Source organism: Peromyscus eremicus, chromosome 6 (assembly GCF_949786415.1).
Source record: "Peromyscus eremicus chromosome 6, PerEre_H2_v1, whole genome shotgun sequence".
In the NCBI taxonomy this organism is placed as follows: Eukaryota; Metazoa; Chordata; class Mammalia; order Rodentia; family Cricetidae; genus Peromyscus; species Peromyscus eremicus.
Window position 1 is genome coordinate 54059909 of NC_081421.1, and position 255111 is coordinate 54315019.

At 42.0% G+C, this 255111-nt stretch overlaps 5 protein-coding genes and 1 pseudogene across 7 annotated transcripts; 3 read left to right on the top strand and 3 right to left on the bottom strand.

Moving 5' to 3' along the window:
* Window positions 1–13539: 13539 nt before the first annotated feature.
* LOC131913731 (small ribosomal subunit protein uS5-like) lies at window positions 13540–14341 on the top strand (annotated as a pseudogene).
* Window positions 14342–23007: 8666 nt separating this feature from the next.
* Ppid (peptidylprolyl isomerase D) lies at window positions 23008–37084 on the top strand. Of its 2 annotated transcripts, XM_059265514.1 has the most exons (10): window positions 23008–23202; window positions 25232–25372; window positions 27202–27308; window positions 29718–29906; window positions 30785–30907; window positions 31058–31164; window positions 33883–34024; window positions 36081–36167; window positions 36259–36301; window positions 36841–37084. In XM_059265514.1, the coding sequence occupies exons 1-10, from the start codon at window positions 23118–23120 to the stop codon at window positions 36927–36929; spliced, it is 1113 nt and encodes a 370-aa protein (XP_059121497.1). In that variant the 5' UTR covers window positions 23008–23117; the 3' UTR covers window positions 36930–37084. The 2 variants fall into 2 exon arrangements, with proteins under 2 accessions (XP_059121497.1, XP_059121498.1); XM_059265515.1 differs by lacking the exons at window positions 23008–23202; window positions 25232–25372; window positions 27202–27308 and adding an exon at window positions 27331–28212.
* A 495-nt stretch (window positions 37085–37579) lies between these two features.
* On the bottom strand, window positions 37580–62728 carry Etfdh (electron transfer flavoprotein dehydrogenase). 2 transcript variants are annotated; one of them, XM_059265513.1, is made up of 13 exons: window positions 62618–62728; window positions 57178–57318; window positions 56166–56395; window positions 53720–53801; window positions 53179–53297; window positions 51274–51351; window positions 47810–47956; window positions 46146–46286; window positions 44635–44778; window positions 42389–42557; window positions 39834–40016; window positions 38769–38990; window positions 37580–37930 (listed from the first exon to the last, which is right to left on the bottom strand). In XM_059265513.1, the coding sequence occupies exons 3-13, from the start codon at window positions 56385–56387 to the stop codon at window positions 37767–37769; spliced, it is 1671 nt and encodes a 556-aa protein (XP_059121496.1). In that variant the 5' UTR covers window positions 56388–56395; window positions 57178–57318; window positions 62618–62728; the 3' UTR covers window positions 37580–37766. The 2 variants fall into 2 exon arrangements, with proteins under 2 accessions (XP_059121496.1, XP_059121495.1); XM_059265512.1 differs by lacking the exon at window positions 62618–62728 and adding an exon at window positions 62336–62591.
* Window positions 62729–62735: 7 nt separating this feature from the next.
* On the top strand, window positions 62736–64699 carry C6H4orf46 (chromosome 6 C4orf46 homolog). The gene is made up of 2 exons (XM_059265516.1): window positions 62736–63208; window positions 63992–64699. Exons 1-2 carry the CDS (start codon window positions 63029–63031, stop codon window positions 64145–64147), a joined length of 336 nt encoding a protein of 111 aa, XP_059121499.1. The 5' UTR covers window positions 62736–63028; the 3' UTR covers window positions 64148–64699.
* A 9157-nt stretch (window positions 64700–73856) lies between these two features.
* On the bottom strand, window positions 73857–159183 carry Rxfp1 (relaxin family peptide receptor 1). The gene is made up of 18 exons (XM_059266523.1): window positions 159069–159183; window positions 158840–158977; window positions 132013–132111; window positions 127934–128039; window positions 124236–124307; window positions 116659–116730; window positions 107613–107684; window positions 107455–107526; window positions 106594–106668; window positions 102876–102947; window positions 101230–101301; window positions 96199–96270; window positions 94688–94759; window positions 93333–93404; window positions 89225–89454; window positions 85039–85449; window positions 77408–77626; window positions 73857–74253 (listed from the first exon to the last, which is right to left on the bottom strand). Exons 1-18 carry the CDS (start codon window positions 159181–159183, stop codon window positions 73952–73954), a joined length of 2343 nt encoding a protein of 780 aa, XP_059122506.1. The 3' UTR covers window positions 73857–73951.
* Window positions 159184–228514: 69331 nt separating this feature from the next.
* LOC131913108 (ataxin-7-like protein 3B) lies at window positions 228515–230394 on the bottom strand. The gene has a single exon (XM_059265518.1). The coding sequence runs from the start codon at window positions 230318–230320 to the stop codon at window positions 229934–229936; it is 387 nt and encodes a 128-aa protein (XP_059121501.1). The 5' UTR covers window positions 230321–230394; the 3' UTR covers window positions 228515–229933.
* Window positions 230395–255111: the final 24717 nt, after the last annotated feature.

Genomic DNA, 255111 nt, shown 5'->3' on the forward strand with positions numbered 1-255111 from the left:
AGGAGCGCCAGGGAGCAGCACGCGGGAGGGGGAAGAGCACGAGGAGAGGAGGGAGGGGAGCCCGAGAGAGGGGAGGAGCGTGGAGGATGCGAGCGGGAGGAGCGCCAGGGAGCAGCACGAGGGAGGGGGGGAGGAGCACGGAGGAAGGAGGAGGGAGAGCACGCGGGAGGGGGAGGAGCCCGAGGGAGGGGAGGAGCGTGGAGGACGTGAGCGGGAGGAGCGCCAGGGAGCAGCACGTGGGAGGGGGAAGGAGAGGAGAGGGACGGAGAGGAGCGCGGGGGACCGGGAAGAGTGCGGGGGATGGGGAGAGGAACTTGTTGGGAGGAGTGATGGGGAGGAGCGCGAGGGAGTGGGGAGAGGAGTGCATAGGAAGGGGCGATGTGGGAGGAGCTCCAGGGAGGGGGGGGATCGCATGGATAGAGGCTTGTAGGGAGGAGGGAGTTACGACCTCAGGGATGGGGGGGAGGAGCGCGGGAGAGAGGGAGGAGCAAGGCGGCCCAGCGTCGCCATTGGCCGGCTTCGCCCGCCCTGCGGCGACATCACTAGGGGCGAGGCCCGAGGAGTCCCTCGCGCGCGGTGCTGACCCGCGCTGGAGAGGAGGGCGGGGTGCGTGGGTCTCCGCACACTTGAGCCACTGAGTGCGAGAGCGAGACAGCGGAGGTCTTTGTCCTTTGGAGAAAGAGCCCTTGAACTTGGTCCTCGTCTTGCCGGGTACAGGACTCCCCAGCAAGAAGCTGCGGGAGAAACTTGGTGCCTGAGGTTGCTGCTGGGGATTCTGTCCCAAGTCACTCACTGCGTTCGAGGTCTTGGCAAGCTTCTGCCGCGGCCAGAGTTAAATCTGAATGAATTTACAATTTATTCAGGTCACTGTTTTGTTTGGTGTCTTGGGCCCCACTGGTACCTGGGTCACACAACAAGCTGCAGATACCTAAGCCCTTATTAAGCCCTTATTCTCTCTCTCTCTCTCTCTCTCTCTCTCTCTCTCTCTCTCTCTCTCTCTCTCTCTCTCTCTCTCTCTCTCTCTCTCTCACACACACACACACACACACACACACACACACACACACACACACACACGGAATCACTAGCTTTAGAAATTTGAGAGAAAACCATATATATGGTTACTTTCAACATATGGTTGCTTTTCTAGTTCAAATAATCAGGGCGCATAAGAAAAAAATCTTCGGCATGCACTTTGGTTCGGGGAAGAAGGGTGTGTGCTTAAATTCATTTGCCTGTGCTATCACTCTTCAGATCCCCTGAGAGTTCCGTGTGCTGTGGTGCAAGACTCTAAAGAACCTGCGGTTATGAAGCATCTGACCACATTCAAAACAGTGTATTAACCTGTTTCGCAACACTGAGCTCTGAAGTTTTTCAGACAGGAGGTAGTAGAGCTAGAGTTACTTCGAGTTCAACTTTGTCTCCCTCAAATTTGTGAACGGTGAACAAATGACCCACCAAGATTTCTTGGACTTGACCAAAAGAAGACAGGTCTGGAAACACAGCTCAGTGGTTATAAACACATGAGGCTCATGCACAGGACTGGGCGCAGCAAGCGGGTCAGAAGGCTCAACAACCAAGTGGAACTCCAGTTCAGAGGATCCTACTCCCCCTTCTGTCCTCCTAGGGCACTGCACTCACATGCACAATCCACACAAGACACTCGCGTATGTGGAGTAAAAATAAAATTTTAATAAAGGAAATTTAGACTTTAAAAAGCAAACCTATTTCACAAATATGAGTAATCAAAAATATGAGGATGGGGCAGAGCTCTGGGGGGTTCAAGGCCCCAATTCAGCGGCTGCTTCTTCATGTCTTCGACTCAGTCTCTAGCATTGCGGTATGGCTCTGCCTGTGGCTACCGAGAAGACAGGAATAGTAAAATACTCTGAACGCTTGGAGATGACAGAATAACAATGAACCTGGAACGGGCAGATTGGGAAAGGGCTTTCTTCTGTATGCTGATCTATCCATTAATCATGACTTGTTTCAATACATGTATGTTCTGTAATGTTTGGGTTTGATTTCTCTTAGGTTATCATGGACTCTAGTAGTGACCTGATGAAACCTGCTCCTCCTTCTTCCTGGCGAGGCTAGAGGGAAAATAGTTGGAAGAGGTTTCCCCCCTCCTCACTGAGATAGAGTTATTAATATTTAAGATCTGGATAGCATGCTACAACTATCTTGATAGAAGATTGCAGATGAAACCAGGCCAAGAGATGGCAAAGACAGAGGCGTGAATGACATTATTAATCCACCATCCTGCTATTCTAAATGGATGCGTTCTATTAGAAGAGAAATTTTATCTGAGTCCAAAATCTGTAAGAGAAATCCCTTTGTAAAATTTTCCCTATAGCTTGCTATATCGTGAATAAACTTGTGTTTTTAACTCCTAGCATGCCAGAGAAAATATGCAACACCAGTCGTCCCTTTCTAGTTTTTTCCTTTTGGTGGGGACTTAACCTAGAACAAACCAAACGTGGTCTCACAGAACCCATGGTAGCCTTGAACTCAGTATGTAGCTGAAATTGGCTTTGAACTTCTGATCCTCCTGCCTCCGTGTCCAAAATACTAGGATTACAGGTGTGTGCTACTCACCTGGTTTACACAGTACTGGAGATAAAAACCCAGGACTTTGTGCACGCTAGACAAGCTGAGCTGCATGCCCAGCTGGCTCTGTTTTTGTTTGTTTTGATTTGATTTGGTTTGGTTTTTGTTGTTGTTTTGTTTTTTTCTAGTATTTCAGAATATTTATTTTTATCAGATTTTTCCTTTCTTCCCCATTGTGGAAAGACAATGGAAAATTCTAAGTTCCCATCAGTGATTAATAAAAGCTCTAAAATAATGACAAAAATAACGTCTCCAGATTACTTTTACCTTAAAGAACATCGCAGTATTCGATAAGGGAAGGAAGACTTATCTAATAGTAGTGGTTTGTTCCATTGTTGAATCTACCTTGTAGGAGGTTCCAAATTCTATTTCTTAGTGGGATAGGATGACTCATACATCCCAGCATCCGAGCGGCTGAGGGAGGACGATGGCCACAAGTTCAAGGCCAGCCTGGGATACATAGTGAATTACACAGAGGAAGACCCTGTCTCTGAAACAAAACAAAAAGCACCAATCAGCACTGAATGTTTCCATCTTACCACTTGTGTCTTTGGTAGCATAGTTAGGAATAATTGTTGAGAGATTTTGTAATAATCCCAGGGAACAGTTGTGGTGGAACCTGCCTGTAATCCTAGCACTCAGGAAGAAGATAAAGAAGAGGAAACCTGGAGGACACAGTCATCGTCGGCTACATGTGGAGTTCAAGGCCAGTCTAGACTACATAAAACCTGTCTCAAAATAAAGAAAAAAGTTCATGAAATAGTTACCCTCAATTCAGGAATCAGCAATTTCGCAAAATCTCTGATGGGGTCAAATGAGCCCAGGTGACAGAAGAGATAATTGACTGCAAACTGATCCTGTGTTGTGTTAAACAGAATTCCATCTACCTGATACTCTCACAGTGGCGACCACTGACCTGCACCGTACTAAACTCAGGAAATGTTTGGAATCAACATAGTAATTGAACATTTCCTCCTTTTTGAGACCTACATACATGTTGGCATGGTGGAGGTTTGAGAAAGAGAAGACTCACGTAGTCCAGGCTGGATTCCACCTGGTTATGCAGCTGAGCACGACCTTGAACTCCCCATCCTCCTGCCTCTACTCCCAGATGCTGGGATTGCAGCGTGTACCACCATGCCTGGCTCAGAACCTACGAGCCTGGCAACCTAGGTTCGATCTCTAGACCCCACAAAGTCCTCCTCAGACCTCCACACACACACACACACACACACACACACACACACACACACACACACACACACACGGCACAAATACATTGTCTGTTTTCTTAGCTACTCCCTGCAGGGTTTCTTCGCTCAGCCCTCTCTATCCTTTAGGGGGCTGGGGGATGAATCTGCTTTGGCTTACTGAACCACTTCACTGCCCTGTTCTCATTTCTGTCCTGAAACAGGATCTGCTGTGCACCCTAGGCTGGTCCCAAGTTCAAGATCCTTCTGACTTCCCCTCCCAAGATTCCCGCGGTGCACCACCATGCCTCACCCAGTTTTTTTTAACTCTTATTTTGTGTGTGCCATGAGTGTAGTATGTGTACATGTTTGTATAACAAGCCCGTGGGGGCGGGGTGCTGTGTGTATCCATATGGAGTCCAGAAAACATCAGAGATCTTCTCTTGCTCTCCATCTTATGGTGTGTGTGTGTGTGTGTGTGTGTGTGTGTGTGTGTGTGTGTGTGTGTCTATGGTACGCACATGGACATGTATGGCATGTACACAGGAAAGGGTCACATACACTACTCTGTAACTCTCACTCCCTCAGACAAGGCCTCTCACTGAGCCTAGAGCTAGGCTGTTGACCAGCAAGCCCGTGGCCTCCTGCCTGTGTGTCCATCTGTCCCTGTCCCGCCCCCCACTGTGCTAGGATTACAAGTATCCCTCCCCAGATTTTTACACTGGTGCTGGGGATTTGAATTCCGGTCTTCACGCTTATGCAGCGCTGTTATCCAGTGAGCCTCCCCACCTTGGCTTGTGAGACAGGGTCTCTCAGGGGACCTGTGGCCCACCAACTCTGCTATCCTGGGGGGCCGGCAAGCCCCAGTGATCCTCCTGTCTCTGCCTCCTTTGCACTTGGATTATATCCACATGCACCGATCCTCCTGTCTCTGCCTCCTTTGCACTTGGATTATATCTACATGCACCCGTGCCCAGTTTTTGATTAGGTGCTAGGAACCCAACCCTGGGTCTTTATGCTTGCACGGCGGGCCCTTCACCGATGGAGCCGTCACCTGAAGCACGCATAGTTTTGTTTTTCATCAACAATAATTTTAAATGTTTCTGGGGTACAGTGTAATATTTTGATACAAGTACTGAATTTCCAATGCTTATATCCAGCGTTCATTAGCTAACATACTTTTTGTGGAGAGAACATTTAAAATCCATTGTTTTCAAAATTCGGAAATATGTACACTATTAGCTATGTCACCATGGTGACAATATGTGGCACACAGAAAACTTACTCCTCGTGAGTGAGACTTGATCTTTGGTCAGTCTTCCCCTCCCCTGACACTCCCCACCTCCTATAACCTCATTTTATTGTTTGACCTGTTTAGGTCTGTATACAAGTGGGGTCATGTGAGTACTTGCCTTTGTGTGCTAGACTTATTGGCTTGGCATAAAGTTCTCCATGTTACCCAAAGTGAATATGTTTCCTTCATTCATAAAGACCAGATAGTATTGTATTCTAGTTACCACCACATTTTCTTCTAACTCGAATTCTAATTGGTCTTAATAATAAAAACCCAGAGTCAGATATCAGGGTGAAAACTGAAAGATCGGAGAAGCAGAACAGCCAGCCACCATGAAACATCTTACCTCTAGGAATCCTCAGACTGAAAAGGGGCTGAGCTCCTGTCTCCTCTCATTAAAGGTGTGAGCTTCCACCTCCTGGCTCTGTTTCTCTTTTAGACTGGATCAATCTCATGTAGCCCAGGGTGGCCTTGAACTCCTGATCTTCCTGCTTCCTCCTCCCAAGTGCTGGGATTAAAGGTGTGTGCCACCACTGCCTGGCCTCTATGGTTAACTAGCTCTGCTCTCTGATCTCCAGGCAAACTTTATTTGTTAGAGCACAAAGAAAATATCAACATATATTTTCTTTCTTTTTTTACTTGCATATGTTCTTTTTTTTTTTTCCTCCCAAAGCTGTAAATTAAACCTATGCTTATACATGCTGGGCAAGGGCTCTACCACTGAGCTTCCTTCCCAGTTAGTCTGGCTTGGTTTGGGGTGTATTGTTGTTTGTTTTAAGGCAGAGTCATTATTTTGCAGCTCGGGATGTCTCCAATTCAATGTTCACCCAATTTAGCCCCCCCTAGTGCTGAGATCACAGGCCTGTGCCACCATCCTTGGCTTCACAGATAGCCTTTCTAATTTGGGGGTTTTCATTGTTGCTGCTGCTGCTTGCTGATCATGGTGGCATACACCTGTAATGCCAGCACTTTGGGAGACTGAAGCATGGGGATGGCTGCGAGTTGGTGACCAGCCTGGATAATTTAGTGAAACTCCTATCTTACACAAGCAAACAAAATAAAAGGTAACTTTTTGTACGTGCACTACATGCTGGGAATGGATCCAGAGCCTGGCACATGTTAGGTATGCCATCTACCACCGAGGTTACCACCAGCTTAAAATAGTATTTTGGCACATTTATTTATACATAATTTTCAAGATATGGTCTCACTAAATGGCTCAGTTTAGCTGTAGCTTAAGTAGCTTGGGCTGCTCTCAAACTGTAGATCCTCTGGTTTGGGCTACTCCAAATGAGCTTTTTCTTTTCCTTCCCATCTTTTTCTCTAGTCTTCTCAAATGGACTATAAACTCTTATGAGATTGTTAATAATTCCCTAGGTGCGTGGCATAAAGCTAGACTGGTTGCTAAGGGAAGAAAGACTTGTTGGATACATGAATGAATGAAAGACTTTATTCAGGAACTGAAAGGGCGCCCGGAAGAATCTGGAGATGTGCCAGAAAAAGTCTCAAAGAATCCTAATCCCTAGAAAATGGACGGCAGATTGTGGTGTGGTAATGCCATGCTGTAGGAATTTCCTCTGAGCCCCGTGAGGAGCCAGGCATGACCCACTCAGCCTGCAGAGTTCTGTGAAAGAAGTGATCAGAGCTGATTGTTCCATGGACTGCTGCTTTTCTTGGCCTCAAGGGAGAAATCACTGGAAGACGTGAGACACCCAGACCCAGAAACCCAAGGAGAATCTGGCCCTTTAGAGTGTTAATTAGAGATTATAAAGCTGTCTCTTTTTTCCCCTTCAAATAAGGACTACTTCTACTCTTGCATACAGAAACAAGAGCTCAGAGCATCCTTTAACTCCCAGACACGCCTCCACACACCCCCATTCAACTGCATCATCCCTTTATACTTGTTTCTTTTCAACAACCGTAAAAAAGCTCTGGACTCCCAGGGTGCCCTCCATCTCCCTTACGTCACCTCCTGGATATCTGTCCCTGTAGTCCATATTCTTCCTTGGTCATCCCTCCCCTGGTCTCACATCAGCACTTCGATCCTCTAATGCCCATTCTGTCTGCTCCCAGGAAACACAAGTTCCTATGATCTTGCTGTTTATTTGACATATCTATCTATCTGAATATCTAACAAACATCTCTCCTCTTATTGTTTATTTTTTGGAGACAGAGTCTCACTGGGTAGCCCTAACTAACAAAGACTACTTAGGTCTAGCCTCTAATAGTCTCTTCCCAAGATTCTAGAAGAGATGCGACCAGTGGCCAGAAATAATCTGAGGGAATTAATATAAGTACACTGAGCTCTTTCGTCCATTCACTTTATTCCTCTGAGACAAAATTCTATCACACAGCTTCAGCTCTGTTCTCATCCTTAGCTCCTCTCTGTCCCTTCTCCTCCTGTCCTCTCATTGTTCTAAGTTCTTTCCATCTTCGATCTCCATCCTTGTCCTTCCTCCTCTCCCTCCAGTCCAGTTGCAAATTCACAAGCAATGCGGCATTCTCTGGTCCCTCGGCTTTCTCCTCAGGCAGGGCAAGTCTGCTCGGTAACTAGGAAGCCTGCATCAGAGCTCCATGAACCTGGTATGTGAGAGCCCTTCTGTTCTGAGTGAATTAAAGGAGGGTTAGGCTTCATTTACATAAGAAGCAAAGGTTTGTACCTAACATCCATCTGGCCTGGGCTGTTGTCTCTGTATGGATATTTACCTTAATTCAGGAGACTAGCAGGTGGTCTGGAATGCTTGTCTATCTGCATTTGTCCTTGGATGTTGAGAGGTATCTCAGATAAAATACAGTTAGAAGTTCTTAGAAGAAGAAGAATTGTGAAAGCTACCTTAGCACACAAAAAAATCATTGCAGGAACTGGCTAATACGTATATTTAAAAGCTAATATCACCAAGACTCCTTGAGGCTTGGCTTTTTCCTCTGGAAGAGCCCTGCTTCTTCCAGGTATTAGCCTTTGCTATACCCAGCTGAATTCCCGCTTCATATTTCTGTGTCCCACAGCAGCTAACTGGCTTTGAACTCACAGAGATCTGCCTGCCTCTGCCTCCTGAGTGCTGGGATTAAAGCTGTGCACCAACATGTCCAGCACCGTCTCTTCTCTTCTTGAGACAGTTCCTCCACATAGCCCCCTCTGACCTTGACCTCACAACTTTTCTACGTATCTAAAATTGATTAGATTCATCATTTATATATTTGTTTATTTGTTTGTCATCTGTTTTTGAGACAGGCTCTCATGTAGTTCAGGTTGGCCTCAGACTGACTATGACTTCAACTGCTGATTCCTCTGCTTCAACTACTAAGCACTAGGATAAGTGTGAGCCACCATGCCAAGCCATGTGTCCATAATTTAAGACCTAACTTCTTTCCAGATTTATAACTTTCTTCGCCTTCTTTAGTCCATCAATAGCAACTTTATATAGACGAATTTCTAAATGGTCTCATTAAATAAAAAACACGGAGCCAAATATAGGGGTGAAAGCCTTAGAGAAAGATCAGAGAAATAGGGAAAGCCACCAGCCAGCCTTACCTCACCAACTCTGCAGCTTCCAAATGCAAGTTACTTCCTGTGTACCCACACCTTTATTGCCTTGCTGTTCTGCTCTCTCATTGGATTCCTTAGCCCAGCTACCTCACTTCCTCTTCCTACACAGCTCTGTTACTTTCTGCCTCTCTGTACAGACCTCCAGGTCTCTATGGTTGGTACTGGGATTAAAGGCGTGCGTCACCACGCTTAGCTCTGTTCCCTAGTGTGGCCTTGAACACACAGAGATCCTGCCTGCTAAGTGATAGGATGAAGGGCTTGTGCTACCACAGCCTGACTTCTTTGTTTACTTAAAATGGCTTGCTATTTCCTCTGATCTCCAGGCAAGCTTTATTAAAGCACAAATAAAATATCACCACATTTTGGCACAAATAAAATATTACCACAACTTGGTCTTTCTGGTTTTTCATGCCAAGACTCTTAGAATCATTTTAGATCCTTTCTTTGTATCCCATATTCAGCTGCCAGCAAGTCCTGGTGGCTCTGATTTCAAAAAATCCTCACTGGGCTGGAGTGTAGCTGAGTGGTACAGTGCATGCTCAGTATGTACAAGGCCTTCGGTTCAGTCTGTCACCAGCACTGCCAGAAACCGAACAGTAAACCAATGAAGCATCCAGACAGTCTCCATCACCAGGTGCCCACAACCTGGTGTATAGTCCCAAAACTGCTGCCATTGATTCAATCCCCCGGCATCCCTCGCTTCATCCCAACTGTTCTCATACCCCCCTGCTTTGTTCTTTCCACGACAGTAGACTGCTCTTGTAAAATATGGAGGTCATGTTTAATCGGTCCTCAGTTCAGAATACCTCAGTGGTTCCCCTTATCTTAGAGGGACTTACAGACCCTCCAGGTTGTGCTCCCCAACTCCACTTTCACCTGTCTCCCAGTATTCCCCCTCGCCCTTGCTTATTCTGACCAGCTCATGGGCTTCCTTGCAGTTTGCGGGACACACCTGGCACTCTGCTGTCCAGTGGGGCCTTAATGGTCTGCAGGGGCTCATTCCCTGACATGAGTGCAGCTCATTTTCTCCTCTGTGAGTCCTTGCAAACCATCCTCTTCAAAACTTCATTCCCCTAGAACTGAGGGACCAAAGGTCCAAGCCTTTATGGATTTGTTTGTTTATTTATTTGAGACTTAGTCTTATTAAATAGCCCAGGGTAGTCTCCAACTCTGGGCATGCCTCCTGTCTTAGCCACTGGAGTGCTAGTATTACAGGCATGCATTACCATGTCTGGGTAGCCTTTATGTTTTGACGGATATTGCAGATTCTTTCTGCTAACAATGTCAGTTTTCCCCACAGCATGGTCAACTGCGGCTATTAACTTTTTGGTTTAGGTAAGGGTTTTGCTGGTTTGGGTCTTTAGACACAGTCTCACCATGTAGCCCAAGCTGCCCTGGAACTTGCTAGGTAGATCATAGCAAATTGGCCTTGAACGTGTGGTCATCTTACTGACTGCCTCCTGAGCTCTGGGATTACAGACCTGTAGCCATACCTGGCTGACACTGAGGCTATTAACTGATTTCGACAGAGTGTAGTTTTAGTTTTTATTTCTTGTTTTGTTTTGTTGTTGTTGTTCTGTTTTTCGAGACAGGGTTTCTCTGTGTAGCTTTGCACCTTTCCTGGAACTCACTCTGTAGCCTAGGCTGTCCTCGAACTCACAGAGATCCACCTGGCTCTGCCTCCCGAGAGCTGGGATTAAAGGCGTGCGCCACCACCACCCTAGTTTTCATTTCTTATAAGCAAGTGTTGGCATCAGTTTAAGCACCGCTTGCAAAAGCCCCTTTGATTTCCCTGCCCGTGTCACTGGGCTCCGGGTTCCTCTTGCCTGCAGAGGCCCTTTGCACTTCAGGAAGGGAGCGTTTGGTCTGGGACAAGAGTTGAGCTGGATGTTTTCCAGTCTGGCTTTATTGATGGTGGGCATTTGTTCTTGCGTTGTATTTATTTATTGTGTATGTGTATGTTTGTAGGTGTGTCGCAACAGCAGGAAAGTGGAGGTGCTCACCCTCCAGCTGTGGGTGTCTGGGGTCGAACACAGATTGTCAGTTGGTGAAAAGTGCTTTTATCTACCGAGTGATCTCTTCAGCCCTGATGGTATGCTACTCACACAAATTTTTTTTAATGTGAAAGTCTTTTTTGTTAATACTTTATGTTGTAGGTTCTGCGTATTCAATTACACTTTTAAAAGGCCTCTCCTAGTCTCTCTCTCTCTCTCTCTCTCTCTCTCTCTCTCTCTCTCTCTCTCTCACACACACACACACACACACACACACACACATACACACACTATGTACTTTTAATTTTAATCAAACTTTTAAAACCCCTTCCTGCATGTTGTCCATCTGGAACACATTTTGGTGCAGATGTGCATATACTTTCACCTTTCATGTGACATGGCTGCTCCTTTCCTGGATGCTCTATTTTCTCCACAAATGGGAAGTCCCACCTAGGAGACTCTTAGGGAGACTTTAATGGCTGTGTTCAAGTTGAGCTAATATTTTTTCTTTGTGAACTCTGTGGCAGAAACCTCAGGTATGTTAATGAGAACTACAGATAAATCAAACCCGTAGCGTGCTAAAGGCCAACACCCCATAATGTGTGTATAATGTCTCTAAATTGCAGCTGTACACAACATGAGCACATGATTCTTATATAATTAGTTCATTCACCCCACACACATCCGCTCCAGTCATGTCAAAGGGTGCCTTGCCAGGGACTAGTAAATGGTTCTGGTTGTCTTTCAAACTGACTCCACCTAGTATAAATTTACCTATCTTTGTGCAGCTAGCTGTGAAACTGAGCTTCTGGGTGTGAATGATAGGGACTCAGCTTTGGGACTAGGAATGACATTTCAAAGTTGGTGGTGCCATGGGACTAAAGGCAGTTTACTTAACATCATCTTGTTAAAACACTTTCCCTTTAAACTAGGACACACATCTATCACTCAATGACAGTTCTCTTGATAATGATGGCAGGAAGTTACTGAAAACTTCTGAACTTTAATAATTTTCTTTCTTTCTTTCTTTCTTTCTTTCTTTCTTTCTTTCTTTCTTTTTTTTTTTTTTAGAAATTATCTCATTTTGTAGCTAAAGCTGGCCTGGCACTCACTATATAGCCCAGGCTGGCCTTGGACTTATGACAGTCCTCTTGTCTTAGCCTCTTGGGTGCTGATGTTACAGGTGTGCTCCACTACGTATGGCTCAACTTTTTGAAATAAGTCTTGAATCATCAAAAATAATTTTATAATATATGTACAATTTAGCTGTTTTATCTTAATGACTTGGAGCAAGTCACTTAACTTCTATAAGCCTTAGTTTTCTCATATCCAAAATAATAATGTATTACTGTTATGGGCATTGGGAAGAAATGCATTTAAAGCAGAGGTGTTAAGGGATTTTTTCAAATCTGATTCACAAGGACCAAAACCTGGGGGGCAAAAAGAGAAAAAAGAAAAGACGAAAAGCCAGGCATGGCAGTACACATGCAATGCTAGGCCTTGAAGGGTGAAAGCCAGAGGTTCAGGTGTTCAAGGCCAACCTTAGTTAGCTACAAAGCAAGTTCAGTTAGCCCTAGGCTACCTGAGACCCTGTTTCAAAAAGCAGGCAGAGCCGGGCGGTGGTGGCGCACGCCTTTAATCCCAGCACTCGGGAGGCAGAGCCAGGCGGATCTCTGTGAGTTCGAGGCCAGCCTGGGCTACCAAGTGAGCTCCAGGAAAGGCGCAAAGCTACACAGAGAAACCCTGTCTCGAAAAACAAAAAAAAAACAAAAAAAAAAAAAAAAAAAAAAAAAAAAACCCAGCTTGACAATAGCTACCAAAATTCAAAATGTACATATATGCTTACTGACCACCAATTCCTTCAGACAAAAAGTACTGAGAAATGGCTCAGTGGTTAAGAACGTGAACCGCCCTTTTCAGCATCCATGTCAGAGGACTCATAATCTCCTGTGACTCCAGCTCTAGGGACTCCTGTATCCTCTTCTGACTCCACTGGTACCTGCATTCACATGCGCGCGCGCGCGCACGCGCGCGCGCGCGCGCGCGCACACACACACACACACACACACACACACACTGTAAAAAGTAAGTGCTTAGAGATCTGTATGTGGACATAGCAGGAAAAGCATGGAAATGCAGATCTCCATCTATAAGGGGGCTGTTTTGAAGGACTCAACAATCAAACACATTGCTTAAGAAAGAATGAAGAACCAGGCAAGGTGGTGCACGCCTTTAATCCTGCACTTGGGAGGCAGAGGCAGGCGGATCTCCGTGAGTTTGATACCAGCCTGGTCTACAGAGTGAGTTTCAGGCCAGCCAGGGATGTGAAGTGAGAGCCTGTTTGAGTGTGTGTGTGTGTGTGTGTGTGTGTGTGTGTGTGTGTGTGTGAAGGGGGAATGAAGTATCAATTGCCAAGAATATTAAAGAAGAAAAGTGCAGCACAGAGTAAAATGTGTGAGGTGGGTGATACTTTCTATTTCTCAGTGCTGCAGATTGAGCAGCAAGCTTTTTGGTGTTAGGCAAGCATTCTATCACAGGAGCATGTACATCTTTGTACAATCCCATAAGTAAAAAAAAAAAAAAAAAAAAAAAAAAAAAAAAAAAAAAAAAAAAACCTATTTATTTTCTCCAAATCTAGAATTTGGTAACTGAGTGACTGGAAAACTTTTCACTATTTGTATATATATTTTTTCATCCTTTGATTTTACTTTGTGAATGTAACTGTGTGTGTGTGTGTGTGTGTGTGTGTGTGTAAGTAACGCGCGCATGCATGTTAGGTAGATATGTATTTGTAAACTTGGGTGTTGTTCCTCGGGCCATCCATCAGTTTTGTTTTTTTTTTTTTTTTTTTCATTTTTTTTTCTTTCTCTTTCAGGCAACTTCTCTTCTTCAGGAAAACAACAAATGGCAGCTGGTGAGTGTGCAGCAGGAGGGCTTGGAGGGTGGGGTAGGGTGGGATGGGGATGAGTGGGCTTAGGAGGCTGCTGGGCTTGTGGAGGTAAAGCCAAAGACAAGAAGTGGAGCTGGGCTTCCTGGTCAAGGACACGAAGAACAAGTCCCTGGAGGGATCTGCCTGTTCTCCCTGCCCAGCAAGGAACCTGAGATTATTGACTTCTTCCTGGGAGCATCCCGAAAAGATGAGGTTCTAAAGATCCTGCCAGTGCAGAAGCAGACTCAGGCTGGCCAGCGGACCGGGTTCAAGGCTTTTGTGGCTATTGGGGACTACAATGGTCATGTTGGTCTTGGTGTTAAGTGCTCCAAGGAGGTAGCCACTGTCATCCAAGAGGCCAGCACCTTGGCCAAGGTTTCCATTGCCCCTTTGTGGAGAAGCTACTGGGGGAACAAGTTTGGCAAACCCCACACTGTTGCGTGCAAGGTGATAGGCTGCCATGGCTCTGTGCTTGTGTGCCTCATCCCTACCCCTAGAGACCCTGGCATCATCTCTGCTCCTGGTTTCAATGAAGCTGCTGCTGACCAGTATTAATGACTGCTACACATCAGCCAGGGGCTGCACTGCTACCCTGGGCAACTTTGCCAAAGCCACCTTCGATGCCATCTCCAAGACCCACAGCTACTCAACCCCAACCTCTGGAAAGAGACTGTGTTCACCAAGTCTCCTTATCAGGAATTCACTGACCATCTTGTGAAAACCCACACCAGAGTTTCTGTTCGGGGGACTCAGGCTCCAGCTGTGACCACCACATAAGGATTTTTGTACAAGAAAAATAAAGTGAATTAAGTCTCTCTCTCTCTCTCTCTCTCTCTCTCTCTCTCTCTCTCTCTCTCCTCTCTCAACTCCCCCCCAAAAAACAAAACAAAACAAAAAAATACTACTGAGCTGTACTCTTAAAATAGTCTGGACCCACCCACCTGTTTCTGACTCTCTAGAGCTAAGAGTACCAGTGAGTGTGTCCATGGCAGGCTTCTTTTAAACAGGTTCTGGGGTTTGAACCCGGGTCCTTGTGCTTGCAAGTCAAGTGCTTTACCAACCAAACTTTTACCCCATCCTCTAAATGTGTAACTTAGAAAAGCTAAAATCAGGCCTGGGGAGATGGCCCACTGGGTAAAGTGCTTGCTCTGCAAACATGAGGCCCTGAGTTTGGATGTCTGTATCCCCACCTCCGAGAAGGTGGACAACAGGTAAATCCCCAGGCCTTGCTCATCCACCAGTCTAGCCAAAGTGGAGCAAGCTGTGGGTTCAGGGGAGACGCCTTGTCTCAGAAAACAAGGTGCAAAAAATGATTAAGGACGATATGCTCACGTCAGCCTCTCAACCGGCACCCACACAGCTGAGTGCATCTGTACTCACGTGTGCACACACTTGCATATGCCACACACACACACACACACACACACACACACACACACGTACACTTAAATAAATGGATCAAAGCTATAAATAAATGGATTGAAACTATACAGAACACTCATGCCACAGAGTAGGCATGTAATAAATGTCAGTAGTTACTTAAAAATTTAACTTAATTATAATGTTTATTTCCCATTGAAATAAAGGTAACCTGAAAAAGTTCTCCATTATCCCTGAAATAGCATTTCTTTTTTCTTTTTTCTTTTTTGGTTTTTTCGAGACAGGGTTTTTCTGTGTAACAGTCCTGGCTGTTCTGGAACTTGTCTTGCAGACCAGGCTGGCCTTGAACTCCCAGAGATCCACCAGCCACCATTGCCTGGCAAAATAAATGTTTTTAAAAATGTCTTTGTGACACTTGTTATTGGTCATTACTATATGATGCAGGTTTTTACATGATCTATTTAGTCCTCAAATAACTGTGTAATATGATCTTATTATTCCACTTCATTTGTTAGAGTACTGAGGTTTAGAGAGGTTTAAAAAGTTGTCCAATGCAGTGTTAAAGCCGATGCACCATGTACTGGGAGGACAGAATGGAACAGCCTTCACTTGGTGTGCATGGTGATGGGGATGGGGAGTCTAGGGCTTCACACATGCTGGGCAAGGGTTCGACAACTGGACTACATGACCAGGACAAATCTAACAGTCTTCAAAGAGTTAAGTGTTTGCAAACACTCACCACTGTGGTGGGTCATAGTGTGCATATCTGGAATCTTGCACTCAGAGGCAGAGGCAGGAAGGCAAAGGGTTGAAAGCCAGCCAAATGTGTGCCAAGGTCCTTCTGAGACTCATACCAAATTTGTCTTATCGTTATGTGTTTTGGCTTTTATCTGATGCAATGAATTGATTGGGCTTTTATACACTGATATTTTTATAGAAAATGAAAATGACAACAAAATTCTTTCTACTCGATTTGCAGAGTGAGAGCTAATGTCAATCTGTGTTACCAGAGGCTTTTTTTTTTTTTTTTTTTTTTGGTTTTTTGAGACAGGGTTTCTCTGTGTAGCTTTGGAGCCTGTCCAGGGAACTTGCTCTGTAGACCAGATCCCCCTGGCTCTGCCTCCCAAGTGCTAGAATTAAAGGCGTGTGCCACCACCGTCTGGCTTATCAGAGACTTCTTTAACTGTGGGCAAAAACTGAAGTCAAGAGAAAAAAAGATATGGGGGCTGTAGAGATGATGCAGTGGTTGAAAGCTCATACTGTTCTTCCAGAGGACCCTAGTTCAAGTCTCAGACCCCATATTAGTAGCTCCCAACTGCCTTAACTCCAGATCCAGGAGAGTCCAACACCTCTGGCTTCCTCAGACACCTGCACACACGTGCCCGTACCTATACGCGCGCGCACACACACACACACACACACACACACACACACACACATACACACACACACTTACTTAAAAATAATTAAAATAAATTTTTAAAAAGAAACAAGAAACACAGCTATGCAAGCCACAGGTCCTGGTGTCTCTGAGAGCAGCAGCTATACCAAGCAGAGGAGCTTAAGCAGACAGGCAGTCTATTAGGTCTTATTGATTGACAAGTGTTCCGTGGACATGCTAAGGATTTAGTATTTTCTCCCAGAAGTAACAGTAAGCCATTAAAAGATGTATTCATTTATTTATTCAGCTATATGGTTGGATGTGGTTTACATTTAGTCTTTCATATGCTAGGCAAGTGCTCTGTCATATTGCAGAGCTTCATGGACCAAAATAAAAAATCCTTTATGATTTATAGAAAGACCAATTATATTGTTTAAATTTTAGAGGGCTGGGGAGAGTTGGTAGAGTGTGTGCCTTTCATGTACAAGGGCCTAGGTTCAATTGCCAATACCAGAAAAACAGAAAGAAAGAAAAAGGAAGAAAAGATTACTTCAGGCTAATGCATTTATTTCACCTTGGAAATCCTAATGTCAATAAGTGTATCACTGAACTGGTTTTAATCAAATAAGGATAAACACACGTGAAAACAATTAAAATTAATTTTAGCTATCACTTCTGAGAAAAGAAAATAATCTCATCACTCCTCAGAAAAGTTTTGCTATTCCATATACGTAAGCCTCCAAGTGGCTAAAGGCTGCCTCTTTCTGTATTACACCTCAGCCCCCGGCTGAAGAATCTTATGGAGCTCCAGGATGCAAGTGCATCTGTCTGAGCAGAGTGGATTGCAATGGAGACTCTGCTGCCCCCTGGTGGCGCCCGCTGCCTTTCATTGATGCTCGGTTGTATCTCAGAAGATCTGCGGGATTGCTAGCCCATCCTGCCTCCTCTGGTGAAGACTGCTGGATCTCTGCAGCGCTGCACACAATGCCTCCTTGCAGCATGCAACTACATGTGCCCGTACCCACTTAACAATGAACCTCCTTTGTAGGTACAGTTTTACAACCAAAGCCTGACAGTACACGTAGGACCTGGAACTTCCTCCCTCATCTTCAGGGTCCTTTTTAACTTGTTCCCTTTGAGAAGGTGATTGGGTACTATTTCAAATTTGCCTGGTAGGGACTTCAGTGATCCGTAGCCTATGCTCATGTAAAAGCATTAACTTAGACTTGTCTGAATATACATTTATTTGTTTGTAACTCACTTTAGATTTCATTCGGGGTTGCTGTTTTCTTTTTCTGTCCTTCCTCCCTCCTTCTCTTCCCCCATCCTTCCTTTCTTCCTTCCTTCTCACTACTCTCCTCTTCCTTCCTCGTCTTCCCCATTTCTTTGTTATTTGAGACTATGTAGCCCAACTTGGCTTTGAATTCACAATTTTACTTCCTCAACCTCCCAAGAATTGAGGACTGGTAATTTGCTCATTGTCGACCTATGGAATCCCTCTTTTTTTCTACCTAAGGTCAGATCTAACTGTCAGAAGGTCTCAGATAGTGGCAAGGCTTTGGGCTTGAGACCTCTGCCTCTCAATGCCATCTAGGCACACAAGCATCCAGCTCATCAGCTGAACTCAGTCATCTGTACTCACGGTCTTCTGCTGAGTCCAGAGTCCCCTTGTGCAAACTCTCTTGAGTTGGAGGTTGTTTTCTCTTCCTTTCCCCAGATGGGAGGATCTTACTACACATTAGCGTGGTCTCAAATTTCTAATCTTTTTTTTTTACCTTAGCCTCCTGAGTGCTGGGCTTACAGGTGTGTGTTCCCACACCTGGCTTTTCTTTGTCCTTAACACTTGAGTACATAGGACATGTTGGGAGCCTGTCTACTTCCCAGCTTCTTGCTTCCTGCATGAGCCAAAGCTTGCTTTCTGTGGCCTACAGCCCAGCTTGAGCTGTTTAGGCACTGCATGCCCGAACTCTCTCCTCTTAAATCTCGTTAGCTTAGCTGGGCAGTGGTGGCGCATGCCTTTAATTCCAGCACTCGGGAGGCAGAGCCAGGTGGATCTCTGTGAGTTTGAGGCCAGCCTGGTCTACAAAGCGAGATCCAGGACAGGCACCCAAACTACACAGAGAAACCCTGCCTTGAAATCCCCCCCCCAAAAAATCTCATTAGCTTATTTATCTGTGGGTGCTCATAGGTTCCCAGAGATATGATGGCTAATATGGTAATCAATCAACCAATCAATCTCCCCCACCCCTGTGAAGAGGCAAGCTGCCTTGCCTTTCCTCATAGTTTCTTCTGTCACTCATAATCCCTCCTTTTCTAGAACAAGAATGGACATTTCTTGTTGATTTAGCTGGTCTTTCTATATAACTCTAGATGGCCTGGAGCTCATTATGTAGAGCAAGCCAGGCTCATACTCACAGGGATCCACCTGCTTCTGCCTCCTGAGTGCTGGATTATGGTTATGAACTATCATGCTCCATTTTATTTATTTATTTATTTGGAGAAAAGAAAACCCAAGTCTTACAAAACATAGGTTTGGAGCTGGGCAGTGGTAGCACATGCCTTTGATCCCAGCACTTGGAAGGCAGAGGCAGGTGGATCTCTGAGATCGAGGCCAGCCTGGTCTACAGAGTGAGTTGCAGGGAAGCCAGGGCTACACAGAGAAACCCTGTCTTACAAACAAACAAACAAGAAAACTGAAGTTCTTTTGTTGTTGTTGTTTTTCAACTCTTACTATTGCCAAAAATGTTTTTCCATTCCCGAAAAACCAAGTCTTCTGCAACACCAAGGCCTGGAAGGCATCTCTGCTCTTGAAGCGATGAACATGGAACACTGAGCTGCTTGTTTGGGGTGGAGCGATGTGCAGTGAGAACTAAAAGGAGCCTGGGGTGGGATGTGTTACTATCATCCTCTCGTGCATGTGAAAAGCAAACAGGATAAAATAATACTGGTAATGCTCTTCTCACACAATGCTCCCCTCTGTCTAGGTGAAACCAGGTCCTCAGCCTTAAGAAGCAGCTCTCTGCTCTGTTCCTTGCTGAGATGTCAAAGAAGCCCTGTCCTGAGTAAGCAGACTGTTGGAGGAGCCAACGGTCTCTAAGAGGCTTGTTTTGTCACTAGAGATCTGGTTTTGAGTGATGTTAGGGCTGAAGAGTTGACTTTGGACGTCAAGAGAGCTTGCTGCTCTTCCGGAGGGCCAGAGTTTAGCTCCCAGGACCTACATAAGGAGGATCACAACTGCCTATGACTCCAGATCCAGGGGAGCTGACATCCTCTTCTGGCCCCTGTGGGCACCCGAATTCACACGCACAAACTCACACACAGAAACAGACACATAATTTTTTTTTTTTAAAGTTTGGTTCTTTCATTTGGTTTGGTTCTAGTAATATGACAGTTTCATAAAAAGCCACTAATTTGCTGTGGAAAAGAGTCAAGAGAGCGTGAGAGTAACACATAGTTTCTTTTACACCCATAAACAGGTACAACAGAAGAATTGTTTAGCTTTCTTCTTACAAGAATGAAGCAGCATTCTCAACACACCTTTTTTGCCTTTCTTTTCTTTTTCTTTCTCCCTCCTCCTCCTTTTTGTTTTTCCTTTTGAGAGAGTCTTTCTATGCATTCTAGGCTGGCCTCAACTGATTTCAAGCTAGTAGATCAGAATGACGTGTGTGTGTGTGTGTGTGTGTGTGTGTGTGTGTGTGTGTGTGTGTGTTTAGGTGTTGTTTGTACATGTTTCTCTGGATGTGTGTATATATGTGGAGGCCAGAGTTTGATGTGTGGTCTCTTCCTCTGTAAATCTCCATCTTATTTTTGAGCTAGGATCTCTCATTTAAGCTGGAGCTCATCAATTTAGCTAGGCTGACTGGCCAATGAGCTCCAGGAATCATCCTCCTTAGCACTGAAATCACAAGTGTGTACCACCACAGACAGTTTTTGTGTGGGTGATGGGGACCCAAATTCAGGTTCTCATGCTCGAGTGTCAGTCGCTTTATTGACTGAGACATCTTCCCAGACCCCAGAGCACACATTTTAATTAGTTTGTCATTGCAGTATGTAAGACGAAATATAAATGACCAGTTTGCAGCCCCGACATGAGACCAGGTGAGAGAAAAGTTTTAACTGGACTAGTTACTTTTCTATTGCTGTGATAAAACACCAAGAACAAGGAGACTTATAGAATAAAGAGTTGGTTTGGGTTTATAGTTCCAGGAGGTTAGAATCTAGGCAGGGCAGCTAGATCAGGAAGCTGAGAGCATATATCTTGAGCCACAGGCAGTAAGTAGAGAGCAAACGAGTCTTCAAACTCTCAAAGCACATCTCCAGTGGCATACTGCCTCCAACAAGGCCATAGCTGCTAAACCTCCTAAACAGTGTCATCCATTGGGGACCCAGTGTTAAAATGCCTGATACTACTGGAGACAATTCTCATTCAAACTGTCACATTACCAAAGGACACGGAAGTTCTGTAGTGAGCCATCTCTGAGTCTTCAAGAAACTTGAAGAATATGAGCTGCGGAACTGAAGAACACAAGAAGTCAACATTTTCCAGGACTGGTTTAATCCCAGCACTTGGGAGGCACAAGCAATTGGATCTCTGTGAATTTGAGGCCAGTGTGGCTACATAATGAGACTTTGTCTCAAACAAATAAAACAACAACAATAAAGTGCTTCTTGCACAAACAAACAAAAACATCAACTTTGGGGCTAGAGCTGTAGCTTAGCTGGTAGCATGCTTAACCCTAATGCACATCAGACTCCGTGCTGCGTACGTTGAACTTAGTGGCCTGTGCATACAATCTCAGCACTTGGGAGGGAGGCAGGACTGCTGCAGGTTTGAGGCCAATTTGGTCTACCCTGTGAGTCCTCGATGGTCAGAGCTAGATAGCAAGCTCCTGTCTCAAAAAAGGAAAACAAAATAAACAACTTTAATGCTTAATTCTATCCAGCACATAATGTTACAGCCTGCTTCAAGCTCAGAACAGGAAATAGTTGGTCTTTATAACTCGAGTTTTACATATCCTAAATCTAGCAGCCAGCAGGAAGGAATCATCACATCGTATGGGTGGTTGCAGTTACACCTGCTTTCTTTTCCTTTCAAAAGACACAGCTGGCTGTTGCTAGCTGCACCCCACATTCTTATTTCTGATAAGAAAAAAGGTAAGTGTACTCACAAGGTAAGCATCATGCTCTATCTAGATGGTATGGCTCTCACGGAGTTCTGGAGGCCAACAAAATGCACTGGGAACTGCCATTTTTTAATGTAACATTAGACTATGTCATGAGATGAGGTGACATAGTCTAGTGCATTCTCATACACACAGGTAGACTATTTAAAAAAAGTTACTTGACAGCCGGGCGGTGGTGGCGCACGCCTTTAATCCCAGCACTCGGGAGGCAGAGCCAGGCGGATCTCTGTGAGTTCGAGGCCAGCCTGGGCTACCAAGTGAGTTCCAGGAAAGGCGCAAAGCTACTCAGAGAAACCCTGTCTCGAAAAACCGAAAAAAAAAAAAAAAAAAAAAAAAAGTTACTTGACACAGTTTCATGTTGCCCAGGGGTGCCCCATGAATCCTGATACTCCTACCTTTAGTTCTGAGATTACAAGTGCTGGGAACCAACCTCGGTGTGCTCGTTTTTTAAAGATAAGGTTTCGTTCTGTAGTGGACTGACCTGGAGCTGGCCATCTTTCTGTCTACCTCGTAAGTGCTGAGTATATAGAAGGTACCACCTGGCCTGTCGTAATTTTTTTTTTTTCCCTTTTTGGAGAGAGTGCCTCTTTACGTAGCCCAGGATAGCTTGAACTGAACAGGCATGCGCTAAAGCTACTCATCTTAAATATACTTTTTTTTTTTTTTTTTTTTTGCAAAGGGGTCTTTGTTTTGCATAGCTCATGATGGCCTGGAGCTTACGTGGATCCTCCTGCCTCTACCTGCTCAGTGCTGAGATTACCATGACAGCTTTAAGATGTACATTTTACACCAAGCCCATAAGGAAAAAAGTAGACTCTAGAAGCGTATGAAGTTTTAACAGAAGTCAAAAATACCCTCTTCTGGGTTCTCAACATCAGCAGTTCGAAGTCTTAGGTCTAAACGGGGTCACTTACAATGTGATGGTTAAACGACAACAATACGTTAATAGTAACATGATAGCTGTTATTGATTGGATGCAATCAGTGTATGTCAGACGACCTGACAAGTAATTTATGTATTTAATCTCCAAAACGCTTTCCCGAGGTAGGTGGGCATTTTAAACAATTTTAAGTTAATTTATGTATGCCCGTGCCTGAGTGCAGACACGACATACGTTTGGAGGTCAGATGACAACTGGGAGATAACACTCTTTCCTTCCACCCTGTGGATTCCGAGGTCCAGCTCGGGTCGTCAAGAGCAGTAAGTGCCACTGAGCCATCTTGTCCGCTCCAAGTAGGAATTTTATTCCCATTTTTTTAGACGAGTAAACTAAGTTTCGGAGTAGTTACTGGCAGTTCGTGGCAGATCCGAGGCTAGGATCATTTCTAAGTTTGCCACCCAGAGATGCCGCAAAGACCGGGAAACGGCTCACGGGCCGAAAAAGAACTCGGCCATCCCTCCAGCCACTAAAGAAAGGTAGGATACAGCGGGTAGGCGCAGAAACCGGAAGAGAGGGAGACGGAACCGGAAACCAGAGTACGGCTTCCGGCTGCGCGCAGGAAGTGGTTCTTCCAGCGTGTCGCCAGCGCAGCCCGCGGAGGCTCTGTCGAATTTGTGTCCCTCGCGCGCACGTGGTGCCCGCCTCCCGCTTCCAGCGCCTGCAGTGAAGATGTCGCACCCAACCCCGACAGCCAAGCCCTCCAACCCCAAGAACCCGCGGGTCTTCTTTGACGTGGACATCGGCGGGGAGCGAGGTGAGCGGCGCGGCCGGCCGGCTCCGCGGCTCCCGCGCCTGGGGCCTCCCGGCTGCGGTTCTGCTCGGCCCGCTGACTGTCCGGCGGCCCGGGGCCCGGGCTCGGGAGGGGATAGCAGCCTGGATCCTACCCGGACCAAGACCTGGCGTCCACGAGTCCGGGTTGAGCCTGCTCCCTTGTAGGGCGATGCCTTAGTTCCCGGGAGTTTCTGGAAATTTCTACTTCAGGAATTGTGGCGTCCCTTACGTTGTTTGTCTCTTGATTTGGTCGCACTTCCCTGCGATCTTTGCGCCACCATTTATTATAAAATAAAATGATTTGACGAGTGTGGTGGATAGTTCGGGGTGCCCTCTGGATATCTGCCTGCAAGGCTCTAGTCACTCCATAGGACTCTTGGCCCATCGGGAGCTGCGGTGTCTTTTACAAATTAAAGTGACTTGCTTAGTGCTTTTTCCTCATTCCTGATTGCAGCAGCAGTTTAGGTGGGCGATCATTTCTGCTGTTTTGGCACCATGGAATTGAGTGCCACAGGGGTCGCATATCAGATATTTACATTACGGTTCATAACATTAATAACAGTAGCAAAATTACAGTTTTGAAGTAGCAACTAAACAGTCTTAACGGTTGGGGTCACCACAACCCTAGGAACTGTATTAAAGGGTCGCAGCATTAGGAAGGTTGTGAACCGCTGTCCTGAGCCCTAGAGAACCAGGTGGGGGGGATGTGCTACTTTGTAACTGAATTGGGCTTGTTTTGAAACACGTTATAGAGTTGTTGGCCAGACATACTAGGACCAGAACACAAACAAATTTACGGGTGCATTCACTTTATTTTGGAACTAAGGTTTTTATTGTTACTGTCTTTTGGGTCACTGAAAGTCGAACCGCAGTAAGCAGTTTTCACAGAGCACAGAGAACTGCTAAGGTATAAAAAACCCCTGGCAACCCGACTATTCCTGTACTATTTGTCTTTGTTTAGTTACATGGCGATTAGAAATTTTTTTTTTTCAAGATTTATTTATTTATTATGTATACAGTGTTCTGCCTGCATGTATGCTTGCAGGCCAGAAGAGGGCACCAGATCTCATTACAGATGGTTGTGAGCCACCATGTGGTTGCTGGGAATTGAACTCAGGACCTTTGGAAGAACAAGCAGTGCTCTTAACCTCTGAGCCATCTCTCCAGCCCCGATTAGAAATTCTTAATACAGGGCTGCTGAGATAGCTCAGCAGGCGAAGGTGTCTGTCACCTTTGACTTCTGGAAGTTGTATCCTGATCTCCACACATAGAATAAATATTTTTATTTATTTTTTTAAAAGCCTGAATATTAGTTAAATTATTCAAGATTTTAAACCATTTGTACTCATGGTATCCTTTCCATGCTACTAATCAGCTGGATGCTGTAATTAGTTATAATCTGTGTGGTGTTCAAATTTAGATCTATGAAGCTTCCCTTAGACTAAACAGGAATATTAGAAAAATGTCACTAAGATCTAACAGCTCCATTTTTGGGCTTATATCCAAGGGAAATGAAGTTTGTATGCATACCTGTGTCATTGCAGCATGATTCTTAGTAGCCAAGATACAGCACCAATCTAATGTCTATCAAAGCATGAATACTTACACTGTGCTATATAGATAGTAGACTATAACACTGCCGTTTAAAAGAAGGAACTCTTATTTATGACTGCATAGATGAATCTAGAGAATATTGTACTGAGTGAAATAAGTCTGCTGCAGGATGTCACTTTCATGGAATCTTAAAAAAAAGTTGAACTCAGAAGTAGTATGAAGGTACCACTGACTGGGGAGATGTCAGTCAAAGGATGCATAATTCTTGTAAAGAGAGGTAAGCTCAAAAGATCTGTTACACAACATTGTGGCTATAGTTAACATAAGTTGTTAAAAGAGAACTAAATGACTCATTGAATGATGTGTTAACCACTGGTTAGGCATACTAGTTATCCCCTTTTTGTTTACCCATTTAGTTACTTTGCACAATGACATGATTTCCTTTTCTTTTTCTTCAGTTGGCAGAATTGTTTTAGAATTATTTGCGGATATTGTGCCCAAAACTGCAGAAAATTTTCGTGCATTGTGTACAGGAGAAAAAGGCACTGGATCCACAACTGGGAAACCTCTCCATTTTAAAGGATGCCCTTTTCACCGAAGTATGTGTCTGTTTATCTTGATACAGAAATCAGTCCTGCTCTTAGGAGCTGAAGAAGAATATAAAGTTAGGTGAAAGGTCTGACAACTCAGTGTCTTGAAGGATACTTGGACACAGGTGATAGCTCAGTATCAAAGGCTTGGCTGTGAGCAGTGGGATTGATTGTGGGAGCATACCAAAGTTTATCTGCTGGGAAATGGACAATCTGACCTCACCAGTCTACTGACTCCCTCTTCAAACCATTTCATTGGGAAAGAAAAAGCATGACAGATAAATAAGCTGACCTTAGGTCGTTTTACAGCCTGGGCAGAATTGTTTGAAAAGTCTGACTATTCAGTGTCTTGGACACTTTGGTAATATGTGATGAAAGTCTGATTTCACACAGATTATTTGACTGCTGTCCCAGTAGTTTTTAGGTTCAGTAATCATGAGTTCACATGCTGCATGCTCTCACCATTTTATTCTTGCATCTAATAAAAGTCTAAGTAAACAGTAAATACTTATGAATAAATAAATTACAGTATCAGTAATTTTCATGTATTGCAGGGGATTCAATCCAGGGTATTACTGTTTACACACCTACTCCAGTACTGGATTTTCTTTTCTTTTTTTTTTTTTTTTTAAAAGATTTATTTATTTATTATGTATACAGAACAGGGCGCCAGATCTCATTACAGATGGTTGTGAGCCACCATGTGGTTGCTGGGAATTGAACTCAGGACCTCTGGAAGAGCAGTTGGTGCTCTTAACCTCTAAGCCATCTCTCCAGCCCTGGATTTTCTTAAAAATACTGTTTATTAAGAATAATGAACATTGATTTTTAAATGTTTAAAATTGATTTACTTTCATATTTAATAAGAAAATAGTTAGCACAGTATTTTTAAAACTTCTTCCAAAGAGCAGTTGGCTGGAGTTGGTAACTGGACGTTTGAGCCATTCCTTAAATCACAAGGTTGATGATTAGGCCTGCACTGTTTTTGCAAATGTAATTGATAAGAAACATATGCTTTTTAGTCTTAAATTTTGGGACATGTTAGGCAGAGAATACTTTTATGATAATGTCCCAGGAAATATTTTGGGTGCTGGGGTTTTGCTTGCATTTCTTGGGTAGAATTATTGCAGGCTTTTTTGCATTTTTGTTGCTAGGAGAAATGTAAGTCCTATAACTATTATGAGAGGGAGAAATCCAAGGAAGCAGGGCATGGATACCTCGTAACGTGGTGTTTCTTTTTCTCTTGGCTAGTTATGTGTATTAATTACTACAGTGTAGCCAAATGCTGAGTCCCGTGAACCCCTCTGAGCATGGGGTGGTTTCAAACCATTGTCATTAAGTATACAGAAATCTCTGGCATGATTCCTAGCATATGTGAGTTTCTGGGCTCAATCCTCATTGTGTGTTCAACCCTAATAGAGATAGTGTTTATTTAGCTGGCATTATTGAGCAAGTTTGTACATAGTTTCAAGGAGTAAAATACTATTTAAGCAATTCATTGTTGGACGGGGACAGATTATTACATGTTATAAAATGGAAGTAGAGTTAGTATAATGATAGAAACTAGGTCTACCTTTGTGTTTCAGTGACAATTTATAGGGAGGTACTTTTGAATTAGTTCAAAGAACTAATTTCTTGGGAATAATTGGTAATAAAGAGATTGTTAGACTTCGGTTTGTGAGAAGTCTAATGAGTAGAGGCTGGATGGAAGCAGGGGAGAATGGCTAGGTACACCACTAAAGTTGTGCTTGGGAGATTTTCTCCTCTTACTTGTTCATTAGTAAGCATTGCTGAGATCTCCTGTTGCAGTTGCTAGTAGCCATATTCCTTTTTTGCAGTTATTAAGAAGTTTATGATTCAGGGTGGAGACTTCTCAAATCAGAATGGGACAGGTGGAGAAAGTATATATGGTGAAAAATTTGAAGATGAAAATTTTCATTATAAGGTAAAGAAAAATTCTTGTTTTTGCTAATATAAAGATTATGTATTTGAAAATACTTGAATTAAGACACCAAAACAATACCTTTTGAGTGTGACCAGATTGCTGTCTTCTCTCCCCCTGCCCCTCCTCCTCCTTCTGGTACTAGGGTCTTCTCTGCCAGACAAGTGCTCCCTTGCTCAGCTACCTTTCTTCCCATTTCCCATGTTGAAACTGGGTCTTGCCTAGTTGCTCAGGATAGCCTTAAACTGTAGCCCAGGCAGGCCTTGAACTCCCAGTCCTTTTACTTACCCTCCTTAGGAGCTGGGATTATAAACCTGTGTTAGCAGGCCTGGTGTGGATTATGCTTTTCTTAGAAAAGAAATCATATTCATAAATAAACATTTCTAAGGGTGTGTGGTGCTGGGCATGAATGAGCTCAGGGTCTTGTGCATGCTAGGCAAGTTCTCTACCACTTGAGCTACATCCCAGTTCAGTATGCATCTTTAATGTGGGAAGGATTTATCCAGTAACAGTTTTCTTTCTTAAGACAGGGTTTTACTGTGTAATCCAGGGTGGTCTTGAATTTACCATCCTCCTGCATTGCCTCCTGAGTGTTGGAATGACAGATAAACATTACCATACTTGGCCAGTATGATATTTTGGCAAAAATAAAGTACTTATTTCACTACAGTCAGTTTTTATATGCTTCAGTTAAGCCAATGAGTTTTTAAGCTGCCATATGGCAAAATTGATCCCAGGAAAAAAATGTTCTCATTATTGTAAGGATGGTAACTTGTGCATCTTTATCCTTGAATTTGAAGAACAACAAAACCATCGCTAATATCCAGGATGTCAGGGGATTTTCCACCTAGCGGATATGGTTAATGTTCGGGGTGTATTGCACCATTCCCGTTTTAAGAACAGACATGTAAGTACAAAAGTAAAGTGATGTCTTTGGAACTGAGGAATATAAGCAAGGTAATTAGGGTGACTTGGAAAGAGAATTTTTGTTGTTCAGTTCTATCACTGCACCAAAGAGCTTATGAAAAATGAGAGGCTATTTATTATCTTACCTCAGAGTCAGGATTAAAATACAAGGGACAATGGAGGATAATAATACATATTATGCATGTAAATGCTAAGTAGATTGAACATATTTGTTGTATAACTTTGATAGAAGACTTTATTCTAGAAATATTTCAGATTTCAGAGTTATTTTGATTTCAAAATATTTGCATAGGTTTTATAGGTTGAGCATCTCTAATCTGATATCTGAAAGTTGTTGCTCAAAAGTGTCAGATTTTGTAACGTCTGACTTTGGTTTTCAGATTAAGGAAGTTCAACCTTTAGGATGGAACTTGCTGTGTAGACCAGGCTGGCCTTGAACTCACAGAGATCTGTCTCTGCCTCCTGAATGCTGGGATTAAAAGCATGTGGAGCTACACTTAGCCATGTGATAGGAGAAAGATTAAGATCAAGTTAGTAGGAGAGACACTAGGAGGTTTGGTCACTTAAGCTAGGCAAAGTGGGTCTGCAGAAGGCTGAGACTGTGCTAGTCTGGGCCTAAAATACAGATTTCAGATTGACAGTGAGGACAGCAACAGGGAAGGGCAGTGGAATGCCAGAGAAAGCAAGCTTAACTGTGTGGTGAACAGTTAAAGGGAAGCACCAAACAAAGCTATCAGGAGCAACTGAGGTATTTCTGACCATTGCATTGATTAAAAGAAAGGAGGCCTAAGGAAAAGACGACTTGGCTGTGGCATTGCGAAAATGAGTGACCTTGAAAGCTGAATTGGATTTACGTTGATGAGATATCTTAGGTGTGGGAAAAGTAACCTGAGAGTTATGAGGCATGCACTGGAGGTATGCATTCAGAAAGGCTATGCTATCTATGAAAAGTAGAAAAGCAAACTGTCTTGTCCTTGAACATGCTAGTTGCAAGATGTTCCTTTGCATACTCTTCAGAGTTGTTCATTTACCTGGATGGAAGCCATAAGATTGGAATTATTTTCCAAATTAGGGAAGTACTTATCTGAATAGCTTGTCTAAATTCAATATTACATTACTGATCTCAGTTTAGTGAAAAGGAAGAATTATAGGCCAATTTCTGATTGTGGGAAGACTGTATAGGTGTTTTCAGAAAAATAGTAACTGTCACTGAAAGAGCAAAGTAAATTACTAGATGTCCTTAGTGTGGCATCATCTTCTTTAAGATTGAAGTGTAAGCATCCCTTGCAGATGGCCAGTTTAGAAATACCTGCCTCTTATAAAAGTAAAATCAGAGAAAAAGGTATTTAAACACTTATAAGTGAAATTGATGTAAAAGAGTAAATAGTCGTACACTTCATCTATTTTAGGTGAAGAGTCAATAAAAGGAAATTCAGACTAAGGCCTCTAACTTTGTTTTTCTTTTGATGATTTTTATCTCTGCAGCATGATCGAGAGGGTTTGCTGAGCATGGCAAATGCAGGCCCCAATACAAACGGTTCTCAGTTCTTTATCACAACAGTTCCAACTCCTCATTTGGATGGGAAACATGTGATATTTGGTCAAGTCATTAAAGGACTAGGTGTGGCAAGGATGCTTGAAAATGTAGAAGTGAATGGCGAAAAACCTGCCAAAGTAAGTAAAAAGTTACAGTGGAATAAACAGGCCTGCTTAGTTACTGTGTCAAGGAAATGCAAGTTACAGGGTCAGATGATTGTTAGTTAGAAAGTAGGAAAGAAATTAGGATGTTTTTGCTATAGGAGCCTGGATTGGCCACTTTTCTCTGAAACTCTTTTTAAAACAGTGGCTAAGAAGATTACTTTAAAGGAAAAACGTTTGTTTATTCAAAACAGGTAGACCTGGCTTTCCTTGAATTGTCTGGTAGTCCTTTTGTCATTGCTAATGCTACTCATGCACCAGGATTAATTAACCGCTATGGCCAAGAAAGCGCTTTGAATTCTTGTTTCAGCTTCAGTGTCATCTAACAAGTGATCTTTGTAAGATTGCCCGAGTCTTCCCCTACCAGTGAGGCTTCTGTGTCAGTCGTAATTAACTGTAGTACACACCAGAAAGAAGATAGTGAGTTCACTGCTATTTAACTGAAGTTTGGCATAGATCTTGTTACTGTCTTGACCAGTTTTTACAGCCTGTATAAATTGCTTAAGTGCTTCAGATTGTATTGTATTCTAAATGTGTGTGAAGCAGTGACTATGAGAGACATGCTAACGAGACTGCATAGGGATTAGAAATCCAGTTACTCATAGGAAGAATGCCAGCCAACAATACATGACAGGAAGACTGCACTCCCAAACTGTAAAATACCGTGACTAGTGACACTATCATATTAGTTGGAATGTACATAAAAGGAAATTGCTGTAGTTAAAGCAGATAGATGCACCCCTGTCAAGTCTGTGACAGTAGTAGTAGCAGCGTATATGACTGGGCTAAAGTGCAGCCTTTAAAGGTAGACTTAAAGATCTCTAAATACTCACTTCAGTTTAATATTTTTACAGCCGTGTGTTATTGCAGACTGTGGAGAACTCAAAGACGGGGATGACTGGGGAATATTCCCCCGAGACGGCTCTGGTGACAGTCATCCAGATTTCCCTGAGGATGCAGACATAGACCTCAAAGATGTGAGTATTAGAGATCAGTAAACTTGAATTTCTTAAGTGAAGTAAAATATCTAGTTTCAAAAGCTTGATCAGCCTGTCATAATGATAGAACCTTAGTGTTAAATAAGTCACATTATGTACTAACATCCAGCATATTTGTATTTTATACAGGTAGATAAAATTTTATTAATATCTGAAGACTTAAAAAACATTGGAAATACTTTTTTCAAGTCTCAGAACTGGGAGATGGCTATTAAAAAATATGCAAAGGTTTTAAGGTAATACAGCATTTTTAATAAATTACTTTTGAGAATGTATAAACTGAATTATTTTGAACTAAAACTCAAAATCACTCATATTTAGCAAGTTATTTGTATAATAAACAGCTATAATGAAAGAGTTACATTTCTTGCCGGTGTGGTGCATACCTTTAATCCCAGCACTAGAAAGGCACAAGCAGGTGGATCTTTGAGTTGGAGCCTACCCTAGTTTACAGAGCTAACTCCAGGACAGTCCCGGGCCTACACAGAGAAATCCTGTCTTGAAACAATAACCCCTCCCCCACAAAAGAGTTAGGTTTTTTTTTTTTTTTTTTTGTTGCCCTGACTTACTTTGAACAATTTCAAAATCCAGAAAAGTTGAAGTGGGACTCAACTACATGTTTTTACCCTTTCATGGGTTTTTAACTTTTGTGTTTGTACAAAACTTGTAGATACCATATTTACTCCTGAGTATATCAGCACACAATGTACTTGCTAAAGAGCAAACGCAGTCTAAATTACTTACCTCAATAAGACAACACCCTCTCAAGAAGATAACATTAGCAGTATCAAACATACAGCCTGTTTTAATTTTTTTCTGTTTCTTTTTTCCTAGTTCACAGTGCAAACTAAGAGAAGTATTTGGCTGTAATGCTGCTTTTTTTTGGAGATAGGGTTTGAGCTCTGTCTGGTATGGAGCTCTGTATGTAAGATCTGCCTTATTCTGTGTGTAGCCTCCTTCCTCCCCTGCCTGTTGGGATTCACAGTATGAGTCATGCCTGGCATCTCCAGTATCTTTTTATTATTATTAGATTTTTTATTTACTCATGTAAATGATTTCTAATATATTTTGTGTGTGAATGCATGTGCCACAGCATGAGAGAAGATGTCAGAGGACAAACTTATGGGGGTTGGTTCTCCTACTGTGTGGGTGCTGGGATTGAGCTCAGGTTTAGGCATCTTTTGGCTATGCTTTTAAAAAATTTTGTGTGTGTGTGTGTGTGTGTGCCTGTACATGTGTGGAGACCAGAGTTCAACTTTGGATGTCATCCTTAGGGACATTGTGTGGCTCCTTTGAGACAGTCTCTTATTGACTAGAAGCTTACCAGTTAGACTAGACTGGTTGGCAGTGAGCCTCAAGGATCTGTCCTTCAGCCCCTAGTGCTGTGCCACTGTCCAGCATTTGTGTGAGTTCGGGTGGGGGTGGTGTCACACTGAGGTCCCCATGCTTGCAAGGCAAGCATTTTCCCACCTGAGCTATCTTCCCGGGCCTCCATGTATACTTCTGTGGTATCCTAGTAAGTTCGTACATGATTGTTACTTTAGAATGAAGAGCTTAAGTATTTTGGGAAGAAGATGTAGGTAGCGTGATATTGTGTATTTCCTAAGATAAACACCTCGAAGACACATGTCAGTTTGGCCTGTTCTGTATTTGGGCACTTGGTTAAATGGTATCATTCTGATTGCCTTGTAAATGTTCCCTTTGTGCATTTTCCCCTTTGTAGATAGGAAATAGGTGCTACTGTGAGACTGTGAAGATGCAGTCTTCACACAGTGGTTGTAGTGTCGCTGAAGTGCTTTTGTGTAGTTACTACATTGACTGTTGAAGGGCTTTAGTTCCTGAATTTTAACATTCTATAGGAGGCAGCCCCTCCTCCTCTAAGTCATAGTACATCTGCGGGTCTTTAAAACTCAGTTTATTTTTTATTACATTAATTTACATATGTGTGTAGGCACACACACCACAGAGTACTAATGGAGGCCAGAAGGCAACCTGTGGGAGTCTGTTCTCTTCTTACTGTCTGGGTTCCTATTGGTCAAATTCAGGCCATCAGTTTTGGCTGCTAGTGCTTTTACACACTGAAACATTGTTTGTACACTTGTGACAAGTTCCTCCCTGTTTTTTGAGGTGCTGGGGGTTCTCAGGACCCTTGGCGTGTTAGATAAGTACCCTGAGCTACACTCTCAGCCTCATTTTTACATGTTGTATCAGTGTGTTAGCACTTGCTTTTAGGCTGCTCTTAGAATTGCTTTGCTTTTGTATCTGTAATAAGCAGTTTCTAAGGAGTCAATTCCTTCTGGAGAAAGGAAACTTTAGAAACTAAGTTATAGGGACCAGATCCTCGGCTTAGCTTCTGGGATCTTTTCAGTCAACAGTTACATCAATGCTACGTGGCTAACAAAATGGCTCAGTGAGTAAAAGCACTTGCCAAGCAAACCTGTGACCCTAGCTCCTTGAAATCTACAGTAAAAGGAAGCAACTGACTCCCCAAATTGTCCTCTGACCTCCACACACACACCATGGTATGTCTGGTACCTGTATCAAACGCACAAATAATATTTTGAAACCAACACGACATAGTGCTTTGCTTCTTTCCATTGAATTCAGTTGTCCTAATGTAGGAATACTGGTTCTAAACATAATTTGTATTAGGAGGTATGTAACATGAACCTGAGTTGTACATAATTAGATATGGGCGCCATTGTTAGATCTTAACTGTGTGGGAAAGTTGATGTAAAAAATACCGTCTGGAGAAATAGGGCTAGGAGTGTAGCTCAGTGGCAGGAAGGTGTGCTTAGCAGGATCACAGGTCCTGGGTTTAATTTCTTGGATCTGAAGAAAAAGTGTCATCAAAAACTTACCACCATCATATATCAGATGGACCTTTAATATTAGACATAATGCTGAAGAAGCAGTGTGCAGTTACATGTTGCCTTTATTAATATGTTCTCTAGATACGTGGACAGTTCAAAGGCTGTGATTGAGAAAGCAGATACAGCCAGACTGCAACCTATAGCCTTAAGCTGTGTACTAAATATTGGTGCTTGTAAATTGAAGATGTCAAATTGGCAGGGAGCAATTGACAGTTGTTTGGAGGTAAGTCTGTGTGATGTTAAACCTTTGGAAGGAGTGGCAATACTTAGAAAAAGACAATGAATGGTCCTTAATGTATTTAATTGCCTACGACCTAATGAGACTTGACAAAATGTGACTTAAGTCATCTTGTCTCTGAATAGTTTGGATTGTTAGCTCTTTCTGCTAATCCATTAATTTTGCTTTTTTTTTTTTTTTTTTTTTTAAGATTTATTTATTTATTATGTATACAGTGTTCTGCCTACATGTATGCCTGCAGGCCAGAAGAGGGCACCAGATCTCATTATAGATGGTTGTGAGCCACCATGTGGTTGCTGGGAATTGAACTCAGAACCTCTGGAAGAGCAGCCAGTGAGTGCTCTTAACCTCTGAGCCATCTCTCCAGCCCCTAATTTTGCTTTTTAATTGTCATCTAATATGTACTAAGTATTCTGCTTTCATTTCTCAAAGCATGTTTATCTGCTTATTTATTTGTATTTATGAGCTTGACATATATGAACACAGAGCCAGGAATAATTAAGAATGTAGGTATGAGGGTGGTAACCCACACCTATAATTCCAGCAAAGTAGAGGTAGGAAGGTGAGAAAATCATAGCCATCCTTTGCTACATAAGAGAAACCCTGTCTCAAAAACTAAACTAAAGCATGTGTGTAGATATGCTTTCTTTCCTGCCTGTGCTGGATTTTCTGCTTGGTTACAACTGAGATATGTCCTATGTATAGTCAGGGTGTGTACTCAGACAAGGTCTTCCTGCTGGCCTTTAAATTGCTGGGATCAGACATGTTACATTCTGGGCTTGGTGTATTTTAATTTTATACTTGTGTGTGCATGTACAAGGGTCAGAAGACAGAACTGGAGTTTTCTCCTCCCACCTTTATGTGAATTCCAGAGATTGAGCCTAGGCTCAGGTGTGCATGCAAATGCATTTACCCACTGAGGCATCTCACTGGCTGCTTTTGTTTTTTTAAAGCCCGATACTCAAAGCTTATGGATAGGACACAGTGGGCAGACAGTTCCTATTTGGTGTTGAGATTGGTTACTACTGGAAATTATAACTACTGGTTATACACTGAAAGATACTTTGTCCTAATTTGGGCCATCCAAGTATACTGAATGATAGTTTCAAAAAAAATGTTCAGACTAAATATTTTGGTTTTGCACATTAAACTAGAGCATGCACCTGTGCTCAGCAAGAACTATAGTAAGACCTGAGTGTGCAGCTTAGTGGTATAGTAGTAATTGGGTAATATTCACATGGCTGCCCTTTAGTCCCAGCCTTCTCATTACCCCTTGCTTAAGTAGATGGAATGGATGAAAACAAGAAACGTTACCATTTAGAACATGCAATAGAAGAAAGTTTGCTTGTCCATTCTGGACCTCTTTACTTTTGTAAGGCAGGCAATACTCCATCTTAAGAAAAAATTCTCAGTATTGGCTCTTTTAAGAGCTGTCATGCAGACAAAATATACTGCTTTAAAAATGTTTGTTTCAGGGGAGAGACCTGTTAAAAGTTGCTCATGTTTGTAGTATTATTGCCTTCTCATGTCCTTGGATTCTGTGTTGTCAGATTATCTAACCACAGGTTGAATATTATTCTGTGATAAACATGTAGACTTTTAATGTCATCATTTCCTATAAATGTAGCTGTACAAATAGTTACATGGTAATTGAGTGACTTATGTATCACTGGATTTTTGGTTTTCAGGAGGTGTTGGACTGCCTTCGAACCAATGATTATATTAGAAGGCGACTGTATTTAAACTTTTATTTAAAATATTTTTTTCTCAGCTCTCTCCTCTCTCCCCCTCCCTCTCCAAAGGGGGGGAAAAAGTATTTTTTTCTCTTAAATAAATAGTCTGGGTCCACTTGAGCTAGAAACCAGTGCAGAGCGCCACACTGGAGACTCATTAAGAAACCCATCCTTCTTTGCCACACCCACTCAGCACCCTCTACTGGTAAACTCCTGGCTGGCACAGGTGCTCTAGCTCCAGTGAGTTGGAGCCAGTTGATAACAGGCACTTTGAGATACAAATACTAATTTTATAACTTTTCTCATAGGCTCTTGAAATGGACCCATCAAATACCAAAGCACTATACCGCAAAGCACAAGGATGGCAAGGATTAAAAGAATATGATCAAGCATTGGTAAATTATTTTCTCATTGTTTTATAATAGATGATCACCTTAAAAGATTTAGTGTCTAATGTTTCTTAAATTTTCTCTGCCCCCATTAAAGGCTGATCTTAAGAAGGCACAGGAGATAGCCCCTGGAGATAAAGGTAAATTGGCAGGTTTTGTCCTTCAAAAATGGGTCCTCATGAGCCAGTGTACACATAACCTTGACGTATTTATTTGTTCAGATATTGCATAGTGCCAGTTACTGGGCCAGGCACTGATTATATAGTAAATAGACAAGTATTCTGCTCAAGAATGTATTACTAGCTTTTTCATATGGTACTGCTTCTGTGACCCTTTCTGTTGAGATGAGGTTCTATTACATCAGTGCTAGCCAAAGGTTCAACAGTAAGAAATAAAGCATTCATTGTAATTTTAAAGCTTGGGACATTCCCTCCCTAAGCTGAATGTGGCTGTGACCATGACCAAGCATTGTATGTATTAGGTATATTGCAGAGTAGCTATGATAGAAATGAACTTTCTCCAAGGTAAAGCAGATGAAGAGTAACACTAGGTCTAAATACTACAGCTAAAAAATATAGCTATGGCAGGGGATAGTTGTGTCACGACCACACTATGTTAGTCGTTTTTCTAGTTTTTTAGATGCTGTGAAAATTAATTCATTGCCTTTTCTCCCCCGCAGCTATCCAGGCAGAGTTGCTTAAAGTCAAACAAATGATAAAGGCACAGAAAGATAAAGAGAAGGCGGTGTATGCAAAAATGTTTGCTTAAAAATAATTAAACTTTGCTTAAATATTATACATTAATGATAATGTAAGTTACTGTCTACATATGATCCCTGAAATGTTTCTCTTGATTTTTTGTCATCATTGTTTACGTAGAAGTACTGACATAGGTTTCTTCTTAATAAAGTGTTACAAAATGCAGTTAATCTCATTTAAAAATCTGTCTCCATTTTCACCAAGAATGATATCTGTCCAATGTTTAAACTAAATTTAAAGTCTTGCTAAGTTTTAGGCTTTGTAAATGATTCGGCCCAGTGGTTCTCATTGTAAAACACAGATATATACATTACGATTCATAACAGTAGCAAAATTATAGTTATGAAGTAGCAATAAAAATAATTTCATGGTTGGGGGTCACCACAGCATGAGGAACTGTATTAAAGGGTGGCAGTATTTAGGAAGGTTGAGAACTACTACTCTAGTCTGTCACAACTATGTGTATAGCCAGTGGGCATAGTTATGTTTCAATAAAACTATTTGTGTTTAGTTCTGGATGTCCTTCCCTAGTCTAGAATACACATTTGGTTTTATACTTGAAGATTTGTGTTTAGCAAGACAAATGCACTATGAAGGCCAATAGTACAAGTTCCTGTTGGTACTGAAGCTTCTGAAGGACTTGGGAAGTGAGATGCTACATCATTTACTTGTAAAGTTTTATTTAGGAGAAATAGTTTATGATTTTATGGGACAACTTTAGATATAAAGTTTACTTCAATAATGTTTAAGGACACTTGTTCAGAAGTTATCTAAACATTTTAAAAAGTTAGCTTGGCATACATTTACAGTTTTATCAAATGTGCCAGTAATTGAAGGCGCTTGTGTTTTACATGCCATTATAAGCAGGTCCTCCTCCACCTTCTGGCACCACCCAGTTAATATTCTGACTCGGGTCTTTGATATCACATGTTTTACAGTGCACACAGTTCTGAGCATTTATCTGTAATCGAAATCCATCACCTTGTTCCAAAGGAACAAATTCATAAACCCCTGTAAAATAAAAATAAATACGTGAAGGTATATTAACAAAAGGTAACAAAAAGGTAAATAATTCAAAAGTGAGTTGAAATTAAAATCTTAGAACAACTTCAAAAGCCTTTGAGGCTTTCAGGTTTACCCCCAGAGACTATCTGGTCTTAGTGTATGTTGCTGCTATTAGTATGCTAATAAACTTAGTACTTCTACTAAATACATAGTAGAAACACAACAGTATTGTCTGGGTCAGTCTAACGAGTTAAACAAATTAGCTCCAGTCCTTTCCTCTGAGAGTTTATAGTACAGTGTAACTTTTAAAAGTCAAGACAAGGCCTTATTCTTGAATAGTTACCTTCTAATTTCACTTGAGCATACAGTAATTTTCATATATCCCAGTGCTGTTTACTATATTATTTACATCTGTTTCTCATTAATTTTAACTGAAAGCTCTTAGCACTTAAGGGATTCAGTATTTGATGAATTTAAAGTTTAGTGTCACTGAATTTAGTGTGGCCGTCATGCATATACATGTACATACAAACTGTCATTTCAGAAACAGCTTTTTAAAACTACCCAAGAACAGGTATTTGTATTTGTTTTCTATAATCCTTTTGTCTAAGGGTAGACATGAAGGCTGTTTCGAGATGATAGGTCACCCAAACTAGGCCTAATCAAAATCCCTACTATTTTGTCACTGCTAGTCAGAACATTTAGGACATGAGTTTCCCTAAGGATGCTGAACACAGAAGTATTTGCTTGTTTTTTAAATAAACAAGTCTCCTTGCAATGGAAAGGGAACATCTTCAAATGGAAATTTGTTAATGTTTAGGAACAGAAGGAAATCGTTACTGACCTGCAGGGCAGAATCGCTGTTCAGGCCCATCATATATTGACAGGTTTCTATTAACAGGTATGCTGTCATCCTTTAATGTTAAATGTGCTGGCTGATCATGTTCATGATTAGTGCCACTCAGAGCCACAGATGATAAGAGGTCAAAACTGATCTGTCCATCAGGTTTTGGATACTCAATGGGTGTGCAATCCTTAGCTGGTTTGAGCCGATCAGAGTCTGAGCCTTAAGCAGTTTTGAGGAAGATGTTTAATAAAGTAGCATAATTTTTTAAAAGATTTATTTATTTATTATATATACAGTGCTCTGCATGTACGCCCGCATGACAGAAGAGGGTGCCAGATCTCATTACAGATGGTTGTGAGCCACCATGTGGTTGCTGGGAATTGAACTTGGGACCTCTGGAGTCATCTCTCCAGCCCCAAAGTAGCATAATTTTCCAGTTTTTTTTTTTTTTTTTTTTTTTTTTTGGTGCTGGAGATTCAGCAAGATGCGTACTAATAGTCTCTTATCACTGAACTTCACACTCAGTCCATCAATGAAGCAATCTTGTTACTTAGTTCAGACTGGCTTTGAACTTACCTTCTTGCCTTTATCTCCCTTTGCCTGACCTCAAGTAATATATTAGAAAAACTTGGAGCTACCATCATACCGAAGGAAAGAGCTCAGTCTAGGGTAGTTTACCTTTTAAAGATACTGAATTTCAGATGGGTGTGGTAATGCATATTTGTAATCTCAGTGCTTAGGAGGTAGAGGCAGGAGAAATAGTTTAATGTCAACCTTTTGAGTACGAAGCAGATTTGATCCTGTCGCAAAATACGCCCCCCCCCCCCTTTATAAAATAAACACCCACACCCAGACAGAACCGTATTCACCACATATCTGACAAAGCAAGTTTAAAATAGGAGAGTAGAGATAAGAGCTTAGCAAAAGCCTCAGGTCTAACCCTAACACTACCAAAATACTAAAAAGTTACATTTCCTAGTAATGAACACACCCCATACATACATTTTTCTTCCATATAAAGGTGCTTAAGATAAACACTGGTATTAAGTATATTTGAATTACCTTTATGTTTTAGAGTCCATGGCTCCATTCCTCTCAATATCCAGTAGAATATTCCAGTGTAAATCATCCCTCCATATACTCCCAGTATCCCGTGGCAGGATGGCCTTATATTCCTAACAGCATGTAGCTCTTTCCATACCCAAGACTTCTTCAAATTATCCTCATACTCAGTTACATGAAGTCCTTTTTATGAAAAATAAGAAATATTAAGTGAAACACAGAGGGTGAGTTAATTTGTAGAAACATGGTTATGTGGATCCACGCAGAATCACAAATGTTGGCGTCTTCCAACAAGATAAATCTCTATATTTAATGGTAGGAAGCATTTGATCTGCCTTCCTTTGGATGGCACTGGGGCTTTGTGCATGGTAGGCGAGTATCCTACTGTTGGGCCATAAATATTAGACTTTAATGTTTACACTGGAAGCATAACAAATTAGCTTGAAAAGGGAAACAATACAAGTTCAGGCTATTTACAAACACAATTTTTTTGTTTGTTTTTTCAAGACAGGGTTTCTCTGTGTAGCTTTGCACCTTTCCTGGATCTCGCTCTGTAGACTAGGCTGGACTCGAACTCACAGATCTGCCTGCCTCTGCCTCCTGAGTGCTGGGATTGAAGGTGTGTGCTACCACCCAGCTACAACTAACTGACTTGCACAAACTACAAAGTGGTTATACTCTTTAGTTAATGGTTTTCTTACAATTCTCAAGGGATTTTATTCCTTGTTATAATACTAAATTCCAGTATATAATACTATACAATATAATACTAAATTACCTGGTACTGTGTATACAACAGCTAGAGTAGGGCTGCTGGTTCCACAAGGAACAGCACTTGACTAAAAATTAAGAGAAAGTTCTACCTAACTGTTGCATTCCATCTTGCCTGTCCTGCCCTGCCTAAAGTATTCTCTTGGCTTTTATTGGTTATCTTACCGCTTACCAAACCCATGTACTAGACCTTTATTCTTAGATACTTGAAAGCATAACCAAGTTGCACTTACTGTTTTTTTTTTAGGGCTAGGAACCAATCAAACCCAGGGTCTTGTTCATGCTAGGCACTCCTTCAACCACTGAGCCATGCCCTAAGTCCCTTCGTTGCTAATTCTTAGTAAAGGAACATTGGTTATCTGTGATTCTAAGGTCTAGGTTTATTTATGAAATATCTGTTGAGTTGCACCTATATGCCAAGTGTTTAGAACTGAAAATGAACAAAGTCTTTGCTGGAGTTTTTGGCAGGAGACAGGAGATAAAAATTTTCTTTTGGACAGTAGATAAGTTAAGCCAAATATATAGTGTGTCAAATAAAAATGATGGCACATGATAATAAACAGTTCAAGGGGTAGGAGGGCTATGCATATTCCAACTGATAAGATTTAGAGAGGCCACCTGGGAGTGCTATCTGAACAGAGACAAAAGCCACAAGATAGAGCATGCATGGTATGTTCAGGAGCTGGAGACCAGTGGCTGGAATGAAGGGTTGTAGAAACAGTCAACAGATGGGGAGATAGCTCAGTAGTAGAGTCCTAGATTCAGTCCTCAGTACTGGCAAGAAAAACAGAACAGACAACCAACAACAAACCCCCAAACTGGTGACCATGGAGTTGCTGTTCCGTTGGGAACACTTAGGTGACTACAGAGTTCCTTGGGGGGTTTCTTTTGAGAGCACTAAGATAGCTGAGCTAGGAAATGCACTTGCCAAGCAAGCATGAGGATCTGAGTTCAGTTCCTGGAGCTACATAAATGTGTAAGAACTGACTTCCAAAGTCTTCTGATAGTGAGCCAGACAGGTGACGTGTGCAGTTAGGACCATATAGCACTCTTTCAGAGGACCTAAGTTTTATTCCCAGCATGCACATCAGGCGGCTCACAACTGCTTGTAACCCCCAGCTCCAGGGACATCTGACTCCTCTGGCCTCTGTAGGAACTTGCACGCATGTGCATATACCTACACACACAAGTAAACAATGATAATTAAAAAAAAATTTTTAAGTTCTCTGACCTCCATATGTGCACTGTAGCAAGTACATGCCCCAGCCCTACATATTACATATATACATAAAAATAGTTATAAAAAAAAAAGAAATGAAAGGAAAAATTAGATTTCAAAATAAGAGACTTGCCAGGAGACCTTTTTATTTGAATTAACTGATTTAGAAATAGGGTCTCATAGTATAGCCTTGGTTGCCCTGGAACTCATAGAAACCTGCCTGTCTCTCCTTTGATTAATGGATGCCCAGTTAGATGGCCTCTTAATGATCTATGGTGGTGGCAGTGCCTCTTCTCTGGCACAGCAGAGGCATGTGATTATGCTTGCAGTGTTTGCTAAGGATAGGTGGATGATTTTGCCCTGTGTAGTGATGCTCTGTTTCTAGCCTATGGATACTTGGGAATTGGTGTGATGCCTTTTGAATGATTCCATATATGCAATGCAGATGTACCATCAAATCCGAAAGGAGACAATCACTGGTACTGTATTTTGGATGAGAATAAAATAACAGTTTTAAAGTTTCTGACTGTATTAGTGTTCCTTTACTGTAGGAGGAGCTTCTCACCTGTTGTCTTTGATTGGAGATTTTCACTAGTTAGTTGATTAAAAATTGATTCTGCTGCCAGACTTCCACTTTTCATTGCTGTGTGGGTACCTTTGATCTTGGGGACATTCATGAAACCAGGGCTACAACCAATTAGTAAGCCACCAGGAAAAGTGAGTTTTGGTATAGACTGAAAAGAAGATTCAGAATACATCTGTCAGCTCAAGTGAGGCAGAAACAAATACCCAAACCTAAAGCTGTAGGAAAAGAAGACGAATAAACAACATGAAAAGGAACGCAGCAGCCAGGGAAGGAAACCCAGGCAAGGCAGTTTAGGATTAGGACTATGGCCATTTCCCATTTTTTTTCTTATTCCACGCCTGATCTCTATGGGACAGAGTTATCAAACGGCCCATTTGAAATGACATGCTTTTATTAATATGTATCTGTGTCATGGTTAGAAGATTTTCTAAATTTGGATGACAAACTGTAACTTCCTCTCCATGTGTTTTGGGAAAAGATTCCATATCATCTTTTTGTTTTAGTCTGACATGTAGAGATGGATAACTATGACGTAATGGCATTACAATGACTAGCTACTACTCTAAACAAATTTTATTAGCTTAAACTGAACTTTCAATTTCTGATTAAACAACCAATGTAATAAAGGTCTCAATATTTTCAATTTAGCCAATATAGTATATTGTTTAAGGAGTAGGAGCTCAAAAAACTGCACGGGAACACGTCCTCTGGTCTGAAAAGGAAGAAAGCCAATGCAGGGTTGTTCTTTTCTGCAGTTTTTCTTCTCTGGGGCTATCTGAATTCAGCCATAGACAGGCCTTTGTTGAGCGGGTGGTGGAGTGGTAAAAGTTGGATGGTGCTGACTGAGACTCACAAAACTTGCCATCAGCTGCGGAAGACATGGGGAGGGAAGGCTTTGTGGCCACCGTTCCTCCCATGGTAGAATTCTAAAGCAAGAAGCACACCTGAGGGCAGAAGGAATCCGAGAAGGACCATGCCCAGGCTGCTGAGATGGTTCAGTGGGGAAAGCTTGCTGTCAAGCTTCATGACTTGAGTTTAATCCTCATAATCCACAGTGGAAAGAGAGAACCAAGTCTCACAAGTTGTCTTCTGATCTCATGCATGTACACATACATGTGCACACACATACACACATATTTGAGTGACTTATTTATAATACCATTATGACAATGTTAATAGTAATAATGTATTCAGAACTTTATTTTAAGGTTAAGTGCCCCCCCATGTTACTTTTCTAATTCAATCAAAGAAAATCAGACCCCAATTTCTAAAATATTCCTAGAATCTAGACTAGAAGGGATGACAGGATCCCGAAGGTCAGAGAAGCTATCTTGTTCTAAATTATTTGGTCTAACCTTTAGAGCTGGTTTTCAATTATCTTACTTGTTTGATACTGTTTTTAACAACAGTACTAATAGCTTTTATCATAGCCATTTAGGTCTTATTTCATTGTTTAATACCTACTCAATAAATTAATCATATTGCAAAATATTTATTTTGAATATGTATTAACACAGAATAATTGGTGCCAGGATCCTAACAGGCTACCTGAAAGACTTAGTTGGGATAAATCATTTTTGGAAATTTTCACTTTCCTAGTATAGTTAAAGAATAAAGGGAAACAGCATGAATTATACAATCTTTGTTTTCTAGTAAAAAAATAAAAGGCCCATGAAGATATATGTATTCACACACACACACACACACACACACACACACATGAATGAGATGGTCTCACTATGAATTCTTGTCTGGCCTCAAACTCAAGAAATCCACCTGCCTCTGCTAACCAAGTACTGAGGTTAAAGGCATGCACCACCACACCCAATGAAATCAATATATTCTTTTTTTCCTTTATGTGTATGAGTGTTCTGCTGTATGTCTGTGCACCATGTGTGTGCTTAGTATCTGAGGAGATCAGAGGAGGATGTCAAGATGCCTTGAAACTAGAGTTGGGGACATTGTGAGCTGTCATGTGGGTGCTGGAATTAAACCTGAGTCCTCTGCAAGAACAAGTGCTCTTAACCACTGGGCCATCTCTCCAGCTCTCAACATTCTTGAAACTAAATTCATAGTGTAATTAATTACTGTGTTCATGCATAATTTTATAAACAGTATTTTGTTAAATTCCTTAATTAAATTTTCTTCCTAGGAAATAATTATTTTGTTTTTGATTGGTTATTTAATTTACAAAATAAAAATGGAGAGTATGTACTGGAAGCTACCTGGAGGCCACCTTCATTGAGTGCCCGTGCTCCGTAGGCTATTCTCTTCCCCCCTTCCAGTGTGGTCTGGATGCTCGGGTGGTGCTTCCACCTTTGGAACTCTCGGAACGGACTCAGGTATGGATTCTGATAGTCGAGACCAACCTTAAACCAAAACCCAAATGAAAACAGATAAACTCTAAACTGAGGAAAAGAAAGTAAGCAAAAGGATAATATGTGTTTATAACCAGCAAAACTTTAAAAATTAAGAAGACATTAAAAAACCATTGTGCTCTGGAAATCAAAATCCAAATTAAGGGAAAAAAAATAATCAAAACCCCATTTGTACATAAGTCTCCACAAATGGAGTTTTGATTACTTATTACTTGTCTATCAATACGAACTCTACAAGTAAGATAGTTAATCTATGTTATAGTACTACTAGGGCATAAATGAAGAAAAGGGATGTAAATTGTATTCAGAAAAACGGCGGGATGAGATACAGGTTTCATGGCAGTGCTAGTGCTAAAATGAACAGCTACACCTTTTTCCTTTGATGAGACTGAGTCACTAGGGTAAGTACCATAAAGTGACACTAAAACCTGAGAGTATTAAGCACTGACAGTGCATAAATTCAACGATGCGTCATGTAAAAGTAGGATCATGACACTATACTATGATGCTGCTGTCAACTACAAGGTATAGAAACTAGCTAGTTTGCATTGTTCAGAATGTTCAAGATATAATTTATTGCTATAGTGACAGAAGAGGAAATTGCCTGTGATTGTTTTTAAGTAGTAGGTTCAAACTGAGGGCCAATTTTATTTTCAGTGGCAGCATGCTGTGGTGGAAGTGGGCTTTGAAGTCAGCATCAGGTATGAATCCTGCCTCCATCACTGTGGTGGTTTGAATGAGAAGAATGACCCTCAGAGATTCATATATTTGAATGCTTGGCTCTCCAGTTAGTTGAACTGTTTGGACGGGTTAGGATGTGTGGCTTTGCTGGAGGAAGTGTGTCCCTGGGAATGGGCTTGGTGTAGTTAAAAGCCCAGACTAGGCCCAGTCTCTCTCTTTGGCTTCAGATCAGAATGAAAAACACTCAGCTACTGCTCCAGCACCATTGATCATGGACTAGCCCTCTGAAAGTGTAAGCAAATCCCCAATTAAATGCTTTGTTTTATACAAGTTGCCTTGTGGTCATTACTGTGGCCTTTGGATAGACTTGGTTAATTTACTCAGATTTCAGTCTTCTCACTGGCACAATAAGGTTATGTTTCATAGCACAGGATGGCTATAAAATGTACTGACCAATCCCTACAAAGCTTCTAGAACAGTGCCTGGAGTGTGGTAGCCACTAGTATTTTAGCTAAGTAAGTTGATGAATGTCTATAGTAGCCATAGACATTCTACATTCAGATAAATTCAAAAGTCAGCTTTCTAATAGAAAAGTATTCTCCAGGTTTAAAACCCTGTTTTCACACAAATCACTGTATAATTCTGGCAAAATCTTTTGCAATGGGGAGATAACTTACCACAAAACCAACAGCTACTAGAGGTTCACCTTCATTTAAATGATAAAGGAAAGAGCCTCCATAAGTATGTCTGTCCAAGGGCCAACCAACAGTGTGGTCTACTCTCCCAGGTTTCCATTTCTTTTCATCAATAATCCATAACTAAAAACAAAAACAGGCCCAAGAAGTTTTACAGTATTAATTACAAATGAAAGCTGCAAAAAAATTATTTTGTACATCAAGGAAAATTATAGTCAAATGATTACATGTTAAACCAGGATAAAGAAATGAGTCACAAAAGTTATGAACCCTTCAAGACATTAGAACCTCTAAGAATTTCTTTTGTGGGATTACAGAAAAGACCACTGAAAAAGAAATTTCTGGAGTACTGGCTGCTTGAGCATGTTCATTGTTGGGGAGAAGGGGAACATAAGTAGAGCAGTACAATTCCATCTGTTCCTTTACCTTCCCACTCAGTCATCGCACAGTAAAATCACTGTTCACTGCAAACTTATTCACAAAATAATGAAGTTGTTTATTATTTTATTTATCTTTATTTATTTATTTATTTATTTATTTATTTATTTATTTATTTATTTATTTTTGGGTTTTTCGAGACAGGGTTTCTCCATGTAGTAGTTTTGGTTCTTGTCCTGGAGCTCGCTCTGTAGACCAGGCTGGCCTCGAACTCACAGAGATCCGCCTGGCTCTGCCTCCCAAGTGCTGGGATTAAAGGCATGTGCCACCACTGCCTGGCGAAGTTGTTTATTTTTGAAGTGCTGGAGATTGAATTCATGGCCTCACACATGGTTAGGTAAGCCCTCTATGATAGCCCTAGCCCCTTAAAAAAAATACACACACACACACACACACACACACACACACAAGGCCAGCCTGGTCTATTGGTCTACATAGCTAGTTCCAGGCCAGCCCAAGCTATATAGTGAGACCTTGTTTGAACACACACACACACACACATTCATATTCATTCTCTCTCTCTCTCTCTCTCTCTCTCTCTCTCTCTCTCTCTCTCTCTCTCTCTCAATTTTACTTACTTAGACTGAGCCTTGCTATATAGCTGAGACTGGCCTTGGCTTTTCAATCCTTCTGGCCCATCCTCCCAAGTACTAAGAGTACAGATCTATACCACCATGCCTGTCTTAAAATTCTTAAACTAGCTTGGGATGTAGCTCAGCAGTAGAATGTTATTAAGGGCCTTGAGTTTAATCCATAGCATTGCAAAATAAACAAATTTAGAGGGTTAATAGACTATAGAATAAATTAAGAAAATATACATTTAACCTTACTAAATTATAGATCAATATACAATGTCTGAATGCATTTAATGAAATATTTTTATATTACAATTCTGAATAAATAACTCTTTGTAGGATGTGGCCATTCTACGAAGCAGCACATGAGACAGCCCTAGCAGGGCAGGCTATGAAAAATGCTAAGATTCAAATATTTGCAAGTTTAAGTCTTATTGTATACACAGTTTAGGCAATCATTTGACCTGTCACATTTTCTTGCACCTCAGAAAATATTCCAGTTTTAGTTATAAAGAACATTTTAAGTTAATGAGAAACTTTAAGTATTAAATTCAGTCAGTATTATAAACTACATGATAATACAAATTAAATTCCATTACTTAAAATTAAAATTGTACAAACAAACCAGGATACCTCCTTCAAACCAATTCCGTAAGTCTGGGGATCACAGCTGGCCCTCAAATCAAACTTCTTATAAAGCTGCTTGGCTAGGTGTCCATGGCAACCCTCTGCAAAGACTGTGACTTTGGCATGTAGTTCTAGTCCCCTCTCAAATGTTGTCTGAAAAGCAAAACCATGTTAAAGTAACAATACTTGATACATTAAAGTAAGTTAAATAATAATGTAGGTACACAAGACATAGAAGATCTATATAATAGAAAGAAAACTAACAGAACTATTATAAGTAGAATCTAAATTCTATGTCTTCGTTCCAGAAAAGCAAAGTATGCTTATGCTCAAAGCTTCTCTACAAATGAAAAGGCCTTCTTGTCTCCATATATTCCTGAGTTTCCATTTACCATTAGAAGGAAAATAGGTTTCTTATGAATCATGAAAAAAATGAACTAAAGACTATACAGAATCTAGTTACATCCTTTGAAGCACAAGTAGAGTGTATTCAACACACCCCTCAGCTACTTGCTTTGTTTACTTTAACTTTTTCCTTATTGTTCAACATATAGTATTCTAAAACAAATGTCTTCTCCCACTAAAAAAGTAATCGTATGTATGTATGTATGCATGTATGTATGTATGTATAAATGTATATAAAAGCTAGGCATGGTGCATTCTTCCTCAAGAGACCAAGGCAGGATTGTGAATTTGAGATCAGCTTAGGCCACACTGAAGAGACTGTCTCAACACAAAACAAAAGCAGGCTATGAGAGACTTGTTTCTTTTTGCATTTACATCTAGCAAATGGCAGGTACTTAAGAACAATACTTAAGGCAGTCCCTTATAAAATGTATCTTTCTTTTTTTTTTTTTTTTTTTGGTTTTTTGAGACAGGGTTTCTCTGTGTAGCTTTGCGCCTTTTCCTGGAACTCACTTGGTAGCCCAGGCTGGCCTCGAACTCACAGAGATCCGCCTGGCTCTGCCCCCCGAGTGCTGGGATTAAAGGCGTGCGCCACCACCGCCCGGCAAATGTATCTTTCTTGATGTTTTTCTATTTAGGAATTTGCTTGCATGTGTGTATACAGATATATCCATATAATTAATAGGTTTATACCAAGGTAATGTTTCATACTTGTTTATACATTAGATATAATTTACCTAAAGTACCACAAATGAAGCATTCTTTTTTCGTGGTCAGATAGATTACATTAAGTTTTTTTTTTTTTTTTTTTTTATGTCTTGTTGTGAAGCCCACACTGGCTGTGAACTCCAGCCAATGAGTTATTCCATCTGAACTGTAAGAATGACCCCAGGACTACCTTAGTGCACTCAGAGAAATGGGACACCTGTCACGTGGGTCGGTAATTTCTTTTTTTCTGGAAGAGTGCTTGTTTGTGTCACATCTGTCATCTACACAGATATGCACAGACTAGAAGGTCAAGTAAGAGAAGGCAAATTGACACCATGACAAACTGGAGCTGTTTCCGAATGTCAGAGGTCAAAATCAAGCTACAGCAGGTTCAAACGCGAGTGGAACAGCAGCAGAAACCACCCTGCTTTTCTCCCGGCAAAGGGGGGGCAGGAGAGCCCATTGCATTCCTTGATGGTGCTGTAGGCTTTTTCCTTTCTCTGTTTTTCACTGTGTTGACCAGGCTGGTTTTGAACTTATTCATCTGACTATAGGTATGTGCTACCACGCCTGGCTTCTTTTATGCGTTATATTTATGGAGATATAAAATACATTTTTTATAAATACAAAGCATAGGACCTGAGGAATTTTGAACGAGAACAAAAATGAAATATTAGAAAACTAGGATCTGTGCTGCCTTTGTTGTGATGTTGTAATATCACTTATTACTTGTTACATGTAAATTTCTAATGAATTTATAATTGAATTGTCATAATATATAGGAAAGAATCGCACAAGAAACAGCATGGCATGGCTTGCATGCCTCTGCCACTTGCTCTCTAAGCAGGGAGACATGCTGGAGTAGACCAGATTCCTAATCTTGTTCAAGAAAGGCAGAAAGGAGCTAAATACCAACGAGCCAACAGTCACCCAGCACTAGGGTAGCCACCTACTACTTCTGTCCTCAAGAAACTGAGCATGGAGTTAGAAGACTAGGTAATAAACACAGACAATGTATCAAGACAGGAATTTGTATTTATTCTTATGATAGAAAATGAACCTTACACTCGAGAGCTCTGTAATTCTTTTCAGCTTCAATCTAGGCTTATACAAAAGATTTTCAAACTTTTTTTTCTTAAACAGGGTCTCATCTGTAGTCCAGGCTGGTCTCAAACTCACAGTCATCCTTCTGCCTCAGCTTCCCTAATGCTAGGATTACAGGTACAGTTGTCGTGCCTGGCTCTAGATATACCTGTTTAAATCTGTAGTTTAATTATTAATCTCATTAGTGACTCTACATACTAGCTGCAAATAACACGCGTCCATGTGCACTTTGTCAGGCTGATATTTTGAATGAAAGGAAGGCAACCAGTTTTACATTTCCCAAAAGATTCCTGCTGCTAATAGAGTAAATGATTCTTGTCCACAGGAGCGAAACTGTAGGTGTGCCAATGCAGATGATTGTACTGGCTCAAACAACTGCCTGAGTCTTTCACGGTTGTTTTATATGACTATGACTCATGTTTTATCTTTTATAACTTTCTTTCTTTCTTTTTTTTTTTCTTTTTTCTTTTTTTTTTTTGAGACAGGGTTTCTCTGTGTAGCTTTGCACCTTTCCTGGAACTCACTTGGTAGCCCAGGCCGGCCTCGAACTCACAGAGATCTGCCTGGCTCTGCCTCCCGAGTGCTGGGATTAAAGGCGTGCACCACCACCGCCCGGCTTCTCTTTTCTTTTAGTTTTTTGAGACAGGGTTTCTTTGTGTGGTTTTGGTGTCTGTCCTGGATTTCGCTCTGTGTGTAGATCAGGCTAACCTTGAACTCACAGAGATCCGCTTGGCTCTGCCTCCTGTGTGCTGGGATTAAAAGCGTGTGCCACTGCCACCTGGCTTGCTTCTGTTTTTTTTTTTTTAAATCAACTGTGAAAAACACCACTATTATTAATTATATTCTAAAACCCACATATTGTGTAGTTTATGGGAAAACCTAAATACTGAGTTTGAGTTGGTTGGTGTTTTGTTTGTTCGTTTTTTGAGAAAAGGTCTGGTATGTGGCTTAGACTGGTCTTGACCTTCAGCCTAAGCCCCTCAAGTCCTGGGACTGCAGATGTGCCACCATGCCTCCCACTTCTTTTGAATTTTATTTTTATTTTATGTGCATTGGTGTTCTGCCTGCATGTATGTCTGTATGAGGGTGTCAGAAGCCTTGGAACTGGAGTTACAGACAGATGTGAACTGCTATGTGGGTGCTGGGAATTGAACCTGTGTCCTCTGGAAGAGCAGCCAATGCTCCTAACTGCAGAGCAATCTCTCCATTCCCCTTGCTTTTTCTTTTTAAGCATGTAACTATAAAAGGTATACCTTTGGTGCACCATCCTTTTGTATTCCCACATCATTAGTGGCAATTCCTTTTACACTACCATCTTCATGATAAAGGACCTGAAAATGATAAAAGCAAATTTATTGTTTCCTCAGCATTCATACTAACTGTGACATATTTCAAATGATGGTGACTGCAGTTTATTTTTGAAGCAAGAAGAGGGTGAGGGAAATAAAAAGCATAACTGTGAAGATGAGAAACTGCACTATTCCGACCCCTTCATTTCTGTTTCCGGTAGAGGAAATGCTCTTTGTGTAGCCAAGTATAAAATGCACTCTGGAATCTCAGGACACCGTAGGGAAGCAATGGGTAGAGATCCAAGGGTGAACAGCAGTGGAGAAGGCCGTAGGAAGGGAACTGAGGTCTGGCTCAGAGCACTAAGGCAAACAATAAAACCCAGTAAGAGGATCAGGAACGCAGTGCAGAAGAGCAAGAGAAGCCGTGTTAAAGGCCATAAGTAGTACACAAAAAGGAGATCTCAAGTACTCCATAAATCACCCACCTGTGACTGACATGGAGCCCAGTTGAGAACATTTAACAAGAAGCAATGTGAAATCCCACACTGAGGTCTAAAAGGCCAAATGCGTATGTATGGGCTGGGGAAACAACTTTTTAGCAACAAGGACAATGCAGGAACCCATGTCTTTCTCTTGGCTTTGATTTGTAAAAAAACCTTGCATTTTCTCTGACACCAAAGACAATAGAATTGCTCCTTGCCCCTCACTCTTCTTTCACTGTTTTTTTCCAGCCAAATTCCTTATAAAAAAATTTTTTTTTTTTTTAAATGTGTCTGAGTGTTTTGGCCGAATGTATGTCTGTGCACTATGTGTATGCTGTGCCTTCAGAGGTCAGAAGAGGGTGGCAGGTCTCCTGGACTACAGTTACAGACAGTTGTGTGTGCTGGCATGTAGGTGCTGGGAACTACACCTGGATCCTATGGAGAAGCAGCCAGTGCATTTAACCACTGAGCCATCCTCTTTCCAGCCGCCTCCTTTCTGTTTTCGAGACAGGGTCTCATTATGTAGCCCTGGCTAGCCTGAAACTTGCTATACATACCAGGCTGGCTTCAAATTCGCAGAGATCCGCTTGTCTCTGTCTCCTGAGTGCTGGGATTAAAGGCGTATGCCATCATGCCCGCTGCCTGGATGTTTAAAAGCTTTCTCAGCCTGTGACAATAGCGGTGTTCTTGGTTTATTGCTCATTCAATATTAAAGTGATTTAAATCATTTTTGACAAGTTAGAGAGATTCTTCTGGGTTTTCAAATTTTATTTATAGGGGTCAATAGTTTGAAATGGTTGCCAAAAACTATTGCTTTGTGAGAATTAGCAGAAGAAGTTTCCAGAATGAAGAACAATCTACACAAGGCTTGAACTAGTTTATTCATTATAGATCTTAATATATATACATATAAATATTAACATGTCTATAGTACCGTAGGTATTAAGGAGGGATGACAAGGAATGTGTTCACTAGAGGGCAACCACACTGAGGGCAATCGAATGACACAGCGTGATGGTTGACAGAAATGAGAACACGCAGCCTGGGAAACACACAGCTCCTGGGGAGCAAAGGTGAGGAGAGCAGACAACAGCAAGAAGGACGCCCGTGGAAGAGGCACAGACTTACTCCGTAAAGCACAGAGCAGATAATTCCCACATGGAGGGAATGACCCTCTCCCTATGGTGTCAATCACATGATGGGGGCAATGTATGAAATTCAATTCCTCTTTAGATTAAAACATTTTAGTTATTTTCTCCAGTCCTGAAATTCTAAAATCCTATGATTTTTTTTTTAAAGAACAATTTACTTCCATAAAATTACTGGTTTATTTTTGAAATAAAAAGAGATTGTTTCCTATAAATGTTAAAAACAAAACTATACAGACCTCAGCAGCAGCATATCCAGGGTACACTTCAACTCCAAGAGCCTCTGCCTGTTCCCCCATCCAGCTCACTAGATGTCCTAGGCGTACAATGTAATTGCCATGATTGTTCATTGGAAGACCTGCAAATATTTATGTAATTAAAATCTGACATTTTATTGCTATGGCAGCTAAATAATAATATACTTAATTTAAAAAATCTAACCAGTGTGTACTGCTGCATAAATATACACATTATCTTTATGGCCACAATGACATGTTATTAAATAAAAAAGGTCTGATTGAAAGTTCCAGTTTATTAAAATAAAATCAATATTAAAGCCTAGAATTAAAAATTCCTGGCTGGCTTACAAGGCTCTTCTAGACTAGAAGACAGAAGGACTGCATCCTAGTCTGGCTTTCTCATTAGCTAGGTATCTCTGGGCAAGTCCTTCACATCCCGGGGCTTCAGTTTTCTTGTTTGCAAAGGAGGGCACTTCCCCACTGAAATGCAGCTTCTCTGAGCTGTGCAAGTCCATGCTCTCTTGACTATGCCATACTCTACCTGGAAGAATTGGCACAGGAATTCTATGTTTCTCTGTTAAAATTGCAAATCTGTCTTCCGTTACAGGAGTGTTAAGTGGAGCCTAGGAACAAATGAAAACAGGAAGGAAATGTTTTCAGTTATATTTGTAGGGCTGAATATACATTTTAAAAATCTTCTTAAAGAGAGAAGGGAAAAGGAACTCCTCTTTTCCTCTTCACCTTTCTTTCTGTCTTTCCTTTGGAAACCTTGTAACTAAATCTTTTTTTTATGTCTGTTTGAAACAGATAGAATTTTTTTTTGTTTGTTTTTTAAATGTGTATGGGTGTTTTGCCTGTATGTATGGCTGTGGACCATTTGTGTGCCTAGAGCCCACAGAGGCCAGAAGGTGGCATTGGATCACCTGGAACTGGATTTATGGACAGTTATAAGCTGTCACATGGGTGCTAGAAATTGAACTTTGATCCTCTGGAAAAGCAATCAGTGCTCTGAAGTGTTTTCTCTAGCCTTGAGATGGAAATCTTAAAAGCTAACCCATACGTCTTGATAGTTTTGTCCTAGAAGCTCTGGAGACATGTTTGAACTGTGCACATCGTGTTTCCCTGTCTCTGTGGGAGTACAGCCTAGGTGCCTGGCTCCAAGCTGAAATTGCCTGCCTTGCTGAAAAAAAAAATTAGAAAAGCTATCCTTTTGGGTGATAAAGACAACACGTATGTAATGACAGCCCATTGATACCGTGTGTGTGTACGTGTGTGTGTGTGTGTGTGTGTGTGTGTGTGTGTGTGTGTGTGTGTGAGAGAGAGAGAGAGAGAGAGAGAGAGAGAGAGAGAGAGAGAGAGAGAGAGAGAAAGGGTGTCAAGGCAATAAAGGGCTTTGACATTAGTACTGACGTTGTACCAATTCAATGATAGCTGTTCCTTTAAAGTGTTTTTGTGTTAAAAAAGGCATGCTATTTTGGGAAGGAGAGCACAAAGGAAAGTTTAGACTTTAGTTTATTCCATAAAGAATGATTATAAATGATATTTATATACTTATTTGACCTTTATTAAGAGTATTCACAGGGCTGGAGAGATGGCTCAGTGGTTAAGAGGCCCCAGGTTCAATTCCCAGTACCTACAGGGCAGCTCACAACTGTCTATAACTCCAGTTTCAGGGGATCTGATACCCTCACACAGACATACATGCAGGCCAAACACCAATGTGCATAAAGTAAAAAAAGTATTCACAAATATTCTAACTTTGGAGGTAGGACATATATGACGCATCCTACAGAACAAAAGTTGAATGTAAGATTTTAACAAATTTCAAACTAATTTTGAGAGCAATGAAACCTAACATTGAGTCCCCTGTATATCATACCTGTAGCTTTTTCTGTTGAGATTAGAGGAGACCACATTAATTATTTCTTTAGAAAATTAGATTGTCAGGTGCTGCAGAGTTGGCTCAGTGGTTAAGAGCACTTGTTGCTCTTACAGAAGACCTGAGTTCAATTCCTAGCACCCACAGCTATCTGTAACTCCAGTTCCAAGAGGATCCAATGCCCTCTTCTAACCTCTGCGGGCATCAGGTATATTCAAGGTGCACACACTTACATGCAGGCAAATACTCATACACATAAAATTACAAATCTAAAAAAAAAAAAAATTAAAAAAAAGAAAGAAAATTAGACTTTCCTTTTTGGCTTTAGATACTGTATTATCCCAGAAAAGTCTACATAATACTTTATTAGGAACAAATTTAAAAAACAAAGTGTGTATTTTATTAGGTAAAATGCTCAAAAGAATACTCAAGATCATGGCTTTTCATAAGTCCAGTATATAAATAGAACATGTAGACGGCATTATATAAAAATAGGAATAAAGGGCTGGAGAGTTGGCTCAGAGGTTCAGAGCACTGGCTGCTCTTCCAGAAAACCTGGATTTGATTCCCAGCATCCACACGGCAGCTCTCAACTGTCCGTAACTCCAGTTCCTGGGGATCTGAAGCCCTCTTTGACCTTCACAGGCCCCAGGCTCACAAGTGGTACACATGCATATATGAAAGCAAACCTCTCATACACACAAAATAATAAAATAAATAATACATAAAAATTGTATACAAATATGAGTTACTACCTCAAGTTACAATTTTGTTACTTCTTTTTTATTTTGGATTGGGTCTTGCTATGTAGCCAGGCTGGCCTTGAGTTCATCAACCTCCTGCTTCTCCTTCCTCCATGGTAAGAGTACAAGAGTCGTCAACACTACCTAGCTTTCCAGTTTTTGTTCATTTGTGTGTGGTGCTGGAGACTGAACCCAGGGTTTGTCCATGTTATACCACTGAACCTTTTAAAATTAAAATATCCAAGAGTATATATATTCAATGCCTAATGATTGAGGCTTACATGAAAAGACTTTCTTTATGCCACTAATGTAAAAGTAGAACAGCAAAGGTTAAACTTGTGTAAGAATCAGCTTGTCCTACCTACCCCCTTCTCCTTCCAGTCTGGGAAGAGCTCTTTAAAAGCGGCTGGATCAAGGCAAGCCCCTGAGAGCGTGTGAGCTCCTATCTGAGCAGCTTTCTCCACCAGACACACACGGATGTCCTTCCCATGTTCAGCAGCCAGCTGCTTTAGACGAACAGCTGCAGAGAGCCCGGCAGGGCCGGCGCCAACTATTACCACATCTGCTTCTTCTGCAAATCTCTCCATATTCACTCCTGGGAGGAAACACGTTAAAAATAAAGAACAATGCTTTTTAAATTCTTTAGAAAAATAAAGAACAATTAATATGACCTGATAAACACGAGTCATATGCTGGTTTAGGATACTTTAATATGTATTTTAGTGTGCTCACTATACTTCAGAGTATAATTTATAGATATTCTTTCTGGACTATGCATAATAATTATAGTAAATATATCATTTGATGAGTTTCAGGTTCTCTTAGGTTCTATTTCATTGTGTATCTTATTTTGGTTCCCATAAACCAATTTTTGGCTTTGAAATCCATTATTATAAATTTATGAGCTGGAGAGATGGCTCAGCAGTTAAGAGCACTGATTGCTCTTCTAGAGGATCTGGGTTCAATTTCCAGCACCCACATGGCAGCTCACAACTGTCTGTAACTCCAGTTCCAGGGGACTGGACACCCATGGCAAAACACCAATGCACATTAAAAAAAGCTTTATTTAAAAAAAATAAATTTATAAGGCATGGTGGTGCCCACTCATAATTTCAGTACTTAGGAGGTAAGAGCAGGAGAATCAGGAGCCCAAAGCCAGGCCTACATGAAGCCCTGTTCTAAGAAAGAAACAAATTAACAATAACAACAACAACAAATTTTTTTACTTATCTAAACAGTACTATGTGACACATTTGATAAAGCTGTGAGATATCTTGAATGCTTTTAAATTATCATGGAAAATAAAATATTCATACCAACAAGATAATACAAAGTATCTCGGAAAGCCTCAAGAATTTTATGAATGTTATTACATACCTTCCCATCTTTTGTCTTTTTCCCGGGGATGAACAGTATAGTGGGTAGTAATTTGAGGTACAACAGAAGTTGAAGACCATCTTGTAGCACACAGAGGTAGGCACTTTTTCTTAATTTTTAAGGCATGAAAGCACTGGTACACTGCATAAAAATTATGAACAATATCTTTGAAGATTAGTTTTCATCTGTCATAGAATGAAAAGTCTCTAAGCAGAACAACTGTTGTTTTTTTTTTTTGTTTTGTTTTTTTTGTTTTGTTTTGTTTTGTTTTTCGAGACAGGGTTTCTCTGTGTAGCTTTGCGCCTTTCCTGGAACTCACTTGGTAGCCCAGGCTGGCCTCGAACTCACAGAGATCCGCCTGGCTCTGCCTCCCGAGTGCTGGGAGAACAACTGTTCTTAATGAATGGCACAAACGGAAATGGAGCATGCTCTTTCTTAGATGATTATACAGCTAGCTTGTGGTCATGATGCAACATTTTCAAATCTTTTAGAACAAGTTAGAATAATAAAATGAACGGCTCAGAGACTGAATACACACAGGGGAGATGGTTCCTCATCAAATGGCACAAAAACAGAAAAACAATTGAAAAAATGCATACCATGTTCTTTATGTCAAAGTGATATCCTCTCAATCAATGTGGTATTTCGTTATGTTTGGTGTGTGTGTGTGTGTGTGTGTGTGTGTGTGTGTGTGTGTGTATGTATAGACATGGTCTCATTATATAGCCCATGCTGGCATGGAACTTGTTATGTAGACAATGCTGGGTTGGAACTACAGAGATCCACCTGCCTCTGCCTCTACTCATAATTTTTTGATTCTTCCCTTTTGAATGTGGGCTGTACTTAACTAGTTTCTAATAAGTAGAAGATTAAAAGAGAAAAAAAACCCCAAACTTTATAGTAGAAAAAGTATAGTAAATATAATTTGGATTAAGTGATCAAATATCATTTAAATATTACTAGCAACACACAGATATCACATGCCATTGTTATGATGTAATGAGAAAGATTCTTTACCTGTGTGGTACATGCCCTCAAAAATCCTTATACCTCAGTCTAATCAGGGTATCATGAGAAACCACCGAACAAATTTAGATTGCGAGGCATTCAATAAAATGCTTGACAAATACACATTAAAAGCATCAAGGTCACGAAAGACAAGCAGAGGAACTATCTGTCTTATTAATATAGATGAAGGTATGCTAACTAAGAGCAACATGAACTAGATCCTGGACCAGAAAATGGTAATCTCAATAACATTTCATCAATGTTAATTTCTTAGTCTTGATAGTCACCATGATTATGTAAGATGTTAAGCTTGAGAAAAGGCACATGGGAACTCTATGTTTGCTCTACAACTCATCTGAAATCTTAAATAAAGTTCAAAATAAAAATTTAAATAAAGAATATAGTGATAACAAAAAGTAGATTAAAGACTGAAATACAAGAGCTACAACTATTCAGATGGGCATAGTGGCACATGTCTTTAATCCCAGTATTTGGAGGCAGAGGCAGAGGCAGGCGGATCTCTGTGACTATCAGGCCAGCAGTTCTACAGAGTTCCAGTCCAGCTATGGCTACATAGAAAGACTGTCTCAAAAAACAAAATCAAACAATACCTGTTTGTTAAATGGATCGGGACCTTCCTAACAACAATTTCAATGGATATATATATATGGACTTCTGTTTAATTTCTGGAATAATAATAAATTCTGGTGCTGGGATGTCCTTCTGTATGCTGTGAATGTGTTGCTCTGATTGATTGATAAATAAAATGCTGATAGGCCGGTAGCCAGGCAGGAAGTATAGTATAGGTGGATACAAAGAGGAGAATGCTGGGAACAGGAAGGCTGAATCAGGAGTTGCCAGCCAGACACAGAGGAAGTGAGATGTAAAAGTACCAGTAAGCCATGAGCAATGTGGCAACTTATAGGTTAATAAAAATGGGTTAATTTAAGATATAAGAACTAGATAACAAGAAGCCTGCCATGGCCATACAGTTTATAAGTAATATAAGTCTCTGTGTGTTTATTTGGGTCTGAGCAGCTGCAGGCCCAGGCAGGACTGGAGATAACTCCAGCTACATTCTGGCCTTTACTTTTTTTTTTTCTTTTTGTTTTTGTTTTTCGAGACAGGGTTTCTCTGTGTAGCTTTGGAGCCTTTCCTGGAACTTACTCTGTAGCCCAGGCTGGCCTTGAACTCACAGAGATCCACCTGCCTCTGCCTCCCAAGTGCTGGGGTTAAAGGCGTGCACCACCACTGCCTGGCAAATTCTGGCCTTTTCTAACTTGAACTGTGTCTTATAAAGCATATGCAAATGAAGAAACTTTTACATATGAACTGTAAAAAGTAAATAGCAAAGACAAAGAATTTCATTTTTAGTATATAGTTTATACTTTCCAGAACACAATGGATAGTTAAGAACTTTCCATTTTAATACTATGTCTTGGTTGGGGATGTGGCTCAGCTGATAGAGTGCTTGCTTAGTTGAATCCCCAGTACCACATAAACCAGAGGTGGTGATGCACACTGGGAGGATCAGCAATTCAAAGTCATCCTTAGCTACATAATGAGATCATAACCAACCTGTGATACAGGAGAACCCATTCCAAACAAAACAAAGCTATCATATCTTATCCCTCATAACTTTCTGAGATATGTAAGTAGCTACAATCACTATTTACAGCAGACAAACAGAAATTCAGATAGTCCCTTCTAATACTTGTCAAACTCTGAGACTAGTAATTGATTTGAAATTATCTCTGAAGTCATGGAAACTGAGGTTGTGGTAAATTTTTCTGCTGTGGGATGGTCTGTATGTCAAATGTGTTGCTGATTGGTCAAAAAATAAATCACTGATTGGCCAGTGGCCAGGCAGGAAGTATAGGCGGGACTAACAGAGAGGAGAATTGAGAGAACAGGAAGCTGGGTGGGGGAGACACTGCCAGCCGCCACCATGACAAGCCGCATGCGAAGATCCCGGTAAGCCACAAGCCATGTGGCAAGGTATAGATTAATAGAAATGGATTAATTTAAGATATAAGAACAGTTAGCAAGAAGCCTGCCATGGCCATACAGTTTGTAAGCAATATAAGTCTCTGTGTTTACTTGGTCGGGTCTGAGCGGCTGTGGGACTGGCAGGTGAGAGAGATTTGTCCTGACTGTGGGCCAGGCAGGAAAACTCTAGCTACATTTTTCTTTTCTTCTAATTAAACAGAAAGAAGGCATGTTTAAACAAAGTCAACCTGACATAAACTAATTTTATTTTATAGCACCAATTGCATGGTTAATATTTTTTTTAACAAAATAGTTTTTAAAGTAATACATGGCATCAAGACAATAAATGTTATGAAGAAGTGGGAGGAAGCATTTGGAGTAGAAGTCTAGTACCTTGTAAGTACTATACATTTGCTTTTGACAATTTCAAAGTGGTAGGGAAACAAATTTTCTTTACTTGTAATGCACACTAAAAATTACAATATTGCTGGGTGGTGGTGGCACATGACTTAAATCCTAGCACTTGGGAAGCAGAGGCAGGTTGATCTCTGTTAGTTTGAGGCCAGTCCCATCTACAGAGACAGCTGCAGGCAGTCAGGGCTACACAGAGAAACGCTGTCTCGAAAAACCAAAATAAATAAATAAAAAGCATAAAAAATTATATTGGGAATACTTTATTAAGAACAAGATTAAGTCTTTACTTATTCTAAATCTTGAAAAAGACACCTATAAATATTATATACAAATTCAGTTTGAGCTCAAACATACTGTCATCATTTAAAAAGACTATTATAAACTGTAGTTTAGCACACACAAGTTATCATTTACTTCTGAAAACTAATGAGTAGAATATGACAAACTTTAATTCTATTATTTGTACAGCTACTAATTTGCTTGAGAACAGTTTGAACCGTGACCTCTGATTTCCACCAGGGAATTTAAAAAAGGCATAACCTTTACTCCTTTGCTAAAACAAGCCTGGTGTCTCTCATGAGGCATCTGAACATTTAGGCATAGAGACTGAGTTATGGTAGAGAAGCAAAGTCACAGAGTCCACTGAACAACGATCAGCCATACACATTACACACTCATGTCCACTTTGTTGTCATCACTAGTGCTAACACTGAATTAGGACAATGTAACAAATTAGCATCCAAGGAAAAGTCACCAACCGGACTCAGGACAGATTTATCTAAATCAGGCTGTAAAGAAGACAGCATCTGGTACATTGATGGTCCCCCAAACAGAACATATCCTTTGTGTAATAGATATTTGGTTTGGATTTACAAAATGTATACTTGTTTAAAAATTCCATAGCCAAATCTTTTTTTTTTTTTTTTTTTTTTTTTTTTTGGTTTTTCGAGACAGGGTTTCTCTGTGTAGCTTTGCGCCTTTCCTGGAACTCGCTTTGGAGACCAGGCTGGCCTCGAACTCACAGAGATCCTCCTGCCTCTGCCTCCCAAGTGCTGGGATTAAAGGCGTGCGCCACCACCGCCCGGCCATAGCCAAATCTTAATTCAGTAAAGATGTATATTAAGCCAGTTACAACAGAATTCAAGATCCTCTAAACTTCTGTTTGAATTGGGGGTTGTTTTCAAGTAAAAATTTAAAAATATCATCCAGCTGCTTGAAGAAGCACTCCTCACAGAAGCGCCTGGATTTCACTAAGAATAATGCAGAAAATTTTGCAGCTTCAGACATAATTGGTGACCCGGGCAGCACAAGACTTAACACGTTATGACAACTCAGACTTCATGAACTAGAATGGCTACGAAGATGAAAGCCAGGTCAGAGGCAAGGAGAAATCCCACACAAGTTTTTCTTTCTGTCCCATTCCTAATAAGGCAGCAGATAATACCTGAGCCTTGGGATAAAGATTAGGATCGGGATTTGGGAAGACTCCATCGAGGGGGCAGTGTTGACAATTTTCCTCCGCTCATAACCTTTCACCTAGATGTTAATTCTGCCAAGTGGGGCAACTTCAAGGACGGGAAGCCAGGGTCCACCAACAGGCGCTGGCAGCACTGACCCGTGCCCTAGTTTAGCCTAAGAAAACAGATAAGGAGAGAGGTGCCTGCAGTTACCCCAGGTGTGGCCCAGTCTACTGTGCCCCAGCTTAGCCACCTTGCTCCATCTGTCCCCACCGGGAGTTCTTTCTCACCAGGGCAGGACAGCTTGGCTAGCCGCACCAACATGTTCAAAGAGTAGCCGGGAGACTTGACAAAGACACAGCGGAGAAAGGCCTGTCTATGGCTTGCCGAGAGCGTTGAACTTCTAGGCCACGGGGGGCGCCATCGCCTGCCAAGAAGCCCCGATTGCCCCTCTGAAGTCAGCCTTCTAGGCTGTGTCGACCGCCCTTGCTTCGCGGCGTGCCCGCCCCTCTTCTGCTTTGCGCCGGCGCCACAGAGGAGGCGACGGCCAATAAGGTTTCTGAGTCACGTACCAGCAAGGGAAAGGCAGAAGACTCCATTTCCCAGCCATCCTCCTCACCCAGGAACTCGTGTGCGGAAGAGGCCTCCCCAAGCCCCGCCCCCGCTATGCGCACGCGCATTGAGAGCATAGCCGGGACGATTCGCTCGGCATTCTGGGAGTTGTAGTGTCCAGCTCCAGCGTGCTCTGTGCCCACCCGAGATGTGCGCAGGAACGGGGTGACGACTGGCTTGACTGACATCTGATTGGCTGTCTGGAAAAAATGAAAAGTCCTTGCGGTCCGGGGCGGAGACCTACGAGAAGATGGGGCGGGCCCCCGTGTGGGAGGAGGCGGGGCCTGTGGGCTTTGGGCGCGAGCTGTTGAAAGGCAGTTGGTGTGTGCGTTCGGTTGCTTGGTCTGTCGGGCGTCCCCCGGCCCGGCCCCATGGCTGACCCTGAGGAGTTTCGGGCTTCGCCGCCGCCGCCGCCTCCCTCGTCTCCGTCTTCGGGCGCCTCTTCATCGTCCCTCAGCATGCCAGTGAGTTTGGGCTGGCGGAGTCCGAGCCGAAGCCACGACCCAACAACGGTGGACCCCCTGGAGCAAGTGGAGCTGCAGATCGGAGACGTGAGTGTCGCCGGGTCCGGGTCGCTGCTTGCAGCTAGGGTGCTCCGGCCTGCGATCCTTGGCCAGGGAGTGGAGGGCTAGCCTCTGCTCTCTCTGCCCGCACCTTTCCCCGCTGGTCGCCCCTTGCTGCGATCATCCCGCAGCACCGCAACCGGGATCCGCTCTCCGCCTCCTCGCATCTCTCGGAGTACTTTGGGCCAGAGCCTCCTGCCCATTGGTACTTTCCGAGGGACTTTTTTTGTAGTCCAAAAAAAAAAAAAAAAAAAAAAAAGTGTTCACAGGTAAAAATTGCGAACAGTGCTTTTGTTACTCTTGTTATCAGCAAGAGTGGTTTATGAGGAAGTCCTTTAGATGGTTCTGTCGCTTTTAGTCAAGGGCTTTCCAGGTTGCCTTGGTGAAGTGCATGAGAGTTGGGTGTGTTTTCCGTTAAAAATAACGACTTGTCATGTGTCATGTGTGACGAGTATTTTTGTGGCAGATATGTTTCCTCAAGTTACATAATAAAAAAAAAGAGGCTGTGAACGTAGCTCTACTCTGTGCCTACTCTGCTCTGAGGCTTTGGGTTCAAGAAAGAAACAGTATTTGTATTTGAAAATTCGTTTTTGTTTTTTAGAAAAATAAGTGGTCATTTGATTGGAGGTTTTAAGCTATTTTTAGACTATGAAGTTAGATGAGAATTTAAAAAATAAGCCTATGTGGGGTTTGGGGTGTAGCTCAGTGGTGGAGCCCTGGATTCTTCTCTAAGTACCACAACCCTTTGACTTTTCTTTCTTGAAATTGCAGGCGGCATTTTCATTAACTAAACTTCTGGAAGCCACGTCTGCTGTATCAGCTCAGGTGGAAGAGCTTGCCCTGAAATGTACGGAAAATGCACGGTTCCTTAAAACGTGGCGGGACCTCCTGAAAGAAGGCTATGATTCCTTGAAACCCGACAACTGACTTGCAGATGTGGTCGGTTAATGACTCACACATGAGATATTTGCACGTGGGCCGCATTTATGGGGCTGCCTGTCTCCAGACATTTATACTGAGAATGAAATTTTTCTGGTATTCTTGACTTTTGAGAAAGCAGAATACTGAAGGGTTTTTGTTTGTTTAATTGCTCTGTTACCACAGTGTTTACCTTGAGTACTTTCTGCCCTCTAAACTTTTGTAGACTCCTTTATGAAAGCTAATTCCATCAGTCAGTAATTGATTATAGTAGTGCCTCAGTGCAACCAGATCATTATTTGTTTTTCAAGAAGATGCCACAAGTGCTGAGTTCGGAGTTGAGCTTGGTTCATCCCCTAGGGCCCTTGATGGAGACTTCAGGTGGTGGATCCAACTCCACAGGACACCTGCTCTGAAACCAGTGATGGCACTCTATTTACTTCTTAGCTCAGTCCCCGAAGCCATATCACACAAGGCTCAGTGCCTGTGGATAAGACTTGATGAGCGTAATGAGAAGCTACCTTTGCTTCCTGTTTTCTAGGATGAAGACTAATTGTTTCTCTAAGAAAACTGTATGAATCTAAACTTCATTGACTTGAAGGAAAAAAAAAATTCTATTTTTTATGGGAATTTGTTTTTTTTTTCTGTTTTGAGAAAGTCTCGCTGTGAATCCCAGGTTTCTGTCTTAGCCTCTTCGATGGCAGGACTGACTACTGGTGTGCAACACCATACCCAGTACAGGGTTTTGAATTTTGATGATGACTTTTAAAAAATATTTTTTCCGTTCTGTGATCCCATTTTTAAAAAGCTTTTACTTCATAGAATGAAAACTTGTATAAAATATTTACTTTTGTCTATTTATTTTTATAGTAAGCTGCTTTCATAGTTAATATCTCTTATTGTTAGTGTTCTATATGTCTGATTGCTATCTTTGAAATGCCTTACCAAATTTATGGCTGTATACTAGTATTGGAGCTTTGCAAGTTATTTACATTACTCTAAAGTTAGTTTCCAGTGTGTCACATTTAACTGTTTCAATGGGTTTCCTATCAGTTGACCTTATTGTTAGAGCTCTAGTTGACCTGTACTGTATTTTATGTAATCTGTGCCATCTATTGTCAAGCCATGTACTACCTTGATACACTTGACCTTTAAGTATCTTTGATGTGATGTCTGTGTAGATATGTTGATGTGACCAGAACTCTATGAAGTCTCACAGTGGAGCTGTGATAGGGGACAAACGGATGGGCAAAGACTAGTTTTGACACAGTCATAGTTAAAGATTTTTTTAAGATCACACAAGTATGATGTGATTTATGTACCAAAGAGATGCTTATTCCCATATGAGAGAAATAAGTATATATTCTGAAAATTGCAATTTAAAAATGTATAAAAATAAATGTATTACCAGTCAATTTCTGTTTCTTTGGTCATTATTTAAGACTGTATGAGATCAACCATACAGAAAAGGTGAATCATTTAAATAATTTCCGTGTATTCCTACTATGCAGAGTTAATGTTTACATTTTATTTACTTTTTATCTTTTTCAGTTAGCTGTTCCCCCTCAAATGTTAGACTCCCTGGAACTTTGCTTTGCTGACTCTTACCCCATCCCCTTGTTTCTCTCCACAGCCGCTGCCGTAGAAGTGGTCATTTGTTTGTTAATTTGTGATTATATGGTTTTAAATAATTGTTGATTTGTATTCCCTGCTACCCCAAATCATGCTGAGGACTGAGCCCAGGGCCTTGTGTGTGCTAAGTAAGCACTCCTTAGACCCTCAATGTTTGTTTTTATATTTTTCATATTCTGGCTAGTCTTATGTCAACCGGAAAGGAGGGAACCTCCATTGAGAAAGATCCAGTTGTAAGGCATTTTCTGAATTAGCAATTGATGAGGGGAGGACCTAGCACATTGTGGGTGGTGTTATCCCTGGGCTGGTGGTCCTGGGTTCTGTAAGAGAGCAGGCTGAGCAAGCCAGTGAGCAGCACCTCTCCATGGCGTCTGCATCAGGTTTCTGTCCTATTTGAGTTCCTGTCCTGACATCCTTCGATGATGAACAATGATATGGAAGTGTAAGCCAAATAAACACTTTCCTCCTAAGCTTGCTTTTTTAGTCATGGTGTTACATTACAGCAATGTAAACCCTAACTAAGATATCATACTTACAGGTATTTTGTTTTTTTGAGACCAGGTCTTAAAATAATAGCCAAAAGTGACCTTGAATTCCTACCTTGCCTCTACTTCCCAAGTGCTAGGGTTAAAAAATATCCCCTTTCATGTATTTTTTGGCTTTATTTTGTGAGGAAGCTTGAGGAGAATCATTTTCTTAAAGACCTAAGATACTTTTTGACTTGGCAAGTAGCTCATTACACACTTCAGAGGAAGTTTTAGTATTCTCATTGATGGGAAGAGAGCCATGTATCAGGCACTGTGTTAGAATTTTGGAACATTATTTTCTAGAAACCTATCAGCTCCGAGGAAAGTGATATCTGTTCACAGAGCAGGAAGTAGAAGCTGAGATTAAAACAATTTCCCAGGACAGGAGAGATGGCTCAGTGGTTAAGATACTTGCTGCTCTTGCAGAGGATACAGATTTAGTTCCTAGCACCCTCATGGTGGCTCTGGTTCCAGATGACCTAACACCCTCTTCTGGCTTCATTGGGCACTAACAATGAATGTGGTCAACACATACACACATGCAAGGTGAACACTCTTACTCAGAAATCTTAAACCCCTCGATATCCTATGAGATGAGATTATTAATGCTTGTTTGTACTATACCTTGTTGCCCAGAGGATTCCAGAGACGGTAGAGTTCAGGTCTGTCCTTGTCCTCTCCTCATGTGTGGTAATGCCCAGTTCAACATCCTGGGTTTTTTCAGTGAGACTATGGATAAGGTTTAAAGGTTGTCTCTCCCCTTTTTGTGAGTATTCATGTGTGTGTATACATGTGTGAAGCAGAGATCAAACTTAGGGACTTGTGTATGTTACTCACTCAAGCCCCTGAAATTGTTTTTGTTTCTTAAAATAGGGTCTCATGTATCCTAAGTGCTTATATGACAGGAGTATACCAGGCTGAGGTAAGTTTTTAAAGATTAAGCAAATCATATTCATGGTAAGGTGGTGAACCTCGTCCTAACAGGAGAAGGCCACCCTGTCAGCCTGCAGACTTGAACTGATATATCAGCTCTGTAGACTTAAGGCTGCTGACCTCCAGAATTATATGAGTCAGTTCTTTGTAATTATCTCTTACAAGTATATGTGTTTATACATGTATACACATACACATGTCTGTAGAGAATGCAATTATTATCTAAATGTAATGCTAATATCTCTATAACATCCAACACCCCTCAACCCCGATCCTTTTTTCTTTTTTTGAGAACTTTAAAAACCTATAGTAATCAGTTGATATATTAGAACTGAAGATACAGACATGTTAGAAGGTTATCGAAAATATCCAAGTGAGACATGATGACCCAAACTAAGGCACTGGGTGTTGGGACGAAGAGTGGATGGATCCCAGAAACCTTTATGAGGTAGGTAGAATCAAGAAAATTTACTGGCTTCATTCCACACCAGAACAGATGGAACCCAAAGCAATTCAGTTACAGTGATGATGGTGGTGGTGCTTGTGGTGGTGTGTGAATGTGGGCTGCCCAGACCAGGGCTTTTTTGCCACCTCCTCCAACCACCTAGGGCTCCTGCCCTCTTTTCATCACCGGGGCTGTCATCTTTCTCCAGCATTGGAGCTTTGTCTCCAAATGGGTAAGTCTGGACTCTCCAGATTTCCTGTCCACCTCCGTCCATCTGCTGTGAAAATCCTAGTACTAGATCATGAGATCCCTGGCTTCGGTCTGTTCTTTTCCCCAGACCCACCAATTCTGGGAAGCCCAGAGTTTGGTTTCAGACTCGTGGCTCTGACCACAGTTCTGAAAGGGAACCTGAAGATCACAGAGAAGCTTGTTTCTTTTTCTCCCGTTCATGTACTCTGACTCACCAGACCTCAAAATGGGCACTGATATTGCAGGCCTGTAGATCCGTGCCCTGGCTGATTTTATCAGCAGCCAGGGGCCTGAAAGAGCACCATGGCAAATGCTTGAGGCCTGCACTTCAGGCCTGCTTTCTCATCACCTTGCCACCTTCAGGCCTGCTTTGCTGGGATGCTTGATGAACTGAGGTTAACCTTGGGGACATCCATGACAACCCTCTTAATAACTGTCTTTACCCTCACATGCCTTCCCCCGCAACCTCCTCTAACCTGTTCTATACGTGATTTGGCTCTTCCAGATATCCTTGAGGAAGTTGATCCAGTCAAGGCCCTGAGTGTTAGCACTCCTTCTTCATGGTGATGGGTCTGTCTTTGAATCTACTTATTATGGTTCCCACTCTTCTCGGTAAACTTATATTATGCTCATCTCTTCCAGAATTCAACAAATCCAACTCCAAAAGGTCTTACAACGAGAAGAACCTTGTCTTTCTGATGTGTAAATTCAGACACAAGCCTCCAACCCAAAGACCACCTGCTGACTACCCACTACAAAACTGAAGACCTAACCCCCCAAAACCCCAATCAGCCACAAGTAGCTAAGCAGATTTCATTAATCCATCCATAGCTTCCACCCACCTCCTTTCTATAAAATCATCCCTCTGCTTCGTGTGTGTGTGTGTGTGTGTGTGTGTGTGTGTGTATAGCTAGCTAGCTAGATGGGGTGGCGGGGGAGGAGGAAATCCAGACTCTAGGCAGGGGAGAAACACACTCAGCCCCCTTGCTGAGGGGGCGTCAGTAGGGATGAAGGCAGCATGACTACTGTCACATTGCTTGGATAACAAGTCAACCAAGTCCCACTTCCCTATGCAGAGACCAAGTGATCCCTGTCATATACACTCGGCTCTTCTGCTTCGATGTGTAGCATGGGTCATGTATCCACTAAGCCTGCTTGCTAGTGCAAGACCTCCTTACCCTCGGAAACCTTTAAGAGTAGATGCTTTGCTTTGCCTGGTGAGACTGAAGTTTCTTGCTTCAGACTTGGACTGAATCATCTGCTGTGGCATTACATCTGCCTAAAGGAAGGTCCTACTTGGTGTCTCTTTGTCTTGAGCCCTTTCTTTCTCTCCCTTTCTCAAGCCTAATCAACTAGAGAAGAAAAACTAGTTAACAAGTTATATCTGATGAACTGGCTGAGCAAACAAGGTAAAGCCACCTCTTCATGGCAGCAATATCTCCTTGGAGTGAAAAATATATGGACGAAACCCTTTCTAAAGCAGGGTACCTAAACCCATGACTCTCTTCTTGTCTTTTGATTGCTCTGTTGAGATATAATACACCATATATAAAAAGCCAATCCTCTAAAGTGTACAACTCACTGGCTTTGAGTATAATGTCCAAGTTCTATTCTCACAGGCATTTTAGATCACTTAAGCCCCGGAATATACGTTCAACCCTACTGCCATGGGTGCTCTCTAAGTTACCGTTCATCCCTAAGAGTCTACTTTCTCTAGATAATGTCATATAAGTGGGACCACTCAGTATTTGTCACTTTATCTCTGGCTTCCATTACATCTTCGTGTTACAGCGTTTTTTATCACAATTTCATTTCTTTTAATGGCAGAATAATATTCTGTTGTATGTATACGTCCAGTACGTTGTCTTTCAATTCTTCATTTGTTGGCACCCAGCTTTCTATATTTTGGCTCTTATGAACAATTCAGCAATAAATATTTGCATGAAAGTACTTGTCTGAGTCCTATTTTCAGTTCCTATGGGATTGTATCTCACAGTGAAGTAGCTAGGTCATGTGGTAACTTTCTTTTAAATTTATGTTTTGAGGAAAGGCCAAATTTTCCCACAGTGATTGCCATTTTGTGCGTGTGTGTGTGTGTGTTTCTGAATGTAGGTTTGTTCACATGAGTGCAGTGTCCAAGGAAGCCTGAGAGGGTATCATATCCTCTGGACCTGGAGTTGCAGGTGGTTGTGAGCTGACCAATAGGAGACCCTGGAGTGAAATTTGGGTCCTCTGGAAAAGTAGCAAGGGTTCAGCCTTCTCCCCACTGGGTTCATGCCCAAAGGTGAAGCCTTTTTAGATGAAGCCATTTTCCCCCTTTGTTGTTTACATTTTTGCATCACAAAGAATCTATCACAAGCAGGGCGGTGGTGGCACATGCCTTTAATCCCAGCACTCGGGAGGCGATCTCTGTGAGTTCGAGTCCAGCCTGGTCTACAGAGTGAGATCCAGGACAGGCACCGAAACTACACAGAGAAACCCTGTCTCAAAACCCACCCCCCCCCCCAAAAAAAAAGAAAAAAAATCCATCACAAAATCCAGAATCTCAAAGAATTATCCCTGTGTTTTCTTCTAAGAATTTTGAAAGTTTTTTTTACATGTTAATATAATGAGTTTAGATGGTATTTTCATACACATGTACGCTGTTTTCATTTCTCCCCACACTGCCAACCTTTGTTGGCATACAAATCCTACCCTCTTCCTCAACTCCCTTCCCTGTCCCTTACTCAGTATTTCTTCCCTGCCATGGTTCCTTTTGTAGTTTCATTTCACATATGTGTGCATGCTTACACACACACACACACACACACACACTCATATGAGAGAAAATACACTATTTGCCTTTTGAGTCTGGCATATTTCGTTTAACATATTCCCAATGGAACTTTATTTAGTCAGCAAGAGAAAGAAAATGACATTTTCAGAAAAATGAATATAACTGGATATTTCCATGTTAACAAATAGAATGCAAACCAAACACAAAAGCAGTAGTATTTCTATATACCCACAATGAGCTTGCTTCAATTCAAATGAAGTTTCTTATAGATATATAGGAAGGCTACTGAGTTTTTTGTAAATATGTAAATTCCTTTTCTTTCAATGAACATCTAGGTTCTTTTCTTTTTTTTCCCCTTTCCCTTTTTTTCTGTGAACAGTATTAACAATAAATATGGACATATTTCTGTGGTATATTAACACAGAGTATTTTGGGTGTATACCTATGAATTAACTAGGTCACATGGTAGTTCTATTTTTAGGAACACTATACAGAAAACATGGAATCTAGGAGCTTTCTGGTAGAATCTTTAGGGGCTTTTAAATGTAGGTTTGGGTTGTCTACAATAAGAATATATTAATTTCTTCCTGTCATATTTGTGTCCATTTTGTTTCTTTTTATACTTTCTCAAGCTAAGACTTTGAACAGTACATTGAATAAGAATTGTGTAAGTGGGCACTTGTAGGAAGCACAGCTTAAAGAAAGCGTTGGAGGAACCAGAACTGTTAAACACATGGGCCTAGTTTCTTCAAAGGAAGAAAATGACTGACGCTTGGTCACCCAGAAGGCTGGAGTGGATGTTGTCCTGACAACTTGGTGGTATTTTTGCTATTCTATGAGGCCAGTCTTCCTGAATTCCCCCCAAATCCTGAGCATTGTTTAGGCTTTAATCCTGAGATTTGTCTCAGGGACTAGAACCCATCCTTATGAAAGAGGTCCATGTACTTTGCATCCTCCACCAATAGAATCTATCCTTACGCTTATCCCAGATCCTTCCCGCTTAGGCCCCTGTCAATAGTACTCATTGTGAGGGTCACAGGTGCTTTCCTACTTTGCTAGGGAGTCTCTATGCAGCTATGCCCCAGCTTTGTTGTGATAATTGTTGCATGGAAACCTCTTTCCAATGTTTCACTGTGCTTCAATGTGTAAGGAAAAATAAATCACAAGGTCAGACTCTGAAAGTTTTGGCCCAGCACCTGCAAAGTTGGTGCTGACTTGAGTTCCATTCTTCACCTCAGGCAGATGTGACACTTGTGGGGTCCCTGACAGGCACTCTTACCTCATTCCCTGCGTTAGAGGAAAGGCCTTCATCCCTGTCCCACTTAGTCGGCTCTAGCTTTGTTCTATATAACCTTTATTATGCTGGCATGTGTCCCGTCTAGTCTTGGTTTCTTTAGATCTTTTATCATGAAGGATGTTGAATTTGTCAAGGGTCTTTGTGTGTGTGTGTGTCTTGAAATAATCATATGAGACCTGTGCTTTTCTACTTTTGTATCAGATTTATTGATTTCTGTGTATTGGACCAAAAAACTTAACATCCCTGCATGAAACAAACTTGGTCATGGCGTGTGATTTTTCCCAATCTGTTCTTGACTTTGATTTGTGGGTGTTTGTTGAGAATCTTTACACCTATGTTTGCCAGGAAATTGATGAATAGTCTTTATTCTTTTGTTGTGCTCTTCTCTGGTTTTGATCAGGGCTGTGCTGGGTTTGGAGAGTGAGTTTGCCAGTGGTCCCTCACTTTCCATCTGAGGAACAATTGGAGGAGCACTGGTGTTAGCTTTTCTTTCAAGTTTTGTTTGCTGGTTGTGGATATGAGTTGTTCATAGCCTCTTGATTTAATTTGGTTAGATTACATGTGTCTTGTCACCCTTTTAAACAATCAGTTTGTTGAAACACGAAGGTTTGTTTCTGGACTCTGAATTGGATTTCACTGATTTAAACACCCTCATTCTCCCTTTTTTGGCTTACTCTTTTGCAATATTCCTACCTACTGTCCTGTTCTGTTTCCTCATGATGGCGCTCACTTAAAGCAAAGCCAAGGGAAAACTACGTAGGGAGTGACAGAAAAATGCAGCTCTGAGTGTATAACAAAGCTTGCCTACCTCCTTTATCTTTGTGTACGCATGTATGTGCATATGCGTGCGCATACGTGTGTGGAAGTCAGAGGCTGATGTTGGGTGTCTTCCCAGTATCTGGTCAAGAAGCCTTGGAGATCCTCCAGTCTCTGCCTCCACAGCAGTAGGATTACAGGCATGCCCTACTACACCTTCTTTTTAATGTGGGTTCCAGGAACTCAAACTCAGGTCCCGTGCGTGTGCAGGAAGCACTTTGACAATTGAACCATATCTCAAGCTTTACTTTTGCACATTAGAGGCAGGGTCTCTCTAGGTTGTTGAGGCTGGCCTTGAACTTGTGCTCCTTCTGCTTCTCCCTCTCTAATGTTAGGACTACAGGTTTGTCCACCACACTTGGCAGCAAAGCTTCCTTTTAATAAATACGTTGCGTTGACTCTCAAGTGTGGAGACTCAAAGAACAATACAGAGGATTCTTTAAACACAATGCTTCTGTTTTGCATACAGCCATATTTAAACACATTTTGTGTGTGTGTGTGTGTGTGTGTGTGTGTGTGTGTGTGTGATGTGCATGTGCACACACACATGCCGTGTCACACAAGTGGAGGTCAGAGGACAACTTTCCAGAGTCTATTCATTCCACTAGATATTGAGCTCAGGTCAGCACACTTGTATAGTAATGAATTTTATCCACTGAGCATCTCACTGGCTCCACACATTATATCTGACGCTGTTATCTTGGAGTATTCTAAAACTTTAGACCTTAATTTTAAAATGTCTATGGGTCTTACGTTTGCCGATATGCACAACAGAGAAATCCAGGAGCTGTGGGTAGAATTTGTGTTGTTAGTAATTAAACACAATGTATAGATTAAAACGGCTTTATATTGTGTGTGTCCAGCACTTTACCTCCATGCAGTGTGCATAAACGCATGCCAGAAAGAGATTTCCCTTCTTTCCCTATGCAAATATGTATTCATATACATGCACACGTTGTCAGGATAGTTACTTCTCTTTGTATGAACACCAGCCACCTTTGCCCACCTTGTGTCACTCGAAGTGAACTTGTCTTAACCATAAGTTATACATTTTGTGGTATTTACTTCAAATCAGCAAATCCCTCTAGAAGCACTTCACAGTATTCTCTGAGAAGAACTGGTTTCCAGACAGAGCCAGTTATGAGTAAGAGTTGAGTCTAGATGACTGAGAGAACAGCGACAGATCACAGGGGTCTGTGAAAACTGCTGGCTTCATGAACTCAGTGGGCATCTCTTGCAAGGGCCACATTTCCACCCAGATGAATGACGGAGCATATGCCTTCTGAGTCCCTTTTCTGTCAACAGACCTTCTCTGTCTGTAGTTGTACCAGAGTTGATGGATCATTTCCTTGAACGGTCTGGTGGTCAAGGTATAGATAATTGGGTTCAGAGCACTGTTGATAGGTAGAATAAAAATCACCACCCAAGAGGTAATAGTCTCTGGAAGAGAAAAAATGAAAAATCTGAGTGTTAATAGATGGTTTAAGGCATCTCTTGTATCCCCCGTCTTCAGCCGCCCTTTTCTTTGATGTGACATAATTAAACACCAAGTCTTTGGTATTTTCAGGATGTCTTTTTGTAGTGTCAGTGTTTAAAGGCATGCCAGTGCTGTGAAGGCATGGGGCTCTTTCTGAATGGCTTCTCCTGAATACTTCAGCGTGCCAACAAAAGAACACTGTTGGGAGTATTTACACAAAGTCATGACATAACATTATGAATCCATTTAAAGGAAAACCATGTTGTTTAGCATATATCCCTCTGTACAAATGTTTTAATGAATAGGAAGTACATGTAGTATTTCTCACAATATGTAGATTTATCTTGAATGAAATTCTTTTTTGCTATTTATGTGGTTTTCTTCTGCTTTCCTTTGTGGCACTGCTAGAGATTGAACCCAGTGCTTTGTACATGCTAGGCAAGTGCTCAACTGCTCCCAGGCTTACTGATTGTATTTTAAGAATAGGCACACATTTTAGGGCTTGTACACATAGGCAGTGTGTGTATGTGTGTGTGTCTGTGTGTGTGTGTGTGTGTGTGTGTGTGTGACATGCAAGTATATGTGCACATATGTGCTCATGCATGTGGAGGCCAGAGGTCAATGTCAGGTGTCTGTTTCATTGTTCTCTACATTATTTTTTCAGACAGGACCTCTCCGTGAACTCGCCTAATGGGCTAAGCCGGGTGGCCAGTGAACTCCGGGGATTCCCTTATCTTTGCCTCCTCCCGGCACTGGGATTACAGATGTACTACTGCACACTTGGCTTTTTACGTAGTTTCTGGGGAACCTAAACTCCTGCTTGTGTGGCGAGCACCTTATAAACTGAGCCATCTCCCCAGCCCGCAACGTTTTTAGGCTTTAAACCAAATATTTATTTCAGTGAAATGTCTTTGAGTAGCTAGTGGCTCAGGCCTAAAGGCCCAACTGATAAAGGGCTGAGCCAAGGGTTTTCAAGTACATGGCCATTCTGACCTAGGGCACGAATGAGGCAACTTACCAAGACTGTGCCTCGAAATAAAAAGTGGGGGAGAAGGGGTAGGGATATAAGTTGGTGGTAGAGTACTTGCCTAGTATTATGAGACCCTAGGTTCAATCCCTAGTACAAACAGACAACCCCCAAACCTAAAGTAAAGCGAAATAAAAACAAAATCCCCAAATATATTTGACTAAATTCGTCTTTTGTTGAAGATTAATTTTAACTTGTGTTGGTTCTGTCAGTGTATACACCCCATATGTGGGGGTGCCCAAGGAGTCAGAAGAAGTGTCAGATGCCTGGGAGTTGGGGTTACAGGTAAGCCTCCCTATGTGGGCACTGGGAACTGAACTCCTGTCCCCTGGAAGAACAGCAAATGCTCTTCTTGCTGAGCTGAGCATCCCTACAACTCTCTAAACCTATCTTAAAAATCAGCTTTGCGTAGAACTACCAAACACTCAGATTTTTGTTCTGATGTAATTGAGGCTATTCTCTCTCTTATTCTCCTGGCTTGTCAGATTCTGTTATCATCACCTAAGGGATCAAACAAAACTAAATTATGCATATGTAAGTGTAAAAATGTGAATTCATACTGCACTGCTTATGCAGTTAGCAGGGGATACGTGCATTTTTTTTTTTTTTTTTTTTTTTTTTTTTTTTTTTTTTTTTGGTTTTTCGAGACAGGGTTTCTCTGTGCAGCTTTGCGCCTTTTCCTGGAACTCACTTGGTAGCCCAGGCTGGCCTCGAACTGACAGAGATCCACCTGGCTCTGCCTCCCGAGTGCTGGGATTAAAGGCGTGCGCCACCACCGCCCGGTAATACGTGCATTTTTTTTGTGATAAAATATGCGTGACATAAAATTTGCACCTTAACCTTTTTTCACCTGTACAGTTCTGTGGCACTAAGTACATCTACATTGTTGAGCATCCCTCACTACTGCCAGTCCCGGAGTGTTCTCATGTTCCCATCATACCTCCCATTCTCCCCCTCTCCCCTTCCCAGCCTCTATGTTCTGTCTATGAATTTGACTCTTCCCGGAGTCCTGTGTAAGATGAATCATAAAACACACCCACCTTTTGTGTCAGGGCTATTTACTCAACACAACACCTTCTAGACTCATGTATAAAGCAGCATGTGCCAGAATTTCCTTCTAAGGGATGGTGAGAAGCCTTGGGGAGAGTAAAGGCTCTTGCCACCAAGCCTGACAACCTGAATTTGATGCCCAGGATACTCATGGTGAAAGGGGAGAGTTGACTCCAGCAGGTTGTCCCCTGACTTCCACATGTGTGTCATGATACAGGTGTGTGTGTGTGTGCATATGCATACACATACACACGAAATAAATAAATGTAAAAAAATTTTGAAAACTTCCTTTCTCTATAAACCTGACTAATGATCCATGTGTACTTTTGAGGCATCCATGTATCTGTGGACACTCTGCTGTGGCTGCCTTTTGGCTGTTGTGACGAATGTTGCTGTGAACACGGGTGTGCAGATTATCTGTTTTAGTTTTGGCTTTCGGTTCTCTTGGACATTTATCCAGAAGTGGAGTGGCTGGATTGTATGGCAAGTCTATATTTTGCACTTGCTGACACACTTTCCCACTGTAGCTACACTGTGCTCAAATCCTGCTATCAGTGCACAGTGTCAAATTTCCCCACCTTACCAACGTGTTCATATTCATATTTTCTCTCCACGTAACAGCCACTGTGGTGCATGCGGTGGACATTATTTCAAAACTCTGTGTTGTTTTCTATTATGTCACACTCTGGTGCAGTGGTCTCTATCTTATGTATTGTAGGGAGGAACATTTCTTACGTTCCCAAAACAATGAACTCATGATTTGGCAGCTACTTCGGCTTGTTTTCCTGGTCCTCTTAAGCAGGCAACCGATTTCAGCACTGCCTATCATTTATTTGGGTCATTGTACTTTGCTTTTTGTGGCGCTTAGCATTTACGGAAAGAAGCGAACATTTCCTATCAGGAAGCATTTCCTTGATGATGGAACCGGAGCCCACATTACTCTGACTAATAATTCTTGAAATGAGTTAGTGTTAAGAGTGTAAGTTGCCTTTCTTAGAATAACACCGCACAGATCTCTTCTTTCTAGGAAAAGCGTGTACCTGGTATTTCCACCTGAAGCAGTGAAAGAAATTTCAGAATAAAAATGGGAATCCAGCATAATGCATCAGTAAACACGATGAAGAAGAAGCGCTTGGCGAGGACCATCTCCCTCTTCACCTGCTTCTGTATTTCAGTTGCTGTTATGGTGCTCTGATGAACACTGTAAAACATGCTTCCGTAGGAGAACACAATGATGATGAAGGCCACCAGGTTAATGCCTGTTTAGACCGTGAAGAACATTCTTAGTATATGTTAGCATTCTTTTAGGAAAAAGAGATAATACATGCTTTAGACCTTACTATTAAAGGCCACAGAGCCCATAAAGAGGTACTTACTTATTTATTCACATTGTGACAGGGCCTTACTGGGAAGTTCAGACTAGCCTTCAACTTGACTAGGTAGCCTAGGCTAGACACTAACTTACAGTCCTCCTGCCTCAGGTTGCAAATGTGTACCAGATCTCCCTGACTTCCAGTTCCAGTTTCATGGTCTCATCCCCATCACTCTTGCAGACCACTCACAGGTCTGCCTCCATTCCCCAGGGACTCTGCTGAACCTCTGGACCCAGCCTTCCTCCCTCACCCCATCTATTTGTGTCAGCCGCCAATGCCCAGAGGCACTCTCTACCTGGGAACATGCTGGCCACTGAGAATCAGGCAGGCAATCTTCACTCTCCTTCCTGTCCTTCAATTCCCATTCCCCAGTCTCATCTTCAGCTCTGCAGCAGACCGACCCTGCAAGGGCCTGTCCTTCCTCTCTGATTCCACTCTCTGGAAACTCCATCAAACCTTGCAGCAGACCCAGCTTTTCTCCCTCCTGTAGACCTTTTCAGGCCCACCTTCCTGACAGCCTGTCCCCATTCTTTAACATCAGCTCCCAATACTTAGAAATACATTCAACCTGGGACTCCCTGTGACCACACCTGGCAGGGACTCAAAAGCACTCCCTACCAGGTAACCCACAGCCACCATACTCTCCTAAGACCCAGAAAGGACAACAGAAACTGAGGACTGGAACACTCACCCATTAAAGACAAGACCTATTAACATTTAGAATCACAATCATCCCAAACCTAGGTGCCTGGATGCCAGTAAAAAGAAACACAATCGTTAATAGCCAAGACAATATGTCTCCAGCAGAACCCAGTAATCCTACTCCAGTAGTCCCTGAAAAAGCCATAGAGTTTCAGCACAAAACAAGGATTTCAAAATAGATGTTATGAATATGCTCATATCAAAGAGGATATGAATAATTCTACTAATACAGTATGAGAAAACATAAATAAACAGTGGAATGAAATGATGAAAATGATTCTAGACATGAAAGTAGAAATAGAATCACTAAAGAAAAGTCAAACTGAGGGAAAACTGGAAATTAAAAATTTAGGAAGTCAAACAAAAACCTCAGGAGCAAACCTCCCCAACAGAGTACAAGAGATGGAAGAGGAAATTTAGGGAGTTGAAGACAGGGTAAAAGAAATGGATGCCTCAATGAAAGAAAACATTGAATCTAAAAAATTCAGTCACAAAACATCCAGGAAATCTGGTACACTATGAAAAGACCAAATCTTTGAATAACAGGAATAGAAGAAGGAGAAGAAACCCACCTCAAAGGCCCAGAAAATGTCTTCAACAAAATCATAGAAGGAAATTTCCTTAGCCTTTAGAGGGAATGGCCTATCAAGGTACAAGAAGCATACAGAACACCAAACAGACAGAACCAACTGAACTGAAAAGAAATCCCCTACTTCACATAATCAAAACACTAAACAGAACAAAGAAAGAGTATTAAAATCTGGGAGGAAAAAAGACCAAGTAACATATAAAGGCATATGAGACGGTGGGAACTCTAGAAGCCAGGAGGGCATAGATGGATGTTTTACAAACTCAATAGATGACCACAGATGCCATCCCAGATTATTATACCCAGCAAAACTTTCAATAACAATGGGTGAAAAAAACCCACTCAGGTCTGGAGAGATGGCTCAGCGGTTAAGAGGCTGTTCTTCCAGAGGACCTGAGTTCAATCCCCAGCAACTACATTGTGGCTTCCAACCATCTACAGTGAGAATCTGATGCCCCCTTCTGGCATGAAGGTATACATGCAGAACACTCATACATAAAATAGAAATAAATTTAAAAAAAATTAAAAAAAAGAAAAACACTCCACAATAAAACCAAATTTATTTATTTACAAATACACCTCTAGAGAAGGCACTAGATGAAACATCAACCTGAAGAGGTTAATCACTCCTAAGAAAACATAAGGAATAAATGATCCGAGACCAGCAAATCAAAAGAGGGGGAAACCTCACACCACAACAACAAAATAACAGAAATGAACAAACATTGCTCATTGACAGCTTTCAACATCAATGGTCTCAATTCCCCCAATAAAAAGATGCAGACTAACTGGATTAAAAAACAGAATCCATCCTGCTGCATCCAAGAAACACACCTTAACATCAAGTATAGATATCACCTCAAGGTAAAGATGGAAAAAGATATTCCAAGCAAATAGACCCCCAAATCAAGCTGGTATAGCCATTTTAATAGCTGACAAAATAGAATTCTAACCAAAGCTAATCAGAAAAGATAGAGAAGGACATTATATTCTCATCAAAGGAAAAATCCACCAAGAGGACATTGCCATTCTAAACATCTATGCATAAAAAAGTTCATAAAAGAAAACACTATTACAACTAATATCATATATTGACCTTTATACAGTGCTAGTGGGTGATATCGGTACCCCACTCTCACCAACAGATAGGACATCCAGACAAAAACTAAACAGAAAAATACTAGAGCTAAATTATGTCATAAATCAAATGGACTATCATATATTTACAGAATACTTTACCCAAACACAAAAGAATAATCCTTCTTCTCAGCAGCTCATGGAACTTTCTCCAAAATTGACCACATACTTGGATATTTAGGAATGGTTCAACACATGCAAATAAATTAATGGAATCTACTATATAAACAGACTGAAAGACAAAGCCCACATGATTACCTCATTAGATACAGAAAAGGCCTTTTACAAAATCCAGCACACCTTTAAGATAAAAGTCCTGGAGAGACTAGGGATACAAGGGACATACATCAGCATAATAAAGGCAATTTACAGCAAGCCCACAGCCAACATCAACCTAAATAGAGAGAAACTGAAAGCATTTCCACTACAATCAGGAAGAAGACAGGCACAAGTTCACTCTTCTCTCTCCATACTCATTCAATATAGTACTTGAAGTCTTAGTGAAAACAGTAAAACAAGCAAAGGAGATCAAGGGAATACAAACAGGAAGGGAAGAAGTCAAGACATCTTTATTTGCAGATGATATGATTGTACACATAAATGAACCAAAGACTCCATCAGGAATCTTTTGCAGCTGATAAACGCTTTCAGTAATGTAGCAGGATACAAACAACTCACAAACATCAGTAGTCTCCCTGAACACAAATGACAAATGGACTGGGAAAGAAATCAGTGGAACAACACCTTTCACAACAGTCTCAAAATAAAATATCTTGGAGTAACTCTAATGAAGCAAGTTAAAGACTTTTATAATACAAACTTTAAGACATTGAAGAAAGAACTGAAGATATTGAACAACGGAAAGATCACACATGCTCATTGACTGGTAGGATGAATACAGTGAAAATGGCCATCCTACCTAAAGCAACCTACAGATTCCATGCAATCCCCGTCAAAATTACAACACTATTCTTCATAGAAACTGAAAGGACTATTTTCAGCTTCATATGGAAACACAGAAAAATCCTAGACACCTAAAACAATCCTGAATGATAAGAGAACTGCTGGAGGTATCATCATCCCTGAGCTCAAATTGAGATCCTACTTGAGTAATTAATTGAGTAATAGAAATATTACTACAGAGCTATAGTAATAAAAACAGTATAGTGTTGGCATAAAAACAGACATGTTGATCAACGGAATCAAATTTAAGCCCAGACATATTTCCACACACGCATGGATTCCTGATTTTTGGTAAAGAAGTCAGAAATACACACTAGAAGAAAGAGAGCGTCTTCCACAAATGGTGCTGGTCAAACTGGATGACTGCATGTAGAAGACTTCAAATAGATCCATATTTATCACCTTGCACAAAACTCAAGTTCAAGTGGATCAAAGACCTCAACATAAGGCCAAATACCCTGAATCTGATAGAAGAGAAAGTGGGAAATAGTCTTTGTCGTAGGAAGAGACTTTTTGCACAGACACCTTGAACAACAATAAATGGAGCCTCATGAAACTGACAAGCTTCTGTATGGCAAAGGACACCATCATTCAGACAAAGCAGCAGGCCACAGAACGGGAAAAGATTTTAACCAATGACACATCTAATATCTAAAATATATAAAGAACTAAAATGAAAAAAAAAAAACTGGACATCAAGAAAATAACCCAATTAAAAGTGTGGCACAGATCTAAAAAGACAGTTCTCAAAAGAGGGAACACAAATGGTTCAGAAACATTTAGAGGAATGTTCACCAATCCTTAGTCATCAGGGAAATGCAAATCAAAACTCCTTTCAAATTTCATCTTACACCAGTTGGAATAGCCAAGATCAACAAAACAAATGACAACTCATGCTGGCAAGGATGTGGGATAAGAGGAACATTTATCTACTGCTGGTGGGAATGCAAACTTGTACAGCCACCGTGGATATTGGTATGGCAGTCCCTCAGGATGCTAGGAATAGACCTGTCTCAAGATCCAGCTACACCAAAGGACTCTACCACCACAGAGACACTTTCTCAGCCATGTTCAGTGCCGCTGTACTTATAGAAGCCAGAAATTGGAAACAGCCTAAATGTCCACCAACAGATGAGTGCATAAAGACCATGTGATACATTTATACAATAGAATATTATGGAGACATTAAAAAACTTTCACAAGATCATGAAATTCACAAGTAAATGAATGGAGCTAGAAAACAAAAATCATTCTGAGTGAGGTATCCCAGACAGAAAGATAAATATGATATTCACTTGTATGGGATGTTAGCTGTTAAGTCCTTGATCAGCAGGCTACAGCCTATATAATCACAGAGGGTTTCTATAGAGTAAGATACTGGGGGGAGGGGGAGAATCTCCCTATGAAGGGGGAGTAGATAGTTATGGATTGACAGGTGTGGGTGGGAACAAGAATGGGAGGATCCAATGGGGGAGGAGCAAAGAGGAAAGAGGGTAAGGGAGAGAATACATGGAGGGACAGCTAAAACTAAGGGCCAGTTGTGGGGTCATATGGAAACCCACTACAGTAGAAGATTTTAAAAATACATACATATTATGAAACAAATCTAAATGGACTCACCAAATAATGGGGGAGAGAAAACCCCAACTGGACATCTCTCACTACCAAATGAAACCTCCAGTGCCAAGAACGGGTTACATCTAGTTGAGTTGTTGGTCAAAGGAGCTCCATGGAAAGTCCGAACAACCCAGGCGATTGCCAAGGCTACTGGTGGCTCTCCCTAAACTGATAGGAAGGCCCTGTCACTGAAGACGACACTTACATCTCTCCTTGAACACAGAGAAATCGTGCTGGTGCCTACCTAGAGCCGTCACCTCCTACTGGCTAGTGTTTGTGGTACCGGAAGTCACTCTATACACTAGCAGAGGAGAAAGGTAAACACCAACCAAGCTACAAACCTTATGATCTACAATGGGGACCTGCCTGCAAGCTACTCCGGGGCAACAGTGGCGCAAACATTGAGAGAGTGACCAATCACTAGATGATTAGAGGCCAACTCTGTGAGATGGAACCCGTGCCCAATACTGCTCGGGTGGCCAAGGACCTGAGACCACATAGGCCAGAGACTTAAGGGAAAACCAAATACTGCTATTAAAGGCCTAAGCAATAAAACGTCTCCCAATGACATTCTGTTATACTCATAGACCAGCGTCTTGCTCAGCCATCATCAGAGAAGCTGCTTCTTGCAGTAGACGGGAACAAACACAGAGACTCACAACTGGACAATGTGCAGAGAGTGAGAGACCTGTGAACACTCAGGTCTAATGCATGTCTCCATCAGATTTATTTCCTTGGGCACAGGAAACTGTGAAAGTGGAGGTGGGAAGATTGTAATAGCCAGTGGGGATGGAAGACACCCAAGGAAACAAGGCCTTCTGGACACAACAGGGCTGCATACGTATGAACTCACAGAGATTGTGACAGCATGTACAGGGCCCATACTGGTCTAAGTCAGATGGGGTCCCAGTGCTGAGAGGGGAAGTAGACACAGGCCCCCATCCCTAACCCAGAAACTATCTCCAATGATAACCGCTCTCAAAGAAAATTAATTTTTTTTCCAACAAAGTCTCACTGAGGTTACAAACCATACTTAAGGCCAAGCTCCATGTCCAGCAGTAGATGGCCAATACAAAATGAACTTAATGGTATATTTCGGAGTTTTTATTTTTTATTATTTAATTTTTTTCTCACAATACTTTATCTGGGCTTTTTTATTTTTCACCTTATAGGTCTTTTGCTTATGTATATTATGGTTTCTAGATTTGTGTTTTTATGGGATTTCTCTCTGTGTGAATATGGGTGTCTCTACATCTGTATGTGTTTCTTGTACATTTTATTTTTCTTTCTTCTTTCTTTTCTTTCTTTTCTTTACGGGGGGGGGGGGTTCAAGACAGGGTTTTCCTGTGTATCCTGGCTGTCCTGGAACTCGCTCTTGTAGACTAGGCCTGAACTCAGAGATCCACATGCCTCCTCCTCCTGAGTGCTGGTATTAAAGGCGTGTGTACATTTTCTTTGGCTTTTTTTTTCTCTTCACTTATTTCTCCTATTCAGGTTTGTTTTTATTCAGTGTTATTATTATTATTTGATGTCTGTTCTCTAAGGAAAGAGCAAGAAAGGGTTGGGGTTTGTGTGGGTAGGGAGGGAAGAGAAGCTGGAGGAAGGATACCAGATCAGAATATATTATATAAAATATCTGTTTTCAATAAAAAAATAAAAGATACCACCACCAACAAAAACCCAAATGTATACCTTTATGCCTAACCTTTAATACAGTCTTTTTTTCTTATTTTTCTGCTTTTCAGAATTACTAGAGTACACAGAAGTCATCAATTTTTCTGACTCAGAAATACTGTTGAAGTAACAGAAAATGATATGTTTAATTTTAATTTAGCATATTAAATAAATTTGACAAGTATCATGGATCATTTGCTCTCTAATATTAATGATATCTTCTCATATTCTAAAATCCTTGTGCTGAACTTTGAGAATATTTTCATTTTTTGCTTTAGAATAGTTTCACGTATATGCTGAAGCCGAAGTTATGTATGCCTGTACATAGGAATAGAAACAATAGCAAATATCTTTATGTTTATATCATTGGGGTAAGTATGTGAAATATAATCATTTGCTATCCTTTACTGAATGTATCAGATTGGAAATTATATGACAAAAATGTCATTTGAGGGAAAAGAATTCTCCTTGAGTATTCTGATTACATTCTCCCCTACAGCCACAGGTTAGAAGGACAAAAGTTTGTAAACAATAGAAGGCATAAATGAGTTTCCTCCTGTTACTGACTCTAGCAAGAGTTGGAATCTACAAAGGTTGGCAATGCGTGGTTTCTTACCAAGAAAAATCACCACGGAATAAATCTGGGCTCCAGTACTTCCCGAATCTTCTGAATGAAGAGGAAAGCACACTCCATTGGTGCCATAATAGTCTTTAAAAAATTCCTTATTGCTGAGTGGAGCAAAAGCCACTATAAATCCAATAATCCAAATGAAAATCAGAACAGTGATTGTCCTGCCTTTTCGAGGTCTTAAGCACCGAAAAGGATACACAATGCAGATGTATTTCTCCAACGTTAGAAATGTCAGAAGTAAAACGGATACTTCTGTGGACAGAATGGCCAAAGACCCCATCAGCTGACAATGAGCGCTCTCCATCCACAGCTGTGCATGTTTGTTGTACTCTCCCCGAAACTTGAGGTCAAAGGCCCCGATCACAAATAAATATACTCCCATTAGGCAGTCAGCACCTACAAGAGTCCAAAGTTTACAGGTTCAGAGAAACACCAGGTATGCTTATCTACACAAAACAGTTTAAATGACCCAATTTCTTCTATATTAAGAGAGGACATATTTTATTCTCTTAAGAATTCATAGGTTGGTTGTGTAGCTTGGCAGCAGAGTGCTTGCTTAGCATGAATGAAGGCCTGGCTTCAACTGCCAGCATCAAGCAAATCCCTCACTGGCATGAGGACCCACTAATCCATTTTCTTTGTAACCACAGTCAGGAGCGGGTACTGCTCTTGCAGATGACCTGAGTTTGACTCCCAGCGTATATGTCAATGAACTTACAGCTACCTGCAACCCAACTCCAGGGAATCAGATGCCTCTGGCCTCCTTGGAAACTCACACATATGCATGAACACACATCCACATACTTAAAAATTAAAATAAAAATAAAAAAACATTAAAAAGAGGAGACTATAACCATCTCTCTGTCCTCCTTACAGTGTCAGTCTGTGAGACTGGAGATCCTCTCATCTAGCCCCATCACTTGGCAGTATAAATCAAACCAAAATAAAATCAAGTCTGTTATGCTGTACATTCAGGGGCTTAGATGAGGAGGACATTATTTGGTTCAGCTCTCCCACTGAAGTTCTCCCAGCTCAGCAAGCTAAGAGTACCACCCAAAACTTGGAGACACTAATCCAGAAGTTTTGTGGATAGAAAAATGGCTGTGAGTTTTGAAGTCTACAAACGTAGGAGGTACACATAATTATGAATGGCTTTGCAGCCAACACAATTAGGAGGGCTGGTGACCTGAGCTCACCTAAGCAGGATGCTTGTTCTTGACTCTCTCTTCCATATACACTTTTCTGTCTCTTTTGAGATTCTTCTGTTCAAAATTAATTAGCACTCAATGTGTACACTTTTTAGCATTTTTGCCTTTTAAAAATGTTCTTTCAATTAGTGTGTATTTATTACATAAAAATGATGATTTTCATTATGTATTTTCTTTTTATTACACTAATGTTTTAATTAATTCTTTGATAATTTCAAGGTATTTTGGTCATTATGACATTTTCATAAATATATATCATGTGCTCTGACATTATTTCCTTTTCAAGCAAAAATTGAAATTTTTTTGATTGTTTAAATATTTATTCTAAGTCCTTAAAATCACATCTTGTAGAAATCATAAAGCTGACTCTAATTTTTTTGAAATGCTTTTTTAATTGAAATTTTTTTCATGTAATAAATTCTAATCATGCTTTCCCTTCCCCCAACTGCTCTCAGATCCTAACTCCCCTCCATCCCAACTCTACACCCTTTTTAAAAATTGTTTTAAAGAAACAAAAACCACAAGAAACACACAAAAAACCTCAAAACAACTCAAAATATATGAACAAAAGAACAACAAAACAAAAAAATGCCAAAACAAAGCAATGTGGGACAAAGGTATACAAAAGACCATTGAGTTTGCTTTATGTTGGCCAACTACTCCTGCATGGGGCCTGCGCTGAAATGTGGCTAATATACCCAGTGAGATGTCATTTGAGTATACTAATTTTTCTCTTGTGAGCATTGACCCTAATTTTTTAAACAATGTAGTTATTCTCTCACCTTAAGTAGGGAAATTGAACTTGACTCAGAATTTTTTAGCTAACCGTACAAAGTTGTAAACATTTTGTTGAGTTCTGTTTCTCACATAGCAAAGCTTGCAATGAAAACAAATTAGACTCTGGCTTTGAACAGTGTCTGGAATAGTAAATGTGGCCACTCATGCAATGGTGGACATTGTGTGGGGGCCTGCTTTACTTGGTTGAGGGGCTACAAATACATACTAGGCTTTGGGACTTCCTGAAGTCCAATTTTTTTAAAAAAATTTTCTTTGTAATCCTCATTTACATAATTTACAACCACATTTTGAAAACTTAAAAAATTAGTACTACCTGGAAACATTTCCATGTTTATATATTTTAAGCTTCGAGTGAAAAATATTCTAGTAGCTCGGAGACCAGAAACATGACGAGTGGTAAAATCAGTGTTTATTAACTAAATATGCGAACCAAGCGACAAACGCAGTTCTGAGTATGAAAATGTGACCATAAAAGGTGACAGTTTCTTTTTTCTTTTATTGAAAATAGATTCTTTTCTCATACAATACATTCTGATTATAGTTTCCCCTCCCTCTACTCCTCCCAGTTCCTCCTCACCTCCCCTCCCATCAGGATCCACTCCCTTTCTGTCTCTCATTAGAAAAGAACAGGCTTCTCAGAGGTAACAACCAGACATGACCAAATAAAATACAATAAGATGAAGCAAAAACTATCATGTCAAGCCGGGCAGGTGATGGCGGCACAGATCTTTAATCCCAGCACTTGGGAGGCAGAGGCAGGTGGATCTCAGGGTTTGAGGCCAGCCTGGTCTACAGAGCCAGGGTTACACACAGAGAAACTGTGTCTTGAAAAATCAACAAAACAAAACAACAAACTATCATATTGAGTTGGACATGGCAACCCGACAGGAGGAAAAGAGTTCCAAGAGCAGGCACAAGAGTCAGAGACCCACTTGTTTCACAGTCAGGAGTCTCATAAAAATGCTAAGTTAAGCTCTAATACATATGTAGAGTTCCTGGTGTAGACCCATGTAGGCTCTGTGCTTGCTGCTCTGTCTCTGAGTTCATAGGCGCCTTGCTTAGTTGATTCAGAAGGGGAAGTTGACAGTTTCATTTGTTCAGTTTAGATTTTTTTTAAAAAAGGTTTATTTATTCTATAGTGTGTGTGTGTGTGTGTGTGTGTGTGTGTGTGTGTGTGTGTGTGTGTGTTTGTCCTTATATGTGGAGGCTGAATGAAAGCACGTGATCCCATAGAACTGGAATTACAAGCAGTTATAAAATAACCACTCAAGCTGGGTAGTGGTGGCACATGCCTTTAATCCCAGCACTTGGGAGGCAGAGCCAGGCGGATCTCTGTGAGTTCAAGGCCAGCTTGGCTACCAAGTGAGTACCAAGCGCAGAGCTACACAGAGAAACCCTGTCTCGAAAAACCAAACAAAAAAACAAAACACTCTTAACTCCTGAGTCATTTTTCTGGGCCCTAAGCTTTCTTAGTTTAAAAACTAACTTTCTTATAACTAAAGTGATCTATTTTTTTTATTGTAGAAAATACAGAAATACCATATAAACAAAAAGAAGGAAGGTTTTAAATTTTATAATTCTAACATGCATGAAACTTATTTTTTCTCTGAAAATTTTTTAAAGATTTATTTATGAGTATAGCCTTGTTTTCTTGCAGGTAAGAATGTGTATCACGTGGGTGCCTGGTGCCAACAGAGGTCAGAAGAGGATCCTCTGCAAGTGGGGTTATGGATAGTTGTGAACTACCACGTGGGTTCTGGGAACTGAACCTGGGTCCTTTGTGAGAACAACGTACGCTCTTAACTACTGATTCATCTCTCCAGCCTCTTCAGCCTCTCTCTCCCTCTCTCTCTCTTTTTCTAAAAAGATTTTATTCTTATTTTTATTGTGCTTATGTACATCTGTGCGTGTATGTGGGTGTGTGCACATGCTCGCACCCACCTTTGGAGGCCAGAGGTGTTGAAGTCCCTGGAGCTAAAATTACAAGCTGTTGTAATCCACTACATGTGGGTGCTGGGAACCCAACTTGGGTCTTCTGGAAGAGCACTCACTATATGCTCTTAACCACCGAGCCATCTCTTCAGCCCCACAGAATTTATTTTCTAATAGCAACAACAGTTTTGCACATTTCAAACCTAGTTCCTCTTTAACCAGGAAATACTCACAGCAGAGAGAAATGATCGACATGGCATGCAGCTTGTTCTCAGACCTGATGTATGGTCTCATACAAATGACAAAAATGTTTCCAAAGCAGGTAACTGCAGACACAACCCAGACAAAGACTCTCTGAATGATGCTTGCCAAGAGGTTCTCAAGGGAGGAAATCCCATCCGTGTTGGGCTTGCAGCTGCGCACATGTGGTGCATAGCCACAGTACTGAAATTTCTTAAAATAGCTGGTGTACCAAGAGAAGACAAAATTATAGCACATGCTTAACATTAACTCAAACATCATCGATATTTGTTTTCAACATTTTCTCAGTAGAATATATGTGGTCATATAAGACTTGGTGGAATAGAAAACATTCCTTACTGATCCCCCATGATTCTGAAGTTCAAAATTTAATTCTTATCCACTTAACTTTACAGTAAAAGGATGTGTGGATAAGAACTTAAAACAAGTACAATGAATACGTGTTAGACATGTCTTAGAATTTGCATAATTGGCTAGCTTGTGAACATGAGAAGGAATTTATCCAAAGAAGATTTCAGTGGCAGATCCCAGAATTCAGTCCATATAAACACATGGTTATAAAACTCTTATAACCATAGCTTGCCTTTTAACCACTGCCTGGCTCTTGGGGGAAAAATTAAATGCTTTCTCCTTGCTGCATCCATCGCTTTGCTGTTACAGAAGTTATAATATAATAATATTACATTATGATCAGTAACTTCTAAGCCTATCTGTCACTCACACTAGATTCTGAAACACAATGAAGAATTAAATGTTGAGTAAGTTATTTCATGTACAGAAACCCACTTGGATAAAGACATCACCTGGATAACCAAGAATTCCTGTTCTGTTGGCAGCAACACCAGCACCACTTATGGGCATTTTTTCAGACATCGGAAATAAATTCTCTAATGAACTCTGTGAGATCAGTGTTAGCATCACCACAGTAGGAGATAAATCTTCAATGCAGGAAAATTATTTAGTAGGAAATTTTCTAGTAATAGTAGGGACTAGAATTCAGACTGTGTCAGTCTGCCTCACAGGCCAAGAGTGGTGGCAAAAAAAAAAAAAAAAATAGAAATTATCTCTATAGTATAAAAAGTTACAGTAGTAAATGATACAAGGCAGATGGTCATTGTGTGTCTTCCCCAAGGCAAGGTCATTGCTGATATGTCCACCTGGTTGTTTGCATTTCTCTGTGAGCTGTGCTGGGGCAGAGCAGAATATAAGGAAGGACATGACGTTTCTTTTTGTTTTAAGTGTCTGGGGATGAACTGCTTTCATTAACAGAACTCCAGCAGATACTTGTTCGCTAGTTTGGCTGCTTAGCATAGACTTATCTTTTAGCAATAGTGTCTTGATTTCCCCTGAGGGAAGCCATCCTCCAGCCACAGGACTCATGGTAGACATACAGTGGAGACCCTCCCTTAGCCCAGGGTAGGCAAATAGCAGACAAGGAACCTTGAGCCTTGTTGATGGCGTGTGAATGGCTTCTTTCAGCCGGGTTTGACTTAGAGCACTGTTCAACTCTCGTTCCCACGATACCTGCCCAATTCAGGCTCTCCTTTTAGTTATTTCTAGATTTTGTGAGCTACATCAGTTTCTTCAAATATACTCAGTTTTTCTTGGTCAGACTGTCATGTTGAGAGCAAGCAAAGGAGCTTATAAAAGTCTTGTCTCTGAGAAATCATAGGAACAGAAACAGTGGCCTGTGCTGGACTTATAGTACAAGAAAGGTTGCAGTGCGGATGACAAGGCATTTCTAAATCATTGAGAATTACCACAGTGTAAAGAGCAGTCTAGAACTTGCTATGACCGTCAACTCAAAATATGTATAAAGCTTATAATTAATGCAAAACAAGACACACTGTATAGAATTTGCAAAGGTACCATTTCATCCATGCACTAGCTCCAATCACACTCTGACATGTGGGACAATTATCGCTGGAGAAGAGTTCTCCTACCTTCATTAATTTGTAGCAACTATTTATTTCTAATTTAAAAAATATGTGTTTATATATTACATATAGATATATATTATATGTAGAAATACTTAAAAAGTAGAAATAAATAATTACTACAAATTTATACATATGTATATGTGTATGTGTGTTGTGTGTGAGATGTGTGTCTATACCTGACTAAGTGAAGACCCATGTGTGCCATGATGTATGTGTGGGTGAGAGAGAATGGCTTCGGCTGTTGGTCCTGACCTCCCACCTTGCTTCTGAGGCACAATCTGTCTTGTTGGTTGTTGCTGCATTTCATATTCCAGGTTATCTGGCTTGCAGGCTTCAGGGTGGATCCTCCTGTCCCTGCCTCCTAGCTCACTGGAGGAGTGCTGAGGTCACAGATACATGCCACTTTTTCTTTTACTTGGGTCCCAAGGATCTGAACTCAGGCATTTTAACCTGCTGAGCCATTTCCCCAGCCCTGTGTGTAATTGTTTTATGTTGCTTATATACATTCTTGTTTTTTCATCTCACGACACTTATATAAAATGTACACATTACTAGCTTGTTAGGTAAAATCAGCATCTGTGAATGATATCAGAGATGAGAGTGTCTTGAAAGACTGAGTAGACCCCTCTCACATTTGTGTTTTTTGGTATTTGAAAATTTTTCCATAAAATTTTATCAGAATGTGGAAAACTAAAATCCATCCATCTAATTCGAAACTTTTAGAGTTAATTTTTGACTACTGATGTCCGAGACTATTTTGTAGTGGGTAGCCATTCCAGCTTTGATCTGGAAGTTCCAACCCCCATTGAGACTTCGGCAACTGTCACGCCTACAAGGCGGGGCCAAGGGAGGCGCCTGGAGACCTGAGATCTGGATGGGCAGTGCACTCGCTCAGTTCAGGGACCTTGGACGGTGAAGGTGGGCCAAGCAGAGCTCCAGAGAACACCGCTGGACTGCGATACACCTTCCCCAGACCCCGCGGCCTACCTATCCCTTAACTTGTAAGTTACGCCATTAAATAAATCTCCTTTTAACTGCGTGGAGTGGCCATAATAATTTCACCAATACTATTTAGCCTGCTGAAAAACCCTATAGCCTGGGAGCTTGAACAATGAGAATTTACTTCTCAGTTCTCCATGCTGGAGAGCTCAAGGTCATGGAGCCAGCAGATTAGGTGTCTAGTGAAATGCTGCTTCCTGAAACGTTCTTACTGTGTCCTCACAGGGTGGATGGCACAGAAGAGATCCTTCCTTCCTTCCTTCCTTCCTTCCTTCCTTCCTTCCTTCCTTCCTTCCTTCCTTCCTTCCTTCCTCATGTTCCTTTCCTAAAGTTTGATACTTTCAATTTTCTCATTTTCTCTTTCTTTTGTGCGTACATTCATAGTAGAGACCTAAGGAGAAGTTAGGAAGTTTCCCTCTGTTACTCTCCTTATTATTCCCCCAAGACAAACCCTGTCACTGAAACCAGAGCTGGGCTGGTCACCTAGCGAGCCCCAGCGATCTTTCGGCTCTGACACCTCAAATACTGTGGTTACAGGCTCACATGGTTCTAGGTGTACATAGGTGCTGGTGAACTCAGGTCCTCACACCTTCATAACACTCTCCCCAACTGAGCTATCTCTCCAGCATGCCTCCCCCTCTCCCTTCCTCCGGCCACTTGCTGGGAATCCATCAAACCCAGAGCTATGATTCACCAGCTCCAGTTTTTCTCAAATTTATTTTAATTTTGAGATAGGGTCTCACTATGAAGCTCTGACTAGGTTAGACCTCTCCTTATAGACCAGGCTGGCTCCAAACTCAGAGATCTACCTGTCTCTGCCTCCCAAGCGTTGGGACTGAAGGTATGCACCACCACCCCTGGTTTTCAGTTCTGTTTTAAAAAGACACTAATGCTGTTCATGAAGGCTCTGCCCACAGGAGCTAATCACTTTTTCAAGGCTTTACGTTTTAATAATACCATCACTATGGGGTTAACATTGCAACATACAATATGGAAGAGGGACACAAATACTAAGCATACAGAGGTAAATTAGTAGAGATTATTAATCTTTCATTTGCATTTAGTATGGGTGTGTTCTCATAATACATGTGGGGACATAAAGCTTAAAATCAAGGTGAACAACAAGAAAACATCTACTTACATGTGAGAGAGATTCACGAGAGGTCTAAACATCCTTTGTTGGATATTCGTAATCTCAATTCCTTCTAGGCTGCTAAAAATACCAAGTAATAGTCAAGAGAACATATGTTATCCGCAGCATAATAAAATAATTATTTTTGTGAAGGACAATGTAGTAAAATGGTTTAAGTTAACATTATTTTAAATATAATGCTCAGACTCAGCCTACCTAAACATTTCTTCAGTTTAGAGACATGTATATCTTGGTTTTTAAAATATTCACAGTTCATGATATAATGCCTAATTCATGCTAACTATTTCATGAATATTATAGAGTAAGTGTATATACATTATATTCTAGACATTTTAATGAAGTCATACTTTTTTCTAATAAAGTGCTATTTTACTGTAGAATAGTTAAATAAGATTAACTGAGGCTTATCTTTTAAAGACAATTCTTAGACATTAATAGAATTGTCTTTTTTGTCTTGTGGGAGGCATGATTTATATAAGTGTAGAAAATTCCATTTTAGGGTAAGGATGTTAATCTTGGTTTTCAATTTTACATACTTCAGAAGAGGGAACCTCAGTTGATGAAATTGCCTCCATCATTTTGGCCAGTGTGTATCTCGCATTTTCTTGATTAATGATTGATGTGAGAGGGCCCAGCCCACTGTGGGCGGTACCATCCCTAGGAAGGTGGCTCTGGGCTGTTTAAGAAAGCCTGTAGAGAGAGCCAGGTGAAGCAAGCCAGCACACAGCCTTCCTCCATTGTTTCTGCTTTAAGCCCCGAGTTCCTGCCTTGGCTCTTCTCAATGAACTGTAACCTATAAGCCAAATAAACTCTTTTCTCCTCAAGTTGTTTTTAAGATTGTTTTATTACAGAAACGGAGACACAAACTGGGACTTATGCCTATAGAAAATCTTAAGTACTAAGAATTAATGGAGTGCCGGGAGGTGGTGGTGCATGCCTTTAATGCCAGCACTCAGGAAGCAGAGGCAGGTGGATCTCTGTGAGTGCAAGGCCAGCCTGATCTACACAGTGAGTTCTGGGACAGCCAGAGCTACACACAAAGAAACCCTGTCTTGAAGCCCCCCCACAAAGAAAAAAGAATTAATGGAGCAATGAATATGCCCCATACATTCAGAGAGTGTAAATGCACAACTCAGTATAAGATCCTGGTGACAGAGAGAGATGTAGAGATTCATTATCATTTAATTTTTAGCTTATTAATGCTTGAGGTAGAAGTAATAACTATCTGTTTATAGTCAGCCAAGGACTCATATTTTTGTGGAGCTGGAAATAAAACATAACTAAAAGACATGAAACACATATGTTATTAGTATTGAAGCAAAACTGTATATGAATATACTTACAGAGACTTGAGTTTGCTAAGATAATCAAATTGATTTACTTGAATTTTCTGGATTGGATTATAGGAAATATTCCTGTTTGAAAGAAGACAGCAATAAGTTATTGTGCTTAGGTCACGGGAATTTATTTGTTGACTTTGAATGGATTTGAAACATTTACCAAAAAATAGTACAGCTCAAAGTATATTGAAGATTCAAATGGAAGACATGAGACCATAGAGGAAGATTTCCATGACATTGGCCTGGCAGTGACTTCCAAAGCTCAGACAGGAAAAGCCTGGATGGGACTTCCAAAATGCAGACAGTAACGCAACAAGAGACAAAGAGGACCACATTAAACTAAAAAGCTTCTTCACACCATAAAAGAAGTCTTCAGCATGGAAGAAACGGTTTGCAAAGCCTTCTCTCCTTTCCTCCACTTCTTTGTTTTGCTCTAGGGATGGTAAGGACACACTCTGCCACTGAGCCAGATCCCTACCCCTGCAAAGCATATATCTGGTAATGAATTAATATCTACAAAGATATAAGGAGCTCAATGCAATTGTAAAAAGACAAATAATCTGATTGAGAAATAAGCAAAGAATCTGAACATATGTTTCTCAAAAGAAGACACACAAGTGACCAGCAGATATATAAAGCACATTCAGAATTAGTGTTCAGAAAAATGCTAATTTTTATTAGAGACAAGGTATAGCTGAGGATGACATTAAACTTCACTGGACTTGGCCTTGACTTTTGAACTTCTGAACCTCAAGAACAGGAGCCACACAAAATTATATTGCTTAAAAATGAGCCAGGCTGTGGTATGCTGTTATAGCAGCAGAAGATGCACCAGATCAATACCAATAAAAGGAAAGATAGTCTTGTTTGTGGCATTGGAAAACTCAGTCCCTATTAAAGTTTATGAACTCATGTAAGACATTAAAGGAACACAAATAGTAAAAACAATCTTGAAAGAAGAACAAGAAAGTTAGGGTTTGCACAATAATCTGCAGCTATGTAGACCAAAGGAATCAACTATAGAGCCCCGGAACAGCCCCACTCAGACATAATCAGATAACTTTAGATACAGGTGCCAAAGGCATTCAATAAGGAAAGGACAATCTTTTCAACAAACAGTGATAGGAAAATTAGATATCCTCATGCAAAGGAATAGAATTAGACCCTTCTGTACCGTGTACTCAAATGGATCACATGCTTACATGTAAAGCTATCAAACTAGAAGAAACTATAGGAATAAAATGGCAACTATGCCCAGGAGAGAGCAAGTACAATGGCGGTTGCCAGGGCTGGGGCAGGGCAAAGGTGGAGTTAGTAACTGGATGGTTACAGGGTTTCAGCTTTGTAAGAAGTAAAAACCTGTGGGGGCAGACGTTGTGAGAGCTGAACAACAATGTGGAAGATCTTGATGTAATCCAACGGTACAGAAACAGATGGATGCTTCATTGCTATGTATACTTTACCACAATTAAAAAAATAAGATCAAGAAAGGAAGTGGCAAGCTAATGACTTACAATTGCGACAGCTCCTTCAGGTCCTTAAATATGTTTGGTGGAAGATTTTCAATCCTATTACTTCCCAAATCCCTAGGGAAACAATTGCAAGCATGTCACACCGTTTTCTGAAGACTTCATTCATTGGTAGAAAATTCATTAGGAAACTATTTACAACTTTCCAACAGCGCCATTGGTGAGTTGTGATAAATACCAAGAAGTAAGTGTCTCCTTAGGGTGGGGATTGAAGTCACTGCCTAGTTCCTGCTCAGCATGTGCCCTACTACTCCAGGCCCAGGAAGTCAAGAGGCTTTAAAGAGGGAGTGAAATAGGGACACATAATATTTTATCCAGAACCAGGCATGGTGATACACACCCATAATCCCAACATTTGGGAAGGAGAAGCAGGAGAATCAGAAGTTACTGGACATCCTCCATTATAATTGAGTGTGTTCAAAGCCAGCATGGGCTACCAAAGCTCCTCCTCCTTCAATTTTTTTAAAGTTCCATATCATGTTTCCTTGGAGACAAATCATTGATGGTATTTAATCTGGCTTTGACATATTAATTTTCATTTAAGGTCTGCATGATGTCCCGTCATCTTTTCTCTTCCCTCTCTCTCTTTGTGTTTGAGTAAGAACATGATTTGAGGCCCTGGATTTTCTTTTGCCCAAGTTTGTTATGATTACCTCAAAGCATGTCATTTGAGGTTCAAGTTTCTTTCTGAGAGACACACAGGCTCATACTCTCTTGGGCAGGACATACATGTGCAGAGGGAGATGCCTAACATGATGTCACCTTGGAGATATAAGGGGATTTCAGCAGCAGTGGCTGTGAAATTTTGCCAGTGGCAGATTTCATGAGAAAGGCTCCAATTTCTTTTAAACAAGAAAATGTCTCAGTGAGCCTGAGTTAGGGGATTGTGAATTAAAACAGAAAATGTAACTTCTCTCATCCACCTCCAGGGGGATAGGCAGGAGAAAAGATATGTTGTCACCAATGTCAGTTGGCTAATCAACCTTGAAAGGCAGGATGATGTTTTTCTGATTTTTATTTATTTATTTATATTTTTTAAAAATTTATTTATTTATTACGTATACAGTGTTCTGCCTGCATGTATGTCTGCAGGCCAGAAGAGGGCACTAGATCTCATCATAGATGGTTGTGAGCCACCATGTGGTTGCTGGGAACCGAACTTAGAACCTCTGGAAGAGCAGCCAGTGCTCTTAACCTCTGAGCCATCTCTCCAGCCCCAGATTTTTATTTTTATCATTCTCTAAATTAATAATAAGTCTCTGTGTGGTTATTTGGGAATTGGCTGGCAGGACAGAAAAATCTGCCTACATGTACTTGTGTCTGTGTGTGGCTAAGTGTACAAGAGTGGAAGAGCTTGAGGAGACCAGATTGTCAGATCCCCTCAGAGATGGAGTTACAGGTCCTTATAAGCCACTGACAGGGTGCTGGGAACTGAACTGGGGTCTTCAGCAAGAGCAGTGAATGTCCTAACCAATGAGCCATCTCTCCAGCCCTGATAGGGTGATTGAGGCTCTCTCCTCCCTTTCTCTCTCTCTCTCTCTCTCTCTCTCTCTCTCTCTCTCTCTCTCTCTCTCTCTCTCTCTCTCCCCCCCCCCAGGGTCTTATGATGTAGTCTAGGTTGACCTTGAGATCATGATTCTCTACCTCCTGAGTTCAAGGATTATAAGTGTGTCCCACTATGCCTAGCTTCATTGAGTTTTTGATGCTAAAAAGAAATAGCCGATCCAATCTGACAAATACAATCAACATTGTCATTGTAAGTGCCTTCTTTTCAAACTGTACATGCATATACTGAATTTCATGGCTGTCTTTGTGATTTACACAGTCATGGGTGAATCATCTATGAAGATGCATTGTTCTGATTTGGCAAAGGAATCTGTACAATTTTCATCCTTCAGAAATCCCTTCCATAGTTTACAGTGGCCTAGGTGACAAATTCAAAACTGCTTAGCATGATATAAGATGTCTTGAAGTAGTGACATACGTTTCTAATGTCACTTCCTACTGCTGTCTCCTCAGATGCTTCCCTACAGCCTACACACGTTCTAGAGCTCCAGTGTGATGCTCTGTATGGGGCTTCCTCTTGATTATTGTAGTCCTTTCCTTCTGCCCTCTTGAGCTCTTCAATTCTCTGTACCAGGAACTACATAAGGATTTCTATGACAAGGGTATGCTGTTTGCTGCCAAGGTTTGCCTAGCACAGTGTACTCAGCCCTCCTTCAAACTAGAGTTTAAATTTAGACCCATCTGACAATCATTACCTCTTAGAGAACAGGCTAGTTTTAACCTTGTAGATCTGAGTTTTCAGGCAAGTGTTTGCCATGGAATTAGGCAGGCTTTAGGCAGAGCTAATTATCAACCTTGCTCTGTAGCTGGAGAATTTCTCTCCAGCTCCCGCCACCAAGCCCCGCCAGTCCCAGAGCCCACTTATAAAATAAACACACAGACTCTTACATTATTTAAACTGCTTGGCCATTAGCTCAGGCCTGTCACTGTCTAGCTCTTACTCTTATATTTAGCCCATTTCTATTAATCTTTACTTTGCCACATGGCTCATGGCTTACTGGTACCTTACATCTTCCTTCTCCTGGCGGCGGCTCCAGGCAGTCTCTCTCTTCCCTTCCTGTTCCCTCAATTCTCTTCTCTGTTAGTCCCGCCTATACTTCCTGTCTGGCTATTGGCCAATCAGAGTTTATTTACATATAGCGATATCCACAGCACTTAAGGGGAAGTGCTGTGGGATGGTCTGTATGTCAAGTGTGTTGCTGATTGGTCAGTAAATAAATCACTGATTGGCCATTGGCTAGGCAGGAAGTATAGGCGGGACAAGGAAAAGAATTCTGGGAAGTGGAAGGCTGAGAGGGACACTGCCAGCCGCCATCAGGACAAGGAAGATGTGAGGTACCAGTAAGCCATGAGCCATGTGGCAAAGTAAAGATTAATAGAAATGGGCTAAATATAAGAGTAAGAGCTAGACAATAACAGGCCTGAGCTAATGGCCAAGCAGTTTAAATAATGTAAGAGTCTGTGTGTTTATTTTATAAGTGGGCTCTGGGACTGGCAGGACTTGGTGGCGGGAGCTGGAGAGAAATTCTCCAGCAACATTGCTCACTCTCCCCATTGTCTATGAGCCTAGACAGACTCTGGTTCTGCATTGAGGCTGTGTGTAGTCCATGATCACTACTGGTTACGAATGCAGTCTGCACCTGAGGCCACTGTTGATTATGACTTGCGGGAACTGTCCTCTGATATTTAGGTGGTGATTTCTAGTGGGATAAAATTAGAACAATATGGATCACTAACTTTTGTTTTAATGGCTAGACAGTGTCTTTGGGTCATCTTGCCACATTTCTCCCTGTTATTGAGAGTGATTTCCTATGCACTGATGATAAGATTTGATTGTCATGTACCAGGACTTCTCATCACAGGGCCCAGGTCTAATGATCTATTGAGAGTTAGGTGTACATTTAGTGAATGATTGGTAGTGCATATCAAAAATGTTTCAAGTGGGCTGGAGAGATGGCTCAGTGGTTAAGAGCACTGACTGCTCTTCCAGAGGACCCAGGTTCAATTCCCAGCACCCACATGGCAGCTCACACCTGTCTGTAACTCTAGTTTCTGGGGATCAGATACCCTCATCTGGCCTCTCCAGGCACCAAGCTTCAACATGGTGCAAAGACATACATGTGGGCAAAACACCAATAAACATAAAATAATAAAGATCTATATAAAAAATGTTTTAAGCTACTCATTACAGAAGAAGTTTGGAGTTTTCAGTGGCCCGTATGCTATAGGACTGTTTCCTGATAAGCTTTCTGTTTACCACATTCCCTTTACCTGCCTATGTACAAGGAAGCTATCTAACACTGTCCCTAACATTCTATCTGAATTCTTTAATTTTTTTTGAGACAGGGTTTCTTTGTGTAGCCCTGGCTGTCCTGCAACTTGCTCTGTAGATCAGGCTGGCCTTGAACTCAGAAACCCGCCTGCCTCTGCCTCCCAAGTGTTGGGATTAAAGGTGTGTACCACCCCTGCCTGCTTAATTCTTTAATTTTTTGAAAATGATTTTATTCTCTCTCTCTCTCTCTCTCTCTCTCTCTCTCTCTCTCTCTCTCTCTCTCTCTCTGCACAGATATGTGCAGGTGCTTTCAGACTTTAGAGTCAGAAGAGGTTGTCAGATCCCCCTTGGAGCTGAAGATACAGATGGTTGTGAGCTGTCCAAAGGAGATGCTGGAAACTGAACTCCAGTCCTCTGGAAGAGCAATATGTATTTCTAACTGTTCTCTTAGGCCTCTGCATGCTTTAATTTTTGTAAGAAAGACTCAGTAACTCAGTGTTTGGCCTAGATAATTGTCAAAACATGTAACCACATCCACTACAGGTTATTCCAGACTAAAACAGACAATGATCTGAGGGGTTCACTGATGGCTCATATTATCTTATTCTGACCACCAATCATCATAAGGCTTTAGGTTCATCATATAATTTCTTGGACGGCTTTGTAATTGTGCTATTGGCATTTAAAGGGGGCATTAAAATATTTTGAATGTATCTCTCTCTTCCATCACTGTGGATAGGAATCTTATCCATGGCAGTGCTGTATTTCCTTATGGGTCCAGGATAACCCTTCATCGTCAGCTTCAGAAGAATTATATCTTTGAGTCTTGTGGTTCCTCAGTCTGAGCCCTCTGGGAAACTTAATGACAGATATTCTGCCCCCTTGAAGCAATAAAACAGAACAATGTAGGTTATATTCTACATATGAATTCTACCCTGGTCTTACTTTTTGTCTAAAGCTATGTTTCCTTTTTCTAACTTATCTCAAGTATTTATTTCACATTTTATTTTATATTTACTTTTGTAAGGTATCTGAATTGTTTTGTGACCCATGTTACATATAAATACTGTTTGGAAAGAAGAAATTAATATTTCTTAAATATATCAACATCATATATATAAGTAATACAAAGTAAAACTGGAAAAGAACATTCTAAATATACACTTAGTTAAACTTACAATTCATCTAGTTTCTGGAGGTGTGTAAATGCATGCTCATTTAAGTGATTAATTTTGTTTTTCCTCATTACCCTGAAAGTAAAAAGAAAAGCACATGTTAACATGTCAACACAATTATCACATGGATTACTAAATGTAACTCCTACAAAGAAATCATAAAGATAATGAATATAGAGTGCATTTTCATATCAGAATGTTTTGAATAGTATGATATTATTCAATTTATTTATTTTAAAAACACAGTCTCAACTATGCAGCCATGGCTGGCCTCAAACTCACGTCTGACTTTTCTGCATCAGTCTCTTGAGTGTTGCAATTATAGGTGTGTGCCACCATACCCAGCTTCAATTCGATTTTATTCCTAAATTTCATAAATCTTTTAACAGGGACAATACAAAAATGTAATTTAGATTTGTAATTAGAAATGAAGAAGGACTTTGAAAGGAATAGGGAATCCTCACCTCTTCTGAACAAAAACTGAATTTCTTGCAGCTATGAGAATAGGAATTGTTTTAGACTTATCTCCTCAGTCTGCAAAGTGTGTCTGTCTAACAAAAGGCTCCATGCTCCACAGAGCTCTTATTTGCTAGTGGATAGAATTAGGACGGAGCTGCCTAAGAAAGAATGGTCTGAATGGACCCATTCAACGTCTCTTTAATTTGGAAATATGTTAGACTGTAGTACTTGTTCTTGACTGCTTGTGTGTATGTGTGTGTGTGTGTGTGTGTGTGTGTGTGTGTGTGTGTAAAAGAGAGAGAGAGAGAGAGAGAGAGAGAGAGAGAGAGAGAGAGAGAGAGAGAGGATCTCATACAATACATTCTGGGCACTTGCTGTACTGCTGATCCACATCCTATCCCCTCTTCACTGATGTCTGTGTTGTCTATTAGCATAAATAATTAATTTGGGAAATTTCAAAGGGCTTCCAGTTGTTTTTGAATCTACTCTTTTATTTAAAAACTTTTTAGCTTAGCATATAGGATAATGGGATTCATTATGGCATTTTTATGCACACATGCCATAATACTCTATTTTTCTTCACACCGTGACCCCTGTCCTCCTCCATCCATTTGCCTCACTCTTGCTTGTTCCTCTCCTCTGCACAAATGGTCCTTCATTTTGCTTTGTCACGTGTGTGCTATTACTGTCTTTGCTCTTCTCCCCATCCCCTTAAGATCTCTTCCTCCTCCGCCCTGTGGTCCCCTTCCTATTTTCATAACACACACACACACACACACACACACACACACACACACGCATGCATGCACGCACGCACGCACGCACGCACGCACTTCACAAATGCAATTTAGATTCCATTTATGAGAAAAAGCGTGTACTGTTTGTCTTTATGAGTCTGAGGGGACTCCACTCACAGGCAGGGTGTGCATGTGTGACTTGGGGGTACACACACACACACACACACACACACACACACAGATAAGGAAAGGAGTCACACCTGCCTACCTCTGCACATTCTCAGGCCAGGTTCTACCCACTTAAAAGATTCATTTGGGGTTGGGGATTTAGCTCAGTGGTAGCGTCCTTGCCTAGTAAGCGCAAGGCCCTGGGTTCGATCCTCAGCTCAAAAAAAAAAAATTCATTTGGTTTGTAAGAAGAGTCGACATTACTTAAAAAAAGATAGTACTTACAAAACAGTTAAATTATTGCAGGAAATAAAAGTCAAATTTCTTAAATTATGAATATGGTTGCCTTCAAAGTCCCTAGAACATAAAAAGGAAACACAATCAAATTAAATTCGTAGACGGAAATAAATTGGCTAAGGATTACCTTCTATCTATAAAATATCTTTCCTTACATTCTGTTTACAATCATTTGTACAGCAGTTGAATTTACATATATAGTATATATATATGCTATATACATGTAGTATTATTGTCTGTCTTCTATATCATTAGTAAAAGTAATGTGAGGTCCTGGGTTCAATTCCCAGTACCAAGGAGTAAGAATGTTTTGAGTCATATCTTTATCATGTGTCCACAGTGACATGGATATTATTATTTCAAGAAATTGAAGAAAAAGAGAAATATCTAATTTATTTACAGATATTTAGTAGTCAAGCAAATTAAACATTTGTCCAGAGGGGCAAGGTGCTTCCATCAGCAGAAATGAAGCTATAGGATCCAATTAGGCTACAGAGGCTGTGGCTGTGCAGACAATATTCATTCCTTTATGTATCTTAATAATTAAAAAATTTAATTAAAATATAATTATGCCATTTTCCTCCTCTAATCTCTCCCATCCTTACTTACTCCCTCTCAAATGCCTGGACTCTTTTTCTTTGATTATTATTTTTACATATGTATACATACAGGCACGTATATATACATACATAAATATCTAAAAACAATCTGCTGAGTCTGTTTAGTGTTGTTTGTATATATACGATTTCAGAGCTGACCACTTGGTGTTGGGTAACCGATTAGGCAGGTGCTTGTCACTGGGGAAGACTAATTCTCCCTCTCTCAGAAGTCATTAGCTGCCTGTACTTCCTCGTTAAGGGATGGAACCTGGTGAGATTTCCCCCTGTGGCTCTTTAGCTTGTCTATTAGTGTTATCATTATTCGAGTCTTGGTTACGTGGCCATATTGCTGTGGTGTCATGGGTATAGCTTCCTATCTATTCTAGGAGACAAATCCTCGCTCCTTGTCCTTCTAGTTTTACCATCTGTCGTCGTCCTTCCCCCCCTCCCCCCCTTCTGATACGCTCCGTTAGCGGGAGTTGTGTTGTAGATGTATCTTTTGGGGCTGTGCGCTCCCTGATCAGTTGTTCTATGCATCTTGACAGCTGTGGTTTTCTGTGACGGTCTCCGGAAGACACTATCCAGTTCCTGTCTCCCTCACTTAAACAGTCCAGGAAAGATTCCGGGCAGCTTGCCACTGCTGGGAGCCGTCGGGATTGCCTCTCCAGCAGGGGGCGCTGTGTAGACGTTCCCCTGGAGTGCTCGTGCAGCGTGGAGAGGTCACCCCAAGAACTCTCATCACAGTAACGAGTGCTGAGGATCAAGGGCAAGGCTTTGCACATACGAAGCTCGTGCCCTACCACTGAGCTGTGTCCCCAGCTGGGGTTGTTCTCACACGGCCCCTCTTCTTTGACCCCAGCAGCAGGTGCATGGTAGAAATTTGCAGAGCAGAAGGGAGTGATATGCTGCTTTGGACGCTGCCTCAGGTCTAAGGGCATCACACACCTAGTTGAATGGTTGCCAGACGGCATGAAGTTACTTAGAAGCAATAGTGATTCATGCGCGACAGACCTGTGGGAGAGCTACCAAAACCTCCAAGGAAAAGTCGGAAAGCTCTAGAGAAAAGCCGGTGTCCTGGCGGCTCCAGGGGGACCGTCAGCCTTGCTTTGGGAACTGCACCGAAGTTGACATTGACAGAGTGAAATATATATGAAAGATTGGGAATGAAGGGGTCTAAAAATTGAGTACATTGAAGAAGAAGAAGGTGTATGTATGATGGAGAGTAGCCTAAGAAGTCAGGCTGTAGAATGAGCAGCAGATTGACCCCCTGGAGGCAAAGTCTTCGCTCTACAAAAGTGGCTGTTAAATGCTTAGTCTTGCCGTGGTTCAGGCTTTTGGAAGTCAGACCTTGCTCCTTTTATTTTATTGCCAAGGGTGAAATCATGAATCTACCACCAGGTGGCAGTGCTCTCTGAAGAATCCGTGAATACGCATTAAGTGGTGCCTGCAGCAGCTCCCACCTCTATAATCTCAGCACTGGGGAGACTGGGACAGGAGGATACCTGTGAGTGAGTTCAAGGCCAGCCCGGGCTACATAATGAAACCTTGTCTTAAAAAACTTAATCTCAATTCATATATATATATATATATATATATATATTGCGAGGGGGGTGCTTGGGATTCAACCCAGGACCCTGTGCACTAAGTAAGCGCTCAACCATCGAGCTGAACCTCCAGTCTCACAAGACAGACAGTTTTAAATGCTGATTGCTTGTGTAAGTATTGTTTGGCTGTGTTCCATCACTAAGTCAGAATTGCAATGGCTGTTAGAGGACCTTTTGGACCAAGCTTCAGTTACAAGGAAGGTCATCGACTTGTACAGAAAGAGCTGGGCTGTCACACCGAGGTGCCTCTGGACTTAGAAATGCTTGCTTCCCTGGTGGGATTCCAAATGAGCACATGCCAAACCTGTGTTGTGTTCTTGCTGACCCTTTTCTCTTCTGTTGCAATCGGGTTGGCAGTCATCACGACTCACAAAGATGGTGTTTCTCACGATCTTCCTGTCCTTGTGATGTGACCCTTCTAGTTTGCTGTGAACTTGGATACCAAGCAACCCACTTTTGAAAATTTCTTACAAAACAAGAAGTAGAGGGAGTTTTTCTGATTATGGTGGGCAGTTTGTTGATTGAACTTTTAAATAGTAATTTTGGTCATTTCTTTCTTTTTTTTTTTTTTTTTCGAGACAGGGTTTCTCTGTGTAGCTTTGCGCCTCTCCTGGAACTCACTTGGTAGCCCAGGCTGGCCTGGAACTCACAGAGATCCGGCTGGCTCTGCCTCCCGAGTGCTGGGATTAAAGGCGTGCGCCACCACCGCCCGGCAATTTTGGTCATTTCTTAATAAAACAAGACAAAACAAACCCCTTTAGTCCATTTTTTTTTTTTAAATAACAGGCCTCAATCCATACCCCAGGCTAGCTTTGAACTTGTGGTGATTCTTCTTCAGTCTTTTGCTTTTGCCTCCTAGGATTATAGGTGGGAGCCACCTACACCTGACCAAACCTATGTTCTAAACCGGTAAATTTACTGAATGATTGAACTCTAACTAGTGGAGTGATATTTGTTACTAAGCAAAGCCATTGTGCCAACACATCACACAGAACCTCTAGGGGACTGTCTCAGAACATCTCACAGTCCCCATCCTCTCGTGATTAGTGCCAAGCAACACATTCTCATCGCTCAGAATTTAGGGATAAAGCTAAAACGGTTTGGCTTTCTGCATCAACTTAATAGGTGAGCGAATTGGCAGCGGGAAAAGGAAGTGTGATGTAGACCATGTGACGTCCCTTCTGTCTTCCTTCTTCCTGGCTCCAAAATGTTTTTTTTCTCTTTCTGATATTGCATTTTGGTGAAAGTGTAGAGAAGCTAGTCAATGAGTAAGTTTAATATAAAAATACAACAAAATAAAGCAAAGAAACTTGATACACTAGCCACCTGGCATGGAAGACCCCTGGTGTTTAATACAAGTTAGTCAAATTCAGAAAATGTATATATGCATATATATATATATATATATATATATATATATATATATATATATATATATATATATGAGAGAGAGAGAGAGTGTGAGAGAGAGACAGAGAGAGAGACAGAGAGAGAGTGACTTACAGCCAGTGGAGCCTGGGCATGTGCTGACAGAGGGGTTTGTCAGGCAAACGGGTGAGGGCATTATTCATCAGCACTCTAAAAAGAAAGAAAGCACCAAAATCACATTTTCTGCTTCTTCTCTATCTCTAGGCAAACCCAGTTATCATTACTCTTCAGAAACAGCTAGAATCGTACGCTGCAAATCTTCCCACCGCTTTCTCTCTCTACACCCTGACGTACTGAAATGCTTTGATAGTAAGGACGTGTCGACCCACAGCAGACCTCATGCAGGAAGCAGCAATGCTAGTCTGTAGGCAGAAGCCTGTGCCCACCCATTAGCAGTGGCTGTGCGGAGGAGGGGACCTTTGTGTGAGGCTTTTCCTTTGCTGAAGTTGCTGCATGGAGGGATGGTGCTAAGGAGTACTTCAGCGCAGTACAACAGGGAGACTGTGCTCAGTTTTGGTGGGCTGGGAGAACACTGTTACAAAATGGTCACACCTGTAAGCAGCCTTTGAGAATGTGGGCAAGGTGGTTTTCACTCAAGAAAGCTTCTTTTAGGATCTAATAATTACAAATTTAATGCTACTATGCTTAAAGTTTTAATTTTTTATTCTGCCTTCAATTGGAATACTTTAAAGTTTTTATTTCATTGATCTAATTATTTCTCTGTCTCTGTCTCTGTCTCTGTCTCTGTCTCTGTCTCTCTCTCTCTCTCTCTCTCTCTGTGTGTGTGTGTGTGTGTGTGTGTGTGTGTGCATGCCAGTTTTTATGTAGAGTTGACAGCCTGCAGGAGTCCGTCTTTCTACCACGTAGGTCCCGGGGATTGAATCAGGTTGTCAGTGAGCCATCTCACCTCCCTGTTAGTTTCATTTGAGTACTTACAAGAGAATGAGAGAATTCAGTCCGTAAAATGTGAGTGGGGAAATTCGGCTGAGGTGATTGTCTTCAATTATCCTGTCGGTGGGAAGAGAGCAGAGTGACATATGTATTTTCAGAACATTTAAACTGATACAAGGGAGCGCCGCACAAATGACACGTACAGCCATTCCAGTCTGCGGAGATCTTCAAAGACTCCTGGCTTCAGGAAGCTTATTCTGTTGTGGCTGAGGTACCTGGAGGAGACATAAGAGCAGCGAGTTTATTCTTTGTGATGTTTTACAAGAAGGAAGGTAACGATGACGTCACCCTTCCTAAATTCTCTCCTGTACCACACTCACCACAGCACTTCCAGCCTTTGGCCTTCTCAGGCCCGTCTCACTTCTTGTGTCACTTTTGATTTCCCATAACTGGCTAATGAATTGTCCATGTTTTAATGACCTACTCTGCTGTCATCTGGATAGGTACACATGGGTCCAAGGCTTTGCTTCCAGGGGGCACTGTGGGGAGGGGGCTGAAGACCTTTAAGGGAGTAAGGCCCTGTGGGAATCCTCAGGTCCCTGGGGATGTGCTCTTCCATGGTGCCCTTCAAGGATGTCTTTCTCTTTCTTACTTCCCAGCCATGAGGTAGGTGAGCACACTACCACGCGTTCCCACCAGCCTGTGCTGCCTCAATCACAGGTTCAAAGTAACGGAGTCAGTCGATCACAAACAAGCCTCAAAAAGTGTGAGCCAAAAACGTTTTCTCTTTGTAAGTTAATTATCTCAAGAATTTTGTTAGAGTGACAGAGAACTACCTGAATGGAATAGTTGTGGCAGGTATATCAGCCCATTCTTTGAAGGGCACTGAATCTGGAGAGGCAGGGATGTGAACAGGTAACTAGGCAACACACAAAAACCAGAGGGATGTGTACAATGTGCGGTCACTCTTCCATTTGCAGAATGCATCTGCTCTGTAAAGATGAGACACTGGGGAAGACAAGGGAGTGGAGACAGAAAGGAGGCACAGTTCCGAAGCCTCGTGGATGAAGACATGATGTTTACAAAGCGAAGAAGTGGCAGGAGTTCCCTTAGGCAGAGGAAGCAGCATATGTAAAAACAACAACGATAAGAGAGGAAGGGCGTGGTTAGAAATTTCAGTGCACCATCATCTCATAGAGAGTGTCACTCTTAGGAGGTGTGGCTTTGCTGGAGTGGGTGTGGCCTTGTTGGAGGAAGTGTGTCACTGTGGAGAAGGGCTTTGAGGTCTCTTTTGCTCAAGCTTCCCTCAGTGTGACTTTCAGTCGACTTCTTGTTGTCTGCAAGCCAAGATGTAGCCAGCACCACGTCTGCCTGCATGCTGCCATGCTCCCCACCATGCTCCCTGCCATGATGGTAATGGACTGAACCTCTGAAACTGTAAGCGAGCCACCCCAGTGAAATGTTTTCTTTGTAAGAGTTGCCCATGGTCGTGGTGTCTTTTCTTGGCAATAAAATCCCTAACTAAGACACTCACTATGGCAGGACCTGGGAATGAACTTGGGATCTGGAGGGGGCTGTGCTGGTAAAAGGCCACAATATGGTTTATTAATGAGTTTGACTTTTTTTCCCTACCCATCTTCACCTCTCTCCCTGCAAAGCAAGCCAGTGTCGTTATACTGTGTTGACATCGTTTTGCCATGTGTGTTTATATCTCAGTCTCCTCAGTGAGGCAATCTTTGCCTTGAGTCTGTTACTAATATTTGGTTTCAGACTCTTCTATTGACTGCCACCAGTGTGGCCTGGAGCAAACACTTCCTTCTGGTGAGCTCTAGTTTCCTCTGTCTAAGATGTGCATTCAATTCCTCCCTCACAGGGTTGCAGTCACATTGGAGACAGGTCATGCCATCTGAGCTCTGCATGTATCACTCACTGTTAGAACACTGTTTCTGCCACATCTCTGCCCATGATTAATTTGCAAGCACTTGTTCAAGTTTCGCTTGCCCGGATAAATGGAACACATTGGCATCTCTCTATTATTATTATTATTATTATTATTATTATTATTATTATTATTGAAAAGGCAGGGTCTCATCTAGACAAGGCTGGCCTCCAACTTCTGAGGCTTGCTTTGAACTGTGACCCACCTCTCTCTGCTTCCCAAGTGCTGGGACTGTAGGAGTGCACCACCACACCTGGTTTTAAGTGGTACTGGGGATCAAAACCAGAGCTTTGTGTATGTTAGGCAAGCACTCTATCATCCCCAGCTCTCCACTTTAAAAAAAATTCCCCTTTTCTTTAATTTTCTCATATTTTATAGTTGACAACCTGCAAAAATTCTGCCAGGAATCTGACATTTATTTATTTATTTATTTATTTATTTATTTATTAATTATTTTTCCCCCAGGTTTGACTTTCACTTGTTTTTCTTTTAGGTCAAGCCACTTCCTTCTCTGCTTTGCTGGCCTGGATGCCAGGCAGGCAAAGAAGACCTAAGAAATAGCTTTCATACATCCATGAACACCTCAGGGTTCTGTCATGGATCAATGCCAATCCCCCTAAGTACAAGGCAATAGATCCATCCTTCTACCTCACCTACATCTCTACTGTCCAGTCCTCTTCATTTCTCAGAGGCCCCTGCATCACTCTAGACCAGAAATGGTCACTTCTCACAGAGTACCTGCGACATTGACCTTGAGTGTCAGCATGGTTGGATTGAGGAGCATGAAGGAGACCAGTAAAGAACACTGTCTGTGAAGGGTCTTACCGAGAGGAGTAACTATGGATCAGGGGAGAATCCCCAGGGATGTGGGTTGCACCATGCTGCCTGCAAAGCTGGACTTCTGAAACCACAAACCATATGGAATCTCCTCCCCTTTAGGTCGTTTCTGTCAGGCATTTGCCACAGTGAGGGAGGTCTGACTGGCAAAGATCTATGACAGCAGAGTTGGTGTGAGCAACATGGGATTCGATGGAAGTCCTAATACTATGGTATTACTTTCTCTCCAGACAATGAGAGGCTTGGTGCCCCCCAGAACAGCTCAGGGAGCCCTGACTTTCTTGGGTAGCAAGCAGCTCCTTAAAGACAGTATGTCTGACCCACTGTCCTGTGTCCCAGAGACATCTCCCTGAAGACTTGCCCAATAAAGGATGGGATGAATACTTTTATGCATGAACAAAAGCATGTATACCGTGACATTTAAGAAAACTAGAGATAATGTGGAGTTGTTAACAGTCACACAATAGTCTGGTGCCAAGGAACGAGTGGGAAGAGATGGAGCCTTAAAAACTTCCTTGCCTGCTCCGTTCTGCCTTTCAAGAATGTCTCCTGTACCTTAAACAGGACGCCAAGCTGATGCTGTCCAGAAAGTTCCAAATACACCCGTGGAGAGAAAGTAGAGCCAGGTGAGAATGAGCGGAATGCTGAGAATACAAGGACAACAGGTTCGGAGCAGAAGTGGGGAGGGTCTAAGGTGCCCAGGACCATTTGCTACCAATTGCCAGGTGTTCTTGACTCAATATCACACTTTGGTACCATAGACTAAAAATGTGATAGAAACAGATTGGTATCGTAAAGGTGGAGAATGAGGTAGGATGAAAATAAATAAGCAGGGTTGGTGAGATGGCTCGGCAGGTCAGTAGTGCTTGCCACGAAACCCAGTGACCTGAGTTCAATCACCAGGACCCACATATTAGAAGGAGAAAACTGAGGTGGTCCTCTGACCTCCACACGAGTCATGCCCTGCCTGTGCAGTGTCCTGCCCCTACTAGAAAAGAATGTAAGAAAACTGAAGAGAAGACAACCTAACCCAAAAGGAAGCAGGGAAAATGTAGGGAGCCGTTTATTCACCCAAGTTTCAGATCTGTTTGCTTAGAAGAGGCTGCTTGGTAAGGATATGGATGAATGTGATGGAATTTCAAAAGCCTACTTTAAAAAAGATTCCTTGGGCTGGAGAGATGGCTCAGGGGGTATGAGCATTTGCTGCTCTTCCAGAGGACCTGGGTTTGATTCCCCGCATCCACACGGTAATTTACAACCTTGGCTGTAACTCCAGTCCCAGGGAACTTGACACCCTTTTCTGTCATTCTCAGGCACTGAGTGCACAAGGTGCACAGACATACAGACAAGCAAAATGTCCATATACATAATTTAAGAGAAAAAATGTCTTTCCTTTCCTCTTAAGCACCACGACACCCAACTCAACACCCACTAGGATAGTCAGTATTGAAACAATCCCTCAAGCCATGAGAGAATGAGTGTGGCTGAGGATGGCGGACACTAGAATGCTTATGTGCTATTGGTGGGAGATTAAAACAGTGCAGCCACCAAGCAAGGGGTTTAGAAGACAGTGTTATAAATGAATAAAGGAGAAGTTAGAACAGGAGTGAAGGGATGAGAGTGGGAAAGCAGGAGGCATGAAGTGGGGGATGGAGGTCCGGGTACAGGAGGGAGTGTGGGGAGGAGTGACTAACACTAAGGGGCTTTTGAAAATCCATGAGGAAACCTATACCCTATTGCTGGAAACAGCATACTAATGGAACAGAGCATGAAGAAATCCAGCTTGTACTCAACTTCTTTGATAGTGATAGAAGGTTGTATACCTGCTACAGAAAGAGAAAAAGTCATCAACCTTACCAAGCTATGAACCTTGACAGCTGTGATAACAACATGACTGCAAGATGTGCTCACGGGTGTAGTAGTGGCACACGTGTGTGGAAGTAGCCCATCATTTTTTGATTAGATTTAAGGCCCGATCCCTGAGAGGCAACCCACAGGTGATAGCATTAATGAGGCCAAGAACCTGAGATGAGATTGCTGATGGGTCTGGGGGAAAACCTACTACTGTTATTCTGCCAAATGAACATAGAAATACAATGACGCTAATGACATATGGCTATACCTATAGATCAGTGCTTCACTCAACCCTCATCCAAGAAGCTTCTTGCAGTAGGTGGTAATTAACCTGTGGGAAGCCAGCTCCCACCTTTTAAAGGATCCTACGAGGAGGAGAGAGGAACAAGAAACGTTTAGATAGAAAGATAGCGGAGAGGAGACAGACAGAAACACAGAACAGCTTTGGGAGGACTTGGATCAAAATCCACCGGCCCCTTCTGTCTCTTCCAAAGGGCTTTTTATAACAATGCCAAGGGGCGGGGCAAAAGACCTCCCCCTTGCTGAACCAAAGCATATCACAAGACAAGTACAGACCTGTCCAAACACCTGGTAACCACACTCACGGTCCAATCATTACCTTATGCAGCCCTGCTGGGTAAAGCACACTCAGATCTCACTAGGAAACCTCTGTGGGTCTCCACCCACATTAACCCAGAGAGCTACAACTAGACAACATGGAGAGAATGGGATACTTTGGAGCACTCAGCCCCGAGTGGGTTGCCTTTAATGAACTACACCACTTAAGACCATGGGGATCTACATGGAAGAGGAGGTGAAAAGATTGCAAGGGCCGGAGGTGAAGGATAATTTTAAGGAAGCAGCATACACAAGACCTGCACAAGTGTGAGTCAGACAAACTCCCAGCACAGAGGAGTGGAAATGGCACTGTCTCACCTCTATCCAAGAAGCTCTTTAAAATTGATACCTGCTGGCAAAGGGAAAAATCAGTTTTCTTCAATGGAGTGACACTAAGTATATGAGCCTCACTTCAGGGCAGGCATCATGCCCAGAAGTAGTTGGCAAACACTAACTGGACTTCATGTTTTTTCATTTTATTCTTTCATTTTGTCTTAGTTATTTATTTGAGTTTTTAATTTATTTTACATCCTGACTATAGTTTCCCCTCCCTCCTCTCCTCTCATTCCCTGCCCCCTGCCCACTCACTCCTCCTCTGTTTCTGTTCAGAAAGGGGCAGGCCTCCCATGGATAACAACAAAGCATGGCATATCAAGTTGCAGTAAGACTAAGCACCTCCCCTTGTATTAAGGCTGGGCAAGTTAATCCAGTGTGAGGAATAGGCTCACAAGAGCCAGTCAAAGCATTAGGGACAGCACCTGCTTTCATTATTAGGAGTCCCATAAGTAGACCAAGCTACACAACTGTCACATATATGTAGAGGGCTGAGGTTGGTCCCATGCAGGCTCCCTGGCTGTTTGGTTCAGATTCTGTGAGTTCCTATGAGCCAGGTTAGTTGTTTTTGTGGGTTTTCTTGTGATGTCCTTGACCCCTCTGGCTCCTAGAGTTCTTCTTCCCTTTCTTAAGCAGGATTCCTCAAACTTGGCCTAATGTTTGGCTTTGGGTTTCTGTATCTGTTTTCATCAGGTTACTAGACGAAGGCTCTTTGATGACAATTGGGGTAGTCACCAATCTGATCACAGGAGATGGCCAGTTCAGGTTATGTATCCCCTACCCTATTGCTAGGAGTCTTAGCTGAGGTCAATCTTGTAGATTCATGAGTGCCAAAATTATACAATGGATAAAAGAAAACATCTTCAACAAATGGGATTGCCATAACTGGATGTCAGCATGTAGATGAATGCAAATAGATCTATATCTATCCCCTTGCACAAAACTGAAGTGGATCAAAGACCTCTACATAAATCCAGTAACACTGAACCTGATAGAAGCAAAAGTGGGAAATAGCCTTGAATGCATTGGCAATGGAGACAATTTCCTGAATAGAACACCAGTAGCACAGACACTAAGACTGACAATTAATAAATGGGACCTCCTGAAACTGAAAAGCTTCTATAAGGCAAAGGACACTGTCAATAAGATAAAACGACAGCCTACAGAATGAAAAAAGATCCTCACCAACCCCACATCCAATGGAGGGTTGGTCTCCAAAATATATAAAGAACTCAAGAAATTAAACAGCAAAATACCAAACAATCCAATTAAAAATGGAATACAGAGCTAAACAGAGAATTCTCAACAGAAGAATCTCAAATGGCTGAAAGACATTTAAGGAATTGATCAACATCCTTAGTCATCAGGGAAATGCAAATCAAAACAACTCTGAGATACCATCTTACACCTGTCAGAATGGCTAAGATCAAAAGCACCATAGACAGCTTATGTTGGAGAGGATGTGGAGTAAGGGGAACACTCCTCCATTGCTGGTGGGAGTGCAAACTTGTATAGCCACTTTGGAAATCAGTATGACAGTTTCTCAGAAAATTGGGAATCAATCTACCTCAAGACCCAGCAATACCACTCTTGGGCATATACCCAAAGACTGCTCAATCATACCACAAGGACACTTCTTCAACTATGTTCATAGCAGCACTATTTATAATAGCCAGAACCTGGAAACAACCTAGATGCCCCTCAACTGAAGAATGGGTTAAGGAAATGTGGTACATATACACAATGGAGTATTATTCACCTGTTAAAAACAATGATATTGGGGAATTTGAAAGCAAATGGATGGAATTTGAAAAAAAAAAATCATCCTGAGTGAGATAACCCAGACCCAGAAAGACAAACATGGTATGTACTCACTCATAAGTGGATATTAGCTGTAAAGTAAAGAATAACCATGCTACAATCCACAGACCCAGAGAGGCTAGGTAACAAGGAAGGCCCAAGAGGGAGATGCATGGATCTCCCTGGGAAGGGGAAATAGAGGAGATCTCTTGGGTGGACTGGGGTGGGGTGGGTGGGGATGGGAACTTGAGGGATTGGGTTGGGGGGGTCGATGGAGGGGTAGAGTACTGAAAGAGGTGACTGAAAAGGGAGGCATTTTGGGGTCAAGTAGAAACCTGATGCAAGGGAAACTCCCATGAATATACAAGGATGACCCCAGCTAAGACTTTTTTCATTTTTTTAAGAGAGAGAAAAAACATGAAGTTGGGTGGGTAGGGAAGGGGATGGATCCAGGAGAAGTTGGGGCACAGGAAAGAATATGATAAAATATACTACATAAAATTCTCAAAGAATTTAAAAAAATGCTGCTGCTAGAGAAGTAGTACAGTAGCTTCCAGAAGAAAAAAAAAAGCGGGTAGAATCAGCACAGGAACCTGGCTTAGCGCACCAAAGAGAACTGAAAGCAGGCACTCACATAGATGTGTGGACTGAGTAATAGTAGTATTATCATCACAGAATAAGATGTAAATTTCAAATCGCCCACGGACAGACAGGTGAATAAACAAAATGTGGTACATATACACACAACAGAATACTATGCAGCCTTGAAAAGGAGAAAATTCCCATACATACTACAGGGAGGAATGCCAGAGACATTGGGCAAAGTGAGGTAGGAAACAAACCAGATTCCATGGTCAATAGCTTTGCTCTTTTAAATTTATTATATGTTAGACATTTATTTGCCTAGCTCCTCTTGTTCTTGGGTTACAGGCACACAACCATCAGGGTTTTTTGAGACAGAGTTTCTCTGTGTAGCCCTGGCTGTCCTGTAATTCACTCTGTAGACCAGGCTGTCCTGGAACTCACAGAGATCCGCCAGTCTCTGTCTCCCTAGTGCTGGGATTTAAGGCATGCGCCACCACCGCCTGGTCCCTAAATCTATTATATGTTAAACGTTTATAAGATAGGATTAAACATTATAAGAGAAGTCAGTCGTGGTGCTCATGACTTTAATCCCAGTACTCCAGAAGTAGAGGCAGGCAGATCTCTGTGAGTTTAAGGCCACCCTGGTCTACAGAGTGAGTTCCAAGCCAGGAAGCTACACAGTGAGATACTATCTCAAAAACTTGTGAAAATGTAAGTGAGCGGTTGGGGGTGACTCTCAGTGTGTGCCTAGCACACACAAGACACCGGTTTCACCCTCAGCATGAGGGGAAAAGCAGAGCGAGCAGAATCCCCTGGACAGCTGGGGAAGCCCTCTTCTTCTCTGTCCTCAGGTTCCTCACTTTGACTAAGGTCCTTCAACGGTCACTCGCGCTGCCATTGCCGATGTACACTGAGTTTGTATTCTGTGCCGGGCGGGCGCGGCATATCTAATGTCGCCTATGGGCTTTTTCATTTGTTCCTTCCCCCGCAGCCACGTGCTGGGCACTATTAGAGCAAGCATCAGGCCATAGAGGGAGCTGGCACCCAAGGGCACTCACCTGGCAGGTAAAATCAGGGCTCAGCCTGAACACAGTGCGACCCCATCCCATGTTCCCAACCCACTATGACACTGTCCATTCAGCACTACTTTCAGGCCCCCTGGTACTGACTGTCCTGAGCAGGGGAACTGGTTTGGCCTGGAATGGGTTAGCCTGACAGGATGCTGGTGGTCCAGGGAGCCTTTTAGCACTCCCCTCCCCCACCTCCGCGGACCCCATACTTACAGTTTAGTGAGGCTGCGCAGTCCTCTGAAAGCAGAGACAGACACGAAGCGAATCTCATTGTTTTGCAGGCACCTGTGACCAGGAGTAGCCAAAGAGAAAACAACAAAACACTGTCATCAGCTTTGCAAGAGCCTGGCGTCGGATGTCGGCAGTGGTGGCGGCACACGCACAGGCCGACGGCCTCTGTCAGCTGAGATGGTACATCTTACTGAAAGTATTGTACTGAAATTAGAAACTGGCTTGAGAGGAAAGGGAGCCGCGGTAGATCAACTGGCTGAAACTGGTATTTTGCTGTTAAATTGGTAACGCGCTTGAGGCAGTTTTTTATTTATGATTATGGACCCTGGTAGGTTAACTATGCTCCAGGGGATGCCACCCCTCCGAGTATATGGGCAACTCAACTTGGACTCGGTGGGTCATTACAGAAACACACACACAGAAAGAGGACACGCAGCTGGGAGGGGTGGGGGGGTGAGGAGGTGGGGGCGAGTCTGGGAGGAGTGTGGGATGAATATGATAAAAAACACATAGTATGAAACTCTCAATCGGTAAAAAAAATTATCAAAAAAATTTGAAGCTGTAAAGGTACACAGACAGGAGTAAAGTGACCATCTAGAGTTTTCTAGAGAGGAACTAATACAGAGAAGAGCACTCACTGATCACACGGGCCTGAAAGCCGGGCTTTAAAAATTTCCTGTTACACTGATCCAGATTTGTAAGTGCTCAAATAGACCCAGCACTGCCCCCACTCCCCCCCAAAAGTGTTGTGACATGCTATACCACAAACCGTATTGCACAGCAACACCAAATCTTAGTAAATCAAATTTTGTTTGGTTAATCTGACATCCTAAACCTTGTTCACAAAAGCACTTGAGACAAATTTCATAAGGGGTTTAAATGGCCAAAGAGTGACATGTAAAGAAAAACAAAAATCAAGACTGGAAGAATATGAACTAGATTGGACTGTCAAGACAAAAATGCAGGCTTATAGAGTTCTCAGGAAGCTTGGCCTCAGTGAACTGCGTATTAGAAATAACAGGCCCCAGGACTTAGTTCTCCAGTTCTGGGTACCTGTGCACAGCGGTGCAGCCCTGTGGATATCTGCCCTGGGTTGTGAGGGATGATAAAGCCAAGATGGCAGGCCTGCCTTCTGTTCTGGAATCCAGGTCACCATTGTTCTGGAGAGTGTCTTTAATTTATATATGACTTGTTAGAAGCAATAAGAAATAAATAAATAGGAATGGACTTGAGTTAACTTGAAATTTGACTCTATCTGACTATAACTGAAAAATTTACTTAGGAAATTGTTTCACATGACACGCTGTGGGCCCAGTCATGTGGTAGGTAATGTATATTTAGTAGTAAATATATATGCATATATTTACTAATACACAGGGAGACTTGAAGATGGAGGAAAGTGTTTTCAACTGTGGCGAGTGTCTAGTAAGCAGTGGATTGCACTATCTGTATATGGAGTCAAGGTGTGCCTCTAGAAACCAGATAGGATGTTTTGTCATTAGGCTACTTGGATCACTGTTGCTTGTAGTAATTTGCTCAAGAATTAATTGAAGCGTTAGGAGTGGAGGCTTATGCCTGTAATCGAGTATCTGGGACACCGAGGCAGGAGGACTTCTCTTATTTCTAGGCCAGCAGGGTCTACAGAGTGAGGCTTGTCTCAAAACACAAGCAGGAGCTGGGGAGACGGCTCAGCAGTTGAGAGCTCTGGCTGCTCTTCCAGAAAAGCCGGGATCCATTCTCAGCCCCCACATGATGGCTCACAACCATCTGTAGCTCCAGTTCCACGGGACCCAAAGCCTTCTTGTGGCCCACACAGGTACCACGCATGCACGTGGTGCACAGATAGACATGAAAGCGAAGCTCCATCAAATAAAAATAAATAAATCTTTAAAAAAAGCAAGCAAAATGTTTACTGTGTACGAATACTGTAGACTATTGACGCCATTTAACTATGTGGTCACAAGGGGGTGCTGGAGAACAGGAAGAGCCTTTGGTCTCCACACAGACTGTAGCAACCCAAGGAGTCTGCAGTTGTGAAGTTTTTTTTTCCCTAAACTTTTATTGATTCTTTGTGGATTTCACATTATGCGTTCTGATCCCACTCATTCCCCCCCCCCCCCCCCCCCCCCCCGGTCTCCTAGCCTTTGCCCTCTGCCCTTGCAACTTCCCTCCAAAATCAAAACCAAATTTAAATGAAAAACCAAAACCAAAGAAACAAAACAAAAACAAACGAACGAACGAACGAACGAACGAACGAAGAATCTCATGTGGAAGCTGTAGTGTGGCCTGTTGAGTCACACAGTTCGCCCTTTAGTCCATTCATCTTCACTTGTAAGCGTTCATTTCCATGAGTCAATGGTCTTACTCAAGGACTCTGGCTTCTGCTCCACCACTGATAATGGGCTCTCTCTGGGGCTCCTCTTGGATATCCCGTTGTCCTGTGTCGTGGAGATTCCTGCTGTTTTGGATCTTAGGTTTGTCCCCTTCACATGCTCCAGCAGTCTGTAGATTTGGTGAATGCTGGGGTAGGCCAACTCATAGTCCTGGTTCTGGGCCTGGCTGGTGGCTGAGTTGGTCAGCCCGCCAGCTTTTCCCTCATCGTGAATACCTGGGCGAGCTCTCCAGCATTGCCTAGGCTAGCTCACCCAATGCAGCATGCAGCAAGGAGCGGGGCCAGTGCTCCTGCTCTTGGGCGAAGAGCCCTTTTTTAGCTGAGAAATTCTGAAAAATGGATTGTCATTTGAGTTTTATTTTCAAACATGAAATACATTCTTTCCGTGTTATCTGGTGCTTTAGAATAGTTCATTTGTATGAAGTAACTAAGTTTTCGTTTGGTTTTGCTCTATTTCCGTCTATTATATTATTTTTAAAAACATCACATTTATTACACAGTTTAAACTATCAGAAAGACAAACAAATCCCTGACAACAAAGCTGAGCCTTGGCCTTTTGTGGGTTGTGCCTTTCTTTTTATTTTGTTATTAGAAGACAAAACTAAAGAATTATGCCTGTCATGAGCAGATGATGTCAGACGTAGATGATGTTTGTGTCTTTTACCATGTCAGAACTTAGTGAATAACAACAAACTTGCGAGAGTTATTGTTTTGATTGGCTGTAGTTTATAAAGTAGTCATGACAGCTTTTTATAACAGTGGTTCTCAACCTGTGGGTTGTGACTCATTGGCTTGCTTATCAGATATTTATATTATGATTCATAACAGTAGCAAAATTACAATTATGAAGTAGCAATGAAGTGATTTTAGGGTTGAGGGTCACCACCACATGAAGAACTGCATTAAAGAGTCGCGGCATTAGGAAGGTTGAGAACCACTGCCTGGCTGTGGTGATCACAGGTTCTTTTTATTAACTCTTAGGACTCTCGAGGGAGGTCTTGCAGAATTGTTGTAAAAAGGTTACAGAGGCTGTAACTCAGGGAGGTCTCACTGAAGGCAGAGACAGAGCTGATGTAGGTGTGTAGATGAAACATTAACAGCTAATTTGGAGACTGGCCCAAGGCAGGCACAGCCACAGAGCTGAACCTCCCAGGTATAGGACTGTGGGGGCGAGGCACTAGATTTGGATGGACAGATGGACAGCAGTCTGAGTGGGTCATGTCACCTGTTGGGGACTGCTGAGCTGAAGCCCTGGGGATAGCTGGGAGTTCTCAACCTTAGTTGGTCCTTTGACATGTGTGCAGGGTGGACAGATGACAGGTCGGTAAAGCCAACCTACCACAGTGCTAGGTTTAGCTGAGGATGTTTGGCTCTTTGTTGGACTGGTGGTGGTTCAGTCAGTTCATGGGTCTGGATTTTATGATGTGGTCTGAATACATCCATGCACCAACAAGTTCCCAAATGACTCTGACAAATTGATAGGTGGTATTTTTTTTTTCACTCGTAGGAATACGTTACTTATCTGCTAGTGTCTCAGGGTGTGTGCTTGACAGGCAATTACGTCTGTGCACACCAACACAATAGTATTAGTTCACTTTCTTTTTGTTGCTGTGAGAAAACACTGGACAAAAGGCAACTTCAGGGAGGAAGGGTTTGTTCTGGCTTGCAGTTTGAGGAGACACAGTCTATCAAGGCAGGGCAGGTCTGGTAGGTGGAGCAGGAGGCAGCTTGTCAGTTGTTTTTGCAGTCAGAGAGCTGAGGGAGCCGAGGGAGAACAGGAAGTGGGGTTGGGCTACATGCCTCTCCTCTACCACCCATTTCCTCCAGTTTCCATCACCTTCCACTTGAACCTATGGAGGACATTTCAGATTCAAACCACAACACTGAGGCAGAGTCATCCTGCCTCTATATCAGTACTCAAAAGGAACGAACTGCTGCCTTGTGATAGTGCCCCATCTAGGGCAAGGTGTAGCCCCAAAGCATGTTTTTCACATCTTGAAGCAGTGCAGAGACTTAGATTATTTCCTTTGGCAAGAGGAGTTGTGGGGAAGGAGTTGTGGCCAAGCCATCTTCAATCCTGTAGGGCAGAGGCATCACCTGAGTGTTTGGAGGAGGTAAGATGTTTGGAGTCCTCTGTCCTTTAGTCCTAATCAAGTGAGGTGATATAAGTCCACTCAAACCATAGCCAGATAGGTGCCTTTCTTAATGGTCTGGTCCTGACCTCTCTCGTGGTGTCTCTTGTGCTCTGGTTCCTTTCTTGGACGCAGTGAGTCTTCATTCCGAGCAACATGAGTAGACCTGAGTGCTGCTTGCTACTGTCTTTGGCTGCCTGGGTGACCTTCCCCTGGATTAAGGTCTTCTCCTGGAAGTGCTCCCACTGGTTCTGTCGAGTGGTTGACTTTGGGTCCACTTTTTCTTCTTTAAAACCTTCTCCTGGAAGGAGCTCCAACAATTCATGGATTGAGTTTTCAGAGGCCACTCCCACCTCAGCAGCCCCTTAGCTGGGCCATTTGCTTGATTCTCTACACACTTCAACTCCACAGTATCAGAGACTCTTATAAGGTGAAGAACCTTGTATCGGCTGCTGGTCTGTCATCCACACTGTGATGGGACCATCTAGTGTATACCCTGAAACCTCACTCACAGACAACCCTCCAGGAGAAGCTGCTTACATGGATTGCCATGAGCAGAATCACAGGTGCTTTGCTGGGCTTGGGAGCTGGTCCTTGCAAGTAGTGGGAGGTAGTTTAGGACTGATGCTTCTGTCATCTGAGAGTGGTGAGGTGCCAGCACATTCTCACACAGGCCAATCTGATGTATATTACTAAATAAAAGTCCTGGATGAACTCTTCACTAGCTTATGTATGTGTCAATCAAGCCCACATCTTCTGATGACTTTGGAAATGAGATATAAAGCCTAGACGATGGACGTAGTTAAAAAATGCCACCCTGTCCTGCCTCAACACTAGACTCACCCTTCTTCAGGTCCAGCCTGCCCTAAGCAGTGCACTCTTGGTTACTGGGGATATGTTAGTGACTGCAATGAGTTTATACTAAGTCCATCTATTATCTTAGGAAAGTACATATATGTATTAATGCACCAAAATAAAATCAAGGCATCTGTGAAAATAAAGTGAGAAGTTCCAAGATGTTTTCTTGAAAGTATGCCTCAGGGACAGAGTATCTGAGCTCAATAATACATTAATTATTTACAATTTAGTCATAAAGTTGACCTAAATGACATAGAGATTACCTTGGGTTATTGTGGATTTTGAGAATACATTCATGAGGCTCACCTGAAGAGAGACAAGCATGCCCAATGCTGCTCAAGGCCTGCTGTGGCACAATCTTTTTCTACACTATGATTATGTATCACTCTCATTGGTTAATAAAAAGCTGACAGACCAGTAGCTGGGCAGGAAGTTAGGTGGGCAATCCAAACTGAGAATGATGGGAAGAAGCATGGCGGAGTCAAAGAGACGCTAGCCAGCCACCAAGCAGGCAGGACATATAAAAAATAAGGTAACATGCCTGCATGTCACAACACTTCCTGCTATGACGGCAATGAACTAAACCTCTGAACTGTAAGCCAGCCCCAGTTAAATATTTTCCTGTATAAGAGTTGCAGTGGTCATAGTGTCTCCTCACAGCAATAGAACGTTGACCAAGGCAAATTCTTCATAATTAACCCCCGCCCCCATGTGGTGCAGGGGATTGAAATCAGTGTCTTGCACATGCTGAGCAAGTGTTCTTCCACAGAGCTGCACCCTTAGCCCACTATTCAATAGTGATAGTGGGTCTTGTAAAAATATCATTACGTCTTTTTTTTTTCATTATGTCTTAAAAATGTTTTTTAAACATTGATTTTATTTTTGAGTATGTTTATGTGCTTGTGTGTTCATAGGTGCATGTGAGTTGGTCCTCCTGGAGGCCAGAGGTGTTGGATTCCCAGGAGCTAGAGATATAGACAGTTGTGAATGGCTGACGTGGGCTGGGATCTGACCTCTGGTCTTCTGAAAGAGTAATGCTTGCTCTTAACTGCTGAGGCATCTTTGCAATCCCTGTCTCTCCTTTTGCATTTATCTGTTTGTATATGTACACATCATGTAGTACATGTAAGGATCAGAAGACAACCTCTGAGAGTCAGTTCTCTCCTTCCAGGGGTTGCTCTCAGGTCATCAGGCTTGGTGCCTGTGCTGGACAGTTTTATTCTAATAAATCCCATATATATATATTTTCATATATAATGTTCTGTTATTCTAGAGAACCCTGACTAATATGACTAAAACAGTGCTTTTATACACTGAACCATCTTGCTGGCCCTAAACTCAGCACATCTTTCTCTGAGATGAGCATTGAACTGATCCATGACAGGAGGAGGCAGAAAGACCTATTTCCATTCTATGGAGCATGGTGGAGGATCCACAGCACACGTGCTCCATCCAGTTTGTTTAGGGATAGTTACCTGAGTTTTTTTCTAGAATGTCTCCTGTGGTGGTATTGTGTTCCCCCAAATATTGTGCACTCTAATAAACTTATCTGAGGTCAGAGAACAGAACAGCCACTAGATACAGAGGCTAGAAAATGGTGGCACTCACGCCTTTAATCCTAGCATTCCAGAAATCTGTCTGGATTTCTGTGAGTTCAAGGCCACAATGGAAACAGCCAGGCATGGTGACACACACCTTTAACCCCAGAAAGTGAGCCTTTAATCCCAGGAAGTGAGGGCAGAAAGCAGAAAGGTATATAAGGCATGAAAAGCAGGAACTAGAGCCTGGTTAAGCATTCAGGCTTTCGAGAAGCAGTTCAGCTGAGATTCATTTGGATAAGGACACAGAGGCTTCCAGTCTGAGGAAACAGGATCAGCTGAGGAATTGAGTGGTGAGGAAGCTGTGGCTTGTTCTGCTTCTCTGATCTTCCAGCGTTCACCCCAATACCTGGCTCCAGGTTTGTTTTTATTAATAAGACCCTTTAAGAGTCCTGCTACATCCTCCTGGAAATACTCAGAAGTTTTACCTGCAAATCTCTGGTTAAGGGGTATATAATTTCTCCAGGTGGGATTATTAGACTTAATATGTGATATGATGCTATTCTCTACAGAAGTAACAAGAAACAGGTGCACAGGACAACAGGTTCAATGTAAGGCCAGAGTTCAAGTGTTCCTTACAGCTTTTGGAGCTTGTGGTACTTCCTGAAGCCGTTGGGAGGGAGTGTTCTTATGGAGTTCCGCTGCAGGGACCTGAAACACACACATAGTTCCGTCACGCTGAGCGGATTTTCACTTTAATGTCTTACTTCTAATTATAACATCAACGATCTTGAGCTGGATTCTGAGCTGCACGCACTGGTTTAATGATGTGTTTTCAAGGAGTGACTCAAAACGCCGAACTAGTCACGCTTTCTCCAAGTCACTCTAGGTGGCTGAGCCGCCACCACTAAACCTTCTTTCACCTTTATCCTAGCTTCCCGAGACTTCCTTTCCTACCAGTGTTCTGCCTCAGCCTCCAAACCAAACACTGCCTTACAGTCTTGCAGTGTTTATATTGTGGAAAGATAAATCGTTAAATATTTTAATTTGGTTTAATGACTTAGGTGAAAATTTGGTGTGCTTTTAAAAGTGTGTTCATTCATTCATTCATTCATTCATTCATCCATTTGTTCATCATTCATTCATTCTCTCAATAAAGGCCTATTAAACTCCCACCATGGGCTTTTGAAAGATAAGCAATATCTCTTCCCTAATGCTCACACTCTATTGGATGACTCATGATATCCCTTGCCTATAAACTAGAGGGTTCCCTGAGAGTTATTCCCCAGGGATAAGAAGGCAATTCATTGTCCTGTTCTTATGATGTTTGTTTATGTACACATTCATTTCAAAGTGATTATTGAGGGATTATTTCAGTGTGTTGGGAGTTTTGGAGGATATCTAGAAAAACAATGGAGATGATGACATTTCCCCTTTTGTAAGAGAAGATTGGGATCCCAAAGACTATGCAAGGAAGCACACTTAGTATTCTTAAAAAGAGGTACAAGTGAGATTCTATGAGAACTCCCAGAGCAGGGGCTAACCACCCTTGAGTGGAGTGGCTTGCTATACAGGGAGGGAGGCTCCTTCAAGGATCTGCAAGAAATTTCTCTTTTAAAGCTGGATCCTTATTAGTGCATGCCCAGGGTTTACAGACAAATATCATTCTTTCTAAATCATTCAAAATATTTTCACAAATAGATTCATTTATATTTTCAAAATGCCCTGATACTAAAAGGGGTAGATATTATTTTCATTGATTAGGGAAAACCCAAATACTTTCATCACATAAGACATTTTTATATTTTAAAGTTCGATATCCCATTTGGTTCTTCACAAAGTCATACACACACACACACACACACACACACACACACACACACATTCATACATAGTATGTGTATGTCATAGAGAGCAAAAGGCAAGCTAGAACTCTGCTTTTTAGCGGGTAAGTTTGGGGATCTAAGAGTCAACTCTTGAAGTTAACATTTATTGAGTTAGAACAATGTATAAATATTCATAGCTATCTGTGTTTGCCCATCTCACTCTTTAGCATTTATTTGAAACATTTTCCAAAAGTCTCAACTTCAATAAACACTCGTTGGATGATTAGGCTTCTTTGATACTTTACTTACATATGATTTAGGCCGTTCCTGACATTTCCCTATAATAGTTGCAACTCAAAATCTGGAAGAACTCAGTCATGGAACTTGATATTTAGTCTTGTAATACATTTACACTAAAGCCTAGAGCTTTTTTCTCTCTTGAACAGACCAAACAGACCGGAACAAGGTATGAAACTGAGCCAGGATCTGCAGAGAAGAGTCTATATGGACAATTGGAATCAAGTGGTTTAATCAAAAGCACAAGACAGTGCTCTATTGCCCTATTTATTGGTATATATACACTCAGAGTTGCTGTGTGTGTGTGTGTGTATGTGTGTGTTTACAGTCTTGATGATGAATTCAGGGCCTCATGCATGTTAAGCAAGTGCAATATTATTGAGTTACACTTCGTCTAATAATGATTCTTTTTTTAAAAAAAAAAAAACAGTCAAATGTTGTAGACTTAAACCTCTGAGTATTATACCTACATCTATAAATGCCTGTTGAATAGCCACCGAATGACCTCTTAATGTTAAATTGAAATAAGAAATCTAACATTGAAGTCTTGATCATTCCCACTTACTGGGACCTAGCCTCCTCATTCTTCCGTCAATGTTTAACCCAGGGTGGGTGCCCTGAAGTCACTTTACTCACATTCTTCACTTGTCTTCTTGTAGGATGTGACCTTAGCTTTAGTTCATCCCTCCCTTTCTCTCTCCTTCCCTCCTTTCCTTCCTGGGTTAAAGCTGACTGATACATATCTATTTATGTATGTATGTATATATAATACATATGTGCTCAGAAAATATTTCTTTTTAAATCAAATCATAATTTAACTAAATTATTTACCCTGTTATTTCTGACCTCTGTCCCTCTAGCATTCTTTCTCTGTTCCTTTCTTTCATAAAGATTAGTTGCATTGTTGGCAAATGGGTTCCAATATTACTTGTGGAAAAATGAAAAATGAGGTTGGCTGATCAGTCTTTCATTTGGACTTTCCAGTAACTTGATGTAAGCAGTGGAGGTGATAATTATTTCTATCACCAATGAATTCACAGAAACTCTTCCTAGGACCTCCCTCAGTTTCTTTGGGGGAAATCATTACTTTTTCCCTAGCAGGACTAATTACTATGATAAGCCATGGGAGGCAAGAAAGGAAGAACATTAGCCAATGCTTCCTCTTTGTCCAGAAAAGGTCACCTCCTTCAGAGAGCAAGCTTTTGTTGATTATTTCCCCCATGTTCTCTGTTTTTGTTCCCAGATTGAGATCCACAGGGCAACACCCGGATTCTGTGAACCTGATGGGACTCTGCGGCAGCTCCTTTACCTGTGTGCCAAGCATCTGAGTTGTCTGGTATGTTGTTTGAGAAAGACAAGACTTGCCAACACCTGTATACTCAAGGGTTACTCTTACTGTGTCTGCATGAACCAAAAAGCCAGAGTCACAAGATATTAAAACACATGGATGAAGAGCCCACCCAAACAAAACCCCAAACCCAACTGACTCAATAAAAAATATATTGAAGCTTTTACTTTCCATTGAGTTCTTAAAAAAAAACAAAACAAAACTGTGTGTTTGTGTGCTGCTTGAAGTCTGGTTGAGCTCAAACAACCAGAGCAAGAAACTTAGAGCCACCAACACTTAGCCCAGCAAGACACTTTTACAAGACTCTTCTTCTTTTCTATATGTAAGTTTGAATTTCGTTGGAAAAGACCACAACATCAATATGTCTGAGTCAAAATGTGATTTAGAAGATAATTTAAATGTGAAGTTCTGTGAATATTTTATCCAATATATTTTATTTATTCAAGTAAATTAAATTTACTCATACACAAGAGTACATGAAAACTTCTTTATGTGTAATAAACTCTAAAACAGCTCTTGCCATAAGCATGAAATAAAAATTCTGTGTAATGAGAAAGCTGTGGGTAGCAGTTTATTTAGCTCCCCTCCCCGACCTGCTCCATAGCAATTGAAATGGATGGTATCCTTTGCTCAGATGAAATACAGTGAACAGTCAACACTTCACAGAATTGTTTATGGAGTAATTTAAGGTGAGGTCTAGTATTTAAAAGTATTTAAAACCATCTGTGAACAATTCCTTATAACTGATATACAGATAGAATGGTTTTTGAACAAACATTTATCTGAAGTTGTGACCTGGTGTCAGTCCTGGTGATTTCGCTGCAGTTCTATCCAGCCTTAAGGATGAGCCAGTCTTTGCTACTTACATTACAGTCACATTGGCAGAAACTGACGGGACAGCTCGTAAATTGGCTTCATCACAGTCAAGCTCTAGATCTCGGCACAAACAATGCATGGGCACAGAGCCAACCACTGAACAGAGAGGAAGTGGGAAGGAATGATGAAGTGAGGGACCAGGGAGAGAAGGGGAATGAAGAGAAAGAAATGCAAAGCCATGAGAATATTGACTAGGATAAAAGTCTATCATGTTTTACCCAAGCACTTGGGGGAATGATTTAAATTAAGGTTCCACAGTTTGCTCTGAATTACCTTCAAGACCAGACCAGTCTAGCATGAACATTAGGAAACACACACATTGAGGAGCCTATCCCTTTTTCTTTTTCCTTTCTTTTTTTAAGATTTATTTTTTATTTGTGTGTCTCTTCATGTGTATATGTGTGAGCTCCTGAGCATAGGTGCTTGCCTGTGTGTGTGTGTGTGTGTGTGTGTGTGTGTGTGTGTGTGTGTACATGCATGCTCATTCCTGGGTGCTCCAAGAGGGTATTAGATCCCTTGCAGCTGGTGGTTACTGGTGGTTGTGAGCGTCTGCTTGTTGATGTGGGGTTAGGAGTTGGGGGTGGAGGAGGTGCAGGTGGGTGGGTGGGGGTGGGCACTGAGAACCAAACTCCTGTCCTCTCCAAGAGTAGTAAGTATTCTTAAACACTGAGAAATTGTACAATCCCCATCTCAGATCTTTGTGATGATAATGGAAAGCTGACTAACTTGGGGTTGGGGAAAGAAGAGAGTTTCCTGAACAAAGTTCCTTACAATCTTTTAAGTTCTCTAGACATAGGAGACAATGAAATGAATCCCATGGTGGGATGGACTACTGAACACAGCACAGGAGAAGATGAGCCATCTTCCCAGCTCACCTTGTTTTTTTTTCTTAAATATTGGATTGACCTTCATTTGCCACAGAATGAACAAAATCTTCTGCTTCTGTCTCCAAAGGAGAAGTGATCGTGAGGGGGCTTCATGTCCATTTGAAAGCTTCTGTTTGAGTATAAGTATCAAAAGTAATAAATAACCTCTTCGGTGGAAGACTAAATCACTTTAACCAGAAGCAAGCAGGAAAGGAGACATAACCGAGGAATGATGAGGTTTCGTCCCTTCGAAAGGGTGTTCTCGTGTGGCTCAGGGTGGAGGAGTGAGAGAAGAGAATCCTTCAGCAACTTTTGCTTGTCCATGCAGTGTTTTAAATGAGCTATAATTGTCTTAAAATAAGCAATTGTATGTAAAGCACTGTCATTTTAGTTTCTTTGAAGAAGTTGGTAGACATGGCTACACACGTTCCTGGTTGAGGACAGTTGGAAATGGTTCCCCTTGTACACCAGGGCAGTAAATATTTGTAGCCGTAACTACGTAGTTCCCAGCACCAGGAAGGAGTAAACGCAGAGGGGAACACTCACTGTCCTGACTGTGTCTGTTCCACAGCAAGCACAAACCATACTGTATAGATTATGTGGAATACAAATGCATTAGACTACTTAGCTATGTGAACTGCCGGTCTCCAGTGGATTTCAGATGTGTTGAATCTCATCCTTAAGATGCTCCAGCCACACAAGATGGCCAAAAGCATATATCCATCCCATTCTGTATCTTCCCAACACCTAATATCAGTGAAATTAGAATGCACAGCAAAGCATTGATCCCATAAGTGCAGTTTTAGGCATTACTCATCCTATGTATGACAAGAAAGAATGTTTTAAAATATCTTTTGAAAAACTGAATTCCATCACATCCCAAAGTTGTACCTGTTCTGTGGAGCATGGTGGCACACACCTGTGAATCCAGCATTTGGGAGGCAGAGGTAGAAGGATGGTGGGTTCAAAGCCACCCTGCTAATATAAAACCATATTAAAATTTTTTCATGTAAGAATTTCAACTGGGTTAAAAAGAAGATTAATGCATTAGCAAGTTAATGCTTGTAGACAATGAGTAAACAATTTCTCCCTCAAATCCTTCAAACTTTGATCAAGTATTGACTGTCCTAAGTATGATGCTTTCCATGGCATTTCTCTGAAGAGGTGACTTTAAAATGTGAATTGCTCACATTCTTTCAAGTATCCAAAAATGTTTTTGATGTTGATTTCCACCAAGAATCTGACATGAGAAAACTGTTACGAATAGGAACCTTAATTTAAGTTTCACCCAAGATTTTGATCCTGTACTTTTATTTCATGTGCTGCTTGAAAAAAGACGTTTAATTTAGCAATTTTAATCCCCACTCTCTCTACAGAAATCTAATTAAAAATCGAGCTTTTCATGTCTTCTAAGTATTGATAAAAACCATTACCTCGGTGTCGACCTTGATCCACCGTCCCTTGCGTAGGGCCGTGCTCCTGGAGCAGTCGTCACACATGTGACAAATGTCTCCCACAGTGACAGAGTGGGCAGAACAGGGTTCTTTGGCCGACTCAGTCCGTCCCCACTCCCCTGTTATTTTTGCTTTACTGACTATGAGTTCTGTAACCTGCCCCTGACCTTAGTGACCTGAGCTTTGGCTGCAGCTGCTCAGCTCTCCTCAGCAAGAGCTTTTGGGCTCGCTCTCCCTCCCTCCCCTCTGCTCTTCTTTCTCCTCCCCCTTCTCTCTCTCTCTCCCTCTTTCATTCTGTCTCCTTCTTTCCTTCCTTCTCCCTTCCCCCCTTTTCTTTCCACTGTGTGGCCCAGGATGGATTTTGACATCAGATCCTAGTACCCAGGCTTCTGGTGTTGTCATGACAACATGATACCATCGAGCTTTTTATGTGTGACGCATGTGCAGGTGCGTGCCATTCCACCAAACTGAGCATTTTCTTATGGGGTATTTTTTTGGCTATTATCTTTTCATTTAACTTTTACCTCTTACAACTTCTTAATATGTTATTGATTTGGTTCTATTAATAACTATACCTTAATTTTAAGTTGATAAAATATTTTTGGACTGTGGTAAAATATAAGATTCAATTCAATTTTTTTGAATAGTGTGAGATATAAAATTCAATTAAAATATAAGAAATGAAAATTAATATATTAAAAAACAAAATTGCATTTTAGGATAATACATTTAGTTTATATTTTTATATCTTATTGATAGCAATGCTATACCTTTTAATTTTTTTTCTTCAAAAAGGTTTTAGCTTAATTTTTATTTTCAGCAGTATTAGAGATTGAACCTGAGGCCTCACACATGCTAAGCAAGTGTCCTCCCATGGGGCTACGCTGCCAGCTGAACTTTTAGCTTTCTAACAATCAAATTATTTAGTCCCCCTCTTTTGAGAGGCAGGTGTGGTGCTGACATAGGTTGCTGAGCACCTCTGAGACTCATGGGAGGGATGTGCGTACCTTTCCACTGGAGATTGCTGGTAGCCTGTTAATCTCATCTGAGTAGTGAAGACAAAAATATTAACAATTTGAAAAGCTAAACTTTATATTCGTGGTAGAACAAAAAGGAAAATAATATAGCAAAAGAGTTTTCCCGTCCTCCAACTCTTGGCTTATGAGTTTAGTTTTGAAAATGACGGGTTCAAAGCACACATGTGTATTTGCATAGTTTATTAACTAGACTAAATTTATTTAAAGTGAATGATGTTAGTAAATATTCTCGATCTAAAACAGAATGAAGCTACTGTGCAGCCTCCAGCTTTCTCCCTTCCGTAGCCTGTGCAGTATCTGCAAGTGTTCAGCAGGTGACAATTTACAGCAAGCTGCAGTGAGTGTGGCTTTCAGAGACCTGTGGCTTCGACCACAGAAGCCTTTCCACTTGCGGACATCGGGACCCGAGAAGCTGCTCTGCTCTGCCATTTCCTTAGTTTCCTTTACTGCAGGGTTTATGGTGATGGCCAAAAGGACATTATATAAAACAGCAACTCTGACCACTGACACTAATTTTGTTTGCAATACCTGACTTGATTGATTCCTGGTATACTTAAAAACAGAATTCCAATTATGGCTTCCCTTCTTAAAATGTTTGCAACTAGAAAACTATAATTGGCTTTCAAAAAAGAATGTTGTATCCAAAATTTAATAGCATGGCATCTTACCATGAACTCATCAAAGAGGGGACTCAGCTGCTGTGGCTACTTACAGCATTCAGAAGTTTCTGCCTCGAAGGGTTTCGTGGAAGTCAGTTTGTAGTAATTAGCAAAGTATTTGTCGAGTTGTAGAGACCACCCATTGTTGTCTCCTGAAAAAAAAAAAACCCAATAGCAAGAAAGTTAAAAAGAAAAACCCAACAGATATATTTTGCTATCTTGGCAAAAATAGTTCCTCCAAAACTAAGCCAGTGAATCTCAAAGGTGGTTTGGCAATTACCATCAAGGACTTACTTCAGGTGTGCATTTCTGTCCCCAGTTGGAGGTCTGGGATGGCTTGACTAGCATCCACCCAACAGGTGGATGACCCATGCCCAGTTGGCCCATTATCAGGCTCTTCTCCTGAATCCCCCTTGGGTCCAGTTCATGAGCAGTGCCCTCAACCTGGTCACCCTGCTCCCTGAGCCAGATTTAGATGGGCTACTACATGACAGTCAAGAAATTATTTTTTTAATGGTTTTTTTTGAGACAAGGTTTCTCTGTGTAGCTTTGCAACTTTCCTGGAACTTACTCTATAGCCCAGGCTGGTCTCGAACTCGCAGAGATCTGTCCGCCTCTGCCTCCCGAGTGCTAGGATTAAAGGTGTGTGCCAACCCCACCTGGCTTGACAGTCAAGAAATTCTAAGCCACCTACAGTGGGTGAAGCTGGACTTGCAAGCCTACTCCCTAAAGGAGACCGAAATGACCTGGTACACAGATGACAGCAGTTTTATCAAGGATGGGGCAGGGACAGCTGTAACTACAGAGGGGATGATCATTTAGGCTGAGGCCTTACTTCTAGGTATGACAGCTCAGAGGACTGAGCTGATAGCCCTAACTAAGACCTTACAACTGGGCCAAGGAAAGAGACTTAACATTTACATCAATAGCTGATACACCTTCCTACGGTTCATGTCCATGGAGCCATCTATAGAGAGAGGAGCTGAAGGAAGGACAATTAAAATAAACGGAAGATACTAGACCTCTTGCAAGTTATATGGCTGCCCTGGAAAGTTGTCATCATACACTGCCCAGGGCATAAGAGAGGGGAAGAACCCATTTCTAAGGGAAATAATCAGGTGGATATGGCAGGCTGGGAAGCAACCCTTCAAGTTGTGGCCACCTTGATGGTCGGCTTCCTAGCTTCAACTCTGCCAGAGACCCCAACTACACCAGAGATGAACTCAGAAGGATCTGCTCCTGCACCAATGCCTACAAGAAGGACGGCTGGTATAAGTCCCCTGAAGGGCAGATTATTCTCCCTGTGGACTTTGCCAGCCAACTGGTTCTCCAAATACACCAGGGCACACATTTAGAGGAAAGGAAAATACAAGACCTACTAAGAATGGCGCATCTTGAGGTCTTCCACCTAAGACCCAAAACAGAAGAAGCTACAGCTTGTTGCCCGACCTGCCGCCTGGTCAATGCAAGATCAGGCACTGGCACAAGGATGGGGAGCAGAGAAAGAGGAATGGGCTGGAGCCAATGGGGAAATAGATTTCATAGAGGTAAAGGCAGGTTCACATGGCTACAAATATTTACTGATACTGGTAGATAACTTTTCAGGATAGACTGAGGCATATCCCACCAAACGGAGACCACCTTAGTAGTCACCAAGAAACTTCCAAGACATCATCCCCAGGTATAGCCTCCCACCCTTTTAGGATTAGACAGTGGACCAGCATTCATCTCACAGGTAACACAACAGTTAGTTAAAGCTATGGGGATTCATTGGAAACTTCGTTGTGCTTACCATCCCCAGAGTTCAGCACATATAGAAAAGATGAATTAGACCTTAAAGGAGACTTTGACTAAATTAACCCTTGAGACTGGCGGTGACTGGGTGTCTCTTCTTCCTTTTGCTCTTTTTCGGATCTGGAATCCTCCCTATACCCTGGGCCTGACCCGTTTGAGATCGTGTACTCTAGGCCCCCATCCTTGCTACCTAACCTAAAGGCCAAGATCTTTGCTGGATTTGATGACCAAAAATTTCTCTCCTCCCTACATGCCCTATTCCAGGTCCAGAAATAGCTTTGGCCCCAATTGAGTGCTGTGTATGATAGCACCACTGCCCTTACTCTACAGGTTCCAGCCTGGGGACTTAGTGATCAACAGACACAGAAAGAAGACTTTAGAGCCTGACTGTAAGGGACACTACACTGTCATCCTGACAACATCTACTGCAAGCAAGGTGGACCACACCCACATGAAGCCTGTAAACCTCCACACAGACTCAGAGGACTACGCTCCAGAGGCAGCCCTAGGCCTGTGGCAAGCGGTTGCACATCCTCAAGATCCTTTCAAACTGAGGATCCAGAAAGTCACTGACCCAGCTAAGTAGTGGCTCTATTCACACATTTCCTAAGCCTATGCTTACTGGGGCGCCCCCTCCTGGCACCTGGGCAGAACAACCACAACTCCCACCAGCCTGGCAACCTTACCTGGGTCATCATCAATGCAGATAGGGAGGTCCTTATCACCTCAGCTCCCTCTGGGACATGGTTTCTAGACCTGTACTTTGACTTAGGAAGACTATTGCTATGGCCTTGGGGCAGCGATGTCTCCATGCAAAGACATCATTTCTATGTTTGCCCTAGGCATACTAAAGCCCAGAGGCAAACCTATGGGGATGGAGCAGGCGATTACTATTGGTCTTTTTGGAGTTGTATCTCTACGGGGCACATCTAGTGGACAGCCCCAAGGCACGGGGGACCTCATCACAGTATCCAGGGCAGGTCACTCACCATGCTACCATGGTGTGAAAAAGGGGGCAGGATCGTGCAACCCACTGCTAATCCAATTTACTGACCTTGGTAAAGGAGCCTTGGACTGGACATCAGGTAAAATTTAGGGGCTGAGATAAGGTTAGATTTGACCCCAAGGACCATGGGGCACTGTTTACTATACAACTGTACAACCAGCCCCTGCAGCCACAAGAATCCCAGGGTCCTAACAAGGTAGTAGCTTCTGCTAAATCCAAGCCTACCATTGAAACCAGAAAGAACTGAGGCCTCACCATCGGTCACTGGGGTTGCCCCAATGGACCCACCTTCTAATTGGGAGCTCTTGACAGTCACTTACCAGGTTCTAAATGCCTTGAAGCCCAATCTCACTCATCAAGGCTCACTGGCTGTGCCTGGACACCAAGCCACCCTATGATGACGGGATTGTGGTTATCAGAAATTAGACTAATTCCCGTAACACTTGATCCTGCCGATGGCAGGAGTCAGGAAAAGGATGGTACAAATCCCTATTTAGTTGGTCACCATGGTTGACTACCCTCCCATAGGCCTCGGCTGGCCCCCTAGTCCTCGTACTGCTGGCCTTAACTTGGGGACCTTGTATCATTCATGCCTTGGTTAGGTTTGTTAAGGAAGGAATCTCCACAGTCTAGCTGATGGTTCTGAGACAACAATCTTAGCCTGTAGGTCAGGAAGAAGCATCTCCAGGATTTGAGATAATTTACTACTCAATGGGAGAATGAGAGAACCAAGCAAATGCCATGACAGGCTCCTGATAGCCTGTCAGAGACTAGGCCTTGAATTTAGTTTATTGGAACTGAACAAACACTTCATGGAAAAACCACAGCCCAGGGGCAACTAATCAGAAAGTACCCCACAGCCTTATGCTCACAAAAGATAGCTTCCCCGACCCTGTTGCTGGAAAGTCCCTAACTACCAACCACCCAGTATTAACCCATACCCCTTAAGTTCATTCCCACCAATCAGTTTAAAGATCAACCTCCCCACCCCAATATTCCCCTAACTTTGCTTAAAAGGAGACTGTGTGATTCTCTCAGGGTCACCATTTCACATAGATGGTTGACCCCTGCATGCTGGAAGTTTTCACTCTTGAGAAATAAACTCTCCTATGTGTTGCATGTGTGTGTGTGTGTGTGTGTGTGTGTGTGTGTGTGTGTGTGTGTGTGTGTATGATGGTCTTTGGAGTGATTCGAGGACCCTAGCATTCACCAAACACTGTAGTAGCTTTTCCTGCAAGTCGTATTTGACCACACTTGAGCCAGTGATAGATAATGCTGAAATGTGGTATAACATTCTCCACACTGTTCTTAGGTTTCCCTAAACCACCTTCATTAGTTGAAACTAATTCCTGACATGTATAGATAGATCTTCTTTATTCATTGACACTAGTTTTCAAGCTGTGTAGATGCAGATAGGTGACTGTGGTGGTTTGAATGGGAATGGCTATTTTCGGGCTTTGCCTCCAGTTGGTAAACTGTGTGGGAAGGATTGGGAGGTGTGGCTTGTGTTGGAATAGGTATGCCTTTGTAAGAGGTGGTGTGTCACTGAGGGGTGGAATTTGAGATTTCAGAAGTCCATGCCGGCCTTGGCACATCTTTCTCCTTGCCTTCTGCCTGCAGATGATGATGTCATTTTTCAGGGCCATGCCTGCCGATGTTCCTGCCGTGATGATCATGGACTAATTCTATGAAACTGGAAGCAAGCCCCCGATGAAATGCTTTCTTTTGTAAAAGTTGCTTTGGTCAGATGTCTCTTCACCCTATGAGAACACTCACTAATGTGCCCATGATAATTATATTTAAGACAAGAAGCAGCAGGCCCAGGAGGTGCCTCAGTTGGTAAGGTGCTTGCTGTACGAACAGGAAGAGATGAACCTGAGTTCCCCACCCCTCACTCATGAGACAGAGTTTTTCCATGTCACCCTGGCTGTCCTGGAACTCACTTTGTAGACTAAGCTGGCCTTGAACTCACAGAGATACACCTGCCTCTGCCTCCCGATTGCTGGGACTGAAGGCATGCGCCACCGTGCCCAGCCATCTGTTTTTTGTTTGTTTGTTTGTTTTTAAGAGGACCCTAGTTTACTCCCCAGAATTCACATTAAAAAAAAAAACAAACAAACTAAAGAAAACAAAATTGGGTATGGTGGCTTGTTCTTGTATTCCCAGTGTTGAGGAGGAGAAGACAGGAACGCTAAGTTTAGGGAGTAGAGGTGACTCAAGAGAAAGGCTGTGTGTACAGCAGGCAGCAGAGCCAGAGAAAAGGGGCCACTGAAGTCCTTTGGGGCCCAGGCTGCTCCATCAGGAGCCCCAGAAGCTGGACATGGAACTGTATGATTTGGTGTTTGCCCGTTTGTGTTTAGTCTGATCTTTTCTTGCTATGCCCTCATTCTTCTATGTTGGAAATGGGAGCAGTTATTCTGGGTCATTGTACATCAGAACTGGTTTGTAACTTTACAGAAGCTCACAGTTAAGGCACTGTCTTTAGTATCAGAAGACTTGGGACGTTTCAGTGACGTTGAAACTGTTAAAGCATGTGTAGACTCTTGAAGTTGGAATGGATGCATTCTGTATTATGAGATGGCCATGAACACGCAGGGACAAAGAACAGATAGTTATTGCCTAAGGGATATATTTAGGTGTCAAATTGATGAGGGGTATACTTGTGATATTTTATAGTGCCAACTTGACAGAACTCTCATCCATCAAAGAGGAAAGCTTCTGGGCATGTTTATGAGGAATTATTAGATTGAGTTAGTTGAGGTGGGAGGACCCTCACTAGATGTGTACAGAACCACAACACAGGTTAGGGTCCCAGACCGAATAGAAAGAAAGCACACTGAGTACAATCATAGGTCACCCTTTTTCCCTCTTTTTCCTTCAGCACTGAGGACTGAATCTAACCATGCACATGAGGCCAGTGTTCTAGTATGTTATCACTTCATCTCCAACTCTGTGTGTCTTGACTGTGGATGCAACGTTGCCAGCTGCCTCCGGCCTGTGGCCCTGGGACTCCCCTCCACAATGAACTGTGCCCTGGAAGTGTGTATTGAAAATAAACTTTGTTCCATAAGTTGCTTTTGCTAAGTGTTTCGTGGGAGCAACAAGCAGAGGTACTAACGCAATCATTTGTGGCACTGGAATTTCCCCTTTTCTGAATCTGGCAGTTTGTCGGACTTCTCTGTAAACATTTAATAAATTCTTTTAATTAACACAGAGGTATTTAGGAATCGGAATTAAGGAAAGTATTGAATATTACAAAGTGTTATCAAAAAAATTTCAAGATAAACTCATTTTTCAGAGTAGCATTATGAGTTGTTATTATCTATTTATAAATAAAGTGTGGAAATACCTGACTCATTGGTCTCTGGCAATGTTGAGGGGGCTACTGTTTCCTCCTCCCTCTCCCCCCCTTTCCCCTGTCCTCCCCTCCCTCCCGTCCCCTCCCTCTTCTCCGTCTTCTTTTGCTGTGGTACTATAGATGTAACCCAGGGGCTCACACACTAGGCAAGTGCTCTACCACTGAGGTAACACCCCTAGTCTTATTCTTATAACCAGGGCTGCTTTTGGTGTCACAGCCACAGAGGATGGGTGAGGGGTGAGCCTGTCTGCAGTCTTGACCTTGCAGGCTGCAGGGCTTTGTGAAACTGTGGACCAGGCAGCCGAGGCTCATTTTGGCTTGCTTCTGTTCAGAAGCCGTGCGGGGACACTGGTGGCATGGCAGCTCTCTCTCTCTCAGGGCTGTTTTGTAGGTGGTATTTCCTCACTGGTGAAACTGGCAGACATGTTGGTGACCGACATGATGTTATTCTCAGTGCTCCTTTAGCAGGGCCTATATTTAACTCAGCTTCTACAAGTGGACTCTTTTAAGTTGTCACATTTTTGCAGTACATAGTGCAGGGACTTGCCACCACGGGCTTGGCGCCCTTTCCTGGTTTTTGTCTCTCGTGATTGCTCTCTTGCCCCTCTGCTATTTTAAGGAATGCACTGTATGTGGTTATCTTAGTTTCCTTACTGTTGCCGTGATAAAATACTCTGACAAAAGAAAATTAGGGGGAGAGTCTATTTTAGCTCCGAGGTTACAGGCCACTGGTTTGGGGGAAGTCACAGTCACAAGGAGCTTGAGACAGTGGGTCTCACTGCACCGAATTAGTTTACGCTGCTACGACCCAGTTCCCTTTCCTTATCCCTAAAGATCCAGGAAACCTTGGCCAGGGAGTGGTACCATTTCTCAGTCAACCTAGTCACAATAGCCCCCCCCATATGCCCAGAAGCCCATTTATCAGATAATTCTGGATTTTGTCCAGTTGACAATTAGCATTGGCCATCACTGTGACCTTTGTGGCAGCAATTTTGTCAAACAAGTTCAAATGGTGCAATTGCTAAAATCTTGTCATTGCTTGCTTGCTCGTTCTTCTTTCTTTCCTGTTATAAAATGGCTTTAGTGAGGCTCTCACTGGGACACCATCTGGGACCAGGTGGACTGTTATGGGCAGGGGTGACTTCACAGACAACATTGACCCTCTAGCAGGTGTTACCAAAATGTATGTGTCACCATAAAGCCCCTGCTTGCTGTCTCTGCCTTCTAACAGGTATTAAAAATTCATAAATATTTACACCCCTGTCATACTTCTTTATGGAACCTTGGGGTCCAAAGATCCAGCAGGGGACACCAGAACTGGCTGTTGGGGAAGGGATGGCAATGCCATCCATTGTTGTCATGGTTACCATGAATGGAATGGGCAGAGGGGCAGGGGTCTGTGGATGTTAGAGATGGGGAAGCCTGCAGCCTGAGTAGTGGTGGGAGACCTGGATGTAGATGGGCTGCTCACGCAGCACAGGGGTCACTGAGGTACAGTAGCTGACCATGGTGCCTGTGGCCCCCATGTTCATTTCACTGAATATTCTTCCCCTTCAGCATGAGTGACTGCCATGCTGGTGACCTTCTCGAAGGTGACATCCCTGTGCAACATGGACCATCATAGAGGGGATCCCTGCACTCCTGCTGTCCTTCTTTGAGCTTCTTCCTGTCATTTCCAGTGACGGTTGTAGCTGGGCTGCTGCTCACGATGAACAATTGTGGTTTTGTGCCAACCGCTATGTCTGGGACAGTGTCCTTGACACACTGAGTGGACGAGTGAGGTCAGAGTGGAGCCACAGGAATCTCTGCTCCTACTCTTCCCCTTTCTTAGTCTTACTTCTCTTCACTCCTTTCCACCTGCCCCTCTCCCCCACACCACACACATATTCAGAGAGCAGTGGAGTAACAGAAAAAGGGAAAAGAAGTGAAACCAGACTGGCAGCGAGGCATCTTTGACGACAAGGAGGAACAGCACTAACCTGCTCATTCTTCTTGAGGTCAGAGCATGCGTTTTTTGTAGAAATTTCTTTTCAAATAGTACCATCTTCAAATAAACAAGCTTTTCAGTGATCAGTTTTTACCTTCTCTCTCCTTGCCAAGGCATTTCCTTCTTCCTAGCCTTTACGTCCTCCAGCAGAAGGCAGGCACACAGAACATGAGACATGTGGCCAGAATTGCAAAGTTGGAGTTAGCATTTTTAAGAGCACAGCTTTTTAGTATTATGTGTTTCTATATTTTAACTCATATGTGCTTGATATTTTAAGGACACACAGTTTTTCATACATTAGTAACTATTACAGGAATTTAATTCTCTGCTTTTTTTTGAGGTGATCTAGGGTAATCTACAGAGTACTTTAGACTGAAAGAAGACTTTGAGATACTCACTGAATGGATGGAGTTCTTAAAGACACACCAGTGAACGAAAACTCACTCCCCTTTGCTCCAGTACAACTTGGAAATTAAGGCGCTTACCAATAACATAGACTCTTTTGTTCCAGTTCTCATTGATTTTGCCAGTATAGGGTCTGAATGTTGCCAGTGCAGGGCCTAGAAATCTGCATTTTCTGTGTGCTGGGTAAATCTTAGGGCAAGTCCTCAGGGGAAATTATTTACTACTACTGTATTTTTTTCTATTACTGTATTTTGATAGTGGGCAAACCCTTTGATAATGGTTGCCTTTGAAAATAGTATTCTCCTCACAGGGCAGCAATGGGGAGTGAGCCTGTTGCCTTGTATAACAGTCCAGTAGAGGAAAACAACACCTCAATGCTACTACAAACTAGTCTTCCTTGAAATTTGCAAATACTTCTACTGAAAGAGGGGTGGTTAAAAAAAGAGAACCTGACCAATGACCCAAGACCAGTGACCCAACTGTTTCAATAAGTCTAAGTGCAGGGAACAAGAAGCAAGGGAATCCAAGACTTCACCTCCAATGAGAGTGAATGGGACAGAATCCCAGAGGAAGAATGAAATGGAATGAGTATGAGCTGTACAAAGGAATGAAAGAGGAACAAACCCCTGAGGGAATTCCCAGAGGACACAAGTACTTGGATGACAAGGGAAGCCAGCATATGACGTGAAATTTCCATTCAATCAAGAGACAGAAATACTGAAGAAAAACTAAACTGAAATATTGGAAGTGAAAAATTCAAGGAGCCAAGTGAAGACAAAACTCAATAAAAACCTCACCAGAGCTGGAGACATGGCTTGGTGGCTAAGAGTGGGTGCTGCTCTTCCAGGGGATCTGAGTTTGATTTCTAGTCAAGTGACTTACAACCACTGGTAGCCCCCATTCTAGGGGATCCAATTTTTAGAACATTATGAAAAGACCAAACCTAAGAATCATGAGCATAGAAGAAGGATAAGGATTTGTCTTAAAAAGACACAGAAAATAATTTCAATAAAATCACAGCAGAAAATTCCCCACATTTAGGGGAAGAGTGTCCATCCAGGTACAAGAGGCATTTAGAACCCCAGTGAAAGAAGACTAGAAAAGAATTTCATCATAAAGGACTAAAAGTCCAGACTAAGGAAAGTATGTTGAAACTAGAAATACAGAAACACAGAGCCACATAGAAAGACAGGCCCATCCTAAGCAGCAGATTTCTGAAACAAAACAAGACAAAGCCAAACAAAACTTTTAAAGCGAGGAGGGCTTTGAATGATGTTATTTCAAATGACAACAGCCACGCAGACTACTATACCCAGAAAAACTAGCTATCGTAATTGAAGGCAAAAGAAAAAGTTGGCCACTAAGCCAATTACACAGAGAATATTTGAAGAAATACTTCAGAATGAACAGAAAGACAAGCACATCTGTGAGGCTACAGAAAAGAATAAACCATGCCAGAACAGTAGTTGAGTAGAGGAGGACTTGGAAAACATCAAACACCACAAAGTAACAGTAAATAGTACACATTTCTCAATAATAACTCTGGATATTAATGGTCTCAATATGGCATCAAAAACACAGATTAGGAGATTAGATTAACAAGCAGAATCTGTTTGTTCCATCCAAGCAATGAGCCTCACTATCAAACAGGGATGCGGTAGTAGAAAGGATGGAAAAAGGTATGCCCAGCACGCAGAACCAGGAAATCAACAAGTGCTGATGTTCTAGTACCCGAGGAAATAAGGATCAGTTAGAAGAGATAGAGAAAGTCTCTCAAGGGAACAAGCCATCAAGATGACATTACAAATCTCAGCATGTATTCATTGAGCATGTGTGCACCCAAATTCATAAAACTAAGTACTTCTAGACAGAAAGATGCAGGTAACACTATTGCAGCAATCGGGTGTTACTTCAGTACCCCACTCTCACTAATAAATAAGTCATCTGACAAGAGCAAAAGAAACAGCTCAGTTGAATGACAACATATAGCAAACGGATCCACAGACATCTATAGAACACTCCATCATCCTCAACAACAGAAAACCTACAGACTACACATTCTTCTCAGCAGCTCTGAAACAGATCATATAATAGGACACAAAACAAGTCTTAACAGCCAGGTGGTGGTGGTGCCCACCTTTAATCCCAGCACTCAGGAGGCAGAGGCAGTGGATCTCTGAGTTTGAGGCCAGCCTGGGCTACAAAGAGAGTTCCAGGGCAGGCTCTAAAGCTACACAGAGAAACCCTGTCTCGAAAAGCCAGCCCCCCTAATAAAAACCCCAAAACAAGTCTTAACAAATATAGGAATATTGAAACAATTTCTTGTATTCTTTGTGATTGTATGGAATAAAACTAGAAATCACAGTAAAAGAAATTACAAAACTTGCATCAGTTTATGGAGCAACATACTATTGAGTGAAGACTGAGTCACTGAAGAAATCAAGATGAGTATAAATATATTCCTAGGATAAAAAACTACAAATGCCTACATTAAAAGGGGGGGGAGGTATTGGTGAAATTATTAAGGCCACTCTATGTAGTTAAAAGGGAGGTTTATTTTGTGGGGTAACTTACAAGTGAAGGGATAGGTAACAGGGTCTGGGAAAGGTGTAGCACAGTCCGCTGGTATTCTCTGGAGAACTCTGCTCGGTCTACCTCCAGCTTCCAGAGTCCAGGAACCAAGAGAGCCCGTGCATCTGGATCTTGGGTTTTCAGCGTCCTCTCTCAGCCCTGCCTTGTAGGCGTGACCATTACTGAAGACTCAAAGGGGGTTGGAACTTCCAGGTCAAAGCTGGAATGGCTACCCACTACAGGGAGGGGATGGCTCAGTGGTTAAGACTGCTTGCTGTCTTAGACAACCTGGGTTCAGTTTCTGCTACTCATGTTGGTAGCACATAGATACCTATAACTAAAGCTCCAGGGCATATGTCCCCCTCTTCTGGCCTCTGTAGGCATCTGCACACATGTGTCATGTATTTACACACACACACACACACACACACACACACACACACACACACACACACAAATGCATATAAACATTAAAAAAAATCCAATAGCTCTAAAATAATAGTGCATCACAGGGCCTTTGTAAAACAAGAGCAAGACAACTCCCAGATCAGTGGATGAAAGAAACTGATTGGGGAAGAAATTAATGAAATGGAAAGGAAAAAGACAATACAAAGACTCAATGAAACTCAGACTTAATTTTTTGAAAAGAAAAATTAAGATTGGCAGATCCTCAGCCAAACAAATCCAAAGAGAAAGGGAAGACTGAAATTAATAAAACTAATTTTTTATTTTAGGAAACATGTCTTAAAAACATCTTCCACAAAGTAGGAAAATCTACAAGAAATGGATGAATTTCTATACACACATGACCTATTAAAATTAAACTGAGACAAACAATTTAAGACGGATTTGCAACCCGCGAGACTGAGGTATTAATAAAAAAAAAATGCCCAACTATAAAAAGGCCAGGTCCAGATGGATTCCCTGCTGAATTCTACCAGATCGTTCAAGAACTAACACATTTGCTTCTCAAACTAGACAACAGAAAGGAAAAGGAAAGCCACCAAACTGCATTTAGTGAAGCCAGTGTTACGCTGATAGCCCGATAAAGACCCCAGAAAAAAGAAAAGCAATAGACTAACCTCCCTGAAGAACACAGATGCAAAGATTCCTAGTAAAACACTTGCATACTTAGTTCAATAACACATGAAAGGGACCTTCACCATGACCAAGCTGGTTTTAACAAGTGAACAGTTTTCCAAAGATAAAATACAAACGGCCCATAAACATATGATGTTCATTCTCACCAGCCGTCAGAGAATGTACACATCAAAACTCCTTTGAGATTCCATCTTACCCAGTCAGAAAGGCAATCATTCAGGAAACAAATAACCACAAACGCTGATGAGGATGTGCACAAAAGGGCACCTTTCTACTCTGCTGGGGGGAATGTAAAGGAGTCCAGCTCCTGTGGAAATCAGTATCAGGTCTTTGAAATCAAGAGATCTACCATAAGCCTCAGTTGCACCACCACTGGGTATTTAGCAGAAGGACCTCAAGCCAACACGACAGAGACGCTCGCACACAAAAGTTCACTGCAGCACTACTCACAGTCACCGAGTTACGGCACCAAGCTAGGTGTCCAACCACAGAGGAACGGGTAGGGAAACGTGGTTTACGTACACACTGGAACAGTTTTAACCACAAAGAAGAAAAGTGATGCCATGTGCAGGAAAATAAACACAACTGGAGGTAACACCAGTGAATCAGGCCACCTGCAGAAAGACAAATGCCATAGGCTTTCTTCCACATTTGCTTCCTAGACTTTATACAGATAGATAAAATCGCATGAGTATGCATGATGGGAAGTGGAGGTGAAACTAGGGAAAAAGAGGAGTAAGGAGATGGTTGAAAAATTACAGCAGGGAGTTTTGGGGGACATGCTCAATGTACAATATACACCGGCATGAAAATGTCCTTCTACAACACAGTTCCATGTACAATGAATACACACAAAGAAAAACATTTTTAAAAAGCAAATGATGTATCTAATCTACTGGACATCACAGGTTAGCACACAGAACACTCCAAAGTACTGGATTTTTCCCTATGTGTATGTGGCTTGACATCAAACCAAGGCTCACTGCTACTGTCCAATCTTACAAGATAATATACTGTGTACCAGTAGCTTGGGAAAAGAGCAAAATTCAGAATTCAATGTATTTTTTTTAAATCAAATGTGTATCACTGTCACATGGTTGTAAAGTTGAAAAAATGTAGCAAACCATTGTAAATTGGGATTGCTCGTGTTTCATTTGCAACAAATATTAGCTATGTTTCTTGTACAGGAAAGTGGGTCAGACACAACAATTTGAATTCAAGAGAATGTACCCATTTTGCCAGTGTCAGACTCTCCTGGCATTGACCTTGAGAGGTGGAGACAGGTTGGTGCTTAGTTGGGCAGGGGTAGGGGGTACAAGTTCCTTGGATGTGTTACCTTATAGAGATATATTAAGCTCCTCTTAGCTACTCTGCCAGGATTCTTTGTGAGAATTCTGTACTAAGATATGATTGGAAAGTATTGCATCCCATGTCCCCACTTGGTGTTAATATATGCTAGTACAACCAAGTGAGAAACATCTCTGTATGAAGCCATTGCCATATTTCACTCTGTTAATATGCTTTGGAGAGTGTTTGCTTCCACATTTGCATGACAGAGACCCTGTCCAGATCAGAGTGTAGCCCTGGGTGCACAGTGACAGCAGCTCTCGAGAACTTGAGCAGAAGGCAGATTCCTGGGCTTCAGATTGCATGACTGCTAATACTGAAACACCACATTCTAGGTCTATGGAGGTGGGGCTAAAATTGGCTCCACTGGGAAGGAAGGAATTTCAAAACATCAACAGGATTCACTAGTCACTTGGGGTTTGGAATCTGTTTAAAACTATGGAGATTTCTAGGCTCTACCTCTTATTCTTAGATTATTGTTTCCGGGAGTGAGGCTTGGGACTCTTGTCTTTCAGCAACCTGGGGGTGGGGCTTAGCTGTCCATGGACCCCTACATACTTCAGAAGCCTTCCCTAGATTTCAGAGATTGCTTCTGGACTCCCAGTTGTTTTGATTTCTCTTTAGAGGTGCTTAAGTTGGAACCCTGAATCTTGAGTACGTGGTGAATGCTTTACCACTGTGAAACACCTGGCTCTTAATTTTGAATAATCAAAATTTGAAGGATTTATATTCCCATTAGAGAGGAACCTAGAACAAAGCAGGGTGCGATGCTATCCCATGTTGAATGGAAAGCATTGGAATGCAAGGATGCATCTGATAGTCTACAAAGCATACGTTGTATTGGTTTGTGAACAAGTAGGGGCTCATTTGTAAGGCCTGGATTTATACAAACCAGAGCATTCTTGGTGCTCACACAGTCATTCAGCTTTCAGCACCCATTCTTGGAAAAGAGTGGAGCATCATTTACTGATAAAGTGATTGTCCTTAAAGAGAGAGATGCCCTGAACCACTAGAGTGAGCCTAGGAATGCAATGTGGCTGAGTTCAGCAGTTTGTCAAAACAGCGGTATGGAATCTCTTTGAATTTTAAGAGCAACAGTAGTTTGCTGTACAGAATGCACATGCTTCTGTCTGTGGGCTTAGTGCCACTGCAGGCAACTACTCAGACGTCAAGGAGTGTGCCACTATCCTGGGCATCTTTTAATGAAAATTAGGGCCACAGAAAGAAATACTGCTCCTCTCTCCTTATGTAGTAAGATGTGTTCTGAGAAAAAAATCAGAGATAACCCAAATATGTCTTATGTATTACTTTTAGATATTTTCTCATATATATAATTCTGTTGTCTACACTGGCCTCAAATGCTTGGGTTCAAGCTTTCCTACTTTGGTCTTTTAGTATCTGAAATAAAAGCTAGGTGCCACACCGTGCCTGGGCCTCAACATTGTTGGATAATCACAAACATATTGGAAATGAAAATCAGGCCAGTAATTTTAGAAGAGCCAAGGGTTCTGCTAGCTATAATTTTGAGGCTACTAAATATAAAACCAATTAGTTTTGAACGCCAAACACCTGATTATAAGATGGGCGTGGTGGTGCAGGCCTGTAATTCCAGTCACTTGGGAGGTCCAGTTAGGGGAGATGAGGTTTAAGGCCCGCATAGGCTGCAGAGTGAGTTTATGGCCAGGCTGGGAAACTTGGTGGGGTCATGTCTCAAGATAAAAGTAAAAAGAAAGCTGGGTTGTAGCTCAGTGAGAGTACTCTCTTATGTTAGTCTCTAGGATCAATTCTCAGTCCCCCAAAGACACAAATAACCAAAGCATGATTGTACATTAATACAAGATCATGACCCACATCACTCTCCCTCCTCTGTTTTTAACTTGAAAAAAAACAAAAGACAGACCAACCACTTTAGTGGAGTATGCTGAAATGAGAACTGACTCCTGAATCATACTGCTGGGTACAGTTGTCCTCCTGAGAGCAACAGAAGAAGCTGACTTAAGAAGCTATGGAATATTTAGTGTTTCTGAATTTTCAATGCAGGACAAATTAACATTAAAAGAGTCCTTGAATATACTTCAGTTTTCTAATCCCATTAAAAATACATATCATCACCATCACACTCCAAAATAGGCAGAGTTTATCTAGTTCTCATAGATTAGTAAACGCCAAGTCAGTGTCGGGAAAACTCTCTGGGGTGTTAACAGTTCTTCTTCTTTTAAATTCTGTGCAACCTCTACCCCTCTCCTGCTCTAGGCAGCTAGACTTTCACACTTACATCATCTGAAAAAGATGACATGGAAGTTCAAAGGTTTAATTCACAGAGGAATTAAATTCCTGGGATTTTATTTTCAAATGCTTAAGATGGGCATTTGATGAGAAGTTTGCAAGCATATTAAAGAGAAGCAGTGGGCTTTGCTGGCCACGAACTAGTCTAGACAAGAGACTTGGGCCAAAGGAAGGACAGTTGAAGAGTCCTCCATTTCTGGGTTAATTATGGATCATATTTCCCACATTGGATTCTGGAGCAGGGTGGACTGGGGTCATGGGGCAATTGTTGCAGAGCCTGTCTTGACATTGGAGCAGCAAAGTGGAAATGGCTACAAGGTCTGAGGCAGCTGAGCAACAACATGACCACAAAAGCTCTCTAGGGGCACGGCTAGCTCTGGAGCAATGAAATGTTTCCCTTGAGCCATGGAAGGCTAACGATGTAGGGAAGAGGGACTGAGCATGGAGGTGTCTGTGACAGGCTGATGACTGTTCAGAGGTGTCTAAGGCAGAAGACCAGATTGATTCATGCCTATCTCGGGGGATTCTGTGGTTTCCCAAGATGACAGCTAGCCAGACTTCTGTGCCTGTGGATCCCATATAGTATCCTGGCACCACGGGGACACACGAGCTCAGCTGCAATCCTAGTAGAAAGAAAACAGATGAGTCTTTTAACTGGTTTTTCTCTCTAGGGAGGATGGAAGCTTATAATAGAAACAACCTTTGGCCATAGAGAAAGGTTTGCATGAATAAAGAGTGTTATTTATTTGGGAATGTGAGCTGACATTCCTAGTTCATGGGTAGTGCAGGATTTTAACTTCCCCACGTTAAAGGTAATGAAACAGTTCCTTCCTCCAAGACTGTTATGAGGATTAAATGAGGTAAAATACAGACTTAGAACAGTATCTTATATTTAGTAACTATGGTTAAAAACATCAACTCTCATTCTTATCATCACACTTGCCATTTTAAATTTGGAGGTGTATCTGATTTCTCATATACTACTTTTCTAAGAAGAAATTTAAAAATAATTTCCTTTAAAAAATTTCTAAATATTTTAAATACCATGTAAGGGGAGGCTCCATCCGATTTAAATTTTATCAACAAGAGATTTGTTTGACTGTAAGATCACATAATGAGCAACAGCATGGGCATTATTCTTCCATGCAGCAAAAACAGAATGTAGGATGCTTCTGTGTTTGGATAAATGTCCCTCAAAAGTCGGTGTGCTAATAAAGTTTTGGTCCTTAGCCCATGCCATTACTGGGAGGTGATGGAACCCATAAGAACTGGGACCAAGTGGGAACTTTAGGCCACTTAGAATGGTCCTTGAAGGGGACCCCAGTCCCTTTGGCCTTTGACCATGAGTAGTTTTCTGACAATATGCTCCTATCATGACACACTACCCTGCTGTAGGCTAAAGCAATGGAGGTAAACTAATCATGAACTGAAAACCTGTGAAAAAAAACTTGTGAAATCTGTGAACCAGAATAAATCATTTTCTGTCGACAGACTGATTACCTAAATTGTTAGGGTGATGAGAAACTAACACACAAGCCACACAGTTGAGATGGGATTCTGACTAAACCATGTTATCAGGAGACTTATGGAATCTTTCTGCACTTTCATTTTCCTTATTTATAGAATGAATATATTACAGCATACCAATTTACATGAGGATGAAATGAAAGAATGCATATGAATGACTTGAATTGTGTCTGGCACACATAAATACTCAAACACAGAAGATAATCTAGTTATAACTCTTATGAGATAAAACCAAATACTGCCAAGAAGGTAAGAAAAACACAAGAAAGCTATTAAAAAACGGGTCCTCCAGTGCCTAAGGATGTTTCCAAATAAGACACAGCATTAAGAACTGGTGTCTAAGCCGGGCGGTGGTGGCGCACGCCTTTAATCCCAGCACTCGGGAGGCAGAGCCAGGCGGATCTCTGTGAGTTCGAGGCCAGCCTGGGCTACCAAGTGAGTTCCAGGAAAAGGCGCAAAGCTACACAGAGAAACCCTGTCTCTTAAAAAAAAAAAAAAAAACAAAAACAAACAAACAAACAAAAAAAACAAAACAAAAAAAACTGGTGTCTAGAGGGAGGGGCAAAGGAGAAGCAGTAAAGGTAAAATTTGGAAAGGGCTTACTGAGGTCTGAGTGTTGACTAGTCCCCACAGGCCCATGTTTTAAAGGCTTGGTCCTGAGAGTGATGCCAATGGGATTTTTATGGGTGGAGCCTAGTTGGAAGTCTATAGATCCTTGGACATGTAGCCTGGAAGGGGACTGTCATTCCTTTTTATTTTTGTTTTTCTTTCTGGGCATGAAGTGAATGGTTCTACTCTGCCATGTGCCTCTTCCATGACAAGGCCCATCAGTCATGCACTGGAACCCATGGACTGGAATGAGCCACTTGTGAGCCAAAATGGACCTCTCGTCTTTGTAGGTTTCTTAATTGATTTTCTCAGGAATTGGTTATAGGGACAGGAAGTGAACACACAGCTGCAATATAAATTCCATACGTGATCATCCTTATCTTTGTGGGGAGCTTCCCCAGGAAGCACAGTGCAGTTTTCACTGTGCTGTCAAAGCTGGCTTCTGCTCACAGATAACTTGCCATTTCACCCCTGTATGTGTGCTTGTGAGGGGGAAGGCAGGGAAGTGCTAGTCCAACTGAACTCACAAAGACCAATGTACTGCACACTAATTTTTGTGTGCATGTACCCGGTAATGTTATGCCTCTAACCTTTCTGGCTGGGGACAGCTGGCTCTCCAGGGCCCAGACAGTTCTCAGAGGGAACAAAGAACACAGCTGGGAGAAAGGCTCATGGCCATCTAATAATGAAAAATGCATTCAGTTCTATTAGATGTGAAACCATCAGTCTAGAGCCCAAGGGGCTCCTCTCTTTGGCCCATGGATCCAGGAGACAACTTCCCCTGCCTGGAACATCCAAACCCAAGTACAGGGAGAGGAGAGGCAGCCAAAGAGCAACTCCTACAGCCCTTTGAAGTTATTCAGTCTTAGCCTGCTCAGTTTGCTTTTCCTTTTCTATGGAACTCACACCAAAGACTCCGGTCAAAGGCTTCCCCTTCCTCCTGTCTGTCCCCTAAACACCTTGATGTCTTTCTGGGTGTTCTGTGTGGGGAGCTCTGCCTCCTGTCACTGTGAATCTTCTCTATTCCTCTCCTGTGCCTCCCTTGTGACTATGTATGACTGACCATCACATAAAAGAACATAGAGTATCTAGTAAAAAAATGTTTTTCAAGTGTAGAAGACTATCTGGGGGGAGAATTTATCTTCAGAGAGTTTATGCCATGTGCAGTAAGGTATAAGGATGCCTCGCTGGAAATGCTGTCTAGAATGTACCCAAATCCAGATTGCTTTCATCTGGACTAGGACTCAGGTCTACAGAGGACCTGCCTTTTCCTATTTCTTGTCCCCTGCCTTGACTGCTGTAACAAATTACTGTGATCTGGTGTCTTGAAACAATAGAATTGTATTCTCTCATAGTTGTGGAGGCCGGAATATAAACTCAAGGTATCAGTAGCATTACATGCTCTCTTCAGGCTCCAGATCTTCTCTTGCCTCTTTGGGCTTTTGCTTACTTCTAGTGTGCCAGCAGAGTCTAGCCATTGCCTCTATTTGCCCACGGCCACTCCATCTCTGCAGCCATTTTCTCTTTCGGGCAAGGACACTGTCATTGGCTTTGGGGGTTCATCCTAATGATTCTGTCTGAGCATGGTCTTCGTCCTTGTCTTTTCTGTCTTTGCAGAGACTCCGCTTCTGAATAAGGTCACATTCTTAGGTTCCAGAAGGACACAACACTTTACCAGACATCTTCTCACTACTGTACACCATTCCAAATGTACTAGAAGGGGTTTCGTGCCATTTCTCCTATGGTTTATAGAAATGCTAATGTGGAAGCAGACCAAAATGTCTTCATTCCTTTTCTGTGGATGACACAGCAGAAGTGTAGAGGAGGTGAGAGATGTTCAAAGAGCAAGTCCAGCAAGGACAGGCATGATGATTTGGTCTGTAGAAGACTTGGTCTCCATAGTAGAGCAAGCAGCCTATGTTAGAATGAGGTGGTGAGCTGAAGTAAGATGGGGGGGGGCACTCTGTGTATTGGCTCTACTTACAAAACATGAAGAAATCTTGGAAATGAAGAGTTCTTTCAAGTGAAAAGCTAGTTGTGGTGAGTTGATCTGATAGGTCCATTTATATATTTGCCATGTAAGGTGATCCATGCCAGGGCCTTGCCTGTGCATGGCAAAAGCTCTACCACTGAGTCCCAACCCCAGCCCTCACCCAAGAATGTGGTGATACTTTAACTTTACACGTTTGCTACTGAGTTGGCATTTGGTTTGAAATGAGCATATGTGATTTCTAAATGAGAACTGTCAATATTTTGTAATCAGATTCCCTCGGTGTTTACAAAGGTACATTCTCCAAGTGTCTGATCATTCTATCTAAAAAAAGAAAGGTTTTTCTTTCTCTGATTTACAACTGACACACCAAATTTCTGCTCTGATGACTTCCGAGTTTTGTTTTGGTTTATACTTAGATTGTGTTTATGAAACATCTCGGAAGAGATGTAAACTGTGTTAGTGACATGGTAAAAAATACAGAAATGATATGGCAACTATATTAAATACTAGAACTTGGAGAAATAGGCTTTCCTATCTAAGCAAATTACATATGTAATCTATATACTACTTAAATTTTTAAAAAGAAGGGGATTCCCATGAATTCAACTGAAAGGTTCTAAATGTATTTTTTTTCCTTGAATTATGCTCATGGAAATGTCCAATGGTATTTTATTCCTCATACTTGGTTATTGTGTTAGTTACTTTTCTTATTTTTTGGATGAAAGACCACACACACACACACACACACACACACACACACACACACACACACAACCAGCTTAAAGAAGTAAGGGTTTATTTTGCGTCACAGTTCAAGGGTGAAACTCATCATGGCATGAAAGGCATGTCAGAAGCTTATGCCAGCTGGTTACCTTGCATCTCCAAGCAGACAGAGATGGGTACTGGCACTCAGTCTGCTTTCTTCTTTTTATCCAGTTTGGGACCCTAGCCCATGGAATGGTATCCACACAGTCAGGGTGGATCTTCCTACTTCAGTGAACTCAATCTAGAAACTACCTCACAGACATACCTAGAAACTTTCCTCTTCGGTAATTCTAGAGCCTTTCAAGTTGATAATCAATGTTAACCATCGCGAATCTGTCTCTTCTAAGCTTGACACACACATGTATCACTTTGAAGCTACACCATCCACTTTTTGTACTCATAGGCTTATGACCATCTGATAATGGAAAATGCATTTACTCCAATGACAAAAGTCCTCCATAGTCTTTAACAGTTTCAACACTGTTTGAAAGTCCAAAGTTCAAGTCTCATCTGAGACTCAAGACAATTTCTTAACTGTGAGCTCTTATAAAATAAAAAAAACCCCACTTACTTCTAATATACAGTTGCACAGACTAAACATCCCCATTCCAATGGGAAGAGTGGGGGCAGAGCAAGGAAAGAGGGAACCAAAGCAGACCAAAGCCCAGAAGGGAAATCATCAAATCCTGCAGCTCACTGTTTGGTCACTGGGACTTTTGATGGAATCATCTAGACTCCAAAAGGGTTTATTAGCCTTGTTTCTACAGCTCTGCCACTTACAGCACGCATATTCTTTCTTGGGTTGCCTCTACCCTCTGTTTGCAGCTTTCCTTAGTGGACACCCCATGGTTCTGGCATTTCTAGAATCCCGGAATCTCCACTACAGTGAAAGCTCTACCTTTCCGGCTTCATGCAGTTGCTTTTCAGAATTTCCGTACAGAGACTCCAACCCTCGCACAGTTAGATGCTCGATCTGCATTTAAGGACCTTGCTGCAAGCCTATACAACTCCCTCACTCTTGCATCTTTCATGCCTATAAAATCAGTACCACACAGATGCTGCTGCCAGCTCCAGGTTAGTCTAGTTCTCTTGGACCATAGCTGTAGCCACTGCTGTGTACTGCTGACCCTTGGGTAACTGTTTTTAGGTGATTGCTCGTGAACAAGAAACTAAGCATTCCTAGTTTAGGCTGTCCCCTTCCAAATTTATTTGTGTTTTACAAGCTGGAGATTTCATTGGTAGGATCTTGCTTAAGGCACCTTTCCTATTGTCCCATTGCACAACATGATGTTCATCTTTTATGGTGCTAATCTTTTTATATACTACAGCTGCTTTTGCTATGCTGTTTTTGTCCACAACCTCAAACTCCTTTTCTTGCCAGATTCAGAGTTTTCACATCTTTCTTCTCTCTTTCACTACAGGTCTGGGTAAGAGAGTGAGCCGTTGCCATGCTGCAGCCTGAATGCTATGCGACTTTGGAATTTCCATTGCTCAACAAGAAAGTCCACTACTTTGGAATTCAGCAGTACTCCTACCTTTTATCCCCTGACTCTACCAATGATGATGATGAAATTCTGCTGTCCTTCCTGAGTGTTCCAGACTATTCTGGCATGGACAGACAGACAGCAGCACATACCTGGACATCTTAGAGGTTTGATCAGAGTTAAGATCAGGACACGGGCAGAATGAAATCAGAATCTTTTCCAAAATGACTTGTAGCCTAGTTCTTCCTGAAACCTCAGGAGCTGGGCCTCCCCTGTTCACCTTTTCCTTGGCATTCTGGTCTCCCAAACTCCCACCAGAATGGCCTGTGAAGTTCTGCTCACAGTGTTCTGGGACTTCATTATCCTGTACCTGCAAACTCTTCCACATTCCTCCCACAAACCAGTTTTAAAAGTCTATAAACCACGTGGGCATGTTTATCACAGCAAAGATGCCACTTCCTGGCATCCATTTCTTTATTAGCTACATGTGTGCATGTGGGGTGTGTGTGTGTGTGTGTGTGTGTGTGTGTGTGTGTGTGTGTGTCTGTCTGTCTGTCTGTCTGTCCAGAAGGGGGAGTCAGATTTCCTGAAGCTGGAGTTACAGGCAGTTGTCAGCCATCTGATGTAGGTACCAGGATCAAACTGGTCCTCTGGAAGAGCAGCGAGAGCTCGTAATTGCTAATTCATCTCTCTAGTTCGTGTATCAGTTACCTTTAATGTTCACTGCTATGACAAAATATTTAGTGAAAGCAATTTAAAGAAGGAAGGGCTTCTTTTGGCTCACAGGGTGAGGGTACAATCCAGTGTGTTGGGTCAGGAATCGTCTGCAGGAGTCTGAGGCAGCTGGTCATGTTGTAACACTATCCAGGAAAGAGAGAGGTCAGTGCTTGCCCACAGCTTGCTTATGTAGTTGGAACCTCAGACATGGAAAGGTGCTTTACATATTTAGGGTAGGTGATCTCACCTCAATTAACTCCGTCTGGAAACCCCCTCCCAGGTGTTCCCAGAGGCTTTTCCCCCAGATAATTCTAGATCCTTTCAAGCTGACATTAGCCATCGTAATTATAGACCATACTGGCCTCCAACTTGCAAAGATCTGGCTGCCTCTGCCTCCTGAATGCTGGAATCTTGAGTTAAGTTTTACCTTGGTCCTCTTCCACTAAAAAAGGACATTTTATTTGACAATATATTTTTAATCACAAATGATCATGGATTCATCTCATCTAGTTAGGCTAAAAAAATTTATTTTACCTAGTTGGAAATACATCTAATACTGCTTCATCAAATATTCATGAAGTTTACATATTCTGAAAAGACCAAATTTCTGGTTTAATTTAATTAGCATTAGCAAGCATTTAAATATGGATGTCTTAAAAGTGAGCAGCCTTGGAAGCATAAATTATCCAGATACCATAAAGGGAAGAAATAAAAAAACCACAGCTGGCCAGGGAAATTAGAACAACAAGAGGCAGAAATAACTCAAGCTCCTAGTCTTTATCACCTGACTCCACAGATGGTGATGGAATTCTGCTGTCCTTTCTGAGCGTTCCAGCCTGCTCTGGCATGGACAGACAGCAGCAACATGCATTTGGACATCTTAGAGGATCAGATTAACATTTCAACATGTTTAGAGGGTAGGATTCTCATGCATGAACCTGGGGGGGGGGCAAAAAATGCATCGTTATCTATCTTCTGCTAAACACCTCCCATATATAGCATCTTATTTAATCCTCTTAGAAAAGATTCTCTCTCTCTCTCTCTCTCTCTCTCTCTCTCTCTCTCTCTCTCTCTCTCTCTCTCTCTCACCCTTGGAAGGAGTCACATCCCCTGGAGCTGGAGTTAGAGCTGGTTCTGAGGTACCTGACATGGGTGCAGGGAACTGAACTTAGAGTTGCAAGTGCTTTGACTACCAAGCTATGTCCCCAGCCTTCAGTGAATCCTTTTACCAACCTGTGGCTGTAGGTGCTCTTTCATCCCATTTTCTAAAAAGGAGAAGAAGGGTCATTTACCGCCCCTCATTCCGGCATTGAAGTAGAAATCTTGGAGGCTGAGCCAGCTGTATTGAATGCCTTATTGTCTTTGTATGAGTTGCTGACTGGGGGGTTTTGAGGAAAGCACTGGACTAAAGATTATCACCACAAGGACTGCTACTTATTATTACTACTATTTTTATTCTTTAATATGGTCTCTTTAAGATTGCCACGAAAGCTCGAGTTTCCTTTATGCTGAAATCCACCTTTACTGGTGAATTTGAGAGAGCTGCCAGGCTTGTGCTTCCTGGAACCGTCCCACTTGATGGGACTCCACCTAGGACTGTGTCCAAACAACAAGCAGGTGCAGAGGAAAGTGCCTGGCAGCATGCAGACCACTGCTACATTTTCACTTTTAAGAACGGTGCGACATTCGGTTAGTTTAAGCAAGTGCGATTCTTTGACATGTTTGCGCACCTCTCCCTCCAAGGTGTGCGTAGTTTCCGCTCACCAGTTTAAGTGTCCGCATTTCACTTACTACCCATGTACAGAGAGTGTTCCAGACTGAGAAGTTGTGAAAATACAACCAGGGGAAGGTATCAAACAAAAAACAAGACGAAGCAAAACCAAACCAAACCAAACTGTAAAAGCCCGAGGCTGAAGAGTGTGCCTTGGTGACTGACTGACGGCTTGCCTAAATCCAGCTTCGCTTCTGTCCACTTGGCATGGTAATCAAATGAACAGATGTGAACTGTCACAAAGTAAGAGAAATCGCAGCTTGCTCTTCCGCACCTCAGCCCAGGTGAGACGCTCAGCCAGAGGAGGCTTAGGAAGGGAGACTGAGGACCTTGTTAGGGCGTTGCAGTTCTTGGCTATTGTACTGGGATTCCCACAGGCAAGGAGTTGGGTGAAAATAGTTATTTCATACCCCCTGAGGACAATGACTTAGGTTTGTGATTATAAAATTCATTTACAAGAAATGACCTGTTTCTGGAGGCCCAAGCATTACTTCTGTGACATAAACTAAGTGAGGTTTACACAGAATGGAGGTTTTTAAAGCTCTGTCTCCTTCCAGGTCTATTTGTCAAGAAAGTTTAATCCATTCAGGTTGGTGCCTCATGAAACTGGAACACCCAGAGTCCGGCAGCAAGGCCTCCCGCAGGCTAATCATGTACACAGCGCATCCAATGCTAGCATTGTAGGTATGTTTTCGTCTTCCAAAAATAGTGTATTTTCCCACAAGTGAGAATATTATTAACTTGTGTATTGACTAACAGATTCCTTTTGCAGTGAACCAGCTTCAGGGCATTCAAGTTGTTTTGATAAATTTGTACTCTAAAGTTTCAGGAATTTGAACAAAGGTATCAACTGTAAGCTATTTTCCTAAATATTTGACTTGGCCAACAGCCTCACTTGCTGGCCTTGTAAGGTCGTAGGGCAGGTTGTTGCTGGGAAAAGTGAGTCCCACTTACCCACTTCTGTTTTCAGGATTTCTCACATTTCCTCCCCAGCCGCGTTAAGTAGAACAACAGTCTCTAACATGTTGTGAGAGTCCCGGTCATACGCCTGGCACTCTCCTAATCCTTTATACTTAATCTTCCCAAAGTCTCACAGTAGGTACAATCATTACTCCCCCCCTTTTTTTTTCAAGACAGAGTTTGTCTGTGTAGTTTTGGTGCTGTCCTGGATCTCGCTCTGTAGACCAGGCTGGCCTCGAGCTCACAGAGATCAGCCTGGCTCTGCCTCCCAAGTGCTGGGATTAAAGGCATGTGCCACCACCACCCAGCCATTAAACCCTTGTACAAAATGAGGAAACTGAGGCATGAAGAGGCTACGAAGTGTTCTCAAAAGTTTGCATAATTGGTGAAAGCCATTCCTAGGCTCAGTCTCCGGAGACCATGCTCTCGATTTTGACGCCATGGTGCCTCAAAGACGAGCACTGCAGGTTTCTTGGCTTAAAAACACTTGATGGTGCCGAATAACTACTTATCTGAAATACTGAGAGCAACAGTATTCCCTATAAAACAGTGGGAGCTGGATGTGACAGTTCATCACTGTATTAACAGTACCGGGGAGGTGGAGGGCTCTAGCAGACCCAAGCGTGGCAAACATGGCTCTGGCAGCCCTTGCCCTTCTCTCCCAGTCCCTCTGCCTTGCTAAACTGTTAGATTACATTCCTAAAGCTAGCCACCAAGGTAAGCCACCAACGTCTGTTCCCTTTTGTGGCCACTTCCTTCTCCTGAGGCTGACTACCAAGGTCCAACTATCAAAGTATTGAAGTCTAGCAATCAAAAGCCCCCTTTTAGATACCCCAATTAACATGCCCAATCAAAACAAACCACTCATCCTAACACAGAGTTTCCCCTATTCCCTTTATAAACCACCATTTGCCTATGGGATACATCGGTCTGCTCTCTCTCGCTCTCTCTCTCTCTCTCTCTCTCTCTCTCTCTCTCTCTCTCTCTCTCTCTCAGCATGTCTTTGTCCCTCCAGGGCCAATAAATCTCCTTGGTGCTGAGAACTTGGTCTTGGGGTGTCTTGTGCCCATTCTGGTCCTTTCACAGAGCGGACACTGAAGCAAACCAGCTGTTGGTCCACATGCCCTCTGCATTCAGTTCTCTCCGGTTGGAGAGGCCAGGCCTTGCTGGCTGCGGCTCGGCGGCGGCTCGCCACTCACCACAGTTGTCCTCATCGGCTTGGTTCCCGCAGTCGTCCACACCGTTACAGTGAAGCAGCTGAGGCAAGCACCTGGTGATGTTCCCACAGGGGAAGGAGCCAAGGGGGCAGCTGACATCCTGTGCACTCCCAGGAGTGACTGGGGGGAGGGGGAGAGAGAGAGAGAGGACGTTTGGAGAAGGTTAATACACATATAGCACCAAAGGCAGTCCCCCGTGTAGTTCCCACACATTTGTCCCCTGGTCTGGTTAGCACCGATCCGGCGTTGTCGTCCACTATGGCCGTGGCTGCTTTCCAGAGCCTCCGCCTCACGAGGATGCTCTCACCCGCTTCTCTTCCTACCATTCTGTTGCCAGCCTCTTTTTCTTTGTCCACTGCCCCCACTCGTCTGTGAGTGCCGAAGTGGTGGGGATTGGACCTACAACCTACTGTATACTAGGCAAGCATTCCGCCACTAAACCGTGTTTCCAGTTCTCAACTCTAGAAATGTTTTCTCAGCCCCGCCTTTTAATGAAAGTAGGCTTGTATTTTATCTTCAGCCCTGTTCCTCTCTTCCGTGGAAAGCTTTCAGCTTTTATTTATTTTTTTAATCAAGAACTTAGTGTATCTTCACTGTGGGCTCAGAATCAAGGCTTCTCTGGTTGGAGGGCATCAAGAAGCATGTGCCCCATGCTCATTTTGCAGTCCTAAATGTGAGGCTCTGGCAAGACTGGCCAGGGCATTGGCTAGAGCCCAGCTGCTGTCCTGGCCGGGACCGCTGTCTGTTGGGAGGACTCACCCGAACGAGTCAATAAAATAATTCCAAACTGAGAGGTGCACAGTGAAATGAGACCTGTGCTGTTGTGGACACGAGCTGCTGGGATCTGTACAGGAGGCCTCTGAGAAAGCGGTCTGAGTAAGCAGAGAGCAGAATGTAGAGTGGAATCAGTGGAGCAGGGGGGTGGCAGGAGTGCGTGCGGCGGTGAGTGAGTTTAGGCTGACCACCATGTACCTTGAGAGGGTTGTGATGGAGCACAGTGAGCAGGCACGTGTGGCTTGAGCTGGGGCTGAGAAGACAGACAAAGGGGACGATTTTGACCTTTATTTAAAATGCAAGGGATGGTCTACGGAGCGAGATCCAGGACAGGCGCAAAGCTACACAGAGAAACCCTGTCTCGAAAAACGGAAAGAAAAAAAAAGAAAATGCAAGGGAAACAGAAGGTGGGCCTGGCCCTTCAGGCAGGGACCTGGCCCTGCAGCCAGAGAGGGCATGTGCTTTCTCTCTTTACATCCTCGTGGCTGCCGAAGCTAGGTCACAGATCTCAGAGGGTGAGAGTAGGAGATAGACTGCTGCTGAGGAGACTGTGGCCATCCAACTGAAAGACGATGGAGTTTAGTCTAGGGTGGAGTGGGCAGAGGGGAGAAAATAGACACATTTCACACACACACACACACACACACACACACACACACACACACCACATCACATCACAGTTAGAAGAGACAGCGGAAGCGCCCTGAACTGCTAGGGGCAAGGCTGTGCCTTTACTCAGTCTCCTGGGATGTGCTAGGGGTGAGAGGAGACATGGAGCACATGCCCCTCGGTTCCATCCTTTACCAGAGCCTTGCCATGCAGCTTCTTACTCTGCTCGGCATTAGACCCACCAACCCATCCTCCATCTCCAGCCCTGCTTCCCTGTCCCATCCCTTCTCTAGTTCCTGGGACCCCTGAGGCACCATTCTCTCTCTTCACACCTTTCCTTGGAGAGCTAGAAGGCAGTCTTGTTGGAAATCCTGCCTCAGACTATACTGTCTTACTTCCAGGTGAGATTTTATTCTTACTAGGCAAACATTTATTTACTGATTGATAGAAAATTAGTTACTATTTGAAATCGTGTTATCAGGAGAGAATATGTTCTGAATATCCCAGGCCAATCTAAAATTAAATGCCTTCTACCTTTATGAGCACACAGCAGAACAAGGAGGACTATGGGAACTTTGAAACTTTAAAGAATTGGGCACATTAATTGTCCCTGCCAGACCCCAATTTAAACCAAAGGCAGTTAACCAAAGGCCATTACATCTTGGGTCTCAAATTCTTGTGTGTGCTTTTATATCTTATGATGATAAGAAAGAAACCAATTGTAACGAAGACCCTGCCATTGTTTGCCCTTTGAGGGGTTTGGAAAGAGATCTGCTGAATAGGAAAATTAAAGATGTAAACACAAGAAGTAACAACTGTCTCACAGATACTTGGAAGAAAGTGTATGGAGTAAACTTAGAGGAAGCACCTTTGTCTTGAAGCCATTGAAAGAACTGAGAGGTCTAGAAACTCTGACTTTGAAGGGTAAGCACATTGAGGGTAAAGTAGACATTATTCTTTAGAGCTATTTTCAGTGCACAGAAAAAAGAATGGAGGGCACCTTTCCCACAAGCTTCTATACCCACGCAAGCAGGGCCTCTCCCACCACACCATCAGGCCTCCCTGGTGTGGCGCATTTGTTAGACGAGATGAACCAACACATCATCGCTGCCTGTCATTTAGAGCATAGGTCATTCTTGGTCTTGACAAATGGGATTTTGGCAAATGTATCCATCATGATTGTAATGTTGAGACTCATAAAACAATACTCCAGGACCTGGAGAGATGGCTCTGTGGCTAAGAGCACATTGCTCTTCCAGAGGACCTGAGTTTGGTTCCAAGCACCCAAGTAAGGTGGCTCACAGCGTGCTGTAACTCCAGTTCTATGGAGATCCAACACCACTGGCCCCTGTGGGCACCTGCACTCATGCATATGTTCTCCTGTACAGAAATACACACATGCAGCTCCCCCCACCCCGTTCTCCTATACAGAAAAACACACAAGCAGCCTCCCTTCCCCCCACCTCCGGCAATGGAATCATAACACCAGTGTCATACACTGGTGTAAATACTATTCTCATTTGTGAAATTATCTTAAAATTCATCAATTCATCACTCCCCTCCAATAGTTGATTAAACCACAGTGGAAACTAAGAATTGTGAATCCCAGAACAGAGATCTCAGGAGCACATTCATGTTGACCCTGAACTTTAATATCTTCTTTATTAAGCTTTAAAGAATGAACTTTAAAGATCAAGATGAAAAACACCAAACAAAACTTCATTGAGAAATTGTCAGTCTCCAGCCCCAGCAACTGTTTCAAGTTTTAGCTGGATGAACATGGCTGTGCTTCCATGCCACTGGTTGGAATATTCTGAGCCATTTGTTTTTGTTATTACTATGTTTTTATGCTCCGTTTGTTGTTGATGGTACTAGGGTTAAGCGCAGGGCCTCTAGAATGCTAAACATATACTCTGCTATGGAATAAATTCCCAGCCTACATCTTATCTCTTAAATTTAAATTTATATTCAATGTGGATACAGCTTTTCAATGACAGTACCATGAAATTAGCCTATTTCCATAACATTATGATCAATAGATACATTAAAAGCCTTAGATATTATAATTGTAATATAATTAATATTAGATTAATGTTAGTTTATAATTTTCAATTCTCAAACTGTCAGAGAACCTGCAAATATGGGATAAGAATCTTTTTATCTCCCCAGACTATCTGAGAGTAAAGTTCTCGCCTGATACTACCCTCAGACATTTGCTACATGTTCCCTACATGCAAAGGCATTCTCCCACTACATGACACAGCCGTCAAAATCAGATTAACATTGACTTGCCATTCCCACGGGATCCTCAGCTTCTATTCAAGCTGGGGCTTCCAAATATCCTTTAAGTAGATGGGTCTAGTTTGGACTCAGCCCTTGAGATGATTTATTACGTCTTTAGTTTTGTCTGGAACCACCTTTGCTTCCTTTAGACATCGTTATTGTTGTGTGTATGTGCGTGATGTGGAGATGAGTGGGCAAGTGTACCAGGGCACCCGTGGGGAGGGCAGAGGTCAACTCTGTGCAGCCAGTTGTCTGCTTCCACTGCGTAGGTTCCAGGAATTGAACTGGTGACAAGTGCCTTAACCTGCTGGGCCATCTTGCTGGTCCCTTGGTCCTGCTGCCCCCAAATTTCTCCATCTTTGGCAGTAGGAGCAACCTCAACCCGGCTTTGATTCTCTAGAGCCTCAGCAGAACCCACTGGTCTCTGAGGACTTCCATACTTTTGGGCACTAAATGACTTTTTCAGAATCATCTATTTTGCCTGCTTTGGTTTAAAATCCACCATTTCTCTGAGTTCTGGCTCCTCCCAGGGTCGAATCATATTTAGAAACCAAGATAAGGACTCTGGGTACACATGTTGTTACTGGGATGTTGCTGTGCCCAGTGTCCTCAGTGGATGGACTGGGACGGTGTGGTTATTCAGACCTGTGCGTGCAGACATCTGTATTTACTTATCAGTACATCTCACCATACTGAATATGAATGAGTCCCTCCTCCTATGCAGTGTCATAAGACTAAGTCTGATTTTCTCTCATTAACTTTCCCTCCCTGCTTTTCTAACAGTGTAGAATCTTCTTTATATAACTTCAATGTCATTACACTGACAGTCTACTCCTCACTGTGGACGGCTTTCACGGCTGAGCGTCTCTAACATGCTCCTCTACCTGTCACTCCTTACATCCCAACACAGAACACCTTTCCGGGGGCCACCAAATGGTGTTAGGACATGATTGTTCAGGACAAAGGGCCAGGAAGCAGTGCTCTGAAGACGCTGGAGGCAACATCTAAAGACGTGGGAAGAAAGCTTCCCTGAGATCATGGCATCATCTACTTACAGCAGTGGAAGCCATGTTGTCGTGGGGCTGACAGATACAAGACAGGAAAATGAACCTCTCTGGAAAGTTACCCAAAGATTTGCCAAGTAACCATCCATAGGAAAGCATGTCAGCCTACCTGTCACCTGACTATCCAGGTGCTTCATGGTGCCTAGCTTTATTCCAGCACAGCAATGTGACAGAAAAAAAAAAAAGTGAAAGACTTTGAGATGGGAAAAACACACAAGATCAATGAATGGAGTTATCTTGACTTCACATTTTTTTCCTTTTTTTTTCAGCTTTGGCATATAAAAATGCAAATAACCATTGTCCCTAGAAATATAGATTTTTCTGTGGCAGGAATGAGATGGTGAGATAAATTAACTATTGTTTCACGGTATTGGTTGATTTTGTATGCTTTTATTCCATCGTTCCTATTGGCTAAACACACACACACACACACACACACACACACACACACACACACACGAATACACAATGTCTCCTGAATTACCACTGGTTCTCTCATTAGTAAATGAGTTAAATAAAATCTTTGAGATATTTTGATTTTATATCTGTATGACTCATGACTTCTAATCTCTTCTTCTTCCCAATTCTTGTTAAATTATCCTTTAACAGGTGTGGGGATTTACTTGGAGTTCCAGAGTTGATATTTTGAGCTGAAGACATTTGGGACTCAACAGATGGGGAAATGTGCCTTCTCAGAGCTCATTTATCTGACTAACAGCAGAAATGTCTGGGAACTAAAGCTGGTATCAGCTCCCTCTTTGGGGCCAGACTACTCCTAGGAGAGAGACCAAGGCTAACCTCTGATAAATCCCTTTCCTGGGGGTATACACAGCCCCTTGGTGGTTTGACTGACAATGACCCCCATAGCCACATATATTTGAATGTTTAGTCACCAGGGCGTGGAAATGTTTGGGAAGGATTAGGAGGTGTGGTCTTGTTGGAGGAAGTGTGTTACTGGGGGTGGGCTTTGAGGTTTCAAAAGCCAGTGCCAGGCCCAATGTCTCTCTCTTTGCTTGCTGCCTATGGATCAGGATGCAAAGCTCTCAGCTGCTGCTCCCAGCACCATGCCTGTCTGCTCCCCATCATAATGATAATGAACTAATCCTCTAAAACTATAAGCAAGCCGCAATTAAAGGCTTTATTTTATGAGTTGCCTTGGTCATGGTGTCTCTTCACAGCAATAGAACAGTAACAAGGATAGCCCCAGAGGATGGATAGAGACCCACATCAGATGTACACAGGCAGAGATAACACGGACTTTCTTATTGACTATTTGTTCTCTTAAAGATCTCTTTGGGCCAGTGAGCTGGCTTAGTGGATAAAGGTGCTTACCACCAAGCCTGATGACCTAGCTTCCAAGCGGGGACCCACCCTTGCAAGTTGTTCTCTGACCTTCACATGTATGTTGTGGCAAGAGCACATAAGCGTGTGCGTGCGCGCGTGTGCGCACACACACACACACACACACATATCTCTACTTGTTTGTATGAGATGAAGCTCTGGCTGACTTGTACAATTCTCTCCTTGAAGGATATATATATATATATATATATATATATATATATATATATATAAAAATTATTTATATACATGTGTGTGTATCTGTCTGTCATACATATGTGGATGTTGAGGAGGCCAGCAAAGGCTGTTGGCAGCCTGGAGCTGAAGCTACAGGCAGTTGTGAGCTGTCCAGCCATAGTACAGGAAACAAATTTCAGTGCCCTGGAAGAACAGTATGCTTATAATTTCTTAACTGCTGAAGCATCTCTCCAACTCCAGCTATATTCACCCTTTCTTTCTTTCTCTCTCTCTTTCTTTCTTTCTTTCTTTCTTTCTTTCTTTCTTTCTTTCTTTCCTTCTCTTTTTGAGACATAGTCTTCTTATATTGCCAAAGCTAATTTTGAACTCTTATTTTCTTACCTCAGATTCTCAAGCACCTATGATTACAAATAAAAATCACTGCATCTGGTTCTACATGTGCACTTTAATTAAAAAATGGAATGAAATATATAAGCAGCAAAAAAGAAATATATAAGCAGCATTGAAATGCTTAAGAAAAGTTGACATTTGCTATATTTAAAATTCATTTTATTAGATTTTCTAGAATTTTAAGCAAACATTTAAATCATATAAAATAAAGTTAGTTTACGTGTAAGATTTTCTTCAAACAATAGCTCAATGTATTTGTGAAGGGGTTTGTAAGGAGCTCAGTTCATTCAACTTAAGCTGAACTTGGTAAGTTAGACAGTGAAAGTGATTTCCCATCTTAAAAGATTATGAATAGAAGCCGGGCAGTGGTGGCCCAGTCCTTAGGAGGCAGAGGCAGGCGGATCTCTGTGAGTTCAAGGCCAGCCTAGTCTACAAAGTGAGTTCCAGGACAGGCACCAAAACTACACAGAGAAACCCAGTCTCAAAAAAAAAAAAAAAAAAAAAAAAACCAAAAAAACCAAAAGATTATGAATAGAATAATAAGATCTGAAACTAGGAATGAAAGGTTTCATGATAGTATGTATAATAAACTCATATTACTGTTAGACACAGTGTGGCTGGCTCTGTTGCCTTGCTGGTTACGTGGCTATCCCAGAAACCCTGCCCTCTCACTGCCTCCCACTAAGAGTCTAGAAAGAACACCTTTCCTAGCCTTCTCACTTTCAGGTGGCTACAGCGCATTCTTCTGGCCACAGAGACTGCCTGTGGGACTCCCTAGGAAGTGGAGGGAGTCCTAGGAGGAGCTAGCAGTCCTGGAACAAGATAAATGTCACTGTTGCCGTGCCTTCCATATTCCAGCCTCCATCACGAGATGCCATGTAGGCAGAGGCAGGAGAATCTCTGAGGTTCTGAGGTCAGTCTGGTCTACACAGTGAGTTCCAGGACAGTCAGAGCTACATAGTGAGATGCTATCTCAAACAAAACAAGCAAGCAAGCAAGCAAGCAAGCAAGCAAGCAAGCAAGCAAGGTGAGTATCCTATTTCCACACAATTTCCTTTTGTAGAGAAACCTCAGGTTGGCAATCTATTTGAAAGGATGACAGGGTCACCAGGAAGAGATGGAGGCTACAGTACTAAGGTAGCAGGAGGTTGCAGAATTGGTGGGATTCTTGATGGCCTGATTAGATCAACTGAGAGTAGAGACCTCCCTGAACTATTACGTCTTTCCTCGTGTCTAGTTAGATGGAAGCAAAGAGACACATTGGGCACAGGGACTTTGTGGGACTGGCATGTAGGTATGTTGTGCTCTGTGTGACAGGATGGGCCCCAGTAGCCCTGTAGCCTTGAGTTCACATTCTCCACATAAGCTGGGGAGGAGCAGCTACAGCAGAGCCTGGGCCCTTCTGCTTCCTGTAAATACCATGTCAGCATCCCCAAGCTATGGAGGAGAGAGCTTGCCTTTCCTCTGTGGAAGAAAGGCCCCACTAAACATTAAGACACCCAGCAGGCTTTGTACCTTGGTTTTCCATGAATGAATAGTCACAGTTCTGAGGTTCCTTTGGCCTGACGGTAAATTTCATTTGTCATTTAATTTCATGTGTCAAGCTTACGTCAATTCAATAATATCACTGAAGCAGAGGAAAGCCTTTAACAGTATTGTAGAATTTTATAATAATATCAATTTTCTATTGAAAAGGCAAGTGCATCTCGTGACCGTTTTCCTGCTGTTCCAGTTTGCATGTTACAATCTTGCAATTTATGTTAGAAAAAGAAGCAATCTTTCTTTGTTAATACACAAGCCATTAGTTCAGAATTTGCAGCCACTTGTCTTAATGTTGGATGCTTAATTGTTACACAAATATTTGCAAAGCACACCTGTCCCTGGTGTGGTGGAAGAAAAGCAGTCAGTGTTGGGACTCCATGGACTACGGCCCCTAGCCCTCATCCATCACCTCCATAGATCTGTGATTTTCTGAAAGCCTCAATCTTAGCTTTGTGAAATGTGAAAAAAATCAGTGAGCACAATAACTCAATGGCTTTCCTCCCACCCAAATATCTCCCTTGTGCTTTCATGCCCTAGCATATCATTAAATCTAGGTTCTGTATGTGAGAGAGAGACAAAGTGATATTTATCTTTCCATTCTCCATTACCGTCTTTTGTTCTTTCTCCCATTCCTTTTGATTGTTTCTTCCAGCCCCATCATTCTCTGCTTTTATGTCTTACATCTGAGTGTGTGTGTGTGTCATAATTACATCTTGATTCTTCAGATGAGAGAGATAGGCAATAATCATCCTTTTGAGACTGGATTATTTTATTTGACACGATGGCTTCCAGTTCCATTCATTTTGTTGAGTTACATAATTCCATTTATCAAGGTAATGTTTGTCTCCATCTATTAATGATCATTTAAGCTGATTCTATACCTTGGCTGTTGTGACTAGTGTTCCAACAAACATGGAAGACAGGGATGTTCTTGTGTCTCTGTGATATGCTGATGATTCTGTTGGGTGTATGCCCACGAGTAGAATAGTTAGGTTATATGGTAGTTCTAGTTTTTAGTTTTCCGAGGAACTTCCAGAAAATTGGAAGTTGTTCTTATTCCTACCAGCAGCAAGCAGTTGAAAATAATTATTATGATTGAGTTGAAATAGACTCTCAAAGTCATTTTAATTTGTAGTCTCTCTATGACAAGACTATTGGACATTTTTTTTCAAATATAGGTTAGCCACTTGCCTGTCTTTCGTCCATCTGTTCATCCATCTGTCTGTCTGTACGTCCCTCCCTCCCTTTCTATGAGACAGGGTCTCACTATGTAGCTCTCACTGGTCTTGAATTGACAGAGATCTGCCTGCTTCTGCCTCTTGAGTGCTGAGATGAAAGGCATGCCATGTATCCATGCCCATCTACATTTGCTCCTTGTTGATGGGAGGTTTTTGGGTGTTTGATTTCTGGAGTACTTTTTAGACTCTAGCCATGAATCCCTTGGCAGAGACTCTCTCCTGCTCTGTAGGCTGTCTCCTCACTCTGCCGGTTGTTTGCTTAGACAGTAGAAAAAAATTTTTTTTCCCCTGAACAGTTTAAATCTTCTCTTTCTTGGAAGTTCTTTGAGATTGGGTAACTGTTAAAAGAGATGAACAATCGCATCTACTGACTACCAAGTGAGAAACAAGGAACTTGGTGAGTACCAGCTTTTTTTTTTTTTTCTGTCAAAGAGCAAGTTATTGCCATTTTTGTATGACCACATTGTATGGTGGGATCTGTGTGGACTGTGCACAGGGAGGAGGCAAGCCGCTGGGCTCTGCGCGGCTCTGGAGTCTTCTTGCTGATGATGGTGTGATTCAAAGGCTGAATCTGGAGAGCAAGGATGGAAAGGACATGGAAGAAGGAAGCATCGCCTGTGCTTGCCTTCACTCTTGCTGTCGAGTCCGTCTACATTGTCGCCACTGCGGTGTTCCTTTACTGATATAACCAGCTACTCTGGACTTCCAAAGGAGACCGAAGACAAGCAGCTCCCCAGAAATCCTCCAGGCTTTTAGTGCCATTTTGAGATTGCTGAGACCTCCACCTGTATGGGCAAAGCAACTTCCAATGCTTGGCCTCTCAAGTGCAAGGGAGCCAGTGTTGGACCACCTAGATCTTATTGTGTAAACCAATCTAGCACATCCCTTTCAGTTAGTTATGTTCCTCTACAGAATCCTGACTAATATGTGTCCCATGTAGCTCAGACTACAGGTAGCCCCATCTACATCTGGCTGGAGATTATCAGAATGTAGACAGTGTTACTGACATCTAGTAGGTAGAGGCCAGGGATGCTGATAAACATGCCACATGCACAGAGCAGTTTCTCTGCTCTAAAATCTCAGAAGAGTGTAGGTTGAGAGATGCAGAGGTAGGTATGGATGTAGGATAAAAATGGCCAGTGAAAGAATACCCTGGCCCCGAGACCAGAGCCAAAGAAACACCCTGTCTTTATTCCTCTAACTCAGGAATTGAAATTCAACCAATCTCAGAGCATGAAATCCAACCAGTCCCTGAGCACAAATTCTAACCAATCTCTGAGCTTGTTTTAAACTCAGGAATCGAGATCCTACCAATCCTACCCTGAAAATCTTCACCTTGGGAAACTCCCCACCCCAAGAAACCTTACATAAACCCTGTACCTGTTCAGTTTGAGACTGCCTTTTTCCACCATGGCAGAGGCAGCTGCTTGCCTGGATTCTTCCCTCCTAAGAAATCTCTTGAGTGAGGTTAGTTGTAATAACTTGCTTTTGCTGGAACAGAGCAGAACTGATATATTTCCACAGGGAAACTCCCTTAGCAGAGCAGAGCTGAAAGGATTCTCACCAGAGTGGAGCAGAGTGGAGCCAGAGGAGAACTGTAACATTTTGGCTGGGGAAACTTTGCCTTGCCGGAGTCTAATTGTTACATTCCAGGGAAGCTAAGTAGGGCTGTAACCTTTCTCCTGAGCAGAGCAGAGCAAAGCTGTAACAGTTTCACTCACTGCAGAAACCCTCCCCTCATGGAGCAGAGTTGTTACACTTGTATTAGGAAAAGTTTACCTGAGCAAGGACTGTAACACTTTGCCGGGGAAACCATCCATCACTGAAACAGAGCTGTAACATTTGCAGGTATTCCTTGGCTTCTAACTGCCAGAATACCTTTCCCTTCAGAGCTGTAACACGGGTAATCCTTGGTTTCCAACTACCAGGATACCTTTTCCTTCAGAGCTGTAACATTTACAATGGAGTAGCTGGATTTCCATAATTGCCTCAAAATATGTGAAGAAAATCATCCTAAAACAAGGAAAGATTTTTTTTTTTTGGTTCATAGATTTGGAGGTCCATGGCCAATAGCCTGTTGCATAGGGCTATATATCACAGTGGAATCTATGGCAGAGGAAGGTGCTCACTTCATAGCAGCCAGTCAGCAAAGAGGGAGAAGGAAGGGCTGGGGTTTTGACATCCTCTTCAAATGCACAGCCCCAGTGACCTAACATCTTTTCATGAGGTCCTACCTCTTAAAGATCCCACAACCTCTTATTAGTGTCACTGTCTGGGGACCAAGCCTAAAATACATCTCCAGGAGGCACCCTTCCAAACCACAGCAATACGTAATAGAAATATGCACAGATTTCTCATTGTGGAGCAGCAGTTGACTAATTTTCTGGCTCCTTGTCTTATTGTTGAGATTTTATAATTGATCCCAAGAGAATTAAGGAGTAGCTGGACACTAGCAAGTAGGGGATGAGTGCAGCTGTTCTGCTTTTTTGGAAGCAGTGATGGTTTCTGTTTTGGATGAGAGTCTTGGGAAATAGACTGCAGTTTATACCACTAATGCCATAGGGAAATATCCATGTTAGTGATAACTGTTTGAATTATTGAACAGTGGGCTGAGTTACCTGGAAAATTTCAGGAGGTTTTGAAAAATTAGACAGTTTAATTCTATCCTGCTCAAGGTAGGGAGCACAGCCACAGAATATTTTCTGGAAGAGTATGTTAGCTCCACAAACCCATGGATAACATATACAGATACTACAGGAAACCAAGAGAACATTTTAGACTTTGTGTGAGATTTGAGAAGTGTCTACTGTGCATTCACAAAACACCTTGATATGTTAAATCTTTACCGAGTGACTAAATGTCTGACCAGAATAGTGAAGATTTTTGAATCTGGATTTTGTTAATTTGTAGCAGTTGAAATTTATACCGAACCAGACTTAAAGCATGGTTCCACTTTGGGTGGCAGGAGACATGGTGGACTCTGAAAAAACGAGACTCTAAAGTGACATCAGAAGCACAGGTTCTGACTTTCTCTTGTCTTCCTGCCTCTCATCTCTCATTCCTCCTCCCTTCAGTAGACAAGCCATAGACACTGGAATTCTTCTTCCCCATGGTAGGTCATAGAAATCAGAACTTCCCCAGAAGTCAGTAGTAAAATCTAAAAATACCACTCTGACTTTCCCTTGATTTTGTGTAAGCACTGGTATAAAGGGTGTCTGTGACCTACCCTCATCCCACGGAGATCTTCCGTGGGATGTCTTCCCTACTTAAGAAGAAGAAATGCTTAACAGAGAGGCTAAGAAGGGTTCAAGCACACAGATCTGATCCCCACCCCCACCCAGTCTGCTCCCCTCATATTGGACCCTTTTTGTGCAATCACATTTCCACACAGCTGTCTATAGACTAAGACAAAATTACAGACCAGTTTCCCTTAGGAGCAGAATGCAAAAATTGTCAATAAAATCCTTGTAGATCAAATTCAAGAACACATCAAAAAGATTATCCTCTATGATCAGGTAAGATTAACCTCAGAGAGGGAGGAATGGCTTAACATATGTAAATTGATAAGAGCAATCCAGCATATAAACAGACTAAAAGACAAAAGCCACATGATCATCTCACATGCAGAAAAGATTTTTCACAAATGTAACATACCTTCATGGTAAAGGTCCTGGAGAGACTAGGGATACAAGGGACATACCTTAATACAATAAAAACAATTTCCAGTAAGCCCACAGCCCACATCAACCCAAATGGGTAGAAACCCAAAGAAACCCTGGTTCCACCAGAACCAGGAAAAAAGATAAGGATGTCTACTCTCTCCATATTCATTCAATACAGCACTTGAAATCTTCACTAGAGCAGTAAGACAACCGAAGGAGTAAGACTCCACCAGGAAACTCCCACAGTGATAAACACTTCCAGCAAAGTAGCAGGATACAAACTTAACTCACAAAAATCAGTAGCCTTCCTTCATGAACCAAAATGAACTGAGAAAGAAACCAGGGAAACAATAACTTTCATGGTAGCCTCAAAAACATCTTGGGATAACTTGATTTAAGAACTGGAGAAAGAAATTTAAGAAGATATCAATGGATGAAAAAAATCTTCCATGCTCATGGGTTGGTAGGATTAATACAGTGCAAAAATTCATCTACCAAAAGCAGTCTACAGATCCAATGCAATCTTCATCAAAATTCCAACACACCTCTCCACAGGGAATTGAAAGGACAATTTTCAGTTTCATTCAGAAACACACACACACACACACACACACACACACATACACACACACAGGATAGCTAAAACAATCCTGAATAATAAAAGAACTGCTAGTAATAAAAACAGCATGGTATTAGCATAAAAACAGACATGTTGTTCAATGGAATATAATTGAAGACCTGGACATAAGTCCACACATTTATGGACAGCTGATTTTTGATCAAGAAGTCAGAAATAGACACTGGTAAAAAAGAAAAAAGCATCTTTAACAAACAGTGCTGGTCAAACTGGACAGCTGCATATAGAATGCAAACAGGTCCATATTTACCGCCTTGCACAAAACTCAACTTCAAATGAATCAAAGACCTCAACCCTGACTATGATAAAAGGGAAAATATGGGGTATCCTTGAACTTATTGGCACAGGAAAAGACTTTCTGAACAGAACATGGTTAGCACAAGAACTAAGAACAACAATTAATAAATGGAACCTCATGAAATTGAAAACCTTCTGTACAGCGATGAACAGCGTGGCAGCCTACAAATGGGAAAAAAAATCTTTACCAATTATACTTCCAGTAGAAAGTTGATATCTAAAATATATAAAGAACTAAAAACTGAACATTAAAAAAACCAAGGGTTGGAGAAATGGCTCAGCATTTAAGAGCACTAGCTGCTCTTCCAGAGGACCTGGGTCCAGTTCACAGTACCCACATGGCAACACACAACTGCTTGTAACTCCAATTCCATGGGATCCAACACCCTCTCACAGATATATATGCAGGCAAAAAAACCCAATGCACATAAAATAAAAATAAATAAAAAGAAAACAAATAACCCAATTTAAAAATGGAGTATATAATTAAATATAGAATTATTATAAGATGAAGCACAAATAAGACATGTTCAACTTCTTTGGTCATCAGAGAAATGCAAATCAAAATTACTTACAGCTTTTATCTTACACCAGTCAGAATGGCCAAGATCAATAAACAAATGACAGCTCATGCTGGTGATGATGGTAAGGGAAATGCTCATCCATTTCTGGTGAGAGTATAAACTTGTACAGCCACTATGGAAGTCAGTGTGGTGGTTCCTTAGTGAGCTGGGAGTAGATCTATCTCAAGATCCAGGTATACCACTCTTGTGTATATTCCCAAGGGACTCTACCTCCTACTACAGAGACTTGCTGACCCATGTTGATAGCTGCCATTCATAATGGCAGAAATTGGAAATGGCCTAGATATCCACCAAGAAATGAATGGATAAAGAAAACGCAGTACATTTTTACAATGGAATATTACTCAGCTGTCTAAAAAAATGAAACCATGAAATGCTCAGATAAATGGAGCTAGAAAAAAATCATCCTGAGTGATGTCAGTAAAACTGACCTCAAAAGACAAATATGGTGTCTATCTCTTATATGTGGATTTTAGCTTTTAAGTCTTTGAAAGGCATGCTGAAATCCATATAACCACAAGGGTTAGGTATAAAATAAGTGGTGAGTGGAGTATCTTCCAAGGAAGGGGGAATAGAATATATAGCTGTGGAAAGACAAGGGAGAGACTAGAACAGGAGGATTAAATGGGGAGGGGGTCAAGGAAAGGAATATGGGGACAACTAATACTAAGAGGTCTAATACTAATATTTGAGAAGTCATATGGAAACCTACTACTGCAGAAGTTGTGATATATGTACACACACACACACACACACACACACACACACACACACCCATGGGGCTGAGATAATGCCCCAATGCCCCAACTAGACATTTCTCACTACCAAGTGCCAGAAAATGGTTACATCTAATTGAGTCTTTGGCCAAAGAGGCTCTATGGAAATGCCCAAATAACTCAGGCTATTGCCAAGGCTATTGGTTGCTCTCCACAAATTGATGGTAACTCCCTACTGCTGAAGACAATACTTACACATCTCGTTCAACATGGAGAAGTCAAGTTGGTGCCTAACCAGAGTGCTCATTCAGCCCTACTGACTAGTGTTCATGGTACTGTGAGGGTATTAAAGGGCAAAGGTGACCATCAACCTAGCCACAAACCCTGCAGTCTGCAACAGTGTCCTGCCTGCATGATATATCGTGGCAACAACTGTGGCACAAATGTTGTGGGAGTTACCAACTACTATCTGATTGGATTGAAAGCCCACTCCATGAGATGGAACCCGTGCCCAATACTACTTGGGTGGCCTAGAACCAGAGACTAGATCAACCACGGGCTCAGGAGAAAATCACATACTATAGCTCTGTTAAAGGAAATAACAACAAAATGACTCCTAACAATGTTCTGCAATAGCCATAGATCAGTGTCTTGCCATGCCATTTCAGAGATGATTCCTCTTTCAGTAGATGGGAACTAATACAGAGACCCACAACTGGACAATGTACAGTGAGTGAGAGAGCTTGGAACACTCAGTCATTTATAAATGGAATGTTTCTATCAAACCCCTTCCCCTCAGGGCTCAGGGAACTATGAGGAAAAAGAGGTTGAAAGAGTCAGTTGTAGGAGCCAGAGGGTATGGATTACATCAAGGAAACAGTCTTCCAGATACAACAGTACTGACACACATATAAACTCACAGAGACTGTGACAGTATGCACAAGACCGGGACAGGTTCAAGTCAGACAGGGTTCTGGCACTGAGAGGGAAAGTGGAGACAAGTCCCCATTCCTACTCCTGAAGATCTCTTCAACTGACATCATCTTAATATGGAAAAATTCATTTTCTCCCATGGAGTCTGACTGGTTACATAAACCACATATAAGGGTAGCCCCATGTCCAGTAGTAGATGGCCAACAAAAAACAAACTCAGTGTAGTTATTTTTTTTGTCCCATATTGCTTTGTTTGGGCATTTAAAAAATCTAGCTAGTCTTCTGCTTGTATACTATAATTTCCAATTGTATGTTTCTATGTGTATTTATGTATGTATCATGTCTCTCTGAGTGCTTTTTCTTTCTTCTTTGCCTGTTTGTTATCTAAGTAGAGAGATCAAGAAGAGGTTGGATGGGTAGGGGAGTGGAGAGGATCTGGGAGGAGATGGGGGAGGGGAAACAGTGATCAGAATATATTGTATGAATTTTCAATAAAAGAAAAAAGAAAAACAAAAAAAAATTTCTTGATTCTCTTTCCCATGTCACTTAGATCCCCATTTCTTATATCTTCCCTGTAGCAAAATGTGTGACAGAGCTCCACACGAGTCTCTAACAGACTGTTGTTGGCTTAGCTTTACTTCTGAAGTTTCCCTAATTCCCTGAATGGAATATTTACCTTGTTGAACAGTAAGGTGATGTCTTTAGGGCCACTTGATTTTGATTCTATGTCTAAGTTCTGTCAACTTTTGTTAGCTTTCCTCCGCTGTGTTTTCACCAGCCACCCACATGTCGTCCTCTGTGCTGTCACTACTGCAGTTCTGAGCTCTTATTTGAGCCGAAGCTCAACCTTCTGCAGCTGAAGACAGATCCTCATGACTTCTGCATGAAGAGGGAACAGAAGTTCTCCGAGTGAACACAAGATACCTTTTTGTTTGTTTGTTTGCTTTGCTTTTTAATGCCTGGGTGGTTAAGAACCAGTTTTTGAGGGCTTAGGATAAACAATTTTCAATTGTGAGATGTCCTACACATTAATCAGGGCTCACCATCCCGTACAATAAACACACAAAGGACACGTTTTCCTACACAGAATAGCTGAGGTTTCTGTATGTTGTATTTATATGTTTCTATTTTCTTCTTTTGTTGTTGTTAACATAATTGTTTTTGTTAATTCTTTGGGGATTTCTCATCATGTACCCCAATCTTACTCATTTCCCAGGCTTTCCATGATGGTTCTCCACCCTTGTACCTTCCCCCTTCCAAATAAAATAAAAAACCCCTCCAAAACCCAAAACACTTCATTCCTTCTCTTTCCTGCCTCTCCATCACATATTCATTTGTCATAGTGGCCTTGGGAGCTGTGGCGTGTCAAACAGTATACCTCTTGTTCAAATAGCTTTACTGCAAATGTTCATTGCAGTGATTTGTTGTCAGGTTCAAGGCCTCTGGCTTCTGGGACACCATCAGTACCGGATCCTCATCGAAACTTCTCTCAGATATCTTGGTGTATTGAGTCATTGAGATCCTGTGGCTATGGTTTGGCAGGACTCTCCCCTTCATAAGCTCTCGCAGGTTGTAGATAGGATAGATGTTGAGGTGGGTCGACTCACAGTCCTTGGTGGTAGCTGAGTTGGTCAGTCCGGGCCTCCGTTGGGACCACCTCCCTCAGTTGAGGGGTGGGACCAGCTCTCTGTGCCCAGGCCACCAGGGCCAGTTCTCCCATTGGCCCCAATTGTAACACGGGCCATGGATATTAGCACAGACCCAGGCTGTGGTAGGGCCATGGACCCAGATATGGCCCTTGGCCATAGCTCAGCCCGGACATCACCATGGTCTTGGGTGGTAGTGCAGGCCTCCCAGATCAGCATGACCCTTGGACATCAACGTGGCCCCAGGCGGCAGCTAGGCCATCCGTATCAGCCTGTTACTCACTGCCACAGCATCTTGAGTCCAGCTTCTCTCCGCAGCTCCCAAACCACTCCGCTTCTTCTTCCCTGCCATTTCGCCACCACATACCTGTTCATCGTAGTGGCACCGGGGAGCGGAGTGGACCTGTGGCTGTCTTCCGCCTGTCAGGGCTGCCGTGTTTATATACTTCTAGCATGTTTCAGACGGTGACATTCTTAACACCAAACAGTCTCATTCCCTTCCTTCTCACTGATGTGGGAACAGGCAATTTCATTGATTATGCTGCTGGAGCAGCCAGGAAGCAAGACCCGAAACCAAGGGCACTTGCGTTGTATTTCTTCTGAACACCTCTTCACTTAACACTCGGTTTCTGCTCTTACTGCCGCAGCCACCACTCCAGTTTGTACTAGCTGATGTCTAGGAAATAAAAAGGTAGTGCCTTCCTTCTGTTTACTCCTTAACCTTATGGTCATAGTATCCAGAATCAGCCATAGTGAGAGCCTTCTCTTTTCCTAGGGAGTGTGTCTTCAATAAATATTATTGTTATTATTAATTATTATTGCAATGCTGGAGCTTTAATCTAGAGCCTTTGCACATTCTAGGCAAGCACCTTACCACTGAGCTACATTCCTAGTCCTTATTTAAAAATATGTATTATTATTATTATTTTGGTTTTTTTGAGACAGTGTTTCTCTGTGTAGTTTTGGTGCCTGTCCTGGATCTCACTCTGTAGACCAGGCTGGCCTCGAACTCACAGAGATCTGCCTGGCTCTGCCTCCCGAGTGCTGGGATTAAAGGCGTGCACCACCACTGCCTGGCTAAAAAGCTGGAGAGATGGCTCAGCCGTTAAAGGCTAGGCTCACAACCAAAAATATAAAAATATGTATTTTTAGATTATAATATTGCATGTGTATTTGGGATATAATGACATATAGAAAGTAGAATGATTAAATCATTCAATAGACATAAATTTGTTATCTCAAGCACTTATTTATTTATATTTCATTTAAAATCTCTGCTAGATGAATTCCAAACACATTACACACTGTTACTAACCTTAGTGATTGTGCTTTATAAAAGATCTGGAGCAAATTCATCCTAATTGAAATGTTCACCTTTTGACCTGTATCTTCCCTGCTCCGTTACTCTGGTACCACCATTCTGCTCTCTGCCTGTGCTCACTTGAATGTGTACTTTCTGTACATCAGTAAGATTATGCAGACAAGTGTCTCCTTGTCCCTGACTTATTTTACTTAGCAAAATGTCTTCCAGGACCACCCATGTTGTCACAAGTGATAATATTCCTTTCTTTTATTTTGTAAGTTTATTTTTAAAATTGCCATTATTATTATTTGTGTGCATGATATGTGTGTGCATACACATGGCATGGCTTGTGTCCTGAGGTCAGGGAACAACTTTGTGGAGTTGGTTCTCACCTTTACATGTGCTCTAGGGATTGGACTCAGTTTTCCAGGCTGCAGAGTAAGCACCTATACCCGTTCAGCCATCTCTATAGTCCAAGATTCATCTTCTTTTTAAGTTATGTTTTCCCACGAGCTGTGAATGAACCATCAGGACTACAACCTACTATTAAAAGCTTCCAGTTCTTTACATTGACTTTTTGCTCTGGTTGGGTGCGTTTTTTTTTTCACGTTTTGTGCAATTGTGGTAGGCAAGCAGGTTGAGCATGCTACATGCCTGCTATACTTCACCCCTGTCACAATTCTGTCAAACAGGGTTGTTGTGGAATATTATTTTAAGACGTGTTACATTTGTTTATGCTGTGGAACATTTGTTTTAATGATGCAAAGATGTGTTGCATTCTTTCCTGTTGAATTTGTTTAAATCTGTGAAGCTGTGTTACTGTGCCTGTCTAATAAAGAGCTGAGCAGCCAATAGTGAGGTAGGAGAAAGGATAGGAGGGGCTGGCAGGTGGAGAGAATAAATGGAAGCAAAGATCTAGAAGTGAGGGAAGGAGGAGGACTCAGGGGCCAGCCACCCAGCTACACAACCAGCAACAGAGAAGAAAGAAATAAATAAATACAGAAGTAGAGAAAGGTAAAAGCCCAGAGACAAAAGATAGATGGGATAATTATTTAAGAGAAGCTGGCTAGAAACAAGCCAAGCTGAGGCCAGGCATTTATAAGTAATAATAAGCCTCCATGTGTGATTTATTTGGGAGCCGGGTGGCAGGCCCCCCAAAAGAGCCAAAAGAGCAAAAGAGTGAAAAATATCCAACTACACAGGATTAACAACATCCTGATTTTATGAGTTCACAAGCCATGGTACAGAGAAGCAACTTGCTCAGGGGCCACAGAACTCATCAGTGGGAAAATGGATTTAGACTCATATCTGTCTGGTTGAGAGTCTGGACTCTTGTGAAGCATTCTTTACATCATGCTTCTATGAGTCCCCATATCCATGTTGAAGGTGCATGGAATGTCTTTGCCTATCTTTTTTTTTCCACTGAAGTCCTACCCTTCAAAATCAAGGCCAATTTTATTTTCTAACAATTCCATAATTATTTTCCTCTAGGCACTCTGTCCACTCTCTGAAAGCCTTTATTGCAAAGATAAGACAGAAGTCAGTTTCTTTTAATTTGTTTGCTCAGGGATTCCAAAGCTATTTTCCCTCTAGGTCCAAGAAAATATTCTGAATCAAAACAAACCTTTTCCTATTATTTTTCTGGAGAAATGTTGAAGATGTCAACCCTGTAACGACTCATGGTTCATGTGGAACACTGGCTTCCATGGAGACAATGGCTTATGACCCTAGTTTCTCTGTGGAACGCTGGAGGTTTAAACTTTATAAACATGAAGGGTGGTGGAATGGTAGGGTAGAAAGGCCTGTGACCCTCTGGGTTGGCTGAACTGCTGACTTGATGTACCTACAAGTGTGTGAAAAAAATCTTTAAGTTACTGTTGCTTGGTATTTCTGTGTTGCTTCTAGAATGCATTCTCGACCGATCTTGAGGTCATTGAAGGCAATCAGACTCTATTTTGGAGGAAGGCAAAGGAGCTATAAGTGTAATGAATTGTCTCAAGGCCAAGGCAAAGAGCCAGATGAGAGAGGATCATGCTTTAGAAATGATGATGTGGGCTGTGGAGATGGCTTGGTGAAGATTTTGCCATGTGAACATGGAGAGTTAAGTTTGGATTCCCAGCATATACATGAAAATCTTGATGTGCTCTCAGCAATCCACAAGGTTGACCCCACCTTGGTCTGCTGGCAGTGGTCCAGAGGGTGCCTGGACTGGTCTACTCTGGTGACCAGCCTAGCGAATAACCTAGCTGTCATCATAGAGCCTTTGTCCAGTGACAGATGAGGCAGATACAGAGATCCATGGCCAGGCACCAGGCTGAATTCTGGGAATCCAATTGTTGAGAGAGAGGAGAGATACTGCAGGCAAGGGACGTTGAGATCATGATGGGAGGACGTGCAGAGATGACCGGCCACACTAGTGGAAGCCCATGAACTGTGGACTGGTGGCTGTGGAGCTCCCATGGGACTGGACTAGGCCCTCTGGATATGGAAGACAGTTGTTTGGCTCGAACTGTTTGGGGGTACCCAGGCAGGGGGATCAGGATCTGTCCCTGGTGCATGGGCAGGCTTCTGGGAATCTGGTGCCTGTGGTGTGACACTTTGCATAGCCTTGGTGCAGTGGGGAGGGGACCTGCCTAGGCTCAGTGTGCTGGGCTCTGCTGACTCCCCATGGGAGACCTCGATTTGGGGGATGTGGGGATGAGGGATGTCTTGGGAAAGAGGGCTGGGGGGTGAGAGGAGGGAGGAGGGGGACCTCTGTGGATAGCACAAGGAGTGAGTAGAAAATTTCTTAATAAAGAAAAATAAAATAAAATAAAATAAAATAAAATAAAATAAAATAAAGCTTGGTGTGCTAGCTTATGCCTGTAACTCCAGCATTGTGGGCTCAGAATCATTCATAATTCCAGCTCCAGGGAATCCAATGGCCTCTTCTTGCCTTTACAGCCACCAGGCATGCACATAATACATCACATACATGCAGGCAAAGCACTTATAAACAAAAAAGTAAATTAAATAAAAAATAAAGTTAATTAAAAGGATTATTTTGTGATGGAGGTGGTTGCTAATTCAGGTCACCAGGTTAAGTAGTTCCCTCCTTCTTAAGTTACACTTTGTTATATCATTGCCCCTGGCCTTGCTTTGTGTGACTGGCTGCTGAATACCCATCTGTATCCAGCTCACAAGGTATTAAGTGGGCTAGCGACGCACTTGTGGCAGGTCAGAGGTGACACCATCCCTCTATAACTGAGTTATCAGGGAGAGATGATCTACATCCCTACATACTCCTTTTTTACTGAAAATGATTGGCTTTCCTCGGACCCTCCTGAGTCACTTTGCATCCTCTTATATTTAGGGCTAAGCAATTCCCTGTCTCACTGTTCACCTGGTTTTCAAGTGCTGAAGAACCTTTATCTACGACTGTTATAACTGTGTCAACTCCTCATCTCTGCTGTCTCCCAAGTGTGGATAACCACGCTGACTGAACAGTAGCCATTCCCTACTTGGCCTCTGGTTTCCACTCAGCCTCATTCCCTCCTGGTCATCATACAGCAGCTAGAAGATTCTTAAAAAAAAAAAAATGACATCACAAAAGTGTTCTCATTGCAAAATTCTTCTGGGCCCTTACTGTCCTTAGAATAACATCCAACCTCTTCACCTTTACCTTCAGATCATGTATGAACAGTTCGCCACTGTTCCCTGGCTTGCTTCCTTTTCTTTTCTTTTTTCTTTTTTTGTTTTCCTTTCCTTTCCTTTTTTTCTTTTCTTTCCTTTCCTTTCTTTTCTTTTTCTTTTTCTTTTCTTTTCAGCACTATCTGAATTCTCAGCTTGGCCTTACCTTCAGGTCTTCGAGTGAGCCAGTCTGTCTTCCTGGATATTTGGAGTATTGTTATTCAGATCTCTACAAGGCAAGGAGTTCTTCTCATAAGTAGCACTCCCTTAGAAAGACTGTTTGTCTCTACTAAAATATTGCCCTGATCTGGAGCTAAGCAGGTTGGGCCTGGTTAGTACTGGGATGGGAGACACTGTTTAGGAACATTCCAGCCAAAGTTCCCCACATTCCTTGCCAGTTACTATCCTATTCCGTGTGTTTGTTTTCTACAGAACATACTGCCATTGGAGAAATTTATTAGTGTGATGATTAGTTTTGAGTTTTGGCTTAATACAATGTAGATAAAACTGGGAAGGGAGCCTCAGTGAGGAATTCTCTGGACTAGGTTGACTCATGGCCATGCATGTGAGGAATTTTCTTTATTAAAAATTTAATTCTTTTGAGAATTTTTGTATTTACACCATCTCCATCCCGCCTTTTCCTCTCTCAAATTCTCCTTTGCCCTCCCACTCAGATTCACTGCCTTTAATGAATTTAATCACTATCGTTACACTGGGTTAAGTAGATTGGGAAGGCACAGCCTGAATGTGTGCAGCACTATTTCATGGGCTCAGTCCTGGACTGAATAAAAAGGAGAGGGAGATCTGAGTATAAGCATGAATTCATTAATTCATGGTCTGTTTTTGGCTGTGTTTGTAATGTGACTGCTGTTTCCTACTGTCTTGATTACAGTTGTAGTCTGGAATTTTGAGTCAAACAAGCCCTTTCTCCTGTGAGTTGGTTTTGTCAGGATATCTTATCACAGCGACAGGAAATGAAACTGAGACAGTTAGTTTACCTTCTGTGAAGTATCACTTCCAGAATGTCAATTCCTAGAGGTGAAGGGTCTTTTAGTGTTGTCTCCCAGTGATTTTTTTTTATGACTTTATTGGTGCTAGGTACACTGTGGTAAACACACAGAGTTGTAGAAAGGGAGTATGAACAATTATTAGTTCTGTACTTCCAGCATTTAGGACAGAACTCAAAAATTGCAGTTCTGTGAAGGTCTCTTTAATATGCATGGAAAGTGGCCTTTTCTCCAGCCTCCACCAGTTGACTCAATTTCTATAAACACCCCTGAATTTTACTATGGTGCAGTCAGCCAGGGAGTCCTCGTTTCTTGTTTCTTCAGAGTGTATTGCCCCTCATCAGCCTCTCGGACACTCTAGGGCCCACAGATTCTGTCTGTGAACAATTAGACTAGGGAAACTTACTTTTTTTGTTTTTTGTTCTTTTTAGAAGGAGGTGAAGGAAAGATAAAGGGGAAGTAAGGGAAGGAAGAGATTAAAAATGGAATATTTTAAATTGTGACTAGCTCTTCAGTAAAGCCAGCTGTGGGGCTAACACTGACTCATCACGTCTGTAGATGTCGCCAAATGGTGGCTAAAAATCACAGAGTGATTGCGCTTTAGATCTTAGAATACATTGTATTAATCAAGTGAATAGGAATCAGCTTTCCTAAATTATCTAGCTTCCTATAATAGAAGTAGTACTTGTGGTGGTTTTGAGATGTTCCTCCCCCCCCCCCCCCCCGCAAACCCCCATCTGACCCCACCACCACTTCAAGTATCAGACATTTGAATACTTGATCCCTAGTTGGTGGCTGTTTGGGGAAGATTCAGGTGGCCTTGCTGGAGAAAATGTGTTACTGTGGGTGGACATGGTGGTTTGAAAGACAATGGACCCCATAGGGTCATATATTTGAATAGTTAGACCCCAGTTGGTGGAACTGTTTGGGAAGGATTAGGAGGTGTGGCCTGGTTAGAGGAGGTATGTCATTAGATGTGGGCCTTTAGGTTTCAAAACCCATATCAGTCCCAGTTAGGTTGTGTACACTCTCCCTACCCCTCTCCCTTTAGCCCTTCTCTCCCTGTCTCTCCTCCTCAGCTTGCAGATAAGGATGTAAGCTCTCAGCTGGTGCTCCAGCACCATACCTGCTCACCCTCTGCCATGTTCATGGTTATGACGGTCATGGACTCATCCTCTGAAACTGTAAATCCCAATAAACTCTTTCTTCTGTAAGTTGCCTTGGTCCCAGTGTCTCACAGCAATAGAAAAGTCACTAAGAGAGTGGGCTTTGAGGTTTCAGAGGGCTCTGGCCATTTCCAGTGAGCTCTCTCTGCTCCTGTTGGACTGAGAGGAGATGAGAGCTCTCCACTGCTGCTCCATCTGCCTGCCACCTGCTGTGTCCACTCCACCATCGCGGACTCTAATCCCCTGGAAGGTCATGGCATCTTCACCCAGAAAAAGAAAAGTGGCTATGACAGTATTCACTATTTATAAGAAATTGTAAAAGGTATATTCCACATTTAAGAAATTCCTCTAGCCTGCCAGTGTGAACTTTATTTAGCTCACTAATTTTGAAACTCCAGAATATATTTGATTTCCTGGCAAGTGTCATCTTGAGATCATGCACACAATTTCCAAGTGTGCATTTAATTTATACCAGCAAGTAATTTACCCAGCAGAAAAGCATGGTTTAGTTCAGCTGAAGGTGAGTCCCTAATCTTAATAAATATATTGAAGCACTTAGACTTTTTCTAATGAATCTGTATTTTTGTCTATTCACATGGAAGCTATAAGCAATGTTATATAATGTATATAGTATTCACAAAGAGTCTGTTTTCAGATATCTTCTGGCTACATTATTGTTTGCAAGAATGAAAGGATGTATTCTTTCCTACTTTAAAGATTTTTTTTCCAAACTAATTAGTTAGCATGACTACAGTTCTGCAGTTTTTATGGAAATTAAAAAATGTGCTGAGGGAGTGGAGGTATTCTTGGTACAGATTGAAGAGCGCAGCTCCAGTTTTCAGCCCATTGCATGCTGCTCTTACAGAATTTTTCTCCTATAAAGGAAAAATCCATACCCCCCAACAGTACCCTCCACACACACACAAAAGGAAAAATCCAGGTGAACATATATCTGTGCACAAGTTACCCTAAGTAGTGCCCTTGCTCAAAATGTTAATCGTAAAGTATAGTAAAAACTGTTTTCTTACAGATGCCATGCTTTGGTCCTATAAAGTAAGTATTTAAAGTTATTTGCATATATGATGCATTCTACTGTTGTGACGTCGCAGTTAAGGAAAACTGCATTTGTTCACAGAAACTTTAATAACAGCTCCAGGCTGTAGAGTTGTTCATTGATTAAAGAGTACACACCATACCTGCATGCCCTTTTACTCAGACGATTGTGTAGCACCATTGTGCCCCTTTATTTTGGGTCTATTACTGAAGTGTCATTGCGGACAATGTTTTCTTGAATGTTTTCTCTCTTGCCTTATTTTCAAACTAGACCCAAAAGCTTTTTTTTTTTTTTTTGTAGTTAAAGAAGATAGGGAGTTAGAAAATAACACACGAGAAATAGGAACTGTGCTAAACACAGTCCAAGGTAGACTCCAAGTCTGATGAGAGAATAGACAGATACACAACAGGATGCTTGTGGAGTGTAAGGTCAACAAGCCAGCCCTGGGCTGGGAAGTGGCTCAGTGTGTAAGAGTGTTTGCTGTTCTCAGCATGAGGACTTGAGTGTGGATTCTCAGCATCCATGTAAAAACACTATGTGTGCCTATGCCCACTTGTAATTCCAGTCCCATGGGGAGGGTTGAGTTAAGAAGATCTAGAGGCTTGCTAGTCAGTTAGCCTAGCTAAAATGGCCTTCTTCGCAAGGGAGTAAGGTGGAGAGTGATAAAGCTGGATACCTGGGGATATCTCTACTCTCTGTACATGTGCACGAATGCATGCTTCCTCTACCATGTACACATTCCACATACCTCACCCCTGCATGCACACAGTGCATGAAAGCATGCTTCCTCTACCATGCATGCATTCCACACACACCACCCCTGCATGCACACAGTGCCAGCCAGGGTATTAAAGGCTATTTTGCTTCATCTTATTGTGTTTTATTTTGTCATGTTTGGTTGTTAGATGTCTGTTCTTTTCTAATGAGAGACAGAAAGGGAATGGATCCAGAGTGGAGAGGAACTGAGAGGAATAGAGGGATGGCAAACTATAATTAGGATATATTGTATGAGAAAGGAATCTATTTTCTATTAAAAAAGACTACGTAATGTGCTCCACATGGATTCTGTGTGTTTTATATATGTGTGTCAGGGAGAAAATACACTAAAAACATAGAGACTTTCTTTAAAAACTTGAAAGCCAGCAACTGAACTGGTTGATTATGGCCTCTCCTTTTCTGATGACTCACTGCAACAGCCATGCCTCTTTCAAGGATTCCTTCAGTGTCTCTCATTCTAGTCCATTTTCTTTTAAGGCACAGGAGCTACTTCCTTAGGCATACATTTCCTTACATCATTTTGTGAAAAACCTTTGTTCCGATTCTTTATTTCCTGCAGTCTAAGTTGTGGCGTGTGGCAATCAAAGGTCTTCATGATCTGGTTGTCACAGTCCTCTCCAGCTTCCTTCCAGCATTTGCTTCAACCTTTCATAAGCCACTGAACGTATTGTCATCTTCTACATCTGCCATGCCCCTCCCTGTCCCTCGACCTTCAAATATGCCATACCACTGCTGTTTGTGTGGTGTCTTCCTCCTTCTGGGGAAGTAATACCTGGTAGATCTAAACTGATGGCAGCTTACTGGAGCAGTTTGCTCATCTGTATATGGGAACAGGAATAACTGCTCCATAAATGACAGGCCGTGAACATAACTGTGTAACCTGGTTTTGGTGTTGGCATACCGAACAGAAATGCTTGACTTGGGAATTAGATAAACCCAAGTTTAACTCTGAGTATTTGTGAGCCTGTGACCTAGGCAAGTTCACAAATCTCTCTGAAGCTGTGTCTTGCATTTGGAGAGACAAGGCTATACTACCCTCTATGGTTTAAGTAAACATTACTCGCGTTGGTCACTTAACTAGAACTTCAACGAGGTAACTGACTGTACTACAACCTTACTAAGGTCAATGATTCATACCAGTGACCAAAACACAGTGACTTTGATCCAGCCCCTGTGTATTTAAGTACACAGACTAAAGAATATTAAAACTCGTTTGAAAAACTTGCCACGACTTCCCCCAGCATAAATGTTAAAGTAGAATACACTCCACCATGACTAATCAGACAGCTCAGCTTCCAAGCAGACGAGATCACCATCTCAGATCATTCTTTGCTCCTTCTAATTATGGGTTACATATCATACTGCTTTAGGGACTTCCTTGGAAAAATTTTTGTATAATAAAGTTAATAAATAACACCAGTCATTAGGAATTTTCCATATTTAGAGTAACATTTCTGTATTTGGCTATTATGTTTTATGATAACGTGAATCATGTTGTTAGAAGAAAAAGGAAAAAGCGTATTACCAAATGGACATGCTGTTTTCTTTATGGTTTGAATATGACATGCCCTCCTCCCGGTCTGTGTTTCTGTGGTGTGGTCCTCAGGTGTTGGCACTATTTGGGAAGGCTGTGGAAACACGGGGAGGCAGGGCTGGAGGAAGTGTGTCATGCGAGGACTGGAGTGCACACTGGGTCTCCAGTCTTCTTGTCTCGGCTTGCTGTTTGAAAGGATGCAACGAAGCAACCCTGACACACGGTCCCACCCCACAGCGTTCGCGTTCTGCCCCAGCACAAGGAGCCGGGTGCTTGTGGGCTGAACCACCTGAATCTGTGGTTCAATTAAGTGATGCCTCCTCCCAAGTTCTTCCAGGCATTTTAATCCCGGCAACACAGAAGCGCCTTGACTCAGAAACTAGGATGAAGGATGAGAAACAAAATTTACGTGCAAAGTAGGTAGCTGTAAACAAAGGCAAAGCGAAGGGCACCAGTTCGGTCAACTGTGGTGGTTTGAATGAGAATGGTCCCCATAAGCTCATATATTAGAATGCTTGGTTCCCAGTTAGTGGAGCCGTTTTGGGAAGAAGTAGGAGATGTGACCTTGTTGGAGGGTGGGCTTTAAGCTTTCAAAAGCCCACACTGTTCTTAGATAGCTCTCTCACTCTGCCTTGCACTTGTGGACAAAGATGTAAAATCTCAGCTACTGCTCCATTACCAGCCATGCCTGCCTGCCTGCTGCCATGCTCCCTGCCATGATGCTCTGGAGCTGTAAGCCTTGGTCATAGTATCTCTTCACAGCAGTAGAAAGGTAACTAAGACAGCGACAAAATAGAAAAATGTGGAGAAATGGCATCTGAAATGATGTAGGGCTTTGAGTCAAGATATTTGCGTTTGATTTAAATAAGTCAAACACATTTTGTTTCCCAGTAGGGATGCTTCTTTGCTGAAGTGAATAAATGTCAACCACTGTGAAGCTTTGAAGCTTTGGATTTCCTTGTATAATCTCGTGGAATGACAGTTAACATGTACACTCACTGGTGTCCACTGGTCACTGCTGGGACATAGCTAAAACTCTGATGTTATGAATTGAAAAGCCTTGAGTTCATCTTTCACTACAATTGTATTTCAAAGAACTATGGCTTTACGGTTATAGCCCCTACTATCAGATCTTCTCTGATTTTATGATACATACCATTGTGATTTATTTTTTCATAGCTGTTTAGAACAGAACTGTGTAGCTACTATAATGCGAACACTCTGTAACCCATCCTAGAGGCAATGACAAACCATTCTGGAACAGAACATGGAATAACAGTTGCACCAACATCACCTCCAGCATGTATTCTTTGCTTTAATGCCTGTCCTGGCTCTAGGTCCTGAGCTGCCATGAAGCCTTCTTTTATACCTCAGAGCTTTCTCTGTGCCTACAAACCACTCAAAATACCATTTACTTTTACTTCATACAACCATTCATCATTTTTCCTTCTCCCCATAATTTACATTCTTGCTAAATTCCAGTTTCCTTCATTAACACTATACCCATTAATTTATCCATCCTTATCTCTTCAGACATTTATTGTGACTGTCTTCTAGCTAAATTGTTGAGGGAATGTAATACTGATGGTATGCTTGGCCTTGGTATTTCTGCTCACTGTTTAGTAGATGGAGTTTGTGTCTATTTGAATTTGTCTATCATTGACTATGAACTCTTTAAGGGAAAAATGAGATGGTCATGTGTGTGTGTGTGTGTGTGTGTGTGTGTGTGTGTGTGTGTGTGAAGCTCTTCCTAGTTACTGAATAGTGAGAATAATTTTGGACCTGCTACATATGTTCACACAGAAACTTGAAAGCAGATGCCCAAAAGCAACTCAGACATATCATATGCGTTTTTCTTCGTTAAAGTGGATTTGGTAGAAAAATGACACTGCATTGCTTCTGGTCAGGGCTGGGGTGAATTCAGCTGTCCAAAATGTTGTTTAAACACACACACACACACACACACACACACACACACACACACACAAATCAATCACTTCTCTAATGACTTAAATTGTGCTGTTATCTTACAAGGTTAGAGTAAAGGCTACAGTCAGAAGAGCAGAAATAAAAATCTAAATTTAACTGAGCTAACTGGCCACTTCTCTGGGTCTTTTTTCCCCCCTTTCTCTTTCCTCTGGGTCTTAATACAAAGAGGATGTTTGGGAGAGGCGAGGAGAAGCTGACAGAAAGCATGTCTGATGGTGCTGTCTTTTTAAGTTTGAAATGTGTGAGGAAGTAGAAACATTTATAAACCAGGAGGCCGCTTGCAATTTCCAACAAATTAGCTACAACTGGGAAGTAAAAATGGCCAATCTTCTGGGCCATTCAACCTGCAGCAAGCACTTCCAGCCCACCTTGGGAAAACGTATTAAGGCATCCACAACGAAGAAGCCACAACTAATAACAGCAGCAATGGCTGGGAGGGGTGTGGGGACAGACACTTGTGCTTGGTCCCTGAAGGTGGTGCCTGATGTACCAAGAACTTGATCAGCCACTTTCATTAACAGATTAGAAATGTGGCCTGGATAAACATGTCCAGGAAATCATTATAGGACAGCTTATTTGATCTATCTCAGTAGATCAAGATATGTACATTTTTATTAAGGTCTGTAAGTTCACATTCATTTTTCTTCCATAACATTTTAATTTCAAACCTATGAAGTCATGTTTCTCTGTTTAAATGGATGTAGCTAAAGAAAACTGAAGGATAATCATTTCCTTATGTTTGAGAAAGATGTTGGAACCAATTTATTCAACAACTGAAAACATCAGCTCCAGTGCCTATGAATCCAGATAACTGCAAAAAAGGTCTGTGTGTGTGTGTGTGTGTGTGTGTGTGTGTGTGTGTTTGTGTGTGTGTGTATTTGTGTGTGTTTGTGTATGTGTTAGTGTGTGTCTGTGTGTCTGTGTGTGTTTGTGTGTGTATGTGTGTGTTTGTGTGTGTATTTGTGTGTGTTTGTGTATTTTTGTGTGTGTTTGTGTATGTGTTGTTGTTGTAAGGTGCTACACACAACTCTTCTGTGGAAGTTTGCATTCATGAGGAGGAAGTACTAGGGAGATGAGGTGAATAGGATTTGGCATCAAGTAGAATTGTGGGTACTTTGTTAGGAGCCACGGTGAGACGAAGGAAAACAGTGACAAGTTAAGATAGAAAGGAGAAACTAACACGACGGGAACAAGAGGGCATGTCTGATCCTCTCAGCACCCATGTCTGGACTGCTGGGAGGTGAGAAAGGAAAGGTACAGTGCACTTGACAGCCAGCTGCTTCCACGTGGGGGAGAACAGAGGCGAAACTGCTCACAGCATAAGCAAACCAAAGGGGGCTACGAAGAGGCCGGAGATAACGGGCCAGGTTTGTACCTGCCCACTTCATTCCGATGCCTGAATCCCAAATGCAACGACAGTCAGCCAGTAGGATGAATAAGAGACCAGGTGTGTCAGAATGGATAGTTGACTACCGATGTGGGATCAACATGGCAGCAAAGCCATGACTTGTTAAAGCCTGAGGTGGCTTTCCACAACAGCGAGGACTCACTGCATGCTCCCACCTGCACCTTCTACTCTCCATGTAAAAGAGAACACATGACCTCATCTCTGGAAACGGGGCGAGGAAGGGAGCAGAGTAGGTTTAGGATGATGCTGTGGCTCAGCAGTGTCTCTGTTGTCCTAACTGTGTGGCACCAGAACAAGTGGGAAGGCAGAGAGGTGGCACTCTTTCTGTGGGGAGGAAGGGCCTGGGGGAGGTGAGATGCACAGGTGTTCAGTACCAGTGAAATCAGGGAAAATGATTTAAAAAATGACTTGATCCCTTGGGGAATTGGAGAACAGAGATGCCATTTCCAACCAAGGGCCGGGCTGCAAACAGAGCACTGGGGACCTGGGATCAGAGCCTTTCTGATGGGTTGTGAGAAAGATCTGAGTGTTTATTTACCAGGCAAGAGCAAGAGAGGTGGACCACACCAGGGGAGCATATTGGCCAAGTCGTAACATCGGAGACTAGGATTTTGGTGGATAATAAGTTAAAGAACTTCAGTCTAGGTTATTTCTATTTTCAGACGATATTCTGCCATTCTGTTATTTCCTGTCCTTTAGGACCTATGTATGCAACTGCAGACCATGTTTAGAAGGGACCCAAGATACTGAAGAGAAAAGGAAGAGCCTTAACATCTTCCCGCTGCACAGATGTGGGTGTCATCCTCTGAAACGTTAGGTTTCCTTCCAGCTCAAAGGAGCTTCACTTGTAGAAAGCTGAGATGTCTTTTAAAAATACTTATGAAGTTGCCTAAGGTAATAGCAATTCACTTGAGGTTTAGGCTCCAGGCAGCAGAAACAAAAAAGAAACTTCATGTTATCTTTCCATAAGTGGATTAGACGAGAGCCAAGGGAAAAGATGCTTAGGAAACTTCCATGTAATTAGATGTTATAATCATCAAAATCACCCATAACTCTGTGACCTCTCAGCTCAAGGACCTATGGGTCCTCTAACAAAAACATCAAATTACTTAAAATGTCAACTACCTTTTAAAAATAGCAAATCTCACCATTGAAGAATGTGCCAGAACCTCGGCTGTCCCTTTTTGTAGTTAATCATGAGGGTGACATTTGGCTTTCACTGGGCACCTTGACTAAAGGTGGGCCTGGAGCTGACTTTGGGAAGAGGCCGAGGCCAGGGTCTACACTCAATGAATGCTCTAGTTCCTGAGGCAGGATTCAGGGATTCCTGGAAGAACCACATGGAGAAACAAGCAGAAAGGAAAGACGCCACCACGTGATGCCGAGGTGCCATGTGGTCCAGAGCAGCCAGTGAAAGAGCTGAGAATGAGCCCTCTTCTCGATGATGAACTCTCAGAAAGTTTTTGATTATTTCCAAAAGATATATTCATTATAATAGAAAGAGTGAAGACATGAGAGACCTCAATTAAACCAGGTAAATATTGAAACAATTATAAAATGAAATGCATGTAACAAAGAACCCAATACATAACGTAATGATTTAACAAGAAAATACCATTTCCTAACACAAATTATAGGAGAGTTAACTCTTATTGTCCTCTTTTTGTTACTTTTAATTGTTTATGAGGTTGGAGATCAAAACCTAAATCTGAAGTCTTCATAACGTGTTGTTGCTTTTGAGCAAAGAAGGAAAAGATTCCTCAAGTCAAGGGTAGATTCTAGGTGTTCTGATCAGGGGAGTGTCTGGATCTGTAGAACTGAACAGTAAGAGGTAGCTTTGGATCTCTCTACATCAAGAAAGAGATGGAGCTCCTGGGGCTGTGGAGCTAGCGAGGGAGGACATAGCTAAGGAGGAGGGAGAAGGGAGCTGACACAGGAACTAAGCTGGTATTTATTGGCATTTGCTATATAGTTGGAAACAAAAGTGTTTTCTATACCACAAGTTGTTAGCATCTGTATCCTAATCCACTGGATGTTGGTATGCATTAATTGGTACATAGAGCCTCACCAGTCCATAAGAGATGCATGACACTGAGGGTGAAGGTGTTCCACTGCCTGCCATCATCCTATGTGGTAGAGAACCTGGATTTCTGGTTTTGAGACCTTGGGTTGCTCAGATTCTGAAGTGGGCACTACGTCATTTGTATGAACTCAAGTGAGATAGATCAGGGTGTCTGCAAAGTACCTTTTAATTTTAAGATACTATAATTTTAGAAGTATTAGGACCAAGTCACATTTTACTGGCAGAGTGTTACTAAGGAGTCAGACTTGGATTCAAATCTCATTTGCAACACTTTTTAGAAAGTAGGGCCAGGGATGTACTACAGAGCATTCCTCATTCTTTGTTTTCTACTTTAAGGTCGGAAAATCTCATAAGTCATGGGGTAATAGGAGATGTTTGTGGACATTTAACATGGTTCCTGGTTCATGGAAAGCTCACAGAAATGGAAACAATAAAAATTATCACCCAATATTACATCATAAATTACAATATTACATCATAAAGCTTGAAATTAAGTTATTTCAATCCTAACAGCTTTTCTTTTTTAATGAAAAAGATCAAACCTAACTAAACTACCCACCTCCAGGCACTTTAGTTGGACAAGCTTGTTCTGATGTGTGAAATGATGCTTGAATGCCTATTTGCTTCACAAACACAATTTCCTCCCTTCTATTCAGGTGGTAAAGTATTTACACAGATTTATCTTTACCTACTTGGAACTTAAAAATGTGAGTCTCAGTTCAGAGTAGGAACAGCACGAAATTGTGGCAACCTTCACAAAGTTAACTTGGAACACTAGCTATCCCATAGTCTGTGCACTGGTAAATTTATTCTCCCACATTTGGACATGGATAAGTCTGTTGGTGTGGGTCTTTTTTAATGTCTTCGTCAAGCTTATGGGCTTTTGTGGGATGTCTAACTTTTTGTTTCTTCTCTTCTTAGAGAGTTGCTAAGAAGTTACACTGGTGTGGGCTCCAGGGCAAAGACCAGACTGTCCCAAGTCTCCCTGGGTGCTGTAACCGAGCCCTCAACATCTGGGCTAATCCTTTAGAAATTCTAAAGTGGTCTGGTGGTGGTGTCACATGCCTCTAAGCCTAGCACTCAGGAGGCAGAGGCAGGTGGGTCTCTGAGTTCAAGGCCAGCCTGGTCTACAGAGTAAGGTCTAGGATAGCTTGCTGCAAAGCCCCTCTACTTTCTCCTATCTTACCTGTTTTCTGCCTACCTAAAGTGTCATTAAAAATGACTATTTTGCTTGATGATATTGTTTAATATGTGGAATATCTCTCATAAGGATTTATGATAAAACACATTCTGAGGATTTTTTTTTTAAATTTGTAGTTTTGAAATAACTGTAGACTCACAAGAACTTAAAAAACGTCATGATGTGGTCCCACGTGCCCTTTGCTCAGCTTCCTCTGACGACAAAATCTCACATAACTAAACTAGTATCAAACTACAGATTAACTTTGGTTTATTACGATTCACTGGCCATGGCTAGGGGACTGAAGGACAAAAGGCTGGCTTTTCTGAGCCCAGCTCAGCGTCTGTGTGTGTCACTCAGCGGCAGCTCTGGGCTAATGTGCTGCCATCTCCACTCTGTCCCTTCAGAGCAAGGCTGAGGCTGTAAAGGCACTTTGTCCTATTGCTTATTAAAGTATCTGGCATTCAGTTAGGCTTTTTGGTGAAAACACGGCCAATAGCTCTTTCCATCTATAGGAAGTTTCGCTGTTTTCAAGGCCCAATTATCTGTGCCACCCCTGCTGAGGATGATCATTGTCCAGAGGAAAGAACATCAACAATAATCACTAAAATCTTGGCATTATTAGTGCTAGCCCTGTGACATGGCACAACATGTCCTTGGGTCTTGCTGAATTGTTTCTACATAATCATTATTGTGAAGATTTAATTTTTTTCTAGCAGAGACTGAGAAGTAGATAAGGTAACATATTTGATTGGCATTTTACAAACTAAGGTTCAAAGACGGTAAATTAATTGCTGAGAATAGTAGAACCAATACTATAGTAGAAGCAATAGTAGAACCGATGCAGCTGAACATGTTAGGATGGTGTCTTTCATTATATCACATTACCTTTCCAAAGTACCAGAGGACTGGATCAACACAACACAACACAACACAACACAACACAACACAACAATCAGCCAAGCCAAAGGAAGCAAGCCCAGCACACGGAGTAAACAATCCACAGCTCAGGACAGCAGCGGAGGGTTAGGAGCCTGCCCTTATATGCTACTGTTGATGACCTTTACTGATGTCCTTTGCTGTGTGCACAGAGAGTCCCCACTTGGGTGGATTTGAGTGATGGGCTACAATCAAGGTGGACTGAGTTTATTATGGGTTACTATTTTAGGGTCCCTGCAAAGGTCCTCCCAGTCACCCAGATTGCACAGGTAGCCTGGAATCCTGCTCCTCATCTCTGTGTCACCGTGTTGTCCCATCCCCAGTGGAAAACATGGAATGTTTAGAATTTAGAGCTTGCGACTATGCAACTACTTACGTGATTTTTTTGTTTGTTTTTTAAACCTCAAGAGAACTGAAATATAAAAAGATGATATCGTCATCATCTTTATCAGTTTCAGTATTTTGCTCATGAAAATAATTTATTAACAAGAGAATGTTAACATGGAACTTTTTTATAGCCTGGAATGTCTTTAGTACCACATCTGCCAAAATTCCTTCTTAAACTGCTCTGAACACCTTTTATACACCTGAAATTCTTCATAATAGAACACCTGTTTTAGAAGAATTCCTTTGGATCTCTCAGTCTACGCACTTCCTTGAAATAGAATAAAAAATGCTAAAATCGATTGTTAATTTCAAAGGGCTCTTGCTGCCAATGTCAGAAGCTTGTGTACAGCTCGTGTGTGTGTGTGTGTGTGTGTGTGTGTGTGTGTGTGTGTGTGTGTTTGTAGCCCTGATACCTTAAGCACTAGGTTATAGTTAGAAAGATTCAGTGTCTTGATGATGATGTAAAGTTTGAGGTTTTTTTTTTTTTTTACTTTAGTTACATGTGGGTATGTCATAATTAAGATTGAGATAGAGAAAAGTAGGAGCAGAATATTCTCAGGGATTCCTAGTCACTTCTCTGGTTTTGAAACCATCTCAACCTTTGACTATTTAGATTAGTTGTACTGTGGAGAAAAGGAGAAAAAAATCATCAAAGCATAATATATACCTATCGGAATTAAGAGATTTAAGATGGAAGGTTACCCTGAGAAATTAAGTAGAATATTTTAGTATAAACAAAAGTTTTGTAGACTTTGAGAGCCAGAAGAACATAAACATGCTTGTGTTTTAAATTTGGGGATGTTCACACCCCCACAACCCTAAGGTATTAGGGGGACTCAGAAACTTTCATTCTGTACTGGGTTTGGATTATTTAATTGTTCTAACAAACATAAGTGTTTTCTTAACTCAGACATGACAATTCAATGAGACATAATGCATAACAGCCCTTTCCCTAGAATTATAAACAAGACTAAAAACAAAACCCATGGCTGCATACACAAAGGAAAATTGCCATTGTATTAAAAGCAAAATGACTTTGTTTTTCATTGTTTTATGCTTTCCTTTTTTTCCCCTTCAAGGAATAGTGGAAAACCTGACAGAGGAGTTACATGGCTACATCTCTGTGTGGATGCACACCCCAGGGAGCATATCATAGGATGGCAATGTGCTACAACCACATAGAAACGAATGAGTATTGAGAACTCCCTAGGATAACTCAATGGACATATTGCTTGTACAGAATTTATAGATTGTTTTTAAATATTAAAATACTGCTCATCAATTATAAAAGTTGCCTGTTACTAAGCATAGGCTTATACAACATGTTAGTTTTGCTTAACTTTTGATTATGACAGTATATTCCAATACAAATATCAGAAATATACCAAAAGGAATGATTCTAAAGTAAGATTGCAATTTTATCAGAGCATGCATTTTAGCTTAAAAGCATAAACGTAAGGAATGAACATTTGTACTTGTAATTATTTCACAAAACACTGAGACACAGAAAATTAGATGCTGAGCATACTCACAGTATTTTCCAATAATGAAGATGCAGAAGAAGAATGGACCAGATGTCATTTCCTTCTTTCTGAGCAACTGATTAATGAAAGTAGATAAAATGTGGTCTTGGATAAAATGAGTCGCGCACGGCTCACAGTGCTTGTGCTATTTCTGTCCACAGTCCTAGCAGCTATAAGGCAGCTCCTCTCTCTCTCTCTCTCTCTCTCTCTCTCTCTCTCTCTCTCTCTCTCTCTCTCTCTCTCTCTCTGTCCCTCCCTCCCTCATTCCCTTCCTTTATCCCTCCGCCCCTTCCTCTCTCCTCTCTTGATTCCCTTTTCTGAAAGCCTTAATATTTTGACACACACACACACACACACACACACACACACACACAGTGAGAGTGAGTGAGTGAGAGAGAGAGAGAGAAGGAAAGAAGGAGAGAGAGAGAGAGAGAGAGAGAGAGAGAGAGAGAGAGAGAGAGAGAGGAGCAGTAAGGAAAGTTTCTGAAAGCACATAGGTCTGTTTCCTCTAAACATCTTGTTTCTCTGCCCTGAAAAAGTCTCCACATACATATATGGACACTGACAGAAGTCTGACCTTATCAAAGCTGTTGGAAAGAAAATGAGCTGAGGTAAACCCCAAGCAAAAAAAAATTTTTTTTCCCTCTGTGAATGCTTTTGTGGCACAAATATACAACAGGAACTGAGGTGTGACTGCAGTGGCCTTTAAGTTTGTTTGGAAGATATGGCTCAAGGAAAAATATAAAAATCAAGTATTTCAAAATGCTTTTGCACTCCTGATTTTACTATAGTAGAGACTTGACATGTTGTGACTAAACAATGAAGTCTTACCAGGTCCAAATCTTAGGGATCCTGACACTCTGGGGCTGGCAGCTGTTACCCCAACCTAGGTTTCCAGGAAAAAAAAATACTCGTTCAGTAAGACAACTCTGGGGCTCTACACAGGACACACTGGATGACTGGCACAAGCCCTTGTGCACAGCAGGTAACTACCAAGTGGCAGCCACTCACGTGAAAATTTTCATACTGGCCGCTGGTGACCAAGAAAAGTATGTAAATACAAATAACATTTCCATTGGCAGCATTTTGTCGTAGAGTATATAATTCTTATTTTTGATTTAGCACTGTCTTTCTAGAATTAATGGTTATCACAATGATACAAGGGTTTGAAAGGGGATGAGGAAATGAGGGAGAAGAAGAAATGTCAGCCAAGATGAAGGGTGCATGAAACTGTTGGGAACCTAAAATCTTGCAACCCAATAGAAAATATAATGAGTGGATTGTAGAATACATGTGACATAAAAGGATGTGCATGCATATGTGTGTGTGTGTGTGTGTGTGTGTGTGTGTGTGTGTGTGTGTGTGTGTAGGGGATGATGGATACCAGCAGCCAAAGGTTTAAGCAGGGATGAGGGCACAGGGCAAGGGAATGTAGGGATAAGGGCTATGTTAACCAAATGAAGACTATATGGAGAAGCCTTATGAAACCCACTATGCTAGTTTGAAAGCTAATTAAAAATAAAACCAAAGCCTGGTGGTGGTAGTGGTGGTGGTGGAGGTGGTGGTGGTGGTGGTGGCAGCACACACCTTTGATGTCAGCAGTCAGCCACCAGAAGCAGGTGAATCTCTGAGTCTGAGGCCAGTCTGGTCTACAGAGAGAGTTTCAGGATAAAGAGAAGAGTTTAAACAGAGGAAACCCACATACATGAAAAATGCTTTTTCCACGGGTTTTGAAAGAAACCTCAGTGTTACCTGAGGCACAGGTTACTTGCCTAGGAGTTAAGGTCAGAAAGGCCCCGAGACACTCAAAAAGGTATAGGCCATTGCTCTCACCTTTCCACACTCACTGGATGGTAAGACTCTTGTGCTTGACGACACCCACACTTTGGTTGCAGGACATAGAGAAACAGATCTTATAGCAGCAACAGCTATGTGGGCTGCTGGGGGAGAAGAGGCATCAGTAGTCTGACCCAGAACTGAAACCTGCACGTGACAACACTGACCTGCCAGGCAAGATGTGCCTGTGCAATAGTGGCAAGACTGTGTGAGTGTAACCACCCTTGACTCGATTGAGGCCTGTACACAGAAGGGGATTCATGTAGGGTACCGTAAACACAGTCAAAACTCATGGCTAGGGGAGTCATGATTTTCTTTCTATGAAATAAATTATTTCTACAGGGGAGAAAAAGACAAATAAAGTAATTTTTGGGCTACGATTTAGAACACGTGAAATAGACTTCACATGTTAAAGTCAGTGAAACAAATATTACTTTTAGAACCTATTCTGTTTAGACATTGGAAAAAGCTCCTTGGGTGTAAAATTGTCCACAGTTGAGAATCATTGGATCTTAGTCATATATTCTGTTGAATAATATTTAGATACTATTTAATTAATTAATTAATTAATTAGAGACATGATTTCCCTGTGTGGCCCTGGCTGTCCTAGAATTCACTCTGTAGACCAGGCTGGCCTCGAACTTGGAGGCCCACTTTCCTCTGCCTTCCATGTGCTGGGATTAAAGGTGTGTACCACCATTGCTTGGCTAGACATTGTTTTTTTTTTAAGTCTGATTATTGACATCAAATTCTTTTTACCTAGAGTCTGAGTTAAAGTGTATTTTCTTATTTTGCAATCTGAAGATTTATATACAAAAAACAAAAACAGATGGAGTGCATTCTTCTTTCTCTTTCTACCCATGCTAGTTGATTATAAACATGCTTGAATGATTTGGTAGAATCCATGGTGCCAGAGCCTCTTCATGGCTAAGCGTTGTCCTGGTTTTCCACCCAGACTGGGTGCTGGTTTAGGCTAATAGAACTATGTTCTTTCTTATCTTAGAACTCCTTTGTAGAGCCCACTGAAGCACTCTGAGTAACGACAAAGCCCTCTGTTTGAAAATTACTTCTTGCAGGGTGGTGGTGGTGGTGGTGGTGGTGGTGGTGGTGGTGGTGGTGGTGCATGCCTTGAATCCCAACACTCTGGAGGCAGAGGCAGACAGATCTCGTGAATTTAAGGCCAGCTTGGTCTACAGAGCTAGCTCCTGGATAGCCAAAGCTGCATAAAGAAACCAAGTCTCAAAAAAAATTAAAAATTAAAACCAATGAAAGAAAAGAAAAAGAAAATTACTTCTTGTAACAACCCAGTGAGTCAAGCTAGAAAAGCCTTCTTGCCCAAGCACTCTTATAGATCTATGAGACCCTGTGACCTTTTCATCCCCCTCACCCGAAAGCCACCATGTTCTTCTATACCTATCACTCACTATCATGCTCAACAATGGAGACGGCAATTTTGTTTGTTAATGCTTTTTTTTCTTTATTGTAGACCTGAATTTTCCCAGGATAAGAAGCTAATGAAATCTCACTTGGAGCTTCGCAGCATAGAGAGACTCCAATAATGATTCACTAACCATAAGTTAAGACTATTAAGTCCAACCCAAGGGCAAAAGAAGCATTCTGTTATGTTGCTAATCCTGCAGCTCCATTTCTATTACAGGTGACAGCTGCCAATCAGCCAAGATTCATCATTCCTAAGTTCCACCCAAAGATAATTTTAGCTGTCTTAATTTAGCATTAATTAAACAATTCCAAAATCAGATGACTCTTGGAGAATGATATTGATAACATTGCTGAACATGCAATTTGGAGGGAGTAGTTAATAGGTACAGGTATTTCAAAAGATGTTTTATGCAAAATCCGAGTAAATTTGTCCTTGATAAAAAGTGGCCAGAAACATTATTTTTGTAGAAAATTACCTAGTAAGTAGTAAACCAAGTCCCAACTCATGTATTGCCAAATGTCTCATTGAGAGATATAACAGGAAAGTAGAATTTAGTATTCCTATGCAAAGTTGCTATATAAAGAGAAAGAGAGCATGGCTAAAAAGCATAACTTTCTCTCCCTCTGTGTATATATGGATGTGAATAGAAGCATGTATGTATCTCGGTTATTAATCTACCCTTCATTTTAAAGTAAATTAAAATATATGGTATTTACTAAATGCAAACTCTGTACAGACCTGAGTATCATCAGCTCTGTCTTAATTGTTTCTCTCATACTCATACTATAGGCTCATTCTCCTGAAATTATGCTCATCTGATTCAAGACTGACAGTATGAAGCAGCAATACAGTATATTGATTAGGAGTTTCCATCCCAGATGGAGGATTTTAATCTCAGAGAAAATTGCTACACAAGACTTCGGTTGGCTGTTACAGTTTGATGTGACTGTGATGCAGAGACAAAAGACATGATCAGTAAGAACGGTCTCTTTTGTTTTCTCTGAGACATCTTACTATGCACTCAGGTTAGCCTAGAACTCCTGACTCTACTGCCTCACAGCCTCCAGAGCGATGGTATTGCAGACACGCACCAGTATAATGGACTAAAAGCATCATCTTAATTGTAGTTAATTATAAACACAGCTTGACTTTAGAACAGGGATGCCTAATGGGAATAAATGTAAACTATATATATACAACTTAGAGGGCTTTTTAGAACCTACATTAAAGAAGTAAAATAAAAATCAAGTGACTTTAGTTTTAATGATAAATTCTATCAAACTCAACACATCCAAAATATTAATGTTATGCTTTGTACGCTAACTGTTCCTCATAGGCTCATGTGTTTGAATACTTGGTCCTCAAGTGGTGGCACTTCTTTGGAAGGCTGTGGAACCCTGACAAAGTGGGGAGTAGTTGGAAGCAGTTATTCACGGGATAATCAGGCCTTGAAGGTTCAAGTCTCTCCTACTTCCTGCCTTCTCTCTGTTCTAAAACGCCCAGCTGTGAGGTGTGAGCAGGCCTCCAGTGCCAGGGGTATGAGGGGTTTCCTGTCATCATGTCTTCTCTGTTGTGATGGACTGTATCCTGAAACTGTGAGTCAAAATCAGCATTGCCTCCTTAATGTACTTCTTGTCAGGTGTTGGACCACGGTAAAAAGAAAAAACGAATATGTGAAGAGGGGTAGGGGGCAGACACAACAGTTCAAAACACACTGCACGCTTGTGTGAAATGCTCAAAGAACAGGGGAAATTTTATAGGGAAATTATAAAAGCAAAATAATGAAGGCATAAGATTGGTAGCAGTTAGAGAGTCTTTGCTGTGAGTACCTCACTGTGTGATTCATAAGCCTTTGGAACTAGTTCGTGGGAGGAATGTGGAAGTTTAGACCTGCATGCTAGAGAAGTTCTGAAGTGCTCTAAGCAGAGATTAATGGGCCATCTGGAGGGAGCTCCTAAGAGCAGGATGCTGATCAAAGTGTGGACAGGAAAGCTGGACCCATAAGGTTATAAAGAGAAACAAAGGCTCTGTCAGGAACTGGACTAGATGTCATTCATGTTATAGCCTGCCAAAGAAACCTGACTGCATTCTGCGAATGTCCTGAAAACTCCAGTGATCGTAAATTTAAAAGCAGTGGATTGATTTGTTTGGTGGAGGGAATTCCAGGAAAATAAATCATTGAGCCAGTGGCATGGTTTAGACTGCATTTACTCAGATTTCGGTAAAAGAGATTAAAAAAATGGAATACAAAGATAGGGAAAAAATGTGCAGTTGGTGAAGAAAGGAGCATGAACAGATTTAAAGTTGTGGGCAGGACCTGTGCTGACAAAGGGACTGTGTTCCTAAAGAGATTAGTGCCGCAGGTTTCGGCTTGGGGAAGGCTTTGCCCTGGAGGAGGTGGGAATGGGGGGTGGGCTGGGGGGAAGGTGAGGGGAGGTGGGAGGGGGGAGAACAAGGGAATCCGTGGCTGATATGTAGAACTGAATTGTATTGCAAAATAAAAATAAAAAAAAAATAAAAAAAAAGAAGAGTGTTTGAACAAAGAGACTCTCCCCTAAGGGTATCCTGCTGAGCAGGCCTTCCTACAGAAGTGTTTTCACAGGGCAGCCTTGAAAGCACAGAGAGGCTATTGTAACTGTGGTTCAAGGGGGTATATATCGCCAGCTATCAGCAGAAGTTGACATGGTCCATATGGCACTGATTTTATAGGCACGAAAACTCGGAGAGTTAGAGGGTCATAGAGACTCACATCAAGGTTTCAAAAAGCCACCAAGGTTAGGCAATATGAAGTAAGATCAGATTCCCCCATAGAGCTGCTGGGACAGCTCCATGTGAAGCTGTTAGGGGGAAACAGAGACCCCAGTGTGCTGGAGATGCCTGCGGGAAGTCCAGTGAGGACAGCTGAATGGATCAGGAGGAACTGTCCCCTGAGAGACCATGTGTGTTACAGGCCACAAAGCTGGAAGAGTTGGGTTACCCAATCCTGTTGGAGTCCAGATGATGCTACCATGACCCCACAGATGCCAGGCGTGGGCTTCAACGTTTGTTTTTGCCCTTCTATTGTTTTGTTTTCAAATGTAGTGATTAATCTGTTCTATTGTGTTAGAAATACATAACTACTTATTTTGTTTATTTAGTAGAAAATAGATTCTTCTCTCATACAATACATCCCAAACACAGTTCCCCTCCCCCCATTCCTCCCAAGTCCCCTCCCCTCCCTTCTCCCTCATACCCACTCCTTTTCTGTTTCCTCTTCAGAAAAGAGCTGGCCTCCAAGAGACAACAACCAAACAGGACAAAACAAGGTATAATAAGATAGAGAAAAAGCCCTCATATCAAGGCTGGACAAGGCGATCCAACAGGAGGAAAAGAGTCCCAAGAGCAGGTAAAAGAATCAGAGACACCCCCACACCCACTGTTAGGAGTCCCACAAAACACCAAGCTATCAGCTATAACATACACGTAGAGGACCTGGTGCAGACCCACGCTTGTCGCTTCAGTCTCTCTGAGCCCTGCTTAGCTGATTCAGTGGGCCATGTTCTCCTGGTGTCCTCCATCCCCTCTGAGTTTTGCATTTCCTCCCCCTCTTCAGAGGGGCTTCCTGACCTCCTAGGGGAGGGACCCAATGGAGACCTCTCAATTAGACTGTCTCTCTCTCTGCATAATGTCTGGCTGTGGGTCTTTGTGCCCACTCCCATCAACTGTCAGAAGAAGCCTCTCTGATAATGATTGGACAAGACACTAATCTATGAGTATAGCAGAATATCATTGGAATCATTTCATTGATCATTTTTTTTTTTTTTAAGAGCAGTCATGTTTGGATATCCCCAGGCCTCTGGGCTACCCAATCTCCAGTTCCTGGCCATCCAGGCAGTGTAGGGCATGGACTCCCTCTCATGGAGTGGGCCTTGAGTTAAACCAGACATTGATTGGCCATTCTCACAAATTCTGTGCCACCATTGCCCCAGCAAATCTTGCAGGCAGGACAGATTGTAGGTGGAAGGTTTTGTGGCTGGGTTGGTGTCCAGGTTTCTCTCTCGGCAACCTGCAGTGTACCTTCTCACGCCAAAGAGATTAGAGTGCAGGGTGAAGGCTCTAGGCGGGCACCAGCTTGACTTCTCAGTATTCAATGGGCTGTGTAGTTGTTGTCCTTGGCAATGAGGTCCACCCTGACAGTTTTCAGAGAGTGACCCCTCCTAGCATCAGCCTCAGGCTTTTAGGGATCTCCACAGGATTGCCTTGGCCAATAACGCAACCAAAGGCAATCCAGTCCCACCATTGGAAGCCTTGCCTGGCTACAAAAGATGGCCAGTTCAGACTCCAAATAAATAACTTATTTTTGGCTGTAAAAGATCACATGAGATTGCCTTAAATTTAGACGAGGCTTTGGACTTTTGAACAATATAAAGTTGACAAACTTACTGTTGCCACATAAAAACATGAGTAACAACAATAAAAGCCACTGTTTATTTTTACCACCATTTGATAAATGTAATGAGATTTTAATAATATGAAGTTAGGAAAGTCACCCTTTCCTAACTAAACAATTCTTTAAATGGTATCCTTTACATTTCATTAAGACAATCACACTGTCTTTATTTCTCTCGTTGCACTTCAGATGAGTAAAAACTCCACATCACAAATATGAACCACACTGTGGGAACACTGAATCTACTCCAGGCTCAAGTGGTGGTGGATGTCTTTAAAAATCTTGATGGAGCAGGGTGTGCTGGCACATGCTTGTAATCCCAACACTTGGGAGCCCAAGTGGAAGAACCAGGAGTTCAAGGTCCCTCACCTGCTCTTTGGGAGACTCTTCCTTTGACTCACCTAAAAAAATCTGTGTCTGAAGTGGATGTGGGAAGATGAACTCTCTTTGGAGACTTACTGGGATTCAGGTCATTTTGTAAACATATTGTTTGTTAACTAGACTGATAATCTCTGTAGCAACCCAGAGACATCACTGGATTTTTATTTTTTTCACTTCATTTCACATGTCAGTAGCTACTCAGGGTACCTTCTCAGGGTGGTTCTGTGTACACAGTTCTCTAATTTGCTATGCTGTCCCTTCCTTTCTGCCTCATTTAATGACTTCATTAGAGTCACCCTGCCTCTATTAGGCTGTGGTTAGTTACTTCCTTGTCTTTTTTCAAGAATCATTGGTTTAATTAGAAGTGGGGGAGACGATGGGAGTCCAGTTCCTACCTTTCCCACCTTCTCTAGGGTTCTTAGGAGGAGGAGAGAGGGATAAGAAAATATTAGGTAGAAAGAGAGACCTAGCCGATGAGAAGAAAGACAGAAACACAGGAGAGCCTGGATCAATATCCAACAGCCTCGAAGGTTTATTCAAGAGGCTTTTTATAACATGCCAAGGAGAGAGGCAAGAGACTTCTCCCTTGCAAGATCAAAGCACACTATACAGCCAACTGTAGACCCTTCCAAGGTTACCTACCTGGTAACCAGTCATTGACCAAATCATCTCCTTACACAGCCCTGCTGGGTAAAGCAAGCTCAGATTCTCGGACCCTGAGTAAGTTCTCACTAGGAAACCTCTGTGGGCTCCCACAAGAAGTATGTGCAGGGCCGTACTAACAGGTAATCTGACCCTCTTAAATTTAGTGAGTGTTCTAGAGACTTTAACAATGTGCACAACGACCCATCTTCCTCTAGTTCTTATCAAAAGGTTGTTTTGAGTTGGCCTTTCTTGTAAGAGAAGTTTTCATCTTTTTCCGGTTGTGGTTACGAGGCGCCTGTAGAAATGGTTGTTTTCAGTCACCGAGTTCTGAGTTTCTAAACTCTGTTATTTCTTCTTTCAAGATATCTATTCTTAAATTTATTTATTTGTTATTGCTGTCTGTGTATGGGTGGGCAGGCACATGCTCTCATAGATGTGGAAGCAAATGGCAGCTTTGGTCAGTTTGTTCTCTCTTTCTAGGGTGCCAGGTATCCAACTCAGGTGCCAGGCTTTTGAGGAGAGTCGTTTTACCCACTGAGCATCTCCTTCCTCACCCTTTTATTAAGTTGGCTAATTGTTAATAAGCTAATTTGCTTTCTGCAAAAGTATGTGAATCACGGAAACTAACATTTATCGTTAAATTCGTGTGGTCTCTAGTCCTAGGATTACAAATTGACATTGTCTGCTTGCCAAGTTATCATTGCTAACAATGTCAGTAGATGCCTTATCATGCTTAACAAGTGCACTGGTCTCAGAGCCCATGACAGAAGTGTTCTTCATGGCTGTCACCAGCCTTGGTGCTAATTCCTCCAGGACACACGTATTATGTGGATTATTATATAATGCACCCTATAAGCAATATCATATAAATGATAACACAACACATCCAGCTATCAGCTTCACAGTCAGTTAGCATATGCTGGGCTGTGACACACTGACAACCAGCCCCCGCTCCAAGCTTATTTCTCACATCATGATCTCTAGAGACTCAAGCAGATAAGCCTCTGAATGCACAGTCCTACAGTTGTGTGTGTGTAGGAAGTGACAAATAAAACCAGAGGCATAAAACCCAGAGGCAACTGGTTAATGAGAGTCTGTTTCTCATTTCCACTCTAACAGGGTTTATGGTACTTTTCTGTTTGCTTGAAAAGTTCATCAAACATAATGTTAAATAATCATTCACAGTTTCTTTGATATAATCTTTACAAAATATCCCTTTTCTTCATGATTACACAAATACTCAAGCCTCTTGTGTAGCCTTTAGTTTCAACATATATGGGAAGTTTCATGATAAAAATATCACAACTAATGATTATTTCTACAAAACTTTGAAATATATTTAATATATATGTTCTTATAAATAATAAATATGCCTCTGTATTATATCCTTTAAAACATTTCATTAGTTCTTTAATAATTTCATACATTTCTTGATCATATTCATCTCTCTGTGCCAACTCTTCCCAGATATGAAGGGATTTTTTTTTCCAAGACAGGGTTTCTCCATGTAGTTTTGGTGCCTGTCCTGGATCTTGCTCTGTAGACCAGGCTGGCCTTGAACTCACAGAGATCTTCCTGGCTCTGCTTCCCGAGGGCTGGGATTAAAGGTGTGCACCATCACCGCCCAGCGTTATGAAGGGATTTTTAAACGAATAACTAACTTAATGGCTTCCCAGTCTGGCACGAAGGAATCCTATGATTTTTCATTTGTTACTGTTAAACATAATTCTCACTACAAAGAGAATGAGAGAGGAATTATTCTGAGCTAAATATGCATGGCAATGGCCTGGGAATGTGGATTGAGGTTGTCCCAGTCACATGGTCCAGTATGGAGGCAGGGATATGTTCATCCATACTCAGTGACAGAAGAAAGTCAGCCATCAAGATATTTTCTAAATACATTCGTAGGAGCCTTAGGGAAGCAGATCACAGACAGCACAGTGTGGAGAACTGTGTGACAGGTGCTAGAGGGTGACATTCCTGGTTTCTGTGTTAGAAGAAGTTAAATGTCTGTTAATACATTCCAGAGGCTTTACCTGTAGTTGAAAGGATGCTAGGTCAGACAGACAAAGGGGCAGCCGTTAATGGCTATTCAGGGGGGTAAAGATGACCCAAGATAAATTGACTTGGGAACATTGACATTTTAACTCTCTATAACTAGAGTTTTAATCATTCAGCCTTGAAGAATCTTTTTTTTTTTTTAAAAAAAATTATACTTCACTGCGTTTACGAATGTATTATGTGTGTGGGAGAGTGTTGGGGTGTTTGTGCCACTGTGCATGTATGGAGGTAAGAAGACAGCTTGAGAGAGCTGGATCCTTCTTTGGACCTTGCAGAAGGTCCAGGAGATGGAACTCATGTAGTCAGGCTTGGTGGCAAGTGCTTTTACAGGAACTTCAGCTCACAGCCCCCTCCTCAACTCAGCTATGCTCACATGCCAGCTGCTTTATAGCGTCATCCGCTTCTCAATTCTGAATTAGTCAGACCCACTGAAGTGCGAGTGGCAGGAACCAATTCAACTGAAGTCCACAGTGTTGGGGATCTCCCTTGGAGCTGCCCTCTCCAGACTCTGCCCTCAGAAAGCCGCCAAGGGTCAGCCCCTCCCCCAGGGCTGCTCAAGACCACACCTACATGGTATTTAAGACCTGGTCTCTAGACATGCCATGTGCTCTCCCTCCTGCCTTCATGATAGTCAGCCAGTAGTTGCTTCATTCTGTTTATTAAACCTGGACTTATTAATTCGTCTTGATTGGCTTATTGCATCGGTGGAGGATACCCAATAACCAGGGATCCAATACTTATCACACAGGTCTTTTGCTCCGCCTCTGTTTATGATCCTTCATCCCAGCCTTTCTCCCCTATTATCTTTACTTCCTATTTTCTCTTAGCTTAGAAAGACTTTCTGTGTGCTTTATTAAGTCATTGCTGGTGAGCTCTGGCTTTTCTCTTTTCAGCTCTATCCTCCTCACAACAAGGAAACATCTTCCAGGGTCTCTCAAGAACTAGGGGCACCAGTTCCTGACTAGGTTACCTTTTTAATCTAAACTAAGAATTGTGTCTAGAGTCTCATGACCACTAAAGAGCTTACTGATATGAGACTGCATTATGAACTGTTCTTGATTATTATAAGATTGTTTGGGACACAATCATTAGTTAACAAATGGCCAAAAATTTGGAGGTCAAATTTACGTTTTAACCACTGTCCTGAAGTTTCCTAGGCCAGTGAGTATAAAAGGAAATCATACTAAGCCTGAAAAAGACTTGGGTGCCCTTAAGAGTTAGTGGGATTGGGTGTGCTGACTCACATGCACAAACCTAGCACTAGGGAGGTTGAGGCAGGAGGAGTCTGACTTTGAGACTAGCCTAGACTATATAGTGAGTTCCAAGTCAGTCTGGGATAGATAGCAAGATCTCTACTAAAAACTAAACTAAACAGGGTAACAACAACAATAAAAAAAGAACAAAAACAAAGTAACAGTGGAAATGGGTGAGAGAAGAGTGGGCCAGGGGAGCGGAGTAGAGGCAGAGGAGAGGAAATTGTCAAAGGCAAACCTAGACAGCAGTGTGTGGATCATCAGTGCAGGTTGAGTGAGACCACTGTCCTGCTTTGTGAGCTGGCGTTTACGTCACACATGGAGTGTAACTACAATCATCCCAAACGTCACCATGCAAATGCTAAGAAAGCGTTATATAGCTATGCAAATAAGCTTATGATTTTTCTACATGAAGACAGATCGATTCTGTTATATTACATTTCTTCTGTGAGTTAAGACTCTTTATACTCTACTAATGATACAGCTTGTCGTAAGAAACCATGGCTGTGAAGGCAAACACATGTTTTTTAATTCTCATTTAACTTTTGGTATGAATCATTCTAACTGGAGCTCCTAGGACATCTCATTTATGTCCCAGATAATTTTTTATCACTTGTGTTTGGGTACCAGGCAGCAGCCATAAGAATTTCTCATCTATTGTGTTTTCCAGAGGTTAGCAGACCACTGCACATAACTACATCTGATTGTGAAAAAGCTAATACAGACAGACTCTGGGCCACTTGCTTTGCATCATATTCTCAGGTTGTTCTTCCCTTTCTAAAATACAAAGTCAGCTTTTCTCCACAGCCTGCCTGTCTGTAAATACATCAGCTAGTCACATACTTACAGGAATCAAATATCTTACCGCATCATTTAGACATGTGCAAGACGAGTGTAAGTGTTGGAACCAGGGAAGATAGAGAGGAGATGTTGGGTGCACAGCGGCTTCAGTCCTACCACAGTCAGGCAAAACATGGAATTACTCCAAGAAGCTGTTTCATTAGTAGAGTCTGAAGAGTCTTAACTCACAGAGGAAATACAACAGAATCGATCTTCATGTAGAACATCATGAGCTTAATTGCGTAGTCACATAATGCTTTCTTAGCATTTGCACAGTAACCATTGTGGTGGTTGTAGTTACATTCCATGTGTGACATATCAGGGGAAGTCAAACTAGAGACACCAAGGGAAAAACAGGGACCTAAAGAAACCTTAGAGGGGTGTTAACATTGATGTTCACTAAATGAAAAGGAAAGATGGGAGAAGAATTGGACCCCAGAAGGAGGACTAGCTGGGCTGATTTACTGTGCTGAACCTCTTGCATTTAAGACTGTTTTTAGCCAGCTGATGAGATACATCAGACATCATCTGGTACTGAGTATCTGTGATGGACCTGGAGAAGAGCTGGCGAAGATGGTGCTGTATCACAAGATTAGGATGAACAGGTTGGGTATGTGATGACGAATGTAGGTGCTCCATTCCAGTGTACTCAACCAACAACCAACCCCACTGATTTTCATATCTATAGTGACCACACACATATTGCTTTTCTTCATGTTAACTAGCAACTGTTCACTAACTCCAACAATTTATTCATTTTGTTACTTTTGGCCAAATGGCTTGTAAGTCCACGCAGCACAGTAGTACTTTTCAGATTTTTGAGAGGAAGAGAAAGCATCATTAAAATGAACTTCTGGATAGGGTTGTTACTAAGACCATGCTTAGTTATTAACTGAAACATTAAATACTAAAAAGTAACATCATCTAAAGATATCTCACAACAAAAAATATATTTTTATCATATTTAGCCCATGCAACTGAAGGAATAAATTTCAGAGAGTCAAATAGTGGTAGACTGTGAAACAAGCATATGCTGTCACTTAAAAAAAAAACAACAACCCTGCTTTGATAAATATAAAAATATATGAAGTGTGAAATCAATTAAAACTAAACTTAAACACAGAGACTTAGTAATTTGCAGTTGCAAATCAATCCTTAACTACTAAATGAAAATACTTCCTTTGGATGTTAATATATACCATACAATTTAGGAAACTAATATGTGGTACATTTATTGCAATCATAATATCATTTACTTTCTGTATAGTAAATATTTAGTACTCTCAGGTGTGCTGATCTTTTGGTTTAGATACTATTTACTATATTACCATAGACAGTGGCAAAAGATATTTCAAATTGTACACTTTAACATGTGGTTTCAGCTCAACAAAAATTATACATAATTGGTAGAAACCACAGCTGCATTATTATGTATGTGCTTAGAAAAATTAACTTCATATATACTACTTATTTTTAAAGTTTTGAAGAAAATCTATAAATATGTGTGAAAATAATTTTCTTTTGAGACAGAAATGTGGATAAGTTGCTAAATGGTCTTGTTAATAAAAAACCCGGAGCCAGATATTGGGGCAAAAACCTGAGAGATCAGAGGAATAGGAAAAGGCACAGGCAACCTCACCTCACTGACACTTCAGTCTCCAAAGAGACCTACTTCCTATATACCCACGCCTATATGCCTTTCTGTTTTGCCATCTCATTTCCTCTCTCTGCCCAACTACATCACTTTCTGTCTGTCTGTACAGACCTCCAGACCTCTATGGTTAGTTAGTGCTGGGATTAAAGGCATGTGTCACCATGCCTGGCTCTGTTCTTCAGTGTGGCCTTGAACTCACAGAGATCCGGATGGATCTGTGCTTCCCAAATGCTAGGATTAAAGGCATGTGCTACCATTGCCTGACTTCTATGTTTAATATAGTGGCTGGCTTTTTCCTCTGATCCTCAGATAAACTTGATTAGGGTGCACAATACTGGGGGACACAATACATCACCACACAGAATCTTATTGTCTATACTAGTCTTGAACTTGTGATCCTCCTGTCTCAGCTTCCAAGTGCAGGGATTCTAGGTGTACACACCCAGCTTTGTAGAAGTAAATTTTAGATGGATTTTTCTTTTAATGCAATATAATTTCTTTAATTGTATGTTACATTGAACTGAAAAACTCACATTCTTTCCAAAATTTCCAAGCTAAAAATAAATAGCTATGCCTAAACTTCTAAATAGGAAGACAAAAAAGAGATTCAGTGTGCTGATGCTAGGCATATGTTTGATGTTTAAGAATGGATGCTGGGGCCAGAGAGATGGTTCAGCATGTAAAAGTGCTTGCTGAACAAGCCTGACAACCTCACTCTGAGCTCCAGAACTCACGAGGTAGAAGGACAGAACAGAATGAGTTCCTGAGCTGTCCTCTGAATTCCACATGTACACCGTAGTGCTCCCTGTAACCATGATAAGTAAAATAAATAGTAACGTCCTAAGAACAAAACAAAGCAAGAATAGATACTTATCCTACCATTACTCACTAAAATTCACTTAAGAATGATTTTGAGGTCAGAAGGTAAATTTTAGAGTTAGAGGTATGAATGTTTTCATTCTCTTTAACAACAACCAGAAGATTATTTGTTTGTTTCTTAAATCACAGTATTTGTTCCCTTATTAGATCTATCTGACAGGTAAGACAGTGGTTCTTAGAGAAGCAGAGACCCGGGGATGGGCCCGGTGGTGTGTGGCTTAGCAATCTCTCCTGGTTACTCACCAGACTCATTAGAGCTTGAGAACCACTGGCTTAGAAGGACCAGAGATCTTTCTGATGTTGTTTGTGTGGTGAGAGGACAGTGACAATGTTTTTGTCCCCTAGACCCTCCTCCTTGTTAGAGCAGGCAGAGTCAACCTGCTAAAGGTTGTCCATCTCCCAGATCATCAGAAAAACATGGAAGATTTCCCTGTATTGCTTTGGAAGTGTTCATTTCAGAGATGAAAGCATGCTGATGTAAGAAGATGATAGGGTGGATATATTTATCTCATTTCCAGAAAAAGATATTTTGAAAGTGGTTGTAAGTGGTCACAGGGTTTGCATCAGGTGATATAAAGAAATCAAAGTGGTTTGGTTCCTCTTTCGTGTTTCTTTTATGTGCAGACATTGAACCGCACATAATAATGTTTGTGGTATAAGCCCTTGCGGTCTACCCACTTCAGTGATTTCAAATATTCAACATAACATGGCTAGCCATAGTCACCATACTGTATACTCAAACTCCAAAGCTTATTTACCTTGTATAACTGAAATTTTGACCATCACCTCTCTATTCTCTTTCCTGTCTCCAGCCCTTATCAACTACATTCTTTCTGGTTTTATGAGTTTGCCTATTAAAACAGACAAATGTCACTCTACATGTGACATGATACAGAATTTGTCTTTCTGAGTTTGACTTATTTCACTTAGTGTGGTAGCCTCTAAGTCCATCTACACTGTTGGAAATGGCAGAATTTCATTGATTTTTAAAGACTGAGTACCTTCCATCATATACATATATCAAATTTTCTTTATCTGTTTACCCATCGGATAACTTAAGCCTTGACTTTGTGTTTTGTGAATCTGGTGAGGAAATGGAGCATGTGTGTAAGCAGAAGAGATACACGAACATGTGTGTCTTCCATGTGTTGGCACTCCCTTTGCATACAACCTTTACAAAGCCCTGACTAGACACTGACTAATGCATGGAAATTAATCAAAACCCAATGGGAACATAAAAATGATGTCATTTATGATTAAGTGGAGAGTTGATAGCCCTGAGAGGTTTGCTCTCCCTTAAACCAGAAATGTTTCAAAAGTGGACAGCGGCATTCTAAGAAACACCAATGGTCGTGGGCCACGATCGCATCCCTTGTTCTTGCTGCTTTTCTATTAAAGTTAACACTGAAAATCACGACACAAGAGAAAGTGAAAAGTGGGGCTATTGGGCAGGATGACACACATTTGGAAATATAGAACTGGGAGAGGGAGACTGTAGGGAAAAAGGGGCTGGCTACAGAAACCCACCCTGACCTTGGACAGCCCAGAATTAGGGAAGGATGGCTCAGATAAGGCCAATGAAAGAAACACAGTTTGGCTCAGATGACCTTTGGAGATAGTAGGCCAGAAGGCCTAGCCAAAACAGCAAGCTCCAAGTTCAGTGAGAGACCAAGACTCAAGAAACAATGAGGGTGGGGTGGGGGCTGGAGAGACGGCTCAGCAGTTAAGAGCACTGGCTGCTCTTGCAGAGGACTCAGGCTTGGTTCCCAGCGCCCATGGTGGCTCACAACTGCCTATAACTCCATTTCTAGGAGATCAGACACCCTCTTCTTGCCTCTGTGGGCAACAGGTATGCATGTGGTACACTTACACACAGGCAGGCAAATCCTCATACATATACTTTTTTTTTTTTATGGAGGGTGAGTGTTGAAGAACAGATGAGACTCAAGCTTTGACCTTCACATGTATGCGCACACACAAGCATTACACATACACGAATACACACATGTACAAAAGGGGGGGGCTTGTCATAGCTTCTTGTTTAAGTCTTTCCTAATTTACCAGTGACCAAAGGTCCAGGGTGTCCATAGAATGTGCTGTAGTAAGAAAGCAAAAGTGAAAACAGAGGATTCCTTTTGTGCAGTGTTTCCTTTGTTTTTCTGAAAGCAAAATAAATATTCATGTGTGACCATGAACTAAGAAATTTGTAATTTTGATGATTTTTGCATACACATGAAATGTCCTTATACTTAAATTTAAAACTGGAATTGTATAATATAAAGATTAATACCAAAATTCATGCTAACAATTTAAATTTTTAATTTTTTCTTTCTTATGATAACATTAACAGACAATAAAAATTATGGTATGATAATAGAGATACCCATAGAGGAGCTATATATAAACTAATTTTATATATTATGTTATTTTCTAATATAGTAAACATATTATTAAAAATGGAAATGTCGTCCTGTTTTTTGAAAAAGCAGTACCAAGCTCTCTTTCATACCTGGTCTGCAGGATCCATCCCTGGCTCTGTGTCTGTGCAGGCACAAGACTGCCCGCAGGTGCCAGTTTTCCCTTCTCTCTTAGGAGTCCATACAAGAACGAGGCTGTGACAGCTGCTCTGGACACACCACTGTCCCTGAGAGTATTCATTTTAGATCAGTCTTTAAACAGTGACTCTATGGAACGGGGGGGGGGGGGGGTATTGCACAGTGCCTACCATGCTCAAGAACCTGGGTTCTGCACACACAGACAGGCAGACACACACACAGACACACACGCGCGCGCGCGCGCGCGCGCACACACACACAGAGACACACAGAGACAGACAGAGAAGCAAGCAGCTTCATTCTCTAAGCTATTCAGTTAAGAAGGCGTTGCACTGTTATTACCCACATCTGCTCCCTTATCATCAGGTTCAATTACCACTTCCATTTGCGTCTCAGAAAACAGGGTTTAATAGAGTTCTTTTTCAGAGTTGGGGGCTGGAAAACGGGACCTTGTACAGGCACTCAACATTGAGCTACTTTCCCAGTCCAAATTTAATGTTTTAAAATCAAATTCAAATGTTGTTATGAGCCCTGCTAAGTGGAAGTGTGAAATGTTTGACCCCAAATGACGTTGCTTTTAGCTTTGTAATTTATTTAGGACAAATATTAAATATGGCTTTAATAATGATAAGGAAATGCCTATTTCCAGTGATGAATTATTCTGTGACTCCAAGAAATAAGATATTTAATTAGGCAGGAGTTGAAATGACTTTTGTTGTTTTGGCTTACAGTGGCTAGTAAAACACATTTCCTTTTCCTTAATGGACTCTTACAGCTTCTCATTAAGCACCTCAGGTGTCTTTTCAGTGTTTGGCTTGTCATGAAGCCAGGCTCCTTTGTATACTTCGATTTTTAGGAATTGTTACTAGCTCTGCATCTTTTCCTATAAAGAGTACATAGTAAAAGGATAGATACTGTTTGCTAAAAATAATTGCTAGCAACAGAATCCAAGAATGAGTAGAAAGGTTGGTGACTTAATTTGTTTGGTGACTTTATTGCTTAATTCTGTTCTTCCCTCTTCCCTCCCATAGTCCACAATGACTCCATGATTCTATTATTACTTGGGATATAAGGAAATAAACTGGAGTATTTTTCTCATTTGTTTCTTTAAGTCATTCAATCAAAAACATTTAAAGATGAAACTTTAAAGTTTTGGAAAGTCTTCAATGAAAGTCAATGAATCCTTCAATTACCACATCAACTCATCGTTCCTTTTGCTCCGAGTGCTGGGATTCAGGGTTCCTGCCCACAAGGAGGTTTCGTGTCAGCAGGAGATACAAGAGCATGGATGAGCTGAGTGGTCAGAGAGGGCCTTGCTGAGAGGCGACTTACTGGTACCCTGCATGGTAAAATGGACTTCCGCATACTTGAAAAGTTTCTCCTCCCTTCCTGTTGGTAACTTTCCTGGTTTCTGCTTTGCTCTCCCGCTTCTATGCCGGGGACTTCACCATCTTCAGAGCATGTTTCCTGGCTCTCTTCACCTCAAGATCGAAATGTCTGGCTCAACATCTTTTTCAATGGTAGTTTTTTGAGGATCCAGAGAGTACTGGCATTCTCTTTTCTCTGCTTCCTGATTAGGCTGGATGTGAGAGAGCAGCTCCATGCTCTTGCCATCACAACCAGGGGTTGCTACAGCCGCCATGTTTTCCTGGCCACTGGCTTTGGCCATAAGAACAACTCAGACCCCTTTTCTTAGCCCTGCACCAGTGCTATGTCTGTTTGCTTGCCAGACATTTCTGCTGCTTGTCCCAACAGCATTACTTAAGAATGTATAGGAGGAACCCATGCTACCTCAATTCCCATTACATCTCTCTTCTCTTCCACCTTTGATTTTTCTTGCATAATATGTCTTCAGGAGTAGCAGCAGCATTCACTGGACTGGAAAACATGGAACGTAATGTCACTGGTAGGCCTGTCTCTTCCCCTCTGTTCATATGGGGTGAAACATTCTTCCTGTTCCCAGGAGTGATCACAACGGTCATTTCCTCCATTCCTGGTGCCTCCTCTGTTCTGAGGCTTCACTCTAACTGTTTTCATTTGGCTCTCTCTCTTGGATATCTTCAGAAAGAGGCAGTAGGATAGCGGTCCTGAAATAGGTGATCAGTGTTTGGAAAAACTGTTCTGAAAAAAAGTCCGTTTGCTGATTTGGGATTCCCAGTAAGTACTGAGGTTCAGTCAGTTCTCAGTATAAGAAAATGTTTTCTTTCTCTCCCCAGATCCTCTCACGAAATAGCAAGGGTTAAAATAGTATTCTATTGAAGTTTTTTTTTCCTCCTAACCTGAAGCCAGTTATTAAATTTCTCATTGCCTTCTCGTTGACCAGTGAAATTGATTCGGTTTCTTTAATTTTCAAATATTTGCATATGTATGACTATCTTTTGCATCTTTTCAATATTTTTCTCATACATTTTAATGTCTAATTTCAAACTGGATGTTGAATCCTGGTAATTTTATCAATTCATCAATTAAATGTTCTTTTTGGGAGCTCTCCTGATAGAAAGAAATTAGGGGTTTAGGTTTATATAGAACACAATTAGGCAAAGAAATTTCAGGCAATGTTATAGAATGTAAAAACAATGTATCACAGTCATTAAGCTTAGAGAGTCAGTATGCATGGTGTTGAGACTGGTGGAAAGTGTAAGGTTGATCATGAACTGTCAATTGAGTTCTGACTAGATGCAGATCAGTGATTTTGAGGGCTTTGAGAAAGTCTTAATTAGAAAGGATTAGTCAGAGGAGGAATCTGCCGCGGAGACGAAACTTTCAGCATTTTCCTTCGTGGTCTTGATTGTTATTTGTGCAATGATGAGCTTTCTCTAATTTTTCCCCACAAGGAATGACGTTTGGGTCTGACTCTCAGCTTCCATGGTGTTTCTAGTTTCTTTGTGTTCAACACAAGATTTTTTTAAGTCTAGAGTTTCAGGAAAGATTTGACAATGAAACATAAAATCACCATCACTGATGTTATCTAAATAATACAAGATGTTTAATGGTCTGTAGAAAGGTACTGGCATGAATTACCCTTTAAAAGAGCTTTACTGGGAGAGTTAGAGCATCTTTACTGTGGGTAGTGATGATGGGACCCTGAAGGATTAGAGTGAGCTTATGGGCAGAAAAAAGAGCTTCATTAACAGAGACAGCCCTCACAGATAGTATGATGGGGTTCCTGAAGGGAGAGGATGATACTTCAGTTCCAGAGAAACAAGAGAATGTCTGATGTTTTATAGGTTTCTGGAGGGAAGGATGCTGTAAGGTGAGATACAGCTTTTATTAGGACTGTGTTACTTGGAGACACTACCTTTTGGAGGCATTCGATGAGAAGTAAGGCTGTAACTAAAGGCCTTCTTGGGCTAGATAGTGGGGTGATGGTTGCATTTAGTTGGACTCTTGTTAGCATTTGCTGCTGGACCTGCAAAAAGACATGGAGTTTATCTGTGGGTAGGTCTGGCTAGATTTCTCCCAGAATGCCGCACCTGCTCTTTTGAAATGGACATGTCTCAAAGTGACAGGTCTTAATCTAAGAGTAGATTATGAATAGTCATTGCATTTTTATTGTTTGTATTCTTATGTCAAAATTCAAAATGTTATCATCTCATCATTGGCAGGATTTGATGTTCCTATCTTTGTTTATTATTCCTTTCTGTGTCTATGTTCCTATCTGTATCTGTGATCCTATATATGTTTATTGTTCCAATCTGTGTTTGTGTTTTTATCTGTGCCTGTTTCCTGTCTGTGTGGATGGTTCCTTTCTGTGTCTATGTTCCTATCTATGCGGTCCTTTTTGCATCTGTGTTCCTGTGTCTACTGTTCCTATCTGTGTCTCTGTTCTTATCTATGTCTATTGTTCCTGTCTGTGCCTATGTTTCTATCCATGTCAGTTGGCCCTAACCATGTCTATTAGTCCTGTCTGTGTCTATATTCCCATCTGCATAGATAGGAACATAGATATGAATAGAAATACAGACACAGATAGGAACCTTAGACACAGATAGGAGCATAGATACAGGTAGGCAGATAGACACAAAAAGGAGCATAGTTACAGAATGAACAGAGACACAGATAGGAACAGACACAGAGATGGGCACACAGACACCGACAGGAACATAGACTCGGACAGAACCTGTAGTCACAAATACAAACATAGACAAAGACAAGAACAATGGATACATACAGGATAATAGACCGAGACAGGAGCTACAGACATGGATAAGAACATAGACACAGATAGGAACATAAGCACAGATAAGAACCAAAGACACAGACAGAACTCATAGATACAGATACAAACATAGACAACAATGGGAACAGTAGAGGCAGATAGGAACAGTAGACACATACAGGATCATAGACAGACTGGAACCATCTAGATAGGAACAGTAGAGACAGTTAGGAACCAGAGACACAGACAGAAACTATATACACAGTATGACCATAGATGCAGAAAGGAAGCATAGACGTAGATAGGAACCTAGGCACAGGTAGGAACAATAGATAAATACAGGAGCATGCTCACAGATATGACCAATAGACTGATGGGAACACAGACACAGATATTCAGATAGGGGAGGAATGATGGCTACTCTGGGTGTCACCTTGGCTACATCTGAAACTAAAAGCCAAAAATGGCATTAGAGCCTCCTTCTTCAGAATTCCAGCAAATATCGAAGACCACTGAGACAGCCAGCCTGTGGACTGAGCACTTCTTGGACTTTCCATTCACAGCCAGCCATTGTTGATTAGCTGGACCTCAGCCTTTAAGCCATTCTAATAAATCTTCTCTCTCTCTCTCTCTCTCTCTCTCTCTCTCTCTCTCTCTCTCTCTCTCTCTCTGTCTCTCTCTCGATTTATTCTATAAGTTCTGTTACTCTACAGAACCTTGACTATTACAACAGGCATTCAAAACTCTTGAAACAACTTAGTGAATAGGCATAATCATTGTGACTCTCAATTTCCACAAAGAGAACAAGCTTAGTGAAGTGAAGGGGCAAGGCTAGTGTGATCCTACCCAGTGAGCAGCTTTGCAATCATTTTGTGTACTCTGCTTTAAGAGCCAAATATTTTGACTATTTTATGGCTTTCTTATTTTAGTCTTCCGTGGTACCACAGAAAGTATAAACTTCTTAGATTTGAGGCATAATACAACTTTTATTTTCTTTATAAGTTAGTTATCTTAGTGTATTAGTTACTTTTCTGCTGCTATGATAAAGCCTTCTGACAAAAGCAACTTACAGAAGAGTTAATTATCGTTTATGTTTCCAGAGGATTAGCATCCATAACAGCAGGGAAGAAATAGCATGGCCACAGGGACAAGAAGCTGGCTGATCACATTTTCATTCACATGGGTAGGGGAGAGATAGGGAGGGAGGAAGGGAGGGAGAGAGAGTGAGAGCAAGAGCGAGAGCGAGAGCGAGAGCGAGAGAGAGAGAGAGAAATAAAAAGTAGGTTGGGTTACAAAGCTTCAATTCTACCCCAAATGATGTACTTTCTCCCGTACTGGGAACTAAATGTTCAAATACATGAGGTTATGGATGAAATCTCTAATTCAAACCATCACATTTTGCCCCTGTCTCCCCTAGGCTCATGGCCATCTCATATTGCAAAGTGCATTTATTACAACTTCAAAAGTCCTCATAGTCTTTAACAGTCTCAACAATGTTCAAAAGTCCAAAATCTCTTTTGAGGTTCAAGGTCATTTCTTCACTGTTATCCTCTATAAAATATAAAAGCAAATTCTATACTTCCAACATACAACGGCACAGAATATACGTTAGAGATCATGGATCACAGAGCAGTTTCTATACATGAGATCAATTGCTTTCTTGGAGTAAGAAACCCTTTTGGGTTCTTAGCTGGATGGGACTTATGTTCAGGGGACCCTTCCTACTGTTTCACTGCAGAGTAGGAATCTTCTTTTTAATGGTGCTACTCTAACCAGTAATTCCTGCTTCTTTTTCAGAACATGGTTTTACTGTAACGTTAAGTTTCCTAGTGCTCTCTTCACAGACTGTACATGTAAAATTTTTCTTTCTCTGTCATGTGTAGCTCTTTTTCATTGCTGACCTGTGTAAGAATGATCAGCAATAACCCCACCACAGACTCAACATTCTGTTGTCTTGAAATTTTGTTCATCAGATAAAATAATCCACTATATTTTAGTTTAGCCTGAGGTAAAATTTTCAGACATGGACATTGTACAGCCAGATTCTTTGGCAAAGCATCACATGAATGGGTGCTAGTAGAGCCTTGCCCCATCTGAAACCCCGTGAACATGCCTTCAGTGTTCACATTATTCTCAGCATTGCTTTTCCCAGGCTCCTACCACAATGGTCTGTTAAATTCTGAATACAATATTAAGTTGTTTTTCTAGTCTAAAAAGTACTTCTCCAAAACGTGATTAATTTCTGCACAGCTACAACACCACTTTCCTGGTACCAATCAATTTCTGTATTAGTTACTGCCTTGGTCACTGTTCTATTGCTGTGAAGAGACACCGTAACAACTCTTATAAAAGAAAGCATTTAGTTGGGGTTTGCTAACAGTTTTAAAGGTTTACTTGATTATCCTCATAGCAGCGAGCATGGCTACACGAAGGCAAACATGGTAGCTGAGAGTTCTAAATCCAGATCTGAAGGCAGTAGGAAAAGAGAGCCACTGGGTCTAGTTTGGCTTTTGAAACCTTAAAGCCCAGCCTCAGTGATCCATTTCCTCCACTGAAGCTAAACCTACTCGAAACAAGGCCATACCTCCCAATCCTTCCAAATAGTGCCACTCCCTAGAATAAGCATTCAAATCTATGAGCCTATGGGGGCCATTCTTATTCTGATCACCACCTTCCACTTCCTGGCCCCCAAAGGCTTGTCGACAAATAAAAATGAAAAACGCATTTAGTCCAACTTCAAAAGTCCCCATAGTCTATCACAGTCTCAACACTGTTTCAAAGTTCAAAGTCTCTTCTGAGACACTTGGCAATCTCTTAATTATAACCCCCTGCAAATTCAAAATCAAAAAGTAGATCACATACTTCCAACATACAATGGTGCAGAATATACATTGACTTTCCAAAAGAGAGGGAAAGGAGCATAGTGAGGAAATATTGACCAAAAGCAAGACCAAACACCAGCTGGGCAAACTCCAAACTCTGCATCTACACATCTATGTCAAAGCGCTCTTTAGATCTCTAACTTCTTTTAGCCTTCTTGATTGCAACACACTTCTCTTAGGCTTGTTCCACACCCTGTTGGCAGTTCTCCTTGGCGGGTATCCCATGACTCCGGCATCTCCAACATCTTGGGATCCCTAACAAAACCCAGGATTCATTTTCACTTCTCCACACAATGGCCTCTCTAGACCTCCATGCAGGGACACCCCTGACACATGCCTGGCCACAATGGCTTTCTTTAGTCACAGAGGCAGATTCCACAACCCCTTTCTTGTATCCCTGGCTCTGAAGACAGAATCACTTAGCTAAACCTGCCAAGTTCTGCTGCTTGCTGAGGCTGGAACATGGCCTCTTTATTCAATTACATCTGCTTTCTGTTTTCGATGGTTTCTTTTACTGTTTAAGCTTTTCTTTAATTCCTTTCCACAAGTTGGAAGCTTATCTGGGCGGGGTCCTGCTGGCAGGTCACTACTCCCTTTAGTCTATTTAGCATCTTTTTATCTCCTTGAGCACAGACCTTAGCTCCATTACACTTCCTGGTGCCCCTTTTCTGCTCAAATCTGTTCATTCATTATTTTTCCTTACGTACCTTGCTCCTTTTCATTATAGACCTGCCTAAGAGTGACCATGTGTCAGGTACTATGATACTGTTAGACACAGATAATAACCATGTGACAAAGTTAATACTAGGCTGACTTGAAATCTCTTCTGCCGTGTCATTAATCTCAAACTCTTCAACTAAGCCTCAGGGAGATATTTTGGACAAGGGCAAAAAGCAGTCATATTCTTTTCCAAAATATCACAAGAATGGCCTCTAGGATACTTACTAATATTCTTCTCCTCTGAAACCTCTTGAGCTGGGCCCTCATGATCTACACTGCTCTCGGCATCAATCTTCCATGCTCGTTCTAGTATGGCCCATTAAGCTCCACTTAAAATCTTCAACTGCTTTCCTAATCCAAAGTCCCAAAGTCCACATTCCACCAACAAGCAGCACAGTCAGGCCTGTCACAGCAACACCCCACTCCCTGATACCAACTTCTGTCTTAGTATTCTATTGTTGCAAAGAGACACCATGACCGTGACAATTCTTATAAAAGAAAGCATTTAATTGGGGCTTGCTTACAGTTTCAAAGGTTTAGTCCATTATCCTCATAGCGGGGATTAATTGGATCCAAAGGCAGCAGAAAGAGAGAACCACTGGACCTGGATTAGGCTCTTGAAACCTCAAAGCTCACCCTCAGTGACACACTTTCTCTAACAAGGCCACACTTCCTAATCCTTTCAAATAGTGCCACTCCCTGGTGACTAAACATTTAACCATATGAGTCTATGGCGGCCATTCTCATTTAAACCACAATATTTTTTTTGTTTTATTCTTTTTGCAGTGATAAAACATTCTGACAAAAGCCACTTAAGAGTTTTAGTTTTGGGTTCCAGAGGGATAGAGTGCATAAGTGTAGTGGGTAGCTATTCCAGCTTTGACCTGGAAGTACTACCCCCATTGAGGCTTCCGGTAACTGTCACGCCTATGAGGCGAGGCCAAGAGGGAGCCCTTAAGACCTGAGATCAGGATGTGCCAGCTCTCTTGGTTCCTGGATCCTGGACGCTGGAGGTAGATCAAGCAGAGTTCTCCAGAGAACACCGCTGGACTGCAATACACCTTTCCCGGACCCTGTAACCTATCCCATTACTTCTAAGTTACTCCACAAAATAAACCTCCCTTTTAACTACATGGAGTTGCCTTAATACTTCCACCAATACATAAGGGCAGTGAAGGACTGGTATACCGGCAGCAGCAGGAAGCAGAGAGATCAAGACAGGACACAGAACGTCAACTAGAGTGAGGCTATAAACCCCTAAAGCCTGCTCCCAGTGATGAATTTCTTCTACAAGGCTATACCTCCCAAAAGTTCCATAGGCTCCCCAAACAGTGCCACCAACTGGGGACCAAATGTTCGAATACCTGAATGAAGGGGTCATTCCTCCCTCAAACTACACACTTGGATATTTTATTATAGCAACAGAAAATGAACTAACACATTCTCCCCCTGCCAGCCCCCACACTTCTAAAGCCTTAAAAAAATTCATAGATTAATTCTAGGAGAACATAATTATTAGTGTCCAATCCAGATTACTCCTTGGCCATGCCTGCCTGCAGAAGTTGCTTTTTCATAGGCACTGTGGATGTAAGAAGATGGCTAACCCGCTACTAAGAGTCTGTCTGTGAAGTTCTAACCCCTCTAAATAGATTCCTAGGTGCTCAGCTTCCAGGAGAATGGCTAGTCCATTCTCAAATCAAGGCAGTCTATAGACCTCAGAGTGTCAACACTCCTCACCCCCACACTTAATGTGTACACCTCAAGTATCAGTTTTCCTTCCCTTGATTCTGCATGTCCTTGGATACATATACTCTTTCCCTAGATTCCCTTCCTTCCCCCTGCCTGGCTCCAAGCTCCTGCTGTGAAACCCTTCCGTTTATTTGAGACCTGTAAGAAGAGACCCTTAACCTGCCTTGTGGAGCTGAATAGTCCCACCGTGTGTCTGCCTTCCTATGGTTCTGGGGCCTGAATTCTCACTGGGGCTCCCACCACACTGTTGTCTGTCTTTCTGTATATGTGACTATGGTGTTAACTCTTCTAATAACTTTTTACACCCAAAGGAAATCATTCTCAGTGTCTTCCTTGAATGTCAGTCCCAAGACCTTTCAATAATAATAATAAAAAAAAAATCAGTAAGGACAGCTGTATGTGTTATATAAGCCATACGTTTTTTTCATGATCCTACATTACCTTTAAGGCTACCTATGGGGCATTTTACATGTGTTTACAAAGGGACACAGAAAGTTTTGTTTCTTGCTGAAATCAACAGAGTAAATGTAGAGTTGAGACTATCAGCTCAGGGCTTTCACTGTGAGGCCCATGCTTGTTATGGGCTGTGTTAGAGTTGATTCCATCGGACGCTCATGCCCACTGCTCATGAGAAATCCTCGGGTTCTCAGGTAGAAGTCACCTGCATTGGGCCCTCCTCTCCTGTGAACTGCCATGCTCATTTGTAGCCTCTGGCTGCCTCAGGCAGCCCATATGTGGGAAGCCCTGGCTCCTGCTCTATCTCTGTTTGTGTGAGTTAGTGTTGTCCTCCTCTGGGGTTGGCTATACACAGCACATTTGAAGCCATAAAATGTGAAGTATTAAAAAGCAGATGGTTTCATTTACTCTGACTTGGAGACTCTTCTGGAACATACCTTTAAACAACTAAAATCTCTTTTACTGGGAGAAGATAGAAACTTTAAGACCTACAGTTAAGAATGGTTTTAATACCCACCTGTGTGTAAGAAAATATCGAGTTTGATTTTTTTTCTTGTCTCAGAATTGTGTCTAAAACCCAAGCTGAGAACACATGGCACTGAGATTCCCTGAGCCACTAATAGCCATCAGGGCTTCCTACATGACAGTTGTCACCATTACTTATCACTAGTCACCCTCACCATCCCATTTCTTCGTGCTTTCCCAGAATTTGAGGGAGGGTAAACACTCAAAATTTATGGCTGATGCTTTCCCTTCCCTGTCGGTGGAGGAGGCAGTACTGCTTTTTCTGTCTAAAGAGCCAAGTGACTCATTCTCAATAACATCCTCATGCAGACTTGGGGCATCTTGGGAAAGCACAGACTGTCAGCCTCTCCCTCCAAATATTTACTTAGGTGCAGAATCTTGACACTTGTTGTGTTGCTGGATATATGATGTACTTCTCAACTTTTCTCTTTCACTTGGGGACGAGAAGGGAGAGAGTGTGTGGATATTGATATTTGGACACATACTTGTGTTGAGGGAGGACATAAGTTGTTCTGTGGAGGGGCTCTTGGAGATTGAGGAGGTTTCAGACACACAGAGGCCCAGCCTGAAGCTTCACATGCACACTGTTGATGCAGATGCTGCCTCATTATGGGAAGGGCCCCTCCCAACCAACATCGCAGACACAACCACATAGGGAGAGCTTCATTGCATAGCTCCAGTTCCAGTCTTCTCTGAATCCAGAGTGGCAAATGTCTGTGGTGAGGGAGAAATGAAGGTTGTCAGAGGTAAACTCTATCCATGCCTGTACTTTAGGCACTATGGCTGTTTGGGGTGACCGAAGGAACTGAGGTGGAAAGGAGCCCTGAGCCAAGCCTGATACTCAGGTTTTAAAAAGTGTTAACAGTCATATCTGAGTCATAGTTAATTGGAAATGTAGGACTGTTCAGACTACAAAGTGGCTGTGGTGTCATCTTAGGATATAAAGATACCAGTCACCCAGCTGTGGAGGCCAAGTTATTTCAGCATTGCTGGTAGGTATACTAGGAAGACAAAATCATCCGGGACGTAAACTACCACAAACTGTGATGCCTTGATGAGCTGATGTGTTTAAAATCAACTTTTTCTCCAAGTTTCCTTGTCATTTTATTCATGAGCAGGACTGTAGTTAATTTTTATGGTGTCTAGGCCATGTCTGTCCCATAGAACCTTCAATTATAAAGTGTTGAAAAGATTTGGTATGTGTGAGGGCCATACCCTATTGCTGTAGCATAGATGTGGGATATTCTTCGACGGTTCATGTGTTATTAGTAACATCTTGGTCTTTAGCCCACAGGACTGTTAGAAGGCAGTAGAAACTTGTGGTCCTGTGGGAAATCTATCACCTAGCATCCTCCTCAATCCTTCTTCAACGGCTTGAAGTTTTCATTGTCTAGGTCTTTCATTTCTTTGGTTAGGTTTATTCCTTGCTATTTTAATTCTGTTTTTATAGTTGCTGTGAATAGAATTTCCCCCCTGATTTCTTTTTCAATATGTTTGTCATTGGCATATAAGAAGACCACTGATTTTAGTGTATAAATTTTCTATCATTTAAGAGATTTTGATGGCGTCTTGGGCATCTCTTTTTAAAAAATATTTTTAAAATTTTATTATTAATGTTTAGCAATGGGAAAATGCAGTTTATTTACACCAGCAGCCACATGGACAGGGGGACACACAGAGTTAATTAGCTATTTGTATAGGATGGATTACTTATTAAAAAATAAGAATCTCCCAAACAAAGGACAGTGGTAAATTTCACTCTACCCTCCCCTAATGATCCCAGCACGTGATAATGCCAGGCAGTGGCCCCTGGGCATGCAGTGGTGGGAACTAATTTATGGAAAAAAAACTCACAAACCATAGAAAATTTAAAGAACCCCTTTCTCCCATACACACACACACACACACACACACACACACACACACACACACACACTCAGATACCTAACAGGATCACAGAGTTGTCAATACAATTAATTGAAGAGGAAGGACAGGCTTCTGCTGTTACAGGAAAAGCAGGGAAGGGAGAGTTCCTAACCACTTTCAACTATATGGTGGAGAACATTAGCTCCCAAAAAAGTAGCTGTTCCCTCAGGGCATTAGTATCCAAACTGAGCCCACCTTCTACCCACACAGGGTGGGGAACGATGACCCTAGTGGAAATGACGGAGACAGAAAACAAGAACAAAAAAGGGAAGTCATATTAGCAAACCATTACCCCACACTACCACCCACTTCTTACCTTCTATCCAGAACAGACAAGAAAGGGAATATTCAGGTCACATTTGAGTTTCCTAGCTGAAGGCAAGAGTGAGCGGGCCATTCTCCCTTTCATCATGTTTCCAAGTACTTTAACAGACAGGAGCCTTAAGACTGCTTTTTCTTGAATTCACTGAGGATGTTGAAAGAACTCATGTAGCAAGCTATCTCTTAAAAGTATTTTTAGTTCCTGGCCCAGGTTTCGTTTTTTCCCCAAATTCTCATAATGCTCAGACTGAGGATCCATCAAACTGTAACTAGGCCCCAACCCTGAGCTGGAAAACTCTGAGAAGGCAATAGATAGTCTCAAGGCTCAATCACTATGGTTTCCTTGACTCTTGAGTACAGTGACCTAAATGAGTCCATATACAGTTCAAATAGAACCTGGGAAAAGGAAGATTCGTACACAATAGGGTCAGGAAAGTGGAGCAGGGGTAACCCCATCCTTCTCTATGGCAGCATTCATGGTTCTGCTCTAAGTCCTAAGAGCGATATCCAAGTAGCAATGGCAAGAAAGAACTCACATCAAAGCCAGAAGATATAGCAGCAAGGAAGTCTTATATAAGAGAAATGTTTAGGCATGACACTGCATGTAAACATACACACACACACACACACACACACACACACACACACACACACACGCAAAATTAAGTTATTTTCCCATCCCAATCCAAACAGAGGGAGCCATGAGAAGATTCTCCTCTAAGTCTTCCATAAAAACAGGTAAAACAAAACCAACATTAAAACTTAAAAACTTAAGAGAACAACAACAACAAAAACCCCCAAACAACAACAACAAAAGGAAACTTGTGTAGGCTTCAGAAGCAGGAACACTGGAAGATGAACTGAAATTGGTCAAGATAAAAGCTAGAGTGGTAAGTAGCACCGGGAACCATGAGCTGCCTCAGATATCCAGCGGGACAGTGACAGGGCCATGGCCAAGCCAGACAGATGAGGCTGGACCCTTCACTGGGGCACAGAATGAGGTGAGAAAACATTTCAGATAAAGCATCACTGTTCTATTCTGCTCACCTCAGGACTGCCACCCTCCTACCCTTCAAAAACCCCCACTTAAGGGCTGAATCAGAGGACAGTTTTGATCCGCCAGCCACGTCCCATCCACTTCTCTCCCAGCCTCCAAAGTCAGGCAAGGACTTTTGGAGGTCTTTTCCTAACTTCCAAGAACAAAGACAGCCACTGCTGCCCACAAGGTCCAGTGGACCGAGTGAAGTACTGTCCTTTGTGAGGGCAGAGAAGGTGTCGACAGTCTGACTTCACCATAGCAGAGGTCTGGCTGCCCAATTTCAGGAAGAGGAGATTCTACAACCACGCCAGGGAAGCAAGGCCCGTTTCAGGGCTCTTAGCACGGAACTCATTCATATTACTGAGGGCAGATGGAAAAAGTTCCCTCCTGCCTGGCCACTGTGCTCTTCTATAGTTCAGTGGTGCCCCTGGAGGACAGTGTGACCTGTCATAATGATCGAGACAGACCCATAGGTTGGCTACATCACCAGTAACTCAAAAGTGGGAAAAGACTGTTCCACCAAACTTATGTCCACAGTAATTCACGATGATATGAATCTTCCAGGTTGGTAATGCAGCTGCAGAGGTCCACTTCATCCTCACAGTATCAAAACAAAATCTTCAGCTGTTTGTAAGCCACCTTGTCCTTTGCCAAACCTTTGCCTCTGAGTGGGATGGAAAGACAGGGCTTTTGATGAGCCAAAGGCGAGGCCTTGTCCCCACATCAGCTGAAATCACTGAAAATGCTGGACCTTTGGAAAACAGGTGATTCTGAACTTCTTGTAGACAAGGTCTAGGGCTTTCTACCGAATTCAAATGGGAATTAATATGTTTTAGTATCCAAGTTCCACACCTGACTTCCATTTGTATCAAAGAGGCCCAATTGGAGGCTTAGGAATCCCAGGAGCAGTCCACTGAAGCTGACTGATTATGGCCTGACCATCAACAGCATCCAGACTTTGCAGGAAGCCCTTGACATCAAGCAGATGCAAAATCTGAGAAACAGAAGAATTTTGTACGCTGGGTACACAGCTGCTCACCTGTGTACTGAGGCAGTACAGGGATCCTGTACATCCAGGTGTATTTATAGAGCTCAAAATACAGCACGATGCCTGGACAGGATTTCAGAGCTGGCTCTGGGTACCACTTCAAATGGATCCAAATTCCTAAACTCTCTTCTTTGAGGGTTTTTTTTTTTTTGTTTTGTTTTGTTTTGTTTTTCTTTTTTAAATGCTAAGATCTTTAAGGGTAACTGGGACTTTTATCTGCTTTTTTCTTTTCTTTTCTTTTCTTTTTCTCTTTTCCCCCCCTCCAACTTCACTTACTCCTCCAAGCCACGGGAGAAGTCTACATTATCATCCTGGTCCCTGTAGCGCCCTCTCTCATGTTGTGACTACTGGAATTCTGGAGGTGACCGCTGCAGCTCCCCCTGGGGCTGGTTTCCAGGTTCTCCAGGAAGGGAACAAAGCGGGAGGTCGCATGCTCCTTTGTCTTCCACTGGCTGACTGCCCAAATCCTTCACGCTACCGGTGTCTGCGAACTCCAGGTAGAAGTAGCCACACTTGACCGCCCGGTGCACCTCAAAGCAGAATCCCAGGCAGGAATCCTCTATCAGGTCTGTGTAGATCTCCTGGGCGATGGCCTCCAGCTTGTCAGTATCCAAGTTGGCCAACGAGATCTCCTCCATCTTGATTGGTAAGCACTGGTTTTTACTCACCGGCAGAGAGAGACTCGTTGGGCTCCCCAGGCCTGCGCTAGGACTGCAGGCCTCTCTGGCCATGTCCCTCTGGGTCCGAGACAGCAGCCTCCCAGCGACAGTAACGGCTGCTCCGCAGCCCCCAACGTTTGCCTCGCTCTGATGACACCCACGTTCGGGATTCTGAGCTGCACCCCGGGGCCGACTCACTGCTCAACTGTCTCAACACCTCACCCAGCCGTTCTCTGGTGTCTCTTATGTATAGTGAATACATTATCTGTAAATAGAGATACTTTGTCTTCATCTTTTCCTGTTTATCTTTCTCTGATTTCCTTGTCTTGTCTTATGGCTGTAGCTTAGACTTCAAGTACTATATTGAATAGAAGCGGGGAGAGTGGACACCCTTGTCTTGTTCCTTATCTCAGTGGCAATGCTTTTAGATTTATTTTCTCCATGCATCAAGGTGCTAGAAGTTAGTTTGTTGCACATAGTCCTTATTATGTTGAGACATGCTCCTCCCATTGCTAATCTCTCTCTTTTTTTTTTTCATGAGGGGATGTTAAATTTTGTCAATAGCCTTTTTTTGGTGCCTTTGAGATGATCATGTGGTTTCTGACTTTGAGTCCATTTATGGATGAAGTCTATCAATTGACATATGTTGAATCATCTTGGCATTGCCAGAATGAAGCCAACTTGGTCATGAGGAACGCTCTTTTGTAAGTGATCTTGAATTTGGTTTGTGAGCATTTTACTGAGAATTTGCATCTGTGTTCATCAGGGAGACTGGTCTATAATTTTCTTCGTATGTCTTTATGGAATTCTGTTTTCATATCTTATACTGGCCACTCTCTTAGTTAGGCTTGCTGTTGTTGCAGTGAAACACCATGACCAAAGCAACTTGGGAAGGAAAGGATTTATTTGGCTTATGCTTCCGCATCACAGTTCATCATCAAAGGAAGTCAGGACAGGAACCTAGCGGCAGAAGCTGATGCAGAGGCCATGGAGGGGTGCTGCTTTTTGGTTTGCTCTCCATGGTTTGCTTTCTTATAGTCCCCAGGACCACCATCTGTCACTGTTTAAGAAAATGCCCCACAAACTTGCCTACAGCCTGATCTTATGGAGGCATTTTTTTCTCAAAGAGGCTGCCCCATCTCTGATGATTCTAGCTTGTGTCAAGTTGACATAAAACTAGCCAATACAAATGACCCCTTGTCAACTTGATGCACAAACACATCATTTTTCAATTAGAACCTTCTCTTTTTCATGTATCCCCCAAGATGGACCATTAATATTAACATCACAATATAAGACATAAATAACTTTAAAAGTCCCACAGTTCTTACAAATTCGGACACACTAAAAGTTCAGTCTCTTTAGAATATCATCTCTTTGAAAAATCCAAACTCTCTTTTAAAATTTCAGATTATTTCAGCTGTGGGCTCCTGTGAAAATCAAAATTAAATACTTTCTTCAAGAGGAAGAGCCAGGGAACAGTCACAAATTGAACCAAGCAAAACCAAGTTCCAACAGTGTAAATGACTCAATGTCTAATTATCTGGAATTTACTCATGATCTTCGGGGCCCCTTCAAGGGGTTTGGGTCACTTCCCCAGCTCTGCCATCAGCAGCACATACAGCTTGTTTTCTAGGTTCCAGCTGGCTCTACTCCACCGCTGCTGCTGTTCTGAGTGGTCATGCCATGATACTGGCATCTCCAAAATGCTGAGGTCCCTTGCTGTCACTGGGCTGCAATTTCAAAAATAACCTCTTCTGGGCTTTCTTCAGGGACTCCAGCCCTGCCGCACAGTGCCAAGCCTCAGGTGCTCTCTGTGTCCCCTTTATACCCTCACAACCAGTACGACCTGGGTGACCCTGACTCTACCAAGTTCAGCTGTTAGCATGAGGTACACCCTCAGCCATTTCTGAAATACATCTTCTGTGTGCTGACCCTGAGGAAACACATCCAAGGAGGTTTCGCCTCAGTGATGCTTGTCTCTTCTTAATCACCTCGAATTCCATAGCTCCAGCTAACCAGAATCAATTTCCCCAGTAACCCAAAGGTATCACTTCAACACTGCTGTTCTCTTGTTAATTAGGGCCAATTCTTCAGCCCCAGCTGACCAGAATGACAGAATCTTAGTGTACAATAGCATGCAGTCCTGACAGAGTCTTTAAACTTTCCTCTGAAACTTCACAAGCTAGGCCTTCATTGCTACACTGCTCTCAACATTCTCATCTTCCAAGCTCTGACAGAACAGCTCACTGAGCTCTCAACTCAAGGGCTTTTCTAGCCCAAAGTTCCAACATCCTTCCACAATCCTCCCCGCAAACATGGTCTGGTCTGTCACAGAAATACTCCATTACCTTGGTACCAATTTGTCTTAGCTAGGGTTGCTATTTCTGTGATGAAACACCATGACCAAAGCAACTTGTGCTTCTATATCACAATTCATCATTGAAAGAAGTCAGGACAGGAACTCAAGCAGGTCATGAACCTGAAGGCAGGAGCTGATGCAGAAGCCATGGAGGAGTGCTGCTTACTGGCTTGCTCAGCCTGCTTTATTATAGAACCCAGGACCACCAGTCCAGGGGTAGCACCACCCACCATGGGGTGGGACCTCCTACATCAGTTATTAAGAAAATGCCCCACAGGTTTGCCTACAGCCTGATATAATGGAGGCATTTTTCTCAACTGAGGCTCCTCCATCTCTGGTGACTCTAGTTTGTGTCGAGTTGACATAAAACTAGCCAGTACAACCACCTTATTCCTTTCATTTGGCTCTTTGTGGTTTTTTTTTTGTTTTTTTTTTTTTTTGAGCACATGTGTGTCTTCTTTGAGTTGTGTAAGGAGTTATAATTATTCTTTTGAATTCTCTGAAAGTTCTTTCAGGTCATCTCATTGAGGCTAATTACTATGTGATTAGTGATTTTCAGAGGAGATATTTTGTCTTGTTTTTTTCTTTTTCATGTTTTTGATTGTATATCGTGTCTGGAATTTGTTGACTGAATCTTTTTCTTCCCTTCCTCCATTGTTTTCTTCCTTTCTTATCTTTTAACTTCAGTCACCATTCTTCTTTCAGTGGGACTATTTCCAGTATTTGTGAGAGAACTAAGTCATGTTAAGCTTGAGCTGTTCTTTTCCTGTGTGGGGCTGGTATTCAGGGCCCCAGGTTCTATTCTGAGTCTTCTTCTGAGAGTCTGTTACTACCAGCACTAACAGTTACTGCCCTAGAGCTAGTCCCTGCCTCTGCCATCACCTAGCGTGGCTCTCTGCTCTGGGTTAGCCCTGTAACACTCTCCATTTCTGCAGACTCCTACACCTGTTGCGCATCTTCTTATTCTTCTGTCTCTTCTCCTGGGTCAGCTCTAGCCCCTCCCCAGAGAACCAGCTTCCGCTGTGTGTTGTGCAACCTCCTACATCTGTGTACCTCACCATGGCCTCCCTGGCCTACACTTTGGAAAAAAAAAATGGGTAGAGGTGGAAGGAAGTTCCATGTCAACAGGTGTTTTTCTGTGAGTTTGTTCTATTTTCAAACCCGTGGTATAGAAGAACCAAAGTATCCTAAGATGGCTAGGATTTACTATCTAATTTGAAGAAAATATTTAGAATTGTAAAAATAAGACATATTAAAAAACTATTTGTTATTAGCATTGAAAGAATAAAATGCTTGGACCTCAGCAAACACTAAACAACAACAACAACAACAACAAAAAAAACTTATCCAAATGCCATTTTCCAAAGAATATTTGCTTTGACTTTTTAGTAAGGTTTGAAGCAATCACTTCCTCCTTAACTTCTGCCCCTCACCATCGCTGTCTCTCAGCTTGACGCTTTACTGAAATAGTACTTGAATAGAGAAGGAAGGGAAAAGGAAAATGAGGAATGGAGTCCACTGGTTCACTTCTTTCTTAGCATGCACAAAGCCCTGGGCCCGTTCTCAGAACAGCAAAAAGATATCAGGAAGCCAAGATGGGGGGGGGGGGAATGGGCCAGAGTGCCCACATGAATTCTTCATAGTATTTCTTAAACAATGAAGGCAGGTGAAATGGTGTTCAGATCTATGTCCCATGGACACAAAAATGCTTTGAGAAAAGCATCTTCAGTTTGTGACTGCTCACAGCTGTCCCTGTTCACATTTAGTGACAGCTGAGGGCTTTTGAGCTGGCAACTTTTGTTTATATCAAACTACACCAAGATTCTATATGGTCACCGTGACACACTTAGTGACAGACATATCAGGACCTAGTTACCCACATCTTGATTTTAGGGGCTGAATTTCATGGTTATGTGGGCTTTGGACACATGCAAAGATTTGGGGTGAATTTTGATCCCCAACAGTCCTGGAGGCCTTCTTTAGGTCTTGTCCATGTATGGTTTAACAGGAGGATGTTGGGAGGAAGTCACAGGTGGGTTCAGTAGAATTAGCTCCTACATGGTGGACACTTGATGAAATCAGGTCAAAAGCCTTATGTTTACACTGCATTAGGTTTTTCTACAAAAGCATTTTTGCTTAAAATACACTTAATTTCATACCCTTAGATTTACGAAGAAAAAATATTGGATGAAAAAATTTTTCATTGATCAGTGTCTTCTTCATGTGAAGGTACCCAGAACGTACTCTTTTGAATCCCTAGGGCCCAAAGAAAACACCAGACCATGAGAATCAACACATGAAATGCTTCTTCGGTGGCTTTTGTAATATTAAGGTTAGTACCTGGCTGCTTTACTTTGTTCTTTCTTTATATTTTTAATTCTTGTTTCTACACTATAGTGCTTTTCTAAATGCATGTATGTAAGTTAACTTAAAACCAATCTCAAAGAATGTTTGGAGATACGTGATTTAAAAACTATAGACAGTCAGCCAGATGTGGTTATGCACATCTTTAATCCCAGCACTCAGGAGGCAGAAACAAGCACATTTCTGTGTATTCAAGGCCAACCTGGTCTACATAGCGAGTTTCAGGACAGCCAGGACTTCACAGAGAGAACCTGTCTAAAAAAAAGCACATACCTTTAATCCCAGCACTAGGAAAGCAGAGGCAGGCAGAGCTCTGAGTTCAAGGCCAGCCTGGTCTACAGAATGAGTTCCGGTACAGCCAAAGCTATGCAAAAACCCTGTCTTGAAAAACTAAAACTGAACCAAACATAAACAAAACAAAACTATAATCATGAAATATAGCCACATTCCAATAATACCAAGTGACATTTATATTATATTTAATATGTCAAATGACATTAGATTGTCTTGCTCTTTTCATTTTAGACTGGAAAGAAGTATAGGAAAATATGGTATTTTAAAATACATTTTCTTAAAAAGTAAAATGACTAACAAATAGAAATAGACATTGTTTAAAATGTGACTTTAATAAGAACACTGGACATAATATATTTATAGTTAAGAAGAGAATGACAATTTGTTAAATTAATATATAGCTAAGTATATATATATACTTAGCTATATATTAATTTATATAGCTTATATATACTTATCATCATATATCCATGGACAATTGTGATGACCAAAATATATTTAGTAAATGAAAATGTGATATGGTCTTTTGATTAAAACACTATGTATATGTGTAAATCCATTTGATGCACAGAAATTTCTGGAAACATACATCAACAAGTTAACACTTGTCTCTGAGTTGTTAGAACCATGAATATTTAAGGTGCTTCTGTCTTTCCCATTTGTACTCTTTTTTTGGTATTCATTACATTTTTACATCACAATAAAAACCAATGACTTAAACTAAAAAAAAAAAAAAAAAAAGAGTAGCTTAAGATTGTGTTGTCCTGGGTGTTTGCAGAGGTAGAGGAATGCGAACGTGACAACAGCTATCTCCTGCCAGTCTGCTGAGTGGAGTTAGGGACCGAGAGGAACCGTACAGAACAGCGGGCGGATGATGCACGGTGGCCCGCCCCTTCATCTGCAGCTCCGCATTCCCAGGCACCCTTTGTCTCCTCCTGGTTAGTGTCTGCAGCGAGGATGATGGGGCCAGACGCCACCTGCTCGGTGAAGCTGCTTTGATTTAGCGGAGATGGAAATAAGGTGATTTTCATAGATCTACCCATTGAAGTTTATTATCAACGTTTGATCTTCCTAAGAGTGTTGGGAAAGAGCTATGATATAAAGCGTTCATAAGAGCCACCCTTTGGTCCAGTTGTGGACTTAGAAACGGAAATTTTAAAATAGCCTAAAGTATGTAGCTTGTGGCCCAGACTCGGAATGGGGGCAACCAGAACTACCCTGTGTAAGCAGGTCCTTCATGTGGAGCCAGCGAAGACTTTCATCCCTTTTTTTCTGCCCTCTGATTCTTGCAGAACGCGAGCTTGTAAATTATCTGTCTGGCCGTTGGCAGCAACCCCCCGGGCTTCTATTTCCAGAGAAGAGTCACTTTTTAAAAAAAACAGGTCTGGTCATTTGTCATTTTTCCAGAAACAGTGGAGAGGTTCCAGAAACCGTTGGGAACACTCTAAGAGTGCAGGTTGCCCCTAGTAAAACAGCTGGCGTTGGGGATGGCGCCTGAGCCACGTGGTGGGTGTCACAGGAGGGCAGCCATGTGGAGGAGGGCCAAGCTGTGTCCAGCCTGAGGACAGCTTTCCACCCAAGTCAGTCTCTCAGTGTCTGTCTCCAGTGTGACAGTTAAGTCACTTTCATGGTAGCTTGGGGTGTTTTCTGGTTCTCCACTAGCTATGAGGAATTCTGGGGAGAGGACTATGTTTAGTTTTAATGTTTACTTATTTATTTCTTAGTGCCAAGCTCTCCACTGCCAAGAGGTGTTCGTGTCATGAGCATCTCTTGAGTTGACTATTACTATTTTTCTTCTCTTTGTGCTGACTCTCTGTGTAAATGTGACCATTGCTAGCCTCTGCTGTGAGCTCAATATCAGTTGTCCTAAAAGGAACAGGCAGCAGAAATGCTCCGTTAGAGGTGGGCTTAGTGCAGGTCACATGATCCAAGGTGACGAAAGGAGACCTGAGGAAAGTTGGCGGTTTCCAGAGGGAGCAAAGTTTTATTTTTAAAAAGGAGCCATTCTTTGGTCATTGTCGTCGTATCTGGACCTGCTTCCTGGGTCCTGAATAGTTGTCTTGGGGCACCTGGGGTGGGTCGGAGAGTGAGTGAAATGAAGACAGCGGAGAAGGAAAAGCCATGTGGGTCTTTGGTGACTTGGTTGGGCCCACAGATCAGACTCGGGATTGATTTTTTATTTTTTGTGGCACTGTGATTGAACTTGGGGCTTCACCCATGCTAGGCACGGACTCTGCCACTGAGCTGTAGCCCATCTCTTTAATAATTTTTAAATATTTAAAAATCTGGGACAAGATTTAACTATGGACTTAGGCTTGCCTTGAATTTACACTCTTCCAGTCTCAACCTCTCAGTTGGTTGGGATTATAAACTATGTCACCAAGCCTGGCTTCCTGGAGAATTCTTACATGAAGTAATAGACTTTGTTTTTGTTTAAAACAAATTCTAGAACATGCTTACCTGCAGCTAAAATGTGTCCTGACTAGTCAACTTCCACTGTAGGTTTCAGGGAAATTGGAGATTAGCCATGTTCTCTCTTAGGTTCCCAACACATACGGGGAGGATTAACAAATGGCTTCTGGGTGCAATTACAGTGGGAAACCGGACGGCTTACCACAAGAAGCGCATGTGCGTGCCGTTGAAGACCACCCCATTGGCAGCTTCAAGCTGTGTACTTCTGTTACTCTTTCCACACTGGGTTCTGGAGTGGAGCGGAAAGGCTGAACCCCATCCAGAGGTAAGGTTTGGCAGGCTCCTGGGTTTGAGTGCTTGGTCCCCAGCTGGTAACACCATTTTTGGAAGACTGTGAAGGCCAAGGAGGTATGGCCTGGTTGGCCATAGTCTTGCTCTCTTTGCTTCCTGCCTGGTATGATGATCCTATAGTCAGACCGGGCCATATCTGCCACCAGGATTTCCAGCAATGATGGAGTATTCCCCAAAGCTCTGAGACAAAATGGGAAAAAATAATCTCTTTTAGGTCATTTGTCTCCCCCCCCCCCACACACACAATAAGAAAAGTAGTTAACACTGTTAGTGAAGCACGTTAGGTGGAAAAGAATGGGACAAGGGGGAGTGGGGTAACTGAGGCCGTTCACCACGATGCCTGGCCTGAGAAAGCATGATTCCAAGAGAAGCCAGGAGGACTGAGGGACTGGGAGGGCAAAGCCCTGGGGACTGAGCTAATGAAGAACAGTTATGTGTGCAAGGGAGACAGCGGTGCAGGCTTAACTAGATGTCATATTCATGGGTCTTAAAACAGGTTCAAGATATTTCGGCTATAAGACTCATTTTTATTTTTTAATCTATACAACAAACAGTTTTGCTTGCTTAATATTAAAATCTTATTGGAGCTCTTCCAACAGTTTCGGTAGTTCTTCTCATCAGTAGTGAAATCAAAGACCATTAGTGTCATAATTTGAATGTAATTGGGTAGTTCTTCTCATCAGTAGTGGAATCAAAGACCATTAGTGTCATAGTTTGAATGTAATTGGCCCCCATAAGTTCATAGGGAGTGGCATCATTGGGAGGTGTGGTCTTTTTGAAGTAGGTGTGACCTTGCTGAAGGAAGTGTGCCACTGTGGAGGTGGGCTTTCAGGTCTCTTTTGCTTAAGCTTCACTCAATGTCATAGTCCACTTCCTGTTGCCTTCTGATCAAGATGTAGCCAGCACCATGTCTGCCTGTACGCTGCCATTCTCCCTGACATGGTAATGGACTGAACCTCTGAACTGTAAGCCACCTCAATGAAATGTTTCCCTTTGTAAGAGTTGCCGTGGTCATGGTGTCTCTCCACAGCAATAGAAACCTTAACTAAGACAATTGGTGGTTCAAATTTTGGAAAACATAACAGTGAATCACAATCGTGATTCTAAATAGAACTTCTCAAAAAGATATTCTAAGCCATCTTTGTTGGTTCCTACTGAGCTCTAGTTCCAAAAAGAAAGATCTACTACTATGTCATGTCTCATTTTTTAAAGGTCTATTTATTTTATTTGACATGTTTGAGTGTTTTGCCTGCATGTGTGTCTGTGTACCATGTGCACGCAGTGCCTGTAGAGGCCACAAGAGGGTGTAAGATCCTCAGAACTATAAGACTATAAGACTCATTTTTATTTTTTACAGTGGGCTGCCATCTGGGTGCTGGGAGTGAAAAACCAGGTTCTCTGCAGCAGCAAGTGACTCTCAAGCACTGGGCCATCTCTTTAGGTACTGGAGTGGGGTGGGGGTGGGATTCTCTTCAATTTTAAATAGTGAGAGCCCATCTTTTTTTTTCAGAGCTGAGGACCAAACCCAGGGCCTTGTGCTTGCTAGGCAAGTGCTCTACCACTGAGCTAAATCCCCAACACTTCTCTTCAATTTTAATGTGACTGAGTTCTATCTGACTCATGAGAAACATAAGAACCTAAAATTGGCTGAACTTTTGTAGAGTAGATATGAGCAACATATAGTAACACACACACACACACACATACACACTTGCTTTTCTTCACAAGACACTCACTCCAACCTTAACAGACGTATGTAGCCTCATGAAACCATGCTGCAAATCCTTAGAAATGAAGAAACAGGGCTGAAAACCCACAGCTATGTGGCCTGAAAACACTGGCAGCAGTGGGGGGCTGAATGAGCCATGAGCGCTTTCCTTATTTCTTTGTTATTGTCTTGTTTATTAAAACACAAGCAAAATGTAAGGTCCCATTTGGTGTAGCATATTCTTTTAAGGTGTGCTACTTTTGTTTCTGTTGCATTTGTTTAACTCTGTGAAGCTGTGTGTGTGAGGCCAGCTCCTACCTTTTTTAAGGGTTCCTATGAGGAGGAGAGAGGGGTTGTAGCTTAAGTTTTCCTGCCTGGCCCACAGTCAGGGCAAATCTCTCTCACCTGCCAGTCCCACAGCCGCTCAAACCCGACCAAATAAACACAGAGACTTATATTGGTTACAAACGGTATGGCCGTGGCAGGCTTCTTGCTAACTGTTCTTACAGCTTAAATTAATCCATTTCCATAAATCTATACCTTGCCACGTGGCTCATGGCTTACCGGGATCTTCACATGCGGCTTGTCATGGTGGCGGCTGGCAGTGTCTCCCTCACCCAGCTACCTGTTCTCTCAATTCTCCTCTCTGTTAGTCCCGCCTATACTTCCTGCCTGGCCACTGGCCAATCAGTGATTTATTTATTGACCAATCAGCAACACATTTGACATACAGACCATCCCACAGCAAGGGGTAAGGACTTTTAGATATAAAGATAGCAAAGAGGAGAAAGACAGAAACGTAGGATAGCTTTGGGAGGACCTGCATCAAAACCCAATGGCCCCTTCTGCCTCTTCAAAAGGGCTTTTTATAACAATGCCAAAGACCTCCCTCATTTTGCTAGATCAATGCACACCACACAGTCAAGTGTAGATTCTTCCAAACACTTGGTAACTATGTCCGTGGTCAAATCCTCCCATTGTGGAGCCATGTTGGATAAAGCAAGCTCAGATTCTCTGACCCTGAGTAATCTGGGCCTCCACAGCTGTGTTATTGTGCCTGTCTAAAACACCTGGTGTTCTAATAAAGAACTGAAGGGCCAAATAGCAAGTCAGGAGTAAGGATAGGTGGGGCTGGCAGTCAGAGAGAATATATAGAAGGAGAAATCTGGGAAAAAGAAAAGGAAGTAGCCAGAGAAGGAGGAGGACCCAGGGGCCAGCCACCCAGCTAGACAGCAAGCCATGGAGTAAGAGTAAGATTTACAGAAGTAAGAGAACAGGGAAAACCTAGAGGCAAAAGATAGACGGGGTTAATTTAAAGTTAAGGAAAGCTGGCAAGGACCAAGTCAAGCTAAGGCCAGACATTTATAATTAAGAATAAGCCTTGTGTGGTTTATTTGGGAGCTGAGTGGCGGGCTCCCAAAAGAGCAAAAATAAACAACACCGCCCATTGGGAGCCCTCTGTTGATACTGCTAACAAAATTAGAAACAGATAGTTTCAGATCTTCTGCTCTGGCCAACGGATTCTAGTTGATGAAGATACATAATACAAAGCAGGACCAGTTTTGACACCTAAGATTTTTATTTTTACATACATTTGTACAAAAAATTTGAAGCTCAAACAGTCTAAGGTATTGCTTTGGAACACAGCATAATTCCAGTTTTTTTTTTTTTTCGAGACAGGGTTTCTCTGTGTAGCTTTGCGCCTCTCCTGGAACTAACTTGGTAGCCCAGGCTGGCCTCGAACTCACAGAGATCCGCCTGGCTCTGCCTCCCGAGTGCTGGGATTAAAGGCGTGCGCCACCACCGCCCGGCAATTCCAGTTTTTAATGTTTAAGATTTACTTATTCATTTTTATTTATGTGAATGTATGTGTGCCTACAAGAAATGTATCAAATATAAAAATACTTAAAAAAATAATATAACCTTTATATAGCTTTTACTTTCTATTTATAATTATCTATTCTAGCCAGCTCCAGAGTTTTCCAGCCAACCCCAGAAGGCTCTTGATCTTCCTCTGTGCAGAATTTGCATGTCACCCACTACAGAGCATGAGCTGGGAGGGCCTTTTAGAAACTTAGGCAGGGCTTCTCTCTCTCAATGCTGAAATAGTGGGGATCTCCCTTCACTTAGCATCTCTTCCCTCCCTCCCCCTCTCTCCCTCCCTCTCTTTCTCTCTCCCTCCTTTTTTTTCTCCTTCCCCAGTTTCTTGCTATATGGCAAAGGCTGGCCTTGAACTCACATTGGTGATCCTCCTGCCTCACCCTCCAGGGGGCTGGGATTACAGACACAGTCCACTGTACCTGGCTGCTGCTTTCTCTTCAGCAGCAAATTATAGCCATACTTCAAAACCACCTCGTTTTACTTCCTGACAGGCTTTCCTAATCCTTCTATTGAAAGTTTTCTTTCTGCACAGTGCGGGGAGACTCCCTCACATTCTCAAGGGTCTGTTCCTCCAAGTGTGCCTCTGGGGGCTGGTTCTTGGGTGAGGGGAAGGGGAAAAATCTTACATGTTGCAGTGGTTGGTGGCTGTCCACAGCCTGAACCTACCTATTACTAATTACTGAATTTCACTGGAGAGGAGGCAATTAGGAAAAAATGTCTAAAAATGCTCTGCAGAAGTGTGATAATTTAAAAATGTCAAGAAACACTACTTTAAATAAAAAAATAGGTAATTCATTGTCTACATTTTCCCCTTCAACTTATCTATCTGCAGGAGACACAAACTCATCTGTACCCCACCTTTTTCTCTCCCTAGATTTCTCTCTCTCTCTCTCTCTCTCTCTCTCTCTCTCTCTCTCTCTCTCTGTGTGTGTGTGTGTGTGTGTGTGTGTATGTGTGTGTGTGCGTGTGCACGCACCCTAGCATGCACACATACACATAACACTACTGTATTCATTGTTTATGACTATAAGCTCCATGGACTCCTTCAGCGCAAGGCCCTTGGCCAACTTATGGCTGTATTTCACATGAGTAGCATATAGTAAGGTCTCAGAAATCAGTACATTGATCCTAATGTTAGTTCAGACTCTGTATCTGATAATGCTCCACATATGGCTACTCATTTCCCAAGCCAGGTTATGTGGTAAGTGGTTGTGGGTTTCCGTGAAGGATGAGGCATCATTACCAGAGACTTTGCTGTAGAGCCTAGGGTGGGTTTATATTTTAGCTAGTGAGTTCTGAAGTTGAAAATTGGCCCGAGGGTTCGAAAAGGGGCCATGAATTATGACTTTCCAATAAAGAAGCTACTGTCAGCTTCTCTGTTTCTTATGCTTGGTAGAAGAAAAAGAGAAAACTCTCCCCTCTTCCCACACTATGCGATGCATTCTTTCCTTCATTCTGACTGGGCTAATGCCAAGACTACAGCAATAATATCGGAGAACAATGGTGTGTGCTGACTGGCTTGTCCTGGTCTCCTGTTAGCACTCAGAACATGGTGGCTAACTAAAGTGAGGTTAAGGAAGAGAAAGGGAGCAGATCCCACCGAAACCTGCTGTACCTGGGGCCGCTGTCTCGAAGCTGCTTCTTTATTGTCCTCTGTGCAGTCCGTGCACAGGACGCTGCTGCCTCCACCCCAGTTCCTGGAAGCAGAGCCCGACTATCTCATCACATTTTCCATCCACAGAAGAAAGCACTGGGGATGAATTAACAGGGAAATTTTCAGATGATGTGAGACTTGAGCAGGGAGTGAAATGGCTCAGAAACTTATAGGAATAGCTTTGTGTCCAGCACAACAGACTTCCAAACAGCATGTTTAGGAGGAGAGGCACTGGGTTGCTAAGTGTCTGGAATAGCACATAAAACCACCAAAGGGAAAAAGAATTCTTATTCCCCTCATAAACTCAGAGTTTGCTGACCAAATAACCTGGTTATTTTAAAGAACTGTATTTTGTGTTCTGTGGTTGTATTGTGTAGCATGACTCAAGGATGATCTCCATGGAGCCAGCCTTCTTAAGAAGAATTCACAATTGATATAAAAGCAGAAGCTTGGAAGGGAAAAAGAAAAACAGTAAGAAAAGTCTTGTCTTCGATGGCTAATGTTTAATATTCCAAAGTAATTAAACTCATTTAAATTCAGTTTTTCCTTCTAGGTACTAAATTATTTCTTAAAACTATTGAGAATATATTCCTTTCAGCAATATGGTTTATTTTGGTGGGTTATTGCAACCTACTTTTAGTTTTTATTTTTTTACATCCCTACCGTCATTTCCCCACTGCCTGACCTCTATGCTTAATCTAGTGGCTTGCTTTGTCCTCTGATCTTCAGGCAAATTTGATTAGGGCACACGATATATCACCACATGCTACTCCCTTTGGCGGTCCATTTTCCTTCAAACCACCACATGGGAATTCCAGGAAGTCTTTCCGTTGATTGCTTTGTTGGAATGAACACCATGGCCAAGTTTCTTAGTATAGAGAAAGAACATATCTTATTTCCAGATGGATCAATTATTCAAACAAAAATACTTTTATTGGCTATGATTATGTTAAACCTCACCTTAATATGAACCTATCATATGCCGATAATAATTTTTATGTTAGATGAACTAGGAACCCACATGCAATTAAAAAACCATCAGACAGCATCATTTAGTAGTTCCTGTGTCAATGTTCTCTTATTTTGTAATTTTCTACTTACTGTTTTCTACACTGGGAAATAGGTGGTGGTGGGGCACCCAAAATGAATCTGTCTGTCTCCTTTTTGAAGCTCTTCTATGTTTTTCTAAATTGACAACCTGAGTCCCAACAACAGACCCTGTCCAGATAAGTTAGCAGCCTTGCCCTGTGCTGCTCAGCCATGCCTCAGCCAGCTCCTCTGGAGAGGTTGCAGCTGCCTGGTCATTCCATTCATGGCCAGGAAATGTGTTTTCACCTTCAAAACATCTGGCTTTGCAATAACTTTGCATGGAAACGATGGACATGTAGCATGCTGATGATACAAAATTGAGAGCCTTAAAGGAAAGTTTATATCACTTGAGTCTCTTAAATTAAAAAAAATCTTCAAAATCATGGCTCAATTGCCTGCCAGCCTAAACTGGCTCAAGGGTAAAATCAGGCCTTGCATTTTCCTAGGGCTAGAGCAGTGGTTCTCAACCTTCCTAATGCTGCAACCTGACCCTTTCTTTAATACAGCTCATGTTGTGGTGACCCCCCAACCATAGAATTATTTCCATTGCTACTTCATACTGTAGTTTTGCTACTGTTATGAATTGTAATGTAAATATTTTTGGAGATAGAGGTTTGTCAAAGGGGTTGAGACCCACAGGTTGAGAACTACTGAGCTAGAAGGATGGGTTTCAGTTAAAAAAAAAAAAAAAAAGCTCAAAACTACCATGCTGTTGTTACTGACTTAAACATTGTTTTTTACTTTTCCTTTATTCTCAGTGACTACTCTCAATATGCAAATTATAATAAAGATTAAAGTGACTGGGTGTTTTCAGGAGGGGAAAAAATAGAAGGTTTATGGAAGTTGTGAGGATCCGAGAAAGTGGTTTAAGGCATGTGAAAAATGAGACTTAAAATGATACATATTTTGTTAAAACTTCAAAGTTCAAAGTTTAATGTCAATCAGTTCTGATAAGTTATTAATCTAGGCTTGGTGACAGGTAGAAGCACTGGCTACTAACACTTTTAAAAAATAAAATTATCGTAGTCACAGACTCAAAAAAATTAAATTTCCTTCAGCTGTTTTCTAAATATAGACTTAAAAAGTGCCTCCCATTGTGCAGAAAGCACCTCTGTCCAGTCCTCTGTTCAAGAGGAACGAGTGTTTGTGCTCTACCCCAGAACCATCCTTTGGGTCCTCCAGATCTTCTTCCCACTTGTTCTCTTTCCTGTCAGGACATTTCTCTTATTACAGATGAATGTTCATGCTTCTATCACATTGATAATGTTCAGGCCTTATTTTTGCTATGGTCAAAGGTATGAGTCCACTTGAGCTGTCTGTAGACTTATTAACTGCTTTCTCTACAATAAGAATGTCAGTGCAGACTAGAAACAGTGGTCCTGCTAACATATCTAAAACTTCTGCCTCTTTTTGTCAACTTAAAATTAATTCATGTAAGGTTTAGGGAGTTGTGACTTGGATCCATCTGTCACCGCTCAAATGGGCTCCAGATCCCTTGCCTGAGAAAGGCCTGGAGATTTCAAGCATATGCCTGTGATAAAGATCCTCCCAAGCCCTTAACTGTACTTTCTGTCCAGAGTCTATATCTGTTTCAGTAGATTTCCACTCAGCTGACAGACACCATGCAAGAAAAAACTTCAGCCCCTGCAATTACTCATCCCTAGTCTCAGGTGGTCCTGCAAAACTGGTTAACCCTCAGCTTGCTGACAGCCCAAAAGCTTCCTCCAGGAGACAATTAGTGAAATAACCCGGCTATGATCAGTAAACCAGATGCTTCTGATGGAATTTCCTAACATCTCCTACCATCACCTGCTTACTTGAGCCTCTGCTTTGGACCAATATTCCAGATTTCCCTCTTCTCAAGCCCCCAATCAACAGGAAACAACCAGAGAACTAGTATTCACCCCTTATCACCAACCAAAGGCTAGAATGTTAGGCCCAAAGTGTTCCCCAAACTGGCAGTGCTGATGACAGAAGGACTTTGGCCAGATAAACAGAATTATGATTGGGTAAACAGTGGTCTAAAGGTGGGTTTCTTTTTACTGGGAACCTCCCTTAAATCACCAGGAACCTCCTTTAATCTGCCCCAAAGGTCAGACATTTTGGGCAAGGGCATCTGGTTCCCGGTCACTCCAAACAGCGTCCCTACCCTGTTGACTGTCACATAAAATATACTTTCTTTTCCACCATTTTGCTCTTCTCTCTGCACCCTCCCTTGCTCCAGAGATAGCCTTGGCAGTTTGATCCCCAGTAAACCTTTCCTTCTACCCATGGAACAGCCCAATTTGGGGTTTCACTGCACCCTAGATTACAATATCAATGCAAGAAGAAACCAAGAGAACCAGTCAATAGCTCTTCATTGAATATAAAATGTGTGCAATGATCTGTAAAAGATTCTATAGTTAAAAACTAAAATAAACATGAATTTGATTGGTGTTTGCATAAGATACAGATATATCCTAGCAGATTTGGCCAAATCATGCTTCTACCACAACAATAATTCTTGGTATGTGACCACCTCCCCAGAGCTCCCGCCACCAAAACTTCCTGGCCATAACAGACTAACTGTGCTCTGGAACTATGAGCCAAAGGAGAACCTTCTTTCCCAACGCTGCTGTCTTCAAGTGTTTTTCTTACGACCATGAGACAACAAACGCACAAACTGTGCAGCAGCTTTTCACGTCAAGTTGGTTTATACCCCTTGCAATCAAAAGAGGAGTCGTTAGCAGGTGAGCTGTGCCAGAGTGAAGCTAAGCAGAAGTTCTCAGCTGGCCCGTATTGCCAATGCTCTTGCCTCTGCAGATGCCCGAAGTAGAATACAGTAGAAAAGTCCAATGATTAGCTATTGACTTATTTAGTGGTTCACTTAAAGCGCTGTTTGTCCTGCCTGTCTGCCAAGCATGACTTCACTTGCTACCTGGAACAGAATGACCTGGAGGAATAGCTGAAACATGGGTTGTTTCCCTTAACAACCTGCTGACTGCTACTTATGCTTCTATAAAATCCTGCTTGCTTGCCCACCCTACCTTGTGGTTTTAGAGTATAAAATGAGAATGCAAACTGGACCCAGCGTTGAAACCTTTCAGGAGATGTCCTGGCTTCAGTCCACCAGTGACATCTCCTCTCTTCCATTCCCATTGAGTGCTTATTCCAGAAAGATTCCTGAAACATACCCAAGAGCCTGCAACTGCCCCTTTGGAAAGGTGGGACAGTCCTGTGTCACTCAATTTTGTATAATTCAAGTTCCCATAAAGCACTGAACTCTACAGTCTGATGGATTTTAACAGAGAGACTGTTAGTTTCTTGGTGCTTTCTGTGCCTCTGTGTGTGTGTGTGTGTGTGTGTGTGTGTGTGTGTGTGTGTGTGTGTGTGTGTAAGTTCATGATAAGGTGAGGGAACTGGATCAGAGGATGACCCCCCAGGGAAAGCTCCACATGGTAACTTATCACAAATCCCAAAGCCACTCATTTTAAGGAAAAACCAAACCAAACCAAACCAAACCAAAAACAGAATGTTTAAAGTTGAAGCAAATTCCCCTTTCAACAGGAGACTGATTTTTCTGATTTCATAGTTTTTCTTTCTCAAGAAGGGTCTCATACTGCTTGCCACACAGCGGTAACTGATCGTCCTTGGGGGAAGAATGAGAATTAGGTGGGACAGCAGGGGGACACAGTGATACAGTGGGGCCTGCTGTTTGCTGTAGAGGAGCAGAGAGGTGTGGACATGTGAGTAGAGTCGGAGCAGAGTAACAACTAGATAAGGAGTGAGGAGCTACAAGCTTTCTCCTTGAGCCTTGTCGTTTCCTGGGCAGCAGAGGAGGGAGGTCTGTTGTCTCTGAAGAAATAAGACAAGATGAAAAGAGACAACTCAATGGGCCTGGAACACGTAGTCACACTGGAAAATGATTCTGGAAGAGATTACCAAAACTAAAACTGAATTTCTAACTTCATACTCTCCCATAACAACATTTGAGCAAATTCAGACCTCAGAAAAAGAACCTGATTCAGAACATGGAACTTGGATGTCCACCATGTGACATTCATTTAGATATCTGAAAGCACCAATAAAAAAAAACAAAAACAAAACACAGCAAATAAATGGCAAATAAAGGTGTGTGGAGGCCCACAAAGTTTTCCTAGTGAGATCTGAGCTTGCTTTATCCAGCAGAGCTGCATTAGAGGATGGCTTGACCACGTGTGTGGGTATTAGGTGATTGGAAGGGTCTACACTTGGCTGAGCCAGGGGGAGGTCTTTTGCTCCACCCCTTGGCATTCCTATGAATAGCCCTTTAGAAGAGACAGAAGAGGCCGGTGGATAATGACCCAGGCCCTCCTGAGGGCTATCCTGTAGACGAATTTCTGAACAGGCTTTTTAAATAAGAAACACAAAGCCAAATACAGGGGTAATAGCCAAAGAGATCAGAGAAATAGTGAATAGCCACTGACAAAACCTTAGCTTACCACCTTGCCACTGTAGGTTCCCAAGAGAGAGCTTCTTCCTGTCTAAACTGCACTTTTATTGCCTTCCTGTTCTGTCTTCTCATTGGCTCTAAGTCTAGCCACTTGACTTCCTCATCACTGCCTGTCTATACAGACCTCCAGGTCTCTATGGTTGGTACTGGGATTAAAGGCTCGTGTCACCATGCTTGGCTGTGTCCTTGACCACACAGAGACTCTGCCTGCCATGTGGTTGGATTAAGGGTGTGTGTTACCACCTCCTGACTTCTGTTTATGACTCGCTATGTGACCTCTGATCTCCAGGCAAACTTTATTTATTAACATACAAATACAATCACATTTCCGCACAATTAAAATATCACCACACTATCCTGTGTTTCTGTTTCTCTCCCCTCTGTTCTTCTATCTAAATCTCTTATCCCTCTCTCCTCAAGAGTCCACTGTCATAAAAAAATGGGAGCTGGTCTCCCACTAAGGTGGAAGAGTAAAATGGTTGTTTCCAGAAAACAAGAAAAGGAGACAGTTCTCAGTCTTAGGAATCACTTCTAAGTGAAAGGAATGAATCTTCTGAAAACAGGAACTGATTCCAAGTTGGGGTGAGAGAAAGGGCAAGGTGCATTGTCCACACAGCACGGCGTGTGTGTAAAGACTGACACACACGCCGTGCGTGAAAGAAGCGCTGAGGAGCTCCTGCCGGCCACACTGCAGAAATTCACTCCCAAGTCCATAGAAAATGAGGGGGCAGAGGGAAAAGTTATTCTGTAGAAGAATAAAGGGTAATGATACATAATTAATGACATAATCATATGAACTCCCCTTTGCCACTGTTGATGTCATTGTTTATTTGAGCCAAGTCCCCAGTAAGTGCTAAGGTCATTAGGCGAAAGTTGTTGGAGAACTGTATCGCAGTTAAGACAATAAAAACAACTGTAAATCTGATGGAAAGGGCCTTAATCCCGTTATCAAACTCCGCACTGCCAACAATGGGGCCAATTAGGATTCCACGGTGTTTGATGCATGATAACCGTCAAACAAAATAAAAAAATAAACATTTACCAGTGAACACAGATTACACTGTAGACCAAGGGATTATTCTTACAAATTGTAGGTCTAAATTCTGTAACTCCCTAGAATCAATTATTGAGAGATATAAATAGGAAGAAAGTTGCAGAAAAGGAAGCAGAGGGACTGAACCCGAGGAAAGTATGGTTGACTCGTGCTCACAGGTGCAAAGATGCACGCACGTGACACATGTGCCGGTTCCTCTCGTCACACTGGGAAATCATGGAAAAATCATTTGGGCAAGAAAACATAAGGCAATGTTAGCAGGGATGAAATTTATTTATTTTTTTCCTTTTTTCTTTTTTTTATTAAGAGATTTTCTATTCATTTTACATACCAACCACAAATTACCCTGTCCTCCCTCCTCCTGCCCCCCAGCATTCACCCTCAACCCACCCCCAATTCCTACCTCCTCCAAGGCAAGGTCTCCCAATGGGAGTCAGCAGAGCCTGGTACATTCAGTTGAGGCAGGTCCAAGCCCCTCCTCCCTGCACCAAGGCTGTGCAAAGTGTCTCAGCATAGGCACTAGGCTCCAAAAAGCTGGCTCATGCACTAGCGACAGGTCCCGATCCCACTGCCTGGGGGCCCCCTATACAGTTCAAGCTCAACAACTGTCTCGTTTATCCAGAGGGCCTAGTCCAGTACCATGGGGGCTCCTCAGCTCAGAAAATTGGGAATCAATCTTCCTTAAGACCCAGCTATACCACTCTTGTGCATATACCCAAGGAATGCTCAATCATATACCACAAGGACACATGCTTAACTATGTTCATAGCAGCATTGTTTGTAATAGCAAGAACCTGGAAACAACCTAGATGCCCTTCAACTGAAGAATGGATAAACAAAATGTGGTACATATACCCAATGAAGTATTACTCAGCAGAGAAAAACAATGACATCATGAAATTTTCAGTCAGATTGATGGAACTGAAAAATATCATCCTGAGTGAGGTAACTCAGACCCAGAAGGACAAACATGGTATGTACTCACTCATAAGTGGATACTAGATATAAAGCAAAGGATAACCAGACTGCAACACACAGCTCCAGGGAGGCTAGTTAGTAAGGAGGACCCTAGGAAGGCTGCATGGATTGCCCAGCGATGGAAAAATGGATGAGATCTACATGAGCAAACTGGGGGTGAGAGGAGTAATGGAGGGCAAGGGCAAGGGACGGGGGATGAGAGCTTAGAGGAGCTGGAGGTTCGAGCTGGAATGGGAACAGAGTGGGAGAGCAAGGAAAGAGATACCATGATAAATGAATACACCATGGGAGTAGGGAGAAACAGAGTGCTAGGGAAGTTCCCAGGAATCCACAAGGATGACTCCACCACAAACTACTGGCAATAGTTGAGAGGGTGCCTGAGCTGACCTACTCTGGTGATTGGATGGCTGAATACCCTAACTGTCATCATAGAACCCTCATTTAGTGACTGATGGAAGCAGATGCAGAGATCCATGGCTGCATCCCAGGCAGAGCTCCAGGAGTCCGATCGATGAGAGAGAAGAGAGATTCCATGAGCAAGGGATATCAAGACCATGACTGTAAAAAGTACAGAGACAACTAGCCAAACTAATGGAAACACATGAACTGTGGACCAATAGCTGAGGGATAAAATTTAATTCAACTTTTCATAGAGTGTTTTGACGGCATCACTCAAAACATTAAACGTATACCTATTTCATGATGTCTAGCAATGTATTGTAAACATTCACATCAAGTATGTAAGATAAACACACAGAGATATTAATGATGTCCTTTAATTTCAGCAGTGAGACACTGGAAACAGTCTCTAAGACTGTATGAGGAAACAGAAAGTGAGCGATGGGGAGAAGATGAAAAGTGGTGCCCAATTATCAGTTGGTATCTTTGCCATTGTTTTGAAGACAAACTTGTTTGTTGAAATAACAAGTGAATCTAATTTAATAAAGTTGATGTCCATTCCAGATAGAACTGATGGACGCCATAAGAATCTTTCAGAAAGGGGACAGACTCTCATCCTCCTGAAAGGTTTTAATCTTTTGGGCCCCAACCCATGTAGAACAGTTTTTGTTGGTGTGCTCTTGTAGACAAGGGGATTGCCCAGAAATGGGGCACTTTGTCCCTGATGGGCTTCTTAAAATCTGTTCTAGAAAGTTGGCTTGGATGAATGGAGTTAGGGAACTAAACAATAGAGCCAGGGAAGCCTGAACACAACCTGAGGAAATTACATTTTCTTCCGTGGCTTTGTAGTCTTGAAACATCTTTTCAGGTAGAAAAAAATCATCTCATTCAGTATTAAAGTGACTCCTAGGTGACTGCACATCTACAATTTTTGCAACAGCCACTGAACAGAGATACATTTAGAAGAACTAGTGTGGCATGTGTCTTTGTCTGCTGCCTGAAGACAGTCCTTCAGGTATGCAAGTATCCAATATGATACTTCTCTGTTGTAGATGTAACCAACCATCTTAAATAAGAAACACAGAACCAATGCAAAGAAGAAAGCCAAGAGATCAGAGCTAAGAGCCTTACCCATCTGCTGCAGCTAGCCTCTTCAGCCAAGAGAGAGACCTACTTCCTGAGGGTTTGTCTTTATATAGACTTTCTGTTCTGCCTTCTCATTGGTTATAAACCCAACCACATGACTGCCTCGTCACTGCCTGTTTGTACAGACCTCCAAATCTTCTATGGTTGGTATTGAGATTAAAGGCATGTGTCTCCAATGCTGGCTGTATCCTTGACCACACAGAGATCAACCTAGCTCTGCCTACCAAGTGCTGGGATTAAAGGCGTGCGCCACGAACGTCCAGCTCTGCTATGGCTTGCTATTAGCTCTCACCCCCAGGCAACTTTATTTATTAACATACAAATAAAATCACATTTCAGTACAAATAAAATATCACCATTCTCTGTGTTTCCCACCTTCCTCCCAAGATGCACACAGACCTATCAGAATGTAGCGTGAGATTGATTTTATGTTCCCTCACCTCATACTTAGGAAATATGTTCCATTCTTATGCTGAGGTAAACAGATTTATTGCCAAGATGGTATATATGGAATATTACCTTAAGTCTCAGAAGCACTAAAGAGTAAAGTGACCTAAATGCGGGGTAGGATTCTAAGGCTGTAAATGAGGCAATTCTGCACAGCATCTTGGCTTATGATTTGAAATTTCAGACATATCCAACTTCCTGTCTTCAGTAGAATTTGTGTTGTGATTTTCCACTAGGTGTTTCAGAACTGAAATAAACATAGTCTCATGCTCGAACATCACCTTTCCCCAGTATAATTCCATACCCAGGAGAAAGGGACAGCCAACATACCTTCCTAACCCGGTCTGCCAGGGAGAGTTGTCTGTAAGATTCCACATTCACTGGACATGTAGTTACAGCAAGTGCTTGACTTAATGAGCCCACTGGGAAAACATTTCAGCCTCTTATTGGAAAAAGGCCTTCAAAAATAACAGGGCAAATAGTTCCAGGTCTCTGTGACCTGAAGCGTCTAATTAAGCTGAAGAATTACTAGTGCATCTTTGAGAAAACGGAGGCCATGCAGCCTGATGAGTCAGTGAGGATGCTTTGTCAGGAGGTCATAGAACAGTGTGGCTTAGTTCTGTCCCTGGTGTTGGTGGCAGTCACTGTGGAAATTCTTGTGTCCTGGATACTCTAGGACAAGGGCACACTCTGCACTTAAATACTTCTAAAGCAAACTTATTTGTGATGTCTTCACCTTTTAGGAAACTGAATGATGAAGTCCAAATATCAAGAAAAGGATTACGAAAGCAATCACTGAGAGACACAGGCCACGTGGAGAGTTTGAGGATATAAATGGTACACTAGTGATTTAAACGTCTGTATGCTCTTGGTACAGTCATTTAGAGGTGAGATACATGAAGGAGAGTAGGCGGAGGAGGGAGGGGGCAGGCAGAGGGGTGTTTGTGAGAGGATCACAAATTATCAATCAAACATACACTGTCCTCTGGTGGTCAAGTGTGGAACTGCACTGTCCAGGTGATTAATAGTGGTTAAAAACTAAAGGCAACCAGGTACCTCACAAGGGGGGGAATAACTCACTTTAACCATTTGGTTGAATGTTCCACCGTCATTAAAGTTGAATGGCTCATCTTAGAGACTCCCCAGTTTTATACACGTTTCCATCTTTGGCAGTGGCTGCAAATGGCACTGCATCAGACTGAGATGTCCCTCTGAGGATTGGAACATCTTGTCAGCAGATGCCCATTTTATCCTCAAGAGAGCGACCCACACAGCAGTTAGTGAGTAGTCAGTTACAGTTAAGTAGAAAACCTTGACTTAGGCTGACTTCACTTTGAACTTGCATCGAGGCCCAGGGATTCTTATTTTTTTAAAGACTGATTTAGTTACGGATTTTATGTCTATGGGCGCTTTGTCTGCATGTATGTCTGCACACCAGAAGAGGGCGCTGAGCTGCAGGAGACTAGAGGTATAGATAGTTGTGAACCACCATGTGGGTGCTGGGACTTGAACTCAGGACCCCTAGAAGAGCAGCCAGTGCTCAGCTGTCTCTGCAATTCTCTAGGGATTTCTTGTAGTTCACACAAGGAAATGATGCTCAGCCTTGTAAATACTGGGGCTTTTTCTCCTCTCTGATTAATGGGTTTCAAGATCAAATCCTTCATTGCACGTGTTGGTGGCTTATTCCTTTGTTTTAAATAAGTATCCCATCATGGTTCATAAGCATGTCAGAATTTACTCCTCTTTTCTCTTATTTATGGACATGAACTTGTGTCCAGTCCTCAGCTGCACACTTCTTATGGTTGTATGCATTCTCTTGTGGACTTTGCTCTCTCTTTCCACCATGCAAGTCTGCAGAATCAGACTCAGCCTTTGCAGGCTGGCAGGCCTGGCAGCGAGCACCTTTACTTGCCCTCTTCATCTTGCTGGCCCACTTTTGCTTCGTGATGACTGAAGAGGATTGAAGTTTGCCATTCTAGTAGATCTCAGACACCGTATTAATCAGGTGTAAGCTATTGTGAATGGACTGTTACACCGTGAAATTGTCAACTCTCTTGATTTCTTAATGACTTATTGACCTTAGCGAGGGGGAATTACAAGAAACACCTGGTGAAATCAGGATGCTCATGTCCCCAGGCAGGGCTAGGAAGAGTGTGAAGACCAGAAGAAGCCTGTGATGCTGGAGGTGGGGCAGTTCTCTTATCTGCAACAACATGCTGATGTAGAGGAGGATCGCAAATGCATTCACACATT

Coding starts and splice junctions, on each gene's coding strand:
- Ppid (XM_059265514.1), top strand. CDS start 23,118: ATGTCGCACCCAACCCCGACAGCCAAGCCCTCCAACCCCAAGAACCCG. Junction 23,203..25,231: donor GGACATCGGCGGGGAGCGAG/GTGAGCGGCGCG, acceptor CTTTTTCTTCAG/TTGGCAGAATTGTTTTAGAA. Junction 27,309..29,717: donor ATGAAAATTTTCATTATAAG/GTAAAGAAAAAT, acceptor TTATCTCTGCAG/CATGATCGAGAGGGTTTGCT.
- Etfdh (XM_059265512.1), bottom strand. CDS start 62,369: ATGTTGGTGCGGCTAGCCAAGCTGTCCTGCCCTG. Junction 44,779..46,145: donor TAGTAGCTGTTGGTTTTGTG/GTAAGTTATCTC, acceptor TTTTGGTTTAAG/GTTGGTCTCGACTATCAGAA. Junction 38,991..39,833: donor ATGGACTCTAAAACATAAAG/GTAATTCAAATA, acceptor AAACTGCTTAAG/GCTCAGACTCTGATCGGCTC.
- C6H4orf46 (XM_059265516.1), top strand. CDS start 63,029: ATGGCTGACCCTGAGGAGTTTCGGGCTTCGCCGCCGCCGCCGCCTCCC. Junction 63,209..63,991: donor TGGAGCTGCAGATCGGAGAC/GTGAGTGTCGCC, acceptor TTGAAATTGCAG/GCGGCATTTTCATTAACTAA.
- Rxfp1 (XM_059266523.1), bottom strand. CDS start 159,183: ATGGTAGGAAGAGAAGCGGGTGAGAGCATCCTCGTGAGGCGGAGGCTC. Junction 158,978..159,068: donor AACCAGACCAGGGGACAAAT/GTGTGGGAACTA, acceptor CCCTCCCCCCAG/TCACTCCTGGGAGTGCACAG. Junction 101,302..102,875: donor TGCAATAATTTAACTGTTTT/GTAAGTACTATC, acceptor TTTTACTTTCAG/GGTAATGAGGAAAAACAAAA.
- LOC131913108 (XM_059265518.1), bottom strand. CDS start 230,320: ATGGCCAGAGAGGCCTGCAGTCCTAGCGCAGGCCTGGGGAGCCCAACG.